General features: G+C 44.6%; 1 protein-coding gene across 8 annotated transcripts; it reads right to left on the bottom strand.

Moving 5' to 3' along the window:
• Nucleotides 1-20,744: 20,744 nt before the first annotated feature.
• Nucleotides 20,745-186,822, bottom strand: BCL2L11 (BCL2 like 11). 8 transcript variants are annotated; one of them, XR_003855494.1, is made up of 5 exons: nucleotides 183,979-184,186; nucleotides 181,841-182,256; nucleotides 120,353-120,465; nucleotides 55,029-55,177; nucleotides 20,745-25,946 (listed from the first exon to the last, which is right to left on the bottom strand). XR_003855494.1 is itself a non-coding variant. In XM_029594317.1 (4 exons), exons 2-4 carry the CDS (start codon nucleotides 182,241-182,243, stop codon nucleotides 25,848-25,850), a joined length of 615 nt encoding a protein of 204 aa, XP_029450177.1. In that variant the 5' UTR covers nucleotides 182,244-182,256; nucleotides 186,508-186,822; the 3' UTR covers nucleotides 20,745-25,847. The 8 variants fall into 8 exon arrangements, 7 of the variants coding, with proteins under 7 accessions (XP_029450177.1, XP_029450176.1, XP_029450174.1 ...); XM_029594317.1 differs by lacking the exons at nucleotides 55,029-55,177; nucleotides 183,979-184,186 and adding an exon at nucleotides 186,508-186,822; XM_029594316.1 differs by lacking the exons at nucleotides 55,029-55,177; nucleotides 183,979-184,186 and adding an exon at nucleotides 186,512-186,819.
• Nucleotides 186,823-288,358: the final 101,536 nt, after the last annotated feature.

The raw sequence follows: 288,358 nt of genomic DNA on the forward strand, positions 1-288,358 counted from the left end.
GCGGACAACTGGAGATCAGACACGAAGGACATCAGGAACATGGTCGTGGTCTGACGAGATGTGGAGAATCCTTGGCGACAACGGATGAGCTGTCCCACCGAGCACCCTACACACCCCACCCGGGATGGTCACAGACCACTGGACCACTGCTCGCCCTACACAACCCAGCCGGGCTGGTCTCGGACCACGCAGGGACGGAACAACGCGGAACCTCGAGGACATGATGGACTACAGGAATATCTGGGCACATCAGGAACGGAAAGACATCAGCAGAGACCAGGAACATGGATGACAAGGGATCCCATGAAAACAAGGAAATGCCAGGCAGGAGCAGGAGTCCTAAAGAGGACTAGCCCCTTGCCAAGGTGAAGGAGAAGTAACGACTGAGCCCTTTAGTAAGGCTCTGCTGGAGACGCCCAGGGAGGAGTCAAAAGGTGGGGCATATCCAGCCACGGGCCCTTTAAATGTTGAGAAGAGGTGCAGCCTCGCACCTTAGGAAGAAGGGGCAAGACCATGGAGAGCGGCCCCAACGCTAGAGGCGGCTTCCTGTCGCAGAGGCAGGCTGGGAGCGGCTTCTGCCGTGAAGGCAGGGGATTCGGAGCGGCCTTCAGGCCGCATGGAACCAGCGACGGCAGCAGGCCCGCTGCGGACCATGGCGGTGGCTCCTGCCGCATGCACCAACATCGGCAGCCTCCGGGCTGCGAGGAGGCACCATGCAGAAGCGGAGCGTGGGCGGTCTCCAGCCCGCGGAGGGAAGAGGACGGCGGCTCCCTGCCGCGAAGGGATGGCATCGAGGAAACAGGCAGGCTGGCAGCAGAATCGCAACAATTAGGACTAGATGCAGGTGCTAAAATATTATTAAAAGACCCTTCTTCTTAGTTACACCCCTCTTCTTAACAGGCAGATAGTAAGAATTAGATAACAAAAAATTCTTATCACCACAAAATTGAAGAACCTCATTTGCATATTTCTTAAATAATTCAGCTCCCGAAAGTAGACAAGTTATAGGAAAATTCAATAAGCATAGATTTTTTGAATGCAATCTTTTCTCCATAATTTCCCATTTCTGAAGGATAATTAAGTTATCTTTAATGCCTACAACTGAGGTACATTGCAGGCTGGTAATAGCTCCAGCCTGCAATTTAATGTTAGATTCCAATCTGGAAGATCTCTTTTCCAATTCTGTAAACTTTAAAGATGTTCCTTCAGTATAAAGACAAAGTTGATTCACACTATTTGATAAGGAGTTGTCCATTTTGGATATTAATCTCCAAATATCTCCCTTAAGTCTCCCTGTACATCCTGGGGATCCAAACCACACTGAGAGATGAGGTAAGTATTCAATGAAATGCTGGGGTCAACTAGCAACATACCTGATGAAGCATGGGGTTCAGGTGGTGGAGATCTCTCTTTAGGAGATAAAGAGATCCCTACTGATTCTATACTCCGCTCCTGCAGTGGTGAATTAGCTTTATGGACATGCATGTCCGGCTGGATTTACACACGCAGGGCTTTTAAAATCTGCCCCTAAGGATCTAAACTGAAAATGATGTAGCATTGGTCATGATTTGTCCATAGGCTCAAGATTTCCAGGACCCAAATTAGACATGGTTTGAGACAGCTTCTACAAAATGCAATTTTTTTTTTTATTTTGAAGCCTAAAGGCTAAGTAGCACTAAAAAGCGCTGTTGTGGTCACTAAATTCAGTGATATTTTAAAAACTCTGAAGATTTTAGAAAAAATTCTGAAAAGACAAAGACCATCCATGTGAAGTGCAGCTAAACAAAACCGAGGAGGCTTGAGCAACTCCTGCACATGCTCAGTAGAGCGCAAATCTCTACTAGCTTGGAGAGACAGATCAGATCAATGCCGCCAGATGATGTCACCCACAGATCATGGATAATTCAGTCTTGCTTATCAATGGAAAAACAATAATCTAATTCTGTTGTCATTTCAGTAACTGTGTATGAAGAAAGGGTATGGTAAAAATAGTTATTGTTACCTTTAATGAAAATTCATACGCCAAACACTTTGTCGGCAAGATTTAATGAAAAATCAAACAAACTCTCTCTATATATAAAATTACAGAAAAAAAATGACAAGAAGCGGATGGCACTAAATTGGTTAGTCTATAAGGTGCCAGCCGCCTCTTGTCATTTCTGCTACACCAGACTAACATGGCTATCCCTCTGTTAATTACAGCAGCTTCTGATAGTCAAATTGAGCCCCCAAGCCGTGTTTTGCATACAAGCTGTTTCTAGGGGGAATCAGTTAGTGTTGTAGCATTGCAGAGACTGGTTATTGATTACTGGTTTGATACTACTTGGCGCCACCTCGGTAACATAAATTCCCTCTATTACCATATACTTTGTGAAGTAATACAAAACTCTGCAAAAAAAAGTCACTCAGAACCTATATAGCAATAGGGCCTGTAGAAGCATCAGATGAATTAGGCAGCTGCCTAGAGTGCCACCGTTCTTGGGGAGGTGCAGGTAGGGCATCTCCCTCTTCCTGCCTGTTCTGAGGCCTCAAACAGGAAGAAGTATAGTGGGCCCATGCACTAGAAGGAGAAGATGTAATCTCCTTTAGAGTGGGAACACACCTGCAAATTGGAGCATTGGCCAGTGCAGCAGGCCCACCAAGTCATGTGCAGTCAGACAAAGAAGAATCAGCTGAGCCACCATTAAGAGCAGGAACTGAGAGAAGAAGCAGCAAGTCCGTTACAGGTTCAGGAGGAGCAGGAGCAGCAGCAGCAGCAACCATCCCCTGCAGTCAAGAGCATGAGCCGCATGGGCTGCACCCAGGCAGGAATAGGCAGAATATTGGAAGGCACTGCAGCTGGAAAAAAAACCGTATGGGCTGAAGAAGGGAGAAGCTGCTGCTGCCACATGCTGGGAGTGAGGGGGGGGGGGGGGGGGAGGTGAGTGAATGAAAAAACATGTGATAGAGAGCATGTATGGAGAAAACATGTGTGATTAAAAGTATGTGTGGAGACAGCATGTTTGTGTGTGTGTGTGTGTGATTGAGAGCGTATGTGGCGAGATTATATGTATGAGTGTGACTGAAAGCATGTGTGAAGGAAGCATATATGTGTGTGCGTGCAAAATTGAGAGCATGCATGAGATGACTGAAAGCATGATTGTGAGCATGTGTCTGTGTGTGAGTGAGAGAAGAGAAAGTTTATGTTCAACACCCCCCTCCCATCCTCATGCTATTCCATGACAATCTCAAGGCATCTGGAAACCAAACATTCCCAGGTATGAAAAGAGGATGATTATTGTTATCCTTATTAGTATTAATTATAGGGTTTTATTTGATGTGTCTGCTGTACTGAAATATTTTATTGGCGTTTTGAGAATTTTTATGAGTTTCTAATTTTTGGATTTATTCAAAATATTTATTACCCATCTTTCCATAGTTTAGGGCGGGACACATGAAAATATTCACAGTAATTAAAACATACATAGTGTTGCACTCCTGCTCGCGGGCCTAGCTGCAAGCAGGCGCTTACCTCCGCAGCCCGGAGGCCGCCATCTTGCCGGCGCAACAGGAGCCGTGCCGGAGTTCCCAACGTGGCAGGAGACCGCCGCCAACATTCTCCTTCCGTCTCGCGGTCAGGAGACTACAGCCACCGACGTCCCCCGTCTCTCCACGCAGCGCGGAGGCCACCCACGTGGTCTCTCGTGGCAGGAGTCACTCCTGCAAGCCTTCCCGCGGCAGGTGCCGCCCTTCAGCCTCCGTGGCGGCAGGGAGCCGCTGAAGTCCCTGGGCCTGGTCGTGGCCTGGAGGCCGCTCTATAGCTCCACCTCCACGGCAGGAGCCGCTCCCAGCTTCCTCTTCACGGCATGGACGCTGCCATCACTCTGCCTCCCACATCGGGGTCTGTCCTGTCGCCCGCTCAGTTTCCTGCGTCTTGAGCAAGGCCGCTGTCCAGGGTCCTGCTGCTTCCTGTTCCTTAGGTGCGGGCTTCGCCTCTCGTCCAGCTTTAAGGGCCAGCAAGGGAGTGGTCCCTCTGGCTCCACCTGATGATATCACATGGGTGTTTCCTGTTCAGCCCTACATAAGGGCTCAATTGCCATTCCAACTTCGCCTTCGCAAGGAGCTGGTTCTTCTCCAGGACTCCTCGTCTTCGCTCTTGCTTGGCTTCTTCATGTTCTTCGTGGGATCCCTCGTTGTCGTCTGCTCCTGGTCTCTCCTGATGACTCATCTGTCCTGATGTTTCGTGATCCGTCCTGATGTTCCATGGTCCCGTCTTGATGTCCATCCTGTCCAGATGTCTTCCAAGGCTTTGCTTTGACCCATTCCAGCGTGGTCTACGACCAGCCCGGCTGGGTTGAGTAGGGCACGCTGCAGCTCAGTGGTCCGCAACCACCTCCGCTGGGGTGTGTAGGGTGCTGGTGGGTCCTTCCATCCATCAGGGCTGAGGATCTTTTATGTCTGTCCTGCCACCTCCAGAGTCTGGATGTCCTGCTTTGTCCTTCCCAGCTGCCCTTCATTGAGCGTCCTGGGAGTCCGTCCTGGATCTTCGCCTTGGAGACCTGACTTTTAAACATTCCTCCGATGTCTTGGACTCCGACTATGCCTAGCCTCCAGCGGGCTGTGCTCCAGTGGATAGCCTGAGGGCCGTTCTGGCCACTGCAGCTTCCTTCCTGGCTGAGGGTGTTAGAGTCATATCCGGATTCCACCTCATCCTGAGTTTTATCATGATTTTAGCTTGTCTTATCCTCATTTCATCTGAGTCTGATCTTCGTCTGAGTCCTATCTTCATCATTGTCTGAGTCTTGTCTATGTCCACAACTGCATCAGAGGCTTCATCATCAGTGTCTTCGTCCGCCCTTGCCTCATGTCTGGCCTGCTGCCTCTGCCGTTACCCAGTGGCAGGTCCAAAAGGGCTTGGAGTGGTCAGAGGACTACTCAGAGGCTAATCTTGTGTGGTTGGTTTCACCGAGGCTGAGCAGGTTGGCAGGGGCCTGTTCTTCGCTCTACTCCCAGACAAGGCTCCTTCTCACCGCAAGGACACATACCACTCATTCCACAATGGGGCGCTCCCTCCCATCGCATTGCAACAGATTGCGAAGGCCTCCGAGCATTCCGATGCTCAAGGTCTCCCGCTCTGCAACACAGCATAACAACTCAAATCATCAACAGTTACAAACATTCAAATGAGATCATTATAGGCAAACTGACAGCATGAGAAGTGCCTTCTTAAACAATATTGATTTTTATGGATCGTAGCTCAGCTGGCAAAGCGTTCCAGCTAGGCGAAAAAGTGTATTTGCGTGTCTTTTGCAGATGGGCATATTTATGGGATGGTATTTATTAATTTATAAACTGCTTACACAAAGCCCTAAGAGGCATACAGTAAAACATACACAGTATCATATATAATAAAACATACATATAATGTCAAAATACTACATAACAAAACAATGCCTAGGAGAATTCGGTCCAGACAGACCTCAAGATATGTAAATAGATCTTAAATCTGCAAGAATGAACAGCCCGGAAATAGTCAGAACATGCTGAAATGTCATTAAAATTAACTAAAAACCTGCCGAAAAAAGAATGTTTTAGTCATGGCCTTTAAAATTTTCTAAATATTCGGACAGCCACAGCTATTTCAATTAAGATAATCAACCAACATAAAGAGATAGTTAAGATCAAATGACTAACTGTACAGAGAGTATCACCGGTAAATATAAAGGGATGTCAGCAAGCCAGGAAAATTTTTGATTATAACTTTTATGGAAGCATTTGAGCTACAGTAGCCAACCAGGTCTTCTCAATCATTCATCCCAAGTCCAAAAACTGCTATAATTTAAAAAGAAACTTTTTATATGCACTTAAAATTATGACACCACAGTAACTGTTATGGGTGTTGCAATGATGCCTACAATCATTGCTTTAAAAAACATCAAACAAATCTGAAATCACAATAATCTCAACATCAGCTGATGTTTCAATAATGCCCCACATCAGGGGGGAGCAATGTACAAAGCTTGGAAACCCAATGTGCTGAGCAGATTTCTACTAGAAGAACTGTCTTCAAAGTAGCTATAATGGTTGAAAGGTAGGACCTGCCAAAAAATCCAAGACCAGATTAAGGTTCCACAAAAGCGCCAGTAGCTAACAGGGAGGATGCAGATGCTTAACGCCCTTCAAGAACTGGGACACATCTAGATGGGAAGACAAATGCCAACCATTGACTTGCCCCCTTATAACAAGTGAGACCTGCTATTTGAATCTTCAAGGTGTTAAGGGCCAAGCCTTTAAGTAATCCTTCCTACAAACATTCCAAAATTAATAGAATTTCCATTTTCAGAGACTGAGAACCTCGCTCCTCACAACTCTGCAAACTCTAACATAAGCCAGAGACATAGGAAAATTTCTAGCCCAGAGCAAAGAGGAAATCACTGCCGTAGAATAACCACATTTCAATAACCAAGCCCTCTCAAGGGCCAAACCATAAGAAAAAATCAACCTTGATTGTTGTGAAGAATGGGTCCCTGCTGCAACAGATATGACCAGAGCGGCAGCCTGAGTGGTCTTCCCACCAGCAGCCTCTGCAATTCGGAATACCATAGCCTCCAGGGCCAATCCGGAGCCACCAGAAGCAGGGTTTTGGTCTGGTTTGCAGTCTTTCGAATGATCCTACTGACCAGTAGCCATGGCAGGAAGGCAAATAGTACCCCGCCCCACTTGAACAAGAGCATCAATACCCAGTGCTTTTTGATTCCTTCTGCAACTAAAGAACTGTGGAACCGTCTCATTGGCTGAGGTCACCAGAGAATCCAGAGATGGGCGACCCAGCATGCCACAATGAGTTGAAAGGCTTCGTCCAACAACTCCCACTTTCCTGGGTCCAAGCTCTATCTGCTAAGAAAGTCAGCCTTTACATTATCCTTTCTGTCAATTTGGGAGGTGGATATATATCTAGAAGATATTGCTCTGCCCATACCATAAGCACATCTCTCTCCTCCGACACCTGTTGGCTTTTGATGCTGCCCTGATGATTAATGTAAGCTACAATAGTTGCATTGTCTGACATTATCCTGACCGCCTGAACCTCTAGACGCTTGGTAAACCTCAAGCATGCCAGCCGAACTGCACATGCCTCCAATTGATTGATGTTCCATTGACACTCCTCAGTGCTCCAGCAACCTTGCACCAGCAACTCCTGATAGTGAGCTCCCCGACCCTGAAGGCTTGCATCTGTCATGAGCATTAACCATTCCAGTGTCTCTTAAGGAAACTCCTTTCCTGAGATGATCTGCTTGCAACCACCACTACAAGTAGCCACTCTCCCATGTAGCCCTGAGACTGCGGACTCCATCAGAAAACAACACGAGCTGAAGAGGCTGCATGTGTGCTCTCATCCAGGGGACAACCTCCAAGATTGTGCCATCATAAGAACATAAGAAATTGCCATACTGGATCAGACCAAGGATCCATCAAGCCCAGCATCCTGTTTCCAACAGTGGCCAGTCGAGGCTACAAGTACCTGGCAAGTACCCAAACACTAAGTAGATCCCATGCTACTGATGCCAGTAATAGCAGTGGCTGTTTTCTAAGAAAACTTGAGTAATAGCAGTTGATGGACTCATCTTCCATGAAATTATCCAAAACTTTTATTAAACCCAGCTATACTAACTGCACTAACCACATCCTCTGGCAACAAATTCCAGAGCTTAATTGTGAGTAGAGTGAAAAATAATTTTCTCCAATTAGTTTTAAATATAAGAACATAAGAAATTGCCATGCTGGGTCAGACCAAGGGTCCATCAAGCCCAGCATGCTGTTTCCAACAGAGGCCAAAACCATGACACAAGAACCTGGCAATTACCCAAACACTAAGAAGATCCCATGCTACTGATGCAATTTATAGCAGTGGCTATTCCCTAAGGGGTAGATTTTAAAAAATAGCGTGATCGCGTACTTTTGTTCGTGCACCAGGCGCAAACAAAAGTACGCTGGATTTTATAAGATACGCGCGTAGCCGCGCGTATCTTATAAAATTTGGGATCGGTGCGCGCAAGGCTGCCAATTTTGGGCAGCCTGCGCGTGCCAAGCCGCACAGCCTGCCTCCGTTCCCTCCGAGGCCACGCCCCAGGGCCCGCCCCCAAACACCGCATCACACCCCCAAAACGCCACGTCATTTGGCGACGCCCCGACACGCCCCTTTTTAAAAGCCCCGGGAATTACGCATGCCGGCGGCCTATGCAAAATAGGCGCGCCAGGGCCCTGCTCGCGTAAATCCTTACTACGGGCCGATTTTTAATTTATTTTTTTTTTTTTTTTACTTTTGGGGCCTCCGACTTAATATCACTATGATATTAAGTCACTATGATATTAAGTCACTATGATATTAAGTCAGCGGGTGTACAGAAAAGCAGTTTTTTCTGTTTTTCTGTACACTTCGCCGGTGCCGGCCGAAATTAACGCCAGCCTTTGGGCAGGCATTAATTTCTGAAAGTAAAATGTGCGGCTTGGCTGCAGATTTTACTTTCTGTATCGTGCGGGAATAACTAATAGGGCCATCAACATGCATTTGCATTTTGCGGGCGCTATTAGTTTCGGGGAGTTGGACGCACGTTTGATGCGCTATTACCCCTTACTGTATAAGGGGTAAAGCTAGCGCGTCCAAACCTGGGCTAACAGTGCGCTCCACTGGCGCGCACTGTACTGAATCGGCCTGTTTATTTCTTACGCCTGCCAGAGGCAGGCGTATCTTGTGCACACCGGCAGGCAAACCCCCGACATGGCCGGAACGGAGGATGGGGGCTCGGGACATGGCCCTGGACCCAGACCGCCATCACGCCCCCCCCCCGGACCCACCCCCAGACCGCACCCTAACATGCTCCGGCTGCACCCCTGGACTGCCCACTTTTGAAAGCCCCGGGACTTACACGCGCAGCTTAGCCTATGCAAAATAGGCTCGGCACGCGCGGGGGCATATTTTCTCGGGTTACACGCATAGCCTTTGAAAATCTGCCCCATAGTACTTTGGTACTTCCACAAATTTTCAAGCACTTCAACGCAGATCATATTCACAGAGGAAAATGCTTTCAGAACGTTAAAACAAGTGTTTCCCAACCAGTATGCCTTTGTACCTTACCAGCATAATGAATAGGCAGCATATAGGGCCTGGATAGCTAGGCTTCACTTTATGCAGCATACAGCACTTGTTTCCAGAGTCGTTCTAGCCTCTATCCTATCCACAGGCTGAGGGGCTGATGCAATAAGTCACGTAAAAACATGCATCCAAACCAGGCACCTGGGTGGTTTTTTTTTTTTGTTTTGTTTTTAAACACACACACAGCCAGGGCTGCTGGGTACCACAAGCAGTTTGGAAATGAGGTGCCACACTAAAAAGGACACTAGGGATCAAGTGTGTGTCCTTGGCAGTAGGTGCCCAGCAGACAGTTTTCCTCAGCTGGCTACTATCCAGACTTTTTTTTTTTTTTTTTTTTAGTAAGCCCTTGCTGTGCAGTAAGACTTACCAGCTCCAGGGCTGGCCTTAAATATTTTTGTTAAAAAGCACACGGCCATTTGTGTGTCAGGGGTAATAGCTAATAGTTTAATCTACATAGCATTTACATGCAATGAGCGCTATTAGCTACACGTGCGTTTGGACACACGTTGGACTTGCTGATCCCCTTATTACATTGGGTGTTAGCCTAGCATGACCGAAATGCACATGCACTAGCCTGACCGCCAAATAGTGCATCTGCCCACGTGAGACAGAAAAAGTATGTAGAGTATGAGATAAGACTTATGGTATTGCAACTAGTAACAGTGAGTTCTGCATTGGGCAGCCAAGGTAACAGCCCATTACCTACACCACACAAACATCACCCTTATACAGGAAACTGGTCGACCATGGTGGGTTCATAGACATCATTGCCTGTGCCACCTTCTTCCCCCTTCTGTTTTAAAATTTGAAAGAGTGGTAGGGCATGCAGTACTTCCCTCATTCTTCTTTTGGCCATTTGTCTGCACCAGCTGGTGCCTGGAGGTTGTACAACACACTTTTGTTAAGTTAGTTGTGCTTTGACCTTAAAAATGGTTAAAACAGTGCTAAAACTATATCCTCAGCACTAAAATAAAAATCTGTGTACAAAAAAGGACTCTAATCTTCATTAACTCTTGGAGAAATAACTTAGCAAAGAATTTTATTTTCCTTAGTGTAGACAGATGGACTCAGGACCAGTGTGTTTATACTTCCCTACCAGCAGTTAGAGATGGAGTAAGCTAACGTCACAGTATATAACCCTGTAGTAACGCCAACCTCCCAGTATTCTTTTCAAAAGCAACTGTGGCCATACTAGCACTCAACCAACCATAAACACTAAACTCATATAAGATTCTAGATACCCCAAGATAGGGACTGGATGAACACTTACCAGTAATTCCTTGGAACCCAGAGCCCCACAGGACGACGACTAACACACTCATGCAGCAGCTGAGAGGGGGAAGCTAAGTCCATCTGTCTACACTAAGGAAAACGAAATCATCAGGTAAGTAACGTCTCCATTGCCTAGCATGTACACAGATGGACTCAAGAGCAGTGGTATGTACCCAAGCTACTCCCCAACAGGGTGGGAGGCTGCCCGCAGTCCAGTCATCACCATTCATGCAAAGGCTGCATCCTACCGGGCCTACATGTCCAGATGATAAAACCTGGAAAAAAGTGTATAAAAAGGAGGACCATGTCGCATCTTGGCCGATATCGATGGGAGACAACAGACTAACCTCCGCCCATGACATTACCTGAGACCTACTGGAATGAGCCCCAAGTAGGTAATGGCTTTCCAACATCCACATACACAGCCATGACCATCTCCTTAATCCAAATATCTAGGGTAGCCTGTGAAGCCGGAGCACCCTACTTACTTCCACCATGGAGAACAAACAGGCAATCCATCTTTTGAAAAGACTCAGACCTCCAGCTACTGCACGGTAAGATGCTTAACATCCAAGGAGCACAAAAGGCGAAACTGCTCTGCATCCCTGACCTTATCCAGGGATGGCAAGGAGATAGACTAATTCAAATGAAAGTCCGAGATTAACTTGGGCAAGAAGGATGGAATGATACACAGGTGTAATGTCCAGAGTCACGGCTCCAGGCAAGACCAGGCCTGCAGCTCAGAAATCTGACACAGAACATATAGCCACCAGGAACACAAGTCTTCAAAGTCAACAGCTGTAGGGAAAGGCTACGCAGTGGTCGGAACGAAGGGCCTGCCAAAAAGTCCAGCACCACATTAAGATTCCACAATGGAACCGATAACCTCAAGGGAGGCCTAAGATGCTTCTCTACCTTCAAATAAAAATAGGCCACATCAGGATGAAACGAAAATAAAACTTCATTCACCAGGCCTCTGAAATAGGCAAGAGCTGCAACCTGCACCTTCAAGAAATTAAGGGCCAAGCCTACAAAAAAATGCAGAATGAGGGATCTTAACTAAACGAGGAAGAACACCCCACTCCTCACACCCAGCCTCAAAAACTCTCCAAACCCACACATAAGCCAAGGAAGTGGAGAACTTGAGAGTGCGGAGTAAAATGGCAATCACTGTAGAGGAATAACTACATTTTAACAGGCGAGCCCTCTCAAGGGACAAATCATAAGACAGAATCAAGTCGGATCCTTGTGAGGAACTAGTTCCTGCTGAAGCAGATCCATGTGCGGCGGAAGGCGAAGGGGGACCCTCCACTAGGAGTCATTACAAATATGCATACCATGTTTGCCTGGGCCAGTCCGGTGTCACCAGGAGTACTTGCGCACTGGCCTTCGATCTTGCGAATTAACCTGCCCAGCAAGGGCCACGGAGTAAAAGCATAAAACAATCTGTCTTCCAGCCAGACCTGTACGAGAGCGTCTATTCTCAGGGACCACTGATCTCTCCTGTGACTTATAAGCAAGGAACCTTCACATTTCAAGAACTTGCCAGCAGATCTAGCAATGGAAAGCCCCAACGATCAGGTGAAATGCCTCGGCTGACAACCACCACTCTCCTGGGTCCAGACTCTCCCTGCTGAGAAAGTCTGCTCTTATGTTATCTTTTCCTGCAATATGAGAGGCTGAGATCATCTGCAGATGACCTTCTGCCCAATTCATCAGCTGGTCTACTCCTGCAACACTTGCTGGCTCTTGGTTCCTCCCTGGCAATTGATATAGGCCACCATCATCACGGTGTCTGACATCACACGAACTGCTTGATGTCGCAGCCTGTGACTGAACTGCAAGCATACAAGGTGCACTGCCTGGGCCTCCAGGTGATTGATGTTCCAGAGGAACTCTTCTGCATTCTAGTTAACTCCAGACAGTGAGCCCTCCAACAGTAGAGACTTGCATCTGTCATGAGTACTAACCAGGAGAAGGGAACTCCCTTTCTCAGATTATCCTCCTGCAGCCACCATTGGAAGCGGATGCAGATTTCCATCAGCAAGTAGAGCCAAACTGCATAATCCTGAGATTGTGGGTTCCAACAAGATAGCAGACAGAGCACTGAAGAGGACACATATGCACCCTTGCCCACAGCACCACTTCCAGGGTAGCTGCCATCAAGCAGAGTATTTATAGGTAGGACCACACCATCAGGTGTATGGTGTTCATCAACCGATGCACTTGAGACATCAATCTCCCGATCCGAACTTCCGGTAGGAAAACTGTCTTGTCCTGTGTTGAACCGGACCCCCAAATACTCAGACTGGGATGACTGAAGATTGCTCTTGGTCAGGTTCACCACCCACCTGACCTCCTGCAATAAGGAGATCACCTTGAGTGTCACCAGGCGGCTCTCTTCCTGAGACTTGGCTTGAATCAGCCAGTCGTTTTTCGCAAGGCCACCGCTACCACCACCATAATCTTGAAAATTTATTTATTTATAACTTTTTTATACCGAGGATCAGGTAACAGTTACTTATCACTCCGGTTTACATTCTAACAGGCAATAAATAATGACAATAATATGTCTTACAAAGAACAAGGAGGAGAACAACTTGGAATAAACATAACTAGGAAAGAAACAAAGTGTGCTGGGAGAAAGATGTGGCCTTGAGGAGATTCAATCCAAGGGGGAAGTTGACTAATGGAGGAGGAAAAGGAGAAGATAATAAGGTTGATTAAACATGAGAATGGGCCCTGTATAGCCACCACTCCAAAAAAATGTTCTTGGAGTGGTGGCTAGACCAAAAGGCAGCAAAGCGTAAAAAACATTGGTGTTCGAATTGGATGGTAATATTAAGGTAAGCCTCTGACAGATCCAAGTAGGTCAAAAATTCCCACAACTGCACCGCCATTATTACAAAGTGTAAGGTTTCTATTCGAAAATGAGTCACCTTCAAGGGACAGTTGACCCTCGAGATCCAAGATGGGACGAAAGGAGGATTCCTTCTTAGGCACAACAAAATAAATGGAATATTGCCCCATACTTGAGACATGGGCATTGGAACCACAGCCCTCAGTCTGAGGAGCCTTTCAAGTGTGAACTCCACTGCCCGTTTCTTCTGCAGGGAGTGGCAAGGGGACACCATGAACACATCCTGAGAAATACTGCGAAATTCTAGTATATACCCTTCGTGTATCACCTCCAGGATTCACTAGGCCGACGTGATCTTGACCCACCTCCGATAAAAGAGCAAGAGACATCCCCTTATTTCCTGTTCCAGAAATGGGTTGACCAAACTTCATTTGGAAGCTCAGGAAGGTCCACCACCCAAGCCCACTCCTCTCTTGGGCTGCTGGGGACGAAAGGACTGAGACCTTCCGAAAGGCCAAGTCCACTGAAAGGTCGTCACTCTGTAGGGACGAAAGTGCCTGGTACCCCAGAAATGACCCCTCATAACAAAGGGACACTGTTTCTTATCCTCCAGCAACCAAAGCATCAGAGACTCGCCCCACTTACTGGCCAGTTTCTCCAACTCACTTCCAAACAAGAGCAAGCCTTTAAAAGGCATCTTGGCAAGATTAGCTTTGGAAGCTGTCAGAGTTGACGCCTGGCCGACATAACCACTCTGGAATTCCCTTCAGACTCAACCTCTTGAGAGAGAAGCAGACAAGATCTTGCCACTAGGGCACAACAGGAGGCAATCTGTAAATTCATCGCCACAGCCTCAAAGGCTTGCTGAAGAATAACCTCAATCCTTGTATTATGTACATCCTTTAAGGCCACTCCTCCCTCTACGGGGATAGTCATCAGCTTAAGACACGGCACATACCAGTGCATCTACTTTGGGAAAATGCAAACGCTCTCTCACAGCAGGATCCAGGGGGGTACAGGCCTTTCAATGGCTGACACCTTTTAGAATTTGCCTTTGGGGCTTCCCATTCCAGATCAATTAATTCCTGGATGGCATCCATCACCGTGAAAAAAACAAGAGGCTTTACGTAAGGAAACCAAAATGGGATTCTTCTTTGGCTCTGACATAGCATCTGAACTAGGAACACCCAGCTGTTTCAAGGTCTGGGAAATCAGGGCCGGCAGTTCATTTTTATGAAAGAACCGCAACATGGTTTGATACGGTTCCAGCCCTGGAAGAATTTTCCCCATCTTCTAGGGAATCAGATCAACCTCATCATCAGTGCCATCCAGATTCTTGATAGGAACACCTGCAGAGAGCAGAGGTGAGCCCCGGCACTTAAGCATAGGACTGGAAGAGGGAGGAGCCATCGGCTGTGTCCAACTGGACAGAAATGGGGGAAGCAGAAGACTGTGCCTGAAGAAAGGCTTGTAAGCCTTGAAATAAATTCCACCCATGAAAAAGCAGCCAGGTCCAGACCAAGCCCAGAAAGAACTGGAGCTGGTCTCACAGAACTGCCCTTGCCAGTGGAGGAGCCAGTCAAGGGAGAGCCAAGATCTGGCATCCCTCCAGTTAAGGCCATTATCAACCCATCCAAATGGGAAGAGCCCAGGCTCAGCAAAATCTGAGGAAAACTTTCCCTTAGCGTCTAAGTACCGTATTTCCACGACAATAACCCGCCCACGTATATAACCCGCCCACACACATAACCCGCAGGTTTTCCAGATTTATGAAAAAAAGTTTTAATATACCCCGCCTCCTCATATAACCCGCGGGCAGACAGGGCGCTTGTCCGAGGGGCATCGCATCCCTCGGTCATTCATTCGTTCATTTAACCGATTTCTGGTTCCATGCGAACCCCTCTGTCACAATCAGACCGTGAACACGGAGCAGTGAGAGCAGGCTGGCGGGAAGAGCCGCTTAAACCCCAGGGACCTTTGCGCGGTTTGCAGGACTTGCAAGCTTAAAGCCTGGGGAGGGGAAGGCCGTAAAGCGCCACTCAGGTCTGGGCCAGAACCCGCGCTTCCCTCCAGCCTTACCCCCATTGCTCCTTCCGTGCTAAGCGGCTTTTCCCGGCAGGGCGGACGCTGCCCGCTCTCGGAGCGCACGGCCGGGCTCTCAGTCACCGACCGGAAGCTACAGCTCCGCCATGGTTGTGAGGGCGAGACAGGCGTGAAGCGCCGCTCAGGTCTGGGCCAGAACCCGCGCTTCCCTCCAGCCTTACCCCCATTGCTCCTTCCGTGCTAAGCGGCTTTTCCCGGCAGGGCGGACGCTGCCCGCTCTCGGAGCGCACGGCCGGGCTCTCAGTCACCGACCGGAAGCTACAGCTCCGCCATGGTTGTGAGGGCGAGACAGGCATGAAGCGCCGGGGCGGGGGGAGAGAGATGTTAACCGCTGCTGTAAAATTTTTTCTGGATAACCCGCCCACGTTTATACCCCGCGGGGGGCATGCGGGGTAGGTAAAAACGCACATTACCCGCGGGTTATATGCGTGGAAATACGGTAGTGCTGACACAGGATAGAAGCCAAGTTAGACTGAAAAGCCCTATTATTACAGGCAACACAAACAGGAAGACGCTTAGGCTTCTTGTTTACTGGCGCCATCGCTACAGTAAACGTGTTTCGGAATGGCTCACGCTCAGAAATGAAATGTGCCCAAAAAATAAGCGTTCTAGAAGAAAACAAGGCAAGGTGCACGCACAACCTGTTAAACGCGTAAAAAACGTTTGTGCATGTAAAAAGCATGACCAAAAATAGAGTGTACAACGCATGCAGAGAGCAGACACACTGCACACACCGGCCTATAGAGGGCAGCAGAACATGCAAAAACAGCTGCTATGGCCTACCATGTGGCATGCAAGAAAAAAGCCTAAGTGAGGGACCTAATCTACAGGGGGCTGCTCACCAGCCAGGCTGCCCAGTTCTCAAACCCCAACAGGAGCGGGAATGAACATCAGCATGGTGTGCCGAGAATGGAGACCAGAGGAAGTCCTGAAATCCCTGTCTCTGATTCAGGTAAAAAAAAAAATTATTTTTTTTTTTAAATCTTACTGAGCTCAGTGCTTACCAGCAGAGTACAGAGACTGTCTCCGGCTGCAGGGGGAGAGGGCATCTGCTGTCATCGCTGCTTTTCAGCTGAAGTAGCAGCTAAGTCCTTGCCAGGAAACTCAGCTACAAGACCAAGGCACACCTCCGAGGGACCATGGAAATTGCCGCAGGAATTCTTAACTAGGGGAGGGACCTTTAGGTATCACCGCAAGAGAGCGGGGCTTTCTTTTCCTGAATTTAGAATTTCAAATTTCTCCTTTCAAAAAGATCAAAGCAATCCATAGGGAGATGCACGTCCACCATCTGTTGGAGACAGAATACTGGCAGGCTGGGGTCACTGTAGGGTTAAATATACTGTGACATCAGCTTGCTCCATCTCCATCTGCTGGCAGGGGAAAATAAACCCACTGGTCCTCAGTCCATGCTAGGAAATTTTTTTTACTGCTAGTGTTTGATATTCAAAAAGGATTGGTTAAACAAGTTAGTATTAAGAGCAATATGGGTGGTTAATGTTTGTTAACATACTACTATATATTTTTAATATTTAAAAAGAGCTCCAGGGGTGATCCAGGTAACTATAGACCAGTGAGCCTGACTTCAGAGCCGGGAAAAATAGTGGAAACTATTCTAAAGATCAGAATCGTAGAGCATATAGAAAGACATGGTTTAATGGAACAGTCAACATGGATTTACCCAAGAGAAGTCTTGCCTAACAAATCTGCTTTTTTTTTTTTGAAGGGGTTAATAAACATGTGGATAAAGGTGAACCATATTTGGATTTTCAGAAGGCGTTTGATAAAGTCCCTCATGAGAGGCTTCTAAGAAAACTAAAAAGTCATGGGATAGAAGGCGATGTCCATTCGTGGATTACAAACTGGTTAAAAGACAGGAAACAGAGTAGGATTAAATGGTCAATTTTCTCAGTTGAAAAGGGTAAACAGTGGAGTGCCTCAGGGATTTGCACTTGGACTGGTGCTTTTCAATATATATATATAAATGATCTGGAAAGGAATACGAGTGAGGTTATCAAATTTACAGATGATACAAAATTATTCAGAGTAGTTAAATCACAAGTGGATTATGATACATTTCAGGAAGACCTTGCAAGACTGGAAGATTGGGCATCCAAATGGCAGATGAAATTTAATGTGGACAAGTGCAAGGTGTTGCATAAAGGGAACAATAACCCTTGCTGTAGTTATACGATGTTAGGTTCCATATTAGGAACTATCACCCAGGAAAAAAAAATCTAGGCATCATAGTGGATAATACTTTAAAATTGTCAGCTCAGTGTGCTGCAGCAGTCAAAAAAGCAAACAATGTTAGGAATTATTAGGAAGGGAATGGTTAATAAAACAGAAAATGTCATAATGCCTCTGTATCGCTCCATGGTGATACCGCACCTTGAATACTGTGTACAATTCTGGTCGCTGCATCTCAAAAAAGATATAGTTGCAATGGAGAAGGTACAGAGAAGAGCAACCAAAATAATAAAGGGGATGGAACAGCTCCCCTATGAGGAAAGGCTGAAGAGGTTAGGCTTGTCCAGCTTGGAGAAGAGACAGATGAGGGGGGATATGATAGAAGTCTTGAACGAGTAGATGTGAATCAGTTATTTACAGTTTCGGATAATAGAAGGACTAGAGGGCATTCCATGAAGTTAGCAAGTACCACATTTAAGACTAATCGGAGAAAATTCTTTCACTCAATGCACAATAAAGCTCTGGAATTTGTTGCCAGAGGAAGTGGTTAGTGCAGTTAGTGTAGCTGGGTTAAAAAAAGGTTTGGATAAGTTCTTGGAGGAGAAGTCCATTAATGGCTATTAATCAAGTTTACTTAGGGAATAGCCACTGCTATTAATTGCAACAGTAGCTTGGGATCTTCTTAGTGTTTGGATAATTGCCAGGTTCTTGTGGCCTGGTTTGGCCTCTGTTGGAAACAGGATGCTGGGCTTGATGGACCCTTGGTCTGACCCAGCATGGCAATTTCTTATGTTCTTAGAATATAAGTCAGTGCATTATGGAGCCAATATCTACATCAGATCTACCAGTACAGGTCCTTGGTGAGGCCTCACCTGGAGTACTGTGTTCAGTTCTGGAGACCGTATCTACAAAGAGACAGAGACAAGATTGAAGCGGTACAGAGAAGGGAGACCAGAAAGGTGGAGGGTCTTCATCGGATGTCATACGAGGAGAGATTGAAGAATCTAAATATGTACACCCTGGAGGAAAGGAGAAGCAGGGGTGATATTATTCAGACTTTCAGATACTTGAAAAACTTTAACGATCCAAAGACAACGACAAACCTTTTCCATTGGAAAAAAAAAAAAATCAGCAGAACCAGAGGTCACGAGCTGAGGCTCCAAGGAGGAAGACTAAGAACCAATGTCAGGAAGTATTTCTTCACGGAGAGAGTGGTGGATGCCTGGAATGCCCTTCCGGAGGAAGTGGTGAAGTCCAAAACTGTGAAGCACTTCAAAGGGGCATGGGATAAACACTGTGGATCCATCAGGTCTAGAGGACGCGTATAAAGAGCAGGCAGCAAAACACTGCACGGAGCGGCAGTAGCCACAGAGGCATTCACGGAGCGGGGTGCCAGTGGTTGGTGTTCCACCTTCACGGAGCGGAAGGATGGAGGGCTGCCATCTCCCAATTAAAAAAACAAAAAAAAAAACAAACAAAAAAAAACAAACAGGGATGGGTTCATGGGATATAGGTATTACCAATTATTAGGCTTATTCAATTACCAATTATTAGGCTTTTCAATATTTGATGATAGTTAATGTGACTTTCAAGGCATACTTCACTTTCAATGCATATCCAGCATAGCTCCCTGCTTCAACGGCAGGGGAGAAGAAAAACTAATACTTCACGCATATCTCTGCTTCAACGGCAGAGAGCTATGCTGCTGCTTACCCAACTAATCAAACTTAACATTTCACTTGGAAGCAGCTCCATCACTGCTCTCTACATTAATAGTGGGGGTGAAAGGGAAATAGAACCTAAGGTTACTAAGAGCCAAGAGAAACAGATAAGTATGAGAAAAAAGAAGTGTGAAGCTTGCTGGGCAGACTGGATGGACCAATTGGTCTTCTTCTGCCGTCATTTCTATGTTTCAGTTTACAGTGGCAGTGATTACTATTTGACTTAGTGAAAGAGCACAGTTCTCATTGATAGTATGTAGATGCAGTACTGCAACAATCTAACAGGTTTCATTTTTTTTTTTTTAATTGAAGTAAATTCATACCTGCAACTCAGACCAAAATAGGTTTGCAGTTTAACTATTCAGTAGATGACAGTTTTTAGAACAATGTCTAATTTTCAAGGAAAGTAAAACATATGGACAGGATATGATTGTATGAGAGATTACATAAAACTACTAAGATCTGAAACAGCCTGAAACTCTAGCTTGGTTTACAGACAAATGATCATAATGGTAGTAGATCATTCTTTGGTATTTCAGTTTTCTATCTGTGCAACGGTATAAAGCTCTGAATTATCTTACACGGATCATCCACACAAGAACTCAAATATTTGAAAATTTTTATTCATATAAAATTCATTTATTATTGGAAACCAGAAATTGCCATATAAAAAGATCTGCAATTATGTACAGCAGTATTGCACAAGTAAAAATGCCAATTACCCTGTCAAATATTCATCAGTGCAAAACACAAGTGAGCCAGGGAAACTGCAATAAAAATGCTACATATGCTGGGTCCTATAAAATGAGTTAGTGATCAATCAGCAAAACCTTCTGATCAGTGCGATGTATGCTGCTTGTACCAAATAATCTGTGATATAGTAAATATAGTGGCTTAAATTTCTCAAGGTGGGGAAATTCCAATTAAATCATTTAATTTGGCACATTTTCTATCTGACAGATCTGGTTTTTGCTCCCTGTGCCCCAATTCTTTGAATCTGCTGCAAACCCAGGCCATTGATACTGGGTAGCCCTCCACCCTCCGGCTTGCAGCATGACATCGTTTTTGAGCCACTCCTTGGGAAAAAGGAATGTGCCAGCTGAAGTTAAGGCCTTTTGAAATGCAAGCTGCTTTTGGTTTGGCTCTGCTTTTTAACTCAGTCTCCAATTCATATTTGCACATACAACTAATTTGCTTTCTGGGGACTCTTCATAATGGTTTAGAGAATTTACTAGAATTAAACTCACCACTGATCTAAGCGTTTTCTGGGCAAATGGCTTTGTTATACAGACATCAGAGAGGTGCAAGCAGGTGTACACAGAGGGGCAGAATACCATTTTTTTTTTGATGGGGCGGGGGTTGGAGAGAGGAACCAACAACCCTCCACCCCACTCTCCAAGCTCCCAATTCCTGATGTGTGGGGTAAATAGCTGGCTGGGCCATGGCCCTGGTGGCTACCCCCATTCACTGCCTATGACTACAGAAGTCTGTTTTTTTTAATAGTGTCTTAATAGGGTATTAAAAGTACTTTTTTTTTTTTTTTTTTAACACTTTAATAGGCCAAGTTTGCTTTAGCTGCTCCTATCTAGTTTCAAAACAATGAGACATTTAGACCATTTTGTTTTAAGGTTATACGCAATGAAACCTTAACATATGACTTCATAACAAACTGCAGGATTTTAAAGAAAAAAAAAACTTACCCTGGTCTGTCACTCCCCATATTATATTCCAATTCAAACTACTTTTTAAAATTTGGGTTAATATTTTTAATAAAGAAAAAATACTGAAAAAAGGTTGCAGTGGTCCAATGCAGCATACATAAGGCACTTGCAGTAATTTTCCCCCCACTTAGTTTTTGAACAAGAATTGGAGGATAGAAGCAAACTAGGAAAAAAAGATCAGGTGGCATAAGCAGGCTACATTTTCATCACTACAGACTCAAACTTTACCCTTGGACTAGTGTCAAAACTGACCATGGTCTTGTTGTGCTAAAACCTATTGCACAGTTGTCACCCATCTCGCCTATCATTGCCTTCCTGTGCCCAGTTGGTATTGGAAGAAAAACTGGCCAAAATATTACAGAAAATTAAGAGTGGCAAAAGAACCATACCACTGTACTGACGGTATTAGATAAACTGATTAATCACTAATTCCATGTAATACCAGTAATGTATACCAAAAAAGCCCTTTTTTTATTTACAAGAACAAGAAATTAAATAAGCAGAAAATAAATATACATTTCTACAAGATATAGCATTATGAAACAGAACATTAATTACAGAAAATTAAAGAATCTACAGTATTTACAGCCTTTATTTTTAAAAAGTTTAGAAAAACAGTATTTTATTTATACACTGTACAAACATCTTACATAATACAGTGAGAAAAGAAAAGGATCAAACTGTGTACATTGCACAAAGACATTTGGCTCAGTTTATAAGAACAAGATGATGTCCTACTCTAATAAATAAAATATTTACAATACATGAAAACATAAGCCTCAGATGAACTAAGGAGACGCTTAGTTTTCTGTTTTGTGGAAAGGAATCCGTATCTGGTTTCTCCAAACCCAAGAAAAATCTTCATTTGGCTTTTTAAAAGGTTTTAAGCATTTGGGCTTACATGAGAATAAAAAATTACTTATCTAGTCAACCGCAAAATATTTTGAAAAAAAAAATGTTCAGGGGGAGGGGGAATGTTTGCGTTGCTTTGTTTATTCAGTATCATTGAATGCCATGGAGCTATAGAAATACAATATGGGACATAGAGGTCAAGGCACAAGCTTGGCATTAAGGTAGGCTGTCAGTGTGAGATTTTCTATTCATGTTGCTCAACTAGAGAAACACAAGATTGCCAGTTTTCAGTTCTGGTGGCAGTAGCATTGCTGTATTCAACACTGCACCACTTCCACATGTTAGGGCACTACCCACCAAGTAATACCATTTGGATTCCTTTATACCAGTGAAGGTTGACTAACTGTTCCTGCATCTCAAACCACAGCCAAAGGAGGTAGAAATCTCATCAAGATACCCAGGTCCACAGTAAGTGGGCTTGCACTGGGAGCATATCTGAGTAGGAGGAGCAGGTTAGGACTGGCGGCTTGTTCAATAATTTTTTAAAAAGTAGATTAACCTATCCGTTGTTGGGGGGAAAAAGATATGACAGGAAGGTTAGCTGCCATATCAAAATAGTGACAATTTGTTACAGGTTATGTAAATCATGGGATTTTTCTCTCTCTCACTAATGGCCATATATGCCAAAGGGTTTTTCTCTTTTTATGTTTATGAGAAAAACACTTGGTACAGATAGCCTTAAATGTGACAATCTAATGATTAATTGCTGTAACTTTTGTGCTGTTGTGCTTATATTGCCAGTTTTTCTGTTCTTCCCATACTTGGTTATTGTGCAAACTGCATAAAAGCTTAGGTTTTACAGTGGGTGGCATCAAAGAGCAAGTCAGGGCCTTGTGATGGATGCTGCCTCATCTCTAGAAAGGATACAACCTAAACTTTGCAATAACTGTTAAAGTGCCTTTAACCCATGCCCATGAGATCTGGAAATAACAGAAGAGCTACATACTGGAAAATCTTTCACACACAGATATTTAGTGCCACAAGAACACTCAGTGTGAGCTACATCCCCTAAGAAACAAATCCACGGATAGGCAGACACCCCAGAGATAAAGAGGCATATAAATCCACTAGCTACAACCCCCTTATACATAATAGACTAGAATCAAGTAATCCCCTCCCTACAATTACCGATGATCTATGCTCAGTGATATTTTTAAATCAAAATAGGACACAGCTCTCAGCTAAGTTTCTGAACTCCTTTTGTCAAAACACACTCAGATAAAACATTGTGGCTGCTACGTTCATCCACTTGAATGTAGCTAAAGGCTAAGAAAAACAAAATAAGAAGATACCTTTTTAATGGATTAACTTAATACATTTCTTGACTAGTTTGGGAGCTAATAATCTAATTCTGACATGAGGAAGAGAGCATTGGCTCCTTAAAGCTGGTTTAAGAAATACCAGTTATTGGAGGCAGGCTACTTTTCCATGGGCCACCCTGTATTAATTTAGTCCATTTTATATATTTTGGGGGAAGGGGTGTGTATTAACCTTTACTTCCATCAAAAAACATACTTGCATACTTCATCTACGTGGCATATGGGCCTTGAATGTCATTACATGGCTTAGAGGTTCTGGAGAGAAATAGCTCCAGAAATGGCAACTGTCTACTGCTGATATAGGGCACCTGGTGTCAGCCAGAAGGCATAAGACAGCATCTTGCTTCAACTGTTCCAGAGGCAAATATTTAACTCTACATTAGTGTCCAGGCCCTGGACCAGCAGAGGCATGTGTGTAACAGGGGTGCAAACAAGCTTTCCACAAAGGGTGATGAGAAAAAGCAATCTAATATAGGCCATGAACTTGTGTCAGATGTCTCATAGGAATAAATCTGGAATTAACCCATTATCTTTTCTCATCAAAATGTAATCAGGGAAAAGACAGCCAAATGGTATTGTCTATGTGCTGTGGAAATTAACTGTCAAATCATATCTGCAATAAGCAATTAAGTTTGATAACAAGTATAAACACAACAAAAGAACAAACAATTAGTGTTAGGGGAAGGAGGATGGATTTTTACAGCTCCTCACATTTATTTTTCATCCACTAGACACAAATGACTTCAGGCTGCTATGCAGAAATTCAAATTTATAGTAAATGAATCCACTGTGTGGTGGGTCATGGGCCCCACAAATGTGGCATTAAGCCACCACTGTTCATCTACAGCAGATGCACCTGAGTGCCCGCAGGGGTAATGCAGTACTATGCATAGGGTGGGCAGAGGACAATATTGTACACAAGAAATCCTACACTGATTAGTTTAGAGAGGTTAGAATGGCAAAATTCATCCTTAACTCAATGGCACTCTTGAGAATGATGGCATACAATCAGATTTTCAAATCAAAGTATCCTGTTATGTTTTCCTGTAGGAATTGCTGAAACCAGACTTGAAGGTGACTGAAACTAGAGCTTCCTGTGTTGGGCAGCTCAAACCAGCCCTGCCAATTTTAAACCAGGTCTCCCATCTATAAGTTTACTGGGATGTCTTGCGATTTTGTTCATGAAAATATCAGGACTAACCAATGCAAATGCTCAAAGAGACTGCCATTCACAGAGCGGGAGTGATGCAAACACTGACAACTGAATGGTTAGTGAGCAGGAGAAAGCAAACCACTGTCAATTTCAATCACTGCTTTGTTAACTAGTCATTGGTGAGTTAGCCACATTTGTTAACCTTTCCATTCTGGACAGCTGAAAAGAACCCACCAGAAGAGGTTTCAGAATCAAATCAAAATATGGTAGTTGCCACAAATCTGGTGCTATAAATTTAAAATATTTTACAAACTGCTAACTGTTCTATTTTTGCTCTGCAATTTTCTGGTTGAGAGTTCCCATCCTATTTCCACTATGGGGCTTCAGCTCCATTTCCAGACCCAAGCTCCAAATCTTCCAGGACCTCCAGTTTGGAAACTACTGATCTAATGCTCAAATTAGTGAGAGGGGGTGGAATTATTTCTTTTTTCAAACAATCCAGTATGTAAACTTGTATAATGTCAGAGGAGGAAAAGGTCACACTTCCCACACCATCCTGCACAAGATGCTAACTTCCTCATTTCAACAGAAGGAAGACAAAGTTAGGTATTTATAGATTTACATAGATATGTATAATCTATACAGACTTGGGTCTACATTTTACATACAAAGTGACCCACACTGAACATCTCAATTTCTATGGGCCAATTTCAATCTCAGTCATGTGCCAGTGATAAAAAGGTATTCCAGAACAAGGAAGACTACTTACTGAGCATCCAGCAAAGGGCTGAGATCTGCTGTTTATCCCTCCCCTAACCAGCCACATTTCGAGAATACATCCTCTGATAAGGACTACCAAGACCAGTGGGAGAGGGGGAAAAAAGTGTGTGTGGGGAGTAGGTGGGTGGCAGGCACTCTGGCTCTGCTTATTTGATGTTTGTCTTGCACAGTAGATGACTTAGTTGCCCCACAGAACAAACATTCTGGAAATATTATATAGTATTTTGAAAATGAACTGGAAATCCTAATAAAAATAAATACACCCAACATATTTTAGGAAAAGCTTTTTGTTTTGTTAAAAATTTGTCTTTAAAAATGTGGAAGAGGGAAAAAATACAAGACAAAAACCAAACAAACCAATGCCTACTCTTATGCTGATCTCTGTGAAACACCTCTTCCCTTATGCTGCGAGTTTCCCCAACTCCATTGCAACCTGACAAACTCTTGCCATCTTTTCATATCACAGAAGATTCCCTCCAAACTCACAAGTCCGTTCTGCTGAATGTGTCAAAAGGATTTCCTCTCCGGTTTTCAAATACATTTCAATATGCTGGAAGGGAAAAAGAAAGAAAGAAAAAAAAAACCTGCCACCCGCCTATGTCCAGAAGGATAGGCTGCTACTACTGGTCTCTGCTGGGTTTCTAACACCAAGTAAACTTCTCTTCCCCTCTCTTAGGAGCACTTAGTCAATGCATCCTCCAAATAAGGCGAATGATGTAGCGCAACAGGTGCAGAATCACTATAGGATGATTGTTCGCTGCTCGATTATCGTTATCCAAGAAACCCTGCAAAAAAAAGAGAAAATTGTTGAAATATGTAATTTAAAAAGGAATCTCTCATCAAGTTATTTTATGCAAGTTCCTTAGAGAAAAAGATACAAAAAAAAGTCAGCCTCAGATTGGTTGATGCCCACACACAGGCACTGTCGGGAGATACCAAGAACTTGCATGGGCAGAAGGGCTAGCCCAGAACGGCATGGGTCATTCATGATCTAAACCATTAATGCTTAATCTCTGGCAGTAGGAAGGGGAATTACCAATGGCTTTTAAAGAAGTTTCACAGTACTTAGTTTTATACCACTGACTCCCAATCTCTATAGCAAATAAGAATACAAGTGTCCCCCATCCTAAGTATTAGTTTGAGCTCAACTTTCTTCTTCCTCTTAGCTAATGCCATCATTGTCCTTTAAACTATTCCTGGATATTCAGAGTTCCAAGCAACATGAAGGGAGGGTCTCAGACCAGAAACTGATTGTCAAGATATAGTGCACACCCCCCCCCCCCCCCCCGACACAATCAATTTGATAATGTCATAAAAGATTTCCAACAAGTTCTTGGAAATATTTAGGGCAATAACAGAGTCATCTCATATGCATGTGGAGCAATAACAGACGAGGTTACAAATGTGTTTCATAGTTTCCACTTTTCCAGTCGAGCAACAGTAATACACAAAAAAAATTGTACTCAAACATCGTATTACTGTTGATTGCTAGTTTTGAAAAGCACAATATAAGTTACAAATAAATTGCAAAAACAGGTTTCCTATCTAACACAATCATTCCATTCTCATTCTCTCTCTCTCTAGGTTATTCATCTAAGCAAAGATACAGCACTTGATACATCATACTCAAAAACAAACCCTTCTGGAGACAGTAACCCATGGAAAAACTGACTGAACATCAGAGATACAGTAAGAATGCGGTTATCCTTATTTGAGGCATAGCAGCTATTAACAGGCTAAAATGCCTTGAAGCTGCAGCAGAGTATGACATCCTAAGTATTTCAAGGTTTTCTTGCTTGCTTTCTCCCTGCGCCATTACCACATAACATAAGAAATTGCCATGCTGGGTCAGACCAAGGGTCCATCAAGCCCAGCATCCTGTTTTCAATAGAGGCCAAACCAGGCCACAAGAACCTGGCAATTACCCAAACACCAAGAAGATCCCATGCTACCTTTTGGAACTATCCTGAACTGGGGCTATGGTATGGTACCATAAGCCTTTATTAGTAGAGACTCCAAGGTTTTCTCCCTCTATTGAATCTCATTTCAATCCAGCTCACTTTAGTGAAAGCTGTTAGTATTTAAATGGTTTCTCTCCCCTCCTCCTTTCCCCTGGTTTACAGGCAACTTCTCCAATCTGTGGCCTGCTAAGCCACTGATGAGAACAACCAGCTGTCAGCATGCACAAACACTGCTAAAGTGGGTGGGTTGGCTATGCTCATCTCACAATAAAAGAGATTAGCAGAGCCAACCGTGCGTGTCCATGAAAATGAGAAGTTTCTAGGAACAGGCAATCACAGCAAGAACACGCCCCTTCCCTTCCACCAGGCAGGAGGAAGAGCTGGCTGTTCGAGGCAAGCACCTCCTTCTCCTTGATACAGGCAGAAGAGCAAGCCAATTGCAACAAAGACACTACCTACTCCCACCTACCTGCTGGAGGAGGAAGAGCGGTCCAATAGTGGCAAGGACTCTCCTCTCCCTCCAAGGCAGGAGAAAATGTTCAATCATGGCAAGGGCCCAACTCTCCCCCCCAAAACAGGAGGAAGAGTGGGCCAATTTTTATTATTTATTTAGAGCTTTTTTTATCCAGACATTCATGATACAATCACATCATGCTGGTTTACAGGAAACAGGGGGAGTGATAACTTTGAACAATAAACAGGTGTTGAGAGGCAAAGAAGTAAGTTACAATAAAACAGGGGAAGTTGGAACCAGGAGAAGAAGAGTAGAAGGAATAATTTAAGCAGTAACAATGAGAGGAATAAATTATTTACATAGTGTTGACAGGAATCTTACAGGTGGTTGTAGTCTTTCTGGTGAGAAAGTTAGGAGAGTCAGTTGTGATCAGGAAAGGCTTGTCTAAAAAACCACCTATCATACAAATCATACAAAGTCCCTTGCCCCCATGAGGCACAAGGACTGTGATTCTGAAGACCTCTGGTTCCAAGCCAGGGAAGCAGAACAGAGCATTGCAGCTCTGTGGAGGCAGTATTTTGACCTACCTAGGAGGGGTTTTCAGGGCAGTTGCCTGAGAAAGCTGATAGGGACAGTGGGGCATATTGGTGATCACTTGCCATTTGGGGAATTATAACTGGGGCTCAAGGACCATACTCTTCCTCCAGTACTTCCAACCCCTCACCCTCTTCCTTTCCCCTCCCCCCCCCTTTCCTCCCTAACCCCTCCAGGGCTAGAAAAATCCTAAAAACCAGGTCACCTGGCACTTAAAATTCAGAAAGCAAAAAATAAAATGAATTTTAAAAAAGGAAACTTAATAAAAAGAAAGCAGCCCAATAAAACAAACACACAGCAAGAGTGAAAAGTGGTGCCTGAATTTTTGAAATATATTTCCAAATAGCCCCCCTCCTCTCATCCACACAAAAAATTGTTAAAATTAAAAATGAGAAAAAAAAAAAAAAAAAAAAAAAGATTGTAATAGTGCTAATCTCAGTAATTAAACTGACAGGGTACAAAAAGGACATCTCCCAAATACAGGTGCCTGTCTGTATTATCCTTAGTCAGGTTATGTTTCTGGCCTTGTGGCAGGACACAACAATTTGTTATTTCTCTTCTCTCCTCCACAAATGTACAGAATTTTTCTTCTCATTCTTTTGTGGCAGAATAATTTTCTCCCCTCAGTCTTGAGAAATGTGCATTTTCTCTTTGTATTTTGTACAGTACAGGAGGAAATGCATTTCTGTTTTCTATTTCTCTGATGTTGCATTTGTATGCAGATTCAGGTTTCTTATACATATTTCTATTTTTTGTGATTTGTGGTTACATTCCATATTTCATGAGGATCTGTATGACCAAGTGAAGGAGTCTACGTATATGTTCTGTTAGGGTTCTGTAACCATCTGTTTTCCCATACTTGCACATGAATCTTTGTGGCTCTGAAGAACAGCTACGCAGCCCAACCTATCATGTTTTTTGTTTCTCTCAATAAAAGGTGTATTGGTGTTCTAAGGCATGTTACAATATTTGCAATGTTGCTTTTTCCCTCAAAAGGATTATTGCTGTTTGAGTCCTGGGTATTTATTTAGTTTTGGTATGGCTGGTTTGCTACACATGTACTGTCTTTTTTGCAGGGATTTCCAGAGTGCCTGGTACTGGAAGGAGTTTGTCATTCCCTTGGTGCTTGCTTTTATTTGTTTATTTATTTTTTAGCTGGAGCAGCTGGAGTTAAAGGGCTCACTGGCTTGGTGAGTGCCTTACTGGAAGACAGTCAGATTTTTTTTTTTAATTGTTTGTTTTTTTCAACTATAATAGATCTATTTCCCCTGTTATTTTTGGATTCTAGGTTACTCTCTATTAACGGTGGACTTCATAACTATGAATATTGGTGCTAATTGCTCTCTCATCTTTAGTTGTAAGATTTAATTCCATAAAATGTGAAAAAAGAATCCAAAACCTGTGTGTAAACAGCAGGCATACTGAAACCCTGGTGATTTAATAAAGGGGTAAAGTTGAACTAAAGTTTAGTTTTTAATGTGTCAACTAGCAGAGGTACCCGTTCTACCGTTCTAGACACAGGTGTGTGTGTGTGGTTTGGTCTTTGTCTCAGGGCTGGTGCAAGGGGATTAGGCGCCCTAGGCACCTTCTGCCTTGTACACCCCCCCCCCCCCAATCGCAGCCCTGACTCCTACCTCCAGGGGAGGGAACCACATGCCGCCACTCCCTCATCCCCTGTGCTGCTGCCTCAATTTAAAAATAACCCCTTCACCCTCCCAACCCCTCCCTCCCCCAAAACTCACAAAAAACCCTGGTGGTCCAGGGAGCAGTCTGCCGCTCCCAGGCCGTTTGCTACCACTAACCAAAATGGCACAGATGGCCTTTAGAGCTACCATGAGACAGGGACTACCAGTGCCATTGGCCGGCCCCTGTCATATGGTAGGGGCAATGGACGGCCCGTACCATTTTATTAAATGGTAGGTAATGGCCCAGGAGCAGCAGATCGCTCCTGGGCCCCCGCAGGACCACCAGAGGTTTTCATGAGTCTTGGGGGGGGGGGGGGGGGTGGCATGATGGAGGGAAGGGCAGGGTGAAGCAGTGGATAGGCAGAATTTTGAAGGGGCACTTTTTGTCACTTCAAAATTCTGCCACCTGAAGTGGCTGCCTTACCTTGCCGCCTCACTGGTTCATGAGCAGCAGTGTCCCCTAATAGTCGGGTGCCCTAGGCCCAGGCCTAGCTAGACTATGCTTCCGCTGGCCCTGCTCTGTCTGTTGTAGTGTCTCTGGGTCTCTCAGGGTGTGGTCTGCCAGCGTGTGGGTGTGGAGTATTTGTGTTAGGGTGGATGTGTCATGAGTCTGGGAGTGGTTTCTCCTTTCAGCAGCTTAACCAAAACTGGACTTTTGAGCTGCTGGCTGGTGCTTGGCAACTGGTTCAAGGGCTGATTGACTGGTGAAAGATCCCAGACTTAGGAATCCAGGATACCTTTCTTATGTATATAGATATATGAGATGGAATTGAATTTGGAGGACCCCCTTCCAACTGTATGGCTTGAAGGGGGTCCATGGTTGGAAGAGTTTGTTCACCCATGTTAGATCTCACTGAAACAGTTTAGTACAGTAATGAAAAGCAAGCTCATAGTTTTGTTTGATCCTGGTTCATAAAAATGCACATTTTTGGTGATATCAAGTGTCTTTGGAAAAATTGTTTGCTGGCCCGGCTCGCCTTCTCCCTGAGTAAGGAAAACCTGCAGTATGGCCCCTCACTTTAAAAGATTGCACAATCCTGGTTTATAGTAATCTCCCCAGTGAAATGAAAATTTAGATAAAAAGAAAATAAAAGCCAGTACACTGCTGCTAGCCTAGAATGCTGTGAATTATAATGCAGCAGGGAAAAGCTGCTTTCCTCTCAGCAAAAACAGCCTATAATTTGCAAGTACATATATAGAAGGATAAAAATAAAACAAGGGAAAAAAACTCTCCAACAAGATTTACTTTAAGTATAATTGCATCAGTGTCAAACTGCTGACTCTTTCAGCAGGGATGAAAAACATACATTACACCTCCTGAATCTGAGGGTGACATTTGGTAACTGTACTTTAAGAAACCAGTGATTTTGTAGCAATTTGTGCAAAGAAAGCCAATAATCTAAGAGTCAGTGAAAGGACTAATGAACTAGTGAACTTCAAAACTGCTCTCAAGCAACTCCACCAAACCCTTCTGTGAAGCTTGATATAAACTAACTCCAAATCACTCTATAAAATAGCTTGAATATTGTCTGTACTTATTTATAACTAGAAGATTTAAAAATGAGGATACGTAAGTAAGGGATGTTATGAGGCTTTTGGGAAGCCACTGCTGGGTTGGAAAAGTCGCTTTCTAAACAGAATACTCTATTGGCCCAGTTACAAGATTCTGTGGGGAGAACTAGGACTTGAGACTGTAATGAGCGTTTGTAAAAAAAAAAAAAAAAAAACCCACCCAAAACATCTGGACACTGAACTTAAATAATGTAACTTCCCCATTGTTCACATCCACACTGAAAATTTATACTCCTTCATGAACCCTTCAGTCATCTAATCAGAGCGTCCACGATACTCCATCTCAGAGTGGTGCATCTGGCCAAGAACCGACAAAGGGCCTTCTTTACAGCTGGCCCCTTATTAGGGAACTCCTTGCCCTTAACAATACACAATATGAAAGACACCAAGGCCTTTGAAAAAGCACTTAAGAGTTGCTTTGTCAAGGAAGCATCTGAACCAGCAGATAGTCAAGTAGGCCTAGCCTACTTGACTATCTGCTGATGAAACTGAATGCAGTACCAATAGCTGATTTATGACTCAACTATTGTCAGTTTATGAATTTTTATGTTTTATTTTGTGGACAATTAATGTGTTGATTTTATGTATGTAACCTTGTACCCCACCCTGAACTCTGGAGGGCATGGGCAACATTTAATAAAATATGACTATTCCCAAGGAGATAGGATACAGACATTTAAATACTTGAAAGGTATTAATGCACAGGAACCCAACCTTTTTCCCATGAAAAGAAAGATGTAGAACGAGACGTCATAATATGAAGTTTTGAGGGGGTAGATTCAGGAACAATGTCAGGAGGTTTTTTCCTCCCACGGGGTGGTAGATGGATGACAGACTTCAGAAAAGTAGGGAATAAACAGAGGATCCCTAGTGGCAAGAGAACAGTAATGAAGCACCGGGGCAACTTTCACTAAATGACAATTGCAGCCCAAAGCAGCTGTGATATAGCTGCATTGTGATTCCCAGATAGCAGGGGGAAACCTGTACGGAACAGCAGTTGCAACCCTAAAGGGAACAGCAGGATTGGGGGTTGTGTGCCATGTGGGAATTTGATCTACTTTGGGTAACAGCACATAAAAGCCTTTTTGGTCTTTTGCCTGCAGTCATTTACATTACTACGTTCAAAAAAGGTTTGGACAAGTTCCTGGAGGAAAAAGTATTAAGGTGGAGTTGCAGAAATCCACTGCTTATTCTTGGGATAAGCAGCCTTGAGATCCTGCCAGGTACTTGGCCACTGTTGGAAACAGGATACTGGGCTTGATGGACCTTTGGTCTGACCCAGTATGGCAAGTCTGATATGCAAAATTATGTCTGGCTAAGTTCAAACATAGCTGGTCAAACCATAGGATTTAAATTTCCTGCTATGCAAACATCTGTTGGTATTTGGCTGCATTAACAAAACAAAAAAAAAAAAACGCACAACAAACTTACCTGGATAAATCATAAGTATTTTGGGCATATCCTAAGGTGGGGATAACTTACCAAGATAATGCTGATATTCAGCATTATCCAGCTAAGTCTGGTCATGCCCGAGAGAAGCCTTAAAGTTATTTGGATAATCTGGACTTTATCCAGGCACATTCAGCAGAACAAACTGGCTGCATTTTGCTGAATATGAGTAAAGTTATCTGGGCAACGTTAGCCAGATAACTCACCCGCTCCCCATGCTGATGAATATGGTCCTTATTCAGTAGTTGACCTCTAGTGAAATTCTTATCCCCTAATCCCCCCCATCCCCAAACTCCCTCTTGCCTAGCCCCAGCATTACTCCCCAGCTCAACCCCATCACCTCTGTCCTTGTAACCTGTCAAGACCCCTGCCTCCGTTGCACTGCATGGCTGTGCTTTTCAGAGCTACAAAGATTCAGGTGTGAGTTCGCACTCTTCACAGAATGCACATGTTGGACTGCAGAGCATGGTCCTCTTGGCCACCGGTGCAAGAGTGCAAGCTATACATCTCCTGACAGAAACCAAGTGTATATGTTTTGTTTGTGAAAGCAATTACTAAGAGACAGCTTAGAACAGATAGGCTCAATGAGATATATACACTTTTTAAAAAATTCCCCCATGCTTCTGCAAGGCCAGCAAGTATCTAACACTTGTTCCAAACCAGTAATGATAGACAAAAATGAAAAAAAGTCTAATAAATTGGAAACTGTCTTCATTGGAGAGTTAAACTTCCACTCTGTGCACGTCCTTAATAAAATGTTATGTATAAATGAAGCCAAGAATAAGCTACTACAAAATGAGCAGAGTTACAACTGCTCTGCTTCTCCATGTCTGCCCTGCATGCCCCCACCCACTCTGACCCCTGACCTCTCTCTTCTCCTTGTCTATCAGCCAGGTCAAGGACCTCATTACTATGGGCTTGCAGCTGATGGTCATGCTATCAGTGCTTCCATTCTCTCTCAGCCAAGAACAGGTTAACTAGGGTCATCCACAGAGAGTCAATGCTCCAGACCCAAACAGAATAATTTTAAAAGGTTAGAGACAAACAAAAAACCCTCCACACCTGGCATTTCTCTCTCAGGCACGTCCTACTGGCTCTCAAGTTCTTATTTTACATAATTTGATCAGGCTGAGGGCATGTCCCCCTCGCCTTCTTCCAGACCTGGACAGGAGGAAATAGGCTATCACTACATTTATTGCATGGTGGGGGGGGGGGGGGGGGGGAGAGCAGCTGGGTAGTCACAGGCAAAGATTACTATCATGCTGAGACATTCACTTTTTGCTTGACTCAACTTGGCAGACCTGTGCTCCCCATACTAATCTACATAGTCAGAATGGAAACTTGCAATCTATTCTGCTCAGATAGTGCCACATGAACAAATGCAGAACTGGTTCTGTTTCACTGGCTGCAAGCTGTAATCTAGATTAGTGACTGCTAACATGGTAATAACCTCATCTGAGAAGCTCTCCCACCTACCAGATAAACTAAAAAAAAAAAAAAAAAGGGCACTAGCATAGTACTGACCTAGGAGATCAGCAGCAGGCCCATTATTGCAGCTTCACCGTTATCGATGCTGTCAGGATGTAAACTTAAAAGTTTACTCTTAGCTTTCCCAGCTCTTAGAGGCATTGGATCTCAGATTGAAAACAAATATTAAAATAGATCATAGATTCCTAGATGCATCATACTAAGGGAAACATTTTGCTGCAAAAAACTATCACCAAATCAGATTACAGAAAAAGTCCTTCGAGTGAGGAATCTCAGTTATGTGGAATGAGCTCCTCCTAGAATTATAAGAACTCCACTTGAAAAATCAGAAGAAAACTCAAACCAGTTTATGATCCAGTTTGCTAGTAATTTGATATAATAGGCAGAAAAATGTGGGGTCCAAGGTTTGCTATTAAGTGGGAAGCAGATCAGGGTAAAGATGTTTTTGTTTTATTTGATGATATTATTGTAAAAAGTATTTAATGTGTTATGCATTGTACATCACTTCGGGTGATTTTTAATCAGGGAAGTGATTTAAAAATGTCATTAAATAATTTGAAAAATCTAAGACAAATCTTGCACTACCCTATTTAAGCCCTATGACATTTTTTTCTTTTACCTAATGAAACAGGGAAGGCTTAAAAAGCTGCAATGTACCACAGTGCCTTATATTCAGAGACCCAGTTTTATCATAGTACCAACTCCATCCCCACCACAAACTGCAAACTATGATTCTGAGCAAAAAGCTGGGTCACATTTGAGGCCTCTTCCCAGGTGGTACCACCACATAGGCCTGTGGTGCGAGGAGGGGAGGGGGAAGGGAAGAGTATACAGGGAATCAGATTTGAAGGAAGGGAGAAATGGGTCCCAGTATACTGTGGCAGAGAAAAAAAAAAGCTCTTCCCTGCTGGTGGTTTTTGAGTGGGAGCAGGAGTCATAGCAAAAGTGTGTGTGTGTGGGGGGAGGGGATGGATGACACCTTACCCCAACAAAATCAACAGCAGATAACCATGACTTAGGCCTGGCTCTAGGCTATCCAGCACCCTCTGCAAAAATATTTATATATCGATAAACCATATTAAAGCAATATTTTGAATAGAAAATGAAGCATATTGAAAGTGTAAAAAAAAAAAAAGGACTCCTAACAAACGTACCCCTCCAAGCAAAGTATCATGAAGGCTCAGTAGCCTCAACACAACACCTCCTCTCCACAAAAGCAACACTATGGGCTGGGTGGCCCCAACATAATACCTCCTCCCTCCTCACCCAACAAGAACAGCTACCACTCCTCTCGCTTCCCACAAAAACAATGATAGGAGCTTAGGGGCCCCAATATGCCCACCCCACCCTTTATGCTACTTTGCCCCGTCTTCCCACCCTCTGATCAATACTAGTATCTCCACTTACCTCTGCTCTATCCCGGCCTCTGTTTCATCTCTCTTGGCCTCCCACTCATCCTCTTTTCCTCTGCTGCTTTGCCTCTCTCTCTCCTGAGGGGGAGGCACAAGGGAAATAAGGGTAGGGTAATGTCTCCCACCACCCACAATCTTTGCCAAGCTGAAAAATCACTTTTCCCCTTCCAGAACAATAAGGTCCCTCTGACCTGCAGTCCAGGCTGCAACCCAAATTTTCTGGCAGTGCCTCTCTTTACAATCCTGCTTCAGCCAGCAGTGTTTCCCATACAGGTTGAGATATTGACCCTTCAAGGAAGGGCTCTTTTGGATGCCAGAGAATGGTGGTGGCAGTGCAAAATAGTTCCACATGCTACATGAACCTCCTGTGTTTTTAAGGTGCAGAACACAGCACATGCTGCACTACTCGGGCCGATACAGTAAGGACGCGTAAGAAACAGTGCGGTGGTGCTGGGTGCCCGCTCGTTTGCCGCACGCATATTTTGGTTCACATACAGCTCGATTCAGGAATTCAAATTAGACGCAAATCCAAGCGGCGTCCAAAGCGCGTCAATGAAGCGGTAGGGCGCTCGCAATCCATTTTACTGTTTAGAGCAGTATGCAGCGCCTATACAGTACCAGGGTGCGCTGGTACCTGTCCTTTGAAATGTCATTCCACCAGGTAAGTGGATGGTTCTTTTCTACGACCCCGCTGCCTTGAGCGCCCCGGCCGGACGTCCAAGTCGTGACCTTGGATGTCCGGCCGGGCGCTCAAGGCAGCGGTGCCTCTGATCATGGACGCCCGGATACAGGCGGGAAGGTCCATGAACAGACGCCACGACCTTGGACGTCCGGCAAAATCGGCAGCCTGCGCGAGCTGCGCAGCCTGCCTCCTTTCCCTCCCGATTTCGGATTTTGCGCAGCCTTGTGCGCGCTGACCCCGGATTTTATAAAAATACGCGTGTCTACGCACATATCTTATAAAATCCGGCGTACTTTTGTTCGCGGCCGGTTGCACGAACAAAGTACGCGCGCGTGTACTTTTTAAAGATCTACCTCTAAGTTTTTGTACCAATGTCCAAATCAACAATGCTGAAAATTGCTTGGTAAAGTTTACTTTCACATCTTAAAAATAGTCCAAGGAATAGCCTAGTGGTTAGAGCAGTGGACTATGTACCAGGAGACCAGGGTTCAAGTCCTGCTGTCACTCCTTGTGACCTTGGGCAAGTCACTTTACCCTCCATTGCCTCAGATACAAAACTTAGATTGTAAGCCCTCTGGGGATAGAGAAATACCTACAGTACCTGAATGTAAAACCGGTGTGATATCTCAATTAAGATCAAATGTCGGTATATAAAAATAATAATAAATAAATTACTTGAAAGTCATTCAATTGCAATTAAGTGACCATATTGAAACCCATATTTTATTTCCTTCTCAGCATGGTTTTAGAAAATTGTTAAGTACTGAGATCTTACTGATTTCTTTTAACAGATATACTGTATTAAGAAGTTTAGATTCTGGTCAGACTTATTTGTTGGTCCTGTTGGACATCTCTGCAGCATTTGATACTGTTAACCATGATATACTGTTATGTAGACTTAAGGAAATAGGGCTGATCTGTAAAACATTAAATTGGTTTACTTCCTATCTGCATGAGCATTCCTTTAAAGTTAGAACTGGTAAAGTGATGTCAAACAATTATAAATTCTGGTGTCCTACAGGGTTCTTCCATTTCAGCAACATTTAACATATATGCTGCCATTATGTAAATTTGTCAGGTTTAGGCATTCTACAATATTTTTATGCAGATGATATACAGCTACTTATATCGACTGATGATTCTCTTGATAAAACATCGAAACTACTTGACATTTATAATTCAAATAGATTCAACAGTTGTTATCCCATATGAAATTAAAGCTCAATTAGCAAACAAACTTCTGCAATAATTTAGATAAAAATATGTCTGACATAGATTTGGATCATAGGATATTACTCGTTAACTTTGCTTGAGACCTTGGGATTTACATTGATACTGAATTAAATTTCAAGAAAAACATTAACAATTATTAAAGATGGCTTTTATAAGCCGCATATCTTTTAAACTAAAACCTCTCCTGACTCACGGAGACTTTAGAACAGTTCTGCAGGCATTACTCTTTGCTAAAAGAGACTATTGTAACGAACTTCTACTACGCCTTCCAAATAACACTCTGAGGCCCCTTCAGCATCTTCAAAATGCAGCAGCTCGTGTGCTTAATGGAAGTACTAAATTTGATCACATCACTCCATTACTGATTGATTTATATGGGTTACCCATCACATTTAGAATAGATAAGGTTCTTTGTATAATTCATAAATCACTTTACAATCAGGTGAATGGCTAAATGCAGGTTTACGTATTCATACCCCTCAGCGAAATTTAAGTTCGGCTAATAAAGGTCTTTTGTCCATACCATCTGTGAAATCAGCACATTTCTAAAGTTAGAGATAAAGCTTTATCGATAGCCGGACCTAAATTATGTAATTTGATTCCAATAGATCTCAGATTGCAGGCAAGTTATCAAACTTTTAAAAAGGAGTTAAAACTTGGCTTTTCAGTCAGATGTTTGGAGAGGAAATATATCTATAATAAGTGATGAATGACTTATTTGCATATTTTAGGGTTTTTTTTGTACTTTTTATTGATTTAAGAATGTGAATAATTATATTGTCTTTTAAATGTAAGTTTTTGGCAGGATTTTAAAACCCTCTGCGCGTAAAAAACGGGGGTTTCGCGCATAGCCGGGCCTTGGGCACGCTGCACGCATTTTAGAAGAGGCCCAGCCGCGTGCATGACCCCTGTTACACGCACAAGAGCCAGACTTCTGTGAAGGGGTAGGCCGGGAGGCAGAGCAGGACGGGCCAGGACAGTGCCATTCCCTGAAATAACTTGCCAATTAAAAGGTAAAAAAAAAAAGGGGGGGGGTTAGGGAAGGGGTAGGAAAGTTTCCTCCCAGTCACCGGCGCATGTTATAAAATCGCGTGTCCATGTGCATGCGCTGGATAGCACACTCACATGGCTGCGCGCGCTTATTTTTAAAAAAAAATCTATTTTTTGGCTTACGTTTTATTGTAAACCAGTATGATTGTAGTCAGAATATCGGTATATAAATATTATAAATAAACTGGAAAGGATAGTGTCTTCAGGGCTTAAGGAGGTAAAGAAATTATTTGCTCTGAAAGCTGAGCTCCCAATGGTTAAGGAACCCTCTTCAGAAACCAAATCAACTATCCAGTAATGACAAGGTGGAACTTTGCATCGTGGAAGATGCATCTGTCAGAAGTAGTTGGCTCCCAGATGCACTGTGCTGACTGCATCTTGCCTTTTACAAAAATTTAATTGACCGTTAAAAAAGAATACTACAGCAACAAAATTGAGAAGTTCGCCATCTTTACGACGGCGGCAGCCATCTTTAAATATGGCGGCGGCCATCTTTAAAGATGGCGCCGGCCAGCCAGTGTTCCTACCATGTGACAGGGGCCGGCCAATGGCACGGATACCCTGTCATATGGTAAGGGCAAAGGGCCATCGGCGCCATCTTTATGAGTGGCAGCCGACGGCCTGAGAACGGGAGATCGCTCCCGGGACCACCACTAGACCACCAGGTATGTTTTGGGGGGATCGGGAGGGTGGGGGGAAGCTAAAGGGTCGTTTTTAAAGGGTCGGGTTTTTTTTTTTTTTTTGTTTTTTTTTTGTTTTTTTTAAATCGGGCCATCGGTGCCATTTTTGAGTGGCAGCCAAAATGGTGCAGATGGACCGAGAGCGGGAGATCGGTCCCCACTGGACCACCAGGTACGGGATTCATTTTATAGGGTCGGGGTGGGTTTAGGGGTTTTTTTTTTTTGGTGTGCCGGTTTTCTCCGCCCTCCCCCCCCCCCCCCCCCCGATTTTTCACGATAAATCGGGGGAATTTCTATTGTATCGTGACTCTTAACGATTTAAAATATATCTGACGATTGTTTTAAATCATCAAAAAACGATTCACATCCCTAATGTAGATACATGTTTCTCTTTCATCTTTACATTTCCAGCTCAGCTGAAAACCAGGACTTAGCTGTAAATAAAGATTTATGATACTAAATCTAGTGATGACTTCCCTTATTTTATAACCTCTCCTAACTTACTTTAATCTAGTCATTGCAGCAACAGTCCTTGGCTAGGAGCCATATACTAGAGCTGGAACCCTGTAATCAATCATAGGCTCTAAAATTACACACTAGGTTTTACAGATGCATAACAGATTCCCTTTGAGTTTGGTTTTTTTTGGTGTGTGTGTGTGTGGGGGGGGGGGGGGGTGAGGAAGAGATGGTGGGTGGAGGAGGATGTGAACATGGTCTCCATAGCAACTTCAATCCATGTAAGGTGCAGAAGACCTGAGCCAGGAATCAAGCCAGGCCCCTTCACATGATAGTGCACTGAGTCAGCCCCACATGTAAAAACATGTTTACAAATTGGGTTGTCTTTACAGTAACATTACAAACTTAAATTATTAAAATAAGTGGACATGTTAGGCCACCAAAGCTTGGATAGGTTACAGGAGCAGCCTTCTAGTTTGCAAAAAAAAAAAAAAAAAAAGTAATAATAATAATGTGATCATTATTATTATTGGAACCCCATGAGTAGCTCTCGACTGAGGGATAGTGAATCAGATCTTCCACTACTGGGCCACATCAGTGGTGGCTCTGTTCACATTCACTCAGAACAGCCATGTGGAACAACATCCCTTCAGACCTCAGGCTGGAACCTTGCCTACTTACATTCAAGAAAAAACTCAAGACTTGGCTGTTCCGACAAGCCTTCCCAGATCCATCGGACACACAATAGATGATTAACACTTCCCAAGACCTATGGACTTTGACATCCTTTAACTCCCACAAGCACAAGTCTCTTCTAACCACTTAATCTAGCACTAACCATGTTACCGTGTTGGTTTTATGTTTACTTAACTTTATGCCTTCTTAGGCCTTTCTTTCCAGCTGCTTAAGCTTCCAAGTTTTTTACCATCCCTGTTGAATGTAACTTTGATTCTTCTGTTTATCCACTTATTTAAATATGTATTTTCTGTTACAATCCCCTTGTTCGATGTAAACCGACCTGATATGGTATTTAACCATGAAGGTCGGTATAGAAAAATACTAAATAAATAAATAAAATCATGTAATGAATGCTATAGGACAGCAATTATTGCACTTTAGGAACAGCTCTCCTAGGAATTTGATTGGGACAGGTCAAATTGCTACATATATCCGAAGCAGAAAACCTATGAGGGAGTCAGTTGGACCGTTAGATGATCGAGGAGTTAAAGGGGCACTTAGAGAAGATAAGGCCATCGCAGAAAGATTAAATTATTTTTTTCCTTTGATGTTTACTGAAGAGGATGTTGAGGAGATACCCGTATCGGAGGTGGTTTTCATGGGTAATGATTCAGATGGACTGAATCAAATCACGGTGAACCTAGAAGATGTGGTAGGCCTGATTGACAAACTGAAGAGTAGTAAATAACCTAGACCGGATGGCATACACCCCAGGGCTCTGAAGGAACTAAAAAATGAAATTTCAGACCTATTAATAAAAATTTGTAACCTATCATTAAAATCATCCATTGTACCTGAAGACTGGAGGGTGGCTAATGTAACCCCAATATTTTAAAAAGGCTCCAGGGGCAATCCGGGAAATTATAGACCAGTTAGCCTGACTTCAGTGCCAGGAAAAATAGTGGAAAGTGTTCTAAATATCAAAATCCCAGAACATATAGAAAGACATGGTTTAATGGAACAAAGTCAGCATGGCTTTACCCAAGGCGAGTCTTGCCTTACAAATCTGCTTCACTTTTTTGAAGGAGTTAACATGTGGATAAAGGTGAACCAGTAGATGTAGTATACTTGGATTTTCAGAAGGCGTTTGACAAAGTTCCTCATGAGGCTTCTAGGAAAAGTAAAAAGTCATGGGATAGGTGGCAATGTCCTTTTCGTGGATTACAAACTGGCTAAAAGACAGGAAACAGAGAGTAGGATTAAATGGACAATTTTCTCAGTGGAAGGGAGTGGGCAGTGGAGTGCCTCAGGGATCGGTATTGGAACCCGTACTTTTCAATATATTTATAAATGATCTGGAAAGAAATACGAGTGAGGTAATCAAGTTTGCAGATGATACAAAATTGTTCAGAGCAGTTAAATCACAAGCAGATTGTGAAATTTATTTATTTGTAACTGTTTTATAACAGTATTAGTAGCTATATCATCCCAACTGCCGGTTGAAATTACAATAAACAGGTACAGGGTATGGGACTAGAAGGAACATGAGCGAGAGAATAGATAAAACGACATGAGAAGTGTAACAAGTGGCAAAAACCTGGTAAACAAAGTAAAAACTGAGTAACCTAACTTTATACATAGGCTCCGGTCAATCATTAATGCAGCAAGGGATATAAGTGCGAGTGACTAAATTGCAGGAACACCTTCTGAGACTGGAAAATTGGGCATCCAAATGATAGATGAAATTTAATGTGGATAGGTGCAAGGTGATGCATATAGGGGAAAATAACCCATGCTATAGTTACACAATGTTGGGTTCCATATTAGGAGCTACCACCCAAGAAAGATCTGGGCGTCATAGTGGATAACACATTGAAATCATCGGTTCAGTGTGCTGTGGCAGTCAAGAAAGCAAACAGAATGTTGGGAATTATTAGAAAGGGAATGGTGAATAAAACGGAAAATGTCATAAAGCCTCTGTATCGCTCCATGGTGAGACCGCACCTTGAATACTTTGTACAATTCTGGTCACCGCATCTCAAGAAAGATATAGTTGCGATGGAGAAGGTGCAGAGAAGGGCGACCAAAATGATAAAGGGAATGGATCAGCTCCCCTATGAGGAAAGACTAAAGAGGTTAGGACTTTTCAGCTTGGAGAAGAGATGGCTGAGGGTGGATATGATAGAGGTGTTTAAAATCATGAGAGGTCTAGAACGGGTAGATGTGAATCTGTTTTTTACTCTTTCGGATAATAGAAAGACTATTTGGAACTCCATGAAGTTAGCATGTGGCACATTTAAAAACTAATTGGAGAAAGTTCTTTTTCACTCAATGCACAAATAAGCTCTGGAATTTGTTGCCAGGGGAATTGGTTAGTGCAGTTAGTGTAGCTGTGTTTAAAAAAGGATTGAATAAGTTCTTGGAGAAGTACATTACCTGCTATTCAGTTGACTTAGAAAATAGCCACTGCTATTACTAGCAACAGTAGCATGGAATAGACTTAGTGTTTGGGTACTTGCCAGGTTCTTATGGTCTGGATTGGCCACTGTTGGAAACAGGATGCTGGGCTTGAAGGACTCTTGGTCTGACCCAGTATGGTATGTTCTGATGTTCTTATATCAACAAAAAGGGTTCTGAGGTTCTTATATCAACAAAAAGGGCTCGTTTCTTCTCTGTCATGAGGCGGTGCAGGTCTGGTCCTGGGCCCTGTTGCAGGGGATGTCATTACGCGCAACGTACCTACCGGGGACTCTGAACGTGCTGGAGGACCGGCTGAATCGCTCCTTCCAGCCGCACAAATGGTCCCTCAACCCGGAGGTAGCGACCGCACTGTTTTGTCGGTGGGGGAGGCCAGATGTGGACCTCTTCGCCTCCCCACACAATCACAAGGTGAGCAGGTTCATCTCCCTGTCATCGGGTGGGGGGGTGGGCATCTCGCCTGCGATGCCGAACTCCTTCACTGGAGAAGAGTCTGCTGTATTCGTACCCTCCTCTCCCGCTCCTCCTAAAGACCCTGTTGAAACTTCAATAGGACAGAGGGACCGTGATCCTCGTGGATCCCTGGTAGTCCGTCTGGATCAGGACTGCTTTGTGCAACAACCGGTCTCTGAATGGCCATAAGCCATAACAGATTGCCTGAAGTTCCAGAAAGTTTGACAGCGGGCTTCGTGAGCAGTCCAGCGACCCTGCGTGTGGAGGCCATCCACATGGGCTCCCCAGCCCTGGGGAGAGGCATTGGTAGTGCGGATCACTTGAGGGGGAGCAGATTGGTAGGGAATCCCCCACTCCAGATTGGAGAGTTGTTCCCACCAGGACAGAGATGCCCACAGAGGTTCCATGACTGCACGCAAGTCTCTAGGTCCTGAGAGGCCTGCCGTCACTGACTGCAAGGCCTATTGAGCCCTCCGCAAGCACAAACGGGAGAGAGGGGAAACGTGGATAGAAGCCGCCATATGACCAGCAAATGGAGCAGAAGACGGGCAGTCACCTGCCGGCTGTTGCGGACGGTGGCCGCCAGTGAGGCGAGGGCAAGAGCCCGATTGCGTGGCAAAAACGCCTTCACTTGCACCGTTGTCCAGTTTAGTGCCTATGAAGTCCAGTTGAGGAGATGGGCAGAGGTGAGACTTTGGGTAGTTGATCACGAACCCCAAGGCTTGGAGAACCAGTGCTATTAGGGCTAGATCACTCAGTGCCCCTGCACAGGTATCGCTCTTGATTAACAAGTCTAGGAATGGGAAGACATGCAGTGCACGTCGTCTGAGATAGGCAGTCACCACCGCCAGGCATTTGGTGAAGACGCAAGGGGCAGAGGCCAACCCAAAAGGCAGCACCTTGTACTGACAGTGCACCTTCCCCACCACAAAGCGGAGGTATTTTCTGTGGCCAGGGAAAATGGCTATGTGAGCATACACTTCCTTCAGATCGAGAGAGCAGAGCCAGTCTACTCTTTTGAGGAGGAGAATCAGCATACCCAGAGAGACCATCTTCAACTTTTCTCGAGAGAAACTTGTTCAACACCCAGAAGTCAAGGATGGGGCATAAGCAGCCATTCCTTTTCGGAATTAGGAAATACCTCGAATAGATCCCTTAGCCCTGCTGCTGGGGGCAAGGGACCAGCTCTACCACCCCAGAAGGGCGGACAGTTCAGTTTGAAGTATGATCTGCTGGACGGACAAACCCCATGATGTACATGGGGGAGAGGTCCCTGGGAGCTGTCAGAAGTTGAGACGATACCCCTAATGGATTATGGTAAGAACCCATCGGTCCGAGGTGACATCTTCCCAGCAATGGGCGAAGCCGAGCCTGCCTCCCACTGGGTGATACAGCATCAGGGATGTGCTCAACTGACTCATGATCCCTTGCTGCCAGTCAAAAGCCCATAGCCGGGGCTGGCTAGGGCCTGGGTACCCATTGCTGGCGGTGGCAGCCTCTGGAGCTGGCGCATGGTGTGCAAGCCTGGGAGGCTGGAGGAAAATACTCTCTGCCTGTAGAAGGGCTTCTGTGATCCTGGCCTGGAAGCTTTCCTGGCTGAGGAAGGGGCATCGGAAGCACTAGCTGAAAGCTGTTGAAGGGTGTCATGGTGATTCATCAATTGCGCTACCGCATCCCGGACCTTATCCCTAAAGAGGTTGTCACTTGTGCAGGGGAGGTCAGCCCGTTTCTCCTGCACCTCTGGGCGGAGATCAGAAACTGAACCAGGCCGTCCTATGGGGTATTCCTGGCGGCTACATGGGCTGCAGTCTCAAAGACTTCTTAGGTGGCTTGCACCTCATGCTTGCCAGCCTCAAACCCTTGCAGGGCAATAGCAGAGAACATCTGCTGCTGCTGTTGCAAAGTCTCCGCAAGTTGCTGGACTTGCTTCCAAAGGTTCCATTTGTACTGAGTCATGTACAACTGGTAGGTGGCAATCTGGGCGATAAGTATGGTGCAGAGGAAGACCTTGCGGCCGAAGGCATCGAGTTCTCTATGCTCTCATCCCAGAGGAGCAGAGGCGTGAGTGCGGGAGTGCCTGGCTTTAAGGGTGGATGTGCCACTTTTCGATCCCCATGGTTTGCCGTACCAAAATAGGTGTCATCTGCCTTCCTACTGACCGGAGAGAGATAGAGTGCTCCCACATCTGGAGGTGGTGGCCCTTGATGTCGTGGATGGAAACAGCCACGATCTCCTTAGGAGCAGCGACGAACTGGAATACTTCCAGCATCGTGTTGTGCATCCTCCTCCATGAGGAGATGGAAGTGATAGCCTCTGCCATGGCCCTGACAAACCCCACAAAGGATAAGTCTTTGGTTGGGGGGAGACTGACGCCTTTCTTCTGGTCGGGAAGGCTCGGAAAGGGGGTCGTCTGAGTAATTGGAGGAAGACTCTGTGGAATCATCCCCCCGTGGATCATAAAGCCCTTCCCTCCTCAATAGGGCCAGCGCGACGCGGGCGAGGCCTGTGGGGGAAATCATCCTGGGCTCAGACTGCTACGGAGGCCTTGAGGGCACTACGGGAATATATGGTTTCCTTGGCATTGAGGGGGCCGGAGGCCGCGGGAGACCAGAAGGACCCGGTAGAGACTTGGGGAACCGAGGCCTCAGGAACGCGGTACTAGTCGCATCTTCCTTCTTGGAGGATCCGAGAATCAAGATCGCTCTGGTGGGGGATATCTGTGGTCGCTGGGGGATCGAAAACCTCTCGGGCACCAGTTGTGTCAGTAGGGCACCTAAAGGGACGTCCAAGATGCTCCAGCAGCGGTGCTAAGATAGAGGGAGGAGACTGGCACTGGTATGGGAGCCAGTGGCACAGCCAAAGCGATGCTCTGAAGAGTTCTGAGCACCACGGTCTGAACCCTGCAGTCCAAATCGTCCTGAAAGTCCAGTGAAGCCAGGACGACGAGGTGTCACAGGCTCTTCCTCGGTTCTCAGAGGTGACACGGTGCTCGACACATTTGTGGGGGAACACCTGGGACTCCCGGGGACATTGGAGGATGGGGCCTCTGATGGCCGGGGTTGCTTCAATGGTGGTATGGTTGCCGGCGGTACTGTGCCAGCACCGGAGCCGTGCGCCAACAGTGATCAGTGCCGACCCTTACGGGATCTATGGTGCTCGGCCCGGTCTTCCCCCCGGTGCAGAGGCGGTGCAGGATCCCAATGTTCAGGACACTGGTGATTTCATGGAGGATCGATCACCATCCCTGCGATCCTTCGAGGAAGTGGAGAGAGGAGTACTGAGGGGGAGTGTATCAAGGGGCTCCCCGTGACCTCTGGGTGTCTATGACTGAAGCTGGAGTGGATGGAGCAGACTTGGAAGAACTGAAAAGTTTCTCCATCTTAAGACACGCACAATGGCCCTTGGGGGTTGTCAGATCACACAGGCGACACCCTCTGACATCGTGCGAGGCCCCCAGGCAGAGGATACAAACCTCATGTGGATCCATGATGGACATGGTCCATGGGCACCAGCAAAAACCAGACGGATGCCATAAAAATTATCCGGCGTGCAGTCGATGACCAGTGGTCACCGGAGGTGGAAAGTTGGGAACTGACCACAAAGCAGCGAATAAAACGATAACTTTACCTACCACACTGAGGAGGCACCGACCGCGAACGGGACCCAATGATGGAAACGGGAATCAAACACTTTTCCCACAAAAAAAAAAAAAAACACAAGAAAAAAGTGAAGCTCCATGAACTGTGAGGCTACTGCACTGTAGAAAAGAAGAGACTGAAGGGGGACCTCGATATCCAAGATGGCGTTTTGAAAGAAAGTCGGGTGAGGAGTTTGCTCCTGGAACGGTTCAGATTTCTTAGAACAATGCCGCATACTAAGAGAAAGGGGAAAGTCAGGGTGGAATCCTCGACTACCCCGACCCCCTCAAGCTTTAATAGAGGGCTTCTTCTCACTGTTAAACATTAATAGCCCAGGAGAGGCGCCCGCTGTAGTCGTCGGAGGGGGGGGGGGGGGGAGCAGTTACTGACACCTTGGACTTTCACACCTCACTGAGCCCCAGCGCTCCCGTAACGCCCTTGCCGCCACACCTCACAAAGCCCCTGGATTCGGGACAGGTCACTCTATGTGTGGAGTCAGCTGTAACAGGCCCCATCGGGGTGAAAACGAGGGAAAATGATGCGAGGTCGCAGGCCACCGAGGACATGGTGTCTTTAGATTACTCGCAGCAGCAACAGCTGGGAGAGAGTGGAGGAAAGAGCCCAAGTATGGTCCCCGCTGACCTCTACACCTGAGGAGCAAGTAGGAGAGACAGCGGCCTCAGTTTTGAGGCAAGAACGCCGTCCAGTTGGTGCAGTAAGCGCTATTGATTTTCCATGTGGGATTGAATCACAAAAAATAACGTTGGAAAATGTTTGGGTTGCCCTGCTCGCATTGAAATCTTTAATAGTGAATCTATTTTCTATTATGACTGATACACAGAACCGAATTTAGCAAATAGACCCATTATTGCTTTTACATTCTGAAAAACTGGAAGGCCTGGAGAACAGAGTTATCCAGGTACAGTCAATTCAAACTGGCTTAATCCAAGGTGAAATTGCAAACTCAAGGAAAATAGAAAACTTGGAGAATGGGACGAGGTATAAAAACCTTAGAGTGTTAAATTTCCCACGAGTCAAGTTAATATCACCTATGGAACAATTTAAAAAATTTATGCAGGAAAATCTACAGATTCCCACAGAGGCTATACCATCTATAGTTAAGATTTTCTTCATAAATATGGGGAAGAAAACAGGGAATCAAAAACAGAACAGAGATATGCAACAGGATTTTGAAAATCTTACAGCTTTCTTGGAGCAGTCTTCGGAAGAACATAATGAATTTCAGGGAACTTTGTGCATCAGATTTATGTTCTCTACTGATAGACACACTATAATGAGATTATTTCTCTGAAAGAGAGAGAAGCTCTATCTTGGTCAAAAAATATGGATATACCCGGACATAACTAGGGCTACACAAATACGTAGGAAAAGATCTCTTCAAATGTCCCAGGAGGTAAAAGACCTGGGTGCTCAGATAGTAGTTTATTACCCTAGTAAATGTGTAGTCAAATTAAATAATGAAAGATTTGTGTTCTTTGATCCCCCTGATTTGCGTATATTTCTTGATTCTCATTCCTCTCAGAATATAGTGCTACCAGGAGGAGCAGGAGGTGGTGAATTTAATTGTATTGCCTGACTCGCTGGAAAGTGAACTTTTTTTTTTCTTGCCTACCTTGCTGAGGTCTGTGATTGCTGGAGGAAAAAGTTGGTGTGTGAGGGCTCACCAATCTGACTGATTAAAAGCTGTTTCCGCGTTCAGCGTGAGAGGACGGACCCGGACTCAAGCCCAATAAGAACTGGCTTGACTGCGGCGCGCAGCAGACGCTGGCGCGCTGCCAAAGCCGCATGCGCCTAAGGGGCGCGCGGATGAGCAGCTTAGCCCGGCTTTGCAGCTGTTTCCGCTACTCCTCATTAGTCCACAGGTAGGATATTAATTGTGTTTCTTGCACCTACCTGCTTTCCTCCATAAGGATATCTCTCTGAATTTTGAATTGTTATGGTCCATTTTGAGAATCTAAGAAGCCCGGAAAAATTGCTCTTCAAATATGCCTCACACTAAAAGGAAGGCCAAATTAAGGCTTTCCTCAAATTTACCAACGAAGTGTATCAGAATGGCTAGGATCTCCAATTGTAAACCCCGACGGACTGACCGCGTTGGAGGAGGGAGTGGAGCGAATCCCTACATCCATGGTCTTAGAAACATCATTGAGTCCGGGGGCATCAGAGACACCGCCCCCACCCGGTAGCAAAGGGAGGTCTCCTCCGGTTGTACCGGGAGGAAATGAGGAATTGAAAGATGTAAAACCCCTATAGACTGACTGAAGTACAAATGGCACTAGCCCTAGCCGAATCATTGGAAGAATCCGATATTGATATCTCTTTATCATCTCCAAAAAAGGAAAGTACTCCTATTGGGAAATTAATTGGAACTAGAGAACGGGACACTGTTAGATCAGTGATAGTAAAGCCTCCTACCATTACTTTAGGAAATCTATGGAATTTTATAGCAAAGTTAGATGGTTCAATAGGAAAAATTATGGAAGAAGTTAAGGAAATAAAGAATTCCCTAAAGATCAATTTGGAGAAAGTAGAGGAACAACAAAACAAAATTAAAGATTAGGATAAGAGATGTGTGCAGTTAGAGAAAATTCAACATCATCAAATTAAAACGGAAGAAGAATTCCAAAGGAAATTTGAGTTTTTGGAGAATAATATAAGGGCCTTAAATCTAAGGGTAATAAATTTTCCCATCATAGATCAATTGGGACCAAGGGAACTGTTTAAAGAATATATCACGCAAACTCTAAATATTCCAGGGGTTAACCATCCAGTTATAGTAAGGGCTTCTTATATAGGCATAAAGAAAAAAGTTCCAACAAAATTAGATCAAATACAAAATTCTCAAAAACATCAGGAATCCATAAATATTTCTGATCTGTTGCAAACATCGCAAGGAAAGATAGAAATAAAAAATAGAGGCACATTGTTGTTACAGTTTGCCTTTATTACTGATAAGGATATTATACTTAAATCTTTTTTTGCAATAGATCAAAAATTTTTATGGACAAAATATATGGATCTTTCCGGATTTGGTAAGGGCTACTCAGCTCCATAGAAAGTTTTCTACTACCTAGAAAAGAGGTAGTGGATAAAGGAGGATTCTTTTTATTAAAATACCCCTGTAGATGTATCAAGAGCGAGGGGAAAAATTACTCATTCCTAGAACCAGAACTTAGAAATTTTCTAGGGGGGGAAACAGCCGGTTAATATAGATTGATGGAAATCCCATAACATTTTCTGGTTAGGTTAAAATTTCAATTAGATTTTCGCTCATAAAAAGTTTCACAGAGGATATCCTTAATTTTTCCTGTAGTTAGGAGGAACAAGAATTTATAGCGCTACCAGACCCAAGTACGAGATAAGTTAAAAAAAAAAAAAAAGTGACTTTTTTTTTTTTATTACTAAAATGATTTTTTTTTTTTTGCTCCGGTTAAGAATCCTGGATCTCCCTATTTCTTTATAATGGGTGAATAATTTCTTGTGAGTAAAATTGAATTATCTTTCTTTTGTTTGGAACATACATTTTCTGTATTGAAATTGTTAATTCTTAGTCAATGTTTTGATTGTAGAAATGATTTCCTGACCCATTCATTGGCATGCTTATATTACTGTCTAAGGGGGTCATTTTCAAATGCGATCGCACGCGAAAAGTCCCTTTTCACGTGCGATCACTAAATGGGGGCGGAGTCGGTGCGAAAGCTGGCAGCCAATGCACTGCAGTGGTGCGATGGCTGCCGGCTTTCGCAGGCCCACCCCACTTACCGCTGGATTTTCTAAGGTCTGTGACCTTAGAAAATCCAGGCCCAAGTCTGTAAATAAAATGCATAAATTTAAAAAAAAAAATAAAAATGAAGGGGGACCTCATATAGACGTGTGGATAGCGGCATGCTGGGCATGCTCAATGTGCTGGTCAAAGCTTCTAGAAACTTTGACTAAACGTTTCCATGCCGGGCTCTATCGGATGATGTCACCCACTTGTGAGGACTACCATCCTGCTTGCCCTAGGAGAAAAAGAGTTACACTAAGCACCAACTATGCATGAACTATGCATTTTGTATTGAGTAAAGAGACATAGGATCCAAACACCAAGGAAGAAAATAAAACTTAAAAAAAAGAAAAGATCTCACTGGCTTTAGATGCAGAGCATGAAGACATGAGCCTGCTCAGAAAATTTAGAATCTGTGGTTTAATGTTACTTCTTAGCTAGTCAAATGAGAAAGATTACAATTAAACATGAGCAAGACATGTACAGAACCTCCCAGAAACAGGCTGAAATTGCTTACTGTTGAGGAACCTTGACATAAATAAGGAATGTAACTATACTATAGCACATGACTATATGGATCAGACTTGGGAGGAAGGGAGGAAGAGAGCAAGAGGGGAGAAAACATGTGTGCATATGACAGTGTTTGCATGTTTATAGAATTCAACATCTGTTAAACACACACATTATCACATATCATAATACATCAATATTCCTATGATTGTGTTAGCTGTTTAAAGAATTTATAATTACACCCTCCGAGATTTGGGATATTTGACAGTCTAATGCGTTTTGAGGAAGGTAGATTAAAACTTTAGTTGAACAAATTAGCAGCACATACAGAACAGGGCAGTAATAAGCAGAGAGGCCACCACATATACAATAGCAACATGGAAAGAGTACAATTATCTAAGGCCCAATGTAACAAGATGTACTCAGCAAAACACTTTTACCCTCAGTCTTGTGTACACAAAAGTGTTTCTTCCTATGCAAGAAGTAGATGTACACCAAAATGTGTTTAAAACTGTTTGTGTCCTTGCATGGAAATCCAATACAAATGAAGACATTAACAGAAGGCTTGGGGGTAACTTGCATGGAGCAGCTATTACAACCATAAGCAGCTTGCTGGGCAGACCGGATGGACCATTTGTCCTTTATCTGTGATCATTACTGTGTTATAATGCGCAGTCAGCTAGTATAAAAAGGTTTAAAGTTTGCTGAGAGGAATTTAGATGTGATGTTTGTAACAGGATCTTGGCATACTAGTAATTTGGTGGTTTAAATGTGATTATACCCCCAGGCTACATATATCACAAACAAGCTGGAGATGGGAAGTGGGGGGTTTGGTTGGTTTTAAGTCTAGTTTATTAGTTTGGTTATCTGTGAAGATACTGATGCTATCTTAAAGAATGGAAACTCTGGTTTACTATATGACCTTCCTGCCCTTAAGATAGATCAGAGATTTCAGGTTTTTGATGGGCTGACTAGCTTGTTATCTGACCCATCTGTAATTTGACTTGGTGATTTTAATTTTCAAGGGTTTGTCTTTCCCAGTACATTTCTGGACATAATGAGAATTGTTGTGATGTCACAAATTAGTTGATGTCTCTAATCATCATAGGGGGCATACATTGGATTTAGTTTTCTGTTATAGTATGGTTTTCAGCAAATTATTTCAGTAGTTCAGATGATTACACACATTTTCATAAGTTGAGGGTTGTGAATTTGAAAGGCAAAGGAGCAAAGAATAAAAAAAATGTTAGGTTGACTCAAATTGTTTTAAAGGGGTGTAGAGTCAACAAGTTTTTACTATTGATTATTCAGTAATGAATGTTGATATTGTACATAACTAATGGTTTAAACAGTTTATGATCAGGTAGCTCCTGAGCATGAGGGCTTAGTGAATGAATTTAAGAGAGTTTCCCTTGCATTCTCTTGATCTGAGTTGTAAGTGGAAATAGATTCACAGGCTGGAGCATAAATGGAGGAAAAGTAAACTGAAGATAAAAGTGGCTTACATTTTAAAAGAATGTAAGGATGAGGTGAAAAGGCAAAGAGTACATAGAGGGCCGGATTTTAATAGCTACGCACAACTAGGCGCGCACAAATCTACGCCCGATTTTATAACATGCGCGCAGCTGCGTGCATGTTACAAAATCCGGGGTTGGCACGTGCAAGGGGGTGCACACTAGTGCACCTTGCACGCGCCGAGCCCTAGGGGAGCCCCGATGGCTTTCCCTGTTCCCTCCGATGCCGCTCTGAAATCTGAGCGGCCTTGGAGGGAACTTTCTTTCGGGGGGCCCCCCCCCCCCCACCACCTTCCCTTCTCTAACCCACCCCCCAGCCCTACCTAAATCCCCACCCTACTTTTATTTTATAAGTTGTGCCTGCCGGCCAACAGCCGGCCCGCAATCCCAGGCACAGTGGCAAATGGCCACTGTGCGTGGAGGCTCCGGCCACGCCCCCGCCCCTTTTTCAAGCCCCGGGACATACGCGCATCCCGGGGCTTTAGGCCCGGCGTGCGTAGGCTTTGAAAATCTGCCCCATATTACACATTACTACTTCTGTTAGTCACCCCAGTGAAATATTCATAGTAGTAAAATCATTAAGGATGAAATTTTTCAGTTTAGAAGCAGTGTGTTTGCGATGCCTTGGCTGACTGTTTAGATTTAAAATGAGTGTAATTAAAGGGATATTTGCTACAATATAATCCAGGTGTTATCTTTCATGAGTCTAAACTCAGCCCAAGCATTCACTTCCAAATAACCACAGAATGAGGATATCTTGAAAGTAATTGTACAACTGCATACCTTAAGTTCTCAATGGATCCTATTCCATTTTGGTTAATCACAGTGACAGATATGTACAGTATTATTGCACAAATAGTGAATAAGCCTTTAATTGAAAGCTGTGTACCTAAGATGCTGAAGAAAACTGTTATCCTTCTTTATAGGATGGCTGTCTACCAGTGTCTGATCTAACAAACTACTGCCCAATTTCAAATTTGTCAACAATTTCTATGATCCTAGAAAAATGGGTATTCATACAACTACAATAGTTGAAGGATAAGATATTTGATCAGTATCAGATGGGGTTTAGTTGGAATTGTGGAAGAGAAATCTTACTGGTTTCTTTATTAGGTTTGTTAATCGAAATGGACAAAGGCCATTCCTTCCTGCTAGTGCAGGTTGACATTGCAGTGGCCTTGACTCTTGATCAGTTGTTGTTGGTCCAGTTGCAGGCTTTTAAGTTTACATCTTCAGTATTTGCTTGGCTTGCTTCTTTCTTATTGAACAGGAAATGGCAAAATTGTAAGGAGCAGACATTTTTCTACATGGTGTAAAGTTTCATTAGGTATCCCTCTGGGCTCTTCATTTTCCACATTATTCAAATGTGTATTTACAGCCAATTGGAGCTCTATTTCAAGCACTAAATGTTTCGTATTTGCAAACTATTTTCAATTTTGCTCGTCATACCTCAGATGGCACGCTGCCAAGACAAAGATTTAATGAATGAACAGTAATACAGTATGGTTAAGTGAATGCAAACGGGTCTTAAATGTTAAAAAGATTATTACTACAAGTTAGTTTATGCAGAAATAATGTTCAGGAGATTAAATTTGGGGGGATGTGGCTATTCAGATTATGACTGGTTAGAAATCTGAGTGCACAACTAGATACTAATCTAACCATGAAGTCACATGTATAGCTGTTGCAAAGTCTGCATTTTATAAATTGCAAATGGTCAGGCTACTTCAGTCTGTTAACTCCCTCAGAATTTTGTATAGTAATTCAAGCTCTGATTTATAAAAAAAAAAAAATAGACTACTATAATTAGTTATTACAACTAGTTCAAAATGTGGTGGTATGGGTTTTTAACAGGTACTAAATATCATGACATAACACACCTGTGCTGAAGGCTTTACATTGGCGACCTGTGTCTGAAAAGTTTAAGGTTTTAACTTCTTTTTAGGGCTATGAAGGTGGTTATCCATCGGTTGTACGCCTTATACTTCAGTTCGTACAGTTCGCTTGGATAGTCAATGTTTGCTGACTGTACCCAACTTAAAAAGATGTTGCGGGGGGTGAACTTGAAGAGGAGAGTTGCTGGGCGCAATTACCTGTGTCCCTGGGCCTGAAATCTTGTTTCTTCATTGGTTCTCTCTTCCTCTCTGTGCTGGTGTCATCATCGATCAGTGCTGGAACGTGCCCATAAAACATTGGGCCCTGCAGCACACCACCGCCAGTGCACTGCCAAAGCCATGCGCCCCTAGGAAAGATTTTGGAGAGAAGATCATGATCTTGAGTACTCTTCTTGTTTGGTTTCCTTTTTTGTTGTATATAGGGAAGTTCTTTCCATCTGGACCTACTCTCCCACCTACTATGACCTAATCGACCTTACAACAATTTTTTATATCCAAGAATGACTATCAGGGATTCGAGAATTTGGCATTTCAAACGCTGCTTCAAGTGATGCTTCCATCTCACTTAGCCCTGATGCTCGTTCTCCGGCAGTGGGGTTTGAGACACCTGGACAGCCTGTGGGCAGAAGGTTTTCTTCTGAAGTATTAGACATCTGTCACAATGATGGAAAGACTTTAGGGTTAGCTGGCTCCTTGAATGATGTCATAATTGGTGCATCAGGTACAGCTATTGAATTTCCGTCCAAATCTCCTATAGTTATATTATACACGCTTTAGTCAATTATTAACTAGGCTTGGGAAATCTTTACATACAAGATAGACATGGTTGTGTCTAATTTTGATGATTCACAAACTCAAGTCTTTTCTCATGGCCAAATGTTTAAACAGTTGAAGGGACATTAACAAGATACAGATTCAAATTAAAGATCTACAAAAATGTGATATTACATTAAAGATAAAGACTGGACTCCCAATTGGATAATTTACATAACTACACTAGGAGATTTAATTTGAGAATTATCTTCCCTAAAGTTGGTTTGATAGCAGCTTTGGATATATTGAGGACATTTTTTTCTGAGATCCTGAAGGCTCCACCTGAGTCTTTCCCTCCAATATCCAAGGCTTTTTTTTTCTCTTCCAACTACAGAAGATGGAGAAGGAAATGCTGATATAGCTAGAGCAAATGTCAATCTAGGCTAGCAGATGACCACTTTATTACAAGATTCTCAATGTGAAATTGCAGCTTAAGCTAGACTATTAGGACTGGACTATGAATTTTTTTGTAAAAATCTTGTATTTTGAGGTAATAAAGTACTTACTTTTCCTGATACTGACTGCAAGTGCTACCTAGCAGAGGAGAAAATTATTTCTAAGAGACAACTGATAGCTCTCAGAGCCTCATTTGTTCTAAGATCTCCCTGCAAGCGTCAGATTTGTCTGGAAAATATTTTATGACCATGTTCAACTTGGAGTTTCTACAGAATAGGGAGTTGCCCACTGTACTTAATTCTGTAATGTAATATTCACTGCAGAAGAATACTAGCATATGTTGTCATTTTTTTGGATTATAACCTAAATTGTTTATCCCCCCCACCCCCACTAGTGGTCTACCTATGAGGAAAATACATTTAGAATGTTTTTAGTTCTATTTTCCTTTTGAATTTTCTTATATTAAGCCAATTTTTCATGATGTCAAGTATCGTTTTTGACTGTATTTAGAAAAAAGCTCAAGTCAAATATTTAGCAAATTTTATTCTTTATAAACTATTATGGTTTATTTTGATGGTTTTGTTTAGAGCCAAAGTATGTAGATTTTAATAGTAATTTGAAGCTTGTTTTATTTGATTGTGTTTTAACCTTTTGTTTATGTTAAGCATGAGAATAAATTGATGTTTTTATGTTTATTATCCACACTACACCAACTTTCGGGCCGATACAGTACCGTGCGCGCAGGTGGAGCGCACAGCCCGCGATTGGCCACACGTTTTCAACGTGCTATTTTTACCCCTTATACAGTAAGGGTTAATAGCGCGTCGAAAACGCGCTGCCAACCCCCCCCCCCCCGAAACTAATAGTGTCCGCAACATGCAAATGCATGTTGATGGGCCTATTAGTTATTCCCACGCCATACAGAAAGTAACGCCTGCCCAAAGGCAGGTGTTAATTTCTGCTGGCACCGGGAAAGTGTACAGAAAAGCAGAAAAAACTGCTTTTCTGTACACCCTCCGATTTAATATCATAGCGATATTAAGTCGGAGGCCCCAAAATTAAAAAAAAATAAATTAAAAATCGGTCGGCGGGTTGGAAGACGGACACTCAATTTAGCCAGCGTCCGTTTTCCGAACCCGTGGATGTCAGCGGGTTTGAGAAAAGACACCGGTAAAATTGAGCGTTGGCTGTCAAACGCGCTGCCAGCCACCGCTTCTGTCAAAAAGGAGGCGCTAGGGACGCGCTAGTGTCCCTAGCGCCTCCTTTTACTGCGGGCCCTCATTTATATACTTGATCGCACGCCCAGAAGAGTAGCCTGGGTGCGCGTTGGGAGAGCGGGCACTCGCCTCGGAGTGCCGGCTCTTCCGTGGGTTTCACTGTATTGACCCGTTTATTAGTGGAAAACAAGGGCAGTAAAAGATACTGGCATACAATGGAGGCAGTGCATGCAAAACTCATATTTGTTATAGACATCCTGAAAAACAGGCAGGTTTATGGCTCTTGAAGACCAGAGTTTGCCACCCCTGGTCTATGGGGATGAACCTGTAATTGGCGTGTGGGTCCTGTAGATGGTATTTTATGCACAGAAAACTGAATTGTGTACAAATCATGATTTCTGTGCATAAAAAATGCTGTGCATGCACAAAGTGTTTCTGTGCAAAACATTTTGGTCCGCTTAAGTTAGGGGTAAGCAAACTGGTCTGGCATGTTTTTGTGACACGCCTACACCCATCAGGTGCTCCCTCATCTATGGCTCACTGACACTGTCCTCGAACTACCTGCCAATTGCCTTAGGTACAAACTTGGATTGTAAACCCTCTTGGGATAAGGAAATACGTATAGTATCTGAATGTAATTTGCTTTGAAGTGCCTGAGAAGCAGAATATAAATCAAATACAATAAATAAATGGCCTTTATGTCGAGCAGGCAAACCAAGGACAGTCAGTAGCCCAAGCCAAATCTGGCGGGGGAGTGGAAGCTCCCTAGCCATTTTCAGTGGCAGCTCCTCTCCAACACCCACAGTAGACTGGAGAGGAGCTGCCACCACTGGATACCCTGTCTTCCCACCTCTCTGGTTTCTGTATGTGCTCTATCCTTTCTCCCTATCTGACCCTGGATTCTATCCTCTCACCTCAGGCACAATTGCCTCCAAACATCTGCATCTGTTCATTCTACAGTTCCCTATGATAATGCATGTTCCTCATGCAACCCATAAGTAGCATGTTCCAGTGTCATGCCATCTGGAGATGTGTCCTGGAAACATCTAGTGCCAGTGTGCTGCCTGTGCTCATGACATTCTACTTTGGTTGGGGCTATATAGGTGGCCTAGTGCTGAAGACCCCTTACTGTGCACAACCAAAATAAAGTGCACATTTGACACTCCAAGCTGATTATCTCCCTATTGTAGAAAAAGGTCAGTGCCTCCATTATTGGAAACCTTATTTCCAGATTCAGTATGATGAATACATGGAAAGTCTAAGGTTGAAATGACCTTTAGTCCCAACATCCTTTTTCAATAAAACCTATTTAAAAGAAATAGCATTACAAGATGCCAGGAACCAGAGCACTGAACATTGCCTATTGTAGGCACGTGGAACTACATGGAAGTCTGAAATAACTTATTCATCACAAACTTGGTGGGAGACAAAAAAAATGGGAAAGTTAGGAGGCAGATACCCCTTGTGTGCTTACAGTTACAAATATGCAACAGATTGATGGGTAATAACATGCATGTAGTTTATATAAGTCTAAGATTTGTTTTAATTTCAGATCTTTCCCCACCTGAGAATCAGGGAGCTCCAAGGGCCCCACCCTACTGTGAGTTCCAAAGGAAGGCCTCCCACTGGCCCCTGATGCAGGCCAGGCACAGTAATGTAGCCACGGCTTTAAGAAAGAGTGAGTTTGCCCTTCACTGGATTAAATATTTTATGCACAGAAAGTGTAGTTTGGGTGCACAAACAGTTTTCTGGACATAAACAGGGTTTGTGCAGATTGTATTGTGTAGAATATGGTGTGCACTTAAGCTCTGCTCCTAAAACGTGGTGCACACAAAACACAAGTTAGGGACACAATTTTGTGATACTAACTCAAGTTAGTCAGCATTTATGCACAGAATATATGTATAAATCAAGTTTATGCATGCTAGGCATTTTTTTTTTAATGTACATTTTCAGGTTTTTTGGGGTTTTTTTAAACACACTCCAGGGCCTCAAAACTCAAACCTAAAATGTTCAGGTAAATTATCCATATAAGACTTATTCCGCTAACTTACATGGCATATTCAGCAGCACGGCTATGCTGCTGAATATCCCTGTAGAAATCGCCACTTAGCCTAATAAGTCATAACCAGCTAAGTCAGTTCTGCTCTATGGCAGATCTAACTTAACCAGATTAAGTCCAAATATCAGCTAAATGAACCAGATAAGTAGCACCACCCCAAAATTCCCATTGCCCACCCACAAGATATCCAGCTATCTAGTCAGGTAAGTACTTATCTGGCTAAGTGGCAATTCCTGACCATAGCCCTACTTATGTGGCTTAAGCAGCACTGAATACTGGCCTCCTGATGCATTACACCATTAGGTTAATGCATCAGCAATTAAACATTTTTAGTGCATGTGTTAAGGGACTGCACTCTATTTCAGTGCTCAGTTTTTAGCACATAGCTTATTACATCAGTATCTTCAAAAGTATCACTCCCTGCTTTTTCAGAGGCTAACAGACCACCTCAAAGGGAAGCGTAAACTGTTCTGCCTTACAAGTTGCTCCTTTCAAAACCTAAAGGTTAATTGTCCAATATTAATGTTATGTATATCTGAACTTCAGTAGATTAGTTGTAAGAAAGTGTAGTTTGGCAGTCTGAATAGTTATGGGCATCAGTCCTTTGAAAAGAAAAAAGAAAAAAATAGCTTCTTAGTGTTTCAGCTACTCACAGCACAAAGACACATTCAACTGATTGGAACAGTTAACCTATTAGGGCCCTTACTCCAAACTCTCCAGTAACCCACCACTGGCAGGTGAACAACCTTTTAAATGACACGAACCTTATGCCAGGCATGGTTCATGGCTCTGTGGGAGCTTCAACATGATAGTTAAACTAGCAGGCTGTGTGTGACTTTCATACCATGTTTGAGACAAAGCCACCACATGCTTTCTTCCATACATCTGATTTTCTCAACTAAAGCATAATAAAACAGGGAAGCCTAAGTGTCACTGCAAGGTTATAGGGACACTAAAGCAATGGTAGCAAAAGGGCTTGACAGAATAGTATACCCTTTTACATTTTTTCTACCAACTTAAAGGATTCCAATTGCAGATATTTGTGGATGACTCAGACACTTTAGTAACTGGTAAACTGGGACATTAGTGCAGCAGACAAACCAAGAAAAAGTAAAAGGGGAGCTGTCTATTCTTGTAGAAGTAACTTTACAGAAGTTTTGCCAACTGGCACCAACTTTTGGAAGCCTCCAATTTAATTTCCAAAGGCCAAGAGGCCAGGAAATAGACAGAATATCAACCTCCCAGGGCCTACAGGCTGAGGCCAGCAAGCATGCTGCCAAGGATATCTACTAGCAGCACAATAAAAGTCAACAATGCTGCTGCATCCCTAGTGACTTTCAGCATGCAACAGAGGGTGAGTGCACAAAGTGGGCATGGAAAGGTTTCCATCTATTTGCTGTGCTCCCTGTAACAGTTCAGCAGTGGCTGGAATGCAGATATTTCGTTATACAAGCAAAAGTTCTATAAGTTTGTGAACAATTATTGAACAGCTTGGGGAAGCAGTCACTTCCACTTTCCTTCTAGACAAGGACAATACTGAGCACTTTTCACTAAGGTTTCTTTGTCTAGCTTACTGACAAAAATAAAAATGTACATATTCCAACATGAGACGTTTTATTCTACTACTGTGTTAGGACAGCCAAGTGAAAACATCATACAATGAAGAAAAAGCTTCAATCCGGGAAAGTAGGTGCTTCAGAAACAAAGTTAGAACTTGACATTAAGAGGCTTTGGAAATGGCAGCTTATCAGAGACAACAGGAAAAGGTTTACCATTAAGCAAGTCAGACTAATTCATGTATGACTGGTGAAGTGACAACACTGCCTAAACCATTTCTCAAATGCAGCCAATAGCTTTTTCTGTGGCTGAAGAAGTGCCTGCCAGGATCTGACTGCTATTTGGCACTCCACAGCTCTGAGTGAACTGCATGGTGTCTGAGTGCCTGTACTCGTTTGTGTTCTCTCCAGAGAACACCACAGAAGGAAAACAGCCACAGAAGTGGCAGTGGTTGGGCACAAAGCCAGCAGGCAGAGATCAGGACAACATAGTCAGCAAAGCCCCAATGGCAGGAGATAGGTCTTATATTGCCTCTGCTCTACTAATGGACTTCCAATGTACTACCCCTGTCCCATGCTGGCAGGTGGGCTAGAATGGGAGTTTCATGGATAAGAGGGAAAGGGAGTGTTCAAAGCAGCCACCAACAGGCAATGATGGCTGCATTCTAAGGTCATAAAAAAAAAAGTGTGAAAATGGAACAAAGTGAGTGTGACTTTTGGAATAAATGCCATGCAGGCAATGGATTCAGTCTTTGATATATTTGAATTCTAGGATCAGGTCAGTTTTTGCATATTCTACAGCTATTCAAGGGGGCCATTTAGAATAGCTTGCAATATTGAAAGGTACATGCATACTTATGTATGTGTAGTTGTAATTTGAAAATTAGTTATAAAAAAAAAGTATAAACTGTGCCTGCTGTTTTTATGAGAGGCTGATCATAGTGACATAGTAAATGGTGGTAAATAAACCTCAAAATGGGCTCATCCAGTCTGCTCAATTGAGATATTTTTTCATTTCATGTAACATACTGGTTCAGACCAAGGGTCCATCAAGTCCAGTATCCAACAGTGGCCAATTCAGGTCACTAGTACCTGGCAAGATCCCAAACAGTAAACAGATCAGATGCTGCTATCGCGCAGTGATTAGTAGTGGCTATTTAAATCAACTTGGTTAATAAGTGATTTCTCCTCCAGTAACTTGTCCAATTTTTTTAAACCCAGCCATGCTATCTTAACCACATTCTCTGGTAATCAATTCCAGAGGTTGACTGGGTGTGGAGTGAAAAAAGTTTTTGATTGTGCTGTTTACTAACTTCATGGAGTGCCCCCCTAGTCTGTATTTTTTGAAACAGTAAACTAAATGATTTCACATATACCCATTCTAATTCCACTCATGAATTTTATAGACCTATCACATTCCCCTTCCTCAGACAACTCGTGGCCAAGTTGAACAGACCCAACCTCTTTAATTTTTCTTGTAGGGGAGCCATTTCATCCCCTTTGCATTGAAAAAGGTACAGAGAAGTATGACCAAAATAACTTTTTTGGGAGAGTGGAGACCAGAATTGCATACAGAATTCTAGGTGCAGCATCATCATGGAGCAATAGAGGCATTTGCCATTTTATTCTCCATTCCTTTCCTAATAATTCCTAACATTGTTTGCTTTTTTTGACCACCAAAGCACACTGAACTGAGGATTTCAAATTGCTGTCCACAATAACATTCTGGTCCTTTTCCTGGATGGTAACTCCTAATATGGAACCCAACATCATGTAACTATAGTATGGGTCACTTTTCCCCCCCATGTGCATCATTTTGCACTTATCCACATTAAATTGCGTTTGTCATTTAAAAGCCCAGTCTTCCAATCTCATTCTCCTGCAATTTCTCACAATCTGTTCGCGATTTAACTCGGAATAATTTTGGTCATTTATAAATATATTAAGTACCAGTGCCAGTACAAATCCCTGAGGAACTCCATTGTTTACCCTTCTCCACTGAAAAAACTTCATCCTACTCTGCTTCCTATCTTTTAAACAATTTTTAATGCACAGTGGGGTCATTGACAAAGGAGAGACTTGAGAATTAGTCACAGGCTAGAAGGCAAACACCTTCTGAAAATCCAAATACACCATCTACCAGCTCACTATTATCCACGTTTATTAACCCCTTCAAAAAAAAGTAGCAGATTGGTGAGGAAAGACTTCTCGTGTGTAAATCCATGCTGTTGTCCCATTAAACCAGGTCTTTCTACATGTTCTGTCTTTAAAATAGTTTCCATGATTTTTCCTAGCACTGAAGTCAGATTCACTGGTCTATAGTTTCCCCAATCACCCCTGGAGCCCCCAGGTTTATACTGGCCATCCTCCAGCCTTCAGGCATAGCAGATGATCCATATGATAGGTTACAAATAGCCAGTAACAGATCTGCAATTTCATTTTTAAATTTTCAGAATTCTGGTATGAATACCATCTGGTCCAGGTGATTTGCTATTCTTTAATTTGCCTCTCTTATTACATCTTCCAGCATCTCAGTAATTTGTATCAGTTCTTCTGAATCACTATTGAAAATAGTTTCTAGCACAGGCAACATGCTCTTCAATGAATACCAAAGCAAAAGTATTCAGTCTTTCTGCAATGGCCTTATCTTCCCTCAGTGCCCCTTTAACCCCTTGAACATCTAATAGTCCAACCAACTCCCTCACAAGCTTCCTGCTTTGGATATATTTTGAAAAAGATTTATGAGTTATTGCTAAGTCCAGTTTCTTTTCAAATTCTTTTAGCCCAACTTATATCAATGTTTCACATCCAACTTGCCAATGCTTATGCTTTTTCCTATTTTCCTCAGATGGACCCTTTCCAATTTTTGAAAGAAGTTTTTGGCTAAAATAGCCTTTCACCTCACCTTTCAACTATGCCAGCAGTTTGGCCTTCCTTCCACTTTTAATGCGTGGAATGCATCTGGACTGAGTAGATGAGCATATGAATTTCCACATGCAACCCAACAGCAGCTCTATACTTCTCCCCACCATGTCTTTTACATGACCTCAACCCCTTTCCTACCACTGCCCTCCATATCTGTCCCCAGCATGTCTAAAGTCTGTTAAAAGTGCTGGCCTTCACTATTTCTATTTGTAGGCCATTTCAGGCCTGGTCAATCTTCAGCTTTGATTCTTTCAAGATCAATACGTAATACCCAAGACCCCTTCCATATATAATCAAGATTTTGTAAATCTCCACAGCTATCAAAATTAATTAGTGTCTAAAACAGTCAGTCAGTCTCCCCATGCTCACTGAAATTTAGGTGTCAACCATGGTCCCCTACCATACAGATTACTCCAGCCTTCTTGGAGGCCTAGTACAGCTTTGATGGCTATAACCACCATGCTGTACAGATTACACAAATAGCTTCATGGAATTTTTGCTGATGCAGTCATACTACTGCTGTTTGAGTAGTTAATGCATGCTATTTTCATTCTGACTCACTTCTCCAGTCCTCTTGAGGAGGACTCATTTTAGACTGGCTAAAAGGTACACACTGAAAACTTGCATATACTTCCATCAGCTGTAAGGAGCACAAAATTTCAATCGGTGTAACCTACTCAGTTAAAGTGAGTCCTTACTATAAGATGGGGGTTCTCTGTTGAAAGCAGAATGATTTAGCTCAGAGAATGGTCCATTTAGTACAAACGGACATCACCCAGGTGTTTGGCTTAGTAGAGCTGTAGAGCTTTGCCCTTCTCAGCATATGTGGGAACTCCTGCATGAGCCCCTCAGTCCATGTATAGAGCTTATCTTTAGCTACGTAGCCAACTCTCCAGGGAAGATGTCATATTAAGTATGGCTAATTCATCCTGTTCTCTACAGAGAACTTTTAAAAGTAAGAAAGCTCATTTTCTTCACAGACAAGCAGTGCTGAATTTGTCAGGACACATGAGGCATCCCAAGCGGAGGGTCACACTGCAGAGCACTTACTGAGAAAGCAACCCAACTCTGGACTACCGGGAGAATAGGTTATGCAAAACTGCTTATCCAGATTTACAGTTGCTTCTTGAAAGATTGTCTAGACAGAAGTGGAACATGAAGGTGTACACTGACAACCAAGTTGCAACTTCACAGATGTCTGATGGGTATAGTTTGAGATAAGCTGTTGAGGTTACCATGACCTGCCCTGGTTCTAAACTAGAGGACAGCCAGGATACAGCAATGTAGTCTGCATTGGATAGAGTGCATTTAACTACTGAGATGCCTGATGTGGTTGAATCCTTTACAGGTTAATAAGCTATAGCTCTCTTACAGTCCAATATCTGAAGGGTTCTCTCACCCCTGTGGGCATGGCTTTTGGAAAAGAGTCATGCAGACAATGATTTATGTAAAAAAACAGACCGACATAACTTTCAGGTTTGTATGTACCACCATGTTTCAGGTTGGTATGTACCACATTCCAGTGGGTGCACTGAGAGGAGAGGATCACCTTGCTGGTGGCTGAAAGGAATCAGTAAGTTTTTGCTTGGGACACTGTCTTTTTTTAAAAAGTATTGGGACAAAGCTAACTATTTGGCAATATTATTTAGTGTGTTTGTTCGCTACCTTACTGACTATTAAAAGCACAAACAAGTTAGACTGTTTGTATTTTTAAATAGTCAGTCAGTAAAGCAGCTAGTAAGCAGTAGTGTTTGTATTTTAAAAACAAAAACAAAAAAAGTAGCCAGAAGCTAGAAATAAGCTAGGAGTAGTGTATACCTAAGTAAAAAGGTTGAAAAGTTCAGTTCAGTTACTCATCTTGGAAAGGTGTTGAGGTAGTGTAATTTGGTTAGACTGTTTGGATTTCCAACCCTCACCCACCCACCCCTAGCTCATCTTTTAATTTATAGGAAGGAGCCACTTTCACAAACCCTCCCCCCCCCCCACCAAAAAAAAAAAAAAAAAAAAAAAAAAAAAATCTTTGACAGTGATCAGTCCCCTGTAGGCCACTACCAGACATATAGTGAATTCACTAATACATTTAAAGGACGTTAGACACATCCCTACTCTCATAACAACCTAAAACTTAACTAGGAACTGAACAAAATTGAGATGAAGGCAGCAGTCCAGCAGCAAGAGGGGGGCTTCCCAGTCTTTTGCATCGAGTGTCACATGTATGATTTTTACCCACCGGTGAGAAGTTGTACATGTGCATGCGATGCAAAGAGCTCCAGGCTCTCAGAGAATGAGTCCAATCTCTGGAGGAGCTGAGGCCGACAGAGAGGTATATAGATGAGACCTTCAGGGACATAGTAGCCAAGTCCCAACTTCAGACTGGCAGCCCTGGTGCTGCCTTGGAGGAAGGTGGTCTCATGATTGGAGAGCATCAACCTGGTGCAGCAGGAAAGGATCCTGTAGCAAGGACCTGCTCTCCAGGTGATGCATTACCCTTTTGCACCGAGGATATCTCCCCAAGGCCTACAGCCCAGGAGGGAAGGGTTAGGTCAGCCGTCATAGTTGGTGATTCGATTATTAGAAATGTAGACAGCTGGGTGGCTGGTGGGCGTGAGGATCGCCTGGTAACATGCCTACCTGGTGTGAAGATGGCGGGAGTCACCTAGATAGGATTTTAGACAGTGCTGGGGAAGAGCCAGCTGTCGTGGTACATGTGGGCACCAACGACATAGGAAAATGTGGGAGGGAAGCTCTGGAAGCCAAATTTAGGCTCTTAGGTAGAAACCTTAAATCCAGAACCTCCAGGATAGCATGCTCTGAAATGCTCCCTGTTCCACGCACAGGTCACCAGAGGCAGGCAGAGCTCCGGAGTCTCAATGAGTGGATAAGACGATGGTGCAAGGAAGAGGGATTCAGTTTTGTTAGGAACTGGGGAACCTTTTGGGGAAGGGGGAGTCTCTTCTGAAGCAATGGGCTCCACCAAAAGGAGATAGAGCAGCTTTTAAACTAGAACATAGGGGAAAGCCAACAGTCGCTCATCAGCACGCATGGTTCGGAGAAAGGTTTCTTCAAAGGATACTAATGATGCATTAGAATTAGGGCATCCCGACAGCGAGGTTCCAATAATAAGAAAAGTAGTCCAAGTGCCTGTAACTAAAACCTCACCTCCACTAAAAAAAAATCTAACTTATCCCTATCAATTAAAAAGTAGAATGAAAATACAAACAAAAAACAAACTTTGAAATGTTTGTATGCTAATGCCAGAAGTCTAAGAAGTAAGATGGGAGAATTAGAATGTATAGCAGTGAATGATGACAGACTTAATTGGCATCTCAGAGACATGGTGGAAGGAGACAACCAATGGGACAGTGCTATACCTGGATATAAATTATATCGCAATGACAGAGGAGCACACGGGAGGCGGTGTGGCGCTTTATGCCTGGGATGGCATAGAGTCCAACAGGATAAACATCCTGCATGAGACTAAATGCACAATTGAATCTTTATGGGTAGAAATATTTTGTGTGTCAGGGAAGACTGTAGTGATAGGAGTATACTACCATCCACCTGGTCAAGATGGTGAGACGGACAGTGAAATGCTAAGAGAAATTAGGGAAGCTAACCAAATTGGTAGTGTGGTAATAATGGGAGACTTTAATTACCCCAATATTGACTGGGTAAATGTATCATTGGGACACGCTACAGAGATACAGTTCCTGGATGGAAGAAATGATAGCTTTATGGAGCAATTGGTTCAGGAACAGACAAGAGAGGGAGCAATTTTAGATCTAATTCTCAGTGGAGCACAGGATTTGGTGAGAGGTAACAGTGGTGGGGCCGCTTGGCAATAGTGATCATAATATGATCAAATTTGAATTAATGACCGGAAGGGGGACAGTAAGCAAATCCATGGCTCTCGTGCTAAATTTTCAAAAGGGAAACTTTGATAAAATGAAAAAAATAAATAGAAAAAACTGAAAGGAGCAGCTACAAAAGTAAAAAGTGTGCAAGAGGCATGGTTGTTAAAAAATACCATCCTAGAAGCACAGACTCCAGATGTATTCCACACATTAAGAAAGGTGGAAAGAAGGCAAAACAATTACCGGCATGATTAAAAGGGGAGGTGAAAGAAGCTATTTTAGCCAAAAGATCTTCATTCAAAAATTGGAAGAAGGATCCAACAGAAGAAAATAGGATAATACATAAGGGTTGGCAAGTAAAATGTAAGACATTGATAAGACAGGCTAAGAGAGAATTTGAAAAGAAGTTGGCCGTAGAGGCAAAAACTCACAGTAAAAACTTTAAATATATCCAAAGCAGAAAGCCTGTGAGGGAGTCAGTTGGACCGTTAGATGATCGAGGGGTTAAAGGGGCACTTAGAGAAGATAAGGCCATCTTCAGTGTTTACTGAAGAGGATGTTGGGGAGGTACCCGTACTGGAGAAGGTTTTCATGGATAATGATTCAGATGGACTGAACCAAATCACGGTGAACCTAGAAGATGTGGTAGACCTGATTGACAAACTGAAGAGTAGTAAATCACCTGGACTGGATGGTATACACCCCAGAGTTCTGAAGGAACTAAAAAATGAAATTTCAGACCTATTAGTAACAATTTGTAACCTATCATTAAAATCATCCATTGTACCTGAAGACTGGAGGATAGCTAATGTAACCCCAATATTTAAAAAGGGCTCCCGGGGCAATCCGGGAAACTACGGATGAGTTAGCCTCATTTCAGTGCCAGGAAAACTAGAGGAAAGTGTTCTAAACATCAAAATCACAGAACATATAGAAAGACATGGTTTAATGGAACAAAGTCAGCATGGCTTTACCCAAGGCAAGTCTTGCCTCACAAATCTGCTTCACTTTTTTGAAGGAGTTAACAAACATGTGGATAAAGGTGAACCGGTAGATGTAGTGTACTTGGATTTTCAGAAGGCATTTGACAAAGTTCCTCATGAGAGGCTTCCAGGAAAAGTAAGACGTCATGGCTAAAAGACAGGTAACAGAGTAGGATGAAATGGACAATTTTCTCAGTGCAAGGTGGTGGGCAGTGGAGTGCCTCAGGGATCTGTATTAGGACCCTTACTTTTCAATATATTTATAAATGATCTGGAAAGAAATACGACAAGTGAGGTAATCAAATTTGCAGATGATACAAAATTGTTCAGAGTAGTTAAATCACAAGCAGAATGTGATAAATTGCAGGAAAATCTCGTGAGACTGGAAAATTGGGCATCAAAATGGCAGATGAAATTTAATGTGGATAAGTGCAAGGTGATGCATATAGGGAAAAATAACCCATGCCATAGTTACACAATGTTAGGTTCCATATTAGGTCCTATTACCCAAGAAAGATCTAGGCGTCATAGTGGATAACACATTGAAATCGTCGGTTCAGTGTGCTGCGGCAGTCAAAAAAGCAAACAGAATGTTGGGAATTATTAGAAAGGGAATGGTGAATAAAACAGAAAATGTCATAATGCCTCTGTATCGCTTCATGGTGAGACCGCACCTTGAATAATGTGTACAATTCTGGTCGCCGCATCTCAAAAAAGATATAGTTGCGATGGAGAAGGTGCAGAAAAGGGTGACCAAAATGATAAAGGGAATGGATCAGCTCCCCTATGAGGAAAGATTAAAGAGGTTAGGACTTTTCAAGCTTGGAGAAGAGATGGCTGAGGGTGGATATGATAGAGGTGTTTAAAATCATGAGAGGTCTAGAATGGGTAGATGTGAATCGGTTTTTTACTCTTTCGGATAATAGAAAGACTAGGGGGCACTCCATGAAGTTAGCATGTGGCACATTTAAAACTAATCGGAAAAGTTCTTTCACTCAACACACAATTAACCTCTGGAATTTGTTGCCAGAGGATGTGGTTAGTGCAGTTAGTATAGCTGTGTTTAAAAAAGGATTGGATAGGTTCTTGGAGAAGTCCATTACCTGCTATTAAGTTGACTTAGAAATTAGCCACTGCTATTACTAGCAACAGTAACACGGAATAGACAGTTTTTGGGTACTTGCCAGGTTCTTATGGCCTGGATTGGTCACTGTTGGAAACAGGATGCTGGGCTTGATGGACCCTTGGTGTGACCCAGTATGGCATGTTCTTAATCCTATTATGAAAAAATGACAGATAAGTAAGGTATGATACTTCTTGAAAAGACTGCTACTAATGAATTTCAATGGTGCAGAATCCAATGATTCAAATGGATGTCTCAACAATGGTGTCTGACCACATTGGCAGTCCTGTGGGATCTTAATCTGGAGACTAGGTGTTTTATATCCCACAATCCCTTTATGAACCTAGAGACCAAAAGGTGCATGGAGATTGGCTTTTGCCTATGTAGGGGTGGTAAGCCACAACTGCAGTCAGGTGCACTCTCACTGAAGTCATACAAAGGCCTGAAGAAGATAGGAAGAATAGGATCAAAGCAGAACCCTGGGGCAGGAAATGTAAGGGTCTAAAAGAAAACTGACAGTCGAACAATCGTTCACTTAAAAGCACACGATCTACTGATCATCTTCTTGCAGAAATAAGTCTCCATCTCCTTGGGTAGTGCCCACAAAGAGATTGAGCATTCGGTCTCCATGCCGTCGTTGACATGACAGATTTGGATGCTGAAGATGACCCTTCTCATACGTTAAGAGGGAGAGAGATTCCCAATAGAAAAGGAAGGTGCCCCAAAAACTGAAGGTAAGAACAAACCATACCTGGGCCAAGCTGATACAATGAGGATCATCTCCACTTGATCCTGAATTACCTTTTGAATTGTTCTGGCAACTAAAGGAAATGGCAGAAAAGTATATAAAAAACCAAACTGACATCCCATCCTAGCAGGTGTGTCCGGTGCAAATCTGAAACGGCTTTGGAAGAATGGAACAGAAACTCTCCATTTTCTGATTTATTTCAGATGTAAACATGTACACAGTCAACCCTAAAAAGCACATAGGCCATCTGCCACTTCTTGTTTCAATGACAACTTGTGTGGTCAAAAAATCCAATTGAGGCAGCCTGCCAGAGTATTGGCCATCCCCAGAAGATACATCGCTTGAAGGTGAACGCCATGACTGAGAACCCATGTCCAAATCTTTTGGGCCTCCTGACAATCCAAGAACTTGATCCACCTTTTTTACATAAAACTAACATTGCCACTTGATTGTCTGGATTAGAATCTGCTTGCCCTGCAGGTAATTGAATGCTTGTAGTGCATAACGAATTGCTTCGAGTTCCAAGAGGTTTATCCAATGGTGGTGCATTCTACCCAAGCCCAGATCCCTTGGATTTGATGGGGGGAGGATCTTCAGAGGGAACCCTATGGTGAGGGTTTCCAGAATAAACTATCATTGAGGTGGTTATGACAAGGACTGTTGTAGCTGGTCCCATTGAGACTGAAGGGTCCATTGTAGAGGTCTCATATGAAGCCAAGAGAACTGACCACATAGGCAGTTGCTACCAGAGCCAATTGATTCTGGTGGACAAAGTTTTATCATAAATCAGGAGTTTACAAATAAATCCTAACATTCATAGTTGTAACTACTTATAGGATTTCATCTGTTAATAAAGTAACTTTGTTTAATCTAGTTGAGATTTACATAGACCATCACATATCTACCAACCACCACATATGTACACCTTTGTGGAAATACAAAAATATAAAAAGATTTTTCTTGAACAGCAATAATCAAACAACCATACTATCACTCAACCATCCACACTCATACATATCACACCTGTGACTTTGCTAAGCACCATATATCTGTATAATCTTATACACTTTACTGATTTCTTATATCCCATAATAAAAAAAAAATCTTTCTATATCTCTCTTTCTAAATACCTCGACAAAGGGCACTACTGTTTCACCAAACTGGCTTCCTCAGGGGGATTGATAGGTTTCTCCCTCCAACCTAAAAACAGTCATTTTCAATTTAAAATTTGTGAACAGAGTCAAGTTTTCTCCAGAGTACATAGTCTGACATTTGTGGCTAGTCCTTCAACAAGTGACAAAGCATTACATTTGTGGTGTGCATGCTATTTCCTTGAGTGTACCGCACTTCAATTGAATAAAGATGATTTTTCCATGATCTAAAGAGAATTAAAAACAAACAAAAAAAACCCAATCACCTGGATGTACCTATATTTATACTCTTACCAAATATCAAGAATGTCTTACCCCTAAAAATGGGATTACTTATGGATTCTGCCCATTTTGTAATTCAACAACCTGGAATAGATAGCATCTATAAAAAATATAAAACCATCCATAGAAATCATTTAAACAAATAACCTGCAAAAGAGTATGTAAGGAGCCAAAATATCAACCTTATACAAACTTCATGCAGCAGTAAGATCTCCAGTCGGTTTAATTCTTGGTCACAAAAAAATGCCTCTCATGCACAGAAAAACATGCCAGTTTTAAACTAACCTATCTGGAAATGAAAATCTCTCATTACATCTGGAGCAGTCTATCCAAAATCTGACTGCAATACTTCAGAAATCAGGGGGTTTTTTTTTTTGGTTTTTTTTTAAGAAGTTGAATTTCTTGGTATATCCTAACCATATTAAGAACGGATGAAAGTCTCCACAAAACATTTATAACCTCTATCAACAAGAAGCAAAAGTGACTCACAACACAAGCCGAACAAATAGAGAACTGACAATCACATAGCCATGTACTACTCTAAGCTGAACAAAAAGAGAACTATACAATTGCATGATAGTGTACTGCTCTGTCTAGGCTGATCGAAAGGAAAACTCAATCGCATCACAGTAAACTATTCCATTCAACTGCACGGTTTAGTCCATGAGGTATATCTGTATTCCAAGCAAATACTAAACATTGTTCCCTTTGAATCAACTGACATGAGATACAAACCCCGCCCCCAAGACGAATTACACTGAGGTTTAGAATAGAATGTTGGTGTGTGATACAATGTTCAACTATGTGCTGTTTTAAGCAAATTAGGGGAGTGCATAGCTTTTTTTTTTCTCCCCATTTTGTTTTCGGGTCTGGGGAGGGCCATTTCGGTCCACTCCCCAGATCAGAAAACTTTTCTTTCTCTGGGAACCCCATCCCAACCCTTTAAATTAACAACCCCCCCCCCCCCCCCCAAGACCTGCCAACTTAATTTACCGCAACCCCCCACTCTCCTGACCCCCCCAAGACCTGCCAAACGTCCCTGGTGGTCCAGCGGGGGTCCATGAGCGGTCCGGGAACGATCTCCTGGGTGTGGGGCCGTCGGCTGCCAGTAATCAAAATGGCGCCGACGGCCCTTTGCCCTCACTATGTCACTGGGACCGACCGCTGCTATTGGTTGGTCTCAGTGACAGTGAGGGCAAAGGGCCGTCGGCGCCATTTTGATTACTGGCAGCCGACGGCCCCACACCCAGGAGATCGTTCCCGGACCGCTCCTGGACCCCCGCTGGACCACCAGGGACGTTTGGCAGGTCTTGGGGGGGTCAGGAGGGTGGGGGTTGTTAGATTTTTGTGTTTTTTTTTTTTATATTCGCTCCATAAGACGCACATACATTTTCCCCCCACTTTTGGGGGAAAAAAAGTGCGTCTTATGGAGCGAAAAATACGGTAAATACTCTCATGCGGATTTTAATGCCGAGCCTAGTCTGTTCAACGTATATAAAAGTTTACATGGTCAAATAATTGCATAAATAGCTTTAGTGTTGCATGTAAAATGGCCCATCAGCTTGTTCTGACCCTATTCTCAATACTAAACAAAAATATGCATAGTACATAGTAACTGTTTAAATCTAATTAACAGGATGAAAATACAAAGTTTTAAATCAAAGCAGATAGGTGGGTTGCCCTGTCCTCTGGATTACCCTCTCTGAGTCTATACAGGCCCCTATGAATTGGATTCTCTAGGTTGGAACTACATTTTATTTGCTGAAGCTGACAAACCCCTGAGTCTGAAAGCTGTGTCATTTGGCCCAAGAAGTCAGGACTCCTGTCCTGGAGGAACCTGTCAGGTAGAGGAAAGCAGATGTGCCTCGATGATGAATGTAAGAACATAAGAAATTGCCATGCTGGGTCAGACCAAGGATCCATCAAGCCCAGCATCCTGTTTCCAACAGAGGCCAAACCAGGCCACAAGAACCTGGCAATTATCCAAACACTAAGAAGATCCCATGCTACTGATGGAATTAATAGCAGTGGCTATTCCCTAAGTAAACTTGATTAATAGCCGTTAATGGACTTCTCCTCCAAGAACTTATCCAACTTATTACATTTTCCGTTTTATTAACCATTCCTTCCTAATAATTCTGCTGTAGCACACTGAGCCAACGATTTTAAAGTATTATCCCCTATGATGCCTAGATCTTTTTCCTGGGTGGTAGCTCCTAATATGGACCCAACATCATGTAACTATAGCAAGGGTTATTTTTCCCTATATGCAACACCTTGCACTTGTCCACATTAAATTTCATCTGCCATTTGGATGCCCAATCTTCCAGTCTTGCAAGGTCCTCCTGTAATGTATCACAGTCCGCTTTAACATCACTTGTCGTATTCCTTTCCAGATCATTTATATATTGAAAAGCACTGGTCCAAGTACAGAACCCTGAGGCACTCCACTGTTTACCCTTTTCCACTGAGAAAATTGACCATGTAATCAGGAAACAGAGAGTACTCTGTTTCCTGTCTTTTAACCAGTTTGTAATCCACGAAAGGACATCCCCTCCTATCCCATGACTCTTTAGTTTTCATAGAAGCCTCTCATGAGGGACTTTGTCAAACACCTGAAAATCCAAATACACTACATCTACCGGTTCACCTTTATCCATATAAACCCCTTTATTAACCCCTTCAAAAAAATGAAGCGGATTTGTTAGGCAAGACTTCCCTTGGGTAAATCCATGTTGACTGTGTTCCATTAAACCATGTCTTTCTATATGCTCTACAATTTTGATCTTGAGAATAGTTTCCACTATTTTTCCCGGCACTGAAGTCAGGCTCACTGGTCTATAGTTACCCGGATCGCCCCTGGAGCCTTTTTTAAATATTGGGGTTACATTGGCCACCCTCCAGTCTTCAGGTACAATGAGTGATTTTAATGAAAGGTTACAAATTGTAACTAATAGATCAGAAATTTCATTTTTTAGTATCTTTAGTACCCTAGGATGCATACCATCCGGTCCAGGTGATTTGTTACTCTTTAGTTTGTCAATCTGGCCTACTACATCTTCCAGGTTCACAGTGATTTCGTTCAGTTCATCTGAAAACCATCTCCAGAAGTGGTATCTCCCCAACGTCCTCATTAGTAAACAGAAGCAAAGAATTCATTTAGTCTTTCTGCAATGGCCTTATCTTCCCTAAGAGCCCCTTTAACCCCTTGGTCATCTAATGGTCCAACCAACTCCCTCACAGGTTTCTTGCTTCGGATATATTTAAAAAAAGTTTTTATTATGAGTTTGTGCCTCTATGGCCAACTTCATTTAAAATTCTCTGTTCACTTGTCTTATGTTTTACACTTAACTTGACAATGCTTATGTTTTATTCTATTTTCTTCAGATGGATCCTTCTTCCAGTTTTTGAAGGATTTTTTTTGGCTGGTAATTGTTTTACCTTCTTCCACCTTTATGTGTGGAATACATATGGACTGCCCTCTAGGATTGTATTTTTAAACAATATCCAAGCTTGTTGAACACTTAACCTTTGCAGCTGCACCTTTTCAGTTTTTTACTAACTTATTTTCCTCATTTTATCAAAGTTTCCCTTTTGAAAGTTTAGTGTTAGAGCTGCAGATTTGCTTATTGTCCCCCTTCCAGTTATTAGTTTAAATCTGATCATGTTATTTATTTATTTATTTATTTATTTAAAGGCTTTTATATACCGGAGTTCATGCACTTGTGCATACCACTTCGGTTTACACAGAACAAGGAACAGAAAATTACATCAAACAGATTGAACAATTAAACAAATGTACAATTACATCCAGCAATTGGGTATAAATAACATGGCTAACTTAGTAGGAACTTAGAGTTTGAGGTAAAGGAGAGAAATAGTACCAAGTGGTAACAGAACAATGTTAATGGCTAAATAATAAATATAAATAGTAAATACAAATTCTTATAATAAATACAGGTGTTTACAGATTACAGTCTTCATGAAAAGTTTACGTCTACAGAATAGGGTTAAGTAAATAAGAACTGGCGGTTATTTCTATAGGAGTGAAGACTTCAAAAACTGAGGTTACATCTGGATTAAGAGGTATTGGTGTAGCATGCTCAAATATTTAATGATTTGGAATTGTGAGACCAAGGATAAAATTAGGAGTTGTTTGATATGATTATAAAAGCGAGAATGATTCAAGTTCTGGGATGTGGTTCTGAGCTAGACCTTTAAGTGTAATGATCACTGTTGCCAAGTGGCCCCACCACCATTACCTCTCTCACCAAATCCTGCGTTCCACTAACAATTAAATCTAAAATAGCTCCCCCTCTTGTTGGTTCCTCAACCAATTGCTCCATGAAGCAGTCATTTATACATCCAGGAACTTTATGTCTCTAGCCAAGTCCTGATGTTTCATATACCCAGTCAATATTGGGGTAATTGAAATCTCCCACTATTATTGCACTGCCAAATTGGTTTGCTTCCCTGATTTCTCTTAGCATTTCATCATCTGTCTGACCATTTTGTCCAGGTGGACGGTAGTATACTCCTATCACTATTCTCTTACCCAACACACATGGGATTTCTACCCATATAGATTCTACTGAGCATTTAGTCTCTTGTATGATCTTTATCCTGTTGGACTCTATACCCTCCCGGACATAAAGTGTCACACCCCCACCAAGTTGATCCTCCCTATCATTGCGATATAATTTGTACCCTGATATAGCACTGTCCCATTTGTTATCCTCCTTCCACCAAGTCTCTGTGATGCCAATTATGTCAATCTCATCATTTGCTTCTATACACTCCAATCTCCCATCTTACTTCTTAGACTTCTGGCATTGACATACAGACATTTCAAAGTGTGTTTTGTTTGTATTAACAACCTGCTTTTCAGTTGTTTGGGAAAATTCAGAAATCATTAGCTTCGGTGATTTTTTACATATAGGCATATGGACTATGTTTGCTTTTAATGGAACCTCTCTGTTGGGATGCCGCAACTCTCCTGTTTCATTAGTATCCTTCAAGGATACATAATCAGCAGAACCAGGGGTCACGATTTGAAGCTCCAGGGAGGAAGATTCAGAACCAATGTCAGGAAGTATTTCTTCATGGAGAGGGTGGTGGATGCCTGGAATGCCCTTCCGAAGGAAGTGGTGAAGACCAGAACTGTGAAGGACTTCAAAGGGGCGTGGGATAAACACTGTGGATCCATAAAATCAAGAGGCCGTCAATAAAGAGTGGGTGGCTCGCCAGAATGACGGCTACTGCCTGGAGATAATACCCTTATTCAATAAACATACACATGGTTACTGTGACTCCAACATCGCTCTAAGCTACAACAGCAAGAGGAAATGTGGAAAAAAGGATTCGCACTCACAAAGTGGGGAGTAGCTGGCTTGTTACGGCGGTTACTACCCCAAACCAAATAAGCCTGATACTTCACTTTCAATGCATATCCAGCATAGCTCTCTGCTTCAACGACAGGGGAGAAGAAGAAAAACTGATACTTCACGCATATCCAGCATAGCTCTCTGCTTCAACGACAGGGGAGAAGAAGAAAACTGATACTTCACGCATATCCAGCATAGCTCCCTGCTTCAACGGCAGGGGAGAAGAAAAACTGATACTTCACGCATATCCAGCATAGCTCTCTGCTTCAACGACAGGGGAGAAGAAAAAAGGATTCGCACTCACAAAGCGGGGAGTAGCTGGCTTGTTACGGCAGTTACTACCCCAAACCAAATAAGCCTGATACTTCACTTTCAATGCATATCCTGCTTCAATGGCAGGGGAGAAGAAAAACTGATACTTCACGCATATCCAGCATAGCTCCCTGCTTCAACGGCAGGGGAGAAGAAAAACAACCAATAAGGGCTGAATAACACAGTCTGGGTAAAACAAATAAGCATGGGTGTAGCTTGCTTATTGCGGCGGTTACTTCCCCTACTACCCATAACTAATCAAGCTGATATTTCACTTGGTTGCAGCTCCATCACTGCTCTCTACATTAATGGTGGGGGTGGAAGGGAAATAGAACCAAAGAGCTAAGAGAAACAGATAAGTATGAGAAAAAAAATGTGAAGCTTGCTGGGCAGACTGGATGGGCCGTTTGGTCTTCTTCTGCCGTCATTTCTATGTTTCTATGTTTCTATTTCTCCGAACCATGCACTGTTGAGTGACTGTCTGCTTTCCCCCTTGTTCTAGTTTAAAAGCTGCTCTATCTCCTTTTTGAAAGTTAGTGCCAGCAGCTTGGTTCCACTCTGGTTAAGGTGAGCCCCATCCTTTCGGAAAAGTCTCCCCTTTCCCCAAAAGTTTCCTCAGTTCCTTACAAAACTGAATCCCTCTTCCCTGAACCACATTTGGTAAACAATTTGACCTTACAGCATCTCTAAAGGACTGAACCTTGTATTAATAATGCCAAAAAGTAGATCCTGAATCTTAGTTATTACCAATGATATCGGTGAATTGGAATGTGTGCGAAAACTTCCTTCTAGTCCAAAGAGCACATTAAGTCTCCACCTGGATGAAGGGGAGGAAAGTGTGGCAGAAGTTCAATTTGAAATTCTTTGAATGCATATTCAATCATTGTAAATCCAGGATGGTCCCAGATCCCCCGATCTCTTGGCAAAAAAAGAAGAACTGGGAGTAAAACTTGCCATGCTCCAAGAGGGGGGAAGGACTAGTTCTATTGCCTATTGGCAAATTGGTGTGTCCACTTATGAACAAAGCTGGGTAGAATGAAATGGATCTGGATTAAATGAGCAACAGTGTTGACCTGGAAGATTTTTTTTTGGGGGGGGGGGTGGGGGGGGGGGGGGGGGGGGGGGGGGAGTGGAACCCTTACTCTCTCTTGAGTTCCCAGCAGTCCCTGGTGCTCTTCCACTCCTGGAGGAACAGTTGACTATCCCTTCCCACTGGAGGGAGGCATCAGTGCTTCAGCCCCATTAAAACTCTGGGTCATCTTTGGCTGGTATTGCTCCTGCAGCCACCCTCTGGGCAGCAATACTAGTTGCTGCTGTACTTGAGGGGTTCGGTAGAACTGGCAGATGAGGAAGGGACAACACTGAAAATACTCATTTGTATGAGAAGTACGGACATTTGATAGGCTGGAGGACCATATGCTGCTCTTCGATTTGGAACACTCTCGCCCTGACCTTTACACAGTGTAGGTGCTTCAGAAGCTCCACAAATAGTCTATTTTTCTCCTTGTCACCAGAGGTTGTCTCCCAAGCACAGAATATACATCAACTTATCATGGATACCCTCCAACACCATGTTATTCATCAGGCCCAATAGCAGCAGCTGAACGTCTAGCTGCTGAATCAAAGCACTCAAACCGAGCAAGTGACATGTTCATTTTCTTCTGCTTCTAGAACACCTAGTGACAGTTCCTGTTCCTCACCCAGGGAGTCCATGATCAGTCTCATCCTGTTGATGCAACTGTGCATGCACTGCATCATAAAAAAAAAAAGTAGTTGACTATTCGAAAGTTTAACAGAACTTTGGAAAACATTTCTTCCTGAACAAGTCAAACAGCTCAGTTCTTTCCTAGATGGGTATTTGAATAATGGTAGTAGAATTCACCTTTAAGGCAAAGACCAGATTCTAACTGATAGGGAAGCTGAACCACCCCAAAATCAGTCAATTGCAGCACCCTATACTTCAGGTCCAATTTCCTCACCACTGGAGTACAAGAAACCAGACTTTACCACATTCTGGAGGTCTTGAATTTTATGAAATGGCACCACTGAAAACTCTTAAGACTTGAAAGATGTCAAACATACTTGCAAGGATATCCTTCTGCATATGAACAGAGGGTTTTCACTAGCTTGTACAAAGATTTCAAGTAACAAATAGTATTCTGGAGCAAGGAATACTACAATAGCTCTTGTGGAAGATCCAAAAAGATATGCCTGTTGAGCCGGCCTCAGAGTCAGATAAGAGTAGTATGCTCACTCACAATCCTATCGAGAACCAAAATGACAGAGGAGGTGACCTTTATGCTCCCACGGGTGAAGTTTCCTGCAGGGTTTGGCACTAGATCTTGTGTCCTCCCTCCTCTGAAAGGTGAACTGCACATGCCCCCCACCTCCAGGAGCTAGTTCTCAGGTTAGGAAGTTGCTACGCTGGGGTTTACGTGCCCGAACTCCCCTTAAGGGAAAAGCTCTAAGCAAGTCCATCATCTGGTTGCTGGCTGGGTCTCCTGCAGTGGTATGGGGAAGCTATACCAGAGACCATGATAAAAATCACTCTGGGTGGTGTGCTCCTCACATGAGAACCACCAGCAAGATGGTGCAAATGGGATCTGGGGTTTTCAGTCTTAGTCTGTGAACCCCTCCCAGATGCCACTGAAGGATGACTTGCAAGCGTTTGTCAAAGTCCTCTTCCTTTGTGGCCAGAAAAATTTCTGCATATCCCCCCTCATCTGTGTCACCCCTTTCCCCCCTCCCCGTATCACACAAAGAATGTCTTGGCTCAGATGAATCCTGCACAGATTATGTTGACATCTCACGTACGGCATCCGAATGCTGTGCTAGTGTTGAATGCTTCAGCAGCATCAGCGACTGAACCCTTCTGCACTGATGGCGCCGATCATGCTGTGACCTTGTGCTTCAACCGCAGCAGATCCTTAACCTTCGGTGCCAACCACGCCAGGGTTTCCAGTGCCAGTAACCCCAGCCTTCAGTGCATTGGGCCCCTGTGCTAGAGGTGCCGAGAAGCTTCAAGCCTATTTCTTGTGCCCTGACAGAGCTATGTCAGCTGAAGCCAGAAACTTCTTGGAGCCCTTACTTGACTCAATCCACAGAGCTGGAGTTCAGCCATTTTATAGGATCAATTTTTTTTGAACTGGGGGATATCCAGCAATAATTGGGGCAGAAAAATTTCGGTATGGCCCCAAGCACCTATAACAGAGGTCTTATCTGAGGAACATCTTTCACTCACAGATGCAATCCTTGACATGACTGACCATGTGCTTGTTGGGCCCAGGCATTTTCTGCTCTTTTTTCTGGGTAGCACTGAAAAGTGCTGTAGTAGGGGCTGAAGAGGTAGAAAAAGTTAGAGAAAACTTAGTTTTCTAATTCCCCCCCCCTCTAAAAAAAAAAAAAAAAAAAAAAGAAGTAGAGTCTATCCAGACAGCAGTATGTACAAACATTGATAGAGCCACAGGAGGCAGTGTTCACATGGTAATTCCTGCACATTCATAATAGAGCAAAGCTCTGAGCTAAGAGAGTGGCCTGTTTAGCATTGTTTGACGACATCACCCCATGTGTGTCATGGTGAGTTTAGCCCTGCTTGTCAATTGAGAATGCCTCTGAATACAGTTTGCAAGAAGGTAATTTTATAAATGACTTAATTTGTGTCAAATCTGTGGGTACTTTTTGCCTCAGACTTTACACTAATTTTCAAAAGGAAAGTATGCACATACTTTCCCAATGAAAGTTATCCCACAAAAAATATCTACCCACCCCCCCCTGAAACATTTACATCTGTTAATGTGTGCAAGGACTATTTTCAGGGCACACACTTTTGAAATTGCTAAGTATATGCGCAAGTGCAAGTCCCTCCCCAATTTCACCCTGGAAACACCTTTCCCCATGGTGGGTATGTGCATTAGAGACCCTATAGACAAATGTAGGGTAGGCAATTTTCTAAAAGACCATTTCCATAGGTAAAGCATTTTAGCCTTTCAAAAATTACTCTCATAATGGGGTAAATGGTCAAACAAAAGCTTAACTAAGCAACGATGGATCTCAGGCAATATGGATTGCATTGCATATTCTGTATCATGACGCAACAGACACCTTCCAATGGGATAGATAGATACTGCACTTAGTGGCAGAATGAAGGCAGCAGAGAGAGGCATCAAAAGACTCAGATTGCACTTTCTGCTGCAACTCAGCACTGAAAGCAATGCATGCCACATGGCAGAGTGCCGAAACAAAATTAGAAACAGTTTCTTTGCTTTATTGTAAAAACTCCTATATAGACTTTGGGATTTTTGTTCTTAGTGGTTATCTGCATTTGCTGACATTTGCTTCCCAAGCTGGCAGCAGCAGCCAGCTGAAGTGAATGCGCAGCACTGCTACACACAAAAAAATGGATTTGAGGTCACCAATCAGATGCTGGGGTCAGACAAAGCCCACTGCTCAATTTACAGGGCACTGGAAAAGTTTAAGAAAAAAAAAAACAACTTCTGCCAAGTTAGCAACAGAGGACTGGCAAGCATGCAAATTAATGACCTTTAATTATGCACAACTGACTGTGCATGACCTGAAAGAAAGCATCCCATCTTTGCTTACTACAAAGGGAATTATTTCCTCAGGCCTTGCAAGCATGTGCAAGTTTGCTCTGGAACATAGAAAAAGTCACAAATGTGGCACTGAAGCAGTAAGGGAGGATGGGTTGAGTTTTGGGTCCGATTTAAGAAAAAAAAACCACCACTCACACAAAACAGAATGATGTAAGCCTCCTGCATTCTTGTTTCAAAGAACATTTGCCACTTGCGTGCCCCACCCATAAGTAATTGAGTGCTCTGCTTAGCCAGTATTACACTGGTCTTGTTTTCCTGAGTGATTAGTACAGTCATCCCACTGACCGCAGGCAATGTCTGCAGAGAGACCTTGAGTTTAACCTTAATATATGTTTATTACCACAGAGGTCCTGCAGATACAGCAATAGATCAGTCACCTTGCTCTGGGAAGGCTTGCAGGACTCTTGACAATATGTTGTGAGCACCAGCATTTTGAGCAAGGGAATGAAGTTCAAAGTTTTCAATTAAAGCAATAGCTACAAAGGCAAGAAGTAGCACACACATGCAAATTCAAACTTGCTGTTCAGACCAAAACCTTAAATGAAAGGGTGGATAACTGAAAGTAACTGAAAGTTATCCACATATTTTGCCTTAAGAAGCTACCAGTATCCCACCCTAATGAAGACTAATGCAGCCCAGTAAATGACTACAACTGCCCTCCACCCTTTATATTTTATTTAGATTTCTGCACTTTTTTTCAGCGCTTCAAAGTGGATTACATTCAGGTACTGTAGGTATTTCCCTATCCCCAGAGGACTTACAATCTAACGGGCCGATTCAGTAAAGTCTGCGGAGAGCGGCACGCGCACAGGCCACTCTCGCTTGTACGCGCGATTCAGTAATTAAATGAGACCCGGCAGTAGAAACTGGCAAAAGGAGGCGCTAGGGACACTAGCACGTCACTAGCGCCTCCTTTTGGCGCTGAGTGGCGGCTATCAACGGGTTTGACAGCCGACGCTCAATTTTGCCAGCGTCGGTTCTCGAGCCCGCTGACAGCCACGGACTCTGAAACTGGACGCTGGCAAAATTGAGCGTCCGGTTTTCGACCAGACAGTCGCGGGCCGACTTCAAATTTTTTTCTCTTTTTTTTTTTTTTTTTACTTTTTATTGTTTTTCTGTGCACTTTCCCGGTGCAGCTTGGCTGCACGTTTTGTTTTCTGAATCGCGCTATTAGGTTCGGCGGGTTGGACGTGCTTTTTCGGCCCCTTACTGAATAAGGGGTAAGGGAAAACGTGCGTCCAATGGCAGGTACTGATTCGGCCCGTAAGTTTGTATTGAGGCAATGGAGGGTAAAGTGACTTGCCCAAGGTCACAAGGAGCGACAGTGGGACTAACCAATGCTCTAACCACTAGGCTACTCCTCCACTCTTGGATTTGTTATATTGCTGACCTGAGCTTTACTGGGTTTTTAATTGGGTGGATGGGCATTATTTGGACAGATGGGCAGACTAGATAGGCCCTACAGTCTGCCATGTTTCTATCTATATAATGTTAAGATTACTTACCTGGTAATCTCCTTTTCCTTAGTGTATGCAGATGGACTCAAAACAAATGGGTATAGTGTGCTCGTGCTAGCAGTTGGAGACTGATCTGACGTCAGCACAGGTACATATACCCTCACAGGAAGTGAAGCAAATCAGTAATCTTCCTTGCAAAAGCTTTTATGGATATATGTGTGACTGACCGATCGATTAATCAACAGGATTACCCTGACCAATTGATGGTAGCTGGAGACTGCCAGTGTACTCAGCCGGAAGGCGTTGACACCCGGCAGGGTAGATGCCCTATATAAGAAAACATGGCTTACCGTGAGTCAGCGAATCCCCATGTATACCGGCAGCCGGGCGGGATGCTGAGTCCATCTGCATACACTAAGGAAAAGGAGATTATCAGGCAAGTAATCTCAACATTTCCTAGCGTGTAGCAGATGGACTCAAAACAAATGGGATGTACAAAAGCTACTCCCGGACTGGGCGGGAGGCTGCCCGAGGACAGTTTAGGATTGCCCTCGCAAATGCCGTGTCCTCCCGGGCCTGGACGTCCAGACGATAGAATCTGGAGAAGGTATGGAGGGAGGACCACGTCGCCGCTTTACATATCTCTGCAGGCGACAGCAGCTTAGTTTCTGCCCAAGAGGCCGATTGTGCTCTGGTAGAATGAGCCTTGACCTGTAGAGGCGGTGGTTTTCCTGCCTCTATGTAGGCTGCCTTGATAACTTCTTTAATCCAGCGGGCGATGGTTGGCCGTGAGGCCGCTTCCCCTTGCTTCTTCCCGCTGTGCAGGACGAACAGGTGGTCCGTCTTTCGTACTGCTTCTGACATTTCCAGGTATCTGGACAGCAGTCTGCCGATGTCGAGATGGCGTAGCATTCGACCTTCTTCCGACTTCTTCAAACCTTCCGTGGTAGGCAAGGATATGGTTTGGTTGAGGTGAAAGTGTGAGACCACTTTGGGTAAAAAGGATGGAACTGTGCGAAGATGGATAGCCTCTGGAGTGATTCTGAGAAATGGATCACGGCAGGATAGTGCTTGTAGCTCTGAGATGCGGCATGCTCAACACACAGCCAGCAAGAACACCATCTTCAAGGTTAACAAAACGGAGAGACAGGCCTCGAAGGGGCCTGAAGGCTGATCCTGCCAAAAATTCTAATACTAGGTTGAGGTTCCACAAGGGCACTGGCCACTGCAGTGGCGGGCGAATGTGTTTGACTCCTTTCAGGAAACGTGAGACATCTGGGTGTTTGGCAATGGTGTTGCCGTCACTCCTGGGACCGTAGCAAGACCGCGCTGCTACCTGAACCTTGATGGAGCTGAGGGACAGACCCTTCTGACGTCCATCTTGTAGGAAGTCCAAAATGATAGGAATCTTAGCGGCATGCAAATTGGTGCTGTGAGAGTCGCACCAGGCTTCAAAAAAACTCTCCAGATCCTGATATATGTTAGGGATGTGGAGAACTTGCGTGCTCGGAGGAGTGTATCTATAACCGGCTCAGAGTATCCCCTTTTCTTCAGCCTAGCCCTCTCAATGGCCAGACCGTAAGAGAATTGAGCTGGATCCTCGTGGAGGATGGGACCTTGCCGCAGCAGGTCCCTGTAGGGAGGCAGAGGTAGAGGGTTCCCTGCCAGTAGTCTTCTCATGTCTGCGCACCAGGGTCTTCTTGGCCAGTTCGGGGCCACTAGAAGAACTAGGCCTCTGTGTCGCTGAATCCTGTGTACAATGGCGCCCAGCAGGGGCCACGGAGGAAAGGCGTATAGCAGGATCCCCTGAGGCCACGGCTGTACCAGGGCATCGATCCCCTGGGCTCGAGGATCCCGCCTGCGGCTGAAATATCTGGGAACTTGAGCGTTGGACCTGTCCGCTAATAGGTCCATGGCTGGCATCCCCCATTGATCCACAATTATCTGAAAAGCTGTGGGTGACAGCTTCCATTCCTCCGGGTTTAGGCTTTATCTGCTGAGAAAGTCTGCTGTGGTGTTGTCCTTCCCAGCGATGTGGACAGCGGAGATGTCCTGGAGATTTGCTTCTGCCCAAATCATCAGGGGAGTCATCTCTAGGGACACTTGTTGACTTCTGGTTCTGCCCTGTCGGTTGATGTATGTCACTGTGGTGGCATTGTCTGACATCACTCTGACCACTCTGTTGCGAAGTCTGTGGGCAAATCGCAGGCACGCTAGCCTGACTGCCCGTGCCTCTAGCCGGTTGATGTTCCACCTGGACTGTTCTCTGGTCCACCGCCCTTGGGCGGTGAGTTCCTCGCAGTGTGCTCCCCATCCGTTCAGGCTGGCATCTGTGGTGAGCAGGATCCAGGTTGGGGAGGACATTCTTGACCCCCGGCTCATGTGGCCGGGCTGCAACCTCCACCGTAGCTGATACCGCACTCTGGCCGGTAGAGGTAAGTGTATGGTGTAGTCCTGTGATCGTGGGCTCCATCGAGATAGGATGCGTTGCAATGGTCTCATATGAGCCCGCACCCATGGCACCACCTCCAGAGTGGATGCCATGAGGCCGAGGACCTGCAGGTAATCCAGAGCTGTGGGCCGGTTGGCGCTCAGCAGGACCTGCAGATGACACTGGAGTTTTGACTTTCTCTTGGAGGTCAGGATGACCTTGTCTTCTTGGGTGTCGAATTGGACCCCTAGGTATTCCAGCGACTGGGACGGCTGTAGGGAGCTCTTGTTTATGTTGACTACCCATCCGAGGCTTTCCAGAAGAGCTATAACTGTTGGTTGCCCAGTGGCTCTCCTCCGGTGACTTTGCCCTGATCAGCCAATCGTCCAGGTAGGGATGGACGAGAATTCCTTCCTTCCTGAGTGCCGCCGCCACTACTACTATGACCTTGGTAAAGATCCGCAGCGCGGTGGCTAACCCAAAGGGTAAAGCTCGGAACTGGAAGTGCTGATTCAGGACTTTGAAGCGTAAATAGCGCTGGTGATCCCAATGGATTGGGATATGTAAATAGGCTTCCGACAGATCTAGGGAGGTGAGAAACCCCTGGCTGTACTGAATTCTTGACCGACCGTGAGTTTCCATGCGAAAGCTGGGGACCCATAGGTGTCGGTTGACTGACTTGAGGTCCAGGATGGGCCTGAAAGTGCCCTCCTTCTTGGGTACTATGAAATAAATGGCATAATGCCCAGAATTTCTCTCTCCTGCAGGTACTGGGATTATGGCTTTTAGGGCCAGGAGCCTCTGTAAGGTCACTTCTAGTGCCGCTGCCTTGAGTGGTGAACAAGGAGATTCCACAAACTTGTTCGGCGGAAGCCGAAGAAAATCCAGGTAATATCCTTCTCGGATGATGGCGAGGACCCACTGGTCCGAAGTGATCTCGACCCACCTGCGGTAGAAGAGGGTTAGCCTGCCCCCTATGGCTGCTACCCCCGGATGGGTCGGCTGATTGTCATTGTGGGTTGCGGCCGGGGCCAGAACCAGAGCCGGTTCTCTTCTTGTTGTGCTTAGTCCGAAAGGGCTGGGTCCTGGCCTGGGAACGAGGCGCTCAATAGCGAGTCCTGTAAGGGTTGAAGCGCTGAGAATTTCTACCTCTGGAAGGTCTAGAAAAGGACCGCTGGCTCCTCCTCGACCTGTCTTCTGGTAGATGGGGGTAATGGAGAGGCACCCCATTTAGTAGCCCAGTTCTCGAGATCGCTGCCGAACAGTAGGGAACCCTTAAAGGGCATTCTTGTGAGTCGTGTCTTGGAGGACGAGTCGGCCGCCCAATTACGTAGCCAAAGCTGTCTCCTGGCTGCCACTGAAGAGGACACTCCCTTGGCTGCCGTACGGACAAGGTCGGAGGCTGCGTCAGTGAGAAATGCGAGAGCTGATTCCATGTCTGCTCCCTGGGTGGTGTTTCTCGCCTGTGAAAAACAGGAGCGCGTCACCACGGTGCAGCAGGTCGCGATTCGTAGGGACATGGCTGCTACCTCAAAAGCTTGTTTCAGAATGGTGTCCATGCGTCGGTCATGGGTATCCTTGAGGGCCGCACCCCCCCTCAACCGGAATGGTGGTGTGCTTCACTATTGCGTTAACTATGGCATCTACCTTGGGGCATGCTAGCAGCTCCTTGGACGCCGGATCCAGAGGGTACATGCCTGCCAAGGCCCGACCCCCTTTGAATGAGGCCTCCGGTGCCTTCCATTCCAGATCGATTAGCTGCTGTGCTGCTTGTAGGAGGGGAAAATGGTGAGCCGGATGGCACAGGCCCTCTAACAGGGGGTTCATTTTAGGGTCCCCTGGGGTATCCTGGCCCGGAATGGCCAGTTCCGATAGGCATTGTGAGACCAGGCCTGAAAGATCCTCTTTCCAAAAGAAGCGCCTTATGGTCCGATATGGCTCTCTCAGAGGGAAGTTCACCCTCCTCGGGGGGCTCCTCACTTTCCTGGGAGCAATCCGAATCCCCATAATCGGGGCTGTCGGGTGTGAGTGGCCGCGCCTAGGTCTCGAGGGTCCAGGGGCTGGATCAACCGGGACAGAAAGACCCATTCGAGGAGCAGACTGCATCTGGACAAAGGCGTGAATCCCCTTGAATAATTCCACCCAGGAAAGTGAAGCCGGATCTTGCCCTAGTGGCACCAGTTCTCTCTGGTTCCCTGGCTGCTCGCCGCGGCCTGCTAAGTCCGGTGTGCTCCCTGAGGAACCGCTGGGCTGGGACCGGCCCTGTCCTGGAACTCCCATGGCATCCTCACATTGGGCACACAGTGAGTCTGCTTCCTCGCTCTGTGTGGCTCTGAGGTTGCATGCTGAGCAGAGGCTTAGAGCTTTCATGCCAAATTCTGGAGGTGCCGGCTCTGCGGCCGCATGGGCTCTCTTATGCTCCATTCGCCTGAAATTCGGTGTCGCCCAATGATGTGCACCTAACAAGTGCGCTTAACAGCATGCGCCTAGAACGGGCGTCTTATAATGTGCGCCTATGCCGGGGCGTCTTACAATGTGCGCTTAGTCAACATGCGCCTATCGCATGCGCTAGCAACGTGCGCCTAACGCGGGCGCTTAGCAACGAGCGCTTAGCCTTAGTTGACGAAGGCGAGTAGGCAGGCAAAATGGCGACCTCCTTGGCGGGCTGCCTCGTAGGCAGGCCCAGTTAGTCCACACTTCCTCGGAGACCAAGTAAAGATGTACGCCTTACCTTGTCTTCGGCGCTTCCCAGCTGCGACCTGGGCGGTCTCCGGCTGCGGGGGGAGAGGGTGAGTACCTTCACCGCCGCGCATAAGGAAGTGCACTCGCTGCCTCTAGGCCGCGCCCGAGCCCGTCTCGCTCGGGGGCCAAGCCGCGCCCGAGCCCTTCTCACTCGGGGGCTAGGTCCCTGCCACGAACCGGCCCGAGGCTCTTACCTCCGAGGGACCACGGAAGTCAGCTCGGGAAACTTCAACTGGGTGAGTGACCGCCTGGTATCACCACAGGAGTGCGGGGCTCGTCTTCAGTAGGATTCTTCTATAAATTTAGTCTAAAATTTGAAAACACGCTCAGTGAGCGTGAGGTAGCTCCAAACTGCTTTGGAGACGGAAATTACTGATTTGCTACACTTCCTGTGGGGGTATATGTACCCGTGCTGACGTCAGATCCGTCTCCAACTGCTAGCACGAGCACACTATACCCATTTGTTTTGAGTCCATCTGCTACACGCTAGGAAATATGATTTGTCTATATAGAGAATGTAGAGACTCTGCTTGTAAGGGCTGGAGGTAACAGCTCCATTCCTGTTCCTCTGCATAGCTCAGGGTATAAGCTCATAGCAGCAGTCTACATGTCAGGAACCAAGAATTCACAGGATGACAATTTAACCCACCTCCCTTGGGCATTGTACCTCATAAGTGAGTAAAGATCTTCTGACCCCTCAGATTGAGTAAAGTTCCCCTCCCCCCCCCCATCCTTTTCTCACAGGTAGTATACTCTATTTGAAAGCTTTTTTATACCGACATTAAAATACACATATCGGTTTACATCATAACGAAAGGATGAAATTACATTGAACAGGGAGGGGGGAAACATGGGAACAATAAATAGAAATAGGGCTCTGAGGAAGAGCCAGAAATCAAGCGGGGAGGAAAAAAGGGGGGGAGGGGGAGGAGAGGGATATGAAAAACATATTTACAAAAATTGAAAATGATAATACATAACTTATTTACAAAAATTGAGGGTGGATATGAGATTGTACAAAATTTACAGCGAAGAAGGGGGGGGGGGGGGGTGAAAGGTGGAAAGGGGCGTGGGCTAGTCAGGGAAGGCCTGGTGGAAAAGCCATGTTTTGAGCATTTTTCTGAACTTCATGGGGCATGGCTCAAGATGGAGGTGGGCAGGTAGGGCGTTCCATACTCTAGTGATTACAACATTGGACAACAGCTTGGGAAATGAGCTCTAGACTGCCCTCTGCCACAGTGTGTGTGACCTTAAGTCACTCCAGGACACAATCAAAAACAAGGCCTTTGCCTTAAATCTGGCTTTTCCTGTCAACAAAATCAGTTTCCCAAGCCCCCTATCCCAAAGCTTGCAGCTGCTGTGCCAGGATTAACAAAGCATTATCACCATAATACTGCACCTTTACTTAGGAGCAGAACCAGTAAAGAAATTGCAGTGACTAGTGAAGGTGAAAATAGGGAAGTTAAGGGGAAGGAGTAAAAAGAGGGACAGAAAAGAAGAGGAAGGTATGTGAAAAATTTTTTTAAACTATAAACACTTGCATCCCACCTAAAATGAATACTTAGGTTCTCTTACGGTTTCTGTTGTACAACCATTCAGCTTTTTTTTTTTTTTTTTGTTTAAATAGCACAGGCGAAAATAACGAACAAAAACCAACGTAAATTTACTGTTTATAGCTGATGTTATGATAAACCCACAACTTATGACATTTCTTTTCTGGGAATGGTTCTATAAGGCAACTATGCACCGGTATGCTCTATTTAGCACATGTAAAAAGTCTTACTCAGGAGAGAACAGTCATTTTCAGAAATGAGAAATTAGTACTTACCTGATAATTTCCTTTTCTTTAGGACAGTCAGATGAATGCAGAACATGTGGGTTATGCACCTCTACCAGCAGATGGCGACGGAGCAAATTGACATCACAGTACATATACCCTTGCTGTGACATCAGCCTGCCAGTATTTTCTTCAAAAGCAACTGTGGACAGACTAGCAAAAACCTTGATTAAAAACAGATAGCCATTTCAATATTCAGCCAACAGGCAACACTGAGCTCAGACAAGAGCTTAACACTAGTCTAGGGACTGGAAAAACACTTACCAGTAATCCCAGTAACACAGGCACACAAGAGGATTGTTATGCAATCGTCTGGCAGCCAAGGGAGGGAAGCTGGATTCATCGGTCTGTCGTAAAGAAAGGAAATTATCAGCTAATTAGTAATTTCTCATTTCTTAGTGTCCAGTCAGATGAATCCAGAACAAGTGGGATGTACCCAAGCTACTCCCAGATTGGACCGCAGGCAGTCTCCCGCCATGTCAAAACCGCTCGTGCGAAGACTGTGTCCTCCCAGGCCTTTGCATGTGTGTAAGGAGGACCAAGTCGCAACTCGGAAAATGTCGACCGGAGAAGACAATCTCACTTCTGCCCATAACACTGCCTGAGCCCTAGTGGAATGAGCCCTGACTAGGTAATGGCTTCCCAGTATCCAAGTATGCAACTGTGATTACTTCCTTAATCCAGCAAGCTCTTGTAGCCTATGAGGCTGGTTCTCCCTGTCTAGTACCGCTGTGAAGGACAAACAGGCGATCCGACCTTCCACAAAGGCTCAATAACTTCTAGATACCTGACAATATGTCTTGACATCCAAGGGTCGCAACAGACGATACTACTCTACTTCTCTCTGTCCAGAGACTGCAGAGAGATGGACTGATTTAAGTGAAACTCAGTGACCACCTTCAGCAAAAAGGAACAGTTCGCAGCTGTACCACCTCTGGAGACACCTGGTGAAATGGCTCCCGGCAAGACAAGGCCTGCAGTTCGGAAACCCTATGCGCAGAGTTAACTGCCACAAAAACACCGTTTTCAAGATCAGCAACCCCAAGGACAGAGCACGTAACTAAAGGTAGGGACTGCCAAAAAATTCAAATCCAAATTAAGACTCCATAGGGGCACCGGAAACTATGAAGGATGACAAAGATGTTTCACTCCTTTCAGAAAACAAGCCACATCAGGAAGAGCCAACAAGGATCCACCATTTACCTGACTCCTGAAACAGGCAAGAGCTGTGACTTGCACCTTCAAGGAACTGAGCGCCAAGTCTTTATTCCAGCCATCCTGCAAAGATTCCAAAATGAGCAGAATCTTGACCAAGGAAGGAAGTGTACCTCAATCAATCTCCAAACCCTGCACATAGGCCAAGGAAGTGGAGAACTTTCTAGCTCTTACCAAGGTGGAAATCACTGCCATACAGCATCCATGTTTCAGCAAGTGAGCCCTTTCAAGGACCAAACCGTAAAACAAAACAGAGTCTGATCTTCGTGAAGAACAGGTCCCTGATGCAACAGGCTTCTGGAGAAATCCACCAGAAGCCTCCACAGATCTGCATACCAGAGTCTCCTGGGCCAATCTGGAGCGACCAAGAGTACCATCCCTCTGTGGTGTTCGATCAATCTGCCCAACATGGGCCATGGAGGCCCATGTCTTCCCAGTCACTCCCGCACTAGGGCATCGATCCCCAAAGACTTCAGAACTCTCCTGCAGCTGAAGAATCGCAGAACTTTTGCACTGCGCAAAGTCGTCAACAGGTCTAGGAATGGGAGATCCCAGCAATCCCGAATTAGCTGAAACACCTCGTCTGACAATGCCCACTCTCCTAGGTCCAGACTCTCCCTGCTGAAAAAGTCTCTCTTACGGTGTCTTTACCTGCAATGTGCGAGGCTGAGATCTGGAGATGTACTTCAGTCCATTCCATAAGCTGATCTATTTCCTGCGACACTCGGCTCTTGGTACCTTCCTGCTGATTGATATAAGCCAGTGTCTTGTTCCAGAGATACTTTTCTGCACACCACCACCCTTGTGCTATCAGCTCTTGACAGTGAGCTTCCCAACCAAGGAGACTCGCATCTTTCATCAGTATTAGCCAGTCTGGTGGGGTTAGGGAAAATCCCTTCCGAAGATGATCCACCTGCAGCCACCCCTAGAGTTGGGAGGACACCTCCATCGGCAGGTGGAAACAAATCTAATTAGTCTTGAGACTGCGGGTTCCATCGAGACAACAGGGAACGCTGAAGGATGCATATGCGCCCCCTCCCACAGTACCACTTTCAGAGTCGTCGCCATTAAGCCAAGTACCTTCAGGTAAGACAATATGGTTGGGCAAAGTGTGTTCAACAACAGATGAAGCTGAGCTAGCAACTTCTGAATTTGAGCTTCCGGCAGGAACACTGTCCCCTACTTTGTCGAAATGAACTGAGGTATTCCAGTGACTGAGTAGGTTAAGTTCACCATCCAGCCAAGCTCCTGCAACAGGGAAATCACCTTGTGAGTAACCAGGCAGCTTCCAGCAACTTGGCTCAAATCAGCCAGTCTTCCAAATAAGGGAGTACTAGGATTCCATCCCCAACTGTGCCGCAACTACCACCATTACCTTGGAAAATGTTCTGGGAGTGGTGGCCAGACCAAAGGGCAGTGCCCGAAACAGAAGGTGGCACCCCAGAACTGCAGAAAACATTGATATTCTAGTCAGATAGGAATGTGAAAATATGCTTCGGACAGATCCAGGGAGGTCAGAAATTCACGACTGCATGGCCATTATCACCTAAGCACAAGGATTCCATGCAAAAAAAGTTTCATCTGTAGATAATGGTTGACACCTTTGAGGTCTAGGATGGGACAAAGAGCCCTTTTCAGGCATGACAAAGTAAATGGAATATCACCCCATATTTTCTTGAGATATGGGCCCTCAGACTAAGGAGCTTTGCCAATGTACCCTCCACTACCCACTTTTTCTGCAGGGAGACTCCATGAACACATCCCAAGGAACTCTGCAAAACTATCACATATCCTTCTCGTATCACTTCCAGGACCCACTGATCAGATGCAATTTCAACCCACCTCTGATAAAGGAGAGCTGCCCCGCCATCTCCTGTTCCCAGGGTTGTGTTGGCAAACCTTCACTGGGAGGCTCAGGAGATTCCACTACCCGAGCCTGTGCCCCTTCTGAGTTGCATAGGATGAAAGGACTAAGACATACCGAAAACCTGAGTCCTCTGAATGCTTGCTTCTCTATAGGGATGAACACACCTGGATCCTCCAACAAATGAGGAACCAGGGATTTGCTCCACTTACTGGCCAGTTTCTCCAACTCACTCCCAAATAAAAGCGAGCCGTTAAAGGGCAATTTGGCGAGGTTAGCCTTGGAGGTCGCAGCGGCAGACCAATTTCTCAACCATAACAGATGCCTGGCCGCCACTATAGAAGCCACCCCTCTGGCTGAAGTGCGGACCAACATCACAGCCCACATCTGCCAAGAAGGCAGCAGCTGGTTCCATAACTGCCCTGGAGCTTACCCCACAGTTCTCAACCTCCTGGGAGAAAAGCAAACAAGAGTGAGCCACCAAGAAACAAAAATAAGCCATCTGCAAGGTCACTGCCTCTGCTTCAAATGCTTGCTTAAGGATAGATTCAATCTTTTTTATCATGAGCATCCTTCAAGGCCGCTCCTCCTTCCACGCAAATAGTGGTCTGCTTGGAGACTACACACACACGTGCATCTACCTTCAGAAAACGTAAGTGCTCTCTTACCACAGGATCCAGAGAGTACAGGCCTTCCAAAACCTGACTCCCTTTGAAATTAGCCTCTGGGGCACCCCACTTGAGATTGATTCTTGAATGGTCTCCATCACGGGAAAAAACAAGGAAATGGGATTTCTCTTCAGCTCAAACCTGGAATCTGCCCCAGGAACTCGAGCATTTTCAAGATCTGGGAGATCAGAGCTGATAGTTCATCTTTATGAAAGAACCGTCGCATAGTTCTATATGGTTCTAATCCTGGAGGAATTTCACCATCCTCAAGAGAGTCAGGATTGGCATCATCATCCGTGTCATCCGGATCTCTATCAGGAGGTCCCACTGCCGCTCTAGGAGTACTCCGGCACTTAACAGAAGGTCAAAGCAAAGTTCCTAACCACACCTCTGCTCTGGGAGCAGTGGACAGGGTTGAAGACTGCACCCCCTGGAAAAATTCTACCCATGAAAAAGTAGAAGTAGCCAAACCAGGAGGCACCTGAGGAGTACTCATTGAACTACCACTGAGGAACCAGTTAATGGAATTTGAAATTCAGGTGCCCACATCTGAGCTGTCTTTACAAAGACCTACATCCTGCTGAGAAGAACCAGATTTAGTGAAATCAGAGGAAGATAATTCTCCCTGAGCCTCCAAACAGCACTGGCACAAGTTAGCAGGCACTTCTGGCTAAGATGCCCTAATATGTCAGGCAGTACAAAGAAAAAGGCGCTTAGGCTTCTTAGGTATAGGTACCATTATGGCCAAGCGGTATATATATAAGTATTGGACACAATTTTTGGGTGCCTACGTTGGAACCAACCCCAGCGGTGAAATGCAGAGGTTCTGAACAAAGTGCTTGGTGAAAGAGCCAGCTATCCTTCCTAATTCTAATTTTTTCAATAGCTTTTTATTTATTACATATGGATGTCCTTTAGGTTATCATATAAATATTCTTGTGGGCCTGCGCAAGGAATGTTGAAACCAAATGCACAACTTATTTTAAATTGTTTCACATCTGGGTTTGGGTAGTCCCATAACTCCTCCCACAGCCTGTCCAACCTAATTGGTATGGGGGTGCTTCCCAAAGCCTGTGGTTAACCCTAATCAGTTCTGCTGTATACCTGACCCCCACCTGTTCTCTTGCAACATTTGTATTCTAGGTGACTTTCACTGCTCCCCCCACAGCAGTGCCTGAACTTGCAGTTGAAGTACCAGCAATAAGCAGTATTGTATAATCTGCAAATCCCTGATCTCTGATACCTGCCATTCGCTTGCTGCACAACCCTTTTCTTGTCCAGAACCCTGGGGGGGAGGGGAAGACTTCCTCCTCCCATGTACTGCATTATGCTGCTAGTTCAAACTACTATAGAACCCCCCATGCTAGTAGAATACCTCATTGTTCAGACACACACACACACAACACACAGAGCCTTGCCTCAGAGTGTAAGGCACCACAAATTAGAAATTAGAAATAAACTCCCTTAGTATCCTAAACTTAACTAGTAACTCAATAAAACTAAGATGAAGGCAGCAGTCCAGCAGCAAGAGGGGGGCTTTCCAGTCTTTTGCATTGAGTGTCACATGTATGATTTTTTTACCCGCCGGTGAGAGATTGTATGTGTGCACTCGGTGCAAAGAGCTCCTGGCTCTCAGGAAACAAGTCCGATCTCTGGAGGCTAGAGTAGCAGACTTGGAGGAGCTGAGGGAGACAGAAAGGTACATTGACAAGACCTTCAGGGACATAGTAGCCAAGTCCCAAATCCATTCTGGCAGCCCCAGTGCTGCCTTGGATCAGAAAGGTCTCCCAATAGGAGAACAACACCCTGGTGTAGCAGGAAGTGATCCAGTAGCAAGGACCTGCTCTCCAGGTGATGTATTGTCCTCTCGCACTGAGGACAAATCTCCCAGGGCTACTGCCCAGGAGGGAAGGGTTAGGCTGGCCATCATAGTTGGTGATTCGATTAGAAATGTAGATAGCAGGGTGGCTGGTGGACGTGAAGACCGCCTGGTAACTTGCCTGCCTGGTGCGAAGGTGGCAGACCTCACGCGTCACCTAGATAGGATTATAGACAGTGCTGGGGAGGAGCCGGTCGTCGTGGTACATGTGGGCACCAATGACATAGGAAAATGTGGGAGAGAGGTTCTGGAAGCCAAATTTAGGATTTTAGGTAGGAAGCTGAAATCCAGAACCTCCAGGGTGGCATTCTCTGAAATGCTTCCTGATCCACGTGCAGGTCCCCAGAGGCAGGCAGAGCTCCAGAGTTTCAATGCGTGGATGAGACGATGGTGCAGGGAAGAGGGAATCAGTTTTGTAATGAACTGGGGAAACCTTTGGGGAAAGGGGAGACTTTTCCGAAAGGATGGGCTCCACCTTAACCAGAGTGGAACCAAGCTGCTGGCACTAACTTTCAAAAAGGAGATAGAGCAGCTTTTAAACTAGAACAAGGGGTAAAGCCGACAGTCACTCAGCAGTGCATGGTTCGGAGAAATGTATCCTTGAAGGATACTAATGAAACAGGAGAGTTAGGGCATCCCAACAGAGAGGTTCCATTAAATGTAAACATAGTTCATATACCTATATGTAAAAAATCACCAAAGCTAATGATTTCCGAATTATCCCAAACAACTGAAAAGCAGGTTGTTAATACAAAACACACTTTGAAATGTCTGTATGCCAATGCCAGAAGTCTAAGTAGTAAGATGGGAGAGTTAGAGTGTATAGCAGCAAATGATGAGATTGACATAATTGGCATCACAGAGACTTGGTGGAAGGAGGATAACAAATGGGACAGTGCTATATCAGGGTACAAATTATATCGCAATGATAGGGAGGATCAACTTGGTGGGGGTGTGACACTTTATGTCCGGGAGGGTATAGAGTCCAACAGGATAAAGATCATACAAGAGACTAAATGCTCAGTAGAATCTATATGGGTAGAAATCCCATGTGTGTTGGGTAAGAGTATAGTGATAGGAGTATACTACCATCCACCTGGACAAAATGGTCAGACAGATGATGAAATGCTAAGAGAAATCAGGGAAGCAAACCAATTTGGCAGTGCAATAATAATGGGTGATTTCAATTACCCCAATATTGACTGAGTAAATGTAACATCAGGACTTGCTAGAGACAAAGTTCCTGGATGTAATAAATGATTGCTTCATGGAGCAATTGGTTCAGGAACCAAGAGAGGGAGCTATTTTAGATTTAATTCTTAGTGGAATGCAAGATTTGGTGAGAGAAGTAACGGTGGTGGGGCCACTTGGCAACAGTGATCATAACATGATCACTGTTTAAACTAATAACTGGAAGGGGGACAATAAGTAAATCTGCAGCTCTAACACTAAATTTTAAAAAGGGAAACTTTGATAAAATGAGAAAAATAGTTAGAAAAAAAACTGAAAGGTGCAGCTGCAAAGGTAAAAAGTGTTCAACAGGCATGGACATTGTTTAAAAATACAATCCTAGAGGCACAGTCCATATGTATTCTGCGCATTAAGAAAGGTGGAAGGAAGGAAAAACGATTACAGTCATGGTTAAAAGGTGAGGTGAAAGAGGCTATTTTAGCCAAAAAAACATCCTTCAAAAACTGGAAGAAGGATCCATCTGAAGAAAATAGGATAAAACATAAGCATTGTCAAGCTAAGTGTAAAACATTGATAAGACAGGCGAAGAGAGAATTTGAAATGAAATTGGCCATAGAGGCAAAAACTCATAATAAAAACGTTTTTAAATATATCCAAAGCAAGAAACCTGTGAGGGAGTCGGTTGGACCATTAGACGACAGAGGGGTTAAAGGGGCTCTTAGGGAAGATAAGGCCATTGCAGAAAGACTAAATGAATTCTTTGCCTCCGTGTTTACAAATGAGGATGTTGGGGAGATACCAGTTCCGGAGATGGTTTTCAGGGGTGATGAGTCAGACGAACTGAACGAAATCACTGTGAACCTGGAAGATGTAGTAGGCCAGATTGTCAAACTAAAGAGTAGCAAGTCACCTGGACCGGATGGTATGCATCCTAGGGTCCTGATGGAACTAAAAAATGAAATTTGTGATCTATTATTTAAAATTTGTAACCTATCATTAAAATCATCCATTGTACCTGAAGACTGGAGGGTGGCCAATGTAACCCCAATATTTAAAAAAGGCTCCAGGGGTGATCCAGGTAACTATAGACCAGTGAGCCTGACTTCAGTGTTGGGAAAAATAGTGGAAACTATTCTCAAGAACAAAATTGTAAAGCATATAGAAAGACATGATTTAATGGAACATAGTCAACGTGGATTTACCCAAGGGAAATCTTGCCTAACAAATCTGCTTCATTTTTTTGAAGGGGTTAATAAACATGTGGATAAAGGTGAACCGATAGATGTAGTGTATTTGGATTTTCAGAAGGCGTCTGACAAAGTCCCTCATGAGAGGCTTCTACGAAAACTAAAAAGTCATGGGATAGGAGGCGATGTCCTTTCATCGTGGATTACAAGCTGGTTAAAAGACAGGAAACAGAGTAGGATTAAATGGTCAATTTTCTCAGTGGAAAAGGGTAAACAGTGGAGTGCCTCAGGGATCTGTACTTGGGCCGGTGCTTTTCAATATATATATAAATGATCTGGAAAGGAATACGAGTGAGGTTATCAAATTTGCAGATACAAAATTATTCAGAGTAGTTAAATCACAAGCAGACTGTGATACATTGCAGGAGGACCTTGCGAGACTTGAAGATTGGGCATCCAAATGGCAGATGAAATTTAATGTGGACAAGTGCAAGGTGTTGCATATAGGGAAAAATAACCCTTGCTGTAGTTACACGATGTTAGGTTCCATATTAGGAGCTACCACCCAGGAAAAAGATCTAGGCATCATAGTGGATAATACTTTAAAATAGTCAGCTCAGTGTGCTGCAGCAGTCAAAAAAGCAAATAGAATGTTAGGAATTATTAGGAAGGGAATGGTTAATAGAACGGAAATTGTCATAATGCCTCTATATCGCTCCATGGTGAGACCACACCTTGAATACTGTGAACAATTCTGGTCACCGCATCTCAAAAAAGATATAGTTGCGATGGAGAAGGTACAGAGAAGGGCAACCAAAATGATAAAGGGGATGGAACAGCTTCCCTATGAGGAAAGGCTGAAGAGATTAGGGCTGTTCAGCTTGGAGAAGAGACGGCTGAGGGGGGATATGATAGAGGTCTTTAAGATCATGAGAGGTCTCGAATGAGTAGATGTGACTCAGTTATTTTCACTTTCGAATAATAGAAGGACTAGGGGGCATTCCATGAAGTTAGCAAGTAGCACATTAAGACTAATCGGAGAAAATTCTTTTTCACTCAACGCACAATAAAACTCTGGAATTTGTTGCCAGAGGATGTGTTAGTGCAGTTAGTGTAGCTGGGTTCAAAAAAGGTTTGGATAAGTTCTTGGAGGAGAAGTCCATTAATGGCTATTAATCAATTTTACATAGGGAATAGCCACTGCTATTAATTGCATCAGTAGCATGGGATCTTCTTAGTGTTTGGGTAATTGCCAGGTTCTTGTGGCCTGGTTTTGGCCTCTGTTGGAAACAGGATGCTGGGCTTGACCCAGCATGGCAATTTCTTATGTTCTTAATCATGTAGACAAAAACTGAAATGGAAATTCAGAGAAGCCAGACACTGAATCTAGAGAGAAACATTTGAGAGAGAGAAACAGAAATGTATTTCCTCCTTTACTGAGCAAAATGTTTAAAAAAGCACTCAATTCTTGTAAAGCTGACACACTCCAATCACTAAAAACTGAAAATTGGGGGGAGGGGCTTAACCTTTGGACACTATTTTCTTTTAATTTGATATGTATCTTAAAAAAAAAAAAAAAAAAGGTAGCCAGAAGCCAAAAATAAGCTAGGAGCAGTGTATACCTAAGTTAAAAAGGTTGAAAAGTTCAGTTCAGTTACTCACCTTGGAAAGGTGTTGAGGTAGTGTGATTTGGTTTGATTAGGTACCAACATTTGTTAAGCAAGACAGTAGTGAGTCACTCTGGCTGACTAACTGAAGTTACTGTTTGTATTTCCCACCTCATCCACCCACCCCTAGCTCATCCTTTATTTTATAGGCAGGTGCCACTTTAAAAAAAAAACAAAAACCTTGATAGTTTGATCATTCCCCCGAGGGCCACTACTAGACATAAAGGGCTGGATTTCAAGAGGTACGCGCGGGCGTACGTTTCTGCGCGCACAAATGTACACCCGACTTTATAACATGAATCTTTATGGGTAGAAATCCCTTGTGTGTCGGGGAAGACTATAGTGAAAGGAGTATACTACCGTCCATCTGGTCAAGATGGTGAGACTGACAGTGAAATGCTAAGAGAAATTAGGGAAGCTAACCAAATTGGTAATGCGGTAATAGGAAATTTCGATTACCCCAATATTGACTGGGTAAATGTATCATTGAGACATGCTAGAGAGATAAAGTTCCTGGATGGAATAAATGATAGCTTTATGGAGCAATTCGTTCAGGAACAGACAAGAGGGAGCAATTTTAGATCTAATTCTCAGTGGAGTACAGGATTTGGTGAGGGGGTAATGGTGAGGCCAGGCAACAGTAATCATAATATGATCAAATTTGAATTAATGACTAGAAGGGGGACAGTAAGCAAATCCACGGTTCTCGTGCTAAACTTTCAAAAGGGAAACTTTGATAAATTGAGAATAATTGTTAGAAAAAAACTGAAAGGAGCAGCTACAAAGGTAAAAAAGTGTGCAAGAGGCGTGGTCCACTGAGAATTAGATCTAAAATTGCTCCCTCTTGTCTGTTACTGAACCAATTGCTCCATAAAGCTATCATTTATTCCATCCAGGAACTTTATCTCTCTAGCATGTCTCAATGATACATTTACCCAGTCAATATTGGGGTAATCGAAATCTCCTATTACCGCACTACCAATTTGGTTAGCTTCCCTAATTTCTCTTAGCATTTCACTGTCAGTCTCACCATCTTGACCAGATGGACGGTAGTATACTCCTTTCACTATAGTCTTCCCCGACACACAAGGGATTTCTACCCATAAAGATTCATGTTATAAAGTCGGATTGGATAGGTTCTTGGAGGAAAAGTCCATTACCTGCTATTAAGTTCACTTAGAGAATAGCCACTGCCATTAGCAATGGTAACATGGACTAGACTTAGTTTTTGGGTACTTGCCAGGTTCTTGAGGCCTGGATTGGCCACTGTTGGAAACGGGATGCTGGGCTTGATGGACCCTTGGTCTGACCCAGTATGGCATTTTCTTATGTTCTTATGGTCATTGTCAAAAAATACCATCCTAGAAGCACAGTCCAGATGTATTCCACACATTAAGAAAGGTGGATAGAAAGCAAAACGATTACCGGCATGGTTAAAAGGGGAGGTGAAAGAAGCTATTTTAGCCAAAAGATCTTCATTCAAAAATTGGAAGAAAGATCCAACAGAAGAAAATAGGATAATGCATAAGCGTTGGCAAGTTAATTGTAAGACATTGATAAGACAGGCTAAAAGAGAATTTGAGAAGAAGTTGGCCGTAGAGGCAAAAACTCACAGTAAAAACTTTTTAAAATATATCCGAAGCAGAAAGCCCGTGAGGGAGTCAGTTGGACCGTTAGATGATCAAGGGGTTAAAGGGGCACTTAGAGAAGATAAGGCCATCACGGAAAGATTAAATGATTTCTTTGCTTTGGTGTTTACTGTAGTGAATATTGGGGAGGTACCCGTACTGGAGAAGGTTTTCATGGGTAATGATTCAGATGGACTGAACCAAATCACGGTGAACCTAGAAGATGTGGTAGGCCTGATTGACAAACTGAAGAGTAGTAAATCACCTGGACCGGATGGTATATACCCCAGAGTTCTGAAGTAACTAAAAAATGAAATTTCAGCCCTATTAGTAAAAATTTGTAACCTATCATTAAAATCATCCATTGTACCTGAAGGCTGGAGGGATAGCTAATGTAACCGCAATATTTAAAAAGGGCTCCAGGGGCGATCCGGGAAACTACAGACCGGTTAGCCTGACTTCAGTGCCAGGAAAAATAGTGGAAAGTGTTCTAAATATCAAAATCACAAAACATATAGAAAGACATGGTTTAATGGAACAAAGTCAGCATGGCTTTACCCAAGGCAAGTCTTGCCTCACAAATCTGCTTCACTTTTTTGAAGGAGTTAATAAACATGTGGATAAAGGTGAACTGGTAGATGTAGTGTACTTGGATTTTCAGAAGGCGTTTGACAAAGTTCCTCATGAGAGGCTTCTAGGAAAAAGTAAAAAGTCATGGGATAGGTGGCGATGTCCTTTCATGGATTACAAACTGGCTAAAAGACAGGAAACGGAGAGTAGGATTAAATGGACAATTTTCTCAGTGGAAGGGAGGGGGCAGAAGAGTGCCTCAGGGATCTGTATTGGGACCCTTACTTTTCAATATTTTTATAAATGATCTAGAAAGAAATGACGAGTGAGGTAATCAAAGTTGCAGATGACACAAAATTGTTCAGAGTAGTTAAATCACAAGCAGATTGTGATAAATTGCAGGAAGACCTTGTGAGACTGGAAAATTGGGCATCCAAATGGCAGATGAAATTTAATGTGGATAAGTGCAAGGTGATGCATATAGGGAAAAATAACCCATGCTATAATTACACAATGTTGGGTTCCATATTAGGTGCTACAACCCAAGAAAGAGATCTAGGCGTCATAGTAGATAACACATTGAAATCGTTGGTTCAGTGTGCTGCGGCAGTCAAAAAAGCAAACAGAATGTTGGGAATTATTAGAAAAGGAATGGTGAATAAAACAGAAAATATCATAATGCTTCTGTATCGCTCCATGGTGAGACCACACCTTGAGTACTGTGTAAAATTCTGGTCGCCGAATCTCAAAAAAGATATAATTACGATGGAGAAGGTACAGAGAAGGGCTACCAAAATGAGAAGGGGAATGGAGTAGCTCCCCTATGAGGAAAGACTAAAGAGGTTAGGACTTTTTAGCTTGGAGAAGAAATGGCTGAGCGGGAATATGATAGAGGTGTTTAAAATCATGAGAGGTCTAGAACTGGTAGATGTGAATCGGTTATTTACTCTTTCGGATAATAGAAAGACTAGGGGGCACATTTAAAACTAATCGGAGAAAGTTCTTTTTCACTCAACGCACAATTAAACTCTGGAATTTGTTGCCAGAGGATGTGGTTAGTGCAGTTAGTATAGCTGTGTTTAAAAAAGGATTGGATAAGTCCATTACCTGCTATTAAGTTCACTTAGAGAATAGCCACTGCCATTAGCAATGGTAACATGGAATACACTTCATTTTTGGGTACTTGCCAGATTCTTATGGCCTGGATTGGCCACTGTTGGAAACAGGATGCTGGGCTTGATGGACCCTTGGTCTGACCCAGTATGGCATTTTCTTATGTTCATCCCCTGGTTTTTGTGCTGGCCTCTTCACGGTTGCTAGCCTTAGATCAACATCTTTTATCTACATCCTTTCTTTCTGCCATATTGCATCTAAAGTGCTCAACTTGTATGTGTTGCAGATCACGTCAAATACTTTTAATAGCACAACACTTTTTGGGGTGCTGCTCTCCAATGATACTAGCTAATATTCAGAATGCAGCTGACAAATTAACAATGGTCTTTGGGTCCAACATTTTATGACTTGCTGGGTTTCCACATTTTTCCTGCAATTCAACCTACGTAGCCCATTCTTTTTCTTCAAGAGATCAAATCTCAATGTATATCATTTACTAAAATTTTTTCTTTGACTGATGCTTGCACAGACATTCCATCACACTGGTCATGCTACTAACTCTTCAATCTGACATCATTTTATTTGAACCCTCCCCCCACCTCCACACTATCCTTTTCTTACATATTACAATATTTATTTTTCTGTTTCTTCTTTCTATACACCTTTAGTCCCTACTGTTATTGTGCCCCTTCCATGTGTGGTATTTCTGCTCCACGTGACACCTCCCTTATTCACTTGCTCTGTACCCTAACTATATCTCCTAGTATATCTATTTTGTTAACCAGCTTGAGTAACAGCAGCAGAGCACTGCTCTCCCCTTTGTCTATTTGACACTGCCATACATTCACCACCTCCTGACCAGTTATCCCAGTGTCTACCAACCTCTCAATTAACCCCTCCTGAACACCACCTCCACATAATGGTTTGTTCATATATTCAAGCTCCATGTAACTGTGTGCCCCAATGCACCCTTATCTCCTGGTACATTTATCTAGTGCCACTGCAACTTGTGTGTTCTGGCTTGATCTCTTCTTCGGTTAGTGTAACTTGACCTTGTGACCATTCTGTACTAGGAACCGCCACAGTAGCACCCCTACTCTCCCTGTGACTTTCCATCCTTTCTTGTGGTTTGCCCGGTGTGCTAGCAGTAAGGCCTTGCAGTTGTTCCATGCCGTGAATGGCCGCTACGGCCCCCCATAAGTTCAACAATTCTGTTAACTGTTGGTCTATGTCCTCTGTCATTGACTCTTCCAGTTCCTCTGTGCTGCTTCTAATTTTTTTTTTTTTTTATTCATGTTTGTCTAGTTCTATATGTTCCCACTCTTTGTTCTTGCCCTTCTTGCTGCTGCCCTGTGTCCCTATTCTTGGGCCTTCATTGCTGGATTTCTCCTGCTTCTTCCGTCTTTATGCACACGAGGGGCTGCTGTTGGGCTGTGTACCAACACTGATTTTTTCACTGTATCTTCCATCCTCTCTGCTTCTATAGTACCTACAGAGGCCATTATCTTAGTCCTGCTATCTGGTGCTGCTGCCATGACAGTGATGTCTTTGGCATTGCTGACAGATGGAGCTTCTCCAATTGAAGAAGTACCTCCTGCTATGCTAACCTTTGGCACAACTGTATAGCTCTCTGTGCTGGCAGCAGCAAGCTGTGCAGCTGCCTAAGGTGCAGGGGCTTTCAGGTGGCAAGGATAGAGTTGCTTGCCTGTACCAGGTGTTCTCCAAGGACATCAGAATGTCAGTGCTCACATCGGTGACATCATTTGATGGACCCCAGCACGGAAAACTTGTGTCAAAATTTCTAGAACTTGGACTGAGCGTCTCTGAGCATGCATTATACCATGTATCCAATCAGGGTCCCCTCAGACTTATAGAATTGAGGACTGAAATAGTACAACAAACCCCACAAAGTAGAAACCCAACTCCACAGGATGGCAGGCAGGTTTTGTGAGGACTGATCCTGTTGTCTTCGGAGAACCCCTGTTACAGGTAAGAACTCTGCTTTTTGTGAGGACAAAGCAGAATGGCAGTCTTCACACATGAGTGAATCATTAGCAACAGGCCACCGAAAACTAAAAAGGTAAGCCCATCTCTATACAGCCTATAGTTGTACGATTCATGTGAGATCTTTCAACTGAAGCCTCTCCTAAGGCCTTCTGCTGTGTCCTGGGATCTCAGCATGGTTTTAGCTCAGCTAATTAAAGCTTTTGAATCACTGTGCTCCTGCAACTTGAAGTACCTGACCTGGAAATTCATATTTTTGGTGGCGATCAGTTCAGCATGCAGAGTCCGTGAGCTTCAGGCCTTAGTGATTTATCCACCTCACACAATGTTTTTCTGTGACATTGTGGTCTTGCATATGCATTTTAAGTTCCTGCCTAAGCTGGTGTTTGACTTCCATCTTAACCAGTTTGTCATGCCAATGTTTTTTTTTCCAGGCCTCATTTGCACCAAGATGAATGAGCCCTGCAGAGTTTGGACTACAAAAAGAGACTTAGCCTTCTATCTAGAGTGGCCAGAAGACCATAGACAGTCCACCCAACTTTTAGTTTGTTTTGATCAGAACAAGTTGTATCGCTGTTGCCAAGCAGATTCTTTCCAAATGGCTAGCAGACTGCATCTCCTGTTATGCCCAGACAGAATTACAACACTGTGGTGATATTTGCCAGTTACATTCAGATGAACCCTGAGTTGGTCTTCAGACCAGCTTCCAAAAAGGTGCAGAAGGTAGTCAAGTAGTTTTTGGAGCAGGAGAAAGGGTCTAGGGCCTTTTCCTCATGCCACATGGAAAACCTCCTCTAATGCATAGGACTTTCTAATGGAAGGTTTTCTGGAAGCCACATCTTCCAAGAGATCGAGTGGTTGTAGAATCAACCTCTCAACATTCAGGCTATGAGCAACAGGACCTGGAGACTGGGATGCTACAACCTGCCCTGAACCTGGGTGATGAGATCTGGGAAGTCCACAGTCTGATTGGTTTCCTGGTAGACTTCTACTGAAGGAGTGGAAACCAGACCTGTCTCAGCCAATGGGGGGCTATTAAGATTATAGCCTTTGTCCTTGCAAAGTTTCAACAAAGTCTTCACCACCAGTGTTGCTGGAGGATATGCATACAGGAGACCCACGCTCCAGTGGTAGGCAAACATCTGAGGCTGGTCTGCCATGTGTCCTATACAGAGAACAGAACTCAGGAACCTACTTGTTCCAAGGTACAGCAAACAGATCCACCTCCGGGCTTCCCCATAGACAGAAGATATGATTTGCCACCCTTTGGTCCAGAGACCATTTGTGGGAGTTGAAAAGAGCGACTCTGTCCACAATTGCATTCTCTGTTCTAGCCAGAAAACATGGTCCTGAGTACCATCCCATGGGAGAGGGCCCATGACCATATCTGAACCACTTCCTGACAGAGTAGGTGTAATCCCTTACCTCTCTGCCTTTGACATACAGACAGCCAACCATGTGGTGACATGGTAGCAGCACAATTTTGCTGAACAGCTGATCACTGAAAGCCCACAGAGTGTACCTGATCACATGGAGCTCCAGGAAATTGATGTGATAATTGTTCCTGGGCAGATGATAAACCCTGGGTGTGGATCCCATCGACATGAGATCCCCAGCCAAGGGTGGACACATCTGATGTTAGCACAATTTGGACCAGAGGACTTTAGGAGACCCCCCACCACCACCACCACCATTCCAGACTGGTATTTACCCACAACCAGGAAAAAAAAAATCCCTGAGGGTAGGGTGATTTGAATGTAATTCCAAAAGATCCTGTGTGGCCTGGTACCACAGGGATCTTAGGGTCCACTGGGCTCTTTGCATGTGCAATCATGCCAAGGGTGTGACGCACTGTTGCAGCCATGTGGCCCAACGGCCTCAACATGTACCACGCTAATATCTGCTAGCTCGCTTGAATCTCTGCCATGCTTGTCATCAAGTTGATGCCCCGTTGTCTGAGCAGAAAGGCCTTGGCCTGAGCCATGTCTAGCAGGTCTCCAATGAAGTCCAATTTCAGTGATGGGCTGAGATAGGACTTCAGGTGTTGAAGTCACTAGAGTTCATCAACTACCCCAATGGTCAAGTGCATGGACTCTTCAGCCCCTGCCAGAGGTGCTCTTGACCAGCTAATTGTCCATTCAGGGAAGGAAATGGGCTCCCAGCTTGCGAAGGTGCATCACCACCATGGCTAAGGATTTTGTGAAGGCACATGGGGCTGATGCTAGCTCAAACAGCAGAACACAGTACTGGAAGTGCTGTTTTCCCCACCACGAATCAGAGATACTACACTTCCAGGGCTGGGAAAGATTTTGATGAGAGTATGCATCTTTCAGATTGAGGGAGCATAGTCTGTCCCCTTTTTCAGGAAGGGGATCAAGGTACCCAGGGAAACCATCTTGTGTTTCTTAGAAAACGTTCAAGACCATTAGATCTAGAATGGGACAGAGTCCCCCTGTTTCCTTTGGAATAAGGAAGTACTAGGAGTAGAATCCCCACCCTCTTTGCCCTGATAGAATGGGCTCAGTCACTCTGGCTATAAAAGAGTGAGGAGAGCTCTGTGAGAAGTACCTCTTAATGTGCTACTGGTCCCCAAAAAGGACTCAGGGCAATCTGGCGGGGTACTCAATAGGTTTAATTTGTACCCTCCACGAATGATGGCCAGAACCCACTAGTCTGAGGTTACACTGGGCCACCAGCTCGCACAGAACTGCAGCCTCCCCCAACCGGAGGGTCCATTGTCCCAGGTATGGCAGATATGGCTGTGATCCAGTCAAAACCCCATTCCCAGAGTTGACGGAGGTGCTGGTTGGGCCTTTGGGGCCCTCTGCTGCCTGGAATAGCTATGAGAGTCCTACTGTTGCTGATGGGGATCAAGGAGGAAGAGGATGTCTCCTCAGGCAGAAGAAATACTTCCTGTGGCCAGACCTCAAGGATCTCCTAGTAGAGGAGGATGAGTCCTGGGTACCAGCAGAGCGCTGCTGAAGTGTTGCATGGTGATCCCATATTTGGGCCACCACGCCCTTCACTTTATCTATGAAGACATTCTCTTCAGTTTACAGCATGTCAGCGGGTCGCTTCTGCACTTCCTGACAGATATGAGATCTGCAGCCATGTGAGTCTACAGGTGCTGATCCCTGCAGAAGAAGCAAGCAAGTTTGCTTAACGTAAACTGTTTTCTTTGGATAGCAGGGTGAATTAGCCATACTTGGGAAACGTCCTCTAGGTGGTGGAGCTCCTCAAAGCAAACAGAGCTCTGCTTTGTGTGCCAGCCTCTGTATATCACTACATGGTTCCCAGCCTGCCTCAGTCTGATATCCAAGCTTGTGTTGCACATTTAGGAGACTGTCCGGGGAGGCAGGCAGGTTAGCATGGCTAATTCACCATGCTATCCACAGAAAACACCATTTATAGTAAGCAAACTTGCTTTTATCCGCAGATAAGCAGGTTGAATTAGCCATATCTGGGCAGTCCCCAGCTGGAAGGTTGAGCATCTTCTAGTGTCTGGGCATGGTGAATAGACCAGTCTGGTTCCCAGGAAGGTGTGCTCAACCTGGCATGTCACTGCAGACACGCTAGATGTTTCTGCCAAGAGGATAGCTTGGCCCACCACTGCATCTGCAGCCGCCTGCTGATTGAGGCAGTAGCACGAGGTAAAGTATGCAATGATGACCATGAGACTGCTTTGCATATGTCCTTTATGGGTACTTCACATAGGTGAGGAATAGAGGCCGCCATTGCCTTAAGTTGGTGAGCTCTTGGAGAGGTAGCTAAATTCTCTGCTCTTCTGCTGTAGCACAACAGAATACATTGGGAAATCCATGATAATATAGTCCTCTTGGAGACGGGTAACCCAGGAGCATTCGGGTTCAAGGAGACAAAAGAGTTGTGAGGCTCTGGACTCTGAATATGTATGTCGCTTGTAGTAAGCTAAGGCATGTATACAGTCCAAGGTATGAAGTCATCTTTCTGCCTTGGAGTTATGTGGCTTAGGGAAGAAGGTTGGTAAGGTGATTGGTTAAGGTGGAGTGCTGACACCACTTTGGGGAGGAAGGAAGGGAGAGTTCTTAATGCCACCTTATGACAGAATTCCAAGTATGATGAGTAGTGGACCAACGCCTGCAGTAGTAGTGGACCTCCTTGCTGAGGTCTGGGTGACCAAGAAGCAGACTTTCCAGGAGAGATCTCATATGGCTACTATCCATCGGTTCAAAGGGTTGGAGCATAAACTGTTCTAAAACTAAGTTCAGATCCCATGGCACTGGTGGCTTCTGAACCGGCAAATGCTGAATGCCTTTCATAAACCTTGACATGAGTGGGTGGCATGACACCAGTGAGCCCTTAATAGGAAGGTGATAAGCCACAATGGCACTGACGAGTACTCTGACAGAAGCAGTATGTGAAAGTACTCCAACAGACACTCTGGTGGGCAGAAGAAAAGATCAGCTCCGTGCTCTTCGCACCACTTTGAATATCTGGCCCACTTGGCTTGATAATTTTTCCTAGTGGAGTACATCTCGAATTGGTAGAGGTAGATTTAGGTATGCCAGTACTGTCCTTTCGACCTCCACATTGTGAGGCGGCAGAACTGGTGCATGTGGTGGAGAAGGAAAAACTTTTGTCCTGTGCTAACTGGCTCCCAATTGGTAGGCGAGCTTGATGGGCATGCATCAAGTGTTGGGGGTCACCCCAGAATTGAGAGAGTGAGACTGTGGGGCATTGTAAGCCTCTTCTTCTCCCCTTTCAAAGTACACCCGGTCTCCTGGCAGATCCTCCATGAGCCGGACGCTTTTCTTCTGATTATGTAAAGCATAGTCTGTCCACTGTCCCTGTCTTCGCTCAGGACATTCTTGCCTAAGCCGATCTAAGAAGCCGGCTGCTGACAGGTCAACACCCTTGATGTCGGAGGATACTGCTGGTGTCAGAGGTCTTCCTTCACTATTAGATCTTATTGCAACTGGTGCATATGGGATGTCACAGGGGCCAAGGCCACTATCCGGTTCATGACTTATGGGTTGCATCACCAAGGGGGTGGATTCTGGGCAACTGGTAGTCATTTGTCAGGGTAGAGGAGCCATTATATTCTCTGTCCACTGAGCTAGGTCTCCATCTTTGCTGGATGTTTGGCAGGGACACTTGGGAATGAGTGCCCAGAAAGGTGTAGTGTGCACTGGGAATGATGCTCGTTGATCTGACTGCAATGGTATTGTTTGCAGATGCGGTGACAAAGTGTAAATTTGTTCCATCCTCGGTGGGTATGGTTTGAGTGTTTTTAGAACTCCTGCTGTGTCATGGAGGAGGTTGGATCCACATCCCCTTGTGTTTGGTTCGGATTGCATTGTCTGCCCCGACTTTGGGTTTGCTGTGGCTGCTGTCCTCTGTATGGCTGGTATGACTGCAAGCGAAAGAGAGAGTAGGTCCTCTGTGCATGGTTGAGGGTATTCTCTGTGGAAAAACTGAGTAGCTCCTTCTACCCACTGGCTGTTCTCTCTGGAGGGTGAAGGACTGTACCACGGTTTTTTCCTTTCAGCTGGGATACTATTTCTCTCAGCTTCTCCCCAAAGAAAACAGGGAAGGGTTGGCGAGCTTCTCGTGGATGTTCTCCCTAATCGCGCTTGCCCAAAGCTACACCAAGCGTCCGGCTGCAATAGCCCTCGCTGAAGTTCTGGCTGATATATCAAATGCTTCATAAATCATACAGAGTAAGTGGCATAGGCCTTCTCCCAATGCATGCAGCTGTGCCGATAGAGTATCCGTTGGATCAACGCTCTTCACCACAGGTTTCAAAGATTGGAGATACTCATAAGTACTGAGTGATGTAAAATTGATGTATCTTGGCATTCAACATCGCCGCCTGGAAAATGCACTTTCCAAAAGTGTCTAGACATCTAGTATCCTTCCCTGGAGGGGAATTGGAATGTAGCCGCGATTTCTTCGCTCTCTTCATAGCTGATTCCACTACTATAGACACACGGGGCAGCTAAACCATGTTGTAGAAAGGCGCTTCGCGCATCCGGAACTTCAACATCTGTTTTAAGTGACGTGGTAGTCCCGAGAAGGGAGATTGCCATGCTCTGGTCATTACTTTATCCATTATTGCATGCGAAGGCAACGCAGTTGGCTTCGCCAGCATCTCCAGTATCTTAAGTATGCCCAGGGCTTCCGCTCGGGGATCTGGCACCTTCTTGATTTCCAAATTAAGCACATTCCCCACCTTCTCCACAAATTTGGAGTAGGATAGATCTTCTGGCGGGGAGATGGGCTGAGGTTGGAGGGATAGCCTGTTGAAGAGCCCAGCAACATGTAGGGTAACTCACCCCCCAAAACGTACCGGGACACATCACTTGGGGGGGGGGGGGGCTTAGTTCTGGCCAGTCGGCCTCCTCACCCAGTGAGGGTGGGCTCTTGTATCGAGGGCATCTTTCCTGCTTTTCATAGTGGACTTGCTCCACTGATAAAAAAAAAAAAAAAAGCAGAGTCTGCAACTGTAAAATTTGTGCCACTGCCTGTGAGGCCAGGGTTCCTTGTGGTCGGCCCCTACGGGGCAATGCTGCTAGCAAAATGTCTGAATCAGGGCCTGTGGGACATGCAGGCACCTGAATTATACGGGGCCCCTTATGTCTTTCCCTTAAGAACTTCTGGAGGCATGACCTCTCTAGCCTGTGTCTCGACGCTGAGAACAAATCTGAGTAGGCCCTGGACGAATGAGACAAGCCCGCTGACTCATAAGATGACGTCTGCTCTACATTTGAGAACACTAGCTCAAAATCCGGGACGGATGCCTGGGTCATGGACAACAGGCCCTTATCCATTGGTGCGGTATGCGGGATCAGATGATGCCCATGTCCCTTTCACTTTGACACACCTCCTGCCAACGCCTGATGCTTCAGGGATAGACTTCTTCGTTGGTACATCAGTCTACACTCCTCAGTGCTTCGATCCTGCACTGTCTCTCTTGTGCCTCGACGCATGTACGTTAGTCCGGCATCAGGCATCAGAATGGTGCATCGATGCGTCACTGGAGTGCATCGAGATGTGCATTGAAGCACCTGTTTTGCCTGAGACTTGCCTGGACCACAAAGACTGCGGTTCCCCTGTCGACATGGGCACGCTTCTGCGGGATCCTTGGATCGCCTGAAGGGTTCAATGAGGAAGCCCTTTTCACCCTCAGTGGTTCCTGACTGGGTCCTGAAGAGGAGTGAGTAGATCCTTTGGATGGTCCCAGAGCACAGTAATCCTCTTTCAGCTTCTTTACCTTCTCTATCCTCTGCCTGCGTGCCCTCGGGGACATGCGGCCGCAGTACCCACAGCTGGACGAATCATGGTCAGGCCCCAAGGCAGACATAGCAGAGACCATGGCCATCTGTAGCAGACATCACCTTTCCACATGGACAGAACTTGAATCCAGGTGGTCTCTGCATACTTCTGCTGTCAAAAAAAAAAAAAAAGTCAGTTTGTAGCCAAGAAATGGCAACAGTCAAGGAGCTCCACGTGCAGCCTGAAAACGTGGAAGAACAATTCTGATGCAGGTTGGGAACCACCTGGTGTTATACAGAGGCAGACAGAGCAGAGCTCTGTGAGCTTTGAGGAGCTCCGCCAACTAGAGGACATTCCTCTATCATGGCTAATTCAACCTGTTCATCTGCAGAAAACCTCTATGTAGTCTTGAAAACATTTCAAGTCAACCAGACCCAGTGTTTTCTACACTCCAGGTCTTTATGCAGTGATTGGAGAGTGTCCTGCTGCTGTTGAGGCAGTTGCCCAGCCACTACCTGGCACCTGCTTAGGGATGTCCTCCATATACTGGCCCATGTAGAGCTGGTGGGCTTTGTGAATGATGAGTATAGCACCCTGAAACTTTTCTCCCAAGAGTATCTATGGCCCTTTGATCCTTCCCCAGAGGCACTGAGGAATGGTTCTAAGTGTGCTTGGCCTTTTTGAGAGCAGATTCGATGGCCACAGATTGGTGTGGCAGCTAACGATTGTCGAATCAGAGAGCCTTCTGCAAAAGATAAATCATGTCCACCTTCCTATTAACACGAGGAACTGAAAAGGGGTGTTCCCACATTCTCATCAGCAATTCCACTAGAATCTTGTGAGACTGCCACAATCTCCTTGGGAGGCTCCACATACTGAAGAATATCCAGCATCTTGTGCCAGGTATTCTTCACCGCCTACAATTGACATTTGTTGGCCTCTGCCATGATCCTAACAAAAACCTGTGAAGGTGGTCTTCCGGGGGAGACTGACCATCGATGTATTGTTGGCAACTGTGAAGGAGTCATCCCCCCAGGAGTCATAAGAGCCTTAGTCTTCGCTGTTTTATGCATGGGATGGGGCCCTAGGTGGTCAGCCTCCGAGTCAGTGGCTAGGAACAGATTTGACTGGTTGTGGGGTTTGGGCCCCAGTGTCACCCCCATTACCGGGGGAACTTCCTCTTCTGAGGGACCAGGGAAAGCACTGGATTGGCTGGTGGCACCACAGATGCCTCACAGTGCATAGATGCCACCCTGGGTATAGATAAGTACTGGCTGTGTCGTTAACACACCGATGAGAGTGTGTAGATTCTAGCAACGACTTGAAGAGGGATGGTACCAGCACTATCTGTGCCCCAATGCAGAGGCCCTGCAGTTTTCTTCATGGCAAGCTGCACGTGCCTCTCCATCTCCTCCTTGAAGAGGGTCAATGCTAAGACAGACTGGGACCCAGATCTTCTTCAGAAGACAGAGGACCAATGGAAACTGACATACCCCAGGTATTGGAGGACTGCCATTCCTCACCATGGGGATGCTCCATGGCTGGAACTGGTGCAACCCCGTGCCCAGTACCGTGCATCAACAGGGAGCGTTACCAATGCTTCTTCAGCTTCCCTCGATGCTCAGATCGGTCCTTCCCAGGTGCAGAGGTGTCTTCGAACTGGGTGAGGCAGACAAAGGCCTTTCTGATGTCCCTGACAGCCATCAATAGACAGAACTGATGGCTCGATTTGGATCAGAGGTCCCTCGAGAAGACACCGCCGATGCCGATGTATTGTTCCTAGCCAGCCCAAAGAGACTTTACATTTTTTTCGAGCCGCATTTTACACCCTTTAGGGGTTTTTTCGGTGCACCTGCTGTAACCTCTGTCATGGGGGTCCATGATAGATATGGTCCTTGTGCACAGAGGGCACCAATTAAACCCAGACATGTCTCAAAATAAAAGGGACGTGATGTTGAAATTGATGGCAGTGGCTCTCATAGGCAAGCAGGTACAGAGTGCACTCCCGCCCCAGGGTTCGACTGCACAATAAACATTGAGAAACCTGGCTAGTGATAAGGGGAGAACAAAGAAGAACCTGTGTCAACCACATAATGCTGTGAAAAATCTATTTGAAAAGACAGTGAGAAAGAAAAAAAAACAAAAAACTTCAAGAAGTTTAGAGACTCAATTTGCTGTGACACATGAGGCTCTGTGAAAGAGTAAGGGAATCTCATGTGGGCACGTGATATAATGCATGTTCAAGCATGCTCAGAAAGGCTCAGTCAGCGTTCTAGAAATTGACAAAAGTTCTATGTCAGGCTCCATCGGATGGTGTCACCCACATGCGAGGGCTGCCATTATGCTTGTCCTCAGAATTTTAACTACCCTGGTCACCATCTTGATGCTGCTGCCCCTGACATGGTTTTCCCAGATCTGGTATTTGTAACCACTGCATTGTACAAACTGCTATGCCCTCATCCTGACTGGGTTCTTGTAGCTTGTTACTCCAAGTTGTTACAGTTGGGGCCGTGCTGGCCGCCAGAAGCCATTCAGGTCCCTACCTCCACCTTGCCTGTGGTCCTTCCGGATTTCTTCTCTCAGTAACTGTGTCTTCTGGGGTTTCTTCCTGTCAAAACCTCTAGCATTTCCCCACAGGTGTAAGGTAAAGATGCACTGGGTACATGGGGATGGGAGTGGTTTGGGTTTTCCAAATATGGCCTCTGAGGAACCCACTAGACTAGAACTGCTGGAGAGAGACTGAGAAACTAAAGCCAGCTGGTCAGCAGGAGGCAGCAGCAGTCTCAGGCACCTGACTGAGGCAGCAAAAGGTGTCATGAAATGGAGACCCAACGCAATGCAGCTCACCAGCTGAGCAAGTGAAGAGAAATCGGCCGAATGCTGGGGAAAGAAGGTGGCTCACAATGTGGGGCAGAGGGGGGATGCTTATAAAAGCAAGGAAAAAACAGGGCTACTTTTGCTTCCAGTGCTGTACAGACTGCCAATCAGGGAAACCAGGACCTAGCACACTCTCCCCCTACTGAGATAAGGCAATGAACCCAGAATTAAATTCTGATAACTGCCCAAAGTAATTTTTCCAAGGGGCGGGGGGGGGGGGGGTGTCATTGGGTGCCCTTAAGTGGCTGCTTATCTGCTGAAGTTTCCTACCCCCTCTCCCCTGCGCATGGCCACCTCTTGCATGCCAGCTCTGCTGTCCCCCTTCTGCCCTGCTGTTCACCCTCCCCCTGCATTCTCCCTTTTATCCCCTTATTTTTCCACCTCCACCCTTATATCTGTCCTGACCAAGTGGCACCTGGCATACTAAGTTTTCCTCCCCCCCTCCTGTATGTGTCGCTCAGGATCTCATTCCACCCTCTACTTCTCACTCCAAGGATACCAGTCAGAAGCTAAGACACCCTTCCAAATACCAAACAGGGAGGAGGCAGAATTTGACAGCGCTGTAATGCACCTCCGGCCACCAAGGGGTGAGCGTGGCAAACCAAGTGTTACATCTGACAGCTGAAATACGGTGGCCCTTGTGGGCTGTGGAGCTCTGTTCCATGTGCTAACAAATACTGCATTATTGAAAACAAACTGCTGTCACCAATTTATTTCATCCTTTTGTCAGTTTATCACAAAAACAAAACCCCCTAGCTCTAACTTGCATCACTATTTCTATATCCTTTTAATTTGCTATGACAATTTAACACCAAAACACACGTAAAAGTAAAGGGGGAAAAAAATGAATACAGCCAGTGAGCATCTTTCCCTTTTATAAACCATGGTATGATGTAACTTGGTTGTGATATAAGAATGAGCAAATATTTGAAGCTAGAGAAGTGAATGTTTTAGTACTGAAACCTTCCTGTCCCACAGGCCTTTATAATGTGATGAATCTATATTGTATAGACTTAAACAAGATTGACCTGGTGGGAGGAGCTTTCATTTGAAGCTTGCAAGTCTAAATTACAGACAGATGTGAACAGCCAATTATATACTTGCATTGCAAAGACAGGTGCCATGCTGCTTTGATAATTTATATACTGTAAACACTAGGCCCACTGGACAGATCTGAATGTAAATATGTATTCAGTCTGCCTCAGTCTGAATTCAGCAATTTTTATGAGGAAAAAAAAAAAAAGATATATACACATACACTTTTTTAGTTTTCATCTTCTTCCTGCTCCTTTGGGGTTCCAGCTCAACAGGAAGCAATTCCTACTGAACTAAAAGTCCACAAGTTCATTTCTAGTGCAGTGGTTCCTAATCTTTTTTGTTTCGAGGCATACCTAGCACAGGGGTCACTCCACTGTGGCACACCATCCACTTCATTATCACTTTCTCTATCTTCCCTCTCCCCTTACCCTTTGGCATCACCAACTTTTCCTTTCCCTCAGCATCAAAATCATGCCTCATCCCTGACACCTTCCCTTTCCTTCTACTCGCCCCCCCCCCCTCCCCCGGCATAGTCACTTCCCTCTCCCTCCATCTTTCTCCCCCATCATCATTACCTTCCGCCAACTCTTCCCCACCCCTTCGCATCATCATCATCTTCCCTCGCCCCCTAACTCCTCCTTCCCTCTGCATCACCACCTTCCCTCTCTCCCTTGGCATTTCCTTCCCTCTTCCAATACCCATCTCTCTCACCTTCTGGCATCAGTTTCCCTCTCTCTCTCCCCATCCCCTGGCATCACTGCTTTTTCTTTCCTCTCCCTCCACTCCTCATACCAATCACCTTCTGTTCCCTTTCCCTTCAATCCTGGTATCGCTTGCCCTCTCCCTCACTTCTTGACGGCCTCATCATCTCTCCCCCTCATGCCCTGGATTCATCACCTTCCCTCTCTCTCCACTAACAAACTTCCATTTTCCCCATACCCTGGCATCACCTTCCATCTCCTTCCACCTTTACTCCCCATCCCCTTGAATCAATCTTCCCTCTCCCTCCACCCTTCTCCTCCAAACCCCGGCATCACCTTCCCTTCCCTCTCCCCCACACACACTGTGGCACATTCATCTGTCCCTCCCTTTCCCCCCTCCACCCCCAATCTCTCTACAGCAAAAGTCTGGGAGCAGGTTTATCAAATGCTTCTTCTTCCTTTGCCAGCCTCTCTCTGCAATATGAACTGCATAGGGCCAGCAGATCTCACAAGCCTATAAAGCCCCATGCAGTTTCTGCTGCATAGCAGAGCGGAAAGCAGGCGCAGCTGCTGATAAGCGCTGCTCTCCGACACCCCCTTCTGGCAGGAAGACATTCTGCAGGCCAAAAGGGAAACAGGAAATGAGACTGCAGCCATGGCACACCTGCACTCCAGCCACAGGTGCAGGGTTTCCCAACCGATGTGCCATGACACATTACTGTGACATAGCTAAAGTGCACATGGGTCATGGCTGCAGTCTATTTTGCCTTTTCCTCTGGGCCTGATGGATGTCCTCCCACCAGCAGGGGGCATCAGAGCAGCGCTTATTGGCAATGGAAACTGCACAGGGCTCTGCAGTCTTGAGACCTGCTGGCCCCGTGCAATTCAGATTGCAGAGAGAAGCTGGCAAAGAAGGAAGCAGCAGTACTCTAAGCATTGCTCCCAGACTTCTCACCCCAACCCCAGTTCTTATACAGCAAGGAAAAGGAAGCCGACTATGCCACCAGGTGTGGTGGAGAGGGAAGGGAAGTTGATACCAAGAGATGGGGGGGGGGAGGGAGAGAGGGAAGATGTTTCAAAGAGGTGGAGTGAGAGGGAAACCACTGCCATGAAGTGAGGGAGAGGGCAGGTGATTGGCATGGGGTGTGGAGAAAGAGAGAAGTTAATGATGCCAAGGGGTGAGGGAAGGTGTCAATGGTGATGCCAGGGAGTGGGGGGAGAGAGATAGAAGGAAAGGGAAGATGGTGATGATGCAACAGGTGAGAAGGAGAGAGAAGAGGATTATAATTCCAGAGGTGGGGATGGAGGAAGAGGGAAGGCAATAATGCAAGGGGAGAGAAAGATATGGTGGGAGAGAGAAGGTGGTAATGCCAGGGGGTGGTGGGGAAAGATGGAAGGGAGAATGTGATTGTGCCAAGGGATGAGGGGAGGGAGAAGGTGTTGATGCCAATGGGATGGGTGGGCAAGGGAAGAGAAGAGGAAGTGGTTGGTGTGCAACAACAAAGTGAACTCTGTGCTAGATATGCTGCAAAACAAAAAAAGGTTAGGAAAGACCATTCTTGTGTCTTCTTCTCCATGCCCATTTTAATACCTTTCTTCCCTTCCATTTAAATCCAGCCTTTGCACAATAATCTCGGGCACCTGATTTTCAGTTTGGCTAATCTAAACAGACTCTTTCAGATCAATTTCCCCATTCAGATTATCCAAAAGCAGATCCATAGATTCCAGCTTCCTCTCTCCACATTGCAAGTTGACCTCATCAGAATATTCATGAGACTTCAGCTAGACAGGCCAATGCAGTAAGATGCGCTTTAAAAAGGGCACTCATATTGAGCACCCTAATGCACACACACACAGCCACCTCTCCTGAGCACCCTGATGCTATATTTTAATGAGCTATATTGAAAAGGAGGTGCTACAGAAGAATTGTGTCCCTAGCGCTCAAATGCATCGAGCGCCCAGGAGATGTGGCTGTGCGCTCAATACATATGTCTGTTTTATCCTGCTTCTTCGATTTCTGAACACCAAATATACATGCACAATAGCAAGGGGCAAAATTGGCCTGGAATGCGTCTACTGTGCAAGTATATTATGTGTCAAGAATTTATTTTTTCATTGTACCTTTATTCTTAAACAACGCAAAGCAGTAGGTGTTTAAGAATAAAGTAGGAACCACACAGGACACTAATTTCTCCTGAGCCCTTGACTCGCGGATTGATAACACGCCAGCTCCGGGGCTGGAGTTAAATTTGCCGCATTAAAAAGTGGGCTTGGGCACCCAATTTTCTGCATTAGGGTAATAGCTAATAGCCTCATCTACATGGAATTTACATATGATGAGCGCCATCAGCTACACAGTTGTTTAGGCATGTTCTAACACGCTAATCTCCTTATTGCATCAGGTGCTAGTCTAGCACATCCAAAACATGCATCCAACCATGTGTGATGCATTTTATTGCATCAGCCCCAAAGTGTTTCCCACCCAGCTCCAAGTAACCTAACTTGGATCCTAATGCAAGGCAAAATGTAAGCAGAAAATTTGAAAATCTGGAATGGACAATATAGGTCAGGTGGGCAGTTCTGCAGTGATGTGTTAAATACCATCTGCAGTATATAACTAATGTGGGACAGATTCACCAGATCTGCACAATGTCAAACAGGGGTAAATTTGGGCCTTACAGCCATACCAATTTGAAACCAAAACGAAAAAGAAAAAAAAGCTCCTATACTGAGCAGATGTTCTTTGGTTTAGAATTAAACAGAGTCAATTAACAAAGTATTACCCTTCTTGGATGGTAGGAAGCATTAAATTCATCTCCAATGCGGCGCAACTCGTGTGCAATCCATATTTCTGGTCGCATATCCTCAGCAGGCAATGGAGACTCTCTTCTGGAGGCTGAATCAGAAAAGAATAGAAAATAAAATTTACAGAAGGCACAATCTTTTTTAAAGCTAGATACATTTACTAGATGACAGTTTGAGGATGAGATACATAATATAAATACAAATACATAACTTTCATATTTACTAGTTGTAACAGTCTATCTACCCAAAACCTCTTCCTATCAGAATAGAAATAAAGATTTGAAAGCATGTTGCCATTTCTCTGTCATATGTACTAAATGAATAAAAAGTATATATTTATTAAAAAAAAAACAAAACACAAAGATACACACACAGTAATAGCATTGTAAAGAAACTAAATTTCCTGACACTTACCCATATTTTCCTTTCAGAAAACTGGAGCCCAAAATAGTAACAGGTCTATTTTCCTGTGGGCTCGATTCTGTCAAATTCAGAGAATTTAAACTGATAATATAAACAGATTATATGGGTTGACATGTGAATAAAAATGTTTAAAAAGTTACATTCCATGCTGGTAAACCACCACCACAGGGGTACCAGATGCAAATATTATGTAGGTGGGGGTCTGCACAGCTTAAATGGCCAAACCCAGTTATTGGCCATGAAAATATACATACTGCTTTTTCAGTTCTCTCCATAACCTATCATAACACACAAGCCCCTCCAATGATATTCCTTTCTGCTAATGTCACTGTGAAAGATGTGAATGAAGTACAAAATCCACTTCTGGCATTTAAGGCATTTATCTACAAACCTACCTGAAGTGCAGACCTACAAGACACACCAAAAGTGCTGAAGCATTTCAATGCTGGTCTTTCAACAAAAAAGTGCCCCAACACAATCTTCTCAAAGAATACCTACAATAGCTGAATGCAATCCACTCTGAATTGCCAAAAAGCAGAATATAAACCATATGTCAAGAATCTGAAAATTTAAGAAAAAAAATCTCATTTACAACATCCCCCTGGTTTTAAGAGACTTAGCTCCCTTCTTATATGTGCTTCACACTTTTTACCTAACCCCACTGTCCCCTCAACATGCTATCAGGAGAGCCCACTCACTATTCTTGTAGCAGGGACTATACAACACACTCCCTTTACAAGAGATATTTATAACACATTAAGCTTTAGCCATATACACACAGTGCAACACTTCTACACAACCATTTCCAAAGAAAAACAATTACTTAAAGTTGTATTTTTGGTCTGTATTTCTTGATGGGTGTGGATTGAAGAAAAATCAAGTCGAGGACATGAGGAGGAGGAGCAGAGTTTATAAACGTGTTCGATGGTCCTTAAGAGGAGAACTTGCAGAGGGCAGGACTGGAATGTAAGGAAATGCAGTGGCAGAAAAGTAACAGTGTGTGAAAAGGGAATCTGTGGGTGAAAGACGGGGGTTCACAAAAGGGTTAGTAAGGGCTAAATAGTGGATATGGGGGGGGGGGGGGGGGGGGGGGGGGGGGGGGGAGGTGAATCATTGAACAAAGTTTATGGAGAACTTACAGGAGAAAAATATAAAACAAAATACTTGCCTGTGAGGCTACAGGAGGAGTGTAACATGGCAGGAAGGATGTATATATCAGGCACAAGTAAATATAGATTAGCTGGCGAGGCAGCTGTTCTGCAAGCAAGTGCCTGCTGGGAATTTAGCAGAATGCCTCAAATTCAGTGCAAGGGGGCAGGGTGGTGGGCATGCGTGGAGCATTTAACCAGGATTACGCCCATTACATGACCTATGTGAGAGACTTTAATTTTAAAACAAACACTGCAAACACAAAACAGGACAATGGATAAAGACTGCAAGGCCCACCCAGTCTGCCCATGCTCTCTTATTGTTCAAACAGCACCTTAACTCTGGCTTTTATACTCACGTCCCCATGGCTAAGGGTGTATATCCTTCCTCCTGAATTTAGCAGAATCAACCTCCATTGATGCAATTTTAATAAGTTAGATGGATAAAAGTAATTTTATATAGCCAGAATAGCCTACCTTTTTTATAAAATCAATTTAACTGTACAGGAACATAAAATATTTGTTCTGTCCTTAAAACTAAGAAACAGAAAATTCAACTTTAGAGCAAATAACCTCAGGAGATGCCAAGTTTTTTCAGTATATACTGCACAGTTTATGAGTGTGTATAGATGCCTCTGAATATGATCGTATTGTGCTTAGCTCTGCAGACTGGCAGACCCTGGCACAGACACACAGGGGCAGGGCCATAGAGAAACATTTCAGTGCCATTGGTGGGACTTTGGTTACATAACATAATTGCCATAGTGGGTCAGACCAAGGGTCCATCAAGCTCAGTATCCTGTTTCCAACAGTGGCCAATCCAAGTCATAAGCACCTGGCAAGTACTCAAACAAAACCCAAACTGCTATTCCTCAATAATTAATAGCAGTTTATGGATTTTTCCTCTAGGAACTTATCCAAACCTTTTTTAAATCCAGTTACACTAACTGCTGTAACCACATTCTCTAGCAATGAATTCCAGAGCTTAACTATGCGCTGAGTAAAAAATAACTTTTTGATTTGTTTTAAATGAACTACTTGCTAACTTCATGGAGTGTCCCCTAGTCCTCTTATCTAAGAGAGTAAATAACAGATTTACATTAACTTGTTCAAGTCCCTTCATGATTTTGTAGACCTCTATCACATCCCCCCTCAGTCGTCTTCTCCAAACTGAACAACCCTAACATCCTTAGGCTTATCTGACAGGGCAGCCATTCCATGCCATTTATTTTGGTTGCCCTTCTCTGCACTGTCTCCAATGCAACTATATATTTTTGAGATGCAGCGACCAGAATTGCGCACAGTATTCAAGATGCAGTCTCATCATGGAGCGATACAGAGGCATTATGACATCCACCATTTTATTTGCCATTCCCTTCTTAATTCCTAACACTGTTTGCTTTTTTGATCACCACAGCATGCTGAGCTGAAGTTTTAAATGTATTATCAACTATAATGCCTAGATCTCTTTCCTAGGTGGTAACTTAAGATAGAACCTAACATTGTGTAATTATAGCAAGGGTTATTTTTCCCTATATACATCACTTTGCACTTGTCCATGTTAACTATTATCTGCCATTTGGAAGCCCAATCTTCCAGTCTCGCAAGATCCTCCTGCAATTCATCACAATCCGCTTGAGATTTAACTACTCTGCATAATTGTGTCATCCGCAAATTTGATCACCTTGTCGTACCCCCTTTCCAGATCATTTATAAATATTAAAGAGCACCGATTCAATTACAGATCCTTGAGGCACTCCACGGTTCACCTTTCTCACCCACTGTGAAAACTGACCATTCATTTAATCCTACTGTTTCCTGTCTTAACCAGTTTGTAATCCACAAAAGGACCATTGCCTCCTATCCCTTGACTTTTCAGTTTTCTTAGAAGCCTCTGAAGCAGGACTTTGTCAAACGCTTTCTGAAAATCCAGATATACCACATCTATTGGTTCACCTTTGTCCACATGTTTATTCACACCTTCAAAAAAAAAAAATGTAGATTTGTGAGGGAAGACTTCCCTTGGTAAATGAATGTGGGCTGTGTCCCATCAAACCATGTCTATCTAAATGTTTTGCGATTTTATTCTTTAAACAATTTCCAAGATTTTTCCTGGCACTCAAGTCAGACTCACCTGTTTATAGTTTCCCGGATCACCCCTAGAATCATTTTAAATAAGGGTTACATTGGCCATCTTCCAATCTTCAGGTATAAAGGATGATTTTAATGATAGAAAAAATAGTGACTAGTCTGCAACAACCATCAATTGTTCATATATGTCTCCACCATACATGAATGTACCTTAAAATCTATCTTCATTTTTATTGATCTCAAATACGTTAACAAAATGAATTTTTGTAAGAGGGGGAGACCTCAGTACTGGTAAGTTATCTGATTTAACAGATTCTCAATGTCCAGTCGTTGCAATCATAGGTCTTGCCACCTCTTGTTTTTTTTAAATATTTTTCATAAAATCTGTATATGCAATTGATCCTGCCACTCTGTGTCCTTTTGTTTCTTTTTTTATGCACGTTCAAAATGGCTCTGATCTCAATAGAATCCAACGACGACTTCAGATGAGAGTCAAAGACTTAATTTAAAACAACCAGAGACTGAAATGTCTTGCCAGCGATCATAATTCAGCAATAATGCACAACATGTAATTACTTTAGAGTGTAGACATCTGCGTCTTCAATACTTGTATTTATATTGGACCCAACATGTGAATAAATTATGCACTTATCTTTTCATTTGCGTCTTACTGGTGTTCCTGTATTTCTATACACCAGATGCTTTGTTTCCTCAGCCGCCAACGTTGTCAACGTTTTGAAAACGCTGCATCAGGGCAGGTTCTATGATATGAGGAATGACAGCATTGAAATCATAGTTATATTACAAAATTCACGTCAAAATCAAAATGAGCATTTGTCAACTTTTAAGTCGGTATTTACTCACAATCATATCGGCAACTTTCCGTTTGTTAGTCGGGCTTTATGGCCGCCTTATTTAAACTCCAAACTCACTTCAATTGTAGCCAATCACTTCTTATTTATTGACGTATCTACGAGATGACGTATCTTTCTGAAAAATACCTTACCGCTTGTACCTTAGTGAATTAAAATGGTCCATTCTATTTTACTATTTAATCCTTTTGGTTCTTCAAATACAAGTTTAAATATCCATTGATGTTCTTTTCAGTATAGCCATCGTTCACGATTACCTCCTCTTACACATCAGGTTTGACATGATCTTTAACAAACCAGCGAAAATCTTCAACTTTGTGTCTCTCTGTAATACAATGTGCTACCATTGGAGCAGACTATGTTTTATGCAACTTTTGTGCTCTCCTATGCGCAATCTTAATATAATTTTATTGCAAGCACATTGGATGATGTACACTATGAAACTGGTTGGACAGGTGGTGAAATTCCTTAACTTGACATGTGAATTCCTTTAATTGTAACGTTTGATTGCAGATCTTACAATGTCCGCATTTATAATGTCCCAAAGGATTTGTCCCATCTATAGTTGATATTCTGACACTTTGTTCTGATAATGCGGATGGACTAAAAATTTGAGATTCCTGACTCTGGAAAAAGCCATTCGAAATTCTAGATTCTCCAATCCTGAAACCACCTTTACAATGTGCCAATTCTTGCGCATACTTCAAATTATTTTTCTTGAAGTTGGAGAATACTCGGTGACGTCACTGTTGAGGAATCTTCTTGTTTTTGATTGTGTGTCAATAATGCTTCTCTATCATAATATAGTGCTCTTTTGAATGCATGTTTGATGCATTTGTTGGGATAATATTTCTTTAAACTCTTTAATTAATCCCTCAGATTGTTGTCTAAAAAGGTTATTGGAACAATTATGCTTGTACCTTAGGAATTGAGAGAATGGCAAACTGTTTTTGAGAGGTAGCAGATGTGCACTGTTGAACTGGAGCATTGTATTTCTGTTTTTCTAAATACACTAGTGACAACTTCTGATTTTTTTTTTTTTTTTTTTTAAAGTAAAACATCCAAAAAAGAAATCTCCAAAAAATCATAATGCATGGTAACTTGAATGTTAGCATCACATGAATTGATCCATTTTCCAAAAGATAGTAATTCTGATTCACTGCCACTCCAAAAAAATATATATCATCTATATATCTTTTGTAAAAGAAGATCTGAGAAAAAAATGGAGAATTGTTAATCCAAGTTAACTCAAACTCTGACAAACAGATTGGCAACGGAGGGGACCATTGTTGCCCCCATAATTTGTTGATAAGGTACAAGCGGTAAGGTATTTTTCAGAAAGATAAGTCATCTCATAGACACATCAATACATAGGAACTGATTGGCTACAACTGAAGTGAGTTTGGAGTTTAAAATAAGGTTAATATATTTAAACTAAGCCCAACAGATGGAAGGTTGCAGATATGATTGTGAATAAATACAGACTTAAAAGTTAAGACAAATGCTCATATTTTGATTTCGATGTGAATTTTGTAATAACTGATTTCAATGCTGTCATTCCTCATATAATAGAACCTGCCCTGATGCAGCGTTTGCAAAACGTTGACAACGTTGGCGGCTGAGGAAACTGAGCGTCTTGAAAAAAGCATTTGGTGTATAGAAATACAGGAACACCAGTAAGACGCAAATGAAAAGATAAGTGCATAATTTATTCACGTCGGGTCCAATATAAATACAAATATTGAAAACGTGATGAAGACGCGGATGTCTACACTCTAAAGTAATTATATGTTGGGCATTATTGCTGAATTATGATCGCTGGCAAGACATTTCAGGCTCTGGTTGTTTTAAATTAAGTCTTTGAATCTCATGTCATCATTGGATTCGACTGAGATCAGAGCCATTTGAATGTGCAAAAAAAAAAAAAAATGAAACAAAAAGGACACAGTGTTGCAGGATCAATTGCATATAGAGATTTTATGAAAAATATTTTAAAGAAAAAACAAAAGGTGGCAAGACCTATGATTGCAACAACTGGACATTGAGAATCTGTTAAATCATCTCATCAGTACTGAGGTCTCCCCCTTTTACAAAAATTCATTTTAACGTATTTGAGATCAATAAAATTAAGATAGATTTTAAGGTACATTCATGTATGGTGGAGACATATGAACAATTGATTGTTGTTGCAGACTAGTCACTTTTTTCTACTACTTGATACTAGTTATTCCCTGAATTTTAAGGATGATTTTAATGATAGGTCTGAAATTTTCATTTTTAAGTTTTCAGAATCCTGGGGTGTATGCCATCTGGTCCAGGTGATTTACTACACTTCAGTTTGTCAATCTGGCCTACCACATCTTCCAGGTTCTCCGTTGGTGCCTCCCTGACTATACAATGATTTAAACAAATCAAAAAACAAAGAAAAAAAAGTGTCCCTCAGCTGCTCCATTTTGGCACAGCTTTGAGAAGCACTGAGGGTGGAGTGTGTCCTTTTTGCCCTGTCCTATGTCATTGTAGTGATAAATTATGTTTTAACAGTGAGCTCTTTGCATTAACCAGTGTCATCTTACAGTATAAGCAGAAATGAATATCACTTAATGAAAATAAATCATTCTATCACCTGCCCCCAATGCCCTAAGTTTCAGTATAGTAGTATTATTTTTCTGTGGGGGAGGGGTTAAGAATAACTTAATAGATAGGCTGTCTGATCAGTACCGTCTTAACTGAAGTGTGCCAATCAGGACATTGCTCAAGTTGCATGTGTAGTAACATTAAGAGCAAGGTCAAGCAGGCTATTGTCAACAGCAAGGGCAGACTGACCATCTGTACAACAGGGCAGTGCCTGAGGGCCCACAGCACTCTCCTCTAACCTCTGATGAGAAGTTAGGGGCCAGTGACCCAACTGCCTGTGGGTCTAGATCACTGTTAGTCCACCCCTGGTCAGCAGCTTATATACATGCTGTAGTCCGTTTTGGCAGAATTAATGCCTATTATAAACATTTTTAAAAGATAAAAAATAAATAAATAAAAATCTTAGTATTGATAAGTGATGCAGACTGTAAAAAATGAGTTCAAATGAATTTTTTGCAATTGCACGGAAGGCTTGGGAGCCAACACCTACAGTGGGAAGGAGGAAAGAGGAGAGGGAATATGCTTAAGTTAAAAGATATGACCATGACAGGTCAAAAATCAAACCAGAAATTTTTCCACAAACCCAACAGGGCAACATTTTAATCTAACTCTGCGGGGGGGTGGGGTAGATGATTTTTCCAGGTTCTGACATCCTGCATCAGCAGAACAGCAAAATTCACAGATACACAGGCAAACTACTACAGGTGAAGAGTCCACCTTTATTAACCAGAACATGAGCCTTTTCCGTCCAATCCTCATGAACTGCTATCAAAGACAAGATACAATTAGTTTGAAGCAAATGGTCATTCTCTGGCTGAATCCAGACAGCAAAAGAAAAATTTGGAAGATAAGAGGCAGAGTTAGGGAACATTAAGATGTCGTCATTCCCACTCCTTGGTTCTCATAGGAGGTCTCTTGCCATTGAAAAAAGGATTCCCACAAGAGAGAGTTTGTAGTTTTAGGATTCTATGGATATATTAGGCAATTCTCACTACATCTGCCTGAAGTAAAACAGATTTTGAAAGCAGTGGCATATTCATCACAAAAAAAAAAAAAAAGTTACCCATCTGATAAAAGTAGCTCATCCCATAGCAGTTTCCACAGTCCCACACTGACAGCAGTTGTGTGGGAGGTTAATTCATCTGGAGACAGAATGGCGTTTATGCTATGGGAAAACAGGCGGGCAGAACAGGAAATTAAAAAAGTGAGAGACACACCTTAGCTGATCTAAAGGACTGATTTTCTCAGGAATACAATGCAGTTTCTTTAAAAACAGAGCTGACAAAGCATTATAACCGAATTCTCTGGAGCAAAACCCAATGTGACTGAAAACCAGCACACAAAACACACCTACAGCCTCAGGAGCAGATTATTTTCATGAACAATAAGACGGTCCAAGGACATAACAGAATGTGTCACATCAGGAAACGCTAATCCCTGGGCAGCTCATCCCTAGCACACACAAGCTATGAACTGCAGGGAGTGTTAACATACTGTTAAACATTGTTTTTGATATCTGGGACTGAAGCAGCAAGAGGGGAGGAGAGATGTGTGTTCCCCAAAACATTCAAAGGCAAGAATAGCAAGGTGAAAACCTTTGTATCACTGGGGCACCTGGCTAAGTCCTGCCTGGACAGTGCACCTCTAAGCCAGCATGCGATTTAGGGGCGATAGGAGCTTGATTTGCACACTCAAGCGTAATGAGAGGCAAGCAACAGCCATGCTTTTGCAGCTGAGGTTGCATCAGGCACAGAAGTGTGATATTCATTGCTTTTCTGGCAGATGAGTTTCAATCAGTGAAGCCCTTGTGACATCTGATGGAAAAAAGTTGGGAAAGCTGGAAAAGCAATTCAAGCAGGGCAAAAAAATTAAATGCACTCTGAGAATGAGGAAAATTCCTTAATCCCTCCTCACAAAAAGTTAAAATGCAACTACAGCAATAAAGCCTCTTCATGCCAGAGAACAGTTTGCAGCCTGACAAAAAAGAAAAAAAAAATCAGATTTTACGCATGCCCTTCTCAAACCAGACAGTTTGCCAGCTCTGCAATGCTAGCTTCATATGTGTAAAGGCATAGTAATTCAGGAAATTAATAAAGTGGTTAAGTGGTTGATAGTGAAATCAATCTGGGGCTTTCAGAAAGAACTCTGTGGTACTACCAGCAGAAAAACAAAACAAAAAAAAAAACACGAGGAACCAACGCCAAGTCATGATTAGCTGAACAGGCAAAGAAACTAACATATATGGTGGTCTTCCTGTGGGGTCCTTGTCAGGCCACAGTAGCATGCAAATTACAACCTTCCCTTCACCCATCACCTATGTGAAAGCAGCCTTAGACTTGTACTCAAAGAGAAATGGGGAGGGGGGGGGGGGGGATGTAGGAAGATACTGCCAGCAGTTTAGGAGTGGCATAAAGGCTCTTTGTTTTGGTTTTATTCCTGCCAAAAGCAGAAAATATCATCTACTTGTCAGAAGTCAAATAAATAACCCATCTCCCCAGCCTGAGCCTTCAAAACCAGTGTTAATTAGCAGTAACTGCACTCACCAAATGAAATGAACTGTGTTCTGGATTAGGGATGGTGAACGTGTTATGTGCTCCTGGGCAATTATTAAAAAATTAAGCGGTGGGCAGGCATGAGCTACATGAAGACTGACTATTCAGTTGGGATTTATGGTCCATTCTACATGTAAGCAGCTATAATTAATCTGACAATGATGAGAGGTCCTTCATTTACTGTCCTAAATGTTTCTGGGGCAGCATTGTCTATGCCTAGGCATCCAAAGTATTTCACCCACTGCATCCCCATTTCTCATTTATATCTTGGAAACTGGTACTCTTCTTAATTTGCATCAGGCTTACTACTGACCTGATGAAGGAAGCACAACTTGTGCAAACTACCATGAGAAAGGGCCCCCGCCATGCACATTTTCCAAATTCATATGGTACATCATTACTACACATCTTGTATGCACCATTGCTAAATTACAAATTATATTTAAAGTTGCTTCCCGGCAGCCTTGAGAACCACCATGATAGCAAGAGTCCTAAAGCAGTATTTCTTAAGCTGGCCCTAGTCAGTCTGATTTGTAGGCTAGCCACAATGAATATGCAGGAGCAATCTGCACAAAATTGAGGTAGTGCATGCAAATTTCTTATGCATATTCATGTGGCTATCCTGAAAACCAGACTGGCTAAGGTATAATTTCAGAACTGGCTTGAGAAATGCTGTTCTAGAGCATGACTTAATTTGTAATATACTGGCTCATTTTTGCCATTATACCAATGCAGGTCATCAGCAGTACAAAGGAATCAAGATTCCATCGCATTCAACATTACACTCAAGCACAATTGCTTCCAGAGGCTCAGCTTAAAATCAAAAAAAAAAAAAAAGCACACATTAAATTGTTACAGGGTAAATATTGCTACTTGTCAAGTGTACCTTCAAAATGCTACCTAACTGAAGTACAGCTTCATTTTAAAAATGTATTAGGCTTGAAATTCTTTAAAATTGCTGCCATTTGCGACAGTGCTGCCAAAATGGGCCAATCAGATCCAGTGTTTGGCAGCTCTGAACTGCTATTCCCAGAAGATCTGGGGAGTTGTAGAGATGGCTGAATTGTACAATGAGCTTCATAAGTCAAAATTCTGACATTTCTACTATGAGGAATTTCCCATGTTTTTATGATTCACAGAGTTTTGTAGCCTTAAATTTCTAAGCTGCCAAGCCCTCCAATCCCCATACTTAGTTCTGATAAATCTGATGGAGAAGGTTTTCATGGGTAATGATTCAGATGGACTGAATCAAATCACGGTGAACCTAGAAGATGTGGTAGGCCTGATTGACAAACTGAAGAGTAGTAAATCACCTGGACCGGATGGTATACACCTCAGAGTTCTGAAGTAACTAAAAAATGAAATTTCAGACCTATTAGTAAAAATTTGTAACTTATCATTAAAATCATCCATTGTACCTGAAGACTGGAAGATAGCAAATGTAACCCCAATATTTAAAAAGGGCTCCAGGGGCGATCCGGGAAACTACAGACCGGTTAGCCTGACTTCAGTGCCAGGAAAAATAGTGGAAAAGTGTTCTAAACATCAAAATCACAGAACAAATAGAAAGACATGGTTTAATGGAACAAAGTCAGCATGGCTTTACCCAGGGCAAGTCTTGCCTCACAAATCTGCTTCACTTTTTTGAAGGAGTTAATAAACATGTGGATAAAGGTGAACCGGTAGATATAGTATACTTGGATTTTCAGAAGGCGTTTGACAAAGTTCCTCATGAGAGGCTTCTAGGAAAAGTAAAAAGTCATGGGATAGGTGGCGATGTCCTTTCGTGGATTGCAAACTGGCTAAAAGACAGGAAACAGAGAGTAGGATTAAATGGGCAATTTTCTCAGTGGAAGGGAGTGGACAGTGGAGTGCCTCAGGGATCTGTATTGGGACCCTTACTGTTCAATATATTTATAAATGATCTGGAAAGAAATACGACGAGTGAGATAATCAAATTTGCAGATGACACAAAATTGTTCAGAGTAGTTAAATCACAAGCAGATTGTGATAAATTGCAGGAAGACCTTGTGAGACTGGAAAGTTGGGCATCCAAATGCCAGATGAAATTTAATGTGGATAAGTGCAAGGTGATGCATATAGGGAAAAATAACCCATGCTATAATTACACAATGTTGGGTTCCATATTAGGTGCTACAACCCAAGAAAGATCTAGGTGTCATAGTGGATAACACATTGAAATCGGTTCAGTGTGCTGCGGCAGTCAAAAAAGCAAACAGAATGTTGGGAATTAGAAAGGGAATGGTGAATAAAAGGGAAAATGTCATAATGCCTCTGTATCGCTCCATGGTGAGACTGCACCTTGAATACTGTGTACATTTCTGGTCGCCGCATCTCAAAAAAGATATAATTGCGATGGAGAAGGTACAGAGAAGGGCTACCAAAATAAGGGGAATGGAACAACTCCCCTATGAGGAAAGACTAAAGAGGTTAGGACTTTTCAGCTTGGAGAAGAGACGACTGAGGGGGGATATGATAGAGGTATTTAAAATCATGAGAGGTCTAGAACGGGTAGATGTGAATCGGTTATTTACTCTTTCGGATAGTAGAAAGACTAGGGGGCACTCCATGAAGTTAGCATGGGGCACATTTAAAACTAATCGGAGAAAGTTCTTTTTTACTCAACGCACAATTAAACTCTGGAATTTGTTGCCGGAGAATGTGGTTAGTGCAGTTAGTATAGCTGTGTTTAAAAAAGGATTGGATAAGTTCTTGGAAGAGAAGTCCATTACCTGCTATTAAGTTCACTTAGAGAATAGCCACTGCCATTAGCAATGGTTACATGGAATAGACTTAGTTTTTGGGTACTTGCCAGGTTCTTATGGCCTGGATTGACCACTGTTGGAAACAGGATGCTGGGCTTGATGGACCCTTGGTCTGACCCAGTATGGCATTTTCTTATGTTCTTATGTAAGACAAAAATCAACTTCACAAAACTCTTCAGTCTTTTACAAGACTAAATATTTCAGTACTAGAATAAATTTCTTTTGAGATGCCCAATAAGGATGCAAACTTTGTTTACATCTCCACACAACGGTGAATTAATGCTAACCTCTAGCCACTTGGACAAGAAATTAAGAGTTGCTGGAAATGAAACCTCAGCACCAGCAGATCACAAAAGCTTTTCAGATTCTCTTTCCCTGCTGCACGTGTTGCGTGACAAGCCCAGGCAGTTACATAAATTCAGGACAGCACTCAAAAGCAGCTGCTGGAATAGAACACCACATGTAATAAATCTTGCCAAACACAGCCAGCTAGCAGTTTAATGCTCGCAGCCCCGGAGAACTGACCACTGCCTCTTCATTGTGAGCTAGGCAGCTATGACAATCAAAAAAAAAAAAAAGTTTAAGACCCCTTCCCCCATTTGCCTTCTTTAGTTTCAATGGTTTCATATTGTTGTACAAACCATTCTTGCAATCAGAAGAAAGGGTAAAGTGAATTAGGTGTTTGTGGATACCTAAACCCATTTCCAGAGCAATCTTTTTACTGAGGTGCTGATAATTTCTTTATCAAGGAGCTTACACCAATCCAAAACTGCTTGATGAGACACTTGGTTATCACAGAATAAACCTAAGGCAGCTCCCAAACATCCCCTCCAACAAGTCACTAAATTTTTCCTTTAGTAGCTGCAAAGGTCTCATGCTGATTGTCACACTTGAGCAGTACTGTCAATTCTTGCATTAATCTTGAACAGTGGTTACTTTTTTAGTTTAATTTTGTAGGCCAGGGGTGGCAAATGCCCATCCTTGGGACCCACAAACAGTTCAGGTTTTCAGGATAACATATGCATGAGATACATTTGCATAAAATAGAGACAGATTTGCATGCACTCTCTCCTGCATATTCGTTATGGATATACTGAAAACCTGAACTGGACAGGAGACAGCTCACTTTCTTCAGCAAAGTCTCCATTAAATTTTCCTACCACTGGGAGATGAGGCTGACCAGCCTATAGTTTCCAGTCTCCTCTCTGCTACCACTCTTGTGAAGCAGGACAACCACCGCTCTTCTCCAGTCTTGTGGCACCACTCCCTTTTCCAGGGATCTATTGAACAGGTCTTTCAGAGGACCCACCAGCACATCTGAGCTCCCTTAGTATTGTGGGATGTACCTCATCCAGCCCCATGGCCTTTTCCACTTTGTATGGGAAGAGCTGAGTAAACACTTCTATAAAAGTTGTCTTGTCAACCAGCAATGATTCTTCTCCAAGATTTTCTTTAGCAAATCCAGAACTGAAGTATGTGTTTAATATTTCCTACCATTTGTCTCGCTACAAATTGCTTCTTGTCACCTTTCAATTTCCCTATACCACTTCAGGCTTTCCTTCTTTCTGATATTTCTGAAAAATGTTTTGCGACTTCACTGTACTGCTTTGGCAATCCCTTCAACCTGACCTTTCGCTTTCCTGGTTTTTTTTCATTTCTCTCAGTTTCAGATATTCATGTTCCTCTTTTTGGGATCCTTTACATTTCTTGAACACTGCTCTTTTTGCCTTTTTTCAGCCATCTTCTTTGAGAAAGAAATTTTTTTTCCTCTTACTTTTCTACCATATAGGTTTGTAGTAGCTCATTTTAATTTGGCTTGCTGTTTCACCTCACCCATTTTCTCCCATTCTTCTAGTTTCTCCTCAGCTACATCCCTATTTTGACAAAGTCCATATTTTTTAAATTCAAAACATGTGTCTTCTCTGTATCCTATTTGTAAGATCAAGCCATACAGTCTTAGGATTACTAGTGCTCAAGTGTGCACCTACCCAGACAGAGGGTTGAGAAAGCAACAAGGAAGGCTGTCTAACAACGCCGTGGAGGCAACAGAATGAGAATTAGAAGCCAAGACCCAGACAGAGACATTATCCCCATTAGTGATCACTAGGTCAAGTATCACACCCTCCCTTGTGGGTTCCATTACCATTTGTTTGAGCAGAGCCCCTTGAAGGACATCCACTATCTTCACTTCTTGTAGATTCTGCAGAAGAGATACTCCATCTACATCCAGCAGATTCAAATCTTCCAATCTTGCAAGGACCTCCTGAAATTTCACAATCCGCTTGGTATTTAACAACTCTGAAGTGTCTGCAAATTTGATCTTACTTGTTCCCCTTTACAAATTTAGTAAAAAGCAACAGTCCCAGTACAGATTTCCAAGGCACTCCCCCACTGGTTCACTTTTTTCCATTGAGAAAACTGAGCATTTAGTCATAAGAACATAAGAAGTTGCCATGCTGGGTCAGACCAAGGGTCCATCAAGCCCAGCATCCTGTTTCCAACAGAGGCCAAACCAGGCCACAAGAACCTGGCAAGTACCCAAACACCAAGAAGGTCCCATGCTACTGATGTAATTAATAGTAGTGGCTAATCCCTAAGTAAACTTGATTAATAGCCGTTAATGGACTTATCAAAACCTTTTTTGAACCCAGCTGCACTAACCACATCCTCTGGCAACAAATTTCGGAGCTTAATTGTGCATTGAGTGAAATAATTTTCTACGATTAATCTTAAATGTACTACTTGCTAACTTCCTACTCTGTTTCCTCTCTTATGTAGTTTGCAATCCACAAAAGGACATTTCCTCCTATCCCATTTTCTCACGAGTCTGATTCTCTTTGTCAAATGCCTTTTGAAAATCCAAATACATTCTATTCACCAGCTCACCATTATCCATGTTAATATTAACTCCTTAAAAAAAAAAAAAAAGATTGGTAAGGCAAGATTTCCCTTGTGTTAAATCCATGCTGGCTGTGACCCAATAAACCATGTTCTATATGTTCTGTAATTTTGTTCTTTAGAATAGTTTCCATGATTTTTCCCAGCACTGAAGTCAGACTCAGCCTATAGTTTCCTGGATCACACCTGGAGTCCACAGAATAGGTACAATAGACAATGTTAATGATGGGTTACAAATTAATAATAGATCTGCAATTTCATTTTTGAGCTTTGGTCTGGGTGACTTGCTATTCTTTAGTCAGATCTGCTCTGCTACATCTTCCAGCTTCATGATGATTTCAGCTCCTCCAAATCATTGTCACTGAATACCATTTCTGGTACAGGTAATTTCATCAAAACAAAGAATTCAGTTAGTCTTTTCTGAAGGCCTTATCTTCCCTAAGTACCCCTTGATCATCTAAACTGTGCAACTGACTGTCTTCCTGCTTTTGATATATTTTTAAAAAATAGTTATGAGTTTTTGCCTTTACAGCCAGCTTCTTTTCAAATTATCTTTTAGCCTGCCTTATCAATGTTTCAAATCTAACTTTCTAATGCTTACACATTCCTTTCTTCAGATGGATAGTTTCCAATTTTTTTATTGAGAGAAATATACATTTGTATATGAACACGCACAACCAATACATTAGGGAGTAAAACAAAGTGCAATCAACATAATACAAAGACATAATGAAAAGTTCTGTAATACCTTTAAAGACATGAAAAAACTGGTAAACTCCTGTGCATATAGCAAGAACTAAAGGGTAAAAAGATCATTCTAAATTCTGGAAGAGCATACATTAACATTGGAAAATTCAGAAAGAGAATAAAGGCACCTGTTGTCATTTGCTCCCAGTCCCATAGCCCCACCTCCCGTCACACCTAGTCATTCACTCCCTTACTGGCATTGCTACCTTCCCAACATTCATCTGCAACTTTCAGAAAAGGCTCCTAGATCTTTGCTGTTTGTCTCACAGTTACATTGGAATATAAAAAAAAAAAGTTTCCATATTAGTTGGATCCATCTCAGACTTTCTGTACAAGTTTCCAGTGCTGAGTTAAGTTCCATCTTGCTGCAACTTGTAAATGGATCAACAGTATGCCCCCCTGCAAGAGGACGTGACCTCTGTAGTCCGTAATTCCAACAAAATAGTCACTGGACCCATAGGAAAAGATATCTATGACACTTCTGTCCAGTATATTTTGAAAAATATACTGGACAGTTCAAATCCTCACATCATCTCCAGCACCTGTTCGATTCACTCAGACCTAGCCTTTTCAGCCAGATAGGAGTATAATACCAGTGATATAAAATTTTGTATCCATTTTTCCCTTAAAAGTCACACACAGAGCTTCCATCCACATCTCTTCCCAGATCCTTTGACCATAGTGCCTTATATTCTGCTATTGGGTCAGGCATCTCATCTAGCAACATCAATATAGTTTAGAAATTAGTCCTCCATTTCTTAACTTCCCAAGCAGTAAAAGCTCAAAGGGTTTCACAGTCTCCTACCAAAACTCCCCATTTCTTTTCGCAGAGGTAAAAATACTTTGTAGTTGTAAACTGAAGACCAGTATGTCATCTCCTCCTATTTTACCTTTTAGCTGCCAAAATGAACTTTCCCTCATGAAATAGCCATCCCACATGCATATCTGACCTGTATACCCAATCAACATCAGTCCAGTTGAAATGCTTTGGAAAGTTTTGTTATCCCACAGGGAGATAAATGGGAGGATTTTTTTTTTTTTTTAAGTAAAGTATACAAGACACATCAGAACAGCATGATCGCCTAGCATAGGCTTTATTCATATGCAACAGGGCACTAACAAAGAAAGCTGAAATCCAGAACCTCCAGGGTAGCATTCTCTGAAATGCTCCCTGTTCCACATGCAGGTCCCAAGAGGCAGGCAGAGCTCCAGAGTCTCAATGCGTGGATGGTGCAAGGAAAGATTCAGTTTTGTAAAGAACCAGGAAACCTTTTCCCCAAAGGGATGGGCTCCACCTTAACCAGGGCGGAACCAAGCTGCTGGCACTAACCTTTAAAAAGGAGATAAAGCAGCTTTTAAACTAGAAAAAAGGGAAAAGCCGACAGTCACTCAGCATCGCAAGGTTCGGAGGGAGGTATCTTCAAAGGATACTAATGAAGAATTAGAGTTAATGCAGCCCAACAGAAAGGTTCCAATAATAAGAAAAAGTAGTCCAAATGCCTATAATTTAAAACTCACCTGAACTAAAAGATTCCAATGTATCCCTGTCAACTGAAAACCAGAATTTAAATACAACAAAAAACACACTTTGAATTGTTTGTATGCTAATGTCAAATCTAAGAAGATGGGAGAATTAGTGTATAGCAGTAAAAGATGACAATTTTCATCACAGAGACATGTGGAAAGAGAATAACCAATGTGCTCTGCCATCACCCTCAAAATCTCTGCAAAAGGTTAAATCCTCAGGCAGAGACTTCCTTCATTCATCTGGAGAAGGGGCGGTCTGACGGGAGACCATCAGAGTCAAACGAGGAGGACTCAGTCGGTTCATCCCAGCAGGGATCATGTGGACCCTCATCCTCACTCCATGCTACAGGGGATAGAGCCCTAGGTGCTCTGCCTACATCCAGAGGTGTAGGAACTGGAAGAACTGGATGTTGGCTATAGGCCTCAGAGTGTCTGCCTCTTCTTAGGAACCAGCAACGACCACCATATCAGTAGGGGGGAGACCTCTGTGCCCTGCCAGACATCAATGCTGTCCTGGGAACTGGTGGGTCAGTAACACACCGATAAGCACACTGACCTTTTCCAGAAGCAGTACAAGAATGGGCAGCACTGGCTCTGGTGCCATCAGTGCCACAGCTGGATTTAGTGGTCTAGCTCTCTCTCAAATGTTGCTGATGCCTTCACCAACTGGGAGGAAGACAGGGTGGCCAGATCTTTGGACCTGCGAGGGGGATAGACTACCAGGACCTGCGAGGGGGATAGACTACCAGGACCTGTGGTGACAGTCACAGACCCCGTGCATTGATAGAGGAATGGCTCGCCATGGGACAGCTTCAGGAGCATCACAGCAAAAGCAGGTGCATTCCGTGCCTGGCATAGTTAGGTACAGGTGCCAATGCTTCTTATGCTTTCCTCTATGCTCGGTCTGTCTTGCCCTGGTGCAGAGGTCAAAGACAATGAACCCAGCGTCCTCAGTGGGGACTGACCATCGTCTGTTTCCAGTGCCCCTATCCATCGGCAGCATCAATGAAACCAACAGTCCCACTGATGCCTCTGACTTAGACCCGAAGAGCTAATTCATCTTGTCAAGTAGAAGACCATGTCCCTTCGGGATCATCTGGGTGCACAAGCAGCAACCCCAGAAGTCATATTATGCCCCCAGGCAGAGGATACATCCTCATGGAGGATCACTGTTAGACATGGTCCTCGAGCACTGGGGGCATCAGTGAAAACCAGATATGGACATGATGGGGCAAAACAAAAAAGGGCCACAAAGTTGAGAGCCTTGGCAGGTGCTGATGGCCAGCGGGCACAGAAGCATCGCCATCACAGGGGAAAATCTACTGCGAAAAGAAACTTACATGAAATGCTGAAAACCCTGACTAGGGATACTCCGGGAAGGCACTGAGAGGGACCTGGTGATGGATCGAAGGAAAAAAATGAGAATTTTTCACAAGGCAAAAAACAGCCAAACTGAGCTCAATCACACTGTAAGGCATAAAGCTCTGCGGAAAAGAAACTGTTAGACCAGCATGTTTATTTGAAAACTAGAAACAAATGAGTAGAATACTATATGGCCTTCGAGTCCTAATGTAGAAAAAATTTAAAGCAGGTGCTCACTTAGAATTATCTATTATGAACTATTTACCCTGTCCTATCACAAGCTACATGTATTTGATTCCCAGCTTAATAGCTGCCTACACTACTCTGCAAACCTAAGACTGAAAATGTTTTTGCTTACATTTTAAGTAGAAAGTAATCAAAGCCCATACATGTTGGCTCCCAGTGTTGTGATACATGCACCCCGACCATGTTCACAAAAATAAAAACACTACCACATGAGGGGAGGGAGCTATAGAAGCAGACCAGCAACACTGCTACAAGATAAACATTTCTCCAAGAGGTTCTATGCTGACATCAGGAGAGGGTAACAAAGCACACCAAAGAAACCTACTGAAACTGCAGCCTTAAGGAGGCAAGTATCTGTTGACACTTTAAACCACTCCCCCCCCCCCCCCCAAAAAAAAATATATGGTCCTTTATTCAGCCCTATAAAATGAGAGTTTTTAATACAGTTTTCTATAAACAACTTACACAGTGATTTCAGGATTGTTTTGCTTCCTCATGCAAGATTCTGAGCTTGCCAGAGCACAGGTAAACATTAAAATCTCCTCTTTCATATTTCCTGTTAGAGAAACGTGTCACCCAGGGAAAACGGTTACTGCTACAGATATGTCGGGGGAGGGGCAATTGTAGCACCCATGCCACTTTAAAAAAATAAATAAGAAATGTAATGCTCAGAAACTACCCTTCTCCTAGGTGGCAATGACAAGTGTCTTCAAGGTATGCTGCCCACGTTTGGAGGGGACGGGCAGGTAAAACAAATGTAGGATCATTGCAGCAAATTCCCCTCCCCCCCCCCCCCCCCCCCTTCTAACCTGATTCACTGCTAATTCTGACCTCAGACTAACTCTGCACAACCACTCTATTTTTCACAAGAACTACCTTATGCAGACAGGAAAACGGCACCCTATTCAATTAAAACAAAAGAAAAAAGCACTGAAACTCACCACCAGGCACTCATGGCAAAACAGGAAAGAGCTCAGAGAGCCCAAAATAGAATACAAGAAAAGAAACAAAGCCAGACATCAATACCATTTATCAGCCAGATGGAAAATATGGTCATCATAGAATCAAAACATGCAAAAACTTCTTCAGAGCTTTGATTCCACATTATAAGACATCCAAAAATCCATCTGTGGACCAATCTAGACAATGCACTTTCTGCTTGAACTTTGGATGCAAAATAATAGAACTAGCTTGGGTTCTGTTGGAGTAACCCCTGAGGCATCAGTTTCTTCCCTGGTACCAGTTCCCATTTGTCCTCATGAAAGCAGCCTAAAAGCAACTCTCACTCACACTTTTGGCCCAAGTCTATTTCTTGGGTTTTTATAACTCCTGGTATGATGCAGCCTGCCTCATCTGCATCCATATCAAATTAGATTCACTGCTTCTCCTCCTAGGTCTTCTGACATACAAGTATTAAACAGTTGTCAAATGTAAAGTTGCTTGTAACGCTAATCTTTGATTGTAAGAGACTTTCCATACAACATTTTACAAACTAAGCCCAAAAACTAGTTCCAAAGCTTTGCTATTCTTACCGGTTAGCATGCTAAAAGGCCATGTATTAGTATACAGCATGTACCATTTCCAGAATTGTGTTTAAAAATTCCTGCTATGCCAATGTAAAAAAAAAAAATATAGCTCTCTATATATTTCTCTCATGTGTCACTCTGTTAAAGACAGCACTGAGATTTACATAGCCTATACAAACAAACACTCAAGGACTCTTCCATATTTCATATGTGACATGTCAACATACAATTAAATAGCTCAAAGTAAAACTAAAATATTCCAAAAACAGTGGAAGAGAAAGATTAACATTCACAACAAAAAAATAATTCACTTTTTAAATCTATACTATTGTTTTAGCCTCATATGACCAAATGTTGGTAAGATAATAAAATGTTATCAGTTTATGCTGTAAGTGTTCAAGATAGCTTAAATGCTAACCAAGGAAGACTGAAGACAAACTGTCTTCAGCTATGTTGCAGGAGTACAGGGAGATGATTTAGTCAAAATCAAAAAGTTGGGAATAGAGTGGAAGACTACAGAAAAATGCCATATGAAAAACTCTGTTCACCTGGTTCATTTGTTTGTACCCATCTACTATAGTACCACACATCAGTGATCCCTCCACTCTTGCTGAAAGGCCTGTGTGTGTCTATTCCAACTCATGTTGCAGGACTTCTTAATCATTGTCCAATGCTGCAATTACTAGACTACACCTCTTTGCTTACATGCTGGCTAAACATTTTTGACTCAGAACAACCTAATGCTGTCACAATACAAGACTGTAGCTTATCTGCTACAGATCATAAACTGATTAGTGCTTTATTTTACAGGATCACATGCTGAATGGAATCATGATCCAAACATCCTAAATTTTTAAATCACCCATTCCATCCCCTGCCACAACCTAACTTACTCTAACTTGCTACATTTAGCAAGTTCTTTCATACTTGACACTGTAAACCAAAACAAGCATGTGGCTTCATGTGGAGACTGACATTTGATACATACATATTTCTTTAGGGAAACAATCCACCCCCAACCTACTGAAACAGTTGACCTTTACAGATAAAAAGAACACATTTTATCTTAGTGGTTACAGCAGTATGGAGTACACTGCTATAAAACAAGTGCCAACGCTAGTCAAATCTGATATTCACTTCATAGCTGCCCAAAATCTTAAATTGCTGGGCTCTTAACATTTTAACTTCAGAGAAGCTTGTCATTTCTACTTACATGCTTAAGACTCAATTACAGTGCAGAAAGCTAACAAAAAAGTGCAATTGTTAGTACAATAAACATACAGCTAATCCAAACTTATGTCATTTGTCAGAATGCTTACAGGCTTTTCAATTTGTTCAAAATGTATTCTAACCTACAACAGAATGGTTACAATAATTAAGTTAGAAAGCAGCCATATGAACTGTCCCAAAAACTTGACCTCACCATTCCAATAAATGCAGGGCATGAACCTAGGATGAACTAGTCAACTCAAGGAAAGATGCTCAAAAAGAAAGGAGGCATAGGCAAGATACATTTTCTTCCAAAAACAAAAGCCTCAGAAGAACGTAAGTTTACGTATTGTAAACTGTTTTGTGTAGGTTGCAAGATAAAATTAGGCATTACATGTGGCATATCTGGTGGCACCAGACTCATCTCTCCAAATTGGTAGAGCTTTGGGCTTGTGTGGAGTTCCTGCATGGGTGTTGTCTTAAGAGACACTCCTTAGTCTATACTAGAGCTAATCTAACTATGTAGCCTACTCTCCAGGAAGACGGACTGTTTTCCATGGCCAATTCATCTTATGATCTACGGAAAACGGTTTATGGTAAGCATTTGCCATCAATAAGCAAGCTGAATTAGCCATTGCATATGGGAAGCCCCAAGCTGAGGGTTGAGAGAGCCTTTACTTGGTAAGCAGCCCAGCTTCCACCATAGGAGTGGACTACAGCAAGAACAGACTTTGCAAAAACTGTCAGTTTACTGTAAATCTTTGAGATGTTATCAAACAGCAGTGGGATATAAAAGGTATGAATAGAAGAACAGGTTGCAGCTTTGCAGATGATATTTTCAAAAAGGTACTTCTCAAAGATATGCAACAGAATCAGCCATGTCTCACTTGATAAGCCTGCAGAGTCCGATTTGCAGTCCTGTAAGGTGTAGCAGCGCTGAATGCACTCAGCCAGCCAGTTGAACAAGGTATGCTTGGCCACTACTTCTAGTTGTTATCATGTGGAAAATAGCTGGGAGGTTTCCTTATGTAGCAGAGTTAAAAGTTTCTTGTAATACTCTAAGGCCCTTTTGCAGTCCAGAGTATAGGACTTTTTCACCCTCATGTGCAAAGGCAGGCAAAACGATGGATTGATTTGGAGAACAGAATATCAACCTGTTGTATAAGAATTGCATCTATGGAGAATAGCAGACAAGAACTTGAGTGACTCTCCTAGATGAAGTCACTGCCACAAGGAACACCATTTTCCATGTCAAGTCCTTTAGAAGTGCTGATTCCAGTTGCTCATAAGGAACTGGGAAAGGACTACATTCAGATCCAATGGAACTAGTGGTTTTTGTACCAGGTTTGACATGCCAAGCCATAGGCCTTTCAAGAAACTATATATTAATGGAAGATTAGAGATCTGTTTGCTATCTACTCGAGTATGGTAAGCCGCTATAGCAACAAGGTGTACTCATACAGAAGTGGCGAGACCTGAGTCAGAAAGACGTAGTAAGTATTTCAGCAGATGCTCAGGCTCACAGGAACATAGGTCAGAAGCATTTTGATGACACCATTTCAAATACATGTGCCATTTGAAGGATGGAAGAATTTCTAGGAGACTAATATGGCCACAATTTCAGTACGTAAATGAAGATAGTCACTGAGCGCTGAACATCCTAGCTGTATGGTTTGGTGCTGAAAGTTTGGGATGGCATAATGTGCTGTCTTCCTATGTCAACAGCACAGGGTATAGTCCAAAATGTTTGGGAGGACTGCTGGAAAGTTGTACGAGATATGCATACTAGATCTAGATCACACTGGGGCTTTGAGGATTTGACAAGAATGCTCTTGAACTTTCTGCACTGGTCTGGTAATAAAAGTGGTAACAGTTGAAAAAGCATACATTTGTTGCCTGGTGCCAGGCTCTAAGCAATGTACAAAATGCACATTCATAATAAAACCAAAACATTAAATAAAATGAAAAAAAAAGCAGTATCAAAACAAATCATAGGTTCATAAAATTGCTTGTTGAAAAAGTTGGCTCTTCACCAACTTGAATTTTTTTTTTTTGTTTTTACACACGTTCTAAGATAGAGACTCACAGGTCTCAACGATGCATACCATACAGATAGAAAGAACATCTAAAAGCTTCCCCTCTGATATTGCAGTGCAGGTGAAGGATTATATAGATGCAGCACCAAGTTTGACCACAGTAAGGAATCAAGGTTCAAAAGCTTATGGATCAAGCTGGTCATTTTATACTTCACCTGGTACACCACTGTTAACCAGAGTAAATCAGCTAGAACTGGGGAAATAGAATTGAAAATACTTTTCGCAGAAATAAAACAGACCAAATCTCATGAGATTCTAATCCTCTGAGCATCTGGAATTTAAACCAGATCATACAATAGACAATTTGAGATTGAAAAGAAAGGTCAGAATCAAGGAGTCCGAGGTTCTTCACACAGTTGTATATCATCACCCCCAATATTTGTTAGAGACTCAGGAATAGAGACCTTGCAATAGAAGCTGTTTGATACTTTCAAGGCCAATTTATTGTGCACCACCCAGCAATTGATGGCACAGGTAGACTGATGTAGACTCAGCAGTCTCAAACAAGATAAATGGATTAAGAACTGAATGTCTGTATATGATCTGTATCCCTCATATAGTCCAGACTACAATTTGCATATGGGTACCATAGATGTTTAACAGAAAAGCAGAATGCTGACTCGAAGAAGTCCATCACCACCTAAAGGCTTTGCCCCAATACAAGAGAACAGCTTGAGCCAGCTGCAATTGCTTGATAGAACTGAGGAAAGTTAGTTTAGTGTTCTGATGTGATGCGAACAGATCCATTGACTGTAGACCCCATAAACTGAAGAGTTCAGTGGCCACTGCTAGAAAGACCACTCGTGGCTGAAACTCTGCTAAGTCGATCTGCCAGTGTTAGACACTTGGCAGATGTGGCCTGTTTACACCAAATATATTTTTAGGGCTTCCTGGAAGAGACCATGAGCCCATTTCCTCCTTGCTTGCTAACAAAATATGGTAATTTTGAATCAGTATGCTTTTCCCAAAAAGGAGATGCACAAAAGTTGATAAAGCATATGATTGCTCTCAACGCTAGAAGACTGATAAAATATCAGCTCTCTAAAAGAATCCAGAGGCCTCGTATTCAAAGTGTATGGCATACGCTCCTCACCTTTGGTGGAGGCATCAGTCGCCAGAACTACTTGGTAGGGGAAGCAGCAAAATGGGCTCCATCACTAGCTGTTTCATAGTCATGACCTGCACTGGAAACAGTGGTTAAGTTAGTTGATCCCACTGGAAGTAGCAGGTGTGAAGTCTGGTCAGTGGAACTACATGGATGGCCACTTCTATGACCACCAATAACCACTAGGAGTCACCTTTTGGACAAGAGAGAAAAGAGGAGGTTGTGGATGAGAGAAAAGTCATGGTATTCGCTCGGCCAGGAAGTAGGAATCCTCTCTCATATCGAGTTTGTCCAAGCCCTGATGAAATTTGAGTCTGAATGTTCAAAGTTGATCAGAAAAAAGTGCTGTAGAAGAGCTATGGTTTTATACTGCCACAGATACAGGTCCAGCAGCAGGATCTTCTAAATCGGGAGATCTCAAAACATGAGGTAGCTTGCATAATCCAAGGCTTAAAAATGGGCAAGTCCCGGGGGGGGTGGACGGTTTCACAGCGGGGTTCTATAAGAAACTAAGGCCTTTAATAACCTTCTGAAAGAAGGGCTGATTGCTGAAGATGCCAACTAAGCAGGGATCACAATTCTAGTGAAGCCTGGTAGGGACCAGACGTTGTGGGTCTTACAGACCCATATCCCTCATAAATCTTGACTTGAAGATATTAGCAAAGGTCTTAGCTAATCGCTTAAGTGGAGTAGCTACCCGTTTGATCCACCCCAAACAGACAGGGTTTGTCCCTGGAAGGGCTGCTGACAATGTGAGAAGAGTAATAGACCTGATCTGGTGGGGGCAAGAGGTAACAATTCCTATGGTACTTCTTACTGTCGATGCTGAAAAGGCCTTCGACATGGTCCATTGGGATTTCCTGCTTGCAGTGTTATAAAGGATGGGACTGGGAGGTAACTTCTCCACATGAAACAAACAGCTTTACCATAACCCAAATGCCTGTACTAAACGGGGGACATTCTAAAACCTTCCGAATTGAACGAGGAACTAGGCAGGGCTGCCCCCTCTCCCCGCTTCTCTTTGCTCTTTATCTAGAGCCATTAGTGGCAGCTATTAGGGCAGCTCACACCATTAAAGGGGTGGAAGTGGAGAAACAGGAAAACAAACTCTCAATGTTCGTGGATGACATCCTATTCACTATCGCACATCCCGCTACGTCTCTGGCGCCTCTGGTTATAGAGCTCACTAAAATTTAGTGAGGTATCCGACTATCAGCTAAATGCTGATAAATCTGAGCTTCTAAACATAACAGTTCCAGAGCATTTTTGAGTGGCAGCCAAAATGGCGCCGATGGCCCGAGAGTGGGAGATCGGTCCCCGCGCCCCACTGGACCACCAGGTACTTGTAAAAAGTTTTGGGGGGGTTCGGGGGGGGGTGGGGGAAGGTAAGGGATTAGTTTTATAGGGTTGGAGTGGGTTTAGGGGTTGTTTTGGTGTGCTGGTTTTCCCACCCTCACCCAAATAACTCCCGTTAGTGGACACTAACGGGAGTAACGATTTCTCACGATAAATCGTGAAAATTCCTACTGTATCGCACACTGTACCGATTTGACGATTTAAAAAATATCGGACGATTTTTTTAAATCAAAAAACGATTCACATCCCTATTTCCTGATGTACTGGGACATTTTGGTATCCCGCCCTCTGATCATTATTTTTACCTGCAAGTCCGATACTATATGTCCCAGCCTAAGGTCAAGAGCAACCTCTTGAAAGGTAAATTGCTGTTCGAGGGCTTTTGTGACAAGACAGACAATTTACTCAAGGTTATATAAAAAAAAAAAAATTTACACACTGCTGAATAGCGATTTGCCAACCCTGCCAGTCCATATCAGGGGGTGGGAGAAAGACATACCAGAACTCCAAAATTGAATGTGCTGGGCAAAGTGTTTCCTTAGGATTAAACAGAGCTCTCTCGACCTCACTTGTCGAACAGCGATATAAAGTGCTGTACAGATGGCATATTACACCCTCTAAATTACATAAATTTGCCCCAAACATGGATAATCTTTGTTGGAGGCAATGTGGAGAGATAGGCACATATTTCCATATATGGTGGACATGTCCTAAAATAGCTAACTTCTGGACAATGGTTATGACCCTTATTTCAGAAATAACAGACAGTACAGAACCCATTTTTATTGAACCTACAGGCACCAGAGGGGACAACAGATCACTCATTTAATCACACAAATCTTAACAGCAGCAAAATAGAGATTGCCAGGAGGCTAGAAAAAAGTAGAGGCACCCACACAGCCAAAAGTCATCCAGAAAATTGCTAACATTTATTATTTGGTGCACCTGACAGCCATTAGACAAACGAATGGACTGCTTTCAGAAACATTGGCAAAGTTATACATCCTGGTTGAAAAGTGCAGAGACAGATCCCAATACGTCATCCGCAGTATAAGCCTTTGGCCTTCAGTCTTACATATTTGCCACACTACAACATCAATCTATACACTCACAATTCTAGAAGCATAGAGAGTTGCTCTCCAAAGATGAATAGGTATTGGGGGGGGGGGGGGGGGGGGGGGGGGGGGGGGGGGGGGGGGGGGGGGGGGGGAGGGTGAGAGGTTCATCTTGTAAAAATGTGGGATAACATGGAGTGGCCTTTCAGTAAGTGTATTAGATTTTACAAAGCTTGACTGTGCTTCTATTTTTGTTTATTATACGACTATGGGCCTTAGGCCATGTTGTATAATCATTATCCTTTGAAAATCATAAATTAAAAAATTAAAAAAAAAAAAAAAAAAAAAGAGAAACCTCATCTAATGGCAACACCACAAAAACCTTACTTTTGCACAAACAGGATCCATTAAGTCACTTATACCTCTTATTTTGTGTTAAATGGTCTTCTAGGGAGAACACCCCCAAATTATGCATGCAGAAAAGTAATTTATTCAGCTGGGCTAGCCCAATTCAGAAGTTCCTGGTTTGATCCCAAAGTTAGGGCTGCTAGGGCTGGGGATGCTGTGAAGATAGAATTCACAGCTCCTAGGTAGGGAGGAGGATGGCAAGAGAATCAGTCATTGTTAAGGGTAATAGAAAGTGGCTGAATTTAGAGCCTATGAGACAGGGTTCTGGAATGAGCCTGGGTGCCTGGCTTCTGACCTCAGGAACATTGCTGCAATGATTCGACTAGAAAAGTGGAAGGGTGTGTTATTAAAATAAGAGAAAAACCCTTGAGTAGTTGAGAATAAAGGCTTCGTAGCAGCAGAATCTCAGTACTGGTTCAAATGCAGCTATAAGAAAAAAAAACAGAAACTGCAGTTTACCACACTGCTTGGGAGTATTCTACTATGAACAGCATCCAAGCTTTTTTCAACCACTTTAAAAATTAAGCTCCAAGTTTAATTTATAGACATAAAATTTTTTTTGTTTTTTTTAGTACAAACACCCCCCCCCCCCCCCCCAACAAATAGATGTATTTTGCATGTGGCTGATCACATTTTCTCTTTGCATGAAGTAACTATGGTATTCCTGTACTGTTAGCAAAAAAAAAACAAAAACCCCAACCTCTCCAAAGAAATAGTTTTGTTTTTAGATGGGGTGAGAACAAGGTTAAGTCCATACTAAAAGATTTCTTCAGCAGTGACCTTCCTTTCATTCTTGTGTTACGGATCAAGAAGCACACAGCTGCATGAATCCAGTTTCTGCTGAGGGCAACCAGCATCAGCAAACTATGGAAGCCTCTCAAGACATCCAGCCAATATGGCTTATTAGTAGAATGCATCTAAGTCCAAATCATTTTTGGAAAAAAAAAAAAAAAAAAAAAAAAGTATCCTTACCTTTAATTACACTCCCAGCAAAGTGTCTCCTCATGCCTTTCAAACACTTCTGAAAGGCTGTTCACATAGTATACCCTCACCTTACCCATAATACAAGTTAAACTGCAGCAACCTTCTGTGGCTGTAGGTGTATCAGCCATTTTTTTCCAGGTTGCCTATGGAACCAGGCACAGAGCAGCAACATAAGCATTCTATGGTCAGTTTCTGTGCAATGCACGCCAAGCCCCAAATAGACTGTACAACAGGAATCTGGCAGGGAATCAAACCCAAGTCTGCCAGGGATGCCCAGTTTCTGGAAATAGAAAACTAGTCCTGGCTTTCTTTCCAAATGTTATTTGCTCTGCATCATACACATGAGAAATTCAAACAGAAACTAGGATCATTCACAGAGTCTCAACGCTCCAGATCCAAACAATTAAAAAAAAATAAAAAGTTAGAGGCAAACAAAACTAATCAAAGCAATTCATACACATCCAAAGTGTCCTGGCTTTCTAACACTTACCTACTAATGCATTTTGGTACCTATATTATCAATAAAAAAAAACCCCAGAAAAAATGTAGAGTTCAATTACCACAATGCACCAGGCTGAAAGCTTAAAACCCCACAAATCTTCCACCAGAAACTGGGCTACTTGGTAATTCTGGTCTCTGCATCAACAGAAGCCAATTACCTTACTGAGAGCTCAATGAGGCTGAAACTCTCCAAGGGTAAATACCACTATGATAAAATTAGCACCACAATTAAGTAATAAATACCAACAGGAACAAATTCAAAAGGCAATGCCCAGCTCTGGAAACTAATACAAACCTCTCTAGGGTTTCTGCAACTAAAAATTTAAACTAACCCCCTCTACACAAAAACTGATCAATTTGAAAACTGTTAAGAGATGCCCTGATGAGCACAATTTATTCCAAGGCCCTTACCGCTGAAACTATAGGCCCCTGAATGCATAGAACAAGTGTGGTCAACGCTGGTCTGAGAGCAACAGGCCAGCCAGATTTTTAGAATCTGGGCTTGATGGACCCTTGGTCTGACCCAATATGGCAACTTATGTTCTTATGAATATGCATGAGATTGATTTATATGCATTGCCTCCATTGTATGAACTCATGCATATTGATGATATCCTGAAAACCTGGCCTGTTTTGTGGATTTCAAGGATCAGTGCTGGTACTACTGGCATAGAATGTTAGATATCAGAAGGCAGGATTCCAGGGCCCATAGTTCTACATTGTTCTTGGCAGGTTTCTATGATTTAGTTAAAAAGTCTCATGGTTAAGACTTGGAAAGTGCCAATAGGACCTATGCTCTCTCCACTGCCAACTATAACTGCAGCATCATGTGCCTCTTAAGCAGCTTCAGCACAGAGCACAGGGAACTAAATCAAAGTTCAGAAGCATTAACAGAACTTGAGTGTGGATGAATGCACATAAAGGGTTAAATATTCAAAGGAATCTAGCTAGATGAGAACAGCCAGCTCGATCAAAGCCATAAGAAGACCATGCCATACTGGGTCAGACCAAGGATCCATCAAGCCCAGCATCCTGTTTCCAACAGAGGCCAAAACAGGCCATAAGAACCTGGCAAGTACCCAAAAACTAAGTCTATTCCATGTTACTGTTGCTAGTAATAGCAGTGGCTATTTTCCAAGTCAACTTAATAGCAGGTAATGGACTTCTCCAAGAACTTATCCAATCCTTTTTTAAACACAGCTATACCAACTGCACTAACACATCCTCTGGCAACAAATTCCAGAGTTTAATTGTGCATTGAGTGAAAAGAACTTTCTCCAATTAGTTTTAAATGTGCCACATGCTAACTTCATGGAGTGCCCCCTAGCCTATTACCTGAAAGAGTAAATAACCGATTCACATCTACCCGTTCTAGACCTCTCATGATTTTTAACACCTCTATCATATTCCCCCTCAGCAGTCTCTTCTCCAAGCTGAAAAGGCCTAACCTCTTTAGTCTTTCCTCATAGGGGAGCTGTTCCATTCACCTTATTTTGGTTGCCCTTCTCTATACCTTCTCCATTGCAATTATATCTTTTTTGAGATGCGGCGACCAGAGTTGTACACAGTATTCAAGGTGCGGTCTCACCATGGAGCGATACAGAGGCATTGACATTTTCTGTTTTATTCACCATTCCCTTTCTAATAATTCCCAACATTCTGGTTTTTTGTTTTTTGTTTTTTTTTTACTGCCGCAGCACACTGAACCGATGATTTCAATGTGTTATCCACTATGACGCCTAGATCTTTCTTGGGTGGTAGCACCTAATATGGAACCTAACACTAACTATAGCATGGGTTATTTTTCCCTATATGCATCACCTTGCACTTATCCACATTAAATTTCATCTGCCATGTCGATGCCTAATTTTCCAGCCTCAGGTGGTCTTCCTGCAATTTCACAATCTGCTTGTGATTTAACTACTCTGAACAATTTTGTATCATCTGCAAATTTGATTCTCTCACTCATCATATTTCTTTCCAGATCATTTATAAAAATATTGAAAAGTACAGGTCCCAATACAGATCCCTGAGGCACTCCACTGCGAAGGTTGTCCATTTAATCCTACTCCATTTCCTGTCTTCCTGCCAGTTTGTAATCCACGAAAGGACATTGCCAGCTATCCCATAACTTTTTACTTTTCCTAGAAGCCTCTCATGAGGAACTTTGTCAAACGCCTTCTGAAAATCCAAGTACATTACATGTACAGGTTCACCTTTATCCTCATGTTTATTAACTCTTTCAAAAAAGTGAAGCAGATTTGTGAGGCAAGACTTCCCTTGGATAAAGCCATGCTGACTTTGTTCCATTAAACCATGTCTTTCTATAAGTTCTGATTTTGATGTTTAGAACACTTTCCACTAATTTTCCTAGCACTGAAGTCAGGCTAACCGGTCTGTAGTTTCCAGGATCGCCCCTGGAGCCCTTTTTAAATATTGGGGTTACATTAGCTATCCTCCAGTCTTCAGGTACAATGGATGATTTTAATGATAGGTTACAAATGTTTACTAATAGATCTGAAATTTCATTTTTTAGTTTTCAGAACTCTGGTCATCCGATCCAGTTGATTTACTGCTCTTCAGTTTGTCAATCTACCACATCTTTTAGATTCACCATGATTTGGTTCAGTCCATCTGAATCACTACCCATGAAAACTCTCTCCAGTATGGGTACCTCCCCAACATACTCTTCAGTAAACACCGAAGCAAAAAAAATCATTTAATCTTTCCTCGATGGCCTTATCTTCTCTGTGCCCCTTTCACCCCTTGATCATCTAATGGTCCAACTGACTCCCTCACAGGCTTTCTGCTTTGGATATATTTTAAAAAGTTTTTACTGTGAGTTTTTGCCTCTACAGCCAACTTCTTTTCAAATTCTCTCTTAGCCTGTCTTATCAATGTCTTACATTTATCTTGCCAACATTTATGCATTATCCTATTTTCTTCTGTTGGATCCTTCTTCCAATTTTTGAATGAAGATCTTTTGGCTAAAATAGCTTTTCACCTCCCCTTTGAAAATCTATTGAAACTTAGCTGGCTAAATTTATCTGCTCAGCCCACTAAATGGCTACATTTAGCATTCAAATTCTGGGCAAGCCTGGGGTGGTCAGTCTCTGGAATAGCAGGTCTAAATTGGGATGGCTGTTCCCCCCAGGCCAGCAATAACCTGCCACCCAATCTGGGCCAAGCCCCTCTTCAAAACAAAAATCACATTTCATTGAATAGCATTCCCCTCAACTCCCTCTGCCACTTCTTAATGCATTAAGTATTAAAAAGCTTGCAGTAGATGTGATTCTGACCTACACTGACATCTCTTGAAAGCCCCCAATCTCGCCTGAAGTGCTCCCCACCAAGATAGCAGGAGGACTTAACTCTTGCCTCCAGCCAGCTCAGCATCCAGCATTGCTCCAAGTGTTCCAATAAAGATGCTACTAGTGTTGTCTGAGCCAACATTGTAAGACATAAATTTGTCCTTGTTTATTATCTGTTGCAAAGTAAACCGGAGTGATAGGTAACACTGTTACCTGAACTTTGGTATAGAAAAGTTAATAAATAAAAATAAATGAAACCCTGAAGTGAAAACCCAACTCCACAGGGTGGTGGGTGGATTTTGTGAGAACAGACATCCTGCTATCCCTGGAAAACACCTGTTAAGGGTAAGCAACTCTGCTTTCTCTGATGGTAGTTCTCACAAATGGGTGAATCCCTAGCTACAGGCTGCCCCCCCCCCCCCCAAAAAAATAAAAACCAGGACCAACACACCAAAATAAACTGCCAACAAGCACAACTAGTTTGTTGGGGGGAGGGGGGCAGCCTGAACACAAACAGGAGGGAACAGAGTTGGATTTTACAACTCAAAACAATTTCTGAAGGACAGATTGCAATAGTAGGTTTGGCCATCAGCCATTCCTTTCCAAATAATGCGATGTGAATGTGTGGAGAGAACGCCATGTGTCAGAGCTCTGCCGATCTCCATGGGAATTGCTCACAAGTGGAACACTAATGCTTCCATAGCTCTGGCAAGATGAGGCTTAACATGCACCCCCCCGATGCAATTCCACCTGGGAATAATAGAATATGCAGTCCACTAGTCAGTTAGAAAGCATTTGTTTGGCAACCAAATACCAAACTTATTCCTATCAAAACAAAAATTTGTGTGGACTGTCCATGGGCTTCTGTCTGCTCTAGACATAAGGCTAAGGATCTTTTGCAATCCAAACTTGTGAGTAGGACCTGGGAAAGAATGTTGGCAGGACGATGGACTGAATAAGGCAGAAGTCTGACACTATCTTAGGCAGGAACTTAGGATGTGTATCTAAGACCACCCTATCAAGGAAAAACAGTGTAAGGTGGATAAGTCATTAGGGCCTGGAGCTAGCTGACACTGCATGTTAAAAAGTGACTACCATCAAATATATAACCTTCTAGGTCAAGTACTTCAGGTCACAGGAGCATAGCAACTCAAAGAGAGCTTTCATCAGCTGAGCTAACACCATGTTGAGGTCCCAAAGATACAGCAGGAGACCTTAGGAGGGGGGGGGGGGGGGGCCTTCAACTGAAACTATAGGCTGTACAGCAAGGAATGTACCATCTAAAACTACAGTGGTATGTGCCAATTGCACTTAGATGAATTAACTGAGTTGGTCTTCAAGCCAGCTTCTGATGTGTAGAAAGAAGTCAAGCAGGAAGACTAATCTAGGGCCTTCTACTCACACCACACAGAAAACCTCCTCCACTTTAGTCCAAAGGGACTTTCTAATGCAGAGCTTTCCAAAGTGTGTGTCGCGACACTTTAGTGTGTCGCCTGCAGTGTGCCGCGCAAGCCCGGTGCATGTGACACACCAGGAAGTGGGAGCCAATGCGGCCGCCGGTGGACCTCATCCCCACTGGCGGCTGAGCAGTGAAGTTTCGCTGGGCTGTGTGCCGGAGACACACAGCAGGAAGATCGGCAGGGCTGTGGTGGAGCTCACGTCACCACGGCCCAAAGAAAAAGATCACGTTTAAACGTGCAGGTACTCCACCTCCTTCCTGCCCACGCGGCCCCGGAAGAAAAATGTTGCCGGAGCCGCGCAGCAGGAAGGAGGTGGAGCATCAGCCTCGTGCAGAAGAGGAGCAGCGTTGTTTGCAGTGACCTAAGAAGAGGAGGAGTCCCGGTAGCAGGGTCCTCACCGCGGATCGGCCCGAGAAGATCAGGGCCGCCGCTGCCGCCGATCGGCCCGAGTGTGTCTTGCTGCTGCTGAGGCAGTTGCACAGCAACATCCTGCACCTGCTTCCAGATGTCCCTGTATATACTGCCCATGTAAGCTGGTAAGAAACTATGTGAGCAATAAGCATAGCACCCTAGAACTTCCTCCCAAGAGCATTTATTGCTTGGTGATCCTTCCCTGGGGGCACTTCGGAATGGGTCCTAGAGTGCCTGGCCTTGAGAGCAGATATGGAAACCACCAACTGGTGACAGTAGCTGGTGCCTGTCAAATCTGAGCACCTTTTGCACAAGATATATAGCATCTGCCTTCTTGTTGACGGGAGGCACTGTGAGGGGGATATTCCCATATCCTCAACAGTAACTCCACAAGGAACTCTTGTACTGGGACTGCCATGATCTCGTTTGAGGATCCATGAACTAGTAGATATCAAGCTTTTTATACCTGGTATCCTCTTAGTCATTAAATGAAAGAGGATGGCTTCCACCATCAACCTACAACATCCTCCAGCTGGTATTTCCTCCACTCCACTCAGATGTCTCTGAGGGGAGACTAAGATACAGAGTCAGAGACCATAGATGAGTCAGACAGGGGATGGGACACTAGGGGCTTGGCTTCCGCCCAACATTGTAGACACTGGAGGAACTGGACGTGGGGCCTCAGGCCCTGTCTTCACAGGCCTTGGGAGAGCTTCCTCCTCAGAGGAACCGGCAACAACTGGATCGTCAGGTAGCAGCAGCAGCAGCAATGTTCCACAGGGCATCATTGCCACCCAAGGTACCAAGACTGGATGGGTTGGTAAAATGCTAAATGCCTAAAGGGATTCCAGCAGCGGCTCGAGGAGCAACAGTGCTGGTGTTTGCGCTGTGACAGAGGCCTAGCACCACCTTGAACTGCCAGCTGCACACGCGCCTCCAATTCCTCCTCGAACATTGTAGATGCCAGAATAGGCTGGGATGCAGGTTAACAAGATCCTCTTCAGAACAGAAAAGAGGATCGGAGGCTAGCATCAGGACCAATTGAGTCTGTGGTGTACCCCTGGCATTGATGATGTACTGGCTCTCCTCATCACAGGGTTGCTTCAAGGGCATCACAGCATAAAGTGGTGTATCCCATGCAGCGACAGACTGATGCAGATGCTTCTTTGGCTTCCCTCGATGCTTGGCATGGTCCTTCGCCAGTGCAGAGGCCAAGGATGACTAACCCAAAACCCTCAATCTGGAGTCACCTGACAATTGCTGGTCTCTGGCAGCCCTTTCAGCTGATGACACTGATAGCCCCATCAATGTTGAAGATTCGGTGTCCATCGGCCCAAAGAGGCACTATCTTGTCAAGTCAGTCCTTACATCTCTTTGTAGTCATCTTGGCATACTTGCCGCAACCCCCTCCCTCCCCCGATATTGTGGGATGCCCCAAGGCATCTATCATAGGGGTCTGTTACAGACATGGTCCTCATACACCTGGGGATTGCTTAAAACTTGAAGTGGACATGTCATGAAATAGGTACATGAGATCAAAAAGGATGGCAGCAGTCAAGGGCTGGAAGGCACCAGGCACACTACCACCCTGAGGGTACCAACAGGGGGAAAAAAAAAAAAAAAGACCACACATACCAGTCAAAAAACTCATTTAGGATGCCAACAAAAGAACTGGGGAGACACTGTTGACCGTGCAAGGCAGTGAAAAGAATCATGAAAAAGTAGGACAAAACGTTGGCAAAATGAAGCTCTCACCCAACCACAATATGACAGGCTCTGTGGAAAAGGAGACTAAAGGCGACCCTGTGTGGGGTAATGCATGCTGGAGCATGCTCAGTGAGGCTCAAAGTTTTAGAAACTCTGACATAAGTTTTCTGTGCCGGGCTCCATCCAATGTGTCACCCATGTGTGAGGACTACCCACCTGCTTGTCCTTGAAGAATATTTATTTATTGATTTTGTATACCGTTGTTAGGGCGACCATCACAATGGCTCACAATTGTTGTAAGAACAAATAAAACAGTTATATAGGATAAGTAAAATCAACTTATTAATAAAATAGAAATAATAAAAAAGTACATAAATCTAAAATTTAATAAGTAGAATAAATAAATTATGTACAATAAAACATCTTAAATAGTAAAATCAGAAACAAGTGCTCAGTGAAAGGCTGGATACTATGTTATGTTGAACATAAGAAATTGCCATGCTGGGTCAGACCAAGGGTCCATCAAGCCCAGCATCCTGTTTCCAGAGGCCAAACCAGGTCACAAGAACCTGGCAATCACCCACACACTAAGAAGATCCCATGCTACTGATGCAATTAATAGCAGTGGCTATTCCTTAAGTAAACTTGATTAATAGCTGTTAATGGACTTCTCCTCCAAGAACTTATCCAAACCTTTTTTGAACCCAGCTACACTAACTGCACTAGCCACATCCTGGTATTCACAACAAAATGGAGAAACTGAAAACCATGATTAGAAATCACATTGCATTTCATTAAATATTCCTAGATTAAATTATCTCCTACTGATCAAACATTTTTAGAAAAAAATCCAAAGATTCCTGAAAATTCTTGTCCATTCATTTCCAGAGCACAGTAGCATCCCTGCTCTTTATTAAAAAAGGAGCTGATAGATTTTCAAGCGTCATTTGATTTCCTTGATTTAACAGGTGCTTTGGAAAAAGGACAGAGGAAGATGCTTCTCTGGTTTCAACTTAAATTGCGAAATTTGTTCTTGAACTACAAAGAGATTGGGTGATTAAGACTTCATTCTAGAGATGTATCTTTTAAACTCAAATGTGGCCAAATACACTCAACAGAAAAAGGAGACAGTATCTTTTGATGTGTTCAAGTTTTACAACTAGGGCCTGTATTTTTGACTATCACCTCTGTGGGTGGATGGTGAAATAGCAGCAAGATGTGTTTTCTATGACCCTCCATAACTCACAGCTTTAAGTAACAGACTGGGAACAAGTAGAGATGTTCCAACTTCTCCCACAACTACTTAAAACTTCCTCTTGATAAACTGGTTTATAGATGGCAACTAGTGTTTTTCTGCTTCCTCCTCATTCTTCAATTCTTTGTGAAAGATTTCATGCCCCCCCCCCCCAATAATTTGGTGGACTGATTTTGTTTCAAGATTAATTTTTCCTCTGGTAACAATTTTTTTTCCTGTTTTTCAAAAACTGTTTTCCATACAGGCTGTTCTTGTTATTGTCAAGTTTAAAATTCAATAAATTAAAAATAGAAGGGGGAGTTACAGGCAGTGATCTTATAAAGCCAGTTTCCCTATAGAAAATTAGGTTAAAAAAGGAAGGAATGGCACTTTATATAGTGGTCTCTCTCGATATAACAGACATATTATATTCTATTAACAGAGACCAAAATGTAACTAGTTTTAGTTTTCTAGTTTTATTGTAAACTTGTAAATTTAGCATTCGGAAGTGTTCCATGTATTAAGTTGTTTAAAATGTAAACCGGAGTGAAGGCATTATGCTATACTTCGGTATAAAAAAGTCTCTAAATAAATAAATAAATAAAACTTTCAAGACTATGAATGCTGCAGATACAAAATTACACTGCAGGAATCTGTTTTACAGAAGTATGAAATGCATTAAAAATTAGAGAAAAGTGCACAGGTATTTGATTAAAATCAATGCATAAAGGCTGGTACAAGATATCACCGACTATGCCTCTGTCCCCAAAATGTGTTTGCTCAAGGTTGTACAGCAAGTAGTGGAAACACCTTACCGAACCACCCCCCCATCCCCACAAAAGTCTGTTCTTTTCCACTACAGATAATTTCAATGAAAAATTGTATAGTGGCACTTGCAGACCACTGGGAAAACAAAATCAGTTACAAACTGTTATGATGGCGAAACCGAATGACGGTATATAAAACTCTATAAATGAATATGATGCTTTATGAGGGGCAAATCCAGTCCAAGGGCCCTTAACTGGTTAGGTTTTCAGGATAATACTAATGAATATCTCTGAAACAGATTTTCATACAAGTGAGATACAGAGCATGCTAAATTCATGCATGCATGCTCATTAGATATACCCTGAAAATGTGACTAGTTAAGGCTGTCATGGATCACAGTTGCCCACCCCTACTGTATTAACTCATGTACTGTCAAGTGTTTCTGGTATTCTTGTAGACATGTTTCACATTCTCTTTGCAAAAATTATTTACCATCTTCAATCTTGACATAGATTGAAGACCATGCTTTTAGACCAAACAAATATTTAAATACTCATTAAATAGAATGAAAGCAACGCAAAATATAAAGTTCTTGGTACTCCCTTCCACCCTCTCTATTCAGTACATCAAAGCAGTAATACTGCAGGCCCTCCACATTTTGCAGTTGTAGCACATGGCATTGTGGTTACACTTTCCCAGGCTCCAGGAGCAGAACTGCCATTCCCCTTATCTAGTTGATATTACACACAAAATTTACCACTTTTGGTGGGTGCAATCTCAAATAGATACCACGGATCCTTAAAACCCTCAGTGCCTGATTTTAAAAAGCATTTACTTGAGTAAAAATTGCTGCAGTATATACCATTGTCTATAGGATTTACTCATGTAAGTGCATTTTCCTCAAGTAAATGGCTTTTGAAGATTGCTGATACTATATTACATTTACACATGTAACTTTTGGAAATTACCCCATGAAATTGGTAAAGAAAAAATGCTCAAAGTAGAAAAATTGCCAATGCTGGGATATTTTTCTTGTAGAGAATTTCAAATTCCCATTTTACGAGAACAATCTCTGTAAATAAGGTATATATTGGCAGGCCCAGCACAACAGGGGGGGGGGGGGCGGGCCAGTGGACCATTTCATGTGCTTGCGGACCTCCCAGCCTGTGAGCAAGAAAAGAGGCAGCGTAGGCAAGGATTTATGACGTACTCACAGGGAGGTGCCAGGCCCAGACCCTGCAGGAAGAAGTGGCAGAAGTTGAAATTATGACTTGCCAGCAGGTATGCCATACCCTGCAGGCAGAAAGACAACCCTCAGGCCAGTGCCTGAGTATGACCTGCCCACAGGGTTCCCACACCCCGCAGACAGAAAACAAGAGAAGACCCATAGGGTGGAGTAGAAGGGGAGAGAGAGAGAGAGAGAACAAAGTTTGTGTAGCCCCCCACTACTCAGGCCAATTTCAGATGGACTGGAAATCAAAAGTTCCCTGGTATGAAAGCTGGAAATTTTTTGTATCCTTAGTTTTAATTAATTATTGATGTTATTTGAGGTATGCCATTTTTACATATTTTATTGGTTTTGGGGAACTTTGAAAATGTTTGTGACTAATTTTAGATTATTCTTCATCAGCTGTCTTCAAATATTTATTTTGTTTGAATGAGTTTACTATGACATATTTCCTGATTTTGTTTTATGAGGAATAGTGATGATTCTGTTTTTCCATTGTTACACTGCATACTGAGTCTGGCTATTAGCAATTTTCAGTTCACTGTTTGTCTGCACATTTCTATTTATACTTTATGATCTGACTGCATTCTGGTGTATAATGGAAATGAGGTATTCTGATATGTAAGGTTTGTGTAGGGCTCTATAAACAGCATGTTTGTTTTGGGTTTTTTTTTAATAAAGGGATGTTTTGGTATTTTAGAGCCAGGTTTAATATTTGCAATGTTGCATTTTTACGGGTAGGATTTTCACTGTTTTGAGTGCTGGCAGTTAGCAAACCTCCGATGCCAAAACTGCACCATTTTGTAATTGAGTTCAGTTTATTCATGGCTTTGAGGGCTATGCCCAAAACCAGTGCACTTTACAATAGGCCTAATACCATATGAGCTCCAAATGTCTTTACAGGGTTTTCACTGGTATCACAGCATTAAATATTTTTGTAAGATATATTTTTACATCAGTTGACTGTACTTTGAATGTCCTTTTTTATGTAAAAGCTGTTATTCATGCATAAATTTTAGTTGTGTGGTGAGAGCTGGAGGAATGGGGAAGCTTAACAGTGTAAGGTTTGCCGAGCACCCTTGCACTGGCCCTGAAAGTGCACCATGCTCAGACCCTCACTATTCACCCATCTCCCGCTTCCCTAGAGTGCAAATACTGGGGAAGGGTGGAAAGCAGACAGTAGGGTTATGAGGAGTGTGGCAGGATTGACAGCATCTTAAAAATATCACCGACATTATCTGCCACACCTCTGGGAACTCTAATCTCTGCCTGCCCATTTCCCCAGCATTTCAAATCATTGAAAGGGCAAAACTCCAAGGGGGACATCACCTCCGTGCCACCTCAGTGATTTGACCTGTGCTATGCCATGCCTTGGAGGATGGGAAGGGTGCACCATCTTTTCCCTTGCCTCAAGGAGCAGACTGCCTTGAGCTACCCCTATGTCTGTGTGAGAGCCTGCGTGAGCCCGTGTTCTCACAGGCATGCACACACACACACAACATATCTGAAAGAGAGGAGTTGTGTGAAAGAATAAGTGTGTTATTGTGCATATTTGTGAAAGAAGAAAATTTGTGCAGCCCTACGTCCCCCAATCCATGATAATCTCAGGATGATTGGAAATTAGAAGATCCCAGGTATAGAGAGCAGAAGATTTTTTTTTAATCCTTATTAGTTTTAATTATTGGATGTAATTAGATGATTCTGTTCTTTGAAAATATTTAATTTTTTTTTGGGTGGAGAATAGAACATTTTTTTAATTATTGGATATTTTATTCATTATCAGGCCAATACAGTAAAACGCATGGGACAGCCAGCGAGCACCCGCTCTCCCGGGCGCGCGATTCACTAAGGAAAGGTATGCAAGTTAGGGCCCGCGGTAAAAAGCAGGCACTAGGGACACTAGCACATCCCTAGAGCCTCCTTTTTGACAGAGGTGGCGGCTGTCAGCGGGTTTGACAGCAGACGCTGGCAAAATTGAGCGTCCGTTTTCCAACCCGCGGGCAGATTTTTTTTTTTTTTGGGACCTCCGACTTAATATCGCTACAATATTAAGTCAGGTGTACAGAAAAGCAGTTTTTTCTGCTTTTCTGTACACTTTCCTGGAGCCGGCAGGAGTTAATTTCTGAGAGTAAAATGTGCGACTTGGCAGCACATTTTTCTTTCTGGATCACGCGGGACTAATAGGCTCAAACATGCATTTGCATGTTGCAGGCGCTATTGCTTTCAGGGGGAGGGGGGTGGCCGCGCGTTTTCCACGCGCTATTACCCCTTACTGTATAAGGGATAAAAATAGTCCGTCAGAAACACACGTCCAAACTGGGGCTAACAGTGCGTTCAGCCTGAGCGCACTTCACTGTATTGGCCCAACGGTGTTTTGAAATTTTATTGGTGTTTGGGAAATTTTGGATATTCGATTCATTAACTGGTTTGAAATATTTATTCTTTTCATGAATAATTTTACTATTGTGATTGATGTTTTATATTGCTTGATTTTATCATTTTAAAAGTTTTTATGAAAAATGGTAATGATTCTATTTTTCCATTGTTACTCTGCATATAGAGGTTGGTTTGTTGTGGGGTTCCAGTTCAGTTCTTCTCAGCACATTTGTTTATACTTTCTGATCTCTTTATTCTGTATTGGTGAGGGTCTGTCTGTGTTCTGTATATGTGACTGAGGTGAGATATTTTGCTGGCATGTAATTTCTGTATAGGGATCTATAGCAGCCTAGTTTCCTAATAAGAGCTTAACAAAAACAAATTGCCATACTGGGTCAGAACAAGGGTCCAGCATCCTGTTTCCAACAGTGGGCAATCCAGGCTACAAGTACCTGGGGCAAGTACCCACACATTAAGTAGATCCCAAGCTACTGCTGCCAGTAATAGCAATGGCTATTCCCTAAAACAACTTTAATAGCAGTTAATGGACTTCTAAAAATAACTTATCCAACCCTATTTTAAACCCAGCTACACTAACTGCCCTAAACACATCCTCTGGACGTGCCAAATTTTTTAAATCGTTGGGCCTCACGCATGTGTGGGCAGCATGCGCAAGGAGGGGTAGATTTTGGCAGTTTCGTATGGCAACGCATCCCGGCCTTCCTCAGTTACCTCCCAGTCCACTCTAATTAAGGAGTGGAGTGGACAGGGAGGTCACTTCCCTACCCCAACCCCTAAATCATACCTTTTTTTTTCTTGTTCCCCAACCTACTTCAGGGCCCGATCTGAAGTAAATTGCACACGCTAGCAGCCAGCCAATGTGCGAGGCTCCCAGACAGCGATAAATGGTGTCACAGCCTGCCCCCCAGGCCTGCCCCTTGTGTGCGTAGTGGTTACGCGCATGGCCGGGCCCCTTCTAAAACATGTGCAGCATGCACAAGGCCCAGCCACATATGGAACGCACAGATTTTATGCGCATGGGGGATTAAAAAAAAAAAAATCAGGCTGCGAGTGAAAAAGAATTCTCATATTAGTTTTAAATGTGTTACTTGCTAACTTCATGGAGGGCCTCCTAGTCCTTCTATTATCCGAAACAGTAAATAACCAATTCACATTTACCTGTTCTAGACCTAACAAATAGATCTGAAATTTCATTTGAGTTCCTTCAGAACCCTGGAATGACCATCTGGTCCAGGTGATTTGCTATTCTTTAGCTTGTCAATCTAGTCTACTATATCTTCCAAGTTCAGCTATTTGGTTCAGTTCATCTGACTCATCCTTGAAAACCTTCTCCAGAACCAGTATCTCCAACATCCTCATTAGTACACAGAAACAAAGAATTAATTTAGTCTTTCTACAATAGCCTTATCTTTCTTAAGAGCCCCAATAATGCCTTGTCATCCAATGCTCCAATCAAATCGCTCACAGGTTTCCTGCTTCGGATATTTTACAAAGTTTTATTATGAGTTTTTGCCTCTATGGCCAACTTCATTTCAAATTCTCTCTTCCGCTTGACTATTTGCTGTCTTGATTAAATTTCTTTGTCTCCCTCAGTTCTACCAGATATTCTTCTTTGTGCTCCTCCCTTTGGGATCTTTTATATTTCTTGAACACTGTTCTTTTGGCCTTTATTTTGTCAGCCACCTCCTTTGAGAACCTTGCTTTTTAGTTTTCTAACATATAGATTAGTTGCCTTGGTAACTGCTCCTTTTAGATTGGTCCACTGTTGATCCACATCTCTCGTTCTCCCAGCCTTTTAGTTCTTCCTCCAGGTACTTCCCCATTTCATCAAAGTCCATGTTTTTGAACTGTAAAAAGTGGGTCTTTGTGCTTCTTTTCCGTATCCTTTTTGTGATATTAAACCATACAGTTTGATGATCACTGCTGCTGAGGTGGGCGCCCACCTGGACAGAGACATTATCTCCATTAGTGAGCACTAAGTCAAGTATAGCTCCTTCTCTCGTGGGTTCCATTACCATTTGTTTGAACAAAGCTACTTGCAGGGCATCCACTATCACTCTACTATTATTAGATTCTGCAGATGGGATTCTCCAGTCTACATCTGGCATGTTAAAGTCTCCAACGATCACCACTTCTCCCTTATTTCCTATTTTTTGGATGTCTTCAATCAGATCTCTGTCCAGTTCTTCCTTTGGTTTAGAGGTCTGTAAACTCCAATAAAAATGGATGCCCCATCTTTTTTTAGGTTGGCCCATAGTACTTCTTCATTGCCCCATCTTCCTTACAGCTCAGATGCATGGATATTGTTTCTGACATAAAGAGCCACTCCTCCCCCTTTTCTATCCTCTCTGTCCTTCCTTAACAAGTTATAGCCTGGTATTGCCGTATCCCAGTCATGAGATTCCGTAAACCACGTTTCTGTGACAGCAACAATGTCCAAGTCCGCCTCCACCATTAGGGCTTGCAAATCTGGGATTTTATTGCCCAAACTATGAGCATTTGTGCTCATAGCTTTCTTGGTTCAGTTTACCACTGTTCCTGGACTCCTTTTGTGACCTCTTTAGTTGAGTTTTGTTATCCAATTTTCCCTTTGCATTTGTGCAAGGGGAAAGATTAGTGCCTCTGTTGACAGTCATCTATCTCAGTGAGCTTTTTTCTTTGGTTTCTGATCTGAAATTTCTGTATGCATTGGGTTTCTTCTCTCTTTTCAGATAACACTTCAATCTTTTTCTCAAGAAGATCTTCAGTATTTAGTACAGAGAAGGAATTTTGTACTTGTTGCACTTGATACAGTTTGTGTCTCTGGATCACAGGTCTAATTCTTCCAGAGCCCACTGTAATACTGTTTGAGTTCCTTAATGCCCTGTGTGATTGGGGGGCTAGAGTTGTGGGCTGCACAGCTGTCAATAACGGGTGTCTGTGGGTCACAGGTCTTATCCTTCCTGAGCCCACAGTAAATTTCTTTTTCCTTGACTTTTGGTTATTCTGTGGTAATGGGTAATTCATTCCTGAATAATGTAAAGTGGCTGGGACTTTCTTTATTGAAGCTAATTCAGCTTTAACTTTAGCCAGTTCCTTTTCCAAGGTAGAGAGTTCTGAACAAATGGGGCAAGCCTTAAGTTTCCATATGATTTCCCTCAACATAAAGGCTCCACAACAGTTGCATTGCATAGTCCTCATTTTTGTAAATTTGATGGATAACACTTAAGGAATTACCAAATTACCAGCCTATAAAGGTGAGAACTTATGTATGCAGGCAGATTATATCAGAAACAAATCCCCAGGGGTGGGTGGGAGTTAAACAGTTACCCTTGGTCAAGGTTGCTCTCAGGACCCTGTATCTGCTATTGTGTTTGACAATAGTAAGCCAATCTGGGGGAGGTTATGTTAAACGTTTTTACGTAGCTGGACACAAGAAGCTTTAGTATCTGTGTTCTGGCTGAGCACAGCCCTTAAATGATCTAATTGCCCCCTGCTGGTTCTGTGAGTCTGCTGCCGAAGCTGGTTACAGCAAGGCTGTTTCAGTAATGCTTTCAGTTTTGCTTTAAAACTCACTCCACATCAATTTTTGGCCCCAATGTTTATATCTAGACAAACAGTGATTTTTAATAACAGCTATATGTAGTTCAAGATAGAGATTAAAGTGTAGAGTGATTATAGAGACAGGAGTATCTCAACAGAAGTTTTTGGGGGGTTTTTTTGTTTTTTTTGTCTTGAAATAATTAACCCACAGCAAAATTAATATACAATCTCAATAACTAAAAGCAGAGAGAGAGAGAAATATGAACAGACAGCAATATATTCTATCACAAAAGCACTCTGAAAATAGAAATTAAAATATTCCTTATCTGTTAGCTGGATGCTTGAACAGAGTCTATTCTGCTTTGACACAGCCCTCCAAATGCTTATGCTTTCTCCTATTTTCTTCAGATGGATCCTTCTTCCAATTTTTGTAGGTTTTTTTGGGCCAAAATAGCCTCTTTAACCTCACCGTTTAACCATGCCCATAATTGTTTTGCCTTCTTCCATCTTTCTTAATGTGTGCAATATATCTTAACTATGCTTCTAAGATTGCTTAAAATACAATGTCTGTGCCTGTTGTACACTTTACCTTTGCAGCTGTATCTTTCAGTTTTTTCTACTTATTTTCTTCATTTTATCAGATTCCCTTTTGAAAATGTAGTATTAGAGCCATAGATTTACATATTCCCCCCCCCCCCTTCCAGTCATTAGTTCAAATTTGATCATGTTATGATCACTACTGCCAAGTGGCACCCACCACTGTACCTCTCACCAAATCCTGAGTTCCAAAAAGAATTAAATCTAAAATAGCTCCCTCTTTCTTTGGTTCCTGAACCAGTTGCTCCATGAAGCAGTCGTTTATTCCATCCAGGAATATTATTTCTCTAGCATGTCCTAATGTTTCACTTACCCAGTCAGTAGTGGGGTAACTGAATTCTCCCATTATTACTGGGCTGCCAAATAGATTTGCTTCCCTGATTTCTCTTAGCATTTCATTATCTCTCTGATCATTTTGAGAGAAGTGGACAGTAGTATGCTCCTATAACTATACACTTACCCAACACACATGGGATTTCTACCCATACAGATGCTACTGTGCATTTAATCTCTTGTATGATCTTTATCCTGTTGCTCTATACCCTCCCGGACGTAAAAGTGCCACACCCCCAACCAAACTGATACTGCCTGTCATTGCGATATAATTTGTACCCAGATATAGCACTGTCCCATTGGTTATCCTCCTTCCACCAGGTTTGAGATGCCAATTATGTCCTTCTCATCATTCACTGCTATACACTAACTCTCCCATCAGACAAAGTGCACCTTTTGTTTGATTTAAGAACCTGCTTTTCAGTTGATAGGGATAATTTGGAATTCTTTAGTTCAGGTGATTCTTTACTTATAGGCACTTGGACTACTTTTGCATTTATTGGAACCTCTGTTGGGATGTCCAAACTCTCCTGCTTCATTAGTATCTTTCAAAGATACATTTCTCTGAAACACACACTGCCAAGTGACTGTTGGCTTGCCTCCTTGTTCTAGTTTAAAAGCTGCTCTCTCCCTTTCCTTTTTAAAAAAAAAAAAAGGCCAGAAGCCTGGTTCCATTCTGATTAAGGTGGATCCCCTCCTTCCTTACAAAACTTAATCACTCTTCCCTGCACCATCATCTCATCCCTGCATAAAGACTCCAGAACTCTGCCTGCCTCTGGGGACCTCCATGCAGAACAAGGAACAGTTCAGAGAATGCCACTCTGGAGGTTCTGGATTTCAGCTTTCTACCTGAAATCCTAAATTTGGCTTCCAGAACATCCCTCCCACATTCTCCTATGCTGTTGATGCCCACATGTACCAGGACAGCTGGCTCCTCCCCAGCACTGTCTATAATCCTATCTAGGTGATGAGTGAAATCCACCACCTTCGCACCAGGCAGGCATTTTACCAGGTAGTCCTCATATTCATCAGCCACTCAGCTATCTACATTTTTAATAGTCAAATCACCAACTATGATAACCAACCTAATCCTTCCCTCCTGGGCAGTAGCCCTGGGAGTCTAGTCATCAGTACGAGAGAACATCACCAGGAGAGCAGGTCCTAACTACAGGATCACTTCTTGCTACACCAGGTTGATACTCTCCAACCGGGAGACCTTTCTGATCCAAGGAAGCAATGGGGCTGCCAGACTGGATTTGGGACTTGGCTACTATGTCCCTGAAGGTCTCAATGTACCTGTCTGCCTCAGCTCCTCCAGATCTGCCACTCTAGCCTCCAGAAATCACACTTGTTCTGAGAGCCAGGAGCTCTTTGTACTGAGTGCACACATACAATCTCACCAGCGAATCAAAACTCATACATGTGAGACTATGCAAAAGACTGGAAAGCCCCCCTCTTGCTGCTGGACTGCTGCCTTCATCTTAATTTTGTTGAGTTCCTAGTTGTTCAGGTTGCTAAAGGAGTTTGAATTAGAGTACTTTAAATTTATAGGTGTATTCACTAATTAATCTGCTAGTGACCTACAAGTGGATGATTAAACTCTCAATAAGGGCTGGCACAATAGTATTTAGGTAAGAGCCTAATTGACACTTATTAAAAAGCAAGGGCAGAGCTGGGGGGGGGTGGGGGAAGAGAAGGGAAACAAACACTAGAATTAACTCCCCTCTGGCTTGCTTCTCTCAGAAACACAAACTCTAAAGAATATATCCCACTATTTCAACTCCCCAAACTAAGGCCCAAACTTTCCCAAGGCTTCACTTACCAATCCTCAACTACCATTACGATGATCTTCATTCAATGGATTGTAAGGCCTGAGATTCACTCACTGAAGGGCACATGCTTCTGGTCCTCTTTTACTGCAAAGGGTGCAGGGCTTCTGGAGTTCAAAGCTTGGATCGCACAATGAGACCTCTCTCGGGGGATGCAGACGAGCCTTCTAGTACTCTAAGATTTTTATTGGTGTTCTAGGGCCTGGTGAAATATGTGCAGTGTTGCCTTTTCATATATAAGATTGTTAGGGTTGTTTTGGTATAGAAGTCCACTCTACTATAATGGTAATTCTTTTTATTCAAGGCTTTGAATGCCAAGCTCAACCCAACACACATATCAAAGAGTTAATTCCACAGGAGTTGGAAGTGTCTTTTGTGCAGAATTTTCTGATTGGCACCACAGCAGTGCATGTAAATATAATATGCATGCTGTAAGTCAGCGGTTCTCAACCGGTGTGTCACGACACACTAGTGTGTCGACAAGCACCGGCTGCTGTGTCGCGTGCTCCCGGTCTCTCTCGCTGCTCTTTCTTCCCTGCTGCCGTTACCGCCGGGCTATCAACACGTTCAAGCCCAGTGGGAACGGCAGCAGTGCTAAAAAAAAAAAGCTGTGGCACTTGTGGCTGGCCTTTTCTTCTTCCCGCGCCTGCCCCCCCGTGACCCGGAACAGGAAGTGATATGCAGTGCGCGGGAAGGAGAAAGAGCAGTGCCGCGTGATAAAGTAGCAGCAGCAGCTGCATCGGCCTCCGAGCAATTGAAGCAGACTAATCAGGAAAGGAGAGAGCAGCATGAGCCTCCCGCGGCCGATGGGATTCTACTTTCTTGGCTTGCGGGGGCAGGAGGAGGAGGCTGCTGCAGCTACCATTTGTGCTGGGGGAGGGGCAGGGAAGAGGACGTGAGTGCGAGAAAGAAGCAGCCAGCCTGCGTGTGATTGAGAGCATGTGTGTGAGAGAGAGAAACTGGTCAGAGAGCTGATGTATGTGTATATGTGAGAGACTATGAAAGTGACTGCTCAAGGAGATGACTGATGTGTATGTGAGTGTGAGACATTAGTCAGGGAGGTGACTGATGTGTGTGTGAGAGAGAGAAAAAGCATTGAAGTGAGAAATCTGGTTATGTGAGAAAGCATGGGCGTAAGAAGCCTGCTGTTGGGGGAGGGGGGGGTGGATGTGTGTGAAAGAAAGCATGAGAGTGAGAGCATGGGAGTGGGAAGCCTGTGTGTGTGTGTGCATGCATGAGAGCGAGAGACTGGTTGGTAAGGTGACGGTGTGTATGAGAGAAAAAGAGACTGGTGTTTGTGAATGAGAGAAAGAATGTGATTCAGGGAATGAGAAGCCTGTGCAGTGGAGAGCGAGCATGGGAGTGAGAAACCTGCGTGTGTGTGAGAAGCCTGTATATCTGAAAGAACATGGGAGTGGGAAAAGCCTGTGTGTGTATGCATGAGAGAGATCAGGTGACTGGTGTGTGTGTGTGAGAGAAAGAAAGTGATTATGGGAATGAGAAGCCTGTGCATGTGGAGAGAACAAGCATGGGAGTGAGAGACTGGTGAGTGTGTGTGAGACAGAGAAAGTGATTATGAGAATGAGAAGCCCGTATATGTAAGTAGAACACGGGAGTGGGAAGCCTGTGAGTGTGTATGGCATGAGAGAAACTGTTCAGGAAGGTGACTGGTGTGTGTCAAAGACTGTTTGGGAGTGTGTGTGTGAGAGAGAGAGAGAGACATGGGCATTAAGGAAGAGGACCATGAGTATAGAGCTTAGCCTCTACTGCTGCTTCTGCTGTGTGCTATGGCCTGCATGGAAGAGGAGTAGGAGAGCTGCTGGAGGGGGTAAGTAAAGGTGGCTTTTTAAGTTTATTTTTCTTGATTGACTGCCATTTTAATTATTTAATATTTTGTGATGTGTCTGCTTTTTTTGAAATATTTTATTGGTGTTTGGAGAATTTTTAATAGTTTTTATGAGTTTTTAATTGTTGGATGTTATTCTGTTCATTGCTGTTTAGAAACATTTATTCTGCTTATTAGTATAGTTTTACAATTATTTCTGTGTGGGGATCTATAGCTGCTTGCTAGTTCTGTTTTCCTAATAAGAGGTGTATTGGTTTTTAGGGCCTGATTTAATATTTATAGTGCTGCCTTTTCATAGATAGAGTTGCTCCTGTTTGAGTGTATTCCATAATACAGGCGTAACTGTGTGCGGATTAGTTTATGTGCATTACTACAGATCCTGGGAGTATGTTAGGTCGGTTCTGTGTCTGTTACCAAGATGAGATATTTTACTAGCATGTAAGAGTTTTATCAGTCTTATTTGTTGTGTTTTCTCAAGAGGACATGCATTGGTGGTAAACTGCTGTCTTTTCATAAGTAGGGCTATTGAGCCTGGAAGTAGAAGGCGTTTGAGTTGCTGTTACTGAGATGATACCAGAACATCTTTTTTGTAGAGTGAGTTGTATGGGGAATGTCATAATTCTGCTTTACATCCATTATTGTGGGTCAGGGGGGTTCCCGTGGATGCAAACTGTACTTTTACATCTAGCCCCGTGACGATCATGGGTCAGTGTGTCCCGACAGAAAAAAGGTTGAGAACCACTGCTGTAAGTGATTGCCTCAGACTGTACTTGAGTGTTTTCATGTAAAATGTTATAAATGCATGTGTGTCTGTAAAGGGTGTGGCAGTGTATGTGGGGAGGGCATGTGTGCAAGGCTGAATGTTTACCTAGGGTACCTCATACCCTTCCCTATCCATGAATTGTGGGGTAGAAGGCATGTCAGTTTTTAAAAATATACATTGCATGACTGAGCTGGGCTTTATTTGATCAGCCTGGGACAGACATTGAATGAATCAGGGAGGGGGCTAGCTCAGTAATTTCACACAGGGCAGCAAAAAAAAAAGCTAGCACCAGCCCTGCTTTTTGGATTTATTGCCCACTTTTTTTTTTAGTACAGAATTCACGCATAGTGGGTTACAGGATATTAGAATATTAGCTTCCAAAAAGCTTTACATCACAAAAGTTTAAAGGAAGTTCAAAAGCAGCACAATAGTTTTAAGGTGCACCTCAAGACCAATCACTAAATAGATCAGCAATCATGATTAATCTCTCTGACTCTGAAAATTAATAGTTCCAAATAAAAACTCTGGATTGTAGCAGCACTTAAGGCATTCAAGGTGAAAGCCAGACAGCTTCCCCTAGTCAATTTAATAGCTTTCGGCTCCAGGTATAGCCTGAAATGCTTGATAGAAAAACCAATCTTTTATTTAGTATCAAATTTATTTAAAAACTTTTATACCTGCATTAGGGGGTACATCATACCAGTTCACAATTGAACTAAAGGTGGAAAATACATAAAGCAGGGAGTGGGGGGGGGGGGGGGGGGCAACAGAAAGAGGATGCCGAAAGAGAGCACACAGAGCAGCAATTAGTAATTAAACAGGCTAAATAACAGAAACTATCAATATAAACAGGAGAGACAAAAACAAAATCAAAAAAAGTCAAACTATGTACATGGGATCAGGTCAAAAATGGCACAGCCATTTCTTTAAGCTTGCTTAAAGAGCCACATCTTTAATTTCTTTTTGAATTTGGTGGTGCAAGATTCGGGTCGGAGATTTGTAGGTAACGAATTCCATCGTGTGGGACCAGCAAGGGAGATGGCACGATCCCTCGTAGAGGAGAGGTGCACTTTTTTAGCTTCAATATACATTAAAATGTTTGTGTAGAATACCCATGTCCTTAGTAGATTTGAGGTGGGGAGGAGGAATACCAGGAGAACTCTTAATCAGTAGTTTACAGAATGGTACTTTACAGGAAATCATGAGGGAAATGCTTTGAAGAACAAAGTGTTCCTTAGGGCTTGATTAACCCCTTCCTCCACCCCAATATCCTACAGGCACTGTCAAATGCATTTGTTAGCAATAAGTTTCCTTCACCAAGAACACAACTCGTGCCAGATATATCAGATGCCTACTAAGATTATAGACTTATTTAGCCAAGTGAATTTAGTTACAGCAGGTATGATGTCACAAAGTAGCCTGTTCAGCCAGTCACATTGCAGCTTTCATCCAGAACCCTTGGTGGTATTATTTTGTAAGCACATTTTAAAGTTTTAGATTAGAAATATTTGTTAACATTTCTTTAAAATGTCACTGTTCAGCAAAACCATAGCAGTTATAAAAAAAAAAAAAAAAAACCCCATTACATTTTCAGTTTTCCACATTTCTGAAGTATTCTGTGCTGGCAAGTCCAAGTTATATAATCAGACCTGTAATTGTCAGCATGAACTTGTGAAGGTGTATTACTAGTTCAGGTTTGTGTGTCAAGAGAAAAATATACATTACTCATGACAAAACACACTGCTTTGACAGTGGGGGAAAGGGGAATTGGGTTCAGACAATAACCAACATAGGCCCTGACTTAGCTACATATTAGTACCCCACTCTAAGGGGAGGAAAAAAAAAAAAAGAAAAAGTACTGGACTGCTTCCATGGCCAAGTCAATAAGCAAAGCAGGTCAAGCAGTGCTGTCAATTTTCAAGGCAGTTTATCACCCATTAAAAAATGTTGGTAGCAGAAATGTATGAGTTATCCCCAAACCTTATAACTCAGAATGGCAGTTGCTATCCTTAAGAGAAACATGGGGGTTACCTGCACAGCACAGTAGATGATACCACCACCATGAGAAGCTTACTGGGCAGACTGGATGGACCATTTGGTCCTTTTCTGACATCATTACTGAGTTATATGTTAAGATACAAAGATAAATAGCAATATCATAACTTAGTGAATAATCTGCATCTATTGTTGCCCCATAACTGACAGACAGGCAATAGAGAGGTTCACTAAATCCAGCTTTGTTATGAAGCATTACAGGTTTATTTAAATAATTTTTAAACAAGACAGTAAAACCCTGACCTCAGGATGGAAATATTACCCAGCTGTGAAAGGGCAGCTATTTAATGAGCCCTCTGGCAACATGTGACAGCTATTAACCAAGTGCTGCTGTTTACATTACATACCTTTACACTGTATACATGCACACATTTTGTTGTAAAGTATTCTAAACCCATCAGCTGATGGAATGCCTTTAAAATGACATGTGAAATGCTTTATCAAGCAACTGCACCATGAATAGCTTAACATGTTTTATGGAACAATAAAAACTACATGTTTAAAAAAAAAAAAGTCTGGGGATGAGCATTGTATTTTTCCTATTTAAGAGCAATTGTTGACAAATATTAGATTTATTTTTTTTTAGTAATAAAAGCAATGTTGCAATTCATCAAAAGCCTCACTTTTCACTAGTTAATGAAATCTTTCACTGAACAGACTGAAGGCAAATAAAGACTGGAAAGCCCACCCAGCCTCCACATTTTTTCCTTCCTGATGTGAATACTCTAAAGGACACAACACATACAAAGCATTCACGTTACAACAAAACGTTTTACTTTTTGTATAAGGGCAAACTACATCTTGATTCTAAGAAGCTAAATGTCAATTTCAAAAGTTTAAACCAAACTTGATATATAGAGATATATATATATAAAAAAATCAATACCCAACTCAGCAATTCAATTTCAGACAACTGTAAGAAAAAAATATTATTCAGGCAACTTTTAGCTCTTAAGTAAAGAAATCCCACTAGCTCTCTACAATCCTGGCAAAAAGGAGGTAGATAATGCAATAATTTTCAAGTTTGGGAGGGGGAGGGAAGGGGGAAAAAAAAAAAAAAAAAAAAAAAACACAAACCACACACACACACAGGACCATCAATACCAGGCCCTAGATGAAACAAAATGGACAAAATAACTTGCAAAAAAAGAAGCTTAAACAGAAAAGTGCAGCCCAGAAGCCTGGCAAACCATTTCTTATCTGGAGTCTAAAATAGTTTCACATCAGTATTTTAATTTGGTTCAAACCCAAGTAGTAAACAAAAATTGCCCTATAATAGCCTAGCTTCTCACTTCAGCTTTTCAGAAGAGGCCATGTTTAGTTAGCAAAGAACTTAATCCGATTTTTAGTCTAGCAAGTGCTCTTAGTGTGCACCTGTGAGAAAAAGAACTTGGTATGGCCTCAACCATTCAACACAGCCAGGAACATCAGCAAGAAAAAAACCCACAAAAGACATCCAAATCAAAGATCAACAAGAGTTCTAAATTCCTTTCCAGATGAACAATCAACAAAACAAATGCTGATTTTTCCTACACTGTTCATTTAACTTTAAAATGAGTAATACTTCATTATGGTTTAAATGATCTCTTAAGAATTGCCACACAAGTTCGATACTGTTGCAAAACATTCATTAATCTATAAATACTAAAGCACTGCCAGAAAATCTTTCCTCAGGGTATTACAGTAAAAGTACCTCACAGCTGTAACCACAACCACTGCCTAGGAGGAAGGTGGTTTTCTAGTCATCCTGTAATGTGAGGCTGAGGCATTTACCAAACCTGGCTTTGGACAGAAACACAGCTACATGCAAATGGAACATATACATTTACTGCCAGGAAAACTATAATGGTGCCCAACAATGTCTCTTTGCTGCATATATTGTCACTCAAGAAAACTAAGTCACTTGCTACTGATAGAATTTATATAAAAAAAAAAAAAAAAAAAGTCTTCTGTGCCAGAGTATCTGAATCATCCATGTGATGTGTGCACAGGAACTCACACACAATATATAAAGAAAAAAACAGTCTATTCCTAGCATCATACAAAAAAAAAAAAGTAGGAAAGACAGGCTTACATGCATGGGAATGGAGTTTACATGAAAATTGGTTCTTATCTGCTAATTTTCATTCCTGTAATACCACAGATCAGTCCAGAAAAGTGGGTTGTGTATCCCTACCAGCAGGTGGAGTCAGAACAATCAGAACTTTGGGCAGTGCTACATAACGAGAGTGCCACCTGCAGTCACTCAGTATTATTTATTTATTTAAAAACTTTTTTATACCGGCATTCGTAGGACACATCATGTCGGTTTACAAAAAACTGAGAAGGAAAGGAAATTACAATGAACAGGGGAGGGGGGTAACTGGGTGAATACACAAGTATAAGAGAGTATAGTTAAAAAGCAGCGATACAACTATTTGCATTCGATTAGGATTAGATAGTTCATTTGCATAATATACAATATTACATGGCATGTGCATTTGATACATTTAGCATATGGAACTTATTTACAGTGCAACATGGCATGTGCACTTGATATACAGGGATGGTTGCGGGGTGGGGGGTGGGAAGGGTTCTGGGGTGGTTGATGAGGATAAGGTAAGAGGATATAGGGTAGGGTGGGATTGAGGTGAATCAAGGAAAAATCTGTTAGGATTGGATGGAATTAGGGTATGCTTGTTTAAAGAGCCATGTCTTGATTCCTTTTTTGAAATGGCTCAGGGACGGTTCTAAGCGGAGATTGACGGGTAGGGAGTTCCAGAGGGTAGGGCCCGCAATGGAGAAGACTCTATCCCTAGTGGCGGTGAGGTGCCCAATTTTAAGTGAGGGGGTTTGGAGAGTGCCCGCAAGGGAGTTTCTAGTGGGGCGGTTAGCTTGACGGAATTGTGGCATGTCTTCAAGCCAGGGTGAATTGTTGTTGTGTAGTGTGTTGTGGAGAATGGTAAGTGTTTTATATTGGGAACGGAAGGTGATGGGGAGCCAATGGAGGTCTTGGAGTATGGGAGTGATGTGGTCAGTTTTTCTAGTGTTTGTTAAAATTCTTGCCATGGCATTTTGGAGGATTTGGAGTGGTTTAATGGTAGAGGAAGGGAGTCCTAAGAGGAGGGAGTTGCAATAGTCGAGTTTGGTAAGTGTGGTGGTTTGCATAACCGTCGGAAGTCATGGGCGTGGAGAAGGGGCTTCAGTTTTTTGAGGATTTGTAGTTTGTAGAAGCCCCCTTTTAGAAGAGATTTAATGTGAGATTTGAAGCAGAGTTGATTGTCTAGGGTTACTCCTAAATCTCTGACACTAGGCGGTAGTGTGTGAGATTGTGAGGCGTTGAGGATCATTTGGTGGATTGAGTTGAGGGGTTGGTTAGCTAGGATGAGGATTTCGGTTTGAGGTGTTAAGTGCGAGATGGAGATTGGAGAGGAGAGAATTAATGGATGTCAAGCATGTTTCCCAGTATTGTAGGGTTTCGCTGATGGATTTTTGAATTGAAATAAGTATTTGTACGTCGTCAGCGTACAGGAAGAATTTTAGTCCAAGTTTAGAGAGGAGGTGGCAGAGAGGGAGTAAGTATATATTGAAGAGGGTGGAGGATAGAGAGGAGCCTTGGGGTACCCCTTGTGTGAGGGGAATGTGTGTGGATTCAAAATTGTCAAGCTTGACTAAGTATTTGCGATGGTCTAGGTATGAGGAGAACCAGGATAAGGCTGTGTTTGCGATGCCTATCTCTGCTAATCGTGATAACAGGATTTGATGATTCACGGTATCGAACGCGGCTGAGATATCGAGAAGGGCGAGTAAATATGATTGGCCATGGTCCATGCCTTTGAGAATGGTATCCGTTAATGCGAGTAGGAGTTTTTCGGTGCTGCGGTCTTTACGAAACCATATTGGGTGGGGTGTAGGATATTGTTTTCTTCTAGGAAATCGGAGAGTTGCGTGTTAACCACTTTCTCCATGATTTTAGATATGAAGGGCAGATTAGAGATGGGTCTGTAATTTGCAGGGTCATTGTGGTCAAGGGTAGGTTTCTTTAGTAGTGGCTTCACGATGGCGAGTTTAAGTGGGTCAGGGACTTTCCCGGAAATGATGGAGCAGTTTATGATATCTGCTATAGGTTTTGCAATGGCAGAGGGAATGGAGAGTAGGATTTTTGATGGGATGGTGTCTGCGCTATTCGTGGATGGTCGCATCTTTTTTAGTATAGATTCCACTTCCATGACGGAGGTAGTGTCAAGGGAGGTGAGGTTAGTGTTGTTGTCCATCGGTAGTGGGTCTGTGACCTGTAACAGTATTGTAATACTGTAACAGTATTGACCTGTAACCAAGCCCATGCTAACAGAACTAAACAAAGGGTAGCACCCAACCAAATTTCCAGACTACCACTTCTGTCTGGTTTTTACCAGCAACGAACTGCTAAAAATTACTCCATGAATCATGTCCTCAAAAAGGAGCTTCAACAATAAAAAACTTAAGCAGATTCTGACCAAGACAGTCTTTCGGTATCCAAAGAAAGGGGTGGGCCTCTGGACTGATCTGTGGTATTACAGGAACAAAAATTAGCAGGGAAGAACCAATTTTAAATTTCCTGAACATACCCAGATCAGTCCAGAAAAGTGGGATGTACCCAAGCCACCCTACACTGGGCGGGAACCTGAAAGACCCACACGAAGCACACTCTCCCCGAAGGATGGTTCAGAAGCCTTAACGTCCAATCGGTAATGTTTCATAAAAGTGTGAATAGACGACCACACCGCCACCCTACAGATCTCATGAGGCGACAGTAACTGACACTCTGCCCAGGAGGTAGCCTGAGTCTTTGTGGAATGAGCTCAGACTCAAAGGCACCCGACACCCTCAGGCTATGTATGCTGCACAAATGGCTTCCTTAATCCGAGGTATGGTCGCCTTTGATGCTTTGTCCCCCTTCCTTGGGCCACCATAGAGAACAAACAAATGATCAGAATGTCTGAAGTCATTAGTAACCTCCAGATAACGCAATAAGGCGCGCCGCACATCCAAAAGATGAAGGTCTCTGTTCGGAGAAGACTCCTGGGATCAGTTAGGGCCCGGAAGCTCCACAGTTTGATTGACATGAAAGGCTGAAACCACCTTAGGAACAAAAGACAGAACTGTATGTAACGATGCCCTATCATCGTAAAATCCGAAGACAAGACAGCGCCTGAGATCCGACAGGCTGAGCAAATGGCCACCAAAAACCCCATTTTCAAAGTCAGATCTTTCAGAGAAACTCCATGAAGAGGCTCGAAAGGAGCACCACATAGAACTCGCAGGACTAAATTCAAACTCCAATCCGGACACCTGAACATATGGGAGGGCGCAAATGTTTGACTGCCTTATGAAACCGAGCAATATCCAGACGCGTTGCCAGCAAACAGCTGTCAAAGTTTCCCTGCAAGGCACCTAGCGCTGCAACTTGTACACGAAGGGAATTGTACACCAAACCCTTAGCGAGGCCCTGGGTGCTTGACTTTCTGCAACGAGGAACATGCACCGCTAAAGGGTCGCAGGAATGCTGACACCACGTCTCAAAAAGCTTCCAAACTCTCACATAGACCAGAGAGGTGTCTGAACCTATCCACCTGTAGGAGGGTAGAAATGACTTGTTCTGAATAACCCCTCAAGCGTAAATGTCACCTCTCAAAAGCCAAGCCGCGAGAGAGAAGCGATCCGCCCGATCCGAAATATGGGCCCCTGAGAGCAGATGCGTTAGATGAGCCAGCTGAAGTGGACCCTCTAGAGCCAAGCATATCAGATCAGCAAACCACAGATGATGTGCCCACTCCGCCACCACCAGAATCACCCTTCCTGGGTGCCGCTCTATACGACGGAGAAGCCAACCTATGAGGGGCCAGGGCGGGAAGGCATACAGCAGAATGCCCATGGGCCAAGAACACACGAGAGCATCTATGCCCACCGAGCCCAGTTCTCTGCGACGGCTGAAAAAACGAATTGTTTTTGCGTTCGCCTGCATTGTCATCAGATCCAGCTAAGGAGTTCCCATCTGGCGCAAATGAGATTCCACACCTCGAGAGATAGTTCCCATTCCCCTGGGTCTAGTTGCTGACGGCTGAGATAATTGGCTTGCACATTCTCTACTCCCGTGACATGGGATGCGGCAATGCCCTCGAGATGGCGCTCCGCCCAGGTGAACAGAAGTACTTTGGTGGGACTTCGAGTCCCACCTTGACGGTTGATGTACGCCACAGTTGTTGCATTGTCCGAGAAAACTCGCACCATTCTGCCCTGGATCAACATCAGACGATAATGGGTACAGTTTCGCCATAGCTCGGCCCTTCAAGCCGGAATCTCCCACTCCTGGGTCACTAGTTTGCGAACCTTCTTAGGCAGAGGAAAAGATGTTGTGGGACCCCTAATGCTGTCGAGGACTGGATTGACGCCCTCGTTGTCAGACTCTTGAGAAACCTTAAGTCCCAGAACTTCAAGGACCTGGGGAATAAGGGGTCTTAACTCATCCCGCTTGAACAAACGCACCACGCTAGGGTCATCCCCCTCCGCAGGAGGGTCATTGGGCTCATCCGGATCATCAGTACCCACATCAGCCGGATCTGGCCATGGATACGGGTCTGCCGCCCCTACTACCCAGAAGCTGGCGTCACCCCAGAACCCAGGATTGGATCTCGTGTACCCTGGGGAGAATCCCCTGTAGGGTGAGCCTGATCATAGAGGCGCTGTACCCCAACTCTTTTCTTAGGCAGGTCCGAACCTGCCCCAGGGAGACCAAGCCGCTTTACCGCTGAGCGTTTCCTTGCCAGGAAAGCCTGGTGCATAAGGAGGACAAATTCTGTGGAAAACCCCTCCGGGTCCCCCTCTCCCACTGGAGAGTCAGCTGGGGTGAGGTCTTCCCTCACCAGGGCTAGAACAGGCAGAGAATCCTCTTCCTGTGAAGTCGAAGGCAAGACAGACGTTCCCTCCCCGAGGGAGGAGGCAAGAAGCCCTGAAGAGTCCTCTAACCCCAGGGAACACGCTGTCCATAAGGAGGCCACATCTAACGCCTGGCCACATGACCCACACGTGCGGCAGGCCTGCGATTCTGTTTTTGGTCCCGCCTGCAGCAGCGTGCAGATAGTCTGAAGTGAAATATAAAAAGGCACGAATAAAAAAAGAAATGCTTGGAGCCGCGACACGGAGAAAATTTCAGTCAGGCAGGACCAGAAAATACAAACTTTTTGTGCTAAGAGCTAGGAGACTACCGGCTGAGAAGAAAAAAAAATGCGTGCAGCTGTGCCGCGGGAAAGGAGCCTGTCTATAGTGAAATCACAAGGCCCCCAGCAGGGAAGCAGCGAGTAAATGAGGCACACTGAGAAAAACTCACCCTTGCCCTCAGAAAACAACCCGGAGCCCCGGGAGCTGAGGAGAACACTGCTGACAGCTTCTCCGGCCGGCCTTAAAAGACCGGGTCCCTCCTGCACCTCAACACTAAAGACTGTCAGCCACAGTGAAAACAGCTTTTTTTTTTTTTTTTTTTTTTAAATTAAACTTTACTAAGACAGAGAAAAGCTGTTGCAGGAGACAAGGGAGCAGCTGTAGCTGGTCAGACACCGAACTGTGGCGGGCGAAACCCTGACAGGAATATCCAATTCCCCGGACGCCCAGCTTCTACTGAGGGGTGGCCCATGAAGGTGCCTAACACCTCAGGAAGCAACTGTAAACCAAAAAATTAAATTCAAATTAACTAAGTAAAAAATATAACTAAAAGACTGCAGGTGTGCATCTGTACCACCCGCTGGAGTCAGAAATACTGAGTGACTGCAAGTAGCACTCTCGTTATGTAGCACTGCCCAAAGTTCTAATTGTTCTGACTCCACCTGCTGGTAGGGATGCACAACCCACTTTTCTGGACTGATCTGGGTATGTTCAGGAATATAAATTGATTTCATCTAGGATCTTGCCCAGGTTCTTGAAACCGTGTGTGCAATTCACAGCTTTCATGTTTGCTACAAAGTATTTCTGCAGATAAACCAGTAAATAACTGGCTATAGACAGAGAGATAACTCAAACTAGTAATAAATTCCATGTCTTTATCTGGCACTTCTAATTTCCTGTGTGTTCAATGTGACTCACAAAAAAAAAAAAAAAAAAAAAAGATTAAAATAAGAATTTCACTAATTGGACTAATCTAAAATATACACAGAACAAAAAATAGTTCTTTAAACATGTAAATAAAATAAACTTAGAAAGCTGGCATAAAGTGTACTATGTGGTATTTCTAAATAAATAAAAAAAAACAAAACAAAACACTCCAATCAGATTGTTTTCACTTATGTACATATCAGCAGTTTTGAAGAGCAATTTGTTAGGGGCACAAAGAAACATAATTCATTAAAGTGTTCTGCACACTTTCCAGTACACTAAATTTAACTTCTGAAAAAAAAAACAAAAAACTTTTCACATTTTGCTTCAAATAACTGGTTTACAAAAAAGTCATAGAAGCTAATTAGTTTCTTACCATGATTTTGCTTACCCATTGAGTTTAAAAAATGGTTCAAGGCCTGACAAGGGGGACTTGGAGTCTGTGTAGATTTGTCGCAACTCGTAGGTGCAGGACTCCTGTCCATGTCGAAAGAGAAACACCCACTGGAGGATCCAGACAGCAGTGAGGATCTTCTTACAAAGATGAAAAGTGGGGATCTGGTGGTGAAAGGACTGGGGCTAGTGGGTGGTACAAAAGGTCCCTGAGGGCTGGTTGGTGAATGACTGTCCCCCTCTCCCGAATGATTACCTGGATACTGATTTTGTAACGAGATAGGGGCCCCTGGTCTCAGATGCCGAGGCCGTGCAGACCTCTCATTAGACTGCAATGGACTACTTTCTTCTTGGTCACAGTTCAGATCTGAGGGCTGTTTTGCCATTTGGGCTTGTTTTCTGCAGAATGAAAACAAAAAATATTAAGATATTGGTAATTTAAAACCCCTTTTTTTAAAAAAGCATATGAAGCAGTTATACAACTTATAGTTATGGAGTGCAGATGTAGATTTCTCTAATACATCAAGGATATTTCAGTCTGTTAGATATATAGCATACTTTTGGCAATGTAATGGGGACATCAACTGGTCCCTTGCAATGATTGATATAGGATTTTGTTCTTGGGCTATTTGCTTGAGGTTCACCTCCTCCCCATTTCCCTAGCTGACAGGAGGAGAGAGGTGGATTAGAGACCACTTCAGTTTCTTTGCTCTGTCCCTTCTAACTTCACCTTTCCCCTCCGATTCACTGCACTGGGAAGAAACCAAAGGCCATTCTCTGCTGAGTGAGATCCAGCAGGGCTGGGAGGCGCAAAGCTTCAGTTGGCCTGCTGCCCCCAAGATTTTTGCAGCCCTAGGCACAGGTCTAGTGTGCCTATTAGCAAATCCAGGTGTAGCTTTGTGTATCAATTAAAACACAAACTTTTAGCAGATGCAGACACTGCAAAGTGTTTAGGGCACACAACTGGGATTGTGCAGGCTGGGGACTACTTTTCTACCTTGACTAAAGTTTATACCTTGACTAAAGTTCTTCAATCACCTCTCCTGTGATTAACTGTATAGAGATGTCCCTTAGTTTAAAGCCAATGTTTTTCTACTTATACCTCACAAATTCAACATATTGTATTTACATGCTTTTAATCGTAAATGTTCTCATGCACTATTAAATTCTTCTACACAACTTCTTATAACCATTTGGTTGCAAAATGGAATTATGGTACTCAGGCTTGCTCCTTTTCTGTCTAGGCTTTGACTCTGATTAAGGAAAAAACGAATAGTCCGAGCAGCAAAACTAATAAACTTAAGTCATTAAGTAGAAGCGCTGAAACTTAAGAACAGAGAGGAAAAAAAAGCTGCAGTGATTGAGATCCTGCCTTTGGCCCTGATCCCTGTTCCAACCCCATTGTTCTCTCGAATGTGCTGAGCACAGCAAGTCTGAGAGAGTTGGCAGCAGCAGCCGTCAGTTGTAGTAAGTGCGTCACAATAGAGTTTGTACACAGATGGGCTCCTTCCTTCCCTCCCCCTCTGCAGCGCCGACAGCCCATCAGACCCTGCCAGAGGGACTCCGCACTCTCCCAACATTTCCAGCACGCAAACGACTATCAAGCAACGTTTCCCCTCCAACATAGGAAAAGTCATGTGTCTAACCAACTGGTTTCAAATGGTCTTATTGTGGTGTAAGACTTGTTAACCAGTTCGAATGCATCTCGTGTGCAAGAACAAAACACTTCCTTTACTGAAGGAAAAAAAAAAAAAAAAAAAACCATACAGCGACTGGCAAACGTCGGCAGCGTCCTGAAGTGTTTCTAATGTGTCCTGTCCATGAAGCAGGAAATAGAACTCAAAGCATACGGTACTGCTGGGATCCCACGACCTCGAACACGCTCACTTTTCAGCCCTACACAAGAAAGTCTCCCTGGGACTTCCCAAGTGCCGAATACCCGCTATCCTGAGAGATGGGCACATTGGGCAGTAGTTTCCACTAACGTACGAGAGAGGGGTTATGCAAATTTCAGAGTACATTGCTGCGAAGTCCTTGGCTTTATCGTTACAGCTCGCAATTCATAATCTAACAAAAAAAAAAAAAAAAAAAGAAGAGGAACGAACGCGGGGCAACACCTACCGGTCCCAGAGAACGTAACTTGAACGTGCGCTCACGCGGGCAACTTGCATTCACCCGCACCGGGAAAGCAGTCGGCCGCTGACGTCACACAACTTGGTGCGCTGAGCCCGTACCTATTGGCCAGCTCCCGCCAGCTAAACCAATCCGGAACGCATGAGGGCAGGTTCCACGAGCTTCCACTACGCGAGGCGAATGTTTACAAATTTTGCTCTTGGCTCCACTGGGAGCTGGAAGGAGAGAGCGTAGCGCCCTCGGCCCTCTAAGCGAGAGCGGCGGGTTAGGATTTTTCTGTCATGTAAAAAAAAAAAAAGAAAGCAATTTCTGAATAAAGCCTTGCTTACCAAGTGACAAACGTTATGCATATGTTTTACCAAAACAAGATTATGTAAACGACGACAGAAAGACTCAATCCCATCCAGGCTCCCTGCGCGTTACCCCCGGCTCCCAAATTCGGAAGTGTCTCAAGCCCTTTTGAATTCCATCACTGTCTTCGTCACCTCTTCCAAGGACGGCCTGCCATTCATTCCACATGCTTTCCATAAAGATGTTCCTGACGTTGTTCCCCCTTTGGAGTAGGACCCCTTAAATTCCAAGGAGAATAGGCTCGGGAACAGGACATTTTTCTTCAGGGAATGGGCGCGGATGCATGGAAGGCCGTCTGGAAGAATTCTCGATATGAATTTAATCTAACAAAAGTGTATCACTTGATGTTTGTTAGTTGAGCTTTATTTCACTGCATTACTATAAATTTTAGTAGCTTTCGGCTATTGAGTACCCCTTCCAAAGCAGACAGAGCGGGCTGACCGCCGCTGTGCAATACTTACAAGTGCAGAATGCTGCGGATGCGGTAACTAGCAAGGCTACAGCGAGCACAGTACAAGTCTCCCGGCTTCACTATAACCAAGATCAAGTCTCTCCTATTACTTAATATTAGTCCTCTGCTCGTGTTGTGCGCCAAGTGTCCTATCCAGGTACAACAAATCACAGCTGTCCGATCTTCATTAAAAAAAAAAAAAAAGCGACCCATCTATTCCTTTTACACATACAGCTGCCTCAATTGCACTTGCAGGAGGTTTATAGGCGGGCGGGCACCTCGGCTCACTGGTCAGGGCCAACTAGCAGGCGACACTTGTCAGAGGGGGCAGAGCCAGGGGGCTAGGCTTCGCGCTCCGGCGGGCTGGGGACACTGCCGGATACACGGCGGGGGAGCCGGGAGGAAGTCAGCCTATCACCAGACCGCTGCGCCCGCCGCAGGCAATGGAATCTTCAGCAGCGCATAGAAACTAGCGCAGAAGCCCCCCCGCGTGGAAAGAGGGGTCACGAATCAGCACGGATAAAAGTTCACCGAGTAGATTCAAGTTTCAATGAGTTATGCATATTAGGGTGCGCGATTTCCATACGCGCCCAGACATACATACCGAGAAGAATTTGTAGTTTTTCTTGCTGCCACAACCAGGCGCCGAAGCATAGGATCTCTCGCACGCAAGCGGCACGCTGGGGCCGGTCTCCGTTGGCCAGGCGTCCAGCGGAAGGCTAGGCGGTCTGTCCCACTATCAATAGGGGCCGTCTCCGGCGACCGCACCCAGCAGACAGAGTCAAAGCCGGGGACACCAGCAACTCAAGAACTACAACAGAGGTAGGGCCGTTCGGAATAAAAAGCGCATTCTGCCGTGCATCCGAAACTGGAGAGCCCAGAGCTCCCCATCCGCTCCAAAGCGAAGAAATCTGCTTCCAGAGATCCCAAAAAATGTTTGCCAGTGGAAGGCTATAAGAAAGCCGAGGAAGGAAGCTTCGAAATCCCAAAATAAAGTTGGAAGGTCGCCATCTTGACGGATAAACCATTAAATAGATTTCCACTTCTTCCGTTCATTGTAGCCCGGGCACCGAAGTCCGCGCAGAGTCCCAGCAGACTCCCTCCTCCTTGCTGCTTCTGCCTCGCCGTTTTCAAGCGCCGCTCTTCATCTAGATCACAGAAAGCGGCGCATCTTCCAAGTGATCAAAATAGGAAAAGATGCCGTAGGGCACTGCCCCCTGAGACACTTGCTTACTGCCAAGTCCTAACTCTTTGCCGTTCTATTGGAAAAGTAATTCAGAAAGCATGGACCTAAACAAGGTTGAAGTCGTAACAGGGAACTGCTCAGCTCCGTTAAAAATCCCACGATTGCCCTGGCCTTTCCCTCTGCTTATTGCGTCCTTATTACACTACCTTCCAAACAGCAAAAAAGCGTGGGTGTTGCACAGCGGCTGCGATCTTGGCCACTCTTGGCGCAGGAGTGCGGGTCACCCGTGCTTACAGTCCTACCACATCTTTTGTAAACTCGGGACGCATCCTCCCGAGATATCCCTACCCTGAGCGCCGGCAACTGCAAAGCCCGCAACTCGAGTCGGGTGCCGGCGGTGGGAGGGGCAGAAGGCGGCCGCTTACTGTATCCCCCTCCTAACGAGGAAAAACAGTAAACAATGGGCTCTAGAGCCGGTTCCAGGCTGCTGTCACCGCTCCCCCGCACATATACTATTCCCCAGCCTTACTTGCCTATCCGTTTCCAGCGGCGGCACAGCGGCTACAGCCAGACATGGAGGAGGGAGCAAACGAGGGTCGACGCGGTCCTCAGCCTGCGCCGCGATGGACTGAAGACTACTACTACTGGAGAGCGCGAGAAGAATCACGCTGGTGATTGTTGTTATTGCTCAGTCCCCCGCGGTAACCTCCACCTGTTGTTCTCGGAGAGCTTCTGAGGTGGCGCGCGCCCGATCGCCGCTCTCCACTCCCCTGCCGGCTGCCTTCCACCAATCCCCGGCCTACTTGGCCCCGCCCCTCGCTGTTGACGTCAGACGTCAGCAAGTCCTGGCAGGTAGGGCGGGGAGGGGGGAGGGGAGGCGCCCGGTACTGCCGGGTGCTGGAGGGAGAAACGCGCGGGTAAGAGCAGAATCCCGCCGAACCCTAGGTAGGTGCGGTCTCGGGTGGCTGCTTGCAACAGGAACCTCCCCCAATTAGCCCAAGCCAAACAGGATGTGCCTAATGGTGCTTTCTTGTCTGCCCTTCGGTCGATGTAGAGATGTGACCGTGCTATCCACTAACAGCCCTCAAGTAGGTGGGGGAGCGCACGTTCTTCTAGGCGTGCACGGACTTTTGTTAGAAAAAAATAAAACGGGGAATGAAAAATGGGTAACCACTTAAGGCCGACCACTGCACGTCTTCAACTCCAAACACCAGTGTAAATACCGAAGCAGATTTTCATTGAAGCCCCTTCCGAAAGGGGTGGGTATGAAATAAGCATATTTACTAATACAATGAATAAAGATTGTCAAGAAAGGTGTGAAAAAAATGAGTAATTGTCCACATATGTAAAGCCCCTGCGTTATGCTCCTAGTGCACAGTCAATAAATATAAGAAAGCAGATAAGAAAAAACAGGTCCGTCACAGTTTGGTTTTTTTTGTTTCTGACTCCAAAGGCATTAGTAATTCATAAAAATAAAATCAACTTGTACAACATTTTTTTCATCTTTGGTAATTATTTACAATATATAAATGTTAGAGGTGTGCTAGCTAAACTCAGTCAACAAATGCTTGAACGCTGGGACAATACAACTGTAGATTAAAGTAACCATGAAAAGAATCCCGAGCACAGAAAAAGACGGAAATAAAGAACGACAAACACACTATTTTAAAGAAATTCAACAAAGCCCAGTTGAACAAAGCAGGAAAAATAAGTTTAGTGAACATATACCCGATTCCAAATAATACATATAACACAGTGGAAAAAATACGTTTGTTGCTTCCAGTGCAAAAATAAAAATCTGAGGGCCAGATTCATTAAGGCTTTTCTCCCATTTGTATCTATGGGAAAAACCCTTAGTGAATCAGGTACTGAATTTGCGCCGCAGTTTTTCACTTTCCAAATCAAAATTTTTCTGAAAACAGCATAGTATAGTATAACCATCCCCCCCCCCCCCAAAAAAAAATGATAGTAATGCTTGTGCGGGAATTCTCAATAAATCTATTCGGGGAGCTCAGGAATATATCGCCTGGAAGCGCAGAAACTAATGGCTGGGAAAGTGCTTATTTGCTCTGCTGTTGGCGGCCCCCGCCCGGCCGCTCTCCCTGGCAGGCTCGTCGGGTCTGCAGAGCTGCCACTGCTGCCACTTCCTGCCCAGCCTTCCTCTCCTGCAGTTTCAGGCACTGTCCTCCGAATTTGCAGTACAATGTTCAGGTTTTTCCAGACAAATTCCAGCAAGACTACTCTGGAAAGTTGATGGCAAGGGGAGAAGTCTAAAACTACTGAGTGCAAGGGGGTAGCTTTCTTCCAGATCTGACGGAATGAAGTCCTTTAAAGCAGCAGTGTACCCTGATTGTCTCTTAATTAAAATGGGGGTGATGAGGGATTGTATTTGCTTGTTTGTTTTTAATATGAAATTGAGCTGTATCGTGTCGTTATTATTGAATATGTATTTTTTTATTTTTTTTTTACGGACGGGAAACCTCTATTTCAAGACATAAAAATCGAAAGGGACCAGGGGCACCTATTCAACTCTAAATTTTACAAAGCTGTTATTGTTGGTGCGAGGATTTTGTTTTCTGAGCCCCAAGTGACGCATCAAAAAAACATCAGAAGAGGGATGAATATGCGAGGTTGACCTTGCGGTTTGGTAACTTTTTCTGATCGACTTCCTTTTAAAACATGAGGCAGAAATGCATGAAACGTCTCCCGGGACGGCAGGGATTGCTGTCATTTTCCTGTCTGTTCAGCTTCTTTGGAAACAGTTGCTTTTCATCGACTTGTGAATATTTTGCTCCCACAGCGAAGATGGGCACTGCAGAGTTTTGGGGGTTTTTCCCCTGACCTTTGCAACTATGTATCTATTTTGGTAAGAAAATGTTCTGAACCCTCACACACACATCAAGCCGAATAAAAACACCAGCACACACATTTAAGACGTGTTTTATTTAAGCATCAAAGCAAATATTTTTACTACATGCCATATTAAAACGCAGGGTAAAACATTGTTATGGCGGTTGGCTGCATTAATTGTTCTAGACCTCATTGGTTGTGCCTAGATTTCCTTATTATCTATATTTCTTATTGGGCGCCCGCGTTAATTCGCCTTTTTTTTTTCGCCAAGTATGAGCCGTATCTAGTCTCGGAATTGAACTCACCCCTCCACAAACTGAAACATTATAGTATAATTCTCAGTATGTGCTGGCCATCGCGCACAAGTTTCTCTTCCGCATTGCACAGCTCTGCACTTAATCATTTTGAATTAACGATTCGTTTTCCTTTTTCATTTGCGTCATCAAATTAATTTTAAAATTACAGCTAAAAGGAGATCTGCTTACTGTTCAGCACCTCTCTCCCGTTATATACTGAGAATCTTTTAACTTCCGAGTCTTCTCTGCTTCGCATTATCGTTATCAAAGTCATAAATTAAGAGGCATTTACACAATTGCAAGGGTACAGAATTTTTAATAGCACTTTTGCGCTTAAAACTTGATTATAATCTAACCATAGGCTTACTCTATAGTTTTCTGAAGACTCGAAACGTCATACTTTTTTGTCTCATATCTATCTATGAAACACACTGAGAACTATCAAGTTTTATAATATTTTCTGCTTAACTGATAATCATCCAAGCAGAGAATTTAAACATAATTTGTCATATAAAAATGAACACACAAAATCCTTCACGACTGGTTTTCTTTACATAAATCTGATATAAACCTTCCTTATACTTATGAATTATACTAGAGGACAGATTTGCAGGATTCCTATAATTTAGAGTTGATTTTCTCGTGCACATTGCAATTTTTAGTATCAGGTTGTTGGAGCTGGGGATTAAAAACCCATTTGACTCTTGGATTTGGGATGCCAGGGATTGGAGCCTGGATGGAGTTGCAGGGAATGTTAAAAGCTGAAACAACCTTCAAAGTGTCATCTTTCACAGATCTACACAAATCCACCAACAGGAAAACAAAATAAAATTAGTCATGATTTCTGATAAACAAATTAGACAGTACAAAACTGTGAGTCACATTGATGTGTTCAAAATTTGTCCACAACAGTAAGAAAAGTAAATACTATGCATCCCACATTTTCCTGACACACATGCTTTAATATATCCTCTATTTTAAAGGCACCTAACACAAAATCCAGGGAGAAAAACATTTGCCTGTCTTTATGGCCACTTACTCTTTCTATATAAATATATGTAGTTTCCATTCATTCTAATCCAGAAAATGAATGCTAAACTAACTTGACAAAGGTATATAATCCTCCCCACCTCCCATTATATTCTAAATATATTATTTGAAATGAAATAATAGGTTATGGGGTATAAATAGTTCTTTTTTAATGAATCATGAAGAAAAAAGTGCTTTATGATAAACAAGTTTTATATTGGTTTAGATCTGAAACAGGAAGTGAGCGTTGTTTCACCACTTGCACAACTATATTTGTAGCAAACTTGCTAAATCCTTTTCTTATTTTTTAAAACATGCAAAAGACAACTGAGCAAATCAGAAAATAGATAAAATTAAGATTAATAAACATTAAAAAGAAAATGAGAAAAGGAAATTGGTGAATTTAAGATTAAGATAAAAAAATGATTGCAGGAAACACTTTTGACCTTTCAAATCCAGTTAACTACAGCAGTAGTGTGCTTAAAACTATTTTCTACATTGTCTATTTGCACTGCTATTTTATATTTTATTAGGATTTAATTCTTTTCATGTGCCTATCATTGAGCAACATACTTTAATACTTTTTTGAACAGGCAAAAGAAATAAAGCTGTTCTATATTTTGTAGGCTTTCATTCTCAAATAATTATGGTAGACTCCTGATGCTGTTTTATTTTCCTGAGAAAATACATAATTAATATAAAAGATAATAAATATATACTTAATGTCCTTTTTTGGAGGGGGTGATCTATAATTGGAATTTGAAATGAAATAAAATAAAATTATATTTGTCAGTAAACCAACTCTTTTGTTCTTGTTGACAAAGTTTGTAAATATTCATGTGGTGCAGTTCTGCTGCTAAACCCATGGTTTCTTTTATACCCTATCTAGGTAAATCAATGTCTTTATTTGTACAAATAGCAAAATACCTAGGTGCAATGATAATATATACTTAAGAATTAATCTTGAAATTAAACACAAGATTAAACTTGCTTGTATATAATTTCTGACATCTTTTGTGTTGGTTATTTCAAAGTATCTCATAAAACATATTTCTGATTGTGGTAAACCATGTAGTCATACTGAAAATCTATTTGTTGTTTTTTTTCACTTTGCTCACTTCAGCTTTCTAAATGTCACTTGGTGATTAACAGAGATAGCAGTCTGTATTATTTAGATCAAGTTTCAGATTCACAGATGTTCAAACCATATGATATGTCTTGTGGGTTTCTAAAAGAGAGATGACATTTAATACATAGTACCCTTTCTATGCATTTCCTATACATACCTACATATTTTACTATAATATGATAAGTATATATTTATTAGACAACACTTCTTAAATCTAAATAGCGTCCAGTCATTGCTGGAAATTAAAAATGTAATTGCAGCATTTCCCTTCATTCAATGGTAAATGTAAACTGAAAATGCCAGTCACAGTGAACTTTCATTCTTTTTGTATGCAAACTTGCTAAATATGTCTGACAATCTGAGCTATCTTTAATTTAACTTTCTTAATAGGGTGTGAAAGTTGAGCAGCAGCTATCCACACCTTCAAGCCTGTTAGTTTATGGAACAACATAAAGCCATTTTTAATGAGATCTAAGAGTTTTATGTTTTGGATTGTCTCAAGTTATGATTAAACATATATGTATTATTTGAGAGACATCATTTTCAGCTTTAAAAAACAAAATAGGAACCATTTAATGCATTTTTTGAATGTCAAAGGTCTGCATGCTTTTGCATGGAAATAAATCTAGTTGAGTAGATTACATACTATTTAGACTTGAAATGCAGCATGCTGTATTTTATCTGTTTATTAAAATTCAAGATCAACACATCAACATTACAAAGATTAAACACATCATTTAGTAGATCCATGTCATCTCATTAGAGAAACATGACACTAAAAAATGTGAACATGCTGATGTGTGTGTAGCCAATCTCTTGTTTTCTTGAAAAAATGCAGCTCTTTTCAGAAATATATTGTATAAATCTGAGCAAAAATCTCTTGGAGATATCATTTGCAAAACAGACTTTTATATTTTTATTTACCTCACAAAACAATGGCATCATTTTATCAAGAAATGTGAAATAAAAGCAATATATAAGTACAAAGTGTAATGTAATGAATTAAACATTTACTGAAGATAACCTGAAAAAAACCACTAATATAGTAATACATAATAATTAAATATATGGATCAGGAACAACAGTAAGGATTTGTTGATTCTAGATTTTGTTTTGTAAATAATAAGGTTCATTTTTCATATTTTGACCTTGTAGGTCACTGGAAAATGTTTGATCAACAACCAGCAACAAACCAGAAAATGGATCAAAGGTAATCAGATCTAAAGAGCTCCATCCACTAAAGATAACTACTTTTGAAATCAAACTGTATTTCTAAAACACATTCATTTAAGTGAGACCCTGTCAGACATGTTTATTTTTTTTATTGACAAATCAAATGCTACACATTTTTAACTCCAGAGCTGTTCAAATGGTTCACAGTCTGGAGATATTTAACGTGCTGCATTTTTCTCATGCCACAAAAAGATATTTGAGTCCTGCAGAGATTTACTCTTGTGCATAAGTTTCACACATCTCTGAACAGAAGCAAACCTATGTCAGAACAATGATTTTGCTTAATCTATATCTGTTGCAAGACATGATTTTATATGTCTGCATGCTGTGAAACAGGTACTGGAGTTACTTTCCAAACAAAAAATAAATTAAATTTTGAAAAATGTAATTAAGTTTGATTTTGAAAGTTAAAAAGATAATGAGTGAAATTTGATTTATCTTTAAATAATACAAACAGCATAATAAAATGATTTGCATAGTTTATAGAGTCTATGCACTGGGTTTATTTACAGTAGATATTACCACTAGAAACCTCAGATTCAGATCTAGCTCAACCAGCTACTATGGTGGTTACTTTCATTTTTGAAGCAGACCGGGACTGAGTCCTTCGACTTTTCTTCAAATATCACTTAAATCCTTTTCTTCAAATGAAAGTTAGAATTTACCCCAATGTCTCTCGTCAAACTCAGAAGAAAAGACGTCAGTTTATTTTAATGCGTTTGAGAGTTTTGCAGATTGGAGGAACATTTGTATTAAAATTTCCTTGCAAATGCATAATTAGTTATAAAGATTCAAGATACATATTTTTTGTTCCTTCCCAATTATCAACATTTCTATCTGATAAACCAGTATCTGTAATAACAGGCCCTGAGATTGTCCCTTCTGTCTCTCCTATTGTAGGTTGAGGTCTGTCTTCAAATTTGAAATCCATGGTCGCTTAGCCATAATAATGCCTTTAATTTTCTTATGCTATTGTGAAACAATTTCCTTTAGCTATCAGGTGGATCCATATTGTGGACTTTATGGAGCTTGTGAATAATATGTTTGAGAGTTTTGCAGATTGGAGGAACATTTGTATTAAAATTTCCTTGCAAATGCATAATTAGTTATAAAGATTCAAGATACATATTTTTTGTTCCTTCCCAATTATCAACATTTCTATCTGATAAACCAGTATCTGTAATAACAGGCCCTGAGATTGTCCCTTCTGTCTCTCCTATTGTAGGTTGAGGTCTGTCTTCAAATTTGAAATCCATGGTCGCTTAGCCATAATAATGCCTTTAATTTTCTTATGCTATTGTGAAACAATTTCCTTTAGCTATCAGGTGGATCCATATTGTGGACTTTATGGAGCTTGTGAATAATATGTTAAAAGAATATTGTATATTGCCTTACTATTCTTTATCTGTAACTAGCTTTATTTCTCTTCAAGACTGTATGTCTTGTAAACATTATTTGAAAAAAGTAATAAATAGAGAATTAAAAAATATTTATAATCAATATAAAGAAAATACAGAACAATAAACATATTAATACAACATATATAATAAAACAAAAAGTAAAACAGAAAAGAAATCTCAATACTGCCTAGATGCCTACAACTACCAAAATCTGTTCTGACAAAGGTTCAGAAAAGTGCCACAGTCATATTTCAGTCTACAAAGATTTTAAAGGTTAGGACTTCCATTATACTATTATCTAAGGATCAAGATTATAAGCTTATATTAATAAAAGATGGTAATAACTTGTTTACACTAAAGTATTTTACTCAACTTTCTAAACTTTCTAGTCAAGAACTTCATTTATTCCCTAAAGATAGAAAATTCACATGGTTTAGACTTCCCTGTCTAGGCAGTCTAAATTGTAGGTATGTTAAAAGCTTGATTAATCAATTTTCTAAATTTTATGATCTAAACTTCTTTTTTTTTATCTCTAAAGGTAAGAGGTTCCATAGCATTAGACCCTGTATCATAAAAAGGCGCTCATGAGATTCATCAAGGCGAATCAACTTAAAAGGGAACTTTCAAAAGCAATTCCCTTGAAAACAAAAAGAGCACCTCTGAATTTAATCCTCCAAGTTATAGGCAGCCAGAGGTAACATACTAAAGTATATATTCTTTTTTTTATATGTTGTTATACTGTAACATAGAAAAAGACTTAAAACAGCAGTACTTGCAAACATTTAAAAAAATAATTTGTTGTCCATTTAAAAGATAAAACCAAAATCATTGAGTAGCACTTTTGCTCAATTTTATTTTCATTCCTGAGAATATATTGCTGTTTAAAGCTTTCAAAAGCATATTGGGGTAGATTTTCAGATGTACGTGTGGACGTACATGTGTGCTACCCGCCGTGCACACATGTACGCCCGATTTTATAACTTGCGCGCGCTGGCGCAGGCGTCGTCACGTGCAAGGGGTGCAAACCAGTGCACCTTGCATGCGCCAACGCCCACAGGCTTCTCCTGTTCCCTCCCAGGCTGCTACAAAATTGGAGCGGCCTGGAAGGGAACTTCCCTTCTCACTAACCTAACCTTCCCACCCCTTCCCCCTAACCTTTCGCCCCCCTAGCCCTACTCTAACCCCACCCCCCCAAAAAAAAAAAAGTTTTAACAAACCTTTTGCGCCTGCCTCAGCCCAAGGATCCACCTCCTATGCAACATATCACAACAGCTTTTTGCACTAATTGTAGAACCTGAAGTATGTTTTTTTATAACCCAACATACAATGCATTACAATCATCTAACTTCATTAAAATCAAAGCTTGTATCTTTAGAAATGTAAAATTTTAATTATTTAATAGATTTCAATTTATAAAATGCAGCCCTTGCTACAGCTTTTATATGAGCTTTTAATATCAATTTAGAATCTAATAGTACTCCTGAATTTCAGGCATGTTTATATCTTATGAAAACTGACAGAGGAAATTTTTAGACAGAGTGGATCTGGCTACTTGTAGAATAACTATTTTAGAAGTACATTTACTAAGCTGCGATAAGGGGATAACGTGCGTAAAACAGCATTTTAACAGGTAATAGATATACCCATATTACAGCAATAATATGTGATATTGCAATATTATATGTTTTTTCCCAAAAAATCCTTCCCTATTGAAATTTGCTGCTTTGCATTTATATGCATGCATAATATTTATTAATGTAAATTGTGCAGGAGCAGCAAAATATTCAGGAGCAGAGCAGTGCAGGGTGTTCTCCTGACTGACCACCTCCCCCTTGGGTTGAGCCCACAGGCTCTGGGGGCTGGCAGGACTTAGCTGAAGGAGCACTGGAGAACAGGGATACAGGGCACAGAAGGATACCCAGAGGGGCAGAGCTGGCTGCGGGATACTAAAATGTGTCCACAGAAACAAAGGAACAGGAAGTGCACCCAACGACCAACAAACAATCAGACAAGACAGAACAAAGCTGAACCAGAGTACAAGGCAAGATAGGGACAAGGCAAACAAGACATCAGAAAGCGAATACTAAACCCAAACAAGCAAGACAACAGACACACAAGGATCAAAAAGGCCACTAGAAGGCCGCACAAGAAACAGTAGCAAAACCAGAAACCTAGATAAGGCAAGGCACAAGAGTGGAGACAGCAAGGAGCAAGGGAGACTCCATTTATTTATTTATTTATTTATATTTATATTCCGCTTTGAGTCAGGGAGCTGTGAGTGAGGCAGGCTTTTAAGCCATGGCATTGATGACTTGAGCCTTCAAGGCAAGCCTGACCTGAGGGCCCATGTAAGCAGGAGGGCTGCATAGCAGCCAGAATCTTTACATGTATGCAAGGTAGCTAATGCACAGGTAAGCCTATGCACATACAATAATGCAAATTGTCTTCAAAATAGGGGCAAAGGCTGGTTAGCACCATTTTGGAAAATGGTATTGACTATCTTGGAGCTAGGGAGCACTCCAGGCCACTACTAAATCACCAAGGAGAGATTTGAGGTCCAGGGGAACCCCTTAGACCACTATGGTCTATTTTCTGTGCAAGGACTGGCTGGGAGGAGGATGGGGGCCCACTAAATTACCAGAGATTATGTTTTTTTGTGTGAGCACTGGAGGGGGCCTCCAACTTAGAGAGTGTTTGAATATGGGGGATATTTAGTTTTGCCAGGGGATAATTTTGACCAAAGGGGAAGGGTTTAGGAAGGGGGCATGGCATCACCACGCAATTATTTTTTACATTTTTTTTATTTTTGGCCCTGTTGGGCCACCTCATCAGGCGGTGGGATTAGGACAGGGGGTCTAATTAGACCTTTGTGGGATTTGACTCACTGGGAGAGGGGTTTCCGAGCTGCTTAACCCTTTAAGATGATAGCGGCCTTTTCCTGTCTAAACAGTGCATTCCTGTGGCAGAGATCTTTTTCCACTGTCATGGCTGAGGTTGGTGGGGTGTTAGGTGTTTCTCTATTGCAAGGTTTCTTTTTTTTAAATTCTTTATTTATCATTTTCATTCCAATTTAACAAAGAAAAATTTATATATTAACATAATACAATAAGGGGCGGATTTTCAGAGCCCTGCTCGCGTAAATCCGCCCAAAACCGGGCAGATTTACGTGAGCAGGGCCCTGCGCGCCGGTAAGCCTATTTTACATAGGCCTACCGGCGCGCGCAGAGCCCCGGGACTCGCGTAAGTCCCGGGGTTTTCGGAGGGGGCGTGTCGGGGGGGCGTGTCAGGGGGCGGGCCCGGGGTGTGGCCGCGCCCTCCGGACCCGCCCCCAGGTCGCATCCCGGCGCGCAGGAGGCGTTTTCGGGGCATGTCGGGAGCGTTCCGGGGGCGGGCCCGGGGCGTGGCCGCGCCCTCCGGACCCGCCCCCAGGTCGCATCCCGGCGCGCAGGAGGCCCGCTGACGCGCGGGGATTTACGCCTCCCTCTGGGAGGCGTAAATCCCCCGACAAAGGTAAGGGGGGGTTTAGACAGGGCCGGGCGGGTGGGTTAGGTAGGGGAAGGGAGGGGAAGGTGAGGGGAGGGCAAAGGAAAGTTCCCTCCGAGGCCGCTCCGATTTCGGAGCGGCCTTGGAGGGAACGGGGGTAGGCTGCGCGGCTCGGCGCGCGCCGGCTATACAAAATCCATAGCCTTGCGCGCGCCGATCCAGGTTTTTAGCAGATACGCGCGGCTCCGCGCGTATCTACTAAAATCCAGCGTACTTTTGTTTGCGCCTGGAGCGCAAACAAAAGTAGGCTATTCGCGCTCCTTTTAAAATCCGCCCCTAAGAGTTCAATATATCAAAAAATACAGAATAAAAAGAAAAACAATCAGATATTTAATATATTATACTACAATACCTTTCACAGTCGCTATATTAAGGAAAACTTTCATTTTATTTCCGTATTATAGATTTCAAATATCTTTAAGTCTGTAAAATAATTCTTGTAATTGTAATATACCTTTCAAAAGGAAAACAAGGGAGGCTGAATTTAAGAACTTGGAAACCTAGGAGATTTAATATTGAAAATAAATTCCAATTTCGATAAACCATCTATTCTATTACTATACCCATCTTGCCGTTCACATGTCTATGTAACACTTGTAGGAGAGGATTCTGCTATAGGTGTTTCAATTGCAGTTATATTGATTTGCTGTGCATCAATAAACTGTTATAATTGGTTAACTTGGTGAAATACATAAATTTGCTCTCCTTTCTTTAGCTCACATCTACATGGAAAACGTAATAGAAATACGAATCCCATTGAGACAATTTGTTGACGCAAGGCTAGAAATTCCTTGCGTCTACTCCTAGTAATTGGTGCCAAATCAATAACTTGACCACCTGGCCATGAAAACTGGTTGGAAATTTTTTAAAGTATTTTTTCATGACATTACTTACATCCTGAGCAGTAAGAAAAGATACTATTAATGTGTTCCTATGTACGACATCTAACGTAGAGTCTTCCAGGAAATTGGTCAGATTTACTGGGACCTGAGTCCTTTGAGTAAGAAAATAACAGGTATTGATTTGAGGAATATCTTCCTCAGTATAGGATAATTTTTCTCTGAAAAATCTTTTCACAGATATATAAGGTAATTCTGCCAAAACCTGTGGAAAGTTGGTTATTCTTACGTTTAGATGCCGCATCCTGTTTTCTAGCATTTCTAACCGTCTAGCACTAGCCATCTGGTCCTTAATTAAGCAAACATTTACTTGTTGTAATGATTTCAGATCTTTCTCATTTTCTGTTAACCTACGTATTGTCTCAGTGTTTTGAGTCTGCACATTCAACAATTTTCCTTGAAACTCTGCTGTTACATTGTCCATTTTTTTCTCCATTCGAGTCATAGCACAATTTAATCCATTAACAGCCTCTAAAATCCTTTCAAGGGTTACCTGACTAAGCTCAGAAGTTGTCTGCAGTAGATTTCCACCATTCTGGGGCAACGGTTCCCCCTGTTCTGTATCCCTTTCCATTGGGGTTTGCAGAACCTCACCATTGTCCTCACTGCGTTGGGCTGGAGGTGGGCGGCTGTCTGGGCTGAGGGAGGCTTCTTCCTGGGGAGTACCCGGATCTCCATTTCCTGTACCCCCAACGGAATCCTCAGCTCCTCGCTCTTCCAGTTGGATCAAGAATTTGTTAATTTCCAGCTGAGTAGAGGCAGAGGATGGGGGTATCGAGGGAAAGACCCGAATCCTGCCTTTTCTCTTTGCTGGCATAACGAATTGTTACTTAAGTTCTTAAACACAAGCGGTGAATCTGTAATGAAATCTTCGAAGGAAATAAATCAATCTACTCACAAAGACTACTCAGACTGACTGCTCAAACAGCTCAAACTACTCGAACTAAGTCGAACAAAGTTGGTGCGCGCGGCTTGGCGACGCGCCGGTGGCGGTGACGCACCGCGGGAGTGGGCCTTTTAAGGTGTTGCTTGGCGCCTCCCTCTGACGTCAGGCTCGGCGGTCAGAGCTGGTGCCGGGGCAGGAAAGCAAAAGCGAGATTGAGCAGTCAAAGTCAGGTAAAATTCTCACCGGCAACCTCCACTACTTCGCCGCAAGAGTGGGCCTTTTAAGGTGTTGCTTGGCGCCTCCCTCTGACATCAGGCTCGGCGGTCGGAGCTGGTGCCGGGGCAGGAAAGCAAAAGCGAGATTGAGCAGTCAAAGTCAGGTAAAATTCTCACCGGCAACCTCCACTACTTCGCCGCAGGAGTGGGCCTTTTAAGGTGTTGCTTGGCGCCTCCCTCTGACGTCAGGCTCGGCGGTCGGAGCTGGTGCCGGAGCAGGAAAGCAAAAGCGAGATTGAGCAGTCAAAGTCAGGTAAAATTCTCACCGGCAACCTCCACTACTTCGCCGCAGGAGTGGGCCTTTTAAGGTGTTGCTTGGCGCCTCCCTCTGACGTCAGGCTCGGCGGTCGGAGCTGGTGCCGGAGCAGGAAAGCAAAAGCGAGATTGAGCAGTCAAAGTCAGGTAAAATTCTCACCGGCAACCTCCCTGCAAGGTTTCTAGATGGAAACTCACAGGTTGAGTTTGATTCCCTCTTCCCAAATGGGTCTCCTAAACAGAAATGGGGTCCGGAACCCACCCAGCAAAGTCTTCTGTGGGTAGGGAGGGAAAGCAGACCTATATTTAGGTAACCGTCCTACGTGATGATGTTATCTGAAGAACCTCTGAAGTATCCAGCTCCTTATTAACAGGTTTAACAATTTTATTTTTACTAAAATGAAAAGGATTTGCAATTGCAATAAGCAATATAATAAGTAATTTATATATACATTAGACAACAATTTGAAATTTTTCTGGATTCAAACTTACTTTATTTCTCAGCATAGAAATACTTTGGAAATAATTTTAACAATTATTTTTTTCTCTTTTTTTCAGAACTTTGATCTCAAACCAAGTAAAAATCAGATAAGCATTACTTTTCTCTATGTTTCTTTATTTTTCTCTAAATGTGTCCAGCCCTTCAAATTTGTATCTTAAGAAACTGAGTCTTTGTCATATTTTCTCTTTTAGGTTCTTCTAAAAAAGAGGATCCCTTTTATGGTAAATATCCCTTTTTTTACTTCTTCATTTTACTTCTTCACTTTACTTCTTTACTTTTTCAGTGTTGTCTGTCTTTTAAGTTGCTTTCCTATTGAGCTCAATATTTGTATTTAACTGCTATTCTGACACCTAAAGCATGATTTTTATAGATGTGTGCACACATCTATAAAAATCTGTGGTATCAATGTCTTGGTCCAATCTCAGTCCATTGTGATGCAAGCTCTGATGCGAAGGGCTCAGGTATGGTCACTTCTCCTTTGGCGATGCCCCTGAAATCATTGGAGTCGGGCCTTCCTCCACTGGCTTTTGCCTCTAGGAGATACCTGCTACCTGGCTATAACAAATCAATAACAAAGTCTGCCTCCCTGGCACCAAGTATCTTCTGCCAGCTAAGGGTCTTTCTAGTGTGGGTGTCCGGCGGCTTGGTGGAACGGTTATATCTAGCTAGTGAAAACAAGAGATAATCGAAATATTTCTTGTCTTTAAATTTTCCAGGGGAGCAGCATTTACTTTTCACAATCTTCAAATCTTCACACTGTTCTCCAACTAGAACAGGAAAAATTACCGCATTTCTGTTCAGCATTATTATTATTAACTAGCCTTTTCCCTTCTTTTTATAGCTTCCTGGGTACAGGAATCACCTTGGAATCAAACTCCTTTTATCTCTTCTTCCTTCTTCCAATCTCCTCAGGGACACAGTAACAGAAGTGTTACTGGTTCCTGTGGCTGTTTCCCTCAGGTGCAGGCTGGCTCCACCACAATTTCTTTGGAGTCTGGCAGAGCTGGTGATCAGCATTTCTGCCTTCTCCAAAAAACTCAGGTTCTCTGCTTTAGTCTCCACATGCAAACTCTTTTTCTTCAGGGAGCAGATCATTGCTATACTGATGTCTCTCAAAAACCTTTTAACTCCCCTGACACTGCTATACTCAGTTTTCCCATTGACTGGGTACAGGTGCCAGCTGCTTCTATTTAATTCTATAATCTGTTAAAGTAACTGTGCTGTCCCAAACAAGGACCCCCAGGGGTTGGTCACCTTTCTTCTTAGTGTCCCTAGGCTAGGAAACTCACTGCAAAAGCCTCAAGGTTAGTCCTCATGCTTTTTGAGCTTACTATAGTGCGCTTCAGGCAAAACCTGGACCAGATTCCTTAAGACAATATTCAAAAGCCAATTAGATGGATAACTAAAGAGTTACCACAATCAAAAAAACAAAGCCCAGATCTATTCGAAATCTGAGGAAAATTATCTAAACAATCACACAAAAACTTATCCTCAGTAGAACATAATTTTTCTTTTAAACAGGTAAAGTTTGTAGGACCTTTCGGGTAGATTTTCAAAGGGGTACGCGCGTACCCCCCGAAAACCTACCCCAAACCCCCCTGCGTGCGCCGAGCCTATTTTGCATAGGCTCGGCTGTGCGCACCAGCCCCTGGACGCGCATAAGTCCCGGGGCTTGCATGGAGGGGCGTGTCGGGGGGCGTGCCGCGAGTGATGCGGCATTTCGGGGGCAGGCCGCGAGTGACGCGGCGTTTCGGGGGTGGGCCCGGGGGCGTGGTCAAGGCCTCCAGACCAGCCCCTGGGTCGGGTGATGGCGTGCCAGCAGCCCGCTGGCGTAAATCTGGCAACAAAGGTGGGGGGGGGGGTTTAGATAGGGCTGGGGGGTGGGTTAGGTAGGGGAAGGGAGGGGAGGGGAAGGTGAGGGGAGGGCGACGGAAAGTTCCCTCCGAGGTTGCTCCGATTTCGGAGCGGCCTTGGAGGGAACAGGCAACGCGCGCCGGGCTCGGCGCGCGCAGGTTGCACAAATGTGCACCCCCTTGTGCACGCCGACCCCAGATTTTATAAGATACACGCGGCTACGCGCGGATCTTATAAAATCCAGCGTACTTTTGTTCGCGCCTGGTGCGCGAACAAAAGTATGCGCTCGTGCAAAATTATAAAATCTACCCCTTTATGACTTCAGTTTGCAATCATCACAAACTGTACAGACCTCTGGTCCACTTTATTCTTTAATATTTTCCAGACACATTTCAGAATAATTTTTATGCAAGATTTTTTGATTTTTTCTAAAAAGTCATAAAAGTCCTCGGGGGCAAATAGATCTTTTCCTATTTAATTCATACGGGAAGAGAGCTTTCACTATCACTTAGCTTCAATGTCCGATCTGTACAGAGTTATCCATCTAAATCGCAAAATTGGCATAATTAGAGACTTATCCAGCTAAATTCTAGCCAGATAACTAGTTATTCGGCAGGAATTTAGCCAAATATGTTGGGAGCATTCCAGAGACAGGCGGGAGGCATTTCAGGAGGATCAGAGTTAGCATCCAGCTAACTCTGATATTCAGTTTCCCCTGGTGGCTGCACAGGCTTACCTCCCAGGTTTTCTTTGTAGCCTCCAGCACACTCTCCCATCTCAGCAGTAACAGCAGGATGCTGCTAGCCCCATCTTCCGATACATCTCTAGGGCGCTGAGGGTCCTGGACCATGCAAGGGGCTTGTCCAGTGCCCTGTGTCTATATTTCATTTATTTAACTTTTATTTCTCCCCCTTTTATTTCTCTTTTTGTTTCTTTAATGCCGCCCCTGCAGCGGGTTGCCATGTAAGGACATCACGGCTGGGCCTGTGGGCCCAGTAGATTCCTGATCCATCATGGCAGGAGCTTCCCAGAGCTCTCCACCACTTTCCCCTGCTGCCTCACTGCCGGGGTGGATCACATTCTACCACAGGAGCAACAGGGCCCTTCCTCACTGCTGTGGTTTTTGGGAAGAGCCATGGCAGGAACACTTTCTTGCTCCAGGTCCTCCCCTTTTTGCAAGCCACAGGAAGGAGAGGGAAGCCTCTCTCTGGCAGCTGGCACCTTCTTCTCTCCTGCTCCAGGGGGCACCTTCCAGAGCATGGGTGCCCCCCTCCCCTAAGCAGGTAAAACTTTTTTTTTTCTGACCTGCAATATTTTTTAGCATTTTCTAACTTGCAATATTTTTTAGCATGTTTTTTTCTACTATAAGAAATATTGCAGGGAAACTGCTGCAATATTTTCTCGGGGGGGGGGGGGGCAAAATATCTCAGGAACTCCCCCCTCCATGATATTTCATCCCTCTCGCAGTAAAATATCATAGTATGGTAAATGACCCCCTTAGTTAGGTTTATCACTAAATTATGTTCCATCATTCAAAAATTAATGATCTCTATGCATTTTTCCAATTTTCCAGCTCGGGGTCTACCATCTGAGTGTTATGCCTGTCGGTCGCAGACGGATGCAACAGCATGTATTTACTTCCTGTACTGCTCTCCTGCCCTCCCTGGGGCTGCTCGCAGCTCGGGCCAGCCTTCACCGTCGCGTTCCCCGGGACTTCTCATGGCGGCCTGGACGCCGCTGCCATTTCGCTCGACTATGGGCCTTCCTAGGTGCGTAAGCCACCGGGCCCTCCTTTGAAGGCTCCTCAGCGGGAACCTCGGGGGCATCTCCGGTTGATGACATCAACAGACCGGTGTATTTAAACTCCAACTTCACCCTCAGCTAGCCGACTTGGCAACAAGTTCCGTTCGTCTTCGACTTCTGCCTTCGTGTTCCTGAGACTACACTTCGTGCCTTGGACTTGGACCCTGTCTGGTAGCCGCTCCTCGGGGGCCAGTGCACACATTGGGGACTCGCTCTCCTTGCCTACCCTGCTCCTCATGCAGGCTCTGCGTCTCCTGGGTTCTAACCTGCAAGGCCTCCTATTTCTCGAGACTACCTCTGGGACACCTCAGCTATCTACAGTGGGACTTCCCCACTCCTCAGGGTTGTGCCCGCAGCTTGAACAAGACTGTCCGCGCCACCCACTCCTCGGGACCGTGCTTACATATTACAGTGACTGCCAGAGCTTCCCCGCTCCTCTGAGTTGTGCCCACGTACTATATTGAGACTGCCTACACTTCCCCGGTCCTCAGGGCGGTGCTATGTGTTGGATTCGTGGACCCTTGAGCCGGCTGGGACAGATGAAGACTCACCGTGGGAAGACCCACAGTGGATGTCGAAGCCGGGAGGTGGCACAGGGCAGGAGACCGGAGGGATCTTCACCACTGGAAGCCCGAGGTCCCCCAGGAGGAGCCTGTGAGGACCTGAGCCACTTGGACTTACGTGCAGTCTCCTGTGGGCCGGTGTCTGAAGAGGAGTTCCAGAGGATCGAGAAGAGTAGGGCTGAAGCCAGTAGGCCAACTGGAACTTCACCACTGGAAGCCCGCGGTCCCCCCGAGAGGAGCTCGTGAGGACCCAAGCCGTTTGGACTTAGGAGAGGCCTCCTGGATGAAAGCCGGAGACAGGAACCAGTAGACAGAAGCCAGAATCAGAAACCAGTGGACGAGCCGAAGTCAGAAGCCAGTGGACGGAAGCCGAAGTCAGAAGCCAGTAGTCGAAAGCAGCAACTAGAGACTCTCAACAGAGAGTGAACCTCGTTGCAAGGCCAAGCATAGGCCCAGCTGCGGGGTTTAAATACCCCTGCAGCGTCTGACGTCATCTGTGGGCCGTCCTCACTCTTCCCGCACTGGCCCTTTAAGTCCTGAGCGCGCGCGTCTAGGGGGCGGGGCCAGGTGCTGAGGATCGACGGCGTCTCCCTCAAGGAGGGAGCACCATGGCAGAGGCCAGGATGGGCCTTGCTGGCCGGGGAGAAGTAGCAGCGGCCCGGGCCAGCCCCAAGGTAGGTGAAGGGACCGGGGCACAGCCCGGGACCGTAACACTACGTCATCATTAGAGGCTCAGCTCGGGCTTCCCTGTCCTGTGGGCTGGCCTATGGCCTTGCATCATCATCCTACACTGTGCAGCTTCTCCCTTCGGGGTTGCCCTCCGGAGTACCTCCTGATTAGGCCAAGCCTCACGCCCCCCGATCTGCGGTCTGTCTGGCATTCCATCCCTTGGGGTCCCTGCCCAGGTATAGCCTTCAGTCTACTCTCTATGGGGGTCCTCTCCTGGTATCACAGAACCTCTCCATTGCCTCACCCAGAGCTCTCTGCTGTCTCTGACCTCGCCTCCCGGCAGTGCAGACCTGTGGGGGTCCTTCCCATAGGTAGTAACAACTTGCACCTCGGGCCAAGGGCCCACATACCCACAAATCATAATAGATTGCCAAGTCCATGAACCCTGCAGAGGTCTCAGCCCTCCAGGCCATCCCTGGCTTGGCGCAAAGGATCAGCAAACAGCAAAAATTCTTAGTCTCTGGTGGCCGCCATCGACAACTTGAGTTCTCGTCTGGACGCTACTGTGACTGCCACTACTGCATCTATCAAGCTTAATACCTCTACCTCTTCGCTGGCTCCTCGTCTGACTGTGCCCTTACTGGCACCACCGTGCATTTCTGGGAACCCTCTCTTCTGCCGGGGGTTCCTGAACCAATGCAATATGCATTTCTGCCTGCAACCTGCTTACTTCCCAGATGTGATCACCAAGACCACATACATCCTGGCCCTTCTGGATGGTAAGGCCTTGGCCTGGGCGTCACCTCTCTGGGAGCGAGCAGACCTAGTCCTCCGGGACCTTCCAGGGTTTCTGGCCCTGTTTCGAACCATCTTTGAAGACCCTGGTCGACGAGCCGTGTCTTTGTTCATCCCTTCTGCATCTTCAGCAAGGCTCTCGCCCTTTAAAGGACTACGTCATTGAATTCCGCACCCTTGCATCGGAATTACATTGGGACGCTGATTGCTTATGTTCCATATTTCTCGAAGGGTTGAGTCCTTTGATTAAGGATGAGCTGGTGGCCCGTAAATTGACCTTTTCTTTGGACTCTCTGATTGACCTTACTGGGCGCATCGACCATCGACTACAAGAATGCTGTCTGGAATCTAGAGTATCCTGGAAGGCTGCACCAGGACCATCCCGAGTCAGACGCTCATCTTCTCCTAGACCAAACCCACCGCTGAATCCAGTGGAGGAGGAACCCAGGGCCGGCGGAAGCACTAGGCGAACTAGGCGGTCGCCTAGGGCGCCAGCTTCCCGGGGGCGGCACTGCCCCGGTAAAATTAAGAGAGCCGCCGCCCCTCCCCAATAAAAATAAAAGAGCCGCTGCCGGCAGCCCGCCCCAAAGACAGATTTAATTAATTATCATGGCGCCGGCCATGATAATTAACAAGACCCGATCTGATTGCTCAGCCAGCAGGGGCGGATTGACCTATCGGGGGATCGGGCTTCCCCCGGTGGGCCGGTCTAGCTGGTCACGTGGTCTCGACCGCGTGCAGCCAGCATTCAGCCCAGTGACCTCCAATTCAAGGTAGGTGGCGAATTTTTATTTGCAGCCTCGCAGGCCCCTTGAAGCAATAATAGCTGTACCCAGCCAGCCCCAGCCGGAGAAATAAAAATCGAGGCCGAAGAAAAGAAGATGGGCTGGCGCCTCCCAGACAGCCCCCGCGGAAACCAAGCCCGCGAGAGCCGAAGAAAGAAGATGGGCGCCGCCTAGTCAGCCCCCGCTAGAGACCAAGCCGCGGGGGCCGAAGAAAAAAAAATCGTGGCCGGCGGAGGCCGAAGAAAAGAAGATGGGCCGGCGCCTCCCAGACAGCCCCCGCGGGAGACCAAGCCCGCGAGAGCCGAAGAAAGAAGATGGGCGCCGCCTAGTCAGCCCCCGCTAGAGACCAAGCCGCGGGGGCCGAAGAAAAAAAAATCGTGGCCGGCGGAGGCCGAAGAAAAGAAGATGGGCCGGCGCCTCCCAGACAGCCCCCGCGGGAGACCAAGCCCGCGAGAGCCGAAGAAACGAAGATGGGCGCCGCCTAGTCAGCCCCCGCTAGAGACCAAGCAGCGGGGGCCGAAGAAAAAAAAATCGTGGCCGGCAGAGGCCGAAGAAAAGAAGATGGGCCGGTGCCTCCCAGACAGCCCCCGCGGGAGACCAAGCCCGCGAGAGCCGAAGAAAGAAGATGGGCGCCGCCTAGTCAGCCCCCGCTAGAGACCAAGCAGCGGGGGCCGAAGAAAAAAAAATTGTGGCCAGCGGAGGCTGAAGAAAAGAAGATGGGCCGGCGCCTCCCAGACAGCCCCCGCGGGAGACCAAGCCCGCGAGAGCCGAAGAAACGAAGATGGGCGCCGCCTAGTCAGCCCCCGCTAGAGACCAAGCAGCGGGGGCCGAAGAAAAAAAAATCGTGGCCAGCGGCGGCGAAAAAATCAACACTAGTGCTGCTAACCCCCAACGGAGACCAGCTGTTCAGCTGGGGGCCTTAGATCGGCAGAGTGTGTGTGGGTGTGAAAGGAATGGCACTTCTGGGTGGATGGGTGTGTGTGTGTGTGAGAAAGGAATGGCGCTTCAGTGTGCTTCTGTGTTTGTGAGAAAGGAATGGTGCTTGTGTGTGTGTGTGTGAGAAAGGAATGGTGCTTGTGTGTGTGTGTGTGTGAGAAAGGAATGGCGCTTCAGTGTGCTTCTGTGTTTGTGAGAAAGGAATGGTGCTTGTGTGTGTGTGTGTGAGAAAGGAATGGTGCTTGTGTGTGTGTGTGTGTGTGTGTGTGAGAAAGGAATGGTGCTTGTGTGTGTGTGTGTGTGTGTGTGTGAAAGGAATGGTGCTTGTGTGTGTGTGTGTGTGTGAGAAAGGAATGGTGCTTCTGTGTTTGTGAGAAAGGAATGGTGCTTCTGTGTGTGTGTTTGTGAGAAAGGAATGGTGCTTCTGTGTGTGTGGTGTATATGTGAGTCAGGGAGGGTGCTTGTGTGAGTCAATGCGTGTGTACGAGAGAGAGATGGAGCATGTTTTTGGCTGGCTTGTGGCTGTGAGAGGAGGGCATGTGTGTGATTGAAATCCTGCGTATAAGTAAGGGGAGCGAGAGCATTGTGTGATTGAGAGAGACTGGCCAGAGAGGCGACATATGTGTGAAACTGAACAGGGAGATGACTGGTGGTATGTGTGTGCTTGTGTGTGAGAGAGAGATACTGGTTGGGGAGATGATTGGTGTGTGAGAGACAGAAACTGGTCTTGAGGGTGTGATTGGTGTGTGTGTGTGTGTGTGTGTGTGTGAGAAAGGAATGGTGCTTGTGTGTGTGTGTGTGTGTGTGTGTGTGTGAAAGGAATGGTGCTTGTGTGTGTGTGTGTGAAAGGAATGGTGCTTCAGTGTGCGTGTGTGTGTGTGTGAAAGGGATGGTGCTTCAGTGTGCTTCTGTGTGTGTGAGAAAGGAATGGTGCTTGTGTGTGTTTGTGAGAAAGGAATGGTGCTTCTGTGTGTGTGTTTGTGAGAAAGGAATGGTGCTTGTGTGTGTGTGAGAAAGGAATGGTGCGTGTGTGTGTGAGAAAGGAATGGTGCTTGTGTGTGTGTTTGTGTGTGTGTGAAAGGAATGGTGCTTGTGTGTGTGTGTGTGTGTGTGTGTGTGTGAAAGGGATGGTGCTTCAGTGTGCTTCTGTGTGTGTGAGAAAGGAATGGTGCTTCAGTGTGCTTCTGTGTGTGTGAGAAAGGAATGGTGCTTGTGTGTGTTTGTGAGAAAGGAATGGTGCTTCTGTGTGTGTGTTTGTGAGAAAGGAATGGTGCTTCTGTGTGTGTGTGAGAAAGGAATGGCGCTTCAGTGTGCTTCTGTGTGTGTGAGAAAGGAATGGCGCTTCTGTGTGTGTGTGTGTGTTTGTGAGAAAGGAATGGTGCTTCTGTGTATGTGGTGTATATGTGAGTCAGGGAGGGTGCTTGTGTGAGTCAATGCGTGTGTACGAGAGAGAGATGGAGCATGTTTTTGGCTGGCTTGTGGCTGTGAGAGGAGGGCATGTGTGTGATTGAAATCCTGCGTATAAGTAAGGGGAGCGAGAGCATTGTGTGATTGAGAGAGACTGGCCAGAGAGGCGACATATGTGTGAAACTGAACAGGGAGATGACTGGTGGTATGTGTGTGCTTGTGTGTGAGAGAGAGATACTGGTTGGGGAGATGATTGGTGTGTGAGAGACAGAAACTGGTCTTGAGGGTGTGATTGGTGTGTGTGTGTGTGAGTGAGAGAGAGAGAGAGAGAGAGAAGAGACTGGTTGTGGTCCCTAAGGAAGAGGACCATGAGGACAGCTTCAGCAGCTACTGCTGCTTCTGGTGTGGCCTGCAAGGGAAAGAAGTAGGAGAACTGCTGGAGAGGGTAAGTAAAGGTGGTTTTTAAAATTAATTTTTCTTGACTGACTACCATTTTAATTATTGGGTAGTGTGTGATGTCTTCTGTTTGAAATATTTTATTGGTGTTTTGATAAAGGTTTCAAAATTTGCTTGAGTCTTTAATTATTGGATATTCTATTCATCAGCTGTTTTGAAATTATTTTATTAGTATGATATTATGGTTCATGATTTATATATCTTGATTTTATTGATTGTTTCATGAAGAATGGTGACATTTTTGTTTTTCCATTGTTGCACTGTATAGAGTCTGGCGTGATACATTTTACAGTTTAGTTTTTTTCTGCGCATTTCTATTTATACTTTATGTGGCTTTATTCTGTATTTGGTGAGATGAAGCATTCTTTTAGCATGTGGTTTCTCTGTAGGGATCTGTAGTAGCTTGGCCTGTTCCTCTGCTGGGGAGGGAGGGGGGATCTCAGGACAATAATGGTTGGGCCATTAGATGGAGGTAGGGGGGGTGGGGAGAAGGTGGAATAGCCCTGAGGGAAGAAAAAGGAAGAGGAATAGCCCTGAGGGGAGAAAGAACAGGGACTGTGATAGGGCCTGGAGGGAGAAAGAGATGGTTGGAGAAGACAATAGGGAAAGATTGAGGAAGTAATTGAGATTCAGGAAGGAAACTTTGGAGAAGCATCTGAAGGAGAGAGCAGAGCCTGTTTGCCAGAGAGAGAGAGTGCCTATGTGCAATAGAGAAAGGGAATGTATGTGAGGGTGTATGTGTGTGTGTGCAAGAGAGAGAGGGAGCCTGTTTGAGGGTGTGTGTGTGTGTCTGTGCTTTGTCCCACCATTTTCTGTTTAGTGATAGCAATATGTCAGCTTTGGGGAATGTGCATCTTTTATGTTTGTATTTTTCACTCCTGGAATAACAAAATTCTGCACACTTTACCAAGCCAGTTTCTTCCTACAACCATCGACACCCTCCCACTTCTAGTCTATGCTATTGCCCATACACAGTTGCAAATTCTGTGCAGAATTTTAGAATTCTGTGTAAAAGGGGAATTTTGCATTGCACATTTGTGCAGAATTCCCTCAGGAGTCAAATGTGTTAGTTTCTACAGTACTGCACTACATGCAGAGTCTGGCTACTTGTGGTTTCCATTTCAGTTTTTGAGTTCTAATTTGCAGTTACTTATTTTGCATTTGGTAAGAGTCTGTGTTATGCATGACCAAGGTGAAGTATTTTGCTATTGTTTTCTGTGTAGGGATCTAGAGCAATCCAACTTGTTCTGTTTTCCAGTAGAAGGTGAATTGATGTATCTAGCACCTATTGTAATATTTTTCATAAATAGGATTTTTGCTGTTTGAGCCCTGGGAGTTAGTGCTCTTATGGTATGGCAGTTTTCCTACATATGTTTGGAGTATCTATTTTACATGGATTTAAATGTTTGGTCAGTGCATTTAAATGTATTATGCATATCATAGTAAAAAATATCTAGAAACACAAAATTTTGATTTTTCAGTTCACGTGACATTATGGCAGAAAGAAAGAAATTGTCAGGGGCACAGTATCGCAAACGGAAGGCTGACAGGGAAAAAGAACAGGCAAAGCAAGAAGATTCCTTGCTGAAATATTTTCACCTACAGCATCAAGAAGAAGGTAGTTCAAGGGATCTGTCTGAGACTGAAGCAGAGATGACTGTTTTGCCTACAGTTTCACAATCTGAAGTAGAATCTGAAGAACATAAAAATATGGAAGGCGAACCAAGTGAGGTCCAAAAGGATCAAGATTTGAAAGGATGTGAAGAAGAACAATCCATGAAGTTGAACTATGGTGATCCTGCTACTTGGGTCAATTTACTATCCAAAAGCAATGATCGTATGCGACAAATGTTGGTGGAACATGGACCAGAACAAGTTATGCAATTTCATTTCCCTAAAGATAGTAATCAAAGAAAATTCTCAACAGTTCATTACAAAAGGAGCCTTGGCAATGGAGATGAAATTCCCCGTTCGTGGCTACAGTACTCTGTGTCAGAGGACTCTGTGTTTTGCTTTTGTTGCATGCTGTTTACCATTAACCCTGGTGCCTCATCTCTTGCTAAGAAAGGTTCCAAAGATTGGAAGAACATATCTGCAATTCTAGCTTTGCACGAGAGAAGTGGTGAACACTTGGAGAACTTTCAGAATTGGAAGGAACTTGAAATGCGATTGAAAAACATGAAAACAATTGATGAAGAAAATTTGCGTGTCATTAAACAACAAGAAAAGTATTGGCAGCAAATCTTGGAACGACTGATTGCTTTGGTGAGCGTTCTTGGTATGCAAAATCTGGCCTTCCGGGGAACACATGATAGATTGCACACACCTGGTAATGGAAACTTCCTGAAATTTGTAGAATATCTAGCTTTGTTTGATCCACTTATGGATGAACATCTTCGTAAGATAAGAAACGCTGAGACACATGTCCACTACCTTGGCAAAGTTATACAAAATGAACTGATTCAGCTTTTATCCAGTGCTATCAAAGAAGAAATCCTGAAATCTGCTCATACTGCCAAGTACTTTTCAATCATTTTAGATTGTACACCAGATGTAGGCCATGTTGAACAAATGACCATGATCCTTCGCTTTGTGGACACTGCTTCAGACCCTGATAATTCTCAACCTGTAACCATAAAGGAACATTTTTTGGGATTTGTGCCACTCCAGGAGACCACTGGTGCTGTAATGGCAGACACTGTCCTTCGCCAGTTAGAAGATATGTCATTGCCCATTGAAAACTTACGTGGTCAAGGCTATGATAATGGAAGCAATATGAAAGGGAAAGAAAATGGTGTACAATGAAGAATTTTGGATATTAATCCACGGGCTTTATTTGTTCCTTGCAGTGCACATTCTTTGAATTTGGTTGTTAGTGATGCTGCTAAATGTTGCTTGGAAGCAATGGCTTTCTTTAGCCTAGTACAAAATGTTTATGTGTATTTCTCTGCTTCAACACGACGTTGGGAAGTTCTAATGCGCCATGTGCCTGCTCTTACAGTGAAACCATTGAGTGAAACAAGATGGGAATGTCGAATTCATGCACTGAAACCTCTTCGCTATCAACTAGGTGATATCTATGATGCACTAACTGAAATTGCTGTCAACACTACCCTAACAGGATCATCTGGTAATACCTCACGGGTAGAGGCACAAGCTCTTGCAAAAAGTATTTCATGCTTCAAGTTTGTGGTTTCTCTTGTTGTGTGGCATAACATCCTTTTTGAGATCAATATAACTAGCAAACAACTTCAGATGAAGGAATTTGACATTCACAATGCCATTGAGCAACTGAGTGGAACCAAGAAATTTCTTTTAGACTGCAAGAGTGATGAAGGGTTTGCAAAAACACTGGTAGATGCACGTGAACTTGCTGAGGAGTTGGAGATACCAGTAAGCTTTGAACCAGATCCAGTCCGGATTAGGAAAAAAAAGAAGCAGTTCACATATGAAGCCGATGATAACCCTATTCAGAGCGCTGAACAAAACTTCAAAGTGAACTTTTATTTTGCAGTCCTTGATGCAGCAATACAATCAATTGAGGAAAGATTCACACAAATGCATGACATTAGTTCTGGATTTGGCTTCCTCTACAATATTCACAGTTTGCAGTTTAGTACATCAAAAGACATTCTGGAACAGTGCTTGAAATTGGAGAAAGTTTTACAACATGGGGATTCTAAAGATATTGTTGCTTCTGATATGTGCAGTGAATTGGAAGCCATCGCAAGACGAATTCAGAAGAGCTCATCACCACAAGATGTATTGAACTTTCTATGCAGACATAAACTCACAGATAATTTCCCTAACATATTTCTTGCCCTCCGCATCCTCTTAACCCTTCCTGTTTCTGTGGCCAGTGGTGAGCGAAGCTTTTCCAAGTTAAAGTTGATTAAAACATATATTCGTTCCTCAATGATGCAAGAAAGACTTGTTGGGCTGGCCACCTTGTCAATAGAAAATGAAATTGCACAAAACCTTGACTTGCAGAAACTTATTTCTACATTTGCTAAACTGAAAGCAAGGAAAGTAAAATTCTAAAGTGCAGTCTTTCTAATACAGATCCTGTATAAAGTGTAGCAAAAATTGTTTACATTTGGATTGAATATTCTATATTTTTTGTCCTGTTGTTGCGACCTCGGTCGCTGCCCCTGTGACTGGGCTCCTACCTCCCTCTAAAGTGCCGCGGTTCGCCGGGACCTGGCCTCTCCGAGTCGCGTGGCAGTGGCTGAGGTCCGCCGGATCTTGGGCCTCTCGGGCCGCGTGGCAGCGGCGCCTCCACGAGGGAGACGACGCCGAAGACTCCACCTCTCTGGACTGCTACGCGCGCGCGCGAAGACCGGGGTTTTCTGCTCACAGCCCCGGATGTCAAGACCCGCCTCCGGATGACGTCAGACGCCGGGTAAGGTATTTAAACAGGAACCCGGGAACTCAGACTTTGCCTTGCAACGAGGTTCCTGCCTTGCAGTACTAGTTGCCGTCGTTCCTGCTGGTTCCTGCTTCCCGCTGCCAGTTTGCCTGCCTGTCTCGACTCCTGCCTGGTTATCCGACTTCTGCTTGACTTCTGCCTGCCCTGACTCCGGTCCGCGACTCCGTCTCCAGCTTGTCTTCTGCCTGCCCAGACTCCGGTCCGTGACTCCGTCTCCAGCTTGTCTTCTGCCTGCCCAGACTCCGGTCCGTGACTCCGTTTCCAGCTTGATCGCCGCCAGCCAAGACTCCAGTTCGTGCCTTACTCCTGGGTTTCGCCGCTTTCACCTAAGTCCCAGTGGTCCTGGTCCCTACGGGCGCCTCCTGGGGGGACCTCGGACTTCCAGGGTGAAGACTCCTAAGTCCTTGCGACCCGGGCTCCCACAGCTCCTCTGGAGGAGTCGCGGGTTTCCAGGTGAAGCTCCGTTTGCCCAGTGGGAGTTCTGCCTCCCGACTGTTCCCTCGGCACAGTCGGCTCAAGGATCCACTTCCGGACTTCGTCCATCATAACAGTTTGCAAGGCCATGGATCCGGCAGACCTCGCTGGTCTTCAAGCCATTCCAGGGCTGGCCCAGCGCCTGGTACAGCAACAACAGGTCCTGGATTCTTTAGTAGCTACGGTGGAGCGGATGGCGACCCGTATGGACGCTGAACCCCCGGCACCCGTTCCCGTGGTTGCCCCTCCTCCAGTGGTTACACTTCAGACGCCAACACAGCTTCCAGCACCGTCGCGCTACGCAGGAGACGCCAAGGGGTGTCGCGGTTTCCTGAATCAGTGCTTCGTGCGTTTTGCTCTGCTTCCCAATCAGTTTCCTACGGACAAGTCGCTTATATATTTTCCTTGTTGGACGGAAAGGCTCTCAATTGGGCCTCACCCATGTGGGAGAAGAGTGATACCACTCTCACTAACTTGGATCTCTTTGTGGCTGGGTTTCGAGCAGCCTTCGACGAACCTGCCCGTCAAACCTCCGCCACTTCTGAACTACTTCAACTCCGTCAGGGGGCCCGTACCTTAGCTGTGTACGCCCTGGAGTTCCGCACTCTCGCCCTTGAGGTGGGTTGGCGGGATGATGCCCTTCGGGGGATTTTTCTGGAAGGTTTGGCGGGGCGAATTAAGGATGTTCTGGCCGCCAGGGACCTTCCCGAGGACTTGAACACGCTCATCGAACTGGCTGGGCGTATTGACCAACGTTTGCAGCAAAGAGCCAGGGAGGTCCGTCCTCTGCGACGCATGTCACCGCTAGCTCCGGCGTTCTCACGCCCGCTCACACCGTCTTCCAGGTCTCCGGGACCTTCGTCCGAATCCTCGACCGAGGAACCCATGCAATTGGGTTGGACTTCGTTAACGGAAGAGGAGAGACGCCGCCGGCGCTCATTGGGGTTGTGCCTATATTGCGGTGGAAAGGGGCACTTCCTTTCTCAATGCAAGGAGAGGTCGGGAAACGCCCACGCCTAGGAAGGAGAGGGGAGTACCTCCTGGGCTGTCTTAACGCTGCTCCTCAATGTACAGTACCTGTAACCCTGAGGGTCTCTGGGGACTCTTTTCCTACGCAGGCCCTGATTGACTCTGGGGCTGGAGGTAACTTTATCACCCGCGAGCTGGTCCAGCAGCTTCATTTGGCTACTCTGCCTCGTGACCCTCCTATCCGGGTGACCTCCATTCTGGGAATGGAGGTCACCCGGATAGGATGACATCACCGTGGTCACTGTGCCGCTTATTCTACAGACTGGTCTTCTACACGAAGAGACGATTTCACTCCTAGTTCTAGAGAGATCAGTATACCCCGTTGTTCTGGGTCTGCCTTGGCTGCAGTTACACTCCCCAGTGATTCGCTGGGATGAGCTACAGATCACACAGTGGAGTTCTCATTGTCTTCAGCATTGCATCAAGACTTCCGTAGTTCCGCCTATTCCTTTGGCCCATGCTGGGAGGCTTCTTCCGAATCAGTACAAAGACTTTTCTGACGTATTCTCCAAGGAAAAGGCTGAAATATTACCACAACATCGTCCTTTTGATTGTTCTATCGAACTTTTTCCTGGTACAACACCACCACGGGGAAGGGTGTATCCTCTTTCCCTGCCTGAGACTAAAGCTATGTCTGATTATATCAAGGAGAATCTCGCCAAAGGATTCATCCAACCCTCTAAATCACCTGCTGGAGCGGGATTCTTCTTTGTAGCGAAGAAGGACGGGTCTTTGCGGCCCTGCATCGATTACAGGGGTCTGAATGCCATCACCAAGAAGGACCGATATCCGCTACCACTAATTCCTGAGTTACTTGACAGACTTCAAGGGGCTCGGGTGTTTACTAAACTGGACTTAAGGGGGGCTTATAACCTGGTGCGCATCCGTCCCGGGGACGAATGGAAGACTGCCTTCAATACCCGGGACGGACACTACGAGTATCTGGTTATGCCATTTGGCCTCTGCAATGCGCCAGCAGTATTCCAGCATCTCATGAACGAGATTCTCCGAGAGCTGCTTAACTCCTGTGTAATCGTATATTTGGATGATGTCCTCATTTTTTCACATGATTTGAACACTCATCGACAACAAGTTCGACAAGTCCTTCAGATCCTCCGAGAACACCATCTCTTTGCTAAATTGGAAAAGTGTCTGTTCGAGCAGAACTCCTTGCCGTTCCTGGGGTATATGGTATCGCCACTGGATTCAACATGGATCCCAAGAAGGTATCCGCTATTAAAAGGTGGCCTCAGCCGCTTGGCTTAAAGGCACTACAATGTTTTTTGGGGTTCGCGAACTTTTACAGACACTTCATCCCCGGATACTCACGGCTGGTAGCACCGCTGACCGCGTTAACTAAGAAAGGCGCTGACACACAGCACTGGACTCCGGAGGCTTGTAAAGCCTTTCAGGCCTTGAAGGAGGCGTTTCTCTTGGAGATTTGTCTCCGCCACCCAGATCCACAACGCCCTTTCGTGGTGGAAGTAGACGCTTCCAGTGTGGCGGTAGGAGCCGTTTTGTCACAGTACTCCAACTCTGGGAGATTATTACCCTGCTCCTATTTTTCCAAAAAGTTCACTCCGGCCGAAAACAACTACGGGATCGGTGATAAAGAGCTCTTGGCCATAAAATTGGCTTTCGAAGAGTGGAGGCAATGGCTTGAGGGAGCTCAACATCAGGTTAGGGTATACACCGATCATAAGAATCTGGAGTTCTTGTCACAGGCTCAGCGTCTCAACCCTAGACAAGCTCGCTGGTCGTTATTTTTCAGCCGGTTCAACTTCATTCTAAAATACCGTCCGGCATCGAAAAACGTTCGTGCCGATGCGCTATCCCGGTACACCATCCTCGAGGAAGAGGATGAGTCTCCACAACATATCATTGATCCAGCTAAAGTTGTTATCGCCAGCACTAGCATTTCCTCGATCGACAAAGTGGTCGTTCCTCTACGAGATCGAAAACGTGTCCTGGAGTGGGCCCATGACTCTTTTACGGGGGGCCATGCCGGACAGGGGAGGACCCTAACCCTCTTGAATCGATACTACTGGTGGCCCCGGGTGCGACAAGATGTGCAGGAGTATGTGGCCTCTTGCCCCGTGTGTGCCAGACAAAAACCGCTCATTGGTCGGCCGTGGGGACTGCTGCAGCCCCTGCCTATTCCCACGGAACCGTGGACCCATATTGCCACGGACTTCGTGGTTGACTTACCTCAGTCCGAGGGTCATACCGTGATCTGGGTTATTGTAGATCGGTTCTCCAAAATGGTTCATCTAGTACCATTGCCCAAACTTCCTTCTGCTCCGGAATTGGCACACCTATTCACCCAGCACATCTTCCGAGCCCATGGTCTCCCACAGAGCATCGTGTCAGATCGTGGTTCGCAGTTCACTGCTCGCTTTTGGCGTGCTATCTGCAAGAAATTCGGTATACAGCTAAATTTATCCACCGCATTCCATCCCCAGACCAACGGACAAACAGAGCGTATGAACCGGTCCCTCAAATTGTTCCTCCGCAGCTTCATCTCCGAGAGGAGAGACAATTGGGTTTCCCTACTACCTTGGGCCGAGTTTGCCTATAATAATCACCAGCACTCTGTGACGGGGCAGACACCGTTTCAGGTCGTCTTCGGACGGCATCTCCAGCCTCCAATACCACTTCCTTTGGGGGTTCCCTCACCAGCAGCCCAATCTATGGCTTCTCAGCTTCATCAACTCTGGAAGACTCTTCAGCAGCGACTCTCCACGGCAGCACTGAGAACACGTAGGGTAGTGAATCGCCATCGACGGGCCGCACCAGAATTGTTACCTGGTACTAAGGTTTGGCTGAGTACCAAAAACTTGCATTTCCCAGGACACAGTCGGAAACTACGACCCAGGTTCTGTGGTCCCTTCGCTGTAGCTGAACGGATTGGCATGGTATCCTACAGGTTACGCCTCCCTTCTTCTCTACGTGTTCACAATGTGTTCCATGTTTCCCTTTTAAAGCCTGTAGTATACTCTCGTTTCCATCACCCTACGCCGGATGATATTTCTGCTTCTTCTCCTGGAGAGCCTGTCTATCAAGTGCATGAAGTACGGGATGTACGTTTCTCCAACCGTCGATGGGAGTATTTGCTGTCATGGGAGGGTTGCGGGCCAGAGGAGGACTCCTGGGAACCTGCCCGAAATATTTTGGACAAGTCTCTACTGACTCAATTCCACTTGGACCATCCCGGGAAACCCGGTCCTCTTCGGAGGGGGCGTAAGAAGGGGGGTACTGTTGCGACCTCGGTCGCTGCCCCTGTGACTGGGCTCCTACCTCCCTCTAAAGCGCTGCGGTTCGCCGGGACCTGGCCTCTCCGAGTCGCGTGGCAGCGGCTGAGGTCCGCCGGATCTTGGGCCTCTCGGGCCGCGTGGCAGCGGCGCCTCCACGAGGGAGACGCCGCCGAAGACTCCGCCTCTCTGGACTGCTACGCGCGCGCGCGCGAAGACTGGGGTTTTCTGCTCACAGCCCCGGATGTCAAGACCCGCCTCCGGATGACGTCAGACGCCGGGTAAGGTATTTAAACAGGAACCCGGGAACTCAGACTTTGCCTTGCAACGAGGTTCCTGCCTTGCAGTACTAGTTGCCGTCGTTCCTGCTGGTTCCTGCTTCCTGCTGCCAGTTTGCCTGCCTGTCTGTCTCGACTCCTGCCTGGTTATCCGACTTCTGCTTGACTTCTGCCTGCCCTGACTCCGGTCCGCGACTCCGTCTCCAGCTTGTCTTCTGCCTGCCCAGACTCCGGTCCGTGACTCCGTTTCCAGCTTGATCGCCGCCAGCCAAGACTCCGGTTCGTGCCTTACTCCTGGGTTTCGCCGCTTTCACCTAAGTCCCAGCGGTCCGGGTCCCTACAGGCGCCTCCTGGGGGGACCTCGGACTTCCAGGGTGAAGACTCCTAAGTCCTTGCGACCCGGGCTCCCACAGCTCCTCTGGAGGAGTCGCGGGTTTCCAGGTGAAGCTCCGTTTGCCCAGTGGGAGTTCTGCCTCCCGACTGTTCCCTCGGCACAGTCGGCTCAAGGATCCACTTCCGGACTTCGTCCATCATAACACCTGTTGACTGTTCCATACTGTAAATTGTTTTGTTGTGTTTGAGCAACAAGTATAGCTTTGGTTTATGTTTATTTATTTTATTTATTTTTATTTATTTATTTATAAAAGAGTTTCTATACCGTCGATAAGACAAATCATCTCAATGGTTTACATGACATAAAAATGTCAAATAAATGTTCTGTTATAAATACAGACTTCGCTATTTTCATTAATGCACAATGTAAGTTAATTGTGTGTGGAGGCGGGGGGGGGGGGGGGCGGCGGCATAGCTGACGTTTCGCCTAGGGCGCCTAATACCCTTGCACCGGCCCTGGAGGAACCCATGCAGATGAGTAGGAGTAGACTTTCACTAAAAGAACGTCATCGTCGACAGCAGTCTGGCCTCTGCCTGTACCATGGCCAGCCGGGCCATGCTATAGCCTCATGTCCAGTCTGTCCGGGAAACTTCTGGGCCTAGGATCTGATGGAGGACTTCTCCTAGGCCTAACCTCTCCATATCCTCCACTGACCGTTCCCGTATCAATAAAGATGGACAATCAAGAATTCCACACCTTGGCACTGGTGGACTCCGGGGCCGGTGGGAACTTCATTCTAAAGCAGCTCACGGAACATCTTTGGATCCCTATCATCGGGTCTCCTGTACCCCTACTTCTGATTTCAATCCATGGGGAACCTCTTCCTGGTGAAGTTACTCACACTACAGCTCCCATCCAACTACGCACCGGAACCTTGCATGTGGAGACCATCTCGTTCCACATCTTAGACAAGGCCATCCATCCCGTAGTATTGGTTCTACCCTGGCTTCAACAGCACACCCCACACTTCAACTGAGCCACCTTACAGCTCTCTTGTTGGGGTCCTGCTTGTCATAAGAATTGTCTGGAACCTGTTTCACCATTGCCTTGTATAGTAACCACAACCACTCTTTCCGGCCTTCTGCCACAATATGCATCCTTCTCCGATGTGTTCCCTAAGAAGGCAGCAGATACATTACCTCCACATCGCTCATATAACTGTGCGATCAACTTACTACCTAATTCGAAGCCCCCATGGGGCAGAATCTACCCTCTTTCACAGACGGAGACCCAAGCCATGTCAGAATATATTCGCGAAAACCTGGCCAAGGGATTCATTTGGCCCTCCAAGTCCCCTGCAGGTGCAGGGTTCTTCTTCGTAGGGAAAAAGATGGCTCCCTGCGACCCTGTGCCCCTGCATCGCCTACCGTGGCCTAAATGAAATAACCCTCAAGGATCGCTTATCTCTGAGCTCTTTGACAGGCTTCAAGGGGCTAAGATCTTCTCAAAGTTAGACCTCCAAGGGGCCTATAACTTGGTCTGGATCCACGAGGGCGATAAGTGGAAAACCGCCTTTAACACTGTGACAGACACTTTGAGTACCTCGTAATGCCGTTTGGGTTGTGCAGTGCACCCGCGGTATTTCAAAACTTGATGGACGAGGTTTTCAGAGGTATGCTATACCAGTGCATAGTCGTATATCTTGATGATATACTAGTGTTTTTACAAGACCTCGAAATTCATCGCCGGGACATTTCTCGAGTTCTACAGCGGCTGCGGGAGAATCAGCTATTCACTAAGCTTGAAAAGTGTTCAAACAGGAGACTGTCTCTTTCCTGGGCTATGTGGTATCTAGTTGGGTTTCGTATGGACTCTCAGAAACTGAAGAGCATCCTTGATTGGCCTCAATCTACAGGCCTTAAGGCCCTCCAGAGATTCCATGGCTTCGCCAATTACTATCGCTCTTTTATCCACCATTACTCCACTCTAACTACACCACTCACAGCCATGACTCATAAGGGGGCCAATCCCTCTCAATGGACACCCGAAGCTATGATGGCTTTTCCGGATTTCAAGGCCGCCTTCCTTAAGGAACCCTGTCTCTGTCATCTGGATCCTATGCACCCGTTTGTGGTGGAGGTCGACGCCTCCAAGTTCGGCGTTGGAGCCGTATTAAGTCAGTATTCCACTACTCATACACTGAATCCCTATTCTTTCTTTTCTCGATGATTTTTGCCAGCGGAATGCAATTACACCATCGGGGACAAAGAACTGCTGGCCATCAAGTTGGCGTTTGAGGCATTGCGACCCTGGCTTGAAGGGGCACAGCATCAGATTACCGTATACACGGATCATAAAAATTTGGAGTATCTGCATCAGGCCCAGCGTCTAAACCACCACCAGGCCCTCTGGTCCCTTTTCTTCACACGATTCAATTTCATATTGCGTTACCATCCTGGCAATAAAAATGGTCGCGCTGATGCCCTCTCACGGTCATTCATCACCGAGGATGTACCAGATTCACAGAGGCACATCATAGATCCTGCTAGGGTCATTCTGTCAGCCACCTATTCAGTGCCTCCAGGGAAGACCGTGGTTCCTCGCCCGCTATGACAGAATGTGCTGCAGTGGGCCCATGATTCTCTGATCTCTAGACACCCGGGTCAGGCCAGAACTCTTTCCACCCTTCTACGCTACTTTTGGTGGCCCACTATTCGAAAGGATACCCAAGCCTACATCGAATCCTGTCTACATGTGCTCGTCATAAGCCTCCAGCTGGGAAGCCCTGGGGGCTCTTGCAGCCACTCCCTGTTCCGAGTGAACCTTAGACCCATATTGCCACTGATTTTATAGTGGACCTGCCCATCTCCAGTGGGAAGAACACCATAAGGGTCACTGTCGATCGCTTCTCTAAGATGGCGCATTTTGTGGCTCTACCTGGCCTCCCAACAGCACCCTAGCTGGCCAAACTGTTTTTTCGGCATGTGTTTCGTCTCCACGGTCTCCCCAAACATATTCTCTCTGACCGTGGTGTTCAATTTACTGCATGTTTCTGGAAATCTCTTTGCAAGAAATTGGATATTTCCTTAGACTTCACTTCGGCCTACCACCCTCAAGCCAATGGCCAAACTGAGAGGACCAATAGGACTCTGAAACAATTCCTTCGAGCCTATGTGAATCTGCGGCAGGACGACTGGGCCAACCTTCTGCATTGGGCGGAGTTTGCATTAAATTCTCTTGTGTCCATGCCCACCGGTTCGTCTCCTTTCCAGCTGGTCTATGGGCACCAACCTTTGCCACCGCTTTCTCTCCCGCTGTCCGTGGCCTCTCCGGAAGCGCAGGCGACTGCTCAAGAATTACACCAACTGTGTCGTAGTACCCAACAGCTGCTTGAACGCGCTGCCCAGAGATCAAAAAGGGCCTTTGATGCTCATCATCGCTCAGCACCCCAGTTTCAAGCGGGAGATAAGGTGTGGCTTAGCAAGAAATTCATTCGCCTCAAACTGCCTTCAACACGTTTTGCTCCTAGGTATATTGGTCCCTTTCCTGTATTACGCCACCTGGGTCCTGTTACCTACTGAGTTCAGTTGCCCTCTTCACTCAAAATTCACAATGCGTTTCATGTTTCCCTGCTGAAGCCTCTGATTCTCTGGATTTTCGAAGAAACCACCGGATCCCGTAACGCTATCCTCTGAGGCTGATGTCACCTACCAAGTCTGAGACATCTTGGACATCAGGAAACATGGCAGGAGATGGGAGTACCTCCTGTCGTGGGAGGGCTTTGGGCCTGAAGAAAACAGTTGGGAGCCCATGGCCAATATCCTGGACAAGGATCTCCTTCAACAGTTCCATGCCAAGCATCCTCACAAACCCAAACCCCCGGGGAGGGGCCTTAAGAGGGGGGGGGGGGTACTGTTATGCCCTTCAGTCGCAGACGGCATGTACTTACTTCCTGTACTGCTCTCCTGCCCTCCCAGGGCTGCTCGCGGCTCGGGCCAGCCTTCACCGTTGCGTTCCCGGCACTCCTCATGGCAGCCTGGACGCCGCCGCCATCTTCCTCGACTTTGGGCCTCCCTAGGCACATGTGCACGCATGCCACCAGTCCCTCCTTTGAAGCCTCCTCAGCGGGAACCTCAGGGGTGTCTCTGGCTGATGACATCATCAGCCCGGTGTATTTAAACTCCACCTTCGCCCTCAGCTAGCCGACTTGGCAACAAGTTCCGTTTGTCTTCAACTACTGCCTTCGTGTTCCTGAGACTACGCTTCATGCCTTGGACTTGGACCCTGTCTGGTACCTACCCGCTCCTCGGGGACCAGTGCATGCATTGGGGACTTGCTCTCCTTGCCTACCCCGCTCCTCGGGCTGGCTCTGCATCTCCTGGGTTCTAACCTGCAAGGCCTCCTATTCCTCGGGACTACCTCTGGGACATCTCAGCTGTCCGTGAGTTCTACAGTGGGACTTCCCTGCTCCTCGGGGTTGTGCCCATAGCTTGAACAAGACTGTCCGCGCCTCCCACTCCTTGGGAACGCGCTTACTTATTACAGTGACTGCCAGAGCTTCCCCGCTTCTCAGCTTCTCTGGGACTTGCACGCTTTCCCGCTCCTCTGGGTTGCGCCTACGTACTATATTTCCCCGGTCCTCGGGGTGGTGCTATGTCATATCTGGATGCTCAATTTGGGCTTCCCTGTCCTGTGGGCTGGCCTACGGCCTTGCATCATCATCCTACACTGTGCAGCTCCTCCCTTCGGGGTTGCCTGATTAGGCCAAGCCTCACACCCCCCTGTTCTGTGGTCTGTCTGGCATTCTGTCCCTCGGGGAGCCTACCCAGGTATAGCCTCCAGTCTACTCTCTACGGGGTTCCTTTCCTGGTGTCACGGAACCTCTCCATTGCCTCACCCAGAGCTCTCTGCTGTCTCTGACCTCACCTCCCGGCAGTGCAGACCTGTGGGGGGTCCTTCCCACAGGTAGTAACAACTTGCACCTCGGGCCAAGGGCCCACATACCCATGGGTTACAAAGAATTACAAATTGGATCTCATCAGTACATATACTATAAAACACTCCCAGCTCAGCTCAGCCAAAACTTTGCCCAAAAGCTGCAGGTAGGTATTAAATAAGATGGCTGATAGAACTTATCTCTGGGGCACACCATAATTGAATGTTTTCCAAGAGGAACACTTTCAACTACACAAGGCGGGGAGGGGCAGGGCGGGGCAGCATGGAGGCCGGCCGGGACAGCAGGGAAGCACGAGCCAGCAGCTGGTCGGCATGCGCAAACTACTTCTGCTCCAGAGGAGCAGTAAGTCGTAAACTAAAACATTTTAGAGTGGGGAGATAGGTAGGGGATAGGGGTCGGGGTAAGGAGGGGAAAAGGAAGGAAGGTTAGGCAGGAGAGGTAGGGAAGTTCCCTTCCAGTCCGTTCCTTAATTGGAGCGGACTGAGAGGGAACTGGGGAAGGCCCGATTGCGTCGTCACGCGTAAATAATTCACGCCCCTGCATGCGCAAGTCAAGACCCGGGCGCACATGCGTGTGCTGATACAAAATCAGGCATGCATGTGTTCGCAGGCATCGCATTTTATAACGTGTGTGGCGACACATGCATGTTATAAAATCGACATGTCTATGTGCATGCACTCGGAACCGAGCACACATGGACGCCCACGCTTTTTTTTTAAATCAACTTTTAAATTATTGGCACTGCTGCTTACAAGTTTCAAACTTGTGCTAATTCAATTCCTTTTGGTGTATATTATTCTTTGCTCTGCAGTGTCTGTATCAGGATCACAACCCTCTCCTTTCCTCTTTCCTGCAGACAGGGAAGGGTCTGGATTAGGGAGCAGACTCTGCTCCAGGCTCACCGCTTCTTCTCTTCTTCGCTGTAGGCTGCCTGGAGGGCAGGGGCTGGAGTACAATACCCCTGCTGCTGTGCCTCTGAAATCTGAAAAGAAATGGTAGAACTGCATTCTCAGTCATTCCTCCACAAATTAATGCCAAGTTCCTGCTATGTGATGGGTGATCTGCTTTTCTTTAGTGAACAGCATACTCCCTACTCATACAGCTAGTATTAAACTTCCTACACCTTCATGTCTATCTAATAAAAGAGTGTGGGTAACATTACACACCACCACCACAAATGGCACTCAATTTTCTGTCATCATATTTTATATATGAAGGAGAGAAATATTCTATTATAGTTTTTATTGCTATATGTTTTTTCCATTCTGTTTCTTTATTTTGTTTTTTTTAGATTAAATTATTTTTTTCAATACATGTTAATGTTTACATAATACTATTTTAGAATTTTTTGGAATTTCATTGGTGCTGATTTGGTTTTTGGTATTGTCTATTATTATTTTGAATATAAAACGCTTAAAATAAAATAAATAAATAAATCATTTTAGACTTCAGTATTTATGTATGACATTTTAACAATGTCTACCTCTATTTTTGGCTGAAACTGATGATTTTATTGTATAGATGTAATTTCTTTAGATTGATTTTCATTTCTATCCTGTTTGCCTAGTTATATATAGAATTTGAGTTTACTTTTTCTGTTTTATTCATCTTAACCAATTTATGCTATGTTATTTTTGCTTGTATGCTATTTTAATTAATTCATGTAAGCTACTTGGTTGATTTAGTTTTTTGAAAAGGCAGTCTAAAAGCTTAATCAAATAGTTAATTAAATAACTGCCTGGCCATAATTCCATACACCAGCATTGGTAAAATATCAAAATGAAAAAAAATATATTCTAGTAGTGAAAAATAAAAGAAGCAAATTGAAGTACTGACTGCATTTATCAGAAAACTAATTATCTGAGTTTTCAAAATTAATATGTTTCCAAATGCACTATGGCCTCATTTGCTTGGCTTCCATATCTTAGTATCGCAGTTCTAAAACCTTTTTGAGCTTCCTAGAACACCCTGATAGAGTGGAGCAATGATACTACTTAGCTTCCGCAGTACATTCCTTTTAAGTTACTTATGCTAAAGCAGTTTACATAAAGGTGAATTTTAAAAGCCCAACGCTTGCATTAATTAGGGGATGCGTGAATATGTTGGGCTCGTGCGCCGAGTGGGTTTTAAAAGCTGCCCGATTATGTGCATAAATGCCATAGTGTGCACAACTTGAAATTTTTCAAAAACCAGACCCCGCAGTTTCATGTGCGGGGTCTGGTTGGGGCATGGGCATTTCAGGATGTGAAGCTGAGATGTGTGCGTAAATACTTACGTGATCTGGCGCGCGCCGTGGTCCCATGCCACGTAACTTTTCTTCTGCTATGGATGCCGTGAAAGTTATAAAATAAAAGATAAATAGGCAGATCTGCAGGGTTTTAAGGGTTGGGGATAACTGGGGGGAGTGAAGGCTATTAAACCAGGGGGCTTTGGAAGACCCATCTCTTTCCTGGGCAAACTGGTAAAACTGGGAAAGGTGTTGATGTGTGCCCCTTTTAAAATCCCCCAATTTATCCAGTAGGAGCGGCATTTACAAGCAATTTCATGCACCCACTTAAAGTTTGGTGCACACGTGCATGTGGCCAGGCTATTTTATAACATGCACACATATACACGCGCAAGTTATAAAATAGCTGCGTCCCTGAGTGCGGGCCAACGAATGCGCACACGTGTGCCGCATGCCGGTTTGAAAGTTACCGTCCATATATGCTGAGATAATCAGTTGTGTTAATTCTTTGCTTCTTTCTGGTGTCTTATTTTTCACTTTAGCTTTATTTATTTTACATGTATTTTGCTAGATTTATGGTAGTTGTGTAACAGTTATTTTCAACACAGTTGCGCCACTGATGTTTTTTGAGAAGTAGTTTAGCAGTTACAAGCAGTGTCCACTAAAAAGCTATAAACAGTAACATGCTCTTCTTCATAAATGTGCAGTCCAAACTACATTACTTTATACACCCTGTGAGAAAGTGACAGATTTACTTCAAGACATGTTAGGCCAAAATCGTGAAATCTTTGACCAAACTGATCTCATTTTAGTATATAGGCCCTTAAATATACACTTAGGGGCAGATTTTCAAAGGGGTACGCACGTAAGATATGTGTGTACCCCCCGAAAACCTGCCCCAAGTTCCCCCTGCGCGCGCCGAGCCTATCTTGAATAGGCTTGGCGGGCGCGCAAGCCCCAGGACGTGCGTACGTCCCGGGGCTTTCCTGGGGGGCGTGTCTGGGGCGTGTCGCGGCGGTGCGTCATCCGGGGGTGGGGCCGCGGGCGTGGTTCCGCCTGGGGGCGTTTCGGGGGCATGGCCGAGGCCTCCGAAACTGCTCCTGGGCCAGGGAATCTCACAGCTGGCGCGCGAGAGTTATGCTTGCCTCGGGCAGGCGTAACTCTTCAAACAAAGGTATGGGGCGGGGGGGGTTTTAGATAGGGCTGGGGGGTGGGTTAGGGAGGGGAAAGTGCGGGGGGTTCGGAGGGAACGGTGGCAGGCTGCATGGCTCGGCGTGCACAGGCTGCCGATTTTGCACAGCCTTGCACGCGCTGACCCTGGATTTTAAAGGATACGCGTGGCTACGCACGTATCTATTAAAATCCGGCGTACTCTTGTTCGCGCGGGCGTACTTTATTAAAATCTACCCCTTAGTAATTGCACAACTTCATGCAGATTATCATATTTAAATAAAGATGGTAAATGAATATTTCACTCTTTTACAAAACCACTGTTATTTTATGACAGAGCTATTTTCATCTCTTGAGATTTCACTTTAAAGAACTCAGCTCTTTCAGTTGAGTTAATTTTACATTTAATGACATGGTTACAGACTTGAGACCTAATCTCCTAAAACTAGTCAATTTTCCATCCAGTTTTTTTATTGGAAATTATTTTACTCTGGGAAACAATTCTATTCTCTCTTTTTAAACATATAAATAAAATCATAACATGTTTCATACATTATAATCACAAGTGTGAACACTGTACCACATTGAATTCAAGTGATAGCAGTGCCACTATATAATATATCAGCAGCATTTCTGTCATTTATGCTTTAGGGATTAGCATTGTATTAGTATTAAATGCTGCCTAGTAAATAAACTCACATCTTTTATTTTTTTAAATATTGCTTTTATTATTGTTATCTTTTAGAAAAATAAATAAGTATGAAAGATGTAACACTAAGCAATATTGAGGAAATTTTCAAAGGGCTTTTGTGGATAAGATTATCATGTTTGCATATCGCAGATTTTCAAAATGCGTATTATAAGTGCATTAACCCGTGTTTACCAGCAAAAGTATGCACAAACAATGTGTGTGTACTTGGAGCATGTCAGGGTGTGGTTTGCAAGTTCACGCATACTTTGTTATTTTATAAATAACATATGAGCGAACATGGGCCAATATCAAACGTCATTTCTTTTTCATTCTGGTGTTTGGCATGCTGGCTTCTCCCAGTGAGTGGAAACAGCAGTCGGCAAGGAGGAGAGAGAGAAGGGGGTGGGGGTCAGGGGCTAACTGGGAAATCATTGTCCTTACCCAGAAGTGTGTTTGCCTGTAAAGTGTTTTGTGTTGATTTTGTCCTTCTGTCTGATACAAGGTTGTCTCTGTTATTGTGGGGAACTTTCTGTGGCTATGTGTGTGTTGGTGACTAGGGCAGGCAGGGGCAGACTGTGGGGATGAGTGTGTGTCACTGTGGCAGACTGGGAGGGAGAGTGAGTGTCAATTGGGGCAGATGGGGAGAGGTGGCTGACTGGGGGTGAGTGGCTTTCACTGGAGCTGACTGGAAGAACATAAGAACATAAGAAAATGCCATACTGGGTCAGACCAAGGGTCCATCAAGCCCAGCATCCTGTTTCCAACAGTGGCCAATCCAGGCCATAAGACCCTGGCAAGTACCCAAAAACTAAGTCTATTCCATGTTACCATTGCTAATGGCAGTGGCTATTCTCTAAGTGAACTTAATAGCAGGTAATGGATTTCTCCTCCAAGAACTTATCCAATCCTTTTTTAAACACAGCTATACTAACTGCACTAACCACATCCTCTGGCAACAAATTCCAGAGTTTAATTGTGCGTTGAGTAAAAAAGAACTTTCTCCGATTAGTTTTTGTTTTTTTTTGAAACTATCTTTATTGAGCTTTTAACTTACAACAAATACATTTCCATCCATAAGCTGATGAACCATAAAATTTCCCCCCCCCCCCCCCTCCCTCCCCAACTGCATACAGTCTTTGGAGGTCAAAGAGTCTAGAAAGGAAGATCAAAGTTCAATAGGTTGACAATCGGTGCTTGCATGCCTTTTTTTCTTGCGTTCTGGGCGCTGAGGTAGTTCTAAGTGCCATGTGGGCCTCCGTTGTTTTTCTACATGTTCTCAAATATGTCTCTTCATCATATCATGAAACCGTATGATATCCCACCCTTGGAGCTAGGTATTCCTTAAAAGCTGTCCATATGGAATTTATTTGTACAGACCTCTTTGGTGTATGTTGGGTAAGAATGGCATGCTCCAAGGAACACAGGAGTACCATCTTCCTAAACCAGTGTTCATGGCTAGGAGTATCTGTATTTATCCAATTTTTTAATATGACTTGCTTACCCACCAACCCTGCCCTCATAACAAATAATATGTCCGAGGTGGATAACCGTGGATGTGTCGGTTCCGCCATCCCAAACAACCATAGATTGGGATTTGGTGGTAAGGTCTTTTTCAGGATGGCGGAACATATATGACGTAAATGCTTCCAGAATACAGTAATCTTGCTACATTCCCAGAAGCAATGGAAATAATTGCTATTACTGTTTACACATTTTGGACATTGTGTTGTGTGTGCAAACTTCATTTGATGCGCCCGAATAGAGGTAATATAACTCATCCAAAGAAATCTGTACTGCGTTTCTTGTAAACATACATTCTCAGAGATCATCTTCAAATCTGTAAAACATTTTTCAAATTCAACATACGTTAATGAGAAAAGGGACCACGCCTGCCAACGGGGGTATAGAATTTTCAATGGGTATGAATCTGCATACTCCCCTATCTCCTTGTAGACGTAAGAAACAGAAGGTTTCATTTTTCCCTCCGCTTGAACTAGTTCCCTTAAGTTATTGCTTGTTTGTGTGTTTGCCTTTTGTTACCTTCTAGTTCCTATATAGTGGGAGGTTTGGAGGTATGCATAGTAGTCCGACGTTGGTAGTGAGTATCTTTGTTGGATTGCTGGGAAAGAGAGTAGGGCTCCTGTTAACCTATCGGTTAGATCCGTAAAATACGTAAGCCCCTGTTGGTGCCAACATTGGAAATTTCCACCTGAATTCCCCGGCTGAAATAAGTCGTGCCCCCTGATGGTAAGGAACTGATCAAGAGGATTTTGTAATTTACCTATTCTACAGAGCGCCTGCCAAGCCTTCCTACAGGTCCATAGCAGAATCTGCGGTTTTATATGAGGAGGAATCATTTGAGTTGGAATTAATATTAGTGGGTTAAGGGTTTGGACTCCATACCTGTTATACTCTGTTATACTGTGGACCCTTAACCCGGAGAAAGAGAGACACACCCACCTGAGGAACCAGGTGCCTCACGACTCCGGAAGGTGGAAGTTTCGGTACTGCAACCCCTCAGTACCCTTCGCTGGGCCTTGGCAGAGCTGGGTACAGGCCGGAGATTATCAGAGGAATGTTCAAGTTCCAGGCAAGGGTTAGGTGCAGTATTCCGAGAGTGCAGCGCAACGTCCAATCCAAGGTCCGGGCAGGCAGCAGGCAAAGCAGGGTCAAAGGCAGTCCAAGGTTCAGGCAGGCGGCAGGCAAAGCAGGGTCAAAGGCAGTCCAAGGTTCAGGCAGGCGGCAGGCAAAGCAGGGTCAAAGGCAGTCCAAGGTTCAGGCAGGCGGCAGGCAAAGCAGGGTCAAAGGCAGTCCAAGGGTCAGGCAGGCGGCAGGCAAAGCAGGGTCAAAGGCAGTCCAAGGTTCAGGCAGGCGGCAGGCAAAGCAGGGTCAAAGGCAGTCCAAGGTTCAGGCAGGCGGCAGGCAAAGCAGGGTCAGCCGCGGCTCTCCCGATGCTGTCCTCTGATGGCAGGACACCATCACGCCGCAGCCCATGCTCTGCCGACCCCCGGCAGAGGAGTCCCGACTGGTCCGCGGGGAAAAGGTAGGGAGACCCGATCGCATGCGATCGCGATCGGGTCTCACAACAGTACCCCCTTCTTACGCCCCCTTCTGGACGGACCTGGCTTTTCAGGATGTGCCAGATGAAATTGATGGAGCAGGGTTTTATCCAAAATATTGACAGTGGGTTCCCACGAGTTCTCCTCTGGGCCGAACCCTTCCCAGGCGATCAAATACTCCCATCGCCTATGAAGGCGACGGATGTCCAAAATCTCCCGAACTTGATAGACGGAGTCGTCTTCAGAAGAAATCGTGGAAGGTGGAGATGGTGGTTCGTGAAAAGGGGAGGAGACCAGAGGCTTGAGCAGCGATACATGAAAAGAACTGTGGATCTGGAGCGTAGATGGGAGCCGTAGACGGTAAGTTACAGGACCCAGGCGTTTGGAGATGAAGAACGGTCCGATGTAATTGGTCTAGTAATTCAGGTATCAGAGGAAGGGGATAACGATCTTTGCGAGTAATAGCGTTGAGACCCCTGTAGTCAATACATGGTCTTAATGACCCGTCTTTCTTGGGTACGAAGAAAAACCCCGCCCCTGCTGCGGACGTGGAAGGACGAATGAATCCCCGTGCGAGGTTCTCCTGGATATAATCCGACATGGCCTGAGACTCTGGGCCCGAAAGTGGATAAATCCGTCCTCTAGGAGGAATGGCGTCAGGAAGTAAATTGATTGCACAATCGAATCTTCGATGGCAGGGTAGAATTTCAGCTTTCTCTTTAGAAAAAACGTCCATGAATTCTGAGTATTGGGGTAGTATGGCCAAGATGGCAGCGATTGGAATGGTGGATTGATGTGTCCAATGAATACAAGTCTTATGGCAGTCTGGGCCCCATGCCGCAATTTGGAGATTTCTCCAATCAAGGGTAGGAGAGTGTCGTTGTAACCAGGGCAGATCCAGTACCACTGGGTGGATAGCTTTTTCCAAGACGAGAAAGGTAATCTCTTCATGGTGCAATACACCTGTAGAAAGGAGTATAGGTGCAGTGCAGGAGGTAATCCGTCCCGGGAGGTTTTCCCCATGAATAGATGAAACAAATAATGGTGTCTCCCGAGGGAGTGTGGGTATCTGTAATTGATGAACCAGTTCTGCCAAAATGAAATTTCCCCCCGCTCCGGAATCAACCAGGGCCTGGGTGGTGAAAGGCCCCATATCACCTTGCAGAGTCACAGGTACTATAAATTGAGGAGCAAGATTACTCCCTAGGGTCTGCCCCCCCAAGACTCCTAGGACCGGGAGTTTCCCGGGCGTTCGGGACACTGAGCAAGAAGATGACCTCGGTTGCCGCAGTATAGGCACAGCTCCATTTTCCTTCATCGCTGTTTCTCTTCCGCTGTCAGCCGACTCCTACCCAACTGCATAGGCTCTTCTTTAGTCTCCGTCGGAGCTTCCGCCGTACCAGGAGTTACCAAAGGACGAGAAAAATTAGGGGCCAAGGAAAACATTCGACGAGAGGATCTTGCCTCTTTGGCCCTTTGTTGGATTTGTCGATCTATTCGGCCCGCCAAGTCAATCAAGGAATCTAGATTCTCAGGAAGATCTCTACCCGCAAGTTCGTCCTTGATACGGGGGGATAAGCCTTCCAAAAAGATGCCCCTTAGACAGTCTGGTTGCCATCCTACTTCCGAAGCCAGTGTACGGAATTCGATGGCAAAATCCGCTAAATTATGGGGCCCTTGACGTAGGTTTAGTAGTTCGGATGAAGCAGTAGCTGATCTTCCTGGCTCATCGAAAACCTGGCGGAAGGTGGCAACGAATCTGGATAAGTCACTCAATATGGGATCCGTCTTTTCCCATAGGGGGGATGCCCATGCCATAGCCTTCCTGTCGAGCAGGGAGATGATAAATGCTGTCTTCGTTTGATCGTTGGGGAATTGCTGTTCTTGTAATGAAAACCTGATGAAACACTGGTTAATGAAACCACGACATAACTTGGCCTCCCCTGAGAAGCGAGGGGGAGCGGGCATATGAGAAACTGAGGCAGAAACACTAGGCAGAGGTGGTGCAGGGACGGCAGCTTCGGCTCCACGGGGTGTTTCCAGGTGCTGCACTAACCGGTCCACCGTAGCTGTGAGCGCCTCCAAGCTTAGTTGCTGCTGTTGCTGCTGTTGACGCTGCTGCATCAACTGCTGGGCAAGGCCCAGAATTGCCTGAAGCCCCGACAGATCCACCGGGTCCATGGCCTTCACAATCTGTTATACTCTGTTATAATGTGGACCCTTAACCCAGAGAAAGAGAGACACCCACCTGAGGAACCAGGTGCCTCACGACTCCGGAAGGTGGAAGTTTCGGTACTGCAACCCCTCAGTACCCTTCGCTGGGCCTTGGCAGAGCTGGGTACAGGCCAGAGATTATCAGAGGAATGTTCAAGTTCCAGACAAGGGTTAGGTGCAGTATTCCGAGAGAGCAGCGCAACGTCCAATCCGAGGTCCAGGCAGGCAGCAGGCAAAGCAGGATCAAAGGCAGTCCAAGATTCAGGCAGGCGGCAGGCAAAGCAGGGTCAAAGGCAGTCCAAGGTTCAGGCAGGCGGCAGGCAAAGCAGGGTCAAAGGCAGTCCAAGGTTCAGGCAGGCGGCAGGCAAAGCAGGGTCAAAGGCAGTCCAAGGGTCAGGCAGGCGGCAGGCAAAGCAGGGTCAAAGGCAGTCCAAGGTTCAGGCAGGCGGCAGGCAAAGCAGGGTCAAAGGCAGTCCAAGGTTCAGGCAGGCGGCAGGCAAAGCAGGGTCAAAGGCAGTCCAAGGGTCAGGCAGGCGGCAGGCAAAGCAGGGTCAAAGGCAGTCCAAGGTTCAGGCAGGCGGCAGGCAAAGCAGGGTCAAAGGCAGTCCAAGGTTCAGGCAGGCGGCAGGCAAAGCAGAACAGGAACAAGGCAGGAGTCAGCAGGGAAATCAGACGCAGCAACACACAAGACCTGTTGTGAAGGCGTCTGGTTCTTCGCGGAAGGAGTTTAAATCTCCCTCCTATTTGACGTCATCTCCGGGGCCGACCTCGTTTCCGCGGCCCGGCCCCTTTAAGGGGCGGAGCCAGCCGCGGCTCTCCCGATGCTGTCCTCTGATGGCAGGACGCCATCACGCCGCAGCCCATGCTCTGCCGACCCCCGGCAGAGGAGTCCCGACTGGTCCGTGGGGAAAAGGTAGGGAGACCCGATCGCATGCGATCGCGATCGGGTCTCACAACAATACCACTCTAGTAGGCACTCGTATGGGGAGACCGTGGATGTTGCAAAAAGCCAATCTTTTATATGTCGTATGGCGCAAGCTAGGTTATAATACATCAGATTTGGGCAGCCAAGTCCCCCCCTTTCTGCTGGATTCATCAATGTAATGGTGGCAATGCGTGCCCGCTTTCCCCGCCAAAGAAAAGAGCGTAATGCCTGTAAAAATTGACGTTGGTCTTTTTTGGAAATCCACAGCGGGGCTAATTGAAGTATGTAGAGCCATTTTGGCACTAGGACCATTTTAAAGAGTTGTATTCACCCCACCAACGATAGTGGTAGGCCCGTGCACCTCCTGAAAGTGGTCAGCGTTTTTTCCATCAATGATTGTATATTTGCTGCATATAGGTTAGATATTTTCAATGGGATGCGCAAGCCTAGATATTTCAGTTCCTTGTCCGCCCATCGAAGGGGGAAGTCTGTGCTCCAGTTGTTGTGTAAGATACCTGTGATATCGAGAGCCTCTGATTTAGCATAGTTGACTTTAAGTCCTGCAAATGAGCCATAATGGTCTAAAAACTCAAGAACGGCTGGTAAGGATATCAAAGGTTGCGTGAGATATACTAAGAGATCATCCGCGAACCCCGCTATTTTAAAGATATGGGTAGGTCCTCCAAATCCCTTCACTTGCTTACTACCATCAATTTTCCGTAAAAGGGGGTCAAGAGCCAGTATGTATAGCAAAGGGGACAAGGGGCAGCCCTGGCATACTCCCCTTTGAATAGCGATGCTTTCCGATAAGTGACCATTGACAAGCATATGGGAAATGGGGTTCGTATATAATAGGGATATATATTGCATAAACTCGCCTCGCAACCCAAATCTAGAAAGAACTGAGAAAAGGTATGGCCACGCCACCCGGTCGAAGGCTTTCTCCGAGTCAAAGCCAATAGCTATCGCTGGGATATTTTGGGTTTGGCAAATGGTCATGGCTGTTAGCAGTTTTACGATAGTTGAGGCGGGTTTACGACCCTTCACAAAACCCGTCTGGTGATGTGAGATCAAACAAGGGAGGAGAACCTTCAATCTCTCCGCTAGGACCTTGGCTAATATTTTAAAATCGCAATTCAATAGCGATATAGGTCTGTATGAGGCCGTGTTTTTTGGATCTTTCCCTGGTTTTGGGAGTACTATAATATGTGCCTTATTAAAAGGTGTGGGGAAACTTCCCTTTGCCAAACCCTCTGTAAAGTAGTTTGTCAGATGCTCACCTATATATGGGGACAATATTTTATAAAAATCGTTAGAGAATCCATCAGGGCCAGGAGATTTTCCTGGTTGTGTGGCCAAAATTACCTGCGTAATTTCAAATGTTTGAAGTGGGCGATTCAAAAAGTCGCGTTGTGAGGCCGAGAGCATGGGTATCGTAATGTCCTTGAAAAATTCAGTTTCCACGTTCTCATCCTCGGGTTTCAGATGTGTACAATGTACTATAAAACTGTCTAAATAGTTCACTAATCTCGGGCTCACTATACACATCTCTCCCAGATTCGGATGTTAGGCTAGTAATAAAGGTTTTTTTCCTCTGCGGTTTTATTAAATGTGCCAACAATCGGCTAGGTTTATTACCGAATTTAAAAAGAGATTGTTGGCCTTTCCACAAGTAAGCTTGTGCCCTTGTATCCAATAGGGTATTCAACCGTCCAGTATACTATAGAATGCGTGCCTGTGTTCTTCGGTGTTTCGTTGGATTAATGCCTTTTTTGCCTTTCCCAGTAAAGTTTCGAGATCTAAAATTGACTGATTAATGCTTTTATTACGTGCATGGATATACGAGATAATCTCGCCCCGGAGTACGGCCTTTGCTGTGTCCCAAAAGAGATGAATGTTGGTGACGTGTTGTTGATTATGTTTGACATAATCTAACCATCTCTCTTTAAGGAATGCCTGGAATCGAGAATCGTCCTTCAAAAAGTGTGGGAAGCGCCATATGCGTTGACCAGTACTGGATCCAGGGGTTTTTATCTGAATAGAAATGGGTGTGTGGTCTGAGATAGCTAAAGGTTCTATCTGAGCCTTTGAAATTGTAAAAAACTCCTGTCTGGAAACCAAGATGTAATCAATGCGAGACAGCGTGTGGTGGGATCTCGAGATATGGGTATAGTCCCTCTCATTTGGATGCAGGGTTCGCCATACATCGAGAAGGTCAAGATAGCGGCACAAGTAGGCGACTCCCTTTATTCCGCCCCCTGTAGGTGTCAACTGGGTTGAACTCTTATCCAAGGAAACATCGTGTACACAGTTAAAGTCTCCCACCACATACTGTGTGCCTTGAGCGTGTATCTGTAGTAAGTTACATATGTCCTCGAAAAACATGTGATTATAGACGTTGGGGGCATATATGTTACATATAGTCACTGGTTTGTTATTCCAGTTCCCTGACACAATAAGGTATCGCCCAGCAGGGTCTGCAATGGTCTTAAAAATTTGAAAATTTGTATTTTTATTCACCAATATCGCCACCCCTGCTTTACGATGCTTCGCCTCAGCATAGATATATGTGCCCACCCATTCTCTTTGAAGTTTTTGGCTTTCAATTTTTGTAAGGTGAGTTTCTTGAATACAGGCAACTGCCGTATTCAACCTTTTTAAATGTGCCAACTCTTTTTTTCGTTTTACTGGGGTGCCCAGTCCATTGACATTCCACGATACCAGATTTTGCATTATGTTAACCTAATTAGGGTAAGTTGTTGTCGGTACCGATAAAAGAAAATAATATCTAGGGTCGGCCCCCAGCCTGGCCTTCCCTTCCTCCATTCCCCATCCGTTTGATGGGAAGGATTAATGCCCCCTCCCTTTACGTTATCACTTCTATCCCATAGTTCGAGCAGAGCACCGAGTTCAACCCTCTGTAGTTTCACACATATCAACAGTCCCTTTCCTCCCTTTTCTCCCTTCCCTCCCTCTTTTCCCTCCCCCTCCCGTTCCCAACTATCCCCTCCCCCCCCCTTCCCCGTTCCCAATCTTAACATTAACAGTACTTCTCCAATTCTAACTGGAGACATGGAGACCCGATTGATGTGTCCGGGGTTACCATCTCACCAAATGTTGCCAACAACTAAACACAAGAATTTAAATAACATAACCATTTTTTTTTTTTTTGTATATATGGCAGAGCAACTGGGTTAACAATATCCCAAAGTCAAATAGAAACCTGTAGTACTCGATTGTACTAGCGATCGTACTCCTAGGGTATATTTAGACTCAGTCCGCGTGTTCAGTCTCCCCTCTGTTCACTCCCTTTGGGGCTATTTTTGTCTGCCCCTTTGCCAGGGTATAGTCCACAGTCTCTGGGTACATTTTGTGTAGATTGTCCTTTTGCTTCCGGCTGCTGAAGAGAAGGATGTAAGCTAAACAAACACCTCACCTCCAGGGCGCAATCCGTTCGCTCGCAAGGCCCAAAAACACCAGCCTGCTGCTCTAAACGGACGCTGTTCGACCGAGCCGGTGCCTCCCATGAAAATGCTCCCTTGGATTGCCCCCCCCTCGCCTGAAGGACCGCCACGTAACCAAGTTTGCTGCTCGATAGGCATTTCTCACCAGTGTGGGCCTCTTCTTTCGCCCCATACACATTTTGAGTTTTTGGCCTACCTTTACTTTTTTTTTATTTTTCCCCAGGTTCGTCTGCCGGCTGCTGGTGGTTTTTCTTCTTTGTCCTTCTTTCTTTTTTTTTCTGTCCTTTTCCTTTTTCTCCCCCCCCTGTTTCGTTATTTGATTTTTTTTTTTAAGGGGGGGGTCCATTCAATGTCTGGGTACGACCCTCCATTTGTCGCTGCTATTTCCAATACGTTTCGTCTTTTTTTTTTTTTCTTTTTTTTCAGCCGAGGGGGGGGGGGGGGGGGTCTAGACCTCCGATCCTTCCTCCTCCTCCACGCGGTTCTGGTTTAATTCTCTGATTTTTTAGCAACGTATTTGAGGACAAAGGGAAGATCAAAGGTAATTATTTTCGCTCGTGCTCGTCCTTTAAAACTGTTTAATGGAGGTTTAGCTTGTCAAGAAAAGCTTTCGCCGCTTCTGGTTTATCGAAGATATGGCTCTTGTCCTCATGCCATATGCGAAGCCGAGCGGGGTAAAGCAATGAAAACTTTATTCCCTGGTTATGCATGTGGGTGCACATGGGGGAGAAACCGAGGCGCATCTCGGAAACTGCCGCCAAAAAGTCTTGAAAGATGCGTATTTTGTGCCCTTGATATTCAATTTCTTTTTTACTGCGAGAAGCCCTCCATATTTCCACCTTATGGGCGTAGTTATGGATTTTTGCGATTACCAAACGTGGGTGCAATTGATTGTCTTTCTTTGCCCCGAGTCGATGGGCCCTTTCTATGATCAGTTTACCTTTCAAATGCGGAAGCGTGAGAATCTCCAGTAGCCACTCAGTTAATATGGTGCTCAATGACTTCTCTTCCACACTCTCCGGAAAACCTAAGAATCGTAGGTTCTCTCTTCTTGCTCTGTTTTCAAGTTCATCTATTTTTGTGTGTAATTGTTTGAGCCTTTTCTCTGTTTCCGCCATCTTGCACTCAGTTTGAATCGTGTCATCTTCCACGCTTGATATGCGATTTTCCATATGGTCGATACGGGGGTTCAGGTCGGCTAGTGTCTCTTTGACCTCCCCTATCTGCGTGGTTATATTATTTAGTTTTTCGTCTAAAGCTTCTCGAATTGCCGCTTTTATGTCTTCGATGGTAAGCCCCGAAGCGGGTGGAGATAGTTCGCCTTCTTCCGTGGCCGCCATTTTGGGGGAGGCTGCTTTCGGTTTTTCTTTTTCCTTTTTACCTCCTTTGGATGTCATCGGGGTGTTCAGTTTGTTCATGTATCTAGTTATTGACATGTGCTCTTCTCGCCAGCTATGTTTTGATCTCGATTCGGGGGTTATTCATATGAGGATGTAGCGTGGTGTGTGAAGTGGGCCCCGGAGCTGGTGAGGAAATGTCCTGCCAGCTCACCACATCACGTGATCTCCTCTCCGATTAGTTTTAAATGTGCCCCATGCTAACTTCATGGAGTGCCCCCTAGTCTTTCTATTATCTGAAAGAGTAAATAACCGATTCACATCTACCCGTTCTAGACCTCTCATGGCACAATGGTTGATGAGGGAAAAAGAACAAAGGATAAGGAAGAGGAGGTATCCCTTATAGAGAATATATAGGTCCAGGACACACAGGGGTAGATTTTTAAAAACTGCGCGATCGCCTACTTTTGTTTGCGCAGCAGGAGCAAACAAAAGTACGCTGGATTTTATAAGATACGCGCATAGCCGCGCGTATCCTCTAAAATCCTGGATCGGCGCGCGCAAGGCTGCGGATTTTGGGCAGCCGGCGCGCGCCGAGCCGCGCAGCCTGCCTCCGTTCCCTCCGAGGCCGCTCCGAAATCGGAGCGGCCTCGGAGGGAACTCTCTTTCGCCCTCCCCTCACCTTCCCCTCCCTTCCTCTACCTAACCCACCCCCCCGGCCCAATCTAAACCCCCCCCTACCTCCTGGAGGGAGACGTAAATCCACGCGCGCCAGCGGGCTGCTGGCCCGCCGAGACCTGACCCGGGGGCGGTTCCGGAGGGCGCGGCCACGCCCCCGGAACGCCCCGACCTGAAACCACGCCCCCGGGCCCGCCCCAAAACGCCACGTCCCGCCCCCAAAACGCCGTGTCGTTCGGCCCCGCCCCCTGACACGCCCCCGTCCAAAAACCCCGGGACCTTCGCGCGTCCCGGGGTTCTGTGCGCGCCGGCGACCTATGGAAAATAGGCACGCCGGCGCGCAAGGCCCTGCTCGCGTAAATCCGGGCGGATTTACGCGAGCAGGGCTTTTAAAATCCGCCAGACAGTTTTTAGATCTGAGGAGCAAATCTTGTACAGGTTCAGGTTCAACAAAGAAAACATACTGGGCCGGATTTTAAAAGGGTTATGTGCATAAGGTATGTGCATAACCCTTTTAAACACCCCCTGCGCGCGCCAAACCTATTTTGCATAGGCTCGGCGGCGAGCAAGTCCCGGGGCTTCGCTAGGGGAGCGTGTCGGGGCCGACGCGTCATTCGGGGCGTTCCGGGGGCGTGTCAGGGGTGTGGTGCCGGCCCAGGGGCGTAACTTTTAAAACACAGGTGGTGGGGGTTTAGATAGGGCTGGGGGGGTGGGTTAGGTAGGGGAAGGGAGGGGCAAGGTGCGGGGGGGTGGAAGGAAAGTTCCCTCCGAGGCCGCTCTGATTTCGGAGCGGCCTCGGAGGGAACGGGCAGCGCGCGCAGGGCTCGGCGCGCGCAGGGCTCGGCGCGCGCAAGGTGCGTATCTTATAAAATCCTGCGTACTTTTGTTCGCGCAAGCGTAGATTTATAAAATCTACCCCACTATACCTATGCCCTTCCACTCAGAGAGGCCGTGCCTTATCAGTATACAATATAGTCATCATGGCCTTGGCCTTTATGGCCACTGCCACCTTCCAGATACTTTTAGGGATCATGGCTGGAAAAAGCCAGTCAGCCACCTTCATATGTATAGAACAGTTCCTGGCTGCATTTCTCAGGAAAACACATCAGTATATATCTTTCCCTTGGAGAAGACAGCAACAACAACAACAAATTATGACAGATTTCTACCAAATTGCATGGTTCCCCTCTGTTTTGGGGGCTATGTCAGGCCCAAAAGTCCCTGCAGTACACAAACACAGAAATGATGGTTGCAAGGGGTTTATTTGGACATATAAACATAAACAGCTCCTGTCTTACAGCATTGCAGGTAATCAGTGTTAAGGAATAGTGAGGAAAAGACTTTTACCAGAGAATTCTTCTGGAGACAGAATAAACATAATATTAGACTAGATTTCTTGCTTTACAGACAATACAATATCAAATAAGCACACATTTTGTTATGCTCAGGCTTGTGAACCCTTGGGCCGACGGGAGGATGGAATACCTTAGGAAGAAGATCCGTAGGTTCTCCGTTGGGTGGCGAGGCAGGAACAGAAGACGTGACCAGCTGACCCTCAGTACTGGAGACTGTGGAGGCAGATGAAGAGTCGTGATGTCGAAGGAAGGGAGTGTGTCTTCACCACTGGAAGTCCGCGTCCCCCCAGGAGGAGTCCATAGGGACCCAGACCGCTGTTGACTTAGGTGGACCTTTGAGAGGTCAAGAAGTTCGGTGCAAGGGCTGACTGGAGCTTCACCCCTGGAAGCCCGTGGTCCCGGGGGGACCACGGGCTTCCAGGGGTGAAGACGATGGTCAAGAAGAAGTCCAAGGTCAAGTGCCAGAAAGTCGTTGCTTACCAGTCCGAGGTCACACAACAAGGGATCACCACTTGCCAGTCCGAAGTCACACACCAGAGAATCACCGCTTGCCAATCTGAAAATACCAGGAATCACCGCTAGCCGATCCAAAGTCACACACCAGGAATCACAGCTAGCCGATCTGAAGTCAGGAACCAGGAACACCAAGATGAACCAGGAACAAGGATCCAAAGCACAAGAACTCACCGAAGCAAGCAGACCTGACTAACCATGGAAGTTGCCAAGTCAAGGAATGAGCAGAGGAAGCCTCCTTATATACTTCCTCTGCTCTGGATCATTGAAGGCAGCTGAGTGTAATTAAAGGGCTTAGGACCCTTTAATTCTGGTGAGGAGGCGCGGCCTCGCACCTAAGATGGAGGCGGCCACCTTGGTTTCCAGCCGCGGGGGAGAAGCTGTAGCTGCCGTACCGGGGAAGCAGGGACGGCGCCCATCCCTATGGGAACCCTGGGGGCCCGCGCCGACACGCAGGAACCGCAGCACTGGACTGGGGCTTCTCACCCGGTGTTTGCTGCGGCAGGTCGCCGCCGCGGTCAGGTAAGAGGACGCGCCCGCGGACAGCCGTGGGCGCAGAACACAACAGTGCCCCCCCTCTTTAGGCCGCCTCCCTGGAGGCCTGGGTTTAGATGGATGGTCTCTGTGGAACTGCTCAAGCAAGGCTCGGTCCAGTATGTTGGCCAACGGCTCTCAGGTGTTTTCTTCGGGGCCGAACCCCTCCCACTCTAACAGGTACTCCCACTTCTTCCTATGCTTCCTCACGTCCAAGACCTCTCGGACTTGATAGGTGAGGTCATCTTCAGAGGCAATAGGTTGGGGAGTCGGAGGCGTGCTGGAAGGCCAAGATAACACCAGAGGCTTCAAGAGGGAAACATGGAACGTGTTGTGTATCTTGAGAGAAGGCGGAAGATGGAGTTGATATGAAACGGCACCAACCTGTCGTATAATAGGAAATGGCCCAATAAAATGCGGAGCCAGTCGCGCTGACGGCAGCTTCAGGCGGATGAACTGTGTGCTCAGTCATACCTTTTGGCCCGGCCTGAGAGGCGGGTATGGCCTTCTCCGCTGATCGGCATACCTCTTGGCCGCCTGACTGGCTTTGATCAATGCGCGTTGTGTGGAGGTCCACAGGCAGTGTAGCTCGTCTGCCGAGAGTTGAGCTACAGGGGACGTGACTGAAATGGGAACTGGCAGCGGCGGGCGTGGCTGCTTCCCATACACTATCTGGAACGGCGAGGATCCGGTAGCCGTGCAGAGATGAGAATTAAATGCAAATTCCGCCCAGGGTAGCAGGCTAGCCAGTCGTCTTCTTTCTCGTTGACGTAAGTACGGAGGAACTGCTTTAAGGTCTGGTTCGTTCTCTCCACAAGACCATTAGACTGTGGGTGGTAAGCAGACGTATAGTCTAAGGTAACGTCAAACTTCTGGCAGAGGGCCCTCCAAAACCTGGCAGTAAATTGAGGCCCTCTATCTGAGAGGTAGGCCATGAAGCCTGAAGATGTGCTGGACGAACAGCTGGGCCAGCTGAGGTGCAGACGGCAATCCTGGGAGTGGCACAAAGTGTGCCATTTTACTAAACCGGTCGACAACCACCCATATAACTGTGTTGCCACTGGATAGTGGCAGGTCGACCACAAAGTCAGTTGCCACATGGGTCCATGGTTCTGAAGGAGCTGGTAAGAGCTGAAGTTAGCCTGGGGTCGAACCAGGGATCGTCTTGTGGTGAGCACATGACTGGCAGGACTCCACGTAAGTCCGGACATCTTTGTTAACCTTCGGCCACCAGTAGTACCGGCGCAGGTTCTGTAGGGTCCGGGATTGTCCTGGATGACCCAAACAGCGGGAATCGTGAGCCCACGCTAGGACTTGTTTCCGTAAGTGTGGCAGAACCAGGGTTTTCCCGGGAGGGTTGATCGTGGTAGCAGACAGAAGAATACGTGACGGCTCGATGATGTACTGTGGTTAATCAGAACTCTCTGTAGATTCAAATACCTGTGATAGGGCGTTGGCCTTGATATTCTACCCGGCAGGTCTGTAACGGAGAACAAAATTAAACCGGGTAAAAAACAGAGCCCAACATGCCTGCCGCGGATTGAGCCGTTGTGCCCGGTGCAGGTACTCTAGATTCTTATGGTCTGTGTAGACCGTGAATTGGTGCTGTGCCCCCTCTAGCCAAGGGCGCCACTCTTCGAGAGCTACCTTTATTGCTAAGAGCTCCTTGTCGCCTATGGCGTAGTTTCGCTCTGCCGGGGAGAACTGATGGGAGAGGAAGGCACACGGACGTAGTTTATGGCTTTCAGAAGTCTGGCTCAGAACGGCGCCAACGCCATCTGATGATGCGACTACTTCAATGATGAACGGCCGCTGTGGGTCCGGATGCCGAAGGCACGGTTGTTGCAGAAACCCTTCCTTGAGGCCTGAATGCTATAACCACCAGAGGTAGCAGTAGTGAGCTGGAAGCGCCCGGCTGGGCTGTAGTCCCTCAGATACTAGAACAGCGATCCCAGGATGGCAGAGCTGTAGAGAAACTAAGTATAGTGAGTAGGCAGGGTATGCAGAGTTCAGGAATAGAATCTTGATGGTAACACTCACACAATAGTCTCTTGAAGCAATCCAGGAGCTGGAATGGATTAGGCCCTCGAGGAGCGAGTACCTGGTTCCAGGAAAGGCTCTGAGAGAAAGATGGTAACTCACTGGTGTTGTAGGCAGCGATGACTTCCTGGCAGAAGTGGTATTCAGGAGCAGGTCCGAGAACGTGGGCCCTCGAGGAGCGAGTACCGGTTCCAGACTTCGACCTGAAATGCAAGAGAGAAAGCGAGGCCCCCGAGGTGCGGGTACCCCTGGTAAAGTCTGAGGAGGCAGAGTAGCAAGGTATGCAGAGAGCGAATCCCATCCGCATCGATACCTGGAGGAAGTGAACCCTTGCTAACTCGATTAGTTAGTGATTTCAGAGACCTTTAAATAACCGGTGATGAAGACATCATCTCGGGGGGACGCCCCTGAGGTTCACGCCACTGCTGGTACTTGAGTCGGGGCCGCACCACGCGTGCGCCCTTAGGCTTCTGGGAAACATGGCGGAGTGCAACGTCTAGCCGGTCCGGGGACGCCGGAGGAGAACGGCAAGATGACACCGTGGCAGCCAAACATCCAACAAGCGAAGAGGAAGTTGCCAAAGAGGTAAGGTGGGCGGAGTGGAGACGTCGGGCAGCGACGGTCGCAACACAATTTGTATCTAAAGCCGAAGACTTGATGAAGGCAAGGCTGTGGCTGGAGATGAAGTTGTCGCTGAAACCAAAGACTGGCGCAAGCAAGGCTGGAGGCTGAAGGCTGGAGCGGAATCAGGCTGAAAACAAGGAACCATATGATCTTCTTGCTGAGGAAATGCTATCTGCACGGTCGGGGTTTAAATACCTGGCTGTGTGATGTCATCGGGATGTGCCAGGAGCATTCTCGCCGTTTAGGCCTCATAAGTTACATGCACGTAGAGGCAGGGCGGGAGCAGCGGCATTTCCCTGCCACGTCGAGCAGCCTGAGTCCACTACTGGTATCGGGGTAAGTGTAACCGCTTGCTGGGCCATCCCACCAACTGCAGCAAATGTCATGGGATAGGTGGCGATGTCCTTTCGTGGATTGCAAACTGGCTAAAAGACAGGAAACAGAGAGTAGGATTAAATGGACAATTTTCTCAGTGGAAGAGTGGACAGTGGAGTGCCTCAGGGATCTGTATTGGGACCCTTACTTTTCAATATATTTATAAATGATCTGGAAAGAAATACGACGAGTGAGATAATCAAATTTGCAGATGACACAAAATTGTTCAGAGTAGTTAAATCACAAGCAGATTGTGATAAATTGCAAGAAGACCTTGTGAGACTGGAAAATTGGGCATCCAAATGGCAGATGAAATTTAATGTGGATAAGTGCAAGGTGATGATTTAGGGAAAAATAACCCATGCTATAATTACACAATGTTGGGTTCCACATTAGGAGCTACAACCCAAGAAAGAGATCTAGGCGTCATAGTGGATATCACATTGAAATCGTCGGTTCAGTGTGCTGCGGCAGTCAAAAAAGCAAACAGAATGTTGGGAATTATTAGAAAGGGAATGGTGAATAAAACGGAAAATGTCATAATGCCTCTGTATCGCTCCATGGTGAGACCGCACCTTGAATACTGTGTACAGTTCTGGTCGCCGCATCTCAAAAAAGATATAATTGCGATGGAGAAGGTACAGAGAAGGGCTACCAAAATGATAAGGGGAATGGAACAGCTCCCCTATGAGGAATGACTAAAGAGGTTAGGACTTTTCAGCTTGGAGAAGAGACGGCTGAGGGGAGATATGATAGAGGTGTTTAAAATTATGAGAGGTCTAGAACGGGTAGATGTGAATCGGTTATTTAGTCTTTCGGATAGTAGAAAGACTAGGGGGCACTCTATGAAGTTAGCATGGGGCACATTTAAAACTAATCGGAGAAAGTTCTTTTTTACTCAACGCACAATTAAACTCTGGAATTTGTTGCCAGAGGATGTGGTTAGTGCAGTTAGTATAGTGGTGTTTAAAAAAGGATTGGATAAGTTCTTGGAGGAGAAGTCCATTACCTGCTATTAAGCTGACTTAGAGAATAGCCACTGCCATTAGCAATGGTAACATGGAATAGACTTAGTTTTTGGGTACTTGCCAGGTTCTTATGGCCTGGATTGGCCACTGTTGGAAACAAGATGCTGGGCTTGATGGACCTTTGGTCTGACCCAATATGGCATTTTCTTATGTTCTGCTAAAACAGAGCCCACTGGCATTTCAGGGCAGTCATTGAGAGAAACTTTGGGCTATTCAAAACATGTTTCCACTGTCTGGAAAGATCCTAGGGATGTCTTCTAGGGATGTGCAATCATTTTTGCTGAATTGGAAAATTTCAAAGAAATAGCCCAATTCGCCATGGGTCGGAGGACCCGAATCCCGAGACGGATTTTCCCCGAACTTCTGGGAAAATTCGTTGTTCGGGTTAGCGCAGGGGGGAGGGGCAAATTTATTAAAAAAAAAAAAAAGAACCCACTCCAACCCTTCAAATTTATTTAATTACAACCACCCCACCCTCCTGACCTCCCAAAAACTTGCCTAAAGTCCCTGGTGATCCAGCGGGAGTCCTGGGAGTGATCTCCCGCTCTCAGGCCGTCGGCTGCCAGTAAACAAAATGGCGTCAGTGGCCCTTTGCCCTTACCTTATGACCACCAGACTCTGCTAACATTTCCTCTTTATTTTCATTCTCTTCCTCTGGATTTTTCTTCAGCACTTGTAGATGCCGCTGAGTCCTTCCATGGCCATTGGGTGTAGGTCCATCAGAATCATGTTCAGTGGGGGGCGCTCTTCTGCCGGCAAACAAGATGGCCGCGTAACACCCTCGCTCCGCTCCCGACGCGACAAAAACCGCAGCGAAACCCCGTGTTAACCACGCTGTGCCTCTCAAAAATCGGCGTATCGGCTGCCTTCAGCTACCAGGCACATTTTTGCGATGGCGGCGAAAAAAAAAGCCGTCGATCTGAAGCACTTTCAATTCAGTAAGCTGCCACCGGATCTCAGTGAGGACCACGAGGCAGGGCCGGAGCAGGCCACGGACACCGCGCCCGCGGCGCTGATGCAGGTACCTGTTTCCCCCACGGGGAGTAATTCCGATTGGGCTGCAGCCACATCCCAGCTTAAAACTGATATCCGTGGCTGGTTTATAGACTTCCGGGCCGACTTAAAGACCCACAAGCAGGAGCTCATGGCCTCAATGGCGGACATCCGAGAAGACATTGCAGGCCTGGGACGTAGAGTGGATGAGCTGGAGAACAGGGTGGACGCCCATGGGATATCCTTAAATAAAGTAGCTAAACATCAGGGTGCCCTAGAAGAGGATATTGGCACTATACAGGAAAAATTAGAGGATCTTGAAAACCGATCTCGGCGGTGCAACATACGTATTCGGGGGGTACCGGAGACACCAGACTATAGTGATGCCATGAAAACTGCCGCCTCTATATGCACCTATATTCTAGCTCAGCCTCAGGACGCAGGAGATTCTGCCGCAGGATCCCCGACTGCAACTATCAACATCGAGAGGGCGCACCGAGCCCTGGGCCCTAGGTCCGATGCCCGGCCCAGAGATATCATTATCTGCTGCCACAGTTTTGTGCAAAAATCGAAAATTATGGATGCAGCTGGCAAGCGAACTTCCTGGACCTGGGACGGACATTCCATTTCTCTTTATCAGGATCTGGCCCCCTCCACTTTGCGTAAGCGCTTCGAGTTGAAGGAAATCACGGCCTACTTACGAGCTGAGAACATCCGGTATCGCTGGACTTTCCCATTTGGGCTACAATTTACGATCAACGGGGTGACCTCTCGAGTCAAAACCCCGGTGGATGCTATTGGGGCACTTAACAAGGCTGGCTACCACCCCAGCATTGTGGCACCGAGGAAACCCACGCGGCTCTCTAAGATGGATGACCATCCAAAATGGCGCAGAGCCGGTAAAGGGGGCAGTCGGTTGCGCCGCCACTCTGAGGACTCCACAGCGGCACTATCCGATCAGGGCTGATTTTTTCTTGCCCGGCTTTGCCTGCTCACTATCTCATGATGGAGGCACGCTGGCATATGCTTTTCATCTGTGCCTGATTACCAGCTTACTGGAGGCTGAGGATCCTAGCGTGTGTTTTGGGTCGCTTACTGACTTTTCCTGGGACCCCATCATGTTGTGAGACTGTTGTTCTTTTCCTAGATGGGGGAGAAGTACGGGGTTCATTGTTTTTCACTGGTTATTCTTTTGTGTGGGGAGGGGGGCGGGAACATGCGGTTCATGCGGGCAGGGAGTGACTCCCGGGAGAGGAGTCTAGTCACCCTTGAGAAGTGTTGGGTGATGGTTTTGGGGTGGGAATGGGGTTTGTTCTTACCAGGGTGTATACTGGTTTGTACTGTCTTGTGTGCTTGGATTCCTGTCGTACAGCGGAGGTCTCACTGTCCTGCCCATTATGGCTACATCATATAAAGGTGTGGGTACTGGGGAGTGTATCTTGTCCCTCAACGTCAAAGGCCTTAATCACTACCGCAAAAGATTTTTACTGTATCAAGAATTGCAAACACATCATGTCTCTATCGCATTGCTCCAGGAGACACATTTAAGGAAAAGGCATGAAAGGGTCTTGTCCTCTTCCTTGTACCCAACTCAATATTTGGCTGCCAGTACGAAAGATTTTAAATATGCAGGGGTGGGTATATTACTTGCTCGTGACTTTGTCCATGATGTTCTGCAGGTTGTTCGGGATCCTGGGGGGCGCTATGTGCTACTGAAAATCAAGGTGGGCCATCAAGTAATTACCCTGGTTAGCCTTTATGCTCCCAACACGGGTCAGGACGCCTTCTTTATTCACCTGGATGAAGTGCTGACTAACCATGCTGAAGGGGCGCTCATTTTAGGGGGGATTTTAATGTGACCCATAGCCCTTCTCTAGACAACTCCTCTCAGGCTTCTGCAGTTCCCAAAAAGGTGCGGAAACAGCTTTCCACCTTAATCTCTCATTGGCAGCTGGGTGATGCTTGGCGACTGAGATATCCCCACTCTCGATGTTATAGCTATTTCTCTCACACGCACCAACTTTACTCTAGGCTGGACTATTTTCTAGTGGATAAGCAGACGCAAAACTGGGTAACAGACGCCGGTATTGAGCCTATAGTTTGGTCAGACCATGCCCCGGTCTGGCTTCGGTTGCACCTCCATAACAGGGACACGGGGCAGAAATTCTGGCGTTTAAACGAGGGTCTTCTCAAAGAGCCCACCTTTGTGACACAGTTAAGCGACCAGCTTATTACATTTTTTCAAACTAATCTGTCTGACAGTACATCTCCGCCCACCATTTGGGAATGTTCCAAAGCTGTGGCACGGGGCATAATTATCTCACGTGCGTCCTTTTGTAAACGTGAGAAGGAGAAGCAGCGGCAGGTCCTGTTGACGGAGCTAGCCCATCTATCCCAGTGTCATATGCGTACTCAATGCCCTAGGATTCTCAAACAAATGACTGGCATTAGGGATTCTCTTAAGACCCTTGATGCTGACAAATTAGCTTTTCAATTGGACATTGTGAAACAACAATATTTTGAGGAAGGTAACAAGGCGGGACGTCTTCTCGCTCGTCGCTTGAAGGCGGTCCTACTCCAAAATCATATCACTAAGATCAAGGATACAGGGGGGCAATTAGTTATGTCTTCGGAGGGGATTAGACAATGCTTTACTGATTTTTATGGGCAATTATATAGCGCAGACACCACTATAGAGGATGCAGACATAGATATGTACTTACGGGACTTGCCTCTGCCTCAGCTCACAGACGCCCAACAGCAGTATCTAGACGCTCCCATCCGGCTTGAGGAGGTCCAGCAGGCGATAAAGGCTTTAAAGCCGGGAAAAGCCCCGGGTTTGGATGGCTTCACTGGCAGCTACTATAAAAAACTTTCCTCTGTAGTGGCGGCACCCCTCCTAGAGATGTTTAATTCCTTGCGCAGCCCTGCCACGTTGGCGACTAACGCTAATGTCGCTGGTATCACAGTCTTAGCTAAACCAGGAAGGGACCCTATTCATTGTGGGTCCTATCGCCCCATCTCACTCATCAATATAGATTTGAAGATTTTGGCCCGAATACTGGCTGAAAGGTTAAAAGGCATTATTCCCTTACTGGTGCACAATGACCAAGTGGGCTTCATTCCATCACGTATGGCCAGCGATAATATTCGGAAGGTAGTTGACCTTATAGACTGTGTCCATCAACATAAGTTATCGGCCGTTTTATTAGCTATCGACGCAGAAAAGGCCTTTGACTTGGTCCATTGGCCTTTCCTGTTTCGGGTGTTGGGCTCTATGAATTTTGGAGAGTTTTTTCAAACCTGGATTCAGAAGCTTTATGACAAGCCCCAAGCACGGGTCAAAGTTAATGGGGGGTACGGCCCGGTGCTTAATATACAGCGGGGGACACGGCAAGGCTGCCCGTTATCACCTATGCTATTTGCCCTTTTTTTGGAACCTTTGGCCATGACAGTCCGTAGGACAGCATCAATTACGGGTGTTCAGTTAGCTGACTTACATTTCAAGCTGTCCCTTTTTGCGGATGACATCCTTTTTACTTTAACTAATCCGGCTACATCCCTACAGGGAGTCTCGGAAGCTTTGGAACAGTTCCATAGGGTGTCAGGTTTCACTGTCAATTTCGACAAGTCAGAACTTCTGAATATCACTCTGTCACCTCAGGAAGTAGTGGACATCAAACACAAATTTCCCTTTCGCTGGGCTAGCACTTCACTCAAATATTTAGGTGTACATATTGGACCCCACACGGCCCAATTACACTCTCTTAATTATAACTCCCTGTGGAAGAAAATTGACAGAGATATGTTGACGTGGTACAGAGATTCATACTCATGGCTGGGTAGATTGGCTATCGTCAAAATGGTTATTCTTCCACGTCTCCTGTATTTTTTCTCCACCATCCCCATTTTTCTACCTTCCATGTTATTGAAAAAGTGGCAAGCTAAAATATATGGTTACATTTGGCGTAAACGTCCTCCTCGAGTGGCGCGTACAGTCTTGTTTCTACCCAAGCGGGCAGGGGGACTGGGGGCTCCGAACCTCATCTGGTATTATGCAGCAGCGCAGCTCCGCTTTTTGGTAGATTTTTATAATAAAGCAGATATTAAACAGTGGGTTCAATTGGAGCAGAGACAGATAGGGTCCATGCCAATTCAGGCCTTGGCTTGGCAGCCTAGATCCACCTGGCATACGTTGACTCATGTACCCCCGGCTTTGCATACCACCCTCAGGGTCTGGAAGGCTTGGAAATCTAAGCTAGTGGGAAATTCGGATTATTTCCAATCCTCTCACCTCTTTCATAATACCCCATTTACGGGGTGCATGGATAATAATCGCCTAGCGGTATGGGAACAAAATGGGCTTTCCACATTTGGGCAAGTCCTGTTGGGAGGTACTGTCCGGGTTATTGAGGCTTTACCTGTTTCGGGGCCCCTTGACTCCGGGCAGGTGCTTGCTTATGCGCAAGTGCGCCATTTCCTCCACTCATTGCTTTCTGCTAATCAGGTCCGTTTGTCTAAAACGCTTTTTGAATCTTATTGTGCATACTCCGACAAAATTAAGGGCATTCTTTCTAAAATCTACAAGCTCTTGAATAATCACTCTCCCTACTCAGCCACACATATTCAGGCGTGGCATAGAGATTTGGGGGAAGAACTATCTAATGAGGATTGGGATCTAATTTTCCTTCAGTTTTCCAAAGTGTCCGTTGCCGCCTCTATTCAAGAACAGTGTTATAAAGTGTTGTATAGATGGCATTTGACTCCAGAGAAACTGCATCGCATGATACCTACGATTTCCAACCTATGCTGGCGGGGATGCGGTCACACTGCTAATTATATTCATGTGTGGTGGCAGTGCCCAAAGGTCACCTCCTTTTGGCAGGAGCTTTTTGACTGGCTAGGCACTGTAATACAGGGCTTTAGAGCCCCGAGTGTTCAACATGTTTTGTTGCAAGTACCCTCTGAGGATTATTCTACATGTACTAATAAATTTCTTAGTCAAGTTTACATTGCGGCCAGGGCAGAATTGGCTAAAGCATGGAAGCTGCCTGATCCGCCATCGAGAGCGGCAGTACTTCACAGGCTACATAGCCAGTATCATTTATCCCACCTGACTGCGGTGAAGCATGACAAACTGAAACCTTTTCAGGTGATATGGCGTCCTCTGATGCTATGGCTGCGGGCTCAGACTACTCCGGCCTAGGGGCTGTCCATCTTGGGGGGGGAGGGCCAGATGCGCAAACATATCCACCTTTATACACCTTTTGATCTTGCTATGCAGCGTAATGGTTGAATGATGACACAGGGACTTGATTATACAATGCTAGGTTTTATTTCAGTCAGGACAGGCAACTTACAGTGTACTTTATATCATGCGGACACCTGGTTTGGGGAGGGGGAGGGTTGGCATTCTGATAGTACACATGTTTGGTTTTTGATATGTCTTTTGATCCGTGGGAGTACATGGCCTTCGTTGTTTTGCACTGTATTCCCTCTATATCCCATGTACTTGTGGTTGTTTTTCATGTTATATCATGGATTTATTATTGCGTTATATTCTGTACATGTACTATCTTTCATTCAATAAAAATTATAAATTGAAAAAAAAAAAAAAAAAAAAGAATCATGTTCAGTGTCTTCTCCTGCAAAAAGGCAAAATTACTTACTCTTTCTATCTGGCCTTTTCCCTTCTCACCCACTGGACTTCCTTAAAGTCATGGAGAACAGCTCAATGGGCTCCACTTTACAGCCTCCAGCTATACAAAAAAATTCTAATTGTGCATTTCCATAGATGTCAAAGCTACCATTATCTACTTTTTATTCACCTATAAGCATGGACAGAAAGAGAACTGACAGCTAGTGTAGCTTTTGATTGCAGACTCTATCTGCCTTTTGGACCATTAAATATCTAAAAAAATGTACATATGTATATTTATGTATATTTATACAAATTAATATAATTGTGATATGCAAGCACCTTATATGCCTTTCTTACAAACATTGCTCACCTTTTTGGCCTTGAGAAAATGAGGTCCATCTCTCCAATCCCTTTCACTGCTGTCTCTGAAATGGTGCTGAGGACCAACTGTTCAGCTTGTGTGAATGTAATCTGGCTGCCATATCCCTCAGCTCTCATTCTGGCCATCTTCTCCTTGACTTTGCATTGGAGTCTTTCCATTTCTAACTGAGGTCTTGCACAATGCACACTCACATTCAATTGATGGTGGATTTTCTCCTAGGTCTGCTCTTTCTAGTAGGATCCCACTTTTGGTGACTCCTTCCCATGCAAAATGTGCTGGAACTTCATTACCTCCTGCACAAGAAGATCCACCTCCCGAGGCTGCAAGTAAAGCTTCCAGGGCCGGTGCAAGAGTATTAGGCCCCCAACCCCCAACCCCCCACTCACATAAGACTTATCTATTGGAAGCAATTGGTGGCATTGGCTCTGGTACAGTGCCCTCCCTTCGACTTCTTCTTTTACATTCTGCCCAGAATCACCCTCTTTGCCCCCTGCCCATAGTGCCCAGAATCCACTCACTCTCCCTCCAGTATTATCCTCTCTCTTCTCCACACCTAACATACCAGCATTATTCCAATCTTTTTGCCATCTTTCTGCAAGACCCAGTATCCTCTCTCCCTCTCTCTTCCCCTTCCCAGGATTCATTTTATCCTGTCTCCACTCCCGTTGCTGGGCCCCTCCTTCAACCATTGATGAGATGGGCTCCTCCAGCAGCTGGCAGGAATTTGCTGCCCCCCCTGCCCTTTGGTTTGGCATTCTAGGGCAGCGGTTCTCAACTGGTGCGTCGCGTGGCTCCCGGTCCCTCCCGCTGCTCGTTCTTCCCTGCTGCCGTTGCCGCCAGGCTATCAGCACGTTCAAGCCCAGCGGGAACGGCAGCGGTGCAAAAAAAAAAAAAGCTGTGGCATCCGCGGCTGCCCTTTTCTTCTTCCCGCGCCTGCATTCCCCCCCCCCCCCCCCGGACCTGGAACAGGAAGTGGTGCGCAGGAAGAAGAAAGGCCGTGCCGCAAGAGAACCCACGCCTCGCGCGCCATCACGGCACACATGGGGAAGCGCTGCTGCGGCCGTATGGCCAACCGGTCTTCCTGTTCGGGGGGGGGGAGCGGAAGCGCCGCATGCAGCTTCCGCTTCCTCCCCCCAATGCAGGAAGATCAGCTGCCTCTCCTGCTGCCACCCGTTCTCCTGCTATCTTCGGGCGTCGGGCCGTATGGTCCGCCGATCTTCCTGCTTGGGGTGGGGGAGCGGAAGCGTCGCGCACAGCTTCCGCTTTCTCCCCCAAAGCAGGAAGATCAGCTGCCTCTCCTGCTGCCACCGGCCTCCTGCTATCTTCGGGCGTCGGGCCCTATGGTCCGCCGAACTTCCTGCTTGGGGTGGGGGAGCGGAAGCGTCGCGCACAGCTTCCGCTTCCTCCCCCCAATGCAGGAAGATCAGCTGCCTCTCCTGCTGCCATCGGCCTCCTGCTATCTTCGGGCGTCGGGCCGTATGGTCCGCCGATCTTCCTGCTTGGGGGGGGGGGAGGGAGGAAGCGGACGTTGTGCGCTGCGCTTCCGCAACCCCCCCCCCCCCCGACAGGAAGTTCGGACGCCCGAAGATAGCAGGAGTCCGGTGGCAGCAGGAGAGGCAGCTGATCTTCCTGCTCTGGGGGAGAAAGCGGAAGGGAAAGGAGAGAGCAGCATGAGCCTCCCGCGATCGATGGAATTCTTCCTTCTTGGCCTGCGGGGGCTGGAGAAGCAGCTACCGTTTGTGCTGGGGGGGGGGGGGGAGAGGAAGTGAGTGACAGAAAGAGATAGAAGCAGCCAGCCAGCCAGCCAGCCTGTGTGTAAGTGAGAGAATGTGTGTGATTGAGAGCCTGTGTGTAAGTGAGAGAATGTATTTGATCGAGAGTATGTGTGTGATTGAGAGAAACTGGTCAGAGAGCTGATGTATGTGTATGTGAGAGACAATGAAAGTGACTGCTCAAGGAGATGACTGATGTGTATGTGAGAGTGTGAGACAGTCAGGGATGTGTGTGTGTGAGAGAGAGAGAGAGAGAGAGAAAAAGCATGGAAGTGAGAAATCTGGGTATGTGAGAAAGCATGGGAGTAAGAAGCCTGGTGTTGTGGGGGTGTATGTGAAAGAAAGCATGGGAGTGAGAAGCCTGATTATGTGAGAGAGAGCATGGGAGTGGGAAGCCTGTGTGTGTGCAGGTATATGAGAGAGACTGGTTGGTAAGGTGACGGTGTGACTGGTGTGTATGTGAATGTGAGAGAGAGAATGTGATTCAGGGAATGAGAAGCCTGTGCACGTGGAGAGCGAGCATGGAAATGAGAGAGAGACTGGGTGTGTGTGTGTGTAACAGAGAAAGTGATTATGGGAATGAGAAGCCTGTGCATGTGAAGAGAGTGAGCATGGTAGTGAGAACCTGGGTGTGTGTGAGACACAGCATGGGAGGGAGAAGCCTGTGTATGTAAGACAGAACATGGAAGTGGGAAGTCTGTGTGTGTGTGTGTGTGTGTGTGTGTATGCATGAGAGAGATCAGGTGACGGGTGTGTGTGAGAGAGAGAGAGAGAAAGTGATTGTGGGAATGAGAAGCCTGTGCAGGTGAAGAGTGGGCATGGGAGTGAGAAACCTGTGTGTGTGTGAGACACAGCATGGGAGTGAGAAGCCTGTATATCTGAAAGAGAACATGAGAGTGGGAAGCCTATGTGTGTGTGTATATGCATGAGAGAGATCAGGTGACTGGTGTGTGTTTGCGTGTATGTGAGAGAGAGAAAGAAAGTGATTATGGGAATGAGAAGCCTGTGCATGTGGAGAGAACAAGCATGGGAGTGAGAGACTGGTGAGTGTATGTGAGAAAGAGAAAGTGATTATGAGAGTGAGAAGCCCATATATGTAAGTGGAACACGGGAGTGGGAAGCCTGTGTGTGTGTGTATGGCATGAGAGAAACTGTTCAGGAAGGTGACTGGTGTGTTTGTCAAAGACTGGGAGATGATTGGTGTGTGAGAGACAGAAACTGGTCATGGGGGCATGACTGGTATGGTGTGTGTGTGTGTGAGAGACATGGGCCCTAAGGAAGAGGACCATGAGTATAGAGCTTAGCCACTACTGCTGCTTCTGGTGTGTGCTACAGCCTGCATGGAAGAGGAGTAGGAAAGCTGCTGGAGGGGGTAAGTAAAGGTGGCTTTTTAAGTTTATTTTTCTTGATTGACTGCTATTTTAATTATTTAATATTATGTGATGTGTCTGCTTTTTTTGAAATATTTTATTGGTGTTTGGAGAATTTTTAATAGTTTTTATGAGTTTTTAATTGTTGGATGTTATTCTGTTCATAGTTGTTGTGAAACATTTATTCTGCTTATTAGTATAGTTTTACAATTATTTCTGTGTGGGGATCTATAGCTGCTTGCTAGTTCTGTTTTCCTAATAAGAGGTGTATTGGTTTTTAGGGCCTGATTTAATATTTGTAGTGTTGCCTTTTCATAGATAGGGTTGCTCCTGTTTGAGTGTATTCCATAATACAGGTGTAACTGTGTGTGGATTAGTTTATGTGCATTACTACAGATCCTGGGAGTATGTTAGGTCGGTTCTGTGTCTGTTACAGAGATATTTTACTAGCATGTAAGCATTTGTATCTGTCTTATTTGTTGCGTTTTCTCAAGAGGACATGCATTGGTGGTAAACTGCTGTCTTTTCATAAGTAGGGCTATTGAGCCTGAAAGTAGAAGGAGTTTGAGTTGCTGTTACTGAGATGACACCAGAACCAGAATATCTTTTTTGTAGAGTGAGTTGAACGGGGAATGTCATAATTCTGCTTTACATCCATTATTGTGGATCAGGGGGGTTCCCGTGGATGCAAACTGTACATTTACATCTAGCCCTGTGACGATCATGGGTCAGTGTTTCACGCATGTGAGAACCATCTGTCAGGTGTGTCCCGACAGAAAAAAGGTTGAGAACCACTGTTCTAGGAGACAACCTAGTTTGCTTAGTGGAATCATCAGCCCTGTAGGATTTATAAGCAGAACTCCCGATATGAGACCTACCGTTATATACACGCATTGTGCATAAAAGTGATCTAAATATGCATATAAAAGGGCAGGATTTACACACATAAAATGTACACATGAAATTTTATAAAATACATAGCAAAGTTATGCGCAGAACCTATACATGTGTAAATTCACTGTATGTGCACATACAGTGCCCTTAAAGTAGTGACACATATATTGTTCTTATATGTATGTGTACAGTTAGTCCATAATAGGATTACCAGATGGCTCCAGATCATCAGAGAAAGGGAGAGCCAGCCCTGGTTTTATCCCCATTGCATTCAATGGGGAGGGGGGGGGGGGGTAAAACCAGGGCCAGATTAGCCTATCCCTGATAACCTGGAGCCATTTTGTAATCCTAGTCCATAAATTATATAATTGGGTGTAAGAAAAGCAAGGCATTTGTGGATGGCTAACCATGTACTTTCTTCATCCCACCTCAAACCTTCCATTTCTTTCCCAAGAGGTAGAGAAAGTTGTATTGAAAAAACTTAGACCTACCGTAATATGGGCCGGATTTTCAAAGGGTTACGCATGCCGGGCCTATTTTCAAAAGGCCCAGCGATGAGCGTAAAGCCTCGGGATACGTGTAAGTCCCGGGGCTTTACTAAAGGGGCGGTCCGGGGGCAGGGCGTGTGCGGTCCGGGGACGGGGGCCAGAGGATCGTGTGCTGGCAGACTGCCGGCGTGCGCAAAAGGTAAGACAAAGGTCGGGGGGGGGGGGGGGTTAGAGTAGTGCTGGGGGAGGAAAGGTTAGGGGAAGAGTGGGAAGGTTAGGTTAGGGGGAAGGGAACGGGGGAAGGCAGCGTGGCTCGGCGTGCAAATTGTGCACCCCCTTGTGAGCACGACTCCTGATTTTATAACTTGCGCACACCTGTGCCCGCCCGCTCCTTTTAAAATCTAACTCTATGGTTTTAGTGTAGAGAATAATTCTGAGACTTTGCTGTTATCTCTGTTTGATATTTTTAGGAGAGATTTTGATAATGGATCACAATTTTTATTGGTTTTACTCAATCTTATGGCAGCATTTGATACTGTCGATCACAGGCTGTTACTAAAAAGACTTAAAAAGACTGGAATTGGGAACATTGTTCTAAAGTGGTCTGAGTCTTTTTTGGAAGGATGGTCCCAGCAAGTAATCATCCATGACCAAAAATCTATATTGTATGACGTGAAGACTGGAGTGCCTCAGGAATCCTCACTTTCGGCATCCCTTTTTAACATAAACATTACTCTAAACTGTAAAGTACTCTTAAGTCTCTATGTTGATTATCGTATATTCGCAGATGACATCCAGTTCTATATACCAATAAACAAGTCTTTGAGAGAGGCCCTGGATAAGATTTCTTATTGCCTAATAACCCTAAAGAGCTGGTTGGCAAACAGACTGTCTGCCTGATTCGCTAAGGCTTTTCTCCTATTCTATGGGAAAATGCCTTGATGAATCAGGCCCAATCTTTGAACATGGAAAAAAAATGGAGATTTTATATCTCGCAAGATTCCCTCTTGACAGACTTCTTAAACATCTAAGTGTTGAAGGAATCCAGATCCTGATAAATGAACAAGCCCAAACTCTTTGCATCTTCATTGATTCAATTATCTTTTCATCCTCAAATTAGCAAGGCTGATAAAAACACCTTTTTCAAGCTACATATGATTAGTAGACTCTGACCTTTTCTAAATGAAAATGATTTAAAGACAGTAGTACATTTGTTTGTAGTTTCATCACTAGATTACTGTAATGCTCTTTACTTAGAGGCAGAGGGCCGGATTTTAAATGCCCTGCGCGCGTAAATCCGGCCGGATTTACACGCGCAGGGCCCTCGCGCGCCAGCGCACCTATTTTGCATAGGCCGCCAGTGCGCGCAGAGCCCCGGGACGCACGTAAGTCCCGGGGCTTTGTAAAAGGGGCGTGTCGGGGGGTGTCGGGGGCATGTCCTAAATGACGCGGCATTTCGGGGGCGTGACGTGGCGTTGCGGGGGCGGGCCCGGGGGCGTGGCCGAGGCCTCCGGACCAGTCCCCGGGTCCGGTGATGGCGCGCCAGCAGCCTGCTGGCGCGCGCAGATTTACGTCTTCTTTTAGCAGGCGTAAATCGTGCAACAAAAGTAAGGGGGGGTTTAGATAGGGCCGGGGGGGTGGGTTAGGTAGGGGGAAGGGAGGGCGAAGGAAAGTTCCCTCCGAGGCTGCTCCGAAATCGGAGCGGCCTCGGAGGGAACAGGCAGCGCGCGCTGGGCTCGGCGCGAGCAGGTTGCACAAATGTGCACCCCCCTTGCGCGTGCCAACCCCGGATTTTATAAGATACGCGCATATCTTATAAAATCCAGCGTACTTTTGTTCGTGCCTGGTGCGTGAACAAAAATACGCGCTCGCGCAAAATTATAAAATCTACCCCAGATTTTATAAATCTGCGCACACGCGTACTTTTGTTCGCGAACCAGGCGCGAACAAGAGTACGCGGGATTTCAATAGATACACGCGTAGCCGCGCGTATCCATTAAAATCCGGGGTCGGCGCGCGCAAGGCTGCCCAAAATAGGCAGCCTGCGCGTGCTGAGCCGCGTAGCCTGCCTCCATTCCCTCCCTTCCCCTACCTAACCCCCCCCCCCCCGGCCCTATCTAAATCTCCCCCCTAACTTTGCGCGCGCCGGGCCGGCTGCTGCGCTCCGAGTTCCGGTCCGGGGGCTGGTCCGGAGGCCGCGGCCACGCCCCCGGGCCGAAACCACGCCCCGCGGCGCCACCCCCGAAACGCCACGTCACTCGCGGTCCGCCCCCCCGACACGCCCCCGACATGCCCCTCCATGCAAGCCCCTGGACTTACACGCGTCCCGGGTCTTGCGCGCGCCGCCGAGCCTATGCAAAATAGGCTCGGCGCGCGCAGGGGGGGTTTGGGGTAGGTTTTCAGGGGGTACGTGCGTACCCCTTTGAAAATCTACCCCTTAGGTCTGCCACAAACTACACCATGTGCACTTCAGTATGTCCAAAATTTTGTAGCACGAGTAGTGTCTGGGATTTCAATGTGCCAACATATATCTCCTGTTCTGTTAAAATTCCACTGGCTATGTATTGAGTAGCGGATAAAGTTTAAAATTTTACTATTGGTTTTTACAGGGTATCCTAGTTTTAATGCAGCCTTGAAGCTTTATTACCTTTCAAGGCCTCTAAGATCCACCTGTCAATGTTCCTTCTGTTAGACAGGTTAGGCTTGACGAAATTCAAAAGTGCTTATTCTTCATTCAGGACACATTGCTGTGGAACACACTACCTTTAGGATTAAAGGAAGAAAGATTCTTGTTGCGATTCAGAAAACCTTTAAAATTATTTCTTTTTAAACAGGTATTTAATTTAACAGAAGATATGAGTCAATGGTTGTCTAATTGCCCCCAAACTAATATATTAAATTGGTAATGATGATGGCTACTGTAGATTTCACTGAAGATTTTTGAGCGGTCTAGGCTAAGATCCATTTGGAGTTATTTTAACCAAAGAATGGCAACTGTATTTATTGTTTTATGTTTTAATTTGTCTTTTTTTATTTGATTTTAATTTCTTTGATGCTTTTATCAAGATATTGTTTCAATATTTATCTTATATGTTTCTATTATTTTACCGTTTTATTTTCTTGTCTGTTTTAATTTGATGAATTAGAGATGCATGCCTGTAAACCCCCTAGAAAAGTTGATAGCAGTCTATAAATTTGAAATAAATAAATGTGGCTGGTTCTGTGACCTCCTCATTTTTATGTTATCTTATTTCCATGTAAACCTTGATCCTATGTTATCTTGGCTCTTTACTGTCTCTTTGTGTATCAATTTATGCTGTTCAGCTTCCCCCCCTTTCCTATTTACCACTAGGTAATGACTCCACTGGTGTAGGAGGCTCCGCAATTAAATGACATTCACCAGGCCTGCCTCATCATTCTCAGGTTCCGGTGGAACGTACTCCCAAATGGGGAAGAGTAGGTGCTCATTTCTCACCACCAGAAACACCAGCCTAACCACATTCCTGGTAGTAAAATTAGGTTGTCTTTACAGGCGTGGGGGGGGCATCTTGAAATAAACTCATCCTGTCAAAACTGGAAGTGTGCGTGCGCATGCATAAAAACATACACGTGTAAGAGACTCCCCATATGTGTGGACATTTGTACCTACTGTTACTTACCCTTGTATGTTTGAGGGTATGGATACACATATTTTATAACTTGTGCAGATGGGATCCATGCAGATTTTAAAATACCATAGCAAATCTCCATAAGCCCAATTATGGCTACATATGGGGCATCACAGAGATGTTTAAAAGTTATTCTCACTGCCAGCAGCAGGTTTAAATATCATGTCAAAGCAGCTCTGGTTCTGTACAGCGCATGCATGCAGGATCACAGCTTATAACCAAGTCCAAGGGATTTTATTTTCGCAACCCCCTGCATCCTTTATTTCAGTGTGACGGTTTACTAGTGCAATATTGCAGTTTTGTATGACTCTTTATGTTCTATTCTTTTGACCTGACAGTTTCCTCCTGCTGCTCTGGGCATCCAGTTCAATAGGAACCAGGGCTGGAATTTGATGCCATGAGTCTTCATTTACAACTATCTGGGGATTTTTCCCTTTATTTTATATCTCCTCCCAGCTTGCTTTGTTCTAATCATTGCAGTGACAGTTCTTTATTTGGGCCATTCACCAGGGCCCCTTCTTTAACCCTGAAATCATTTTATTTATTTATTTATTTGTGCTTTTCTATACCGGCATTCACGGAGGGTCCTATCATGTCAGTTTACATTAAACAAGGGGTGAACAATAGTAGTATACAGTACAAAACTATAACATGTGCAAAGAAAACTGAAAGTTACAATAAAACAAGGATGATTCGAACTGGGAATAGAAGAAGACGACGATAGCAATTTAACAATAAAACAGGGATAAAAACAAGTTACAATAAAACAGGGATGATTCGAACTGGGAATCGAAGAAGAAGACGATAGCAGTTTAACATAAGTAGTAGTAAGTTGCAGTAACTAGTGATGTCTGGATATGGTTGATGGAGAATAAATCATTAAGGGTCCGGAAAGGCCCTTAATGAAAGGCCCCGAACCTGACTTCTGAGTTTTACTATTGTACAATCACTATGAATCCTTCTCCCCCAGGGGCTGTGAGTGAATGGTGCTCCTGCAGAAGGCTTGAATTGAGAAGTGAACCTAGGTCCTTCTGCATGGCAGGGCACAGCACTTTCACTGAATCCCCGGGCCAGCTCCTATATATAAATAGACTCATGCTATCATCAAACATAAAAAAAAACCCAACAGAGTTAAATAATACACAGATTTTTTTTGTCTCAAAGACAACATCTTTTTCATTTCAAAATGATGAAAAAATTCCCATATTTTCTGATCTGAACTGTAATACTAGTTCTTTTCCTTGGAGCATCCTGGAAGTGAGGACGATGTGAGCTTGCATAGAGCTGCTGCATAAAAATATCCAACATTTATCTAACTGCTATTGAGTTTTAATACCTAATTTGTTAAGGTCCTTAACAATTCAGCAACCATATAGTTTCTCCAGGTTTTAAATTAAAATTATGTATACACCAAATAGTACAATATTGGAAAGGCAACTATATAGGTCATTTACATAGGTTATTGATCTGATTTAAGATAAGCCTTTCCTAAATTTCAATTTATGTACAAATTAAGCAGTAATTATTTTCCTCAGTTTTAAAACCAGATCCCTCATTTTCACTGCCTGCTCCCACAGCCTTTTAACTGTGACTCGCCTCCTTTCTTGGTTCCCAAGAAGTGAGAAGTCACTTCGGGGGCTTATATTGACAAGTGAAATGAGAAAGGGGAACTGAACAATGGCAATGTGACTGTGATGGACTCTAGGTATACTGAGGAAATTCACGCACAGATGCCTATACTGCATGCTGCTTTGTTTTCATAGTCCCCTGAGGGAGTTAGGCCTTTATTAGAACAGGCCTCCAAGGTGTCATCTGCACAAGCTCTGCTTGCTGGATACACTGTTTTCTTGTCTCTTGGGGTAGCCTTTACTAATTCAGGCAGACAAAAGTCAGGCCAGCAACATTTAGCAGAGACTAAATGGATAACAGGCTAACTATTTAACATGAGAATAAAATGGATTAGTTGCACAAAATAATGATGAATATAATTAAAGTACTTTGGAAATAGCTTCTAGGTCAATCTGTGTTAAATATATTAATTATGTGGTATTTGCTTTGCTCAATCAAGGAAACTAAAGGTCATATGTACTGAAGGGAAAAATATTTAGTACCTCTGGTCTTATCTATTACAAAAGTTCATTGATTTGAAAATTAGTAAACTAAAATCATACTCTCAAGGGCAAACTTGCAAACCAGATTCCATAGTTCAATTTTTAAATTTATTTTGCACCAGTTTATTAGATCACTAAAATATAATTATGATGTAAAGAAAGTTGGCCCAGCAAAACTGTAATCATTGCATTTCACAAATTGACTCACATCGCTGTTAAACCCTAGCGTAGCTGTACGTAATGGGCTTTGAAATCCTGATATAGGCCTATCTCAAACTCATCCATGTCAGTCAATAAAATAAGACTGTCCAAATATCAGATGATGTCAAGCTATTTATTTGTTATACCATTGTAATGCTACCTGAAATCCTGTAACGTGTTCTTTTGACTGTACATGGCACTGAGCAATGCAAATTGTAAATGTATTAAAAAAATATAAGTTCTAAAAAATAAATATATATATTTATTATGTGGTTTTCAACATGGTGTGATAGCTTCATATTTTACTCTGGTTGTAAAGTAAATAAAGATCTCTACCCTTCTTGAAAATTTGTTGATTTCTCAGTCTGAGTCTGCTGCTTATCTCAGCAAGGCTAGACTCATGAATGCAGTTGCATTTCAGATTCCCCTGTGGTTTGAGCATCTTCCCACTCTTCTGGCACAGAAGATAGAGTTCAAATGGCATAGTTGTTTCAGTGAACCATAAGAAGATAACTGCAAGTGGACAAATCTGAGGGCTAACTAAGATTAAAATGTACATAAATTTGGCCTTCCAACAGTCAGGAAGCTGACGCAAAACTAAGAATATGCATCACAAATCTTCCATGTATTAGGCCCATATACAACTACAAATTTCAGCATGCCAGTTTATTAGCGCTATCTTTTTATGTAATGGTCTTAGTCATGGGTCATTTTCCATTTTTGTCCAAAGGTTTTCTTTTTTTTATATATATATATTTGTTTGGAATAAAATTTATGCTCCTCCTCCTGTTGTGGCCACATCCCTTTGAAAAACAATCTCCTTTTGGGGGTCACATTTTATCTGTTTATCCTATAAATATACTTCCAGAGGGCAGTTTTCAAAGCTATTTACACAGGTAAACTGGCCTGTCTGAAAATTGCCCTCCGAGTGACTATGTGATATGCATTTTAAAAGAGGCATTCCTGTACTATTTTTAGGTTGGTGGAGTAAAGTACAAATGCAGAATAGTATTTTAAAATTTGTGTACATACTTTTCCTACCCCTTTCCTCTACCCATAGAAGAAAGAACTGCAAAGTCTGCCGGGAATTTTGTGCCAGTGAACATGTGAAAGCAAATTCTCAAAGGAAAATTACATGCATAATTTTTCTTTGAAAATTGCCTACTAAGTCAATGAGTACACAAGTACTTGCAGACTGCACATAGGCAGACCTCTGAAAATTCCCTTCTAGAAGTATTAAGATAATACAAGGGTGGCTTTCTGATAGTGATTAACATTGTCAACTTAAACCATTCTTGAGATCATTAATTTCTGGACAGTCCTCCAGTCATTAATTCTTACATTTCTTGATTACTGTAACTCACTATACTCAGGCCTCCCACAATTAAGAACACAATTAGATCTCTTCAAATCATCCAAAATGCAGTTGCACATATGCTTACCGGTACTAATATCCATGACCACTTCTCCCCTGTATTACAATCACTTCACTGGTTGCCAATATAGTGGCGCATATAAGATGACTATAATCATATATAATCTGCTCAACAATGTCATCTCTTCTTGGATCAAGTCAATCCGGGAACAATAACTTTCCAATAAGTACGTGGGCGCACATATGCGCACATTCGTCGGCCCACACCTAAGGACGCGGTCATTTTATAACACGCATGTATATGCGCGCATGTTTAAAATAGCCTAAATGCACATACATGTGTGCTCAATTTTAAATGGATGCGCACATGTGTGTACAGATCCCATATTTACCGTGTAAGTGGGAACTTTTACAAGAGACGCGTGCCGACGCCATTCGCTGTTTTCTCAGTTCGTTCCCAGTTCTCCCAGTTAAGAGATAGAATCCCCCTATTTTAATAGCCTCCCTTCCCCTCTTTTAGCCCCAACCCTTAAAACCCCGGTAAATTTCCTAAATAGTTTTGTTTTAAAACTTATGTCCTTAGCAAAGGTTACGCGGCAGGGGACCATGGCGCGCACCAGTGCATGTACACGCAAATTTCAAGAGTGAATCCCAGAATGCCCATGGCCCGCCTAGACCACACCCATGCCCTGCCCCTTTTTCTAAACTTTATTTGTGCATGCAGCAGAAGATATGAGCGTACACGGGCGGCTTATAAAATCCTCTCAGCGCGTATCTCCCGCTTTTGGCATGCTCTGGGCCTATAAGGCTTTATATTTTGACAAGGACACTTTAGTCCTTCAGAAAAAATCTCTTAAACATTCATCCCGTCGAATCTCACAATTATCAGTAACATATCAAGATAATAGGGCCTTCTCTATAGCTAGGCCAGTCCTATAGAACTCTCTGCTCTCTCCACTGCACAGTACAAAAGATCCTAAGGAGTTGAAAATAGCTTTAAAAACATTCTTAGGAAAGGAAACATTCACGGCCACGACTTAGCTTTCAGCTCTTCTTTGTGTGACATCTAGCTTTGAACGTACTTAATGCAACTATGATAATTATGTTATTTAAAGTAACATCATTATGTTTTTCTCTGTAAGAAAGTTATGTCATTGTTTTATCCTTCTGTTATGTGTGTTCTTATCTACTCTACCCTGAACTTCGGAGGGAGCAAGTAACAAGCACATTCAAATAAATAAATAGCTAAATAACTAACTAAATAAATAAATTGCAGCATTCCAAATTAATAAATGTTTAAACATAAGTAAAGCAAAGTAGCTTTCAGCATTTATAGTTTTGTTTTATGCAATCTCTTAATGCTTTAAATGAAAAGTAGATTTTGTTGGTGCTTTTAGCATTTTAGGAACTAAACTCAGATCAAGTGAAATGTAGTCACATTCAGTTGTCACAAAACAATTCACTTATGAGTAAAAGTGCTTTTAGTGACATTATGGACTCAATATTCAAAGATATATGGCTATCAGTGTTAGCCGAATATAACTTATCTGGCTAACGTAAACAGGATATTCAGTAGCACAGCAATGCTGCTGATCATATCCAGACAAGTTATATCTGGCTAACTTTAGACCAAGCAGGTCTAACTTATTCAGTTAACTTAAGTGGGTAAGTCTGAATATAGTCACTTAGCCAGTTAAGGTAACCGGATAAGTAGCCCCCGCCTTGATTTGCCCATTGCTCGCTCCGGCATATGCAGCGGTTGCCACTTAGACGGATAAGTGTTAAATATTGACCTAGCTAAATCTCTAGTTCCATAACTGTTATTTACTGTCATGTGCCGGTGTCAAAAAAGCCTAGGCGCTTAGCAATTTTCAAATTTAGTCATATGGAGTGACTTTTAAAAGGAGTTAGGTGCATAAAAGCAGAAATTCTCAAAAGTCCATTTATATGCATAAAACCCAGTTTTATGCACATAAATCCTTTTGAGAATCACCTCCTATGAATATTTGTTTATAATTTATTCTCTAGGATGGAGACTTTGAGTTGAAACATGTATTCACTCTTATGTCTAATTATTTTGTTTGGAACTTGAAACTACTTCATGGTGTGCTCCAGCACAAGTCCTGTTCCATAATGAGATAAAAATTTATTTTATTGATTTTGTCTACAATAGCTTGAGGCTAGAATACATTCTTCGGCAAAGTTTGCTCTGGACTCTGGACATTTGTGACCTATCAGGTCAATGCTAGTTTGGTATCATAGGCTGTAATGATTTTATGTTGTAGGGAAGTCCTTGACAGACACTGGATTAGCAATTAGTCCACAGAAATAAATATACACAAAGAAGCACATAATCACAGTTATCCGCTCACTTTAGAGAGAGAGTGTGAGTTTGTAAAATCAGAGTTGTAGTGTTTATAAATGCATGAGTCCTGCTTGTTAATTCTCCTTACATGTTTTCCTGCAGTGCAACAAAGCCAATTGCTAAACAAGATTGTGAGTAAAGTGCAGCTGTGATTACACCATACTTCTACATCAACCACAAATCCTCACAGACTGAAGTTAATTAGTTAAAATTGGTAATTATATGACATAACAAACCAACTCAATTTCTCTAGATTGACTCTGGGTACTGTCTTCCTCTTGAAAGCTAGTCAAGAAATGTATTGTTAGTCCAATAAAAAGGTATCACCTTATATATATATATATATATGTTTTATTTTTATTTGTTAATCTTTATTTCTGTACAAAGAATTTCAAACCACTTTGGTTTTTTCCTGTAAATAAACTTATCTGATTCATTTAAAGATATAGCTGTAAGTCAGTACCTTTATCATGTATAACGTTATTGCTTTGTTTTTCTTTAACAAGGACATATTTTAGTAGGGATGTGCTTTTTGTTTGAAACAAAACAGAAAGTTTAACAAAATGCCCTGTTTTGTTTCATTTCATAATGAAAATGAAATGAAAGAAAAATAAGGAGAAATTTCTGCCTACTTGTTAATTTCCTTTCTTTTAGTCATGCTATACCAGTCCAGAGAAGTGGGTTATTCCCCACTTCCAGCAGATGGAGGCAGATTTCTGTCAATGCAGTGAAGGAGGCAACAGGAGTGAGGCAGAAGGTCCTTCACTCCTGGCTCGCATAAAAAAAGGTATCGGAGGGAGATGGGGAAGAAGGGGATGGGGGGGGGGGGGGGCAGGCACCACTAGTCTTTTTTTGTGGGTGGGGAAAAGGGGAGGCAGCAACTCAATTGTATTTCGAAGTCAGAATTGGGATGGGTCAACGTACAATGCTGGCCCCATCCTAAGTTGGTACAAAGGTTTGATGAGGAGGGATTTTTAAAAGCACGGCCTAACAGGGCCGTGGGTGGGGAGGGAGGGGATTGTCCAGCTGATACTCTATCTTCTTAGATGAGGACAGTACTACTTAATGGAGATCTTTTAAAGATCCCAGTTAAAGATCCCAGTTAAAGATCCCCTTTTAAAGATCCCAGTTAAAGATTATCCAGCCACACAAGGCCGGATAGCTAAAAACCAGATCTGGCTATATTCAAACATAAATCAAGAGCGAACTCTATCGCTGATAAGAAATAATAATTTGAAGTAATTCTATCTGTTTTTGTCTAAATTATAAAAAATGTGTTAACACCTACACTAAGTGGGATTAGTGATTTTTTATCAAACTCATCACTAAGTTCATGATTTATATTTATGGAGTTAGAGGAAGGTTTCATATATTGTATAGGTGTCCCCGCACCACTACTTTAGTGGTTATAATCATCAACCAACCTCCTCCTCCGTGATGTATTTTTTTTGGAAAACTGAATGAGTTTTTTTTACATATGCGTCCCGCTGGAACCTCAGAATCTTCCGTGGCTTAATGATCAATAGATTTATATGTGAAATGAACACTGTCCAGGCTATGTACCTGAAATGGATTTTCAAAGAGGGTAAAAAATCCGACTTCCCGAATATGTTGGTTTATAATATCAAACCTCTAATGATGATCCCGACACGAACTGTCCATGTTTCAGACGTAGGTCTTTCTTCAGGTCTTTCCTCAGGGGAATATATTAATGCTGTTTAAACCAACCTTCTGGGGTCCCAACCTCTCCACTCAATGGTTCCTCTTATGTGATGCCTCGGGTTTTCCTCCTCATGATGATCTTATTCAGTCATATGATTCAGTCATACGATTCAGTCATACGATCTTATTCAGTCAGATGATCTTATTCAGTCATACGCCTCCAGAGGCGTATGACTGAATAAGATCATCATGAGGAGGAAAACCCGAGTCATCACATAAGAGGAACCATTGAGTGGAGAGGTTGGGACCCCAGAAGGTGAACCGGTAGATGTAGTGTACTTGGATTTTCAGAAGGCGTTTGACAAAGTTCCTCATGAGAGGCTTCTAGGAAAAATAAAAAGTCATGGAATAAGTGGCGATGTCTTTTCGTGGATTACAAACTGGCTAAAAGACAGGAAACAGAGAGTAGGATTAAATGGACAGTTTTCTCAGTGTAAGGGAGTGGGCAGTGGAGTGCCTCAAGGATCTGTACTGGGACTCTTACTTTTCAATATATTTATAAATGATTTGGAAAGAAATACAACAAGTGAGGTAATCAAATTTGCAGATTATACAAAATTGTTCAGAGTAGTTAAATCACAAGCAGATTGTGATAAATTGCAGGAAGACCTTGTGAGACTGGAAAATTGGGCATCAAAATGGCAGATGAAATTTAATGTGGACAAGTGCAAGGTGATGCATATAGGGAAAAATAACCCATGCTATAGTTACACAATGTTAGGTTCCATATTAGGTGCTCCTACCCAAGAAAGAGATCTAGGCGTTATAGTGGATAACACATTGAAATCGTTGGTTCATTTGTGCTGCGGCAGTCAAAAAAGCAAACAGAATGTTGGGAATTATTAGAAAGGGAATGGTGAATAAAACGGAAAATGTCATAATGCCTCTGTATCGCTCCATGGTGAGTCCGCACCTTGAATACTGTGTACAATTCTGGTCGCTGCATCTCACAAAAGATATAATTGCGATGGAGAAGGTACAGAGAAGGGCTACCAAAATGATAAGGGGAATGGAACAGCTCCCCTATGAGGAAAGACTAAAGAGGTTAGGACTTTTCAGCTTGGAGAAGAGACAGCTGAGGGAGGATATGATAGAGGTGTTTAAAATCATGAGAGGTCTAAATGTGAATCGGTTTTTTACTCTTTCGGATAGTAGAAAGACTAGGGGGCACTCCATGAAGTTAGCATGGGGCACATTTAAAACTAATCAGAGAAAGTTCTTTTTCACTCAACACACAATTAAACTCTGGAATTTGTTGCCAGAAGATATCGCTAGTGCAGTTAGTATAGCTGTGTTTAAAAAAGGATTGGATAAGTTCTTGGAGGAGAAGGCAATTACCTGCTATTAATTAAGTTGACTTAGATAATAACCACCGCTATTACTAGCAACGGTAACATGGAATAGACTTAGTTTTTGGGTACATGCCAGGTTCTTATGGCCTGGATTGGCTACTGTTGGAAACAGGATGCTGGGCTTGATGGACCCTTGGTCTGACCCAGTATGGCATGTTCTTATGCTCTTATAAAGTTGCAGCCATTGTACGCAGAACCTGGAGGTAGTCCCAAGCTCTGGGTGCTCCTTGGGCTGCACAATTCTCTACTTGAACTATGATTTTAGAAACTTATTTCCTCTGCACTCAAGTAGGCCATTTCAAACAAATGGGTTATGCACGTCTACCAGCAGATGGACACGGAGAAAAGCTGATGTCACGGAGATATAGCCCTGCCCCAACATTAGCTCGCCAGTATTCTCCATTTCCAACAGATAGTGGACATGCATTTCCTTACTGGAGTTTGCCTGTAGTAAACAAATATATAAAAGATAGAAGAAAGGAGATTTTAAAGCACCGCTTGAGCTCCTGAGGTGACACCAGTGGTCCCTCCCTCAGTTGAGTCTCTTAAATCCGGCAGCCTAATCCGGTATGGACTTAAAGAAAAAAAAAATTTTTTTCGGTGGAAGAATGAGAGAGTGCTCAGCGGTGGAAGGCTTGTGCACTCTCTCCCCATAGGCAGAGAACCGTTTGTGCTCTCAGCCATGGAGGACTGAGCTCAGGTAAAGGACAGTTTTAAAAATATAAACTTAGATTAGGGATGCTCTATTTCCTCTCTCCCTTCCTTACCGGCTTTCCTTCCCTTGGCTTTCTTGGTCGACAATTTTCCCCTTCTCCCTCTCACTTCCCTGGGAAGGTTAGTGAGGAACAGAAGCAGCGTGATCTTGGTGGGTTGAGCAGCTGTTTGGCTAGGCCCCAGTCTTCAGGCTTGGTTTTCTCAGTCGTGTGGTAGGCCGTGCGATTGTGTGTGTGTGTTCTTGTCGTGCGGCAGCATGGTGACATGGGTGCACACATGTGTCCACTGGTGCACATAAGGAAGCTCTTTATATTTATATTCATATGTATCTGCCGGGTTTTCCCATACGCGTACTTCAGTAGCCTTACGATAAGCACATGATTGTGTGCGCACCCTAATGTAGGCACACAGGAAGCTGCCCACAGTTAGGTACAAGGAAGAATGGTGCCAGTGTCAAAAAAGCCTAGGCGCTTAGCGATCTGCGCTGCTTGCCATATTAGCACAATATAGCCAGGGCTGTCTGAGAATCTGTGTCAGCACTGTCTAGATATCCAAGGTAGAGATGTGAATCGTGTCCTCGATCGTCTTAACGATCGATTTCGGCTGGGAGGGGGAGGGAATCGTATTGTTGCCGTTTGGGTGTGTAAACTATCGTGAAAAATCGTTAAAATCGTGAGCCGGCACACTAAACCCCCCTAAAACCCACCCCGACCCTTTAAATTAAATCCCCCACCCTCCCGAACCCCCCCCCAAATGCTTTAAATTACCTGGGGATCTGGCGGTGGTCCAGAACGGCGGCGGTCCGGAACGGCCCCCTCAATAGAATCGTGTTGTCTTCAGCCGGCGCCATTTTTCAAAATGGCCGCCGCAAAATGGCGGCGGCCATAGACAAAAACGATTCGACGCAGGAGGTCGTTCCGGACCCCCGCTGGACTTTTGGCAAGTCTTGTGGGGGTCAGGAGGCCCCCCCAAGCTGGCCAAAATTTTCCTGGGAGTCCAGCGGGGTTCCGGGAGCGATTTCTTGCCGCGAATCGTTTTCGTACGGAAAATGGCGCCGGCAGGAGATCGACTGCAGGAGGTCGTTCAGCGGGGGTTCCGGACCGCCGCTGAACGACCTCCTGCAGTCGATCTCCTGCCGGCGCCATTTTCCGTACGAAAACGATTCGCGGCAAGAAATCGCTCCCGGAACCCCGCTGGACTCCCAGGAAAATTTTGGCCAGCTTGGGGGGGGGCCTCCTGACCCCCACAAGACTTGCCAAAAGTCCAGCGGGGGGTCCGGAACGACCTCCTGCGTCGAATCGTTTTTGTCTATGGCCGCCGCCATTTTGCGGCGGCCATTTTGAAAAATGGCACCGGCTGAAGACAACACGATTCTATTGAGAGGGCCGTTCCGGACCGCCGCCGTTCTGGACCACCGCCGGATCCCCAGGTAATTTAAAGCATTGGGGGGGGGGGGTTCGGGAGGGTGGGGGATTTAATTTAAAGGGTCGGGGGTGGGTTTTAGGGGGTTTTAGTGTGCCGGTTTTCCTGCCCTCCCCCTTCCCCCGATTTACGATTTTTTAACGATAAATCGGGGGAATTGGTATTGTATTGTGGCCCTAACGATTTTTTGACGATTTAAAATATATCGGACGATATTTTAAATCGTCAAAAAACGATTCACATCCCTAATCCAAGGGAATTTGCCTTCTCCTGAATTTGCTGATGTTGGCCCATCTCCTCGCCTGAGGGGAGTGGGGCTGAAGGAGGCACAACGGGATTGTCCCCTTCTTGTTTATCCATGATGACAATGATGTCTTGGGGGGGAAGTTCACTCGGAGATTGTCCGTTTTGGGCCTATGGGACCCAATGTGGAACCGTCCTCCTTTTCCTGGGTGTAGTTTTCCAGGGCTTCAGACTTTTCTGCAGGGTCATCCAGCAGAGATGATGATCCCTGCTAAGTGTTGGAAACGTGGACCCATGAGCCAGCTTGAGAGCAGATGGGACCTCCGAGGGAAAGCCCTCTAGTGGCTCTCGTAGCCGGGAGGCGGTGCAGGACCAGGAGACCAGACTGAAGCTTCACCTTTACCAGTCCTCGTTCCCCGCAGGTTAAGCCCTTGGGTGCTGGGGCCGGCAGGACTTAGGTGAAGGTATCCTGGCAGGAAAAGTCCAATAGACGATCTGAGTCGAGGCTGGCGGAGATCCAGAAGAACGGAGATGGTCCAGGAGTTGAGGCGGGCAGCAGCGGTGCAACACGGTAAACCAGGCCAGAAGTCGAGGCAGGCTGAAGACAAGCAGGAACCAGAGAACAAGCCAGAGGTCAGGACGGGTAGAAGACAGGAGAATCAGGATACCAAGCCGAAGTCAGAGCAGAGGAGACAACCGAAGACAGGAACTGGAAGAGGAGCGGAACCATAGGAGCAGGAACACAGGAACTCTGGAGAAGGCACTGGAACAAGCTGGAACACATAAACAGAGGCAGGAACAAGCAGGAACAAAGGAACGGAGAGTGGAACACAGGAACAAGCAACTAGCTACTCTCACGAGCTGATCTGTTGTCAAGGCAAGGAAGAGAAGCAGGAAGTGGGCTTAGCCCCAGCCGTTGATGTCATAGTTGAGGGCTGGACCGAGGTTTCCTACTGTGGCCCCTTTAAATCTGGAGTTAGGCCGCGCGCGCGTGCAAGGGGGAGGAGCCCAGGAACCAGCCGGCGGCGTCTCCCTCGTGGTGAGAACGTTGTAGCAGAGGCCAGGGGTGGCCTGCTCAGCAGGACCGCAGGAGAGGATAGAGACCGGCGATGGGATTCCCAACAGTACCCCCCTTTACGCCCCCTCCAAGAAGGATCGGGCTTGTAAGGGTGCTCACGATGGAACTGATGGAGGAGAAATTTGTCCAAGATGTTGGAGGCAGGTTGCAAAAGGCCCCATGGGCAGCCTGGAAGTGGCTTCTGTTGGGCACAGGTTGGGCAAGAACTGACATAGGCTTGGATGTCTCAATTGACGTGAGGCCACCAATAATAGCGAGTTAACAGTTCTAATGTGCAGGCCCCGCCAGGATGACCAGCAGTCAACGAGTCGTGGGCCCAAGATAGGACTTTCTTTCGGAGACGAAGTGGCACCACTGTCTTGCCTGTAGGGACTATGTAGGTAGCAGCAAGATGGACCTTAGCTGGATCCAAAATATATTGGGGTACGACCGGGGTGTCCTCGGACTCAGATGTGCGGGAAAGAGCATCAGCTCTGACATTCGTCGAAGCTGGGTGATATCGGAGAGAAGTTGGATCGGCTGAAGAACAGGGACCAGCGCGCCTGCCGAGGACTCAGCCACTGAGCCCGGCACAAGTACTCCAAGTTCTTGTGGTCTGTGTATACGGGTATTGGGTGTTGAGCCCCCTCCAGCCACTGTCGCCACTCCTCAAAGGCCATTTTTATAGCAAGAGGCTCTTTATCCCCGATACCGTAGTTTCTCTCCGCGGGGGAAAATTTTCGGGAAAAATAGGAGCAAGATGGCAGCGCCCCATTGGGCGAGAACTGGCTGAGCACAGCCCCTACTGTGGAGTCAGAGGCATCCATCTCCTGCTGCACGGGTCCCTTGACCCTTCAGACCGGACTGCTCCACTCTGAAGAGATCTCTCTGCTGGTTCTGGAGCGGGCGGTGCATCCTCTGGTCCTCGGACTACCGTGGCTGCAGCGTCACTCCCCGGTAATTCAATGGGACACCCTCCAGCTGACCCAGTGGAGTCCCTTCTGCTTTGCACACTGCCTACAGGTTCCGCGTCCTCCGACGCCGCTCCAGCTTTGTTCTTCTCTTCTCTTACCGGAACCGTATCAAGCCTTCGCCGACGTGTTCTCCAAGGAGATGGCAGAGATTCTCCCTCAACACCGGCCATTCGACTGCCCTATTGATCTATTATTTATTTTATTTATTTAACACTTTTCTATACCGACCTTCATAGTAATAACCATATCGGATCGGTTTACATAGAACAAGGGTCAAAAACTGAATCGGCAACTACAGTAAATTAAACAATAGAAGTGGAAGGGCAAAGTTACATTCAACAAGGAGTAAGAACTTGGAAGCTTAAACAGCTGGAAAGAGGTTAACGCAGGTATTAATATAAATATAAAACAAAGAGAAAACAGGTTAAAGCATAATGTGCTTAATGTGCTCAAATGTGCTCAAAAAGTGCCGGGCACCACACCCCCTCGAGGCCGGGTTTATCCGCTGTCCCTGCCAGAGACTGCTGCCATGTCCCAGTATGTTACAGAGAACCTTGCCAAGGGCTTCATTCGCCCTTCTCGTTCCCCAGCTGGAGCCGGCTTCTTCTTTGTGGCAAAGAAGGACGGCTCACTTCGCCCTTGTATAGACTATCGAGGCTTGAACGCCATTACCAAGCGGGATTGCTACCCCTTCCGCTGATCCCTGAACTGTTGGACCACCTTCAGGGGTCCCAAGTATTCATGAAGCTAGACCTTCGGGGGGCCTACAACCTCGTCCGTATACGTCCTGGAGATGAATGGAAGACGGCCTTCAATACCAGAGATGGGCATCACGAGTACTTGGTAATGCCCTTTGGACTCTGCAACGCCCCAGCCATCTTCCAGAACCTCATGAACGAGGTCTTACGCGAGATATTACACTCTCACGTCATCGGGTATTTAGATGACGTGCTAATCTTTTCAAAAGACCTGGAATCTCACCGCCAGCACGTCAGACAAGTCCTACAGGCTCTAAGGGATAACCACCTCTATGACAAGTTGGAAAAGTGCGTCTTTGAGGCGGAGTCCTTGCCCTTTCTGGGGTACATCATTTTGTCCACTGGCTTCTGGATGGACCCCGAGAAGGTCTCGGCCATAACCAAATGGCCCCAACCCCTGGGCCTCAAGGCTCTTCAAAGATTCCTGGGGTTTGCTAACTTCTACAGACATTTTATTCCTCGCTACTCCCATCGGGTCGCTCCCCTCACCGCCTTAACCAGAAAGGGAGCCGACGCCAAGAACTGGCCCAACGCCGCCATCAAAGCATTCTCTGATTTGAAAGAGGCATTCCTGGCTGACAAATGTCTCCGCCACCCGGACCCGGCAAGACCCTTCATCGTTGAGGTCGACGCCTCCAGCGTGGCCGTTGGGGCGGTCCTCAGCCAACACTCCGCTTCAGGTCAGTTATTACCCTGCTCGTATTTCTCCAAGAAATTCTCCCCAGCCGAAGCGAATTACTCCATTGGAGATAAAGAACTTTTAGCAATCAAACTCGCCTTCGACGAATGGAGGCAGTGGCTCGAAGGAGCTAAACACTCAGTCACCGTATACACTAACCACAAGAACTTGGAGTTTCTGTCCCAAGCCCAGCGGTTAAACCCCTGTCAGGCCCGGTGGTTCATGTTCTTCAGCCGCTTTGACTTTACATTACCATACCGCCCTGCAGCAAAGAACCTTCGGGCCGATGCCCTGTCACGGACCTCCTTGTCTGAAGAGGACCTTGAACTTCCCCAATACATTCTGGACCCTAGCAAGGTCCGCCTATCAGCCCTGACGGTCCTTTCTCAAGATAGAACCATGGTCCCCCGACAAGACCGACTAAAGACCCTGCGCGGGGCCCATGACTCCCTCACTGGAGGCCACGCCGGGCGGGAGCGGACATTGGAACTCCTCAACCGGTTCTACTGGTGGCCCAACATTCGGCAGGACGTCCGTACCTACGTGAGCTCGTGTCCCACCTGTGCTCGGCAAAAACCCAGTCCTGGCCCTCCGTGTGGTCTTCTGCAGCCTCTCCCGGTTCCCACAGAACCTTGGACCCACCTCGCTACAGACTTTATGGTCGACCTACCACTGTCACACGGGAAAACGGTCATCTGGGTCACCGTCGACCATTTCTCCAAAATGGCGCACTTTGTGCCGTTGCCCAAGCTGCCATCCGCACATGAAATGGCCCTTCTTTTCGCCCAACATATATTCCGGATTCATGGGCTTCCCCAGGATATCGTTTCTGACCGAGGGCCGCAGTTCACCGCACGGTACTGGAGGGCTCTCTGCAAATGCTTCAAGGTTCAGCTCAGCTTCTCCACCGCTTTCCACCCTCAGAGCAATGGTCAATCCGAAAGGATGAACTGCTCCCTAAAGACCTTCCTGCGTGCCTTCATCAATGAAAGGCAGGACAACTGGACTGAGCTCCTACCTTGGGCCGAGTTTGCCTATAATAACCAGTATCATGCCGCCACCGGACTCTCACCCTTCCAGCTGGTATATGGGAAGCAGCTTAAACCTCCGCTCCCCATTTCTACGCCCAGTGTTTCCCCGGCCACTCAGATGACGGCTCAGCAACTACAGACTCTTTGGCAAACAACCCAGGACAAGTTGGCTGTCTCGGCCTCCTCCGCCAAGCGAACAGCTGAACGCCACCGACGCCCGGCACCCATGTATCAGCCTGGAGACCGGGTTTGGCTCAGTACGAAGAACATTCATCTCCGGCTTCCCTCTAGGAGGTTTGCACCTAAGTTCTGTGGACCCTTCCGGATTGCCGAAAGGGTGGGTCTCGTCTCCTACCGACTGAGGTTGCCATCCTCGCTACGGATCCACGACGTCTTCCACGTCTCTCTGCTAAAGCCTCTGGTCCTCTCCCGCTACCACCGCAAACTTCCAGACTCTTCCGCTACTCCCATAGCTGATGATCCCACGTACCAGGTACGCGAGGTACTAGATGTACGATTCTGCAACCGAAGATGGGAGTACCTCCTCGCCTGGGAGGGCTGCGGCAACGAGGACAACACCTGGGAACCTAGCCGTAACATCCTGGACAAGTCCCTCCTTCAGCAGTTTCATCTTGAACATCCTGAAAAACCCGGTCCTCTAAAGAGGGGCCGTAAAGGGGGGGGTACTGTTGCTGTCCCGACCGCCCCTCTCCTGATCGGGCTCAGGCCCGCCTACCTCCGCTCCGGCAGCCGCAGGATTCCGCCTGGCCCGGGCCCCGGGGGGCCCTCCGTTCGCGCGCTTCCCACGTGGCAGACGCCATTGCAGGCCTGTTCCCCTCCGGCCTTGCGCGTGCGTGAGGACGCTCTTCTTGTGCGCCCAGCTCCCGGAAGCCCGGCCCCGCCCTCTCAGCTGACGTCACGCTCTGCTCCCAATATAACCGGCGTTCAGTCATTCACTAAACGCCTTGCAACGAGGTTCCTAGCTGACTAGTTGCTTCCAGTTTGCATTTCCTGTTGTATTCCTGGTTCCAGCCTTGACTCCGGTTTGCTTCTGACTCCGCTACAGCCCGCTGCCTGCCTTGACTCCGGTTTGCTTCTGACTCCGCTACAGCCCGCTGCCTGCCTTGACTCCGGTTTGCTTCTGACTTCGCTACAGCCAAGCTACCTGCCCTGACTCCGGTTTGCTTCTGACTCCGCTACAGCCTGCAGCCTGCCTTGACTCCGGTTTGCTTCTGACTCCGCTACAGCCCGCTGCCTGCCTTGACTCCGGTTTGCTTCTGACTCCGCTACAGCCCGCTGCCTGCCTTGACTCCGGTTTGCTTCTGACTTCGCTACAGCCAAGCTACCTGCCCTGACTCCGGTTTGCTTCTGACTCCGCTACAGCCTGCAGCCTGCCTTGACTCCGGTTTGCTTCTGACTCCGCTACAGCCTGCAGCCTGCCTTGACTCCGGTTTGCTTCTGACTTCGCTACAGCCAGTTACCTGCCCTGACTCCGGTTTGCTTCTGACTTCGCCGCAGCCTGCTGCCTGCCGTGACTCCGGTTTGTCTCCGACCTCGCTACAGCTTGCCGCCAACCCTGCCCCGGGTTGCCACGAACTCTTACCTCTGCCTGCATGCTCTGGCCCCAGTGTCCCTTCTGGGCCAGCTTCCTGACCTGGCCTTTCTCTGTGACTCTCTGGCAATCTTCCAGCCGCCTCTGCTGCTAGTGGGCCTCCTGCCTTCCCTACGCACTAGCCCTTCTGGACATTCGCAGCAGTGCCCAAGTCCCAAGGGCCCGGGCCCCTACGGGCTCCTCCCGGGGGGGGGGTCCCAGGCTCTGGGTGAAACCTTGCCAGATCGTGTCTCCGCCTCCCGGCCTGCCCTGTCATCTCCGGTAGGCCGGCCCAAGGGTCCACCATCTACCCTCACAGCCGTCTAGCCACAACAACTGCATCACTTGGATCCTCTTGTTTTTGGAACATAAGAACATAAAAACATAAGAAATTGCCATGCTGGGTCAGACCAAGGGTCCATCAAGCCCAGCATCCTGTTTCCAACAGCGGCCAAACCAAGCCACAAGAACATGGCAATTACCCAAACACTAAGAAGATCCCATGCCACTGATGCAATTAATAGCAGTGGCTATTCCCTAAGTAAATTTGATTAATAGCCGTTAATGGACTTCTCCTTCAAGAACTTATCCAAACCTTTTTTGAACTCAGCTACACTAACTACACTAACCACATCCTCTGGCAACAAATTCCAGAGCTTTATTTTGCATTGAGTGAAAAAGAATTTTCTCCGATTAGTCTTAAATGTGCTACTTGCTAACTTCATGGAATGCCCCCTAGTCCTTCTATTATTCGAAAGTGTAAATGACCGATTCACATCTACCCATTCAAGACCTCTCATGATCTTAAAGACCTCTATCATATCCCGCCTCAGCCGTCTCTTCTCCAAGCTGAACAGCCCTAACCTCTTCAGCCTTTCCTCATAGGGGAGCTGTTCCATCCCCTTTATCATTTTGGTTGCCCTTCTCTTTATCTTCTCCATCGCAGCTATATCTTTTTTGAGATGCAGTGACCAGAATTGTACACAGTATTCCAGGTGCAGTCTTACCATGGAGTGATATAGAGGCATTATGACATTTTCGGTTTTATTAACCATTCCCTTCCGAATAATTCCTAACATTCTGTTTGCTTTTTTGACTGCTGCAGCACACTGAGCCGACGATTTTAAAGTATTATCCACTATGATGCCTAGATCTTTTTCCTGGGTGGTAGCTCCTAATATGGAACCTAACATCGTGTAACTACAGCAAGGGTTATTTTTCCCTATATGCAACACCTTGCACTTGTCCACATTAAATTTCATCTGCCATTTGGATGCCCAATCTTCCAGTCTTGCAAGGTCCTCCTGTAATGTATCACAATCCGCTTGTGATTTAATTACTCTGAATAATTTTGTATCATCCGCAAATTTGATAACCTCACTCATTGTATTCCTTTCCAGATCATTTATATATATATATATTGAAAAGCACCAGTCCAAGTACAGATCCCTGAGGCACTCCACTGTTTACCCTTTTCCACTGAGAAAATTGACCATTTAATCCTACTCTCTGTTTCCTGTCTTTTAACCAGTTTGTAATCCACGAAAGGACATTGCCTCCTATCCCATGACTTTTTAGTTTTCTTCGAAGCCTCTCATGAGGGACTTTGTCAAACGCCTTCTGAAAATCCAAATACACTACATCTACCGGTTCACCTTTATCCACATATTTATTAACCGCTTCAAAAAAATGAAGCAGATTTGTTAGGCAAGACTTCCCTTGGGTAAATCCATGTTGACTGTGTTCCATTAAACCATGTCTTTCTATATGCTCTACGATTTTGATCTTGAGAATAGTTTCCACTATTTTTCCCGGCTCTGAAGTCAGGCTCACTGGTCTATAGTTACCCAGATCGCCCCTGGAGCCTTTTTTAAATATTGGGGTTACATTGGCCACCCTCCAGTCTTCAGGTACAATGGATGATTTTAATGATAGGTTACAAATTTTAACTAATAGATCAGAAATTTCATTTTTGAGTTCCTTCAGTACCCTAGGATGCATACCATCCGGTCCAGGTGATTTGCTACTCTTTAGTTTGTCAATCTGGCCTACTACATCTTCCAGGTTCACAGTGATTTCGTTCAGTTCATCTGACTCATCACCCCTGAAAACCATCTCCGGAACTGGTATCTCCCCAACATCCTCATTAGTAAACACAGAAGCAAAGAATTGCTGATGGGTTGGGAACCGTTTACTTGGGCCGTGTGTTCTATGCATTTGTAATCTATGTTGCCTTTATTCTGCAACCCACAACGTGGTTCTGTTTCAATTAGTTTTGGTAGGACTACATACTGAGCTGTATGATTTGGGTTACTGATTGTATAATTGGATAACTCTCAGGGGATGCAGGGGGGGTGGGATGGGAGGGGTCATTACTTTATCTCAAAAATAAAAAACACGGTATTGAATGTAAGAAATGTTTTATTGTTTATTTGTAATGTGGCAACATTCAATAAATCTTAAATTAAAAAAAAAAAAGAAAACCTAAAGATTGGCACTAACAATCACGTCCATGCTATATTGTGAGCTGAGCCTAGTGCACAGGCAAATGAGCTCTTGAATGCACGTTTTGGATGTGCTAGGCTAACACCTGATGCAATAAGGGGATTAGCGCATCCAAAAAGTACATCCAAACCAGCACGTAGCTAATAGCGCTCATCATATGTAAATGCATGTAGATGAGGCTCTTAGCTAGTACCCCAATGCAAAAAAATCTCCATGCACCCAATGCGCGCATTATAACACGGAAAACCTAAAGCCAGCCTTGTTAAGTCTTTATGCGCTCCAAGTCATCTAACCTCCCCCCACAAAGTCACATAAAAGCCCAAAATACTGCTTTTCTTTGGTTCCTCCTACTTAGTATTGTCCCGATACTAAGTCAGAGGAACCACAAGAAGCAGCTTGAAAAAACATTTTGCCAGTGGTCAGGTTAGGGAAATGGATACCCATTAAATGAGCATCTGTTTTCCTAATTTGTGGCTGTGAGTGGGCTAAGAAAACGGATGCTCATTAATTAAGCGTCTATTTTCCTAACCGTTGCACAGCCAGTTCTCCTGGGTGCCTGATGCCATGGACGCGCTAGGCCACACAATTTATCCCTAGTGCGTCCTTTTTAGCATGACCTCTCATTTAGGGGTAGATCTGAAAAACATACGCATGCGCTACCCAGCGCGCGCCCATGGACAAGTGATTTTATAACATGTGCACGCCGGCGCATTCATGTTATAAAATCCGGGGCGGCACGCACAAGGTGGGGTAGGATTTTGCAAGTTTCACGCAGTGACGCATCGCAGCCTTCCCCAGTTCCCTCCCAGTCCACTCCAATTAAGGAGCAGACTGGGAGAAACTTCCCTACCCCCTACCTTAACCTCCCTTCCCTTTCCCCTCTCCTCCCCTCCCCTCCCCCTTTCCCTACCTATCTACCTTTGTTTTTTTTATTTTACCTGTTGCTCCTCCAAAGGACCAGTAGCAAATGGCCACTGTACCGGTGCCTCAAGCCCCGCCCCTCCCCCCCCCCCACCCCCCGGACCGCTCCTTTTCTTTGGCCCGGCTCTTGTATGCATAACTAGGGCTACGTGTGTGGCCGGGCCCCTTCTAAAATACATGCGCAGAGCACAAGGCCCGGCCATGCGCATAATCCCCGTTTTTTACGTGCGCCAGCCATTTAAAATCGGGACGTTAATTAATGATTCATGCGCCCAGGAGAAGGGGCTAGGTGCACATTAGGAGAGCAGGCACTCAATTAGGAGTGCCCATTTTATGCAAGCCGATACTGCATTGCCCTGAATGTGGTACTGCATTTCTACTGGAAAGAAATAAAATACACATGCACAGGGGAATTACCCCTTTATTATAGAGCCGTCAGTATACAAAGTGCCTTCTTCCAGACCTAGAAGTGCAAGTTCATCTTTATAAGTATTTGTGTAGATATCTGAATATATATATATATATATATATACACACATTCAAAAGAAACACCTAAGTGATTTTTTTCATGGTTTTAATGACCACATATACACAAGAAATAAATATCAATTCAATTGCTTTCTCTTTAATTTTAATTCACATATTTCATCTAAGGCTTTTAGTTCTTAAAAAGTAAATATTTTTGGCAGGGACAACCAATCTCACTATTAATGTCACAAAATTCTTCTTTCAGACTGAGAACATATTAACTTTTACTTTGGATGTCTCCAGTCAGATACAGATGAAAGTCTCTTCAGGAATGGAATGCAAAGAGACATGCTCTTTGTTTAACAAGCCTACAAGTATAGAATTTTTATTAGCTGTTAACAACTTGCTTCTTCACAAGCAAATGTTAACAACTGTTTAAATGTTGACTTGCACATTTTTATAAAGAATCCCACAGGCATTAAACATGTTAAATAGCAGCAGCTAGAATGATGTATTGAGCAAATACAATCTAACTACCAAATGTGTTTAGAGCTAAATAAGACAAGAAATTCTGCTATAATCACAAAACTGCCGAAAGTCTTTGAGATAAAATATATGGTAGATACAATCACAGTCTTTTGAGATAAAATATAGATAAAATCTTAGGCCATCTAGGTGGGACCTGAGTATGCATGAAAACTCTAAATCAGACTGGCAGATTACCTGAATTGTGTTTATTTGTTGCATATTTAAGGTTATTCATGTTCAATTCAAATTAATTGTACTGCTACTGTAAGGCCAGGTTTCAAATTCCACTTCTACTTCTTGTGAGCTTGGACAAGTCACTTCCCCCTCCTTTGCCTTAGGTACAAACTTACAGGCCGATGCATTATCAGCACGTAAAAAACGTGCATCCAAACTGGGCGCATGTTTTTTAAACACACGCACATCCACCTGTCCTGGGAGCTTGATGCAATAGGCAAAGGAGCTGCCGCACTAAAAGGGACATGCAATGGGTAATTAATTTGTGCGTCCCTAGTGTTCTGCATCGGGTGCCCAGGAAAAGTGGCTGTGAGTCTAGAACAGCCTGGCCAGAGCTCCCTCCCCACCACCGGCAGGGGCTGTACCTGATTGGTCCTTTTCACTGACATTTGTCAGTGAAAGGATGAATCCCCTTTCAGGAAAGCCTTCTGAAAGGGATTGGTCCTTTCACTGACATGTGACAGTGAATGGACCAATCGGCAGGAAGTGAAGGAGTGAATAAATTAAGATCAAGTGCCCCAACACTTAATATTAATTTATTCACTCCTTCATTCACTGCCAGCAGGGGTTCCGATTGGGCCAGACCTTGGGGATGCTGCTTTCTGTGGTTTCCCCCTATTAGGAACTACAGAAAGCAGGATTTTTTTTTTTGTTAAGCACTTGAGCAGGACATAATTCTGCTTTTTGTGGATCTTCCTATTTAGTATGACCAGGATACTAATTGGAGGAATCACGGAAAGCAGGATTTTTTTGTTCTTTTTTGTCAGCCTTTGAGTGCGGCTTGCTTTAATGCCTGCTCCCGGGCAGACATTAAATTTGCAGCGTTAAAATAGGCATCGTGGCCATGTGGCAATTTTTTGCATTGCGGGGTAAAAGCTAATAGCCTCATCTACATGGAATGTGAATGTGATGAGCGCTATTAGCTATGCGCTCGATTGGACCTGCGTTTTGGGCACATTGCAGGTTATTTTAGCACATACAATACGCGTGTCCAATTGCGTGTTAAGTGGCTCGCTGATCTGAACGCCCAATATTGCATTGGCCTGTTAGATTCTTCTCTCATTCTGTTTCTGTGGGAAAAATACTTAGTGAATGAGGCCCTCTGGGGGACAGAGATATACCTACAGTATCTGAATGTAGCCTAAAATGTTGAATATATTGTTATGCTCCTGCCCACAAGAAGCGTGTGCAGGTTCTTACCTCTCACAGCCACAGCCAGCCGGGCTGCTGACGCTGCTTCTTTCTCCCTGAATCAGCTGTTGCCATGCGGTCTGCTTCTCTGCTACTGTTCCTGCCTTCCCCCGACGTGCTGCTGTGATCCCGGGTCCTTGCCTGGCAGAGAGCCGTCCCGGCTGGTGCCTGCACCTCTCTGTTCTGTCTCACAGTTCCCTGCAGCCAGCACTTCTCTCTTCAGCCTTGCAGCGTGGAGCTGTGCCTGTAGCTTACTACAGCTTCCACTCTCCCTGCAGTCTTACCTCTCCTCCTGGGGCTGTCCTCACGGCATGGAGCCGTTCCTGCAGTCAGCCCTTCCCCCGCTTCCTCTGCAGCCAGCCTTATCTCTCTGCTTCTGTCCGTGCAGCTGGAAGCTGCTCCAGTGACCTGCCTTCACCCAGCTCCAGCCCGGGGCTGCTCCGCGGCTTCCTTGGGCCCTCCACGTGGCTGAGGACGCCACCAGCTTCCAGCTCTTCTCTCCAGCCTCCTAGGGCGCGAGCGCGCGCCTCTTTGCTTCTCTTCAAGGGCCAGCCAGGTGTGGCCCCCCTGCTGACCCCTCCCTGGGCGTTGTCCACCTCAGCTCTACTTAAGGGCTCAGCTTTCACTGTGTCTTTGCCTTCGCAAGGAGTTGGTCACTCCTGAGATCCTTCGCTCCAGGAAGTCGTCCGTGTTCCAGCACTTCTGCAAGGTCCTCTGTTTCATGTTCTCTGTTGGAGCTCCTCGTCCAGTCCTGATGTCTGCCTGTCGTTCCAGTCCCAAGGTCTGTGTCTTGATCCAGTCCTGATGTTCCTGATGTCCATGTTCCAGCCCTGAGGTGTGTCTCCTGTTCCAGTATCTATGTTCCAGTCCTGATGTTCCTCTCCTGATGTTTCCAGCCTGATGATGCAAACCTTGTTCCTGTATTCGCCTGAAAGATAAGTACCTCGTTCTTGAATCTCCCGTAAGCTAGCACCTTGTTCCTGCTTTGGTTAATGTCCTGGTGCCTCGCGGCAAGCCATGTCGTGGTCCGTGACCAGTCCCACGGGGCGGGGCTGAGTAGGGCGCTTCGTGATGCAAGCCATGCACCTCGTTTCTAAGTCCGTGAGAAAGCCTTACCTTGTTCCTGAATCTTCTGAAAGCTAGCACTTCGTTCCTGTATCTTCAAAATGTCCTGGTGCCTCGCAGCAAGCCATGTCGTGGTCCATGACCAGCCCCATGGGGCGGGGCTGTGTAGGGCGCTTCGTGATGCAAGCCATGCACCTCGTTTCTAAGTCCGTGAGAATGCCTTACCTTGTTCCTGAATCTTCTGAAAGCCTGGTATCCTGCGGCAACCCCTGTCGTGGTCCGTGACCAGCCCCACGGGAGGGCTGTGTAGGGCGCTTCATGTTGCCAGTTTCGTACCTCGCCCTTGAGTCTCCTGTATGCATCATACCTCATTCCTGAGTCCACGTCTGTGTATCCAGCACCTCGTCCTGAGTCCACGTCTGTGTATCCAGCACCTCGTCCTGAGTCCACGTCTTTGCATCCTGCACCTCATTCCTGAGTCCACGTCTACGAGTCTACGTCGTTCCTGAGTCTCGTCTGAATCCATGTTCCAGTCTTCACTGTCCTGGCCTCCATCTGGCCTGCTGCTTCGTGCCGTACCCTGCGGCAGGTCCGAAAGGGCTGGGAACGGTCGGAGGACTGTTCACAAGACCAACATTGCGTTGTTGGGTCTTCCGAAGCGCGCAGGTCCAGAGGAGGGCCTGTCAGCCAGTCTTCACTCCAGCCCTGCTCCCGACCAGCCCATGCTCGGGCATGCCACGCCTCCCGCGGCACTTCTTCTGAGCCCTCTGGGGTCGAGCCGTGGCCCAAGGACACACATCACCCAGGAGTGGGATCGCTCTCCTAGCGCTCCACAACATATATATCAAATAAATAAGGTCAAACATCTTGACTTTGGCTGCTTTCTCCTTTTCTGATGAACAATCTTGCTGATAAATTTGATTTTGTTTGGTGCATAAAGTCAAATTGAACATCATTTAGGGATTTATTTACTAAATTGCACTAAACCTTTGCCATTAATGTGCATTTTTGGCCAATTTTAATATATATTAAAGGTGAGAACTTACTATTTCAGAGTAAAACATTAAAAAACAATATAACACAATGACAAAAAGAAGAAAACAATTTTAAACTAAATAAACTCAATAAAATACCATGAACATGTAAAAAGAAAATAAAACATTTATAACATATAATAAAATGTTAAAATAACAGGCCATAACATTGCTACGCTTGCCAGCCATAAGTTCCAGCCGGCCTCGGCACCCGAGGGTTCAACCTAAGGGGAATGCGGGCTGGTAGTGGTGAAGCCCCAGCAAGGCCTCTTCTCCTCGTCCACCTCGCCTACCAATGGTGGGGACCTGTGGGGCTCCTCCCCACAGGCAGCGCCAACTCCCCCTTGTTCCAAGAGTCCACCATCATAACAAACATCCAATAGAATCTAAAGTTTTGCCTCATGCAAAAGCCTGATTAAATTATCAGACCTTATAAAAGTTTCTAAACTGAGTCATCATACTTGATTCTCTTAATTTCAAAGGTAATAGGTTACATAATGGAGGAATACAATAGGGAAATATTTCTTAGTAGACTCGACTAACTTTAATTTAGAAGAAGCGTCTAGCAATAGTTTGTCAGAAAAATATTATTTCAAACATCAATAAGATTTTAATCAAAGACTTAAATACTCGGGTTAAATCATGCAATGATTTCAAAACTAACAAATGTATTTTAAACTTTAATCGAAATTTAGCAGGAAACCGGTGTAGATACTTTCATACTGGAATTATGTGATCATAACACTTGAAGCCCAATAACAAGGGAGCTATTATATTTTTAACCATCTGAAGACATGATAAATGTTTAGCTGAAAAACCTATCTATAAAGTAGGGATGTGAATCGTTTTCCATATCGTCTTAACGATAGAAATCGTGTGGCAGGGCAAGAAAATCGTCTTAGGCACGATTTTTTAGTTAAAAAATCGTTAAAAATCGTTTTTTCCGATTAGTGCGCACTAACGGGAGTTAGTGCGCACTAACTGGGAGTTAGTGCGCACTAACTGAAAATGATACAATTTGACACTTTTCAGGTCAGTTAAGGTCAGTTTAGGAATGAATATGTATTCCTATTGGCTGCC

Source organism: Rhinatrema bivittatum, chromosome 3 (assembly GCF_901001135.1).
Source record: "Rhinatrema bivittatum chromosome 3, aRhiBiv1.1, whole genome shotgun sequence".
Lineage (NCBI taxonomy): Eukaryota > Metazoa > Chordata > Amphibia > Gymnophiona > Rhinatrematidae > Rhinatrema > Rhinatrema bivittatum.

Coding starts and splice junctions, on each gene's coding strand:
- BCL2L11 (XM_029594314.1), bottom strand. CDS start 185,446: ATGCTTCGGCGCCTGGTTGTGGCAGCAAGAAAAACTACAAATTCTTCT. Junction 120,466..181,840: donor AATGGGTAAGCAAAATCATG/GTAAGAAACTAA, acceptor TTTCTGATTCAG/CCTCCAGAAGAGAGTCTCCA. Junction 25,947..120,352: donor CTTCCTACCATCCAAGAAGG/GTAATACTTTGT, acceptor TTTTTTTTGCAG/GGTTTCTTGGATAACGATAA.